The sequence below is a fragment of the Cyanistes caeruleus genome, chromosome 23, assembly GCF_971803275.1.
Source record: "Cyanistes caeruleus chromosome 23, bCyaCae1.hap1.1, whole genome shotgun sequence".
In the NCBI taxonomy this organism is placed as follows: Eukaryota; Metazoa; Chordata; class Aves; order Passeriformes; family Paridae; genus Cyanistes; species Cyanistes caeruleus.
Window position 1 is genome coordinate 5,077,668 of NC_141723.1, and position 270,458 is coordinate 5,348,125.

General features: G+C 53.1%; 20 protein-coding genes and 1 long non-coding RNA gene across 54 annotated transcripts; 11 read left to right on the forward strand and 10 right to left on the reverse strand.

The window, feature by feature from the left end:
- Positions 1-39,247: 39,247 nt before the first annotated feature.
- Positions 39,248-43,121, reverse strand: LOC147649488 (uncharacterized). Its single transcript, XR_015278932.1, has 2 exons — positions 41,729-43,121; positions 39,248-40,288 (listed from the first exon to the last, which is right to left on the reverse strand). It is a non-coding gene; the product is annotated as an uncharacterized LOC147649488 (long non-coding RNA).
- On the forward strand, positions 41,732-51,339 carry LOC111939322 (uncharacterized). Of its 9 annotated transcripts, none has more exons than XM_086861467.1 (9): positions 41,732-42,029; positions 43,861-43,936; positions 44,468-45,617; positions 45,778-45,954; positions 46,472-47,620; positions 47,781-48,985; positions 49,146-49,322; positions 49,840-50,989; positions 51,150-51,209. In XM_086861467.1, the coding sequence occupies exons 3-5, from the start codon at positions 45,466-45,468 to the stop codon at positions 47,211-47,213; spliced, it is 1,071 nt and encodes a 356-aa protein (XP_086717593.1). In that variant the 5' UTR covers positions 41,732-42,029; positions 43,861-43,936; positions 44,468-45,465; the 3' UTR covers positions 47,214-47,620; positions 47,781-48,985; positions 49,146-49,322; positions 49,840-50,989; positions 51,150-51,209. The 9 variants fall into 9 exon arrangements, with proteins under 9 accessions (XP_086717593.1, XP_086717599.1, XP_086717595.1 ...); XM_086861469.1 differs by lacking the exon at positions 41,732-42,029 and adding an exon at positions 42,075-42,182; XM_086861474.1 differs by lacking the exon at positions 41,732-42,029 and adding an exon at positions 43,194-43,293 and having other exon boundaries at positions 51,150-51,339.
- A 2,007-nt stretch (positions 51,340-53,346) lies between these two features.
- On the forward strand, positions 53,347-56,248 carry LOC147649489 (uncharacterized). Its single transcript, XM_086861475.1, has 3 exons — positions 53,347-54,302; positions 54,463-54,639; positions 55,157-56,248. The coding sequence occupies exons 1-3, from the start codon at positions 54,298-54,300 to the stop codon at positions 55,653-55,655; spliced, it is 681 nt and encodes a 226-aa protein (XP_086717601.1). The 5' UTR covers positions 53,347-54,297; the 3' UTR covers positions 55,656-56,248.
- Positions 56,249-66,996: 10,748 nt separating this feature from the next.
- Positions 66,997-72,274, forward strand: THY1 (Thy-1 cell surface antigen). Of its 2 annotated transcripts, XR_015278934.1 has the most exons (5): positions 67,024-67,136; positions 69,282-69,363; positions 69,468-69,803; positions 70,329-70,833; positions 71,182-72,274. XR_015278934.1 is itself a non-coding variant. In XM_086861476.1 (4 exons), exons 2-4 carry the CDS (start codon positions 69,327-69,329, stop codon positions 70,439-70,441), a joined length of 486 nt encoding a protein of 161 aa, XP_086717602.1. In that variant the 5' UTR covers positions 66,997-67,136; positions 69,282-69,326; the 3' UTR covers positions 70,442-72,274. The 2 variants fall into 2 exon arrangements, 1 of the variants encoding a protein (XP_086717602.1); XM_086861476.1 differs by having other exon boundaries at positions 66,997-67,136; positions 70,329-72,274.
- A 1,180-nt stretch (positions 72,275-73,454) lies between these two features.
- USP2 (ubiquitin specific peptidase 2) lies at positions 73,455-88,616 on the forward strand. Of its 2 annotated transcripts, XM_023941447.2 has the most exons (13): positions 73,455-73,776; positions 77,355-78,100; positions 84,802-84,852; positions 85,113-85,236; positions 85,484-85,595; positions 85,675-85,785; positions 85,935-85,999; positions 86,091-86,194; positions 86,273-86,353; positions 86,457-86,535; positions 86,643-86,750; positions 86,947-87,067; positions 87,158-88,616. In XM_023941447.2, the coding sequence occupies exons 2-13, from the start codon at positions 77,396-77,398 to the stop codon at positions 87,243-87,245; spliced, it is 1,749 nt and encodes a 582-aa protein (XP_023797215.2). In that variant the 5' UTR covers positions 73,455-73,776; positions 77,355-77,395; the 3' UTR covers positions 87,246-88,616. The 2 variants fall into 2 exon arrangements, with proteins under 2 accessions (XP_023797215.2, XP_023797216.2); XM_023941448.2 differs by lacking the exons at positions 73,455-73,776; positions 77,355-78,100 and adding an exon at positions 82,123-82,297.
- A 760-nt stretch (positions 88,617-89,376) lies between these two features.
- Positions 89,377-92,999, forward strand: MFRP (membrane frizzled-related protein). The gene is made up of 13 exons (XM_086861477.1): positions 89,377-89,430; positions 89,502-89,613; positions 89,781-89,909; positions 90,233-90,394; positions 90,472-90,715; positions 90,798-90,928; positions 91,043-91,168; positions 91,298-91,374; positions 91,509-91,657; positions 91,830-91,960; positions 92,338-92,472; positions 92,569-92,696; positions 92,775-92,999. Exons 1-13 carry the CDS (start codon positions 89,377-89,379, stop codon positions 92,997-92,999), a joined length of 1,803 nt encoding a protein of 600 aa, XP_086717603.1.
- Positions 93,000-94,973: 1,974 nt separating this feature from the next.
- C1QTNF5 (C1q and TNF related 5) lies at positions 94,974-97,216 on the forward strand. Its single transcript, XM_086861067.1, has 3 exons — positions 94,974-95,060; positions 95,810-96,038; positions 96,490-97,216. The coding sequence occupies exons 2-3, from the start codon at positions 95,825-95,827 to the stop codon at positions 97,005-97,007; spliced, it is 732 nt and encodes a 243-aa protein (XP_086717193.1). The 5' UTR covers positions 94,974-95,060; positions 95,810-95,824; the 3' UTR covers positions 97,008-97,216.
- A 3,859-nt stretch (positions 97,217-101,075) lies between these two features.
- Positions 101,076-104,843, reverse strand: RNF26 (ring finger protein 26). Its single transcript, XM_023947388.2, has one exon. The coding sequence runs from the start codon at positions 104,841-104,843 to the stop codon at positions 103,248-103,250; it is 1,596 nt and encodes a 531-aa protein (XP_023803156.2). The 3' UTR covers positions 101,076-103,247.
- LOC111939304 (uncharacterized) lies at positions 104,804-110,967 on the forward strand. Its single transcript, XM_086861502.1, has 3 exons — positions 104,804-104,987; positions 106,187-106,433; positions 107,022-110,967. Exons 1-3 carry the CDS (start codon positions 104,927-104,929, stop codon positions 108,034-108,036), a joined length of 1,323 nt encoding a protein of 440 aa, XP_086717628.1. The 5' UTR covers positions 104,804-104,926; the 3' UTR covers positions 108,037-110,967.
- A 1,835-nt stretch (positions 110,968-112,802) lies between these two features.
- Positions 112,803-122,491, forward strand: MCAM (melanoma cell adhesion molecule). 2 transcript variants are annotated; one of them, XM_086861500.1, is made up of 15 exons: positions 112,803-113,049; positions 116,785-116,912; positions 117,019-117,232; positions 117,324-117,394; positions 117,476-117,563; positions 117,655-117,834; positions 117,913-118,040; positions 118,163-118,322; positions 118,413-118,534; positions 118,768-118,906; positions 119,038-119,159; positions 119,239-119,374; positions 120,007-120,151; positions 120,556-120,673; positions 121,286-122,491. In XM_086861500.1, exons 1-15 carry the CDS (start codon positions 112,983-112,985, stop codon positions 121,313-121,315), a joined length of 1,848 nt encoding a protein of 615 aa, XP_086717626.1. In that variant the 5' UTR covers positions 112,803-112,982; the 3' UTR covers positions 121,316-122,491. The 2 variants fall into 2 exon arrangements, with proteins under 2 accessions (XP_086717626.1, XP_086717627.1); XM_086861501.1 differs by lacking the exon at positions 120,556-120,673 and having other exon boundaries at positions 112,818-113,049.
- Positions 122,492-124,394: 1,903 nt separating this feature from the next.
- CBL (Cbl proto-oncogene) lies at positions 124,395-158,554 on the reverse strand. Its single transcript, XM_086861504.1, has 16 exons — positions 158,295-158,554; positions 151,950-152,197; positions 141,454-141,600; positions 140,040-140,196; positions 138,438-138,559; positions 137,851-137,988; positions 137,341-137,428; positions 136,822-136,953; positions 136,255-136,458; positions 134,785-134,916; positions 133,744-134,121; positions 132,777-132,871; positions 132,193-132,348; positions 131,589-131,692; positions 131,073-131,255; positions 124,395-128,583 (listed from the first exon to the last, which is right to left on the reverse strand). Exons 1-16 carry the CDS (start codon positions 158,439-158,441, stop codon positions 128,303-128,305), a joined length of 2,712 nt encoding a protein of 903 aa, XP_086717630.1. The 5' UTR covers positions 158,442-158,554; the 3' UTR covers positions 124,395-128,302.
- Positions 158,555-160,932: 2,378 nt separating this feature from the next.
- NHERF4 (NHERF family PDZ scaffold protein 4) lies at positions 160,933-164,837 on the reverse strand. Of its 2 annotated transcripts, none has more exons than XM_086861021.1 (10): positions 164,446-164,837; positions 163,818-163,845; positions 163,553-163,617; positions 163,128-163,339; positions 162,796-162,982; positions 162,577-162,713; positions 162,299-162,503; positions 161,944-162,140; positions 161,654-161,824; positions 160,933-161,482 (listed from the first exon to the last, which is right to left on the reverse strand). In XM_086861021.1, exons 1-10 carry the CDS (start codon positions 164,459-164,461, stop codon positions 161,438-161,440), a joined length of 1,263 nt encoding a protein of 420 aa, XP_086717147.1. In that variant the 5' UTR covers positions 164,462-164,837; the 3' UTR covers positions 160,933-161,437. The 2 variants fall into 2 exon arrangements, with proteins under 2 accessions (XP_086717147.1, XP_086717146.1); XM_086861020.1 differs by having other exon boundaries at positions 161,944-162,062; positions 164,446-164,561.
- Positions 164,838-164,844: 7 nt separating this feature from the next.
- On the reverse strand, positions 164,845-171,444 carry NLRX1 (NLR family member X1). Of its 4 annotated transcripts, none has more exons than XM_086861019.1 (11): positions 171,409-171,444; positions 171,140-171,302; positions 170,304-170,430; positions 170,079-170,206; positions 169,847-169,907; positions 169,387-169,484; positions 168,580-169,196; positions 166,779-168,193; positions 165,888-165,974; positions 165,552-165,803; positions 164,845-165,442 (listed from the first exon to the last, which is right to left on the reverse strand). In XM_086861019.1, the coding sequence occupies exons 4-11, from the start codon at positions 170,197-170,199 to the stop codon at positions 165,124-165,126; spliced, it is 2,970 nt and encodes a 989-aa protein (XP_086717145.1). In that variant the 5' UTR covers positions 170,200-170,206; positions 170,304-170,430; positions 171,140-171,302; positions 171,409-171,444; the 3' UTR covers positions 164,845-165,123. The 4 variants fall into 4 exon arrangements, with proteins under 4 accessions (XP_086717145.1, XP_086717144.1, XP_086717143.1 ...); XM_086861018.1 differs by having other exon boundaries at positions 169,847-169,910; XM_086861017.1 differs by lacking the exons at positions 171,140-171,302; positions 171,409-171,444 and adding an exon at positions 170,852-171,069.
- Positions 171,445-171,579: 135 nt separating this feature from the next.
- On the reverse strand, positions 171,580-183,603 carry ABCG4 (ATP binding cassette subfamily G member 4). Of its 2 annotated transcripts, none has more exons than XM_086861023.1 (15): positions 183,491-183,603; positions 181,797-182,034; positions 179,590-179,707; positions 179,384-179,516; positions 179,142-179,192; positions 178,872-179,017; positions 178,489-178,612; positions 178,168-178,282; positions 177,883-178,019; positions 177,703-177,801; positions 177,394-177,562; positions 176,680-176,780; positions 176,374-176,532; positions 176,137-176,255; positions 171,580-176,054 (listed from the first exon to the last, which is right to left on the reverse strand). In XM_086861023.1, exons 2-15 carry the CDS (start codon positions 182,023-182,025, stop codon positions 175,829-175,831), a joined length of 1,926 nt encoding a protein of 641 aa, XP_086717149.1. In that variant the 5' UTR covers positions 182,026-182,034; positions 183,491-183,603; the 3' UTR covers positions 171,580-175,828. The 2 variants fall into 2 exon arrangements, with proteins under 2 accessions (XP_086717149.1, XP_086717148.1); XM_086861022.1 differs by lacking the exon at positions 183,491-183,603 and adding an exon at positions 183,291-183,374.
- A 2,582-nt stretch (positions 183,604-186,185) lies between these two features.
- On the reverse strand, positions 186,186-187,412 carry LOC147649490 (complement receptor type 2-like). The gene is made up of 4 exons (XM_086860977.1): positions 187,349-187,412; positions 186,956-187,090; positions 186,630-186,797; positions 186,186-186,517 (listed from the first exon to the last, which is right to left on the reverse strand). The coding sequence occupies exons 1-4, from the start codon at positions 187,410-187,412 to the stop codon at positions 186,186-186,188; spliced, it is 699 nt and encodes a 232-aa protein (XP_086717103.1).
- A 1,008-nt stretch (positions 187,413-188,420) lies between these two features.
- HINFP (histone H4 transcription factor) lies at positions 188,421-206,536 on the reverse strand. 2 transcript variants are annotated; one of them, XM_086861057.1, is made up of 11 exons: positions 202,082-206,536; positions 201,546-201,606; positions 198,821-198,903; positions 192,221-192,447; positions 191,961-192,072; positions 191,390-191,542; positions 190,826-190,903; positions 190,614-190,734; positions 190,374-190,512; positions 190,134-190,258; positions 188,421-189,600 (listed from the first exon to the last, which is right to left on the reverse strand). In XM_086861057.1, exons 2-11 carry the CDS (start codon positions 201,584-201,586, stop codon positions 189,087-189,089), a joined length of 1,593 nt encoding a protein of 530 aa, XP_086717183.1. In that variant the 5' UTR covers positions 201,587-201,606; positions 202,082-206,536; the 3' UTR covers positions 188,421-189,086. The 2 variants fall into 2 exon arrangements, with proteins under 2 accessions (XP_086717183.1, XP_023797211.1); XM_023941443.2 differs by lacking the exons at positions 198,821-198,903; positions 201,546-201,606; positions 202,082-206,536 and adding an exon at positions 192,981-193,293.
- Positions 193,923-205,372, forward strand: POU2AF2 (POU class 2 homeobox associating factor 2). Its single transcript, XM_086861058.1, has 5 exons — positions 193,923-196,211; positions 198,103-198,212; positions 201,827-201,869; positions 202,530-202,828; positions 203,472-205,372. Exons 1-5 carry the CDS (start codon positions 196,202-196,204, stop codon positions 203,868-203,870), a joined length of 861 nt encoding a protein of 286 aa, XP_086717184.1. The 5' UTR covers positions 193,923-196,201; the 3' UTR covers positions 203,871-205,372.
- Positions 206,537-208,171: 1,635 nt separating the features above from the next.
- POU2AF3 (POU class 2 homeobox associating factor 3) lies at positions 208,172-213,016 on the forward strand. Of its 2 annotated transcripts, none has more exons than XM_086861061.1 (5): positions 208,172-208,375; positions 208,672-208,766; positions 210,317-210,377; positions 211,727-211,950; positions 212,371-213,016. In XM_086861061.1, the coding sequence occupies exons 1-5, from the start codon at positions 208,366-208,368 to the stop codon at positions 212,701-212,703; spliced, it is 723 nt and encodes a 240-aa protein (XP_086717187.1). In that variant the 5' UTR covers positions 208,172-208,365; the 3' UTR covers positions 212,704-213,016. The 2 variants fall into 2 exon arrangements, with proteins under 2 accessions (XP_086717187.1, XP_086717186.1); XM_086861060.1 differs by having other exon boundaries at positions 208,283-208,397.
- Positions 208,181-225,964, reverse strand: LOC111939298 (NF-kappa-B inhibitor delta-like). 4 transcript variants are annotated; one of them, XR_015278852.1, is made up of 11 exons: positions 225,323-225,724; positions 225,051-225,156; positions 223,833-223,979; positions 221,773-221,824; positions 221,108-221,274; positions 220,656-220,772; positions 217,939-218,103; positions 216,940-217,728; positions 213,525-213,619; positions 210,272-210,748; positions 208,181-210,158 (listed from the first exon to the last, which is right to left on the reverse strand). XR_015278852.1 is itself a non-coding variant. In XM_086861059.1 (8 exons), the coding sequence occupies exons 2-8, from the start codon at positions 225,093-225,095 to the stop codon at positions 217,657-217,659; spliced, it is 765 nt and encodes a 254-aa protein (XP_086717185.1). In that variant the 5' UTR covers positions 225,096-225,156; positions 225,860-225,964; the 3' UTR covers positions 215,974-217,656. The 4 variants fall into 4 exon arrangements, 2 of the variants coding, with proteins under 2 accessions (XP_023797208.1, XP_086717185.1); XR_015278851.1 differs by having other exon boundaries at positions 210,272-213,619; positions 225,051-225,362; XM_086861059.1 differs by lacking the exons at positions 208,181-210,158; positions 210,272-210,748; positions 213,525-213,619; positions 225,323-225,724 and adding an exon at positions 225,860-225,964 and having other exon boundaries at positions 215,974-217,728.
- Positions 225,965-226,293: 329 nt separating this feature from the next.
- POU2AF1 (POU class 2 homeobox associating factor 1) lies at positions 226,294-238,108 on the reverse strand. 6 transcript variants are annotated; one of them, XM_086861066.1, is made up of 7 exons: positions 236,659-236,712; positions 236,463-236,571; positions 231,827-231,889; positions 230,437-230,564; positions 229,758-229,800; positions 229,408-229,679; positions 226,294-228,456 (listed from the first exon to the last, which is right to left on the reverse strand). In XM_086861066.1, the coding sequence occupies exons 3-7, from the start codon at positions 231,843-231,845 to the stop codon at positions 228,145-228,147; spliced, it is 774 nt and encodes a 257-aa protein (XP_086717192.1). In that variant the 5' UTR covers positions 231,846-231,889; positions 236,463-236,571; positions 236,659-236,712; the 3' UTR covers positions 226,294-228,144. The 6 variants fall into 6 exon arrangements, with proteins under 6 accessions (XP_086717192.1, XP_086717189.1, XP_086717191.1 ...); XM_086861063.1 differs by having other exon boundaries at positions 231,827-231,895; positions 235,525-236,751; XM_086861065.1 differs by having other exon boundaries at positions 236,463-236,730.
- An 18,410-nt stretch (positions 238,109-256,518) lies between these two features.
- Positions 256,519-269,094, forward strand: LOC111939297 (uncharacterized). Of its 8 annotated transcripts, none has more exons than XM_086861093.1 (15): positions 256,519-256,671; positions 258,251-258,372; positions 260,267-260,515; positions 262,481-262,602; positions 263,113-263,161; positions 263,418-263,464; positions 263,604-263,997; positions 264,208-264,658; positions 266,482-266,587; positions 266,844-266,990; positions 267,176-267,236; positions 267,369-267,535; positions 267,616-267,726; positions 268,046-268,157; positions 268,520-269,094. In XM_086861093.1, the coding sequence occupies exons 3-15, from the start codon at positions 260,272-260,274 to the stop codon at positions 268,528-268,530; spliced, it is 2,022 nt and encodes a 673-aa protein (XP_086717219.1). In that variant the 5' UTR covers positions 256,519-256,671; positions 258,251-258,372; positions 260,267-260,271; the 3' UTR covers positions 268,531-269,094. The 8 variants fall into 8 exon arrangements, with proteins under 8 accessions (XP_086717219.1, XP_086717222.1, XP_023797207.2 ...); XM_086861094.1 differs by having other exon boundaries at positions 256,546-256,671; positions 263,604-264,027; positions 264,238-264,658; XM_086861095.1 differs by having other exon boundaries at positions 256,550-256,671; positions 263,421-263,464.
- Positions 269,095-270,458: the final 1,364 nt, after the last annotated feature.

Below are 270,458 nucleotides of genomic sequence, written 5' to 3' on the forward strand. Positions count from 1 at the left end.
ACACCTGCACAGCACCACTTCCCAGATCCTAAACACCAGGCAAATCCTGAATTACCACAGAGCAGAGAGACCCCATCCCTTGGCCTGAAACTTGGAAAAATTAACCCACTGCCCAAAAAGATGCAGAGGAAAACTCTGTTATCCTGATTGAATGACAGCTGGCTCACGCACTGCTTAAAAGCAGGTAGATATTTGGATTTCTTTTTGTTTGTTTATTTATTTTCCCCTCACATAAATATGGAAGGGAAGCATTGCAGGTGAAACGGTGCATGGAGATTAATCTGGTTCATAGCCCTCATAAATATTAACAGGCTGGTGAATGTGCAACCTTATTTCTTTGTCCCTCTGCTCTCATCTCTTCCAAGCTATTTTCACCAGAGAAGGTTAAGTAAGTTGGTAAATGAGACCATGGAAAAAGGGAAGGTGTTCATGCAGAGCCAGTACACACAGAGGAGGGATCAAAGCTGGCCAGCCTTCCTTCCTTCCTTCCTTCCTTCCTTCCTTCCTTCCTTCCTTCCTTCCTTCCTTCCTTCCTGCCTGCCTGCCTGCCTGCCTCCCTTTTCGAACAGAATTTTTCTGTTCTCTCCCTTTCCAACAGTTCCAGCACACGAACAGCCAGGTGGGGAAGGATCAGACACTTCCATTTGCACTGTAATAAAATGTGTATGGGGAAAACGGTGGAGGAAAAGCTTCATCCACAGATTAAAGCAACAGGCCTTGTCCCTAAGGAATTCTCCTGGAGGATGGTGATCCCTGAGAGAGGTGGGAGCTTTGTGCCACAGGAAGGACCTGAGTGAAAAGGGCTCCGTGGTGTGGAATGCACAAGTGGGTTTCTAACAGCAGGATTTCTATGTGACTCTGAGCACTCACAGTGTTACTGGTATGACTCTTAGAAAAACAAATGGATGGAGCCATTAGGCCACAGAATCCCTCAGAGTCTGGCTGCAGCTCTAAAAGTGTTTATGGGCTGGGTTCTGGAGGGAATTGGATATTCTGGGTGGGGCTGGGGGAGATGGGGACAGGGAAAGGTCAGTGCTGCCCCCTGAGCAGGAAAGGAGGGGAGGGCAGGGACATTCTCCTGGCTGATGGAAGGCTCTCCAGCCTGCAGGGGCTTGGAGGTGAGCACTGGTGCACAGCATCACATCACAGGCTGCTTCCCCTGCCCCTCCACGCTCCCTGCTCAAACCTCTTCTGCAAAAAAAGCTGTCAAGGCTGAAGGAACTTTCAGGGTTTCATTTCACACCCATCTCCTGGCTCACGGGGGATGTTCTCCTCATAAGGTCCCAGTGGTGAGCAGGGAGGGGGATCCTCAGCACCCCAGAAACAGCACAGGGCCTGAGGATGCTCACCAGCAGCATGGGACTACAAAAAGATCTGAAACTGCAGCTTGGGTTGTGTCTCCTCCTCCCAATCCCCATGGGGCTGGGCCAAACCTTGAGCTGGAGTCCTCCAGCCAGAGGAGAGTGAGAGGCAGAGAGACACAAGAGGAACACGCACAATTTAGGAAAGGACTCTTTCTCCAGTAATTAACATTTGTGTCCTGCTGGTTTTATTTCCCATGTCCATGTTTTTCCATCCAGCAGTGCAAATGATGTGGGTTTCAAAGCAATCATGCCATTTTCTGTTAGCTGATCTTTTAATGCCTAGGATTTATGAAAGATGGCACCCTATATTTTTGTGTTTACGTGGATCATTGCTAAATTGGAACTCATCCTGTTTTCATGAAAGGATTCCTCCCTTTTTGGCAGAGCAAAAGAGTTTGTTTTCAAATCTAGCCTATGTGAAAGATCATGTGGCCATGAAGGAAAACTTGAATACATTCCAAGTGGTGATTCTCGTGAAGGCAGATTTGTACCAAAACCTCTAACACTTGCAGTTTCAGATATTTTCAGCAGGGAAAACCCTCAGCTTGGCTAAATTTCACAGGGGAGACATATTTCACTGACATGAGCTTTCCTGAAAGACAAAATTGTGAATCATATACAAAGGAAAGAAGGGTGAAAAAAAGCAGCTGAGACTTGATACAACATTGCCATTGATCAGCTGCCCTGAAAAGCAGCCACTGCTGGGGAGAGCAGAGAGCCAAACGTCTGCAGAGATGCATCAGGTGAGGATGCAGATGGGGACTGAGAGAGGCATCCAAAATCAGGGGAGAAGAGGAAAATGGTGCTGGATTTGGACCATGGCTCTGGGTTTTAATGGGAGCCATCAGATATTGAGTAGAACATCTGCACTCCTCTTCCTCGGTAGGGATGGACTGCACACCCCAGCAGAGTCCTGTGCCCCTGCCGTGTGACACAACCTGGATCGAGTTCCCTTAATCCCTTCCCTGGGGGCCTCTCTGGGAGTGTGGAGCTGGGGCTGACACCTCAGACACCAAAAATCCAGGGGCAAAGCTGGAAAGCCATTGGTGTTTAACAACTGGGGAAGCTGCTGCTGCCAGGAGCCCCCAGCAGCCCGAGGTTGGCAGGCAGAACGTGTTAGCAACACCTCAGGGTGCTGGAGGCTTTTATCAGCCTGGCAGCACCAGGTTCACCCTGCTCCTCTCCTGCTCTGTTACAGATCCAGCACCACAGAGAATGGAACCCTGTGGAAAGGACACAGCCAGGCCCCAGCAGCCTCAGGAGGGTTTGGGAATATGGAGATGCAGTGAGATCTTTTGGCCAGAGCCAGCTGGTGAAGCACAGCAAATGCTCCTCGCTGCTCCCTGGGGTGATGTTCCCAGCAGAGACAGGCTGGGAGCAATCCTGAACAGAGAGAATGATTTATGGCTCAACTAAACCAGCAGAGGAAGGATTCCCAAAGCAAATTAATTGATTTTGCTTTGTTAGTGTGGGCAGAATGTGGCTTTGAGCCTGGGGTGAACTGCTCCTGCTTCTGGAATAGCCATGGGACAAGTGGAGGAGCCTGAGGGACACCTGCTCCCTGTCTCAGGGCACACCCAGGACAGCAGGAATGCTCTCCCAGCTATTTCCAGGAGCAGCTCAGAGCTGTGTTGCCTGGCTCAGAAGGGTTTCTGACAGTCCCGTGTGAAAGTGAAGAAGAAAAGGAAAGGAGCAGGGAGTCGGGAGGCTGAGATGGGATTTGGTGGTGCTGATGGCTCTCTGATGGCTGGTTAAATAGCCCCATTTAGCTGTGGAGGTGTTGGCTGTGTCTGATTCCGAGCAAGACGATGCTGCTGAGCCTCAGTGAAGTGTTTTATGAGCTCTGCTGGAAGATCAGCTAATGCCAGGCTCGTGTGGAGCGCTACTGATTTGATAGCACCCTGTTCTTGATGGAAAACCCTGTGTTTGTTCCACGTAGGAGGAAATATTTCTCCAGCAGACTGCAAAACAACATGTTCCTTCACCTCCTGGCTTTTGATACCCATCAGAAAAAAGCTCACTGGCAGAGAAACAATCACCAGCAGCTCCTGGAAGTGCTTGGGAAGGTCTGAGGGGCTGGGAGTGCAGCAGAGCCATCCTGCCTCTGCGAACTTTTGAGCATCCGAATTTCTGGCAAGAACAACAAGGAGAAGAAGAATAAAAGGGGCTGGGCAGGGGCTGCGGAGTGCAGAGAGCTTCCTGCAGCTCACACCTCCCGTCCTGGATTCCCATCCAGAAGGAGCCATTGATCGGCGTGACTAATGGGGGCTTTAAGGGGGAGAGCGTGCCAGATCAATATGCAATCCACAGTACATGAATCACTCCAGCTTTCCCAATTTATTCGCCTCCAAATCAAATGGATGAACAAAAGATAAATACACAGCAGGGCTGGGGGTGCCGAGGAAGGCAGGTGGGGAGGCAGAATCTCATAAGGGATAATTAACTGGCTTTTATCATTCTAACAAAGCATTAAGCCAGTAAATCTATGGAAATGGGAATACTCCAGAGGGCCTTTACTGGCATAAAGCAGAAGCTCTGGAAAACTGCTTATCTTCTCCAAGTGGCTTGTGTTGAGGAGAGGAAAGCCCTGACACTGTCCCTGAATCCATCCAGGACAGCATCTCACCTTCCCATGCTGGAGATTCCCCTTCCCACTGCCTTCTCAGAGCTCCTCCAGGCTGAGGGAAAGCTAGAGGTGGGGAAATTTAATTCAAAAGAGGAGAAAACTTATATTCTCTGGGGATGAGCCATGAGAAAATGATAATTTCTTCCCTTTGGGGTGAACAGTGGCCAGCACCAGAGCTGCTGCCCAGCCTGGAACAGCTCCCCTGAGAGGTTCTGGGTGCAGAGAGGACAGGTTCCCACACACCCCGTCCTGCAGACATCCCTCAGAATGCTCATGTTGCACCAAACAGGGAGAGGAAAAAGTATGGGAAAGAAAACATTTTTCTCTGACTGACAGAAATCTATCTCAAATTGAAGCAAAAAGTCGATGTGTTGCCAATTTTCCCCAGATGACCAGTAGAAATACAGTTTAGATTGGGTCATTCCTTTCCTCCAATAACTTTAGATTGTTCCATTTTGATTTTAAGCTTTAGGGTATTTTAAAGCATTCAAGTTTAAACTTCAAGTGAAAGCGTAAATTTCAACTCAGACTTTCCCAGACTTTGTGTCCTGATTGCATAAGATTGGGGTGCCTTGATAATTTCAAACTGTGTTTTTCCAACTCAGAAAATTCCTTGTGAATGCTTCCAAATCTCGAATAGCTCTGCTACAACAAATGAGCACTTTTCAGGGAAGGACAAAAATGCATCTTGGGGAAAAAATTGCCACTGTGTCTGCCTGTCAGAGGCAATCTCATGCTCCCCATTCTCCTTCCAGTTCTCTCCTGCTTCTTAATCTCCCCTCATTCCCAAATGCAACACAGGAGAGATTTGGGACAGATTTAGGACAGATTCTCACCCTCTGCCATAGAAACAACCCTTCCGTGTCCCAGCTGAAAGCAGTGTGTTTTGGCACTAGAAGGGCATTAAAAACATCAGTTGTTTTAAAAGTCCAGCCTAAATTTACAGGGATAACCCCAGGTGTGATTTCAGCCCCTGCAGTGAGAGATGCAGTTGTGTTTCCAGTGTTTTTTCTCATCTCCCATCCCATACAGAAGGATTTCCTCCCTTCTCCACAACCTCAGCGTGCCACATCCCTCTCACTTGCCCTCTCTTTGTAATTCCAGCTGGGAATTCCTGTGCTGCCGAGGCAGGAAGAGGGATTTTGTTGAGGCAGGAAGAGGGATTTTGTTGAGGCAGGAAGAGGGGTTGTGTTGCCACGTGGCAGTTTTTAATTTCCCCGTGCGTGGTGATGCTGCCGTGGCTCTCACGGGGTGCTGAGCACGTGCCTTATCTGCCTGCCTGTGGAAAAGCAATATCAATTTGGTGGCATTGAGGGCTGTAGCGAGAACAATGAGCTGTGAATTGTTAAACAAGGCACCAGCCCTGTGCTGTACAAGTGGAACAAGTGTAATCGCTGACACAGGCTCTGAGCGTAATTACAGCTCACCAGCAAGCACAGACACCTTCCCTGCCTCCCTCCCTCGCCTGTGTCCTATATTTTATATATCCTCTGTTTTATATATCCTCTATTTTATATATCCTGTGTCCTCAGTGAGAGGAATAAGCCTCAAGCTGCGCCAGGGCAGGTTCAGGTTGGACATCAAGAGGAATTTCTTCATGGAAAAGCTGCCCAAAGGGGTTTGGAGTCCCAGTCCCTGGAGGTGTTCAGGGAATTAAGGGATGTGGGGTCAGTCACAATGATGCTGGAGGTTTTTGCCAACCTCAGTGATTTTGTGATATCTCACAGCCTTTGAGAAAAGCCTCAGGAGCTACAGAACCACACTCTCATCTGCCTTCAACTGATTTTAAAATGGGTAAGGGTCATTGCTTGGACCCTGGATGACAGCACAATGCACCCATGTTTCTCCAGAGCAATCCTATCACCCGGCACAGAGAGGGAGCTGCCTCAGCCTCCCACCTGAACATGCCTGAATTTTATTTTTTTTTTTAAGCAAATCCTAAAGCTCTAATTGCTTCTCTTAGCAGCCAGATTCACATAATGACTACAGTGTTTTGCCACACTGAATAGCAGCTGTGTATCAGTAATATCGCTGGAGCAAGGTCAACTGCTCTGCAATAAAACTCCATCCTGCCTTTCATATCCCATCAGCACAATCAGAGAATTGGGCTCTTCTCCGAATACCAAATGCAGCAGCAAGCTCCAGAGTGAGCTTCCTGGGAGAGTGACAGCTCTGCTTGGTGAGCTGGCACTGGATGCACGTTCCTGATGCTGCAGTGCTGCTGCTGCTATCCCCAGTCCTTGCTCAGGGATGTTTCCAGCCCCACTCCAGCCAGGTCAGGCTACAGTCTCAATAGATCTCACAATTGATTCATGGCCAGGCAGGCACAGAGGTCACCCTGACCCAAACAGGGCTACAGGAATTGATGGTAAAACCCATTTCCCCACAGTTTTTCACCCTGGTCTCCCAAAACCACTGCCCCTCCATCCTGTCCCCTGCCTGAGCCTGCCAGACCAATCCCTCCTCGATGTGTCCACTTCAATTTGTTCCTGCTTTCATCCCTTTTTAAAAAGCAAAGGAATAACAGGGTTAAAATCCATTTCAACAGGTTTTCCTTTCCTCCTCCTCCTTCTTAAGCGGATATTCATAAACCCCGTGCCTGTTTTCCCATGGCTAATTAGCAGTGCAGATAATAAGCTGGTTTCACGGAGTTAGCATGCATCAGTGTCTCTGCTAACTGGGTTAATTACACAGTGGATGGGCATTTGTTGAAGGGAGGATGCTGAGGATGGGTCTCTTTTTCCCAGCAGGGCTCGGGAACCTGCTGTATTTTCCAGGCAGTGCCACCAGTTTGCACAATAATTCCAATTTTTTCAATAATTCCAATGTTCCAAAGGTTTTCCCCCAAGCTCTAGTGCCACCAGCAGTGCTGCTCTGGCTGCCAGCTGTGTCCTCAGCCCTGGGTGCCCCAGATGCCTGAGGTGTTTCACAGCAGTGACAATGTCTCTGTCTCAGATGCCTCTTTCTCCCAAGAACGGTTAAATTTTTTGGTCAGTGAAGAGCTCTGAGCATTCAGCACCTTGAATTCTCCATATCTCAAGACAAATATACAAATGAATTGTAGAAAGATAGAGACACTGATAAAAAAGGTGAATTCAAGGCCAGTCTTCAAGGGGTTAAGAGCAACATCTCTGCTGGCAGAGAAAGGAAAGATGAATTCGCAGGCTCAAGAGCAATTTCAGAATCCACTCAAGCTTCATGCCACTCTGTGAAATCTCAGTGCACCTCAACTAGATCAGAAATTGGTTTACATTCACTTCTTTGTGTTTATGAGTTTGTAAAAGCCGATTTATTTTAGTGCATTGTTACTCTAGGATATTATAGCAAAGGCATCTGTTGGGAGGAGAGCTAGGGTTCATTATAAAGTTGCTTAAACAAAGTCACTTCTATCAGGAAAGCTGGATCAGAGGGTGTTTTATTTTAATTGCACTGCAAGGTGATACCTTGGCAGCAGAGTTAACCAAGGCCTGGCAGCAGATGGGGGACAGTAGAGCTGTGGTCAGACGCAGCCAGTAGAAAAATTACTTTTCACTTCTCACAGGACACAATTTCACCTGGAGGGTTTCATTTCTTACTCGGTTCCACACTTACACAGTGGCTGTGATTCCTCTCCTGCTCTCACTGCTGGAGAAAATACACCAGGCCAGGTGTGCCCCCCCCCCCCCCAAAAAAAAGTCTTATTTTACCCATAAATGTGAAAGGTTTTGGTATTCCTGTAGAGCTTCACATCCATGTGCCTGCTTCTCACTCTGGAAGGCCAAAAGACCTTCTGCTGTGACCCCTGAGCTTCTGCTGAAAATAGGAGGTTTCACCTCACCCTTCCCCTCTTTGTTATCCCCAATCCCAACCCCTTGGCCTCCTCTCTGCTCCCTCCTTCCCAAACATTTTTCCCATGTCTTACTCAACCAGGGAGTTCACCAGCAAAACCCAACTGTGGAACAATTTGAAAGCGATTTTGCGGCTGCCTCTTGATCACAGGCAAAGCTCCTATCAGGGATGTTCCCTTTGGAGCCACAGAAACGATTATCTCTGAGACTGGGGGAAATACCCCACACTCAGCTCTGCCCCCACGGCTCCTGCCTGCATTTCTGAGTCACCATCAAATAGCCTTGGCTGTGTTTTGCCCAGGACACCTGGAGAAGTTTTCCCTGAAGAAGCAGAGGCTGGGAAGTCCCCCAGGCACCAGGGAGTGCATTTCTTTACCCACTGCACTGCCAGGGCTCAACAACTCCTCTGACACCTCAGCAGCTTCGCTCAGCTGATCTCAGGGGTGGGATTGCACCAGAAGGAAGTGAATTAGAAAAGAATAGCATTCCACACATCCATTGCTGTGATTCATTACTCACTGGTTAACATAAAAGAGATGGAGAGAGACTTCTCACACAGGCAGACGGTGATAGGACAAGGGGGAGCAGTTTTAAACCAAAAGAGGAGAGATTTACATCAGATGTTGGGAAGAAATTCTTCCCTGGGAAGGTGGTGAGGCTCTGGCACAGATTACCCAGAGAAGCTGTGGCTGCCCCATCCCTGGGAGTGTCCGAGGCCAGGTTTTCATCCTGGAATTCTATGATTTCCTCAGTTATTCTTAATAATTAATCAGAAACTCCAAGCCCTCTGGGGAAGGACTGTGTTTGCACAGCACTTGTCTCTGCTCTCAGCTGGCTTTAGTTGGTGGCACAATGAACTGAATCCTTAAAAACTGCCCTGACACATTAAAAACTCTTCTCTGAAAGCAGAGTGAAAAATAACACTCTCCTCCACAGAGCTAAACCCAAATGCAGGCACTTTTAAAACTTCCTTTATAACTTTCTGATCCAGATCTGAAAATTGGCTGTCAGATCAAGCCAACAAATCGCTGCTCTGCCCTTCCTCCCTTAATTCCATGCCAGGATCAGCGTTCCTGCTGGAGCTGCAAGGGAATGAATAAACAGCTCTTGCCTTCAAACCCTGCACCCTGCACCTTTTCCTCCAAAGATAATCAAACACACTCATGATTTAATAGCTGATTCCGGAGGAGATTAAAGCTGAAAGGAATAGGCCACATATGAGGAGTTTTTATCCTTAGGTGGGAGAGATTTCCAAGGCAGCCACACAGGCTGGAGGAGTGGACAAAGTTTCTTCTGTCACCTGAAAAATGTGGCTTCTTTAAGGAGGTCTGGCTCAAAACCCTGGGGATTTTAAGCCTTGCTGGGGCAGCGTGTGACACCCTGCCAGCATCAAAGCCCCTTGCCAAGGGTCATCCTCAGACAGGGATATTACTCAGATTCATTCTTCATTTCTTATTCAGGGAAAAAATCCCGATTTAAGGATTCCTGACTCTTGGCTGGTGAATGAGGTGTGAGTGAAAGCAGTGGCACTGTGCCTGGGTACCCCTAGCACCTCCCTGATCCTCTTGTTGGGTCAAACGGGTTCTGCAGCTCTTTGAGACTCCAAATCCCCAGAAATAAATCCTCCTAAAGAGACCATCTATGCCTAAGCTGGCTCTCCAAGTGCCAGCTCCAAGCTCTGAGATGTAATACAGAGAAGACAAACTCTGCACCCATTAGCACCACATCAATATCATTTAAAGCCCCATTCTGAGGAGGCCCTGGCAGCCCTCTTAATGCATTTCATTTCCCTGTGTCTCTGAGTGGACATAAATAATTGTGCAGTGCTGGCCCTTCCCACTCCATCCTCCCCAGCCAGACGGATTATCTCTTGTTCCTTCCCCAAATTTGGCTCCAGGATGCAAACACCATTTATGGCCACTGATTGTTCGAAAGGCCAAGTGTATAATGTACCATAAAATGAGATTTTAATACTCAGTGGGAGATCAGAGCAGCCCTGTTTTGTCACAGCGGCCTCTGTTCCCACACTTGAGTGATCTCCAGCTCTTGGAGCTTCCCACTGGGTTCAGGAGAACCTGGAGTGAGGAGAACACTGATCCAGCGTGGGCTTAATGATTCCATTTTCTGCTGTTGTTTTCACCACTTTGTCCTCAGATTTTTGCCTTGATGCCCTTGATCCTAATCCTAGCTCAGACTGGCAGGAACTCTCTGTGCAGAGGACAGGCAAAGTTCCACAAATAGGGATGGCAGGCTCAGCTCTGGATTGTTTCTCCCACAAAGCCAAGCTGAAGGATCAGTTTTATCCTCCCAAAGTTGGGAAAGCAGCAAAGCTGAGCCTGGGGAGCAGACTGCAAGCAGAGAAGAGGAAAATCTATCATGAATTAATCACAATAGGGCATCTTTCCTCAGCCTCCTATAAAACACCAGTGTGATAATTTAGTGGTGAGAATATCCTCTAATGAGCTTCGAGGAAACTGCAGTTGTCTTAATGGGCTTCTTAATGAAGAATCATTTAGGATTTTATTAACACTGAGGAAAAACACATGGTGTTTGGTGGCTGTTTGGAGCTGGGTGAACATGAATAATCGCTTCAAATGCTCAAACACAAGCGCTCTAATGGGCCCCTCTTTGGTGCTTGAAGGATATCAGAGTTTGGGTCTTTGTGAAGAGTATCCAGAAAGAAGATTTTATGTTGGTTCCTGAAACAGAATTTCCAGCACATCCAGTGCTGTGGCAAGTGCCATTGGTGCCATATGGATCCCAGATGTTCTCACAAGCAAAGAGAGAGTGAAGAGCCAGTGGAAACCACCAGTGGGTCTCAGCTTTGAATCTCATCCTGGGTTTGTTCCAGGTTCATCCAAAGAGCAGTGTTTGCCAAGTGATCCCCGTTTTCCATTTTAATATGTGTTATTTTATATTTTAAGTCCTGACACCACTCAAACTTCAAGCAAGGTCCTGATGCACCAGTTGAGGTGGACCAGGAGAGCTGGGAGAGGAGAAGTTGTCATTTCCCAGCACAATTTACCCAATTAATGGGCAATTTGTTCTGTGGGCATCACATATCAGCAGTTTGAGTGAATAAAGCCAAGAGTTTCATGCTCTGCAGCCCTTCTGAGTGGGATTTGTTCACTGCAGAAAGGCTGAGCTTGCCTGTAGACTCCAGTTGTAAATGCCTGCAGCTCATGGGAAACCTTTCTAGTTATGAGAATTGCTTCAGATGAAGATAATTCTATCTAGGCTATTGTAAACAGGCAATTATGCAAGCAGAGGTCCTGCAAGAAGCAAAAGAGGTGCTAAGACCAGGAATAAAATAAAATAAATTACTTTTCCTTTCCCAAGGCCTAGGTTTGCTGGGGGACTTTTCTCCCAACTTTCTCTGATTATATCCCTCCATCCCTGTCCCCTGTGGGAGCATCAGGCACCTTCCAGCCTCTGCACCTCCATCAGAACCGGTGATGGATCTCTCCTGGATCCAAAAATATGGTTTTCCCTAATTTTAAGCTTCCTAAAGGACGTCTAAATCTGTCCCTAAGAGACCAGCAGTGGGGAAAAGACAGAAATAGCCATGAAATTACTGCCTTAATCTATCTCTGCTGCTTACTGTGCAATCCCAAGGCCAGCAGCAGCCACACATTTATGGAGTTAATTAAATGGGTATCTATGCCCTTAAACATAAAACACAGCCAGGAGGTACCTGCAGCATTCGTTGGATTTCAGAGAAATAAAGAAGGAGGGGAAAAAAAAAAAAAGGAAGAATGGAAACATTTTGGATTAAGATAAAGGAAGGAAGGGGTGTTCATTTTCTTTCCTGATGCTCCACTTTGATAGATGCCAGGAGCTGAACTCTTGTTTAAACAAGATCTTGTTTTTCCAAGATTTGTGCCTCAGTGCAGTAGAAGCAGCAAGGGAGGGGGTTTTGCCAAATTCAATAGAATCAGTCAATAATATTTCATTAACACAGAGGCAGTATCACAAGCTTTTAAGTGTGGACACAGTGCTCACAATTTATTTTCAAGCTAGATTTATTCTCCCACTACAACTGGCAGTAAAATAAATGGCAATATTACCATTATAATTAATCTCTAACCTTGAAATTCTAGTAATGACTGAAAAAAAAAAATAGAAGGAACCTATCTTTGAGGGGGAAGGTTCTGGGGAGGTATTACATGCAGGTGGATTTATTTCACATTCAATTAAAACATGAACATTTCTGTTACTCCATCAGCTTTGATTTGCCAACATCTTGCTCTGGTTTTACTGCAAGCAGAAATTAGGTTCTCATGTTTCTAATGGAGTCAGCACCAGATTAAAAGAGTATTTACCCAAATAATTCACGAGTGCTTTGGGCTACGTTTGAATGGCTCCTAATTCACAGCAATTTGAGGACGGCACTCCCTGCAGTTTGTTTGGATTATGGAATATATATAACACATAATATATGCCCTAAACTTGCAGGTTCCTGCCACAGAGGAGCTGTGGATCGTGCACGGCTGAGTTCCCACCCCCTTTTTGTCTTTTTTGCTTCAAGCACCTTCCTCCCCCTCCCCTGGCCAAATTAACAATCACCACTCAGCATCAGGGGGTTTTTCCAGCCACAGAAGATCCAGGTCCTGCTCCACAGCCTGTGTCTGCTGCACAGAGAGGCTGAGATTGGCACAGATTAAAGAAATAAGAATAACAATCTGTTAAAATAGGGTGGAAAAAAAAAATCAGCTGTCCCAGGCACATGGTAAGATTTGAGTCATTCACTGATCTGGGAAAGAATTTGGAGCCTTGATAGAGACAGTTTTGAAATTAGGAAATTAGATATTATTTAAGATTCTACTCTCTCTGTTGGTAATTAATCGAGATTCACTGCTATACTGAGATTCACTGGAGATGTTCCTCTCTGGTTGTTCCTGTTTGGGCTTCCAAGGGATGTTCACTCATCCATTGGGGTGTGAGAGCTTGATTCATTTTTGGCTCAATTCCCTGCTGTCATGCCTAAGTGATGGACAATGCACCTGGACACCAGTGTAGAATAACAAAACGAACTCTGGATCCAGCAAAAAAACCAAACTTCAGAAAACACTGCCAAATAAACCCCGAGGAAGGGAAAGTGATGAAAATATAAATGATTAGAAAGAGATAAGAGACAAAGAGCCTAAACATGCCCAAGGAGAGAGGAAATGAAAGTTGGGAAGTGGTGTTCAGTGGGTTTAAATGAACTCCCTGATTATCACAGATTGGCACCGCTGATGAGCAGCCTCCCTGGATGCTGCTGTGAGGAGCTCAGCTCCAACAGAGTCTTGCCAGCTTTTCCCAGACTTAAAATTGTTGAAACTGGGTTTGTTTCCCCCATCAGCTTGTGCTGATCTCTTTCTACCCCATCTTCAGACACAGCAAAAGAGTCAGGGATAGAATTTGGAAAGAGACAGGTGATTTTTGGCACAGCATGATGGTCCCTTAGATGCCATCAGGTTTGCAGACATCTCTGTGTGCTGTTGGGTTTCCTTAGGAACATGTTCCTCAGATATGGACAGGTCCTCCCATCCTAGGAGGAAGAATTTATGGAAGTGGAGAAAGTTGTTTTAAATTATTCAATATAAATGTAAATAGGAGAAAGGGTTCCTTTGAATAAATTGTGGTTTTTATGCTTTGCCCTGAAAAAGTGGGCAGCAGGTTAGGATCTGCCTGCAAAATCGAAGGCAGTGTTTTTCTTGGTGGTTGATGCAAATAACATAAATATGCTTTACATTTCAGAAGGAAGCTTATGAAATATTAAAGCCAAATTCCCAGGTCCCATCTCCTATTGAAATGGAGTGCTCTTGAGGGAGGATGGCACAGGAAGGCTGAGGTGTGTGTGCAAGGCAGAGAAAACAAAGTATGGAAAGGGCTGGTTGGGAAGTGAGATGTTTATACAGAGGGAGAGATAGCCAGGGGGAAGGATGGATGAAAGGAAAATGTGTAATGTTTGTGTGTCCCAGGAGAGGCTCCCCCTCTCCCAGGCCCCACTGTGTGGCAGGGGGTAGATTCTCCCAAGGGACAACAACAAAAAAAGGAGCAGGGCATGGAAGTCCCTTGAATTATTCAGTGCTCATAAATTACCTCTCTTTGTCACTGCCTGTTTTATTTCAGGGGAGGGATGGGGAGATGGGATATGACCAGGAACCCTGATGGTGTGCAGGTCCATGCCTTGTTCAGGCAGGGATAGAAGTAAGAATACAATTTTTCAGACTTCACCACTTTTCCATAGCATGGAACTCATTTCTTCACATCCAGAGAACTCAATTCATCACAAAAATAAAGTAAAAATGTGCAACTCTCTAGCAAGGGGTGGGGAAAATAGATGCTCTTGTTTCTCTCAGAGCTCACAGCCTGCTCCTCTCACACCACAAAGTCCCACAGCCCTGGGGATGTCCCACAGCATTCCAGAGACTCCTTATCCCATGGAATGAAGGAGTTCAAGCAGCTGTTTTCCTGCCCCATAACCAGGAGCAGCTCTCCTGGCACAGAGGCCATGGAATGCTCCATGCCAGATTGTGCTTGCAATACAGTAAGGACTGGGAAAGGTGGTTTTGGAAAGAATGGGAAAGTGAGAAGTTCTTTAACCCAGCTTTGCCTTGATCTAGGAAAACATTCCAAGAAATGAGCTCTGCACTGTCAGGGCACAGTCAGCCCTAAGGCACCATAGTTTGTTTTGTATTTCTGACTGCTCCACCTCTATCCAAGATCAGCAATAAAGAATCCAGGCTCTGGGGTGACCAGAGGAAGAGGAGGGTGGAACACAAGGAATGAGGTCTCTGCAGCACTGGTTCATCACAGCAAAGGCACATCCCTGGGTGCTGCACACAGCTCGGCCTCCCCTTTGCTCAGAGACAGGGTGGGGAATTCAGAGCCTGTGAGATCCCACAGACAGACCACGGGTCAATTAAATGTGTGTAAAGCTGGGGACCAAGAGGGTGGCAGCTGTCAGGGACAGGAGGGTAATTAGCAGCTGGAGCGGGGACCTGCAGCAATCTCTGCTCGGGTGCTGTTTGATTATCAGCCTGCGCCGCCCCCAGAGAGCAGCTCCATGAAAAATGCAGGAGAGTGGCTGTGTGTGAGACTCCATAAACATCATTCCTGAAAGGGAGAGGGGAAAAGGCTGTTTGTGCAAGGGGCCTGAGCAAAGCCACCTGCAGTGAGGCAGGCAGGATGGAACCCAGAGCACTGGGAAAGGCTCTGGGAAAGAGGAACAGCCGTTTAATTGCTCCAGCTCGCTCCCATCAGGAAGGGGAGGATGGGATGGGACAGGCACGTGCACAAGGGGAGAGACAGAGCCACAAACCAGGCCATGCAGAGACTTCCACACATAAGTACATGTACATTTATATTCTTATTTCAATCTATCCACAGTGCATCTGTGAGTGAAATGCCTGTGACACAGGTCTCTGTCTTCAGTGAGCTCAAGTGCAAGCTGGCTGTCCCCAAGGGCCATGTGACACATGGGAGCCAGGAGCAGAGCGCAGCCGTGGCACTACCCTGCAGCAGAGGCAGAAGGCCACACACACGCTTCTTTAACATGCCTGGAGCAAACAACCCAGCTTCTATTTTGTCTGATTTATTTTCTTCCTTCCCTCTTGAGATAGGCAGCATGACCACTTCAGATATTTCTGGGGCTAAATATGGAATGCAGCAAGAGGCATGCAAAATGAGGGTTTAAATATCTGCCTTCCTTGGCTGGGTGGGTCTGGGAAATCTGAAAAACTCCTTGGAAAGACAGACAGGAGATCAATTCCATCACTGCAGTGATGTCCCTTAGCAGGTCACTTTTCTCCAAGAAAATCTGATTCCCAAAGTTTATACATTTCTGAAACACTTTTTTTTTGGTTTTTGACTGCACCCACCTATAGCATTGCCAATACAGCAGAAGGGAGGGAAAGGAAAAAGGATATTACTTAACTTCTCATTAGGGCATCTGACAGTAAACATGGACCTGCCAGGAACATTTCCATGACATACAGCACTCCTGCAGCATTTTAAGCAGCATCCCCAAAAAAAAGCCATCAGTTTGATCCCCTTGAATTGATGATGGCTGGGCCATTGCTGGAAGCTGTGTTTGTATTTACCATCAGGGCTGGGAATCCCAGCAATGCAATCATTTGCTTGAGTTCCCCAGGCAAAGGTGGATAATACGTGGCTGTAAACAGTAATGGATAGAGAAATATTGGTGTGGAGAATAAGTGGCAGAGGAAACACACAGGGATGGCTCCAGGATGTGCTGTACCTGAGCAGGAAGGGGAGGGCTCACCTGGATCCCTCAGCTAGAACAGCACAGCTGGCCCTGCACTTTTTCAGGTGTGGGCTCCCCAGCCAGGATTCTCTTGGCCCTCAGGCATTAAATTTCCCTTTATTCCTGCAGAAAATCACGTGTTTCTTCTGCCATCCTCCACCCTTGCTGCCACCTTGCCCTGCCATGGGCACACTCTGAACGTTGGGTTAATCTTAATGAAAACAAAACACCTGATAGAATAAATCCAGAAACCTCAAGGAAATTGTACTGGGAGCAGGAAAACCTCTCTCCCCACCTGGGATCTGCTGGAACTGTCCCTGTGCCTGGCTGGATGCAAGGAGTGGATCACGAGGCTCCTGCTGCCAGCTGGATGCTGGTGTTGCCACCGGCTCAGCACCAATTATTTATGAAAGGAAATAGAAACAAAACTGCTTGACATTTGAAAAGAAATCATTACCACACACTTGTGGCGAATCAGAGCTGGAGTGCTTTAAAGTTCCATGTCCCAGTGCTTAATTAGAGACGAGGCAGTTTATGTTTAGCTCTCATGAAAAATTTAACCCCCCGGATGCTTTGCCTGCTTCCAGCCAAACCCAGCCCCTCCACTTCAGCAGGGTGCAGGGCTCACCCCTGCCCAGCAACATCAATCCCAGCTGGAAGCAGCCCAGGAACGCTCAGGGGAGGTGTTTCAGCAGTTTCAGACCCCACAGGGATGGCTTGGAGTTGAATCCATCAGAGCAGGACCTTGGTGCAGTGTGTGGGAATCTCAGTGAAGCCTTTCCCCTTCTCCCCATGCCAGAAAAAATCCTTGTAGTGGAAAATCCTCTGTAGTGTCACCATTGTCCCCAGGACAGAAGCAGGCTTGGCTAAACATGCCTTGTTTTTATTTTTTCCCTCCACCTCCAGAGATGGGGCTGAAAAGTTATTTTTCTTTATTTTCCTCACTCCGTGACAGACTTCCTTGGCTCACAGGGCTGCAGTCAGAGCTTACTCCTTATTCTGGGGGTCTGCTCTTAGCTGGAGATGACACTGCTCACCTCCATCCCTCACCTCTAAAACAGATGTAGCAGGTGTAGCATGAAGATAAATAGACTGAGCAGCACAAACTGCTCAGATAATGGGATCTGTGAAAGCTTCCACAGCCAACCATCATTGTAGCTACAACTGAATTTTCCTAATCTAGACAAGCCCCTGCTTCCCTGTCCTTCAAACAGCAGTTTCATTTGCATTAAAAAAAAAAAATCCTTCCAAGATGATGTGGATTGCAGTTTTTTTCCCCCCCTTCATGCTTTACAAGATATAAACATTGAGTCCTCTGTTTAAACGTAGCCTCTGGGTAGGGATTCCTGGGAAATTGAGAAGCAGGCCATTTTTCAGATAAATGATTTATACAGAAGATGCTATGGATGACCTGATGCTGACCTGTTTGAATTAATTCCAGCATTTGAGCTTCCATTTCTATTAAAACTCCATTTACCAGGAAAGTGAAAAGGTAATTATCGTCCCCAGCTTTAAATCACTCCACTGCTGAATTATTAAAGGTAAGAATTAAAAATAATCAGGCTTTTTCATTATACTTCATAGAGAGGAAATTAAAGGTGTAAGAATGTATTTTTTGCTTGAATTTAAGTATTCATTTCTAAGATTTATGTAGAAATAGAAATTATTCTCTCTGCATGCCCAGCTCATTCTCCTTATGAAGACACACAGACACACACATGGGGGGAAGGCAAAAAGTAAAAGCCCTCTTGTAAAATGAAAAAAAAAAAAATAGAAGGAAGAAGGGATTTAACATGAAGAAGTATAGGAGAGCGTTTTGCATTTTAATACCCTTTTTTCTGCACAATTACACCTCTGAGTGATCCAGCAGAGGGAGATTAAGCTGCTACTAATTTCAGATATACAGTTGTAAAATGCTAGGTTAGTTCTTATCAGGAGATGTAAGAAAATCCGACACTGTCAGGCAGCAGGAGAGAGCTGATTGCTTCTGATGTCTGCAAACTCACGGGAGAGGCTGCAGCAGGATCAGAGCATTCCAGGGATGTGCCTGCTCCCGGGGAAAGGGACTCACAACTTTACACAAACCCTCCCTTCACAAATCTCAGCCCTTGAGCACTTTGTAGAGTGAAACCAGGCTGGGAATGGCCCGTCAGGATGCGCACAGGGAGAGCTCACACCGACCCTGCTCCCTGGAAAAGGAAGGGAATTGCAGCGGGAAAAGCAAACTGGTGCCTGGATTTCATAGCTGAAGCAGGGGATCTAGGCCAGCCAACATCTGTCCCTGGCAAAGTAATCAGAAAAGCTGATATATGATTCAATTGATAAAGAATTAAAGGGCAGAAATATAATTAACATCAGTCAACATGGTTTTATGGAAAATAGGTCTTGTCAGTCAAATCTGATTTCATTCTTTGATGAGATTACAAGTTTGGTTGATAAGGGTAACTGCAAAGATATAATATATTTAGCTGTTGTAAGATGTTTGACTTTGTATCTCACAACCTTCTGATTAAAAAATTAGTGTTATATGATACCAGTGAAGCACGTGGTAAATGGATTAAGAATCCTGTATCTGATGGAAGGGGCTGTCCATGGAGGAGAGAACACAGGAGAGAGAGAGAGGCACAAGTGGAGCTTTAACACATTTCCAGCCTTAGACTCAATTCCCCTCAATAATCTTGATATGGAGAATTAAATTAATCCTAATGAAATTTGCAGGAAGCCCGAAGATCTAAGGAGAGGGATATGGCCAAAAACAAAAAAAAAAAAAAAAAAAAGAGGGGGGAGATTGCTCTGGGAGAGAACAGGAATTCACTGGAGCAGGGCTGGTGTGTGGACAGGGCTTTCCCTGGAAAAGATCAAAGGCAAATGCAGAGTACGCTGAGAGCACTGATCCATCCTCCCTGGAGAGTGGCAGAGAGAGCTCAATCCTTTCAGTTTATCAGAGATTGAGAAGTGACTTGACTAGAGCAGATAAAAGCCTTTGTGGGGAGACAATAGCAGGTACTAAAGGCCTCATTAATCTGGGGGGAAAAAAAGAGACAGCCCAATGACTTCAAGATGAAGCCAAAGAAATTCAAATGAGAAATTAGGCCCAAATACCTGACTAAAATGTGATTAAATACCAAAAACTGCTCAAATTCTGAAGCTCCAGACAATTTAGTGCTTTATGAAAGGGCTGCTGGAACAACAAAACTGATTTTAACCCAGAACCAAGATAAGACTTAACTTGATAAGCCCAGCTTTACCGTCCTCCCACTCTGTGCCCAAAAGTCTCCCAAAGTCTTCCCTTTTTACCATGTTCTGCACAGAACTTTGACTACCAGATCTCCTGGGCAATGAATTTATTATCCCTTTAACTGCCTGAAAAGAACTTACAGCCCTTTTAATAATACTTTACATCTCTCCAGGGTTTTCCCTTTTAGGATCTCAAAGAGCTCTGCAAATAACTATTATTCCTTATGTTCCCACACCTGGTCTTCCTTTCCATCACACAGATCTGGGAAGATGACACGATTTGCTCTGTGTTGTACATGGTATCAGCTGGTTTTTGATACTAGATGAGAACATGGTGACATTTTCCATCGCTACTCTGCTTCTTTTGCCTCCAACACCCATCCATCCATCAGCTGGGTGGAAATTTTGATTTAAAATTAGGCAGAGATGCCTTTGGATAAAGCAGAAACACAGTTTTGAAACACTGTTAGAAAGGAACAACTTCATTTTTCATTTTAACTCAGAACATGACTTTTATACTATTATCTTCTCAAGGCAAAACTGGAAAGAAATATTGCAGTCAGCCCAAAACAATGCTTCTTCCAAAAAATTGCATTTCACAGGAAAAAGGAGAACTGGATTTTAATTCAGAGTAAGAAAGCAGACATCCCCTGTTTGGATGGATACTGCAGGCAGAGGAACAGACAGACAAATCAGCAAATAGGTCAGTAGGTAAACAGGGGATAGATTATACTGTAAATGGATTAATAAATATGCAAGTAGAAAAAACAGAGGCACCTTTCCATTTCCCTCCCCTCCCTTCCCACCAGGAGAGTCTGTAATGAATTAGGGGGAAACGCTGCTGAGGTGTCAGAACAATTTCTATTAAAGGTAATTTTCTAATGAAAAGGTTATAAGAGACTGTGTCAGAGCTAATCAAAATTCAATCTCCCCGTCACCAAACAGCACAATCCTGCTCCAGCAAGTCTGCCTTGGAGGGTTCTACAGAGTGAGGAAGTGGAGCCCCATTCCAGAGCTCCCAGGATCCTCACCAGAGCCCAGGCAGAAGGAATAGTTCACTCCTCAGCAAGCCATGCCCTCTCAGAGGATGAGTTTTTCTGTGCCTCCAGCATTTCCCTTAAATTATCCCTCTCATTCCTTCCCGTCCCTCCTTCCCTCCCACCCTTTCTCTGCTCCCTGTCTTTCCCAAGCCACCAGAGAGGACTGGAGACAGGATTACTTATTGATAGCAACAGCCACGCTCCTAAATCCAGCCAGGGCTGCTGGCTAATCCCTTTAATGAGTTGGTTTAGCCCTGGCAGCCGAGCTAACCTGCATGTTCAACTCCATGTTCAACTCCCCAGCTCTGCCTTCACCCCCTCCCAGCTGCTGAGCACAAGCTGCAGACCAGGAGATTCTTCTCAGCCCTAAAGTGATTTATTATTCCTTTAGCACTATGGAATACAACCTCAAAGAGCCCCACACTTAACGTCTCTCCAGCACCAAGAGCCGGAATAAGATAGGTGGGAAGATCCACTTCCCTCTCCATCAAATACCATTTGAGAAATGCTATTATGACATCCAAGAAGACAATTTGGAAAGGTGCTGCCTGTTTCCCATCCAGTTTGTGTTTCCCTGCCATCCTTGCTGGCAGGAATAAAGGGTTTTTTCCCTCCCTTTCCTTATTAAGATAAAACTGTCACCAGCTTCCCCATTCTACTGGTTTGTTGGGACTTTCAAAGCCTGGAACTGTATTAAATATTCAGTCTACTCCTTTTGGCTACATTTCAGAGCCTGTATCCCTCCCTTTAATTGCTCTGTCAAGAACAGATAAAAGTTTGATACCAAGGCTTTGACTGGGAAAAACTCAAACACTTTGGGCTCTGCTGTTTTATTTATTTAAAGAGGAAATACCGGGAATACTCTGCTTAAATTAGGCTCTATGCAATGCTAAGGACTTTTTTTTCTCAATTGTTCTTTTATGCATCCTTCCATTAACTCCTTTCTCTGCTATTTTCTGTTACGCTGAATTATATTCACGGGCTCTCCTTTATCTCTTTCTCTCTGTCTCTTTTGTCACCAAGTGCACAACTCCTCAAACACCTCTTCTGTAGCAGTACCCTGCCCTATAATCTCCCAGGAATGCAGATGGAGATTTCCATCCAAGGAGAAACCTCCCCGGGGCATTGCTCCACCAGCAAGGTGGCAGAAAGCAGAATTTGGAGACAACTTGGCTGCCAGAGATGAAACAACCACAGCATCCTCTGCACAGCTTCAAAGGCTGTCTCTGATTCATGTGCACCCAACAGAAGCTCCTTAATCTGCACCACATCAGTTCACTCCTAGGCCCACCTCGCTGAACAGGCTGAGCCCTCAACCATGTCTCCAGGGCTCTTTGCTTCTTTTTGCCTCTCCTGAGCATCTTTGTTCTTGCTCTGAGTACTGCTCAATCCTCCAGCAGTTTTCCATGCACAAATTCAGCTTGCTCCTCTTGCAGGCTGCAGCTGGAAGGAGATTTTTGTTTGTTTGGGTTTTTTTCCTTTGCTTTTTCTACTCACTGAGGTCTGGAGAGGGTGGGTGAGCACATCTGTGCCAGGATCAGGGGACAAGGACAGCCCCCATCCCCGGGTGGCAAACAGCAGCCAGGCCAGCTGTGCTGCCCTCCTGCTTCCTTTGATGTAATTAACATCCCCTCCTCACCGCCTGCAATCACCCCGGCTCTGCTTCAATCATCCTCTCCCAGCAACGAGCATTCCTTGTCATTAGAGCCTTAAAAACCTCCATTATGAACATGTAAATGGGATGCAGCGAGGAGGGAAATATTTTACTACTCCAATTTCCTGTTGTGCCATTGCCAGCAAGTCACGATATTATTGCTGAGCATCTCCAAGCTGCACCAGCAGCTACAAGAGCAGACCCACGTTGTGCTTGCAACCAGAGTCTGACAACGCAGCAATATCAAGGTTTTCCAGGTTTTTCCTTTGAGGAAAGAGTGAAGATAGAGGAAAGCAAAGGAGAACCTGATCTGCTCCCCTGACCCAATTGGCAGCACAGTTTTGAGGTAAAAGAAGGAAACTGAGCTGTATTTATAGTACAGAAAGTGAAATCTCAGTTTCTCTGGCAGCATCATTTAAGGATTTTGACCTCCTCAGATTTTCCTGCATTAACAGCATCTGAGCTCTGGCCCAGCAAGTCTCCTCATGAGCTGGTACCTACCACAGGCATTTGGATCTGCTGTATTCTGCCAGCTTCCTTCTCAGGTCTGGCCAAGCACTGTTTCCCCTTCTCTCAGGAGGAGCAGGGTCTTGATTCCAGAGGGATACTGGCCTCTCTTTCCCTTCTCCACACACTGCACACAAGAAAACCCTGCCCTGACCCCCCTGCACAGCCTCTCTCCCATGGAGGCAGCAGCCAGGTGCTGCCAAGGTTCCTTCAAACAGGAATTGTTCCCCTCAATAACATTTCCAATGCAAATGCCAGTTGTGTTTACAGGCACACAGGCTCAGGGGGAAGTGCAGGGGAGAATTTATCCTCCATCTCCAAAAAGGCTGTGTGAAGTCCATGTTACAGCTTTTGTCCTTTTCTCTCCTGTGTTTGTGTTTGTTGTAGGGTACAAGGGACACTGGATCCCATCTCTCCAGACAGGTTTTCCACCTCATGCATACTAAGGCCTCTGCAAGCAGAACCCACTGAATACACACAAAATATTCCTCCCCAAGTTCCCTAACAAGCCCCTAAAGGCAGAACCTGCCGCCAAGGTGCAGAGGAGAGATAGCAAATCAGGCACTACACTGCTTTCAATGCCAATTTCCTTGTCCTACCCCCTGATAAGGTGTTGTTGAGACCTTTTCCATTTCTCAGTTCCACTCTAGCATGTGGATTTGGCACTCGTGAACTTTTTAATTTCATAAACCACCGGTGCTTTGCCTTCCCTTTTGCACCCTTGTGCCTTCTCGGAGCTCTCTAAGCCAGGTGCAGCCACCTGATAATTCCCTGTAATGCAATCACAGGGCCTCAGTGCCAGGACTGAACTGAGCTGAGCTACAGCCTCCACTCGAGGACACCACTGATGATAAAAGAGGGGACTCAAAGTCCCCTGGAACTTGAACCACATCACACAAACCCCCTGATTTTGCTGCTCCTCACATTAACATCCTCCTGGCTGACAAAATCCTGCTTGCCTGCAATTCCCAGGCCCACACAGCTCACCTCCAAGTATATTGATACAAACATAAAAGCCTTTGGCTTGCTGATGAGCGGTTTATATCCTCTGTGCCCCTGAGGAAGGGGCACACACTGCTGATGCCTCTCTTGAGGAAAAATCCCACCCTCCTTTTTGCACTCGAGTCATCAGGACCAGAACAAGGCAGTTGTGCTCATCCAGTGAAAGGGGGAAAGGCAGACAAGTTAAGAGAGGTTAAACAGACTCATGAACACTCTCAGCCTTTTGTGCAAGACCCTGTGCTTAGGGACAGCCCACATCAGATTAAATCCTCTTTAAGAACTGCCCTGGCTCTGCCCCTGGACCTTTCTGTTTGTTCCCTTGGAGACAAGCCCTGAAAGCTTCTCTAAGAGCCCTGAGTGTTCTCATTTCCTGCCTCAGCTGCCATCCACACTGACCAGTGGCCAAGCTGGGGATGGACAGGGCAGATAAAACAAGGCAGTGGACTCCTGCAGCAGAAATACTCCTGTGTTAGCAGCTTGCACCTGCATGCAGACACAAATTGTGATTTTTGCGCACAATGCCACTCATCCTTGCCCCAAGCACAGCCATGGCTGGTCAGGGCATTTCTGCTGAGATCAAAAGCCTGATCTGGATGTGTACAAACAGCTCAGGAGCCCTGACACTTGGGCCAGCTTGCAGGGAAGTGGAATTTATAGGTGAACACATCCACCTGCCCAGAGACCTGATGCAAAACTGTCCCATCCAAGGACAACTCAGGCAGAATTTAACCCTCACACTTTCCTATTTATATCCCCATCTTGTGCTGTTAAAGTAAAACCAACCTTTTGACAAGTTCCCATTGACTGCAAGGGATAATCCATGTCTGTTTTTAAACACAGGAATGCCCTTCCCTGCTGGCTTCCCCAAATGACTCTTTTCTCCTCAATCAGAAATTAAAGTTCTATGGGACAAGTACATATCACTGTCCCTTGATGCTTAAGTATCTGATAAAAGCAGAGTTTAAAAGCAATGGATACCAGTTCTTTCTTTCTTTGGCCTCAGCTCAGGGATTAGGAATTATGATGCAGGAGTAGGAATATTTAATAACAAGAGGAAGTTTTGAACCAGTTGTAGAGCTAAAACATCAAAATTGCAGTGCTAATTAGGGGTTTAAGGGAGGTTTAATCTTAAATGGTCATGAATGAATGGGGAGTGGATGAGGGCGGAGCAGAGAAATTCATGTATGAGTGGGAATTAATAGTTGTAAAGATGAAATTTGGCTTTGTTTTGTGGTTAGGGCTGGGATATGACAAGACTGCCATCAGAATCTGGATGATTTCAGCCTGTGTTGTGTAAGACTGGCCAATATTCTGAATTCCCTTTTGTTTCACTTATTTGGGAGAAGATCCATCTATGGATGTGGAGATTAAAATGGCTTTTTTCCTTGTCACTTTGGGTGCTGATTTTAATCAGGGAGGGTTTTTTTCTTCCTCTTTCACAGCTCCATTTCTAAAGAAAAAAGAACAGCTCAGAGAGAAATTGGAGCTGCTCCCAGGACAAATGGGCCTGACTGGCAGTGCATAAAATTACCACTGTCTCTTCACCTTGCTTTCTGCAATCCCTTTATTAACTAACTGAATCCTCAGTCATTCTCTCTTGCCCAGCTCATTCTTTCTCTTTCTTTCTCCCTCTTTACTCCCAGCTAAAAGGTTCATTATCTCATGCTCCTGGACTAGTAATGAACCCAGGTCATGGGACAGAGCAATTACGTGTCCTGCAAGCGTCCCCAAGCCTCAGAGCTGGTGGCAGCAGGCACATCTGGCCCTGTGGGGCTCTCGTGTTTTCTCATGGGGTGATGCACCTGGCTGGGACTAAAGGTGTTCAATCTCCAGGATAAATCCTGCCCTCCCATGGGCAATGGGAGGCAGGAAGAGGAAACTGATGTTAATTATGACAGAAGACTCAGCTAACCCAGGATTTTGCCTCCAGCCAAGGAGAAATCTTACAGGTTGCTTGTGGGGCTTAGCAAGCTCTTGCTCCTGCCCTTTGACAGTGAACCCAGCTCCCATGATTTGTGGTCTCATCCCTTCTCAGGGTCTTTCAGAGTCCTGCCATTACCTTCTTCATGACTGAAAAAGGGGCCACTTCTAATTTCAGCCTCTAAAAAAGGCTCCAGACACAACACCCAGCTGTCAGTCAAAGCACACATCCAGGTTTCAGTTCCAGGAGGGAAATTAATTTCCATCCAAAGACTGGAGGAAAGGTGTATTTGTTTAATGACTGCATTAACAATTTGTTCTTCTGCTCAGTATGTGTTCTGGCATTTTATTAAGATTTTTTTTCACTGGGGGTGGGGAACAAAGACTAATAAAATGTGCTAATGACAAATACCAGCTGTGTGAAGAGGAGACATGAAAGGGACAAGATTATTCGTGGGCTGGATTGTAAAAGGCTCTGAACCCTCAGTGCACAGACTGGGCTGAGGAGGAGCTGACACCACTCTATTTCAAAAAGGTGGTGAATTTCTGACACTTAAATCTTGCTTATTATGGTCTGCCTGTGGTGTGATGGGGTCTGAGGGAGCCCAGCCCTCTCCCAGCAGGTGCTGTCTGACATTTCACCTTTTTCCCTTGCGCTCCCTGCACCGGCTTCAACTCAAGGAAAGGGACCAGTGCCACTTCCCTATTCAGAGGCTTTTCCTGTTCTCCTCATCCCTCCTTGTTTGTGCATTCAAGTCTGATACTCCTGGGCAGCCTCTCAGCCACCAGACTTCATCCAGGATAAATTAAAATTTTTTTACTTCCTTAATATTTTGTAGCTGACATGACAATAAATAACTAAAATACCCCTGCTTTTGTTGCAGCAAATATTGTTTTACAGGAGATGGAGGCAGATATGACCCTCAATATACTGCCCTTCACTATAGTTATTTTCTCTTCTCTCTATTATTTGGTGAAGTTTTCTAGAACCATTTATATTTTTCCGTATATCACTTTAAAATCAGAAAGAGCTTTAAAAAGTAAATTGCGTTTTTCTCTCACAGCATAGCCTTAGATTTCTTACTCTTCTCTTTGATTTTTCTTTTTTTTTTTTTTCCTAAAGTAAATAAACAACAAAAATTTTACAGCACTCTCAAAAGGTTATATTCTGGTCATTTCTCATGGTTGTTTCTCAGTGTTCAGTGACAATTATTACTAAAAAAGAACAATTTTTCCAGTCAGGACCTAGAATGGGAGCAGTCATGTAAACCATGATTTCTAAAGGATGAAGCAATCAGCCTGCATCCACCTGTCAGAGAAATTCTGGGAACCTCAGTGACCTTGGATGCACTGAGGAGATTTGCACAAGTTTTTTAACTTCTGCACCCCCTGGCACCCTTAGCTTCGCTTGTACCTGCCAGACACAGAAGGAGGTGCTCCAAACACCTTATTTCTGGCACTTCTCACAATTTGGAGGTGTCATCCACTTCCCCAGTGTTAATCCAGGCAGCAGGAGGATGCTGCTGCAGGATGCTGAGCAGGGATCAGCCTCAGCAAAAGGAGAGCTCAGGCTTTGCTCAGCCCCTCAGTGCCTCATTTGGCTGTGGGAAACCTGGGGAAGGAGCTGGGCTTTCTCCTGCTGATTCTGCACAGAAACCACAGGTGTTTTCTCAGCATAATCCAAAGCAGGGTGAGACCTACAGGGTGGCTCACCTTTCCTGTCTGGAGGCAGCCCCAAGTTTTAGAAAGATTGTCCCTCTGCTAACTTCCCCTCATCTCTCATTCCCTCCAAGTAGCTGCTACCATCTGTTCACACATCCAAGAGTTTTATTTTAAGTGGAAGTTCTTCATCATTCAAGGAGAGACTGCCCCATGACACTTGGCCCAGGTAACACCTCTGCTTTGATCAACGCCTCCTGCAAGTTCCAGGCGTGTCCCCATCACCTCACCAGGCTGCAGTGAATCTCTCAGCACAAAAACAAGCCATGCAAAGCAGAAAGTATTTGTCATTGTGCTTTGTGCCTTGGGATTCACTGAAATCATGGACAGAAGGGGCCTCAGGAACAAAATGCCACTCAATGAGCTCTGAAGAACTCCAAGTGGGAAAAAGCAAGAGGTGGAATAGCAACAGGTCAGAGAAGAGTCTATCTACTTAAAAACCACTTGATTTTCAAAGGAAGAAGCATCAAGGGCTTTCTTGCCCACTTGGTGATGTCAGTTCCCAAAGGAGACAAGAGGAAGCGGCTCCTTGGATGACCACAGGTGCCCACACAGTGAATTCAGATGAAAATTCAGCGTGGTCCTACAGGACAGTGGCTGACCACATGTGGACACTTCTGTCCTTGCAAACTGTGACGAGGTGGCCAGCAAACCTCACTTGGGGGCTCTCAGTTCTGCACTGAAGAATTCCCAGAGTTTGTCAAAAGCCTTCAGGAAGAATCACACCCTGAAGACAAACTCCAGAACTCTCCTTGCTTTTCCTCTGTCTGGTCTGAGTTTGGAACGGCCGCCCCATTTACTGCTGGTGACAGGCGTGTGATAACATTGCCATTTCATTAGCAGGGTATTGTTCAGGAGATTGATGGCTGGCAAGCTAAGAAAAATTGCATCTCCCTCTGCAGCTGCCTGTCTCAGAGACAGCATTCATCACAGAAGGAAGGGAGAGAAGGAAAACATACAGGAGTAAGAACCTGATGCATTGGCATTCCAGCGAGATCAGCTGTCTGTGGGTGAGGATCCTGAAGTCTGGGAATGTTCCCTTTGCTGCTCTGACCCCAGAAGAAAGTAGAGAAAATGTGAGTGTTGGGACCACTCTTCCCAGTCTGAACTTACAGAGGCCTCACCTCTCTTCTGTGCTCAGGAATTATTATTATTAAACAGACAGTTCCAAAGCAAAGCAAATATTGACATTAAGTTAGAAAGTAAATGCCATTGTGCTTCTGGGTGCTGAAAGAGAGGAGAGAGACGATGTGAAGCAGAAGGAAATGAGACTCTGGAAAGAATTAGAGAGGTTTAGGTTTGCTCCCCAGCCCTCTCAGCATCTACACACTCTCCTTTTGTTGGGATTTGGGGCTTTCTGCTAGAGACAGGAACACTGCAAGTGCAGAGGAAGGGCACACTGTAGTGCCATGTGTTTGTGACAAAAAAAACCAGCTCATATTGAAGCTGCAGCCTATCCTGCCACTTCTGGAATATCATCCCCATTTTGTCTGGCCCTCTCCATCCTCTTGGAGGCAGCTTCTGACGTGGGAGGCCTGCAAGAGCTCCCGATGCGATGAACAAAAACCACCTCGCGCCTCTACACAAAAAATTAAAACCTCATTTGTGTCTGCTGAGCGAACAAACCACAGCTAATTAAATCCCCTCACAATAGGACGTTACACGAATGAGAACCACCTCCTTCAAAGCACAGCTGGGGACAAGCACAGCCATTCGTGCTGTGCCCCTCCGGAGTCACAGGGTGACAATTCTTTCATGGCACAGGCAGGAGGGAGCTCCCTCCCGCCCTGGCAGATGAGCCAAGAAAGATTTGATTTGATTTTGCCAGGGAAAAAATACACACAGACACACAGAGGCCCGCAGCAGGAACGCTCTCCTGCTGCCTCCCCGGAGAGCAGCAGAGCTCTCAGCCACTGCTCCTGCTGAGGGATGGGGAGTTCCCTTTGTGCTCAGTTTGCAGCAGGGAGGGGACACTCGGGCACTGCCAGCGTGGCTGTGGGCTCTGTCCTACCCTCTGTCACATGTGATGGACAGGAGCCCAGCAGGGAGGATTTATTATGGTCTAACATCTGTGCCAGTGAAACCATACCCATCTCCAAGGCTTGGATAACCTCTCTTACTATTGTGCAGGACCTCCTCACCAGCTTCACACATCCTTAGGGAATGGAGCTGGGAGCTGCTTTGCTCTTTTCTCATGGTTTTGATTTTTTTTTTTCCCCAGACAGCGAGAGGAGAAGCACAGAGACAAAACTGGGGCCAGGAAGCACATCTGCACCAGTGTCAGTCAGCATCCAGATCTGGCCACAGAATCACAGATTCATTAAGGTTGGAAAAGGCCTCCAAGATCATCCGAGTCCAACCTGTGACAGATCACTGAGTGCCACATGCGGTTGTTCCTTGGACACCTCCAGGGATGGAGACTCCAAACCTCCCTGGGCAGCCCCTTCCAATGCCTGACAACCACTTCCATGAAGAAATTCTTCCTGAGTGCTTCCCGAATTCTTCCTGATGGTCCATGACAACCCTCTGACAGTCTCCCTTACCCAAAGGCAACCAGGTGAGCAGAACCATGTCACACACCAAGGGAAATGTCCCCAAACTGCTGGAGATGGATGACCAAGCATCTCACAACTTCACACACTGTTTATTTTTCACCCTGTACAGGTGCAATTTCAAACTGTGCAGGTGCCTGCTTACAGCTCTGACTTTGCAGCAAAGGATATTTAAAAGTCAAAGGGTGGTTGGGAAAAGACCTTTTTTGTATTAAAAGGATGAAGTTCATTCAGCTGAGCTCGGTCTGGACTCCTTGAGCAGGAGGACAAGAGCTCCTTCACTATCTGCATCCACACAAGGTCAGTCTTTGTGATTTTTCTTTTTCTTTTTTTTTTTTTTGCAGTATCAGTTAACTTTCTTTTCAGAGCAAAATGTAAAGTGGCTTTTTTTTTTCATTTTAGACGTGTTGAAATGGGATGATTCACCAGTATCTTTCATTCTTTCCTACAGATATGTTTGCTATCATGTTTCTTGTAAAAATTGACTTATTTATGGAAGCATTTCCTGCAAATAATTTCAGTTTCATTAAAGGAGTTTCCTGATGAGGAAGCAGATAATCAGAGAATACCTGACCTTACCTAGTGTGACTCATCTTCCCTCGTTAGTGCTGAGGAGCTTTTGTGACACAGGCAGGAGTGGGAGGGCTGGATTCCTGTGTTTGCCATGATTCTGGACCAGGAGTTAAGGAGCAATCAGGGAGGCAGGACCCTAGCCCAGATCATGAAGGAAGCGAGAGAGAATTTTAGCACCTTTCCCCTGCCTCTCCTCTGTCTGCAGTGTCAGCACCATCACTGCTATGATTTTCACTGGTTTGCAAGAGAGTTTTTGGTCCCCAGGAGAACAACTGTCATGTCCTTCAAGCCTGTGGTTTGAAAGGATCTAAAAGTGCAAAGAGGAAACGAAGCAAAGACAAGACTTCATCTGGTTCTGATACAGAGTCAAACCAAGCCATTCATGCACTGCAGTTTCTATCAGCACTCGTGGCCACATGGAACACAATCCACAAGCACTGACACCTGATGAATGTACAACCAGTGCACTTTCTCCATAGAAAGTCCTGGAATATTCTGGGGCAAACATGCTCTGACTTCTGAAACTGCTCTTTATCCACAGTGCTGCCTCTCCTTAATGCTTTCCCCAGGAGCATTCCTAAAGCCAGAAGCCTGGCAGAAAAGGAGAGGAAAAAAACCTGAGGAACTGAATGAATGCAGATGACAGAGAGCGGCTGTGAGGGAGGCAGAGCCTTGAACGGCTGAATTCTCAGTGCTGAAGCCAGCTCTGCACTGGCTCAGGGGAGGGGACTGTTCTGTGTCGTTCTGTATTGAGTGTTGGTGGGATTTTAGGGTTTTCATCCTGATGTGACACCAATTCTGCCAGACTGGCTGATTTGTGGCAGGAATCCCAGAGGCTGTGCTGAACTGCCTCTCCTCACCCATCTTGTCTTGCTCCTGAGGGCAGCTTAACTATCTCACCTGAAAGATTATTTATTTGGCAGTAAAAGCTACAAATAAAACAGAGCTGCCTAATGAAGACAACTTGGTGACTCTGGCCCATTTTTAATTTTAATGTTGCATGTAATCTCCATTCTGGTCTCTGGAGTTGTCAGTGGTTTTACAACTCCTGATTATATGAGTGCAGCAGGCAGAGACAGCTCAGTGGAAGAGCTGGGAAAGCAGCATTAACAACAGCCCCTGGGGAATCCAGCCATGGGGAGCTGAGGAATTGTCTGCACCATCATTGCAGTGACAGAAAGCACAGGCTGAGCAAGCAGTCTGTGGAGGTGTCCTTTTCACAACCTACCTGGCTGTTTATTTGTAGGTAGCCAAATAGCTCTGGGCCTGAAACACAAGGGAAGAGGAGACTCCTGCCATTGCCATCCATGGAGAAAGTGACACTTCACTGTGTGTTACAGACAGGCAACTCTTACAGAAATAAAGAGGATACTAGGGATTTGCCCACAGGTACAGGAAGGAAGGTCAAGCCTGTAGCCAGCTTTGGAATCTTGGACTATCCACCACTGCTCAACTCCTTATCCCCAAGGCTGTCTCTGCTGGTGAAGGATCCCATCGATAACAAGCAAGCCAGCCTCCTCTCCAGAGTACTGTCCTGCCAATATAGCTCTCCAGAGTCATTCACCTCCTCCCACTAGACAGGCCTGCTGCTAACCAGCCCACAGATTGGAGAGTAAATCTATTCAGTGCCTAAGGATTTTCTGACAGAAAGATGGATACAGAGACAGCAGTTTCCTTCCCAGCATGAACAGAGGCAAACACAAAAGGCCAGGCACAGTAAAACTGGGCACAGCTCCTGTTTGGAGCCCCATGTCCTCAGCCATCCTTCATGGCTTGCTCTCCTGCCTGCAGGAGCCTCAGGCTCACTCCTTCCATTGTGCCATGAGGGATGCTCTCATCCACCACGCAGCGAGCACATTGGCATCTGGCGTTGGAAGAGAATGCACCAAGGGATGCCTGGAGAGCACAGAGGCTGTTGGGATTGCCACCACTGCAGGCTGAGGGAGCTGGATGCTGTCTCACAGCTGGGGACTTGGAAGGGAAATGTGGGCTTTGCTCCATGGGCAGTTCTGCCCACCCAGGATCAGGGATGAAGCAGTCAGCAGAGCAGCACATGGAGCTGCACTACTCTCCTGGATGCTGTGGTGGTTGGCAGGAGCAGTCTCAGCCCTGCAAGGTTTGCATCCCTCATAACCAAGGCACGAGGTACTCCAGCTTTTATGGATAGGAGAATTGGGACCAGGAGGAATTATACAACTGACATACAGGCAGTCTGTGGCAGATCTCAGAGTTTTATTCCAGCCCCTCCTAGGACTCAGAAGTTTAATTAAGGCTGCATCCTTTCTCTTTACAATCATGTAAATCTAGAGCAACTCCCCTGGAATTACTCTGTCCTTACCTGCCCAGAGCCTGCCCTAAGGTGGTGAGCTGTGGGCTACACTCAGAGCCAGGGCTCACAGGCAGGCAGCGCTTGGGAAGGTGGCCAGAGAAGATGCTTCAGACCCTCCACTTCCCCAGCCCAGGCCTGCAGGCTCTTCCCTGATGCTGGGGCCCTTTTCCTCCTGAGGAAATAGTACTGCAGTGCAAAAAATGCTTGGATAAAGTCCACAGGCACCGACCCCCAGTGAGAAAGGAGGGGTCCCATCCCCTGGCTCCCCTCCAGGGAGCAGCATGTCAGCCAGACAAGATGCTTGTCGAATGGAGTGCAGAAACTGCCACCAGCTGTGGAGCTGGTGAAAACTGGCCCAGCCATTGACAAATCTTTCTCTGGAGATGGCTGACTCAGAGCTGCTCTGCCTCCTGGGTGTCTCCTGTCATGCAGGCCCTGTCACTGCTGTGTCTCAGAATTAGCCAGGAGGGTTTTCTGCCTTCTGAGTTTGACCTTCTAAGGATGTGCAGCATCTTTCAGCATCTGGCCCATCAGGGATGTGACACGCTTCACAGCTGTGCAGGGCAACTTCCATTGAGCAACACAGACCCCATTCTTCCTCCTCACTTCCCATCTCTTTCCAGGGACTGAAGCAGATGGGCTGCGTGGCTCCTTCAGATCCCAGCAGGAGCACTGGGGCAGAACACAGCAGTGTACCCAGGTGACCAGGAATCTTTTCCTACTTCCAGGCCAGGGAAACCTGCCACTACCCACAGGGAGTGATGTGCTTCTCCCAGGTGCTGGACCACTGATTCTCAGTGCTGCTTAGTTCAGTACCTGGACATGTTTAGCTGTCTCCAGCCACGATGAAAATTCCTGTGCACATCAGGGTCTCACCAACCTGGGCTGCAATTTGGCTTTGTCCCAACTCCCAATGCTATCCTGCTGGCTTGGCTTCCCAAGAGGCAAGAAAGAGGCTTGTCTGTCCTCACAGGTAATTAAACCTGGATTAGAACATGATCTGACTGGAATCCGGCCTGGGGAAAATTGTAAAGGGCTTCCCAGAGGTGAAGCACTACAACCAGAGTCCAGGCAGTGCTGTGCCCTTCCTCTGTCACCTGAAAGAATGGGGGAAGTGAAAAACCCACAGAAGCTGCTTTGGAATCTGGACAACACAACACTGCCCACCACCTGCATTTCTCTGTTCTGCCTGCAGGAATTGAGGCACTCAGCCCTGACTCTTGTAAAATCAAGTTTAATCCCTAGTTCCCCCTAAAATTTCACATCCTTGGCTTTGCAGGGCTCTCAGGAGTAAGGTTCCCACCTGGATACCCACAGCACCCCCACCCATGATCAGCTTCCCCCCTGCTGCTGCATAACAGGCCTGAAACCACAGAACCAATATGCAAATCTGACATTTAATTTGGACATGAGAGTTTAATGAGGCTGTGGAGATTCTGCCACTTGCAGCCTCCACATCCTGCAACCTGCAGTCACATTCCCTTAATTGAACATGTCCCTGCTACATGTCTGGATGCACAGGCATGTGCACATGTTGTCCAACACAATTCCACCCTTTCCTCCCAACTCCACATTTTTCTCAATCCAGTCTGGAGACCTCTTTTAAGGTGATGCTTTGGTTTGGTGGCTCTGCAGCCTCTGAGCCAGAGGGCTGGGGGCAGACATTTCAGGAGCTGCTGTGCTGTTTTGCTCTGGAAGAGGTGGAAGATGTACCAGGAATTGGCTCTGGCATCTCTGGGATGAAGAGCGAAGGGCACAGATTGTGCCTTGCAAGGCCTCTCATCCCATCCCAGGGAAACATTTCCCTGCCAAAACAAGTGCCTTAATCAGGGAGAACGAATCACATCCACTAGCCCTAGTGACAAATGAGAGAACAAATAATCAAATAACAAAGCCCAAGCAAAACACAGGAACTCCTACATGCAGCAAAGAGATACTCCCTCTGTGCCACCTGCCTGAGAGTAAAGCCTTCCATCAGCTCCCAGTACAGAGACTCCACAGTCTTTTTATTTGAAGAGGATTACGGAGCTGCCATTCAGTAAATGAAGTGCCACTCCAAACAGCTGCACTGTGGCCTGCCCTCGTTCAGACACAGTGCCTTGCTGGGGCTGCAGAGCTGCAAGCAAAGGCTGCTCCTGGCCTTGGAGCTCTGCAGAATGGAGGAATGCTGGAGAGTGCATGCACAGGAGCCAGGAGAGAGGTGAAGGAGCAGGAGAGTGTCATTTCCTCATTTCTGCTGCTGCCCTGAAAGGTACAGCTGGGGTTCTCCCCTTCAGCAGCCTTCTTTTCTCCCAGGTTGCAGGCACAGCAGCACACTGCTCCTCTGGCAACTGAAATATATATCCTGCTTTCCTGGGAGGGGACAGCAGGGTGAGAGTCACTCCCCTCTCCCTGCAGCTTGATATCACAAGTCACTCGCAGAACTCATTATTCCCACAGTGAGCATGACACCCTCTGTGCAGGGCTGATTGCCCAGAGCCACAGGAGACAAAGGCAGTGAGCTCCAAGCCCCAGCTCCAAGTGTGCCACATTTAATTCCCAGGGAATATGATCCTAGGAGAAGCCGTGTGACTGGTGAAGAGACAGGGAGACCCAGCCTGGGGCTGGAGGGGGGGAATGTGAGCTGGGCCAGGGCAGGAGATCATCGGGAAGCGGCAGAACGCGGGACATGAGCTCTGTTCAGCACGAGCAGGCTCTGGAATGAAATATTAATGCCAGCATCCTGAACAGGCAGCAAGCAGCGGTGTCTGAGCTACTTGGCCATGAATAAAAGATGGTCCTGAAAATGGGGAAGAGCAGCAAATTAATTAATCGAAGCAAAAGTCTCTCCACTCCCATTAACGAACAAGCCTGGAATCCTCCCACATGCAGCTCAGCTTGGGGAACATGCAGGGCCACAGAGAGGAGAAGGACAGCAGAGGCAGGGTCTTCTCCCAATGACCTGTGGTCTCCCACTGACCAGAAGTGCCTGTAAGGTCAAGTTCAGATCCCAAGTCAGCTTCTCATCATGTCTGCCCTGCCAGCTTTGGGAGTTCAGCCTCTGCCAGCTTAGACTCCTCACCTGTACTCTGGCTCCCTCAGGTTTTACATAAGGGGTGAGGTGGGAGCTGAAGGGGGCTGCAGATTCCTAACTCCCCATTCCAAGGGCTGTGTCAGGTAGCCCAGCTCTGGACAGAAAGTGGGGCCCAGCCAGCTGCTTCCAGGCAGGTTAGCAGGAGGGCTATCCCACTGGTGGAGGGCTTGGAGCTGATCCTGCCTGCAAGAGAAGGCAGTCCCGTTTTCTTTCATTCAGAGCTGGGAATTTTCTGGATGCTGCTCAGTGCTACCATGCCCAAGCCTAATCCCTTATGCTGCACCAGTTGACTGGGAACAGAGCAGTGGGGGCTGCTGCAGATGGAGAGACACCCTCAGCACCAAGACATGACTGATCTCCTCTTCTGAAGCCTTGCCCATAAATTATAGATTTTAAGCAGTGTTTGTTTAAAATATTCAGCTTCCCACTTAAAAAAGAATACTCATACACACCAGGAATGGGGAAAAGGGATGGGGCCTGCATTCCCACTTGGAGGAGGGGGAGGGAAACAGCCAGGAGAGAAGTGTTTCCTCGACTAATGAGCCAGCATCCCTGGCTGTGGATGTGCAGTCCAACACGTGAGCCACCTGCACTGCAGCTTTGCCTGCCTCTACCTCCAGCACACAGCTCAGGCCCAGTCTCTGCTTTTTCCCCCTGCATCCCCGTGTGCACATCATCCCACAGGCTTCCCTTTGAGCACACAGAACAATGCTGTGCTTGCAAAGTCAGAGCAAAGATATCTCAAGTATTCTGAGGGAAGGAAGGAGGTGAGGAGGCATGGAAACATTCGTCTCTACACAATCCCCACTTCCCTAGAAACAAATTCATTTGCTTTGATTAAAATTTCGGCTTTTCAGCTGCCTTGGCCACAGGGCAGATGCACAAAAGGTGAGTTCCAGGGAGCAGTAGCCAAGCTATTTCTCATCAATGAAAAATGCTCCCCTTCATCTGCACATCCCAGCCGGGCCAGGCACCAGAGCCTGCATTGCCGCCCGATGGTGAGGAAGAGGCAGGGCCCTGCTGCAGAATGAAGGGATTTCTCCTCTAGGTTGCAGCACCTCCCAGGCTGAGGCAGGCTCTCACTGTCTTCTGGGATGGATTTCCCATGGAAGAGACTGCAGAGACAGCCTTGCAGCCTTATTAAAGGCTTCCTTCAGCTTTTCCTGCCCAAGGCAGTTCACTTGGATACTCGTGTATATCTTGAGCAGGATACAGTGAGCAGCAGCCCAGCTGTTCAGGAAGGCACAGATCTAACCCTGTCTATCTGGGATTTATCATGGTCACACCCAGCCCAGAGCTGGCTCTCCTGAGCCTCAGGTAGCTCTGGAATCTCTCTGGGATGGATGGATGGATGGATGGATGGATGGATGGATGGATGGATGGATGGATGGATGGATGGAAGCCCAGGGCAATTTCTCCTCCCTTCCTGCCAGCTGGGTGATGCTCCAGGCCCACCCCTCTTCCTGGCAGCTTAAGCGCACTCCAGGCTGGCTGCACCTCACTCCCTCCTTAGCTGCCCTCAGGAGGCAGAGAACCTTTCTTGCTCTCCATTCCAGGAGACACTGACCATTCTGGCAAGTTTTGTACTATATTTTTAATAAATTAGCCCCAAATTTCATTTGCATAGATAAAAATAGCATCAGCTGCTCTGCCAAGCCATTTTTTCTCTTGGTTAACACATTCATCCAAGCTGCTCTATTTGTCTTTCCTCCACAGACTCATATTCTTCTGGATTCATTTTGTCAAACAAATTGCACAAGCTGGACTGCCCATTTACCCAGTGCTGTTTGATTACAGGGGTTATTTATGAAACAGCAAGACATATGGCATTAAGCTTCTTAATAATAATAATAATGAGAGAAGGGAAGGAGAAAAGCTCTAGAAGAGAGGAGGGAGAAAATGTTTTTTATTACAGACAAAAGCTCCTGCCATCGGTGATAAATTCCAGACACTTTTTCCAGTTGCTCTTGTGCTGCTGGAATGATGAATGGCACAGGCACTCAGCTCAGGAGCGTGGCCATGGGAGCCAGGGTAAGGAGGAAGATTCTGGAGCACACACAGGTGGTGGGGCTGGCTCAGGCGTGCAGGGACCACTGGCCACCAGGCACTTCACAGCCCAAGAGGTCACAGAAATGCAGACTCCACTCAGCCCTGTCTTTGAACCCGATTCCCTCTCTTCTCTCTAATGCAGTCACTTATCCCTGGGACCACTCCATTCACCACATGCAGAGCCCAGCTGGCTCCCTGAAGACATCCCCATCTGACCTGGCCATCCTGGCTCTAATGGTGACTCACTGCAATTCAATCAAAAGTTCTGTGTAAGAAAGATGCTCAATTAAGGGCCTGGGAGACCTTGAAAGCAGAGTCATTTCTACAAGAGGAAGGTAATTAACTTTTTTAATCAGTGGGCACTGATCTGAAGGTCTAGTGAAGAGAGAGAGAAGCAAACTCACTCCCACAGACTCAGAGCAGAGCCCTGTGATGTCACTGGAGGTCTCAGGAAGGGCTGGAAACTGGACTCGGTACACACCAACCTGCAGAGCTGTTCCATCACCTCATCCTTCTCCCTGATGCCATTCCCCAGGGACAGAAACGCCTTCACCTTTGGCTTTCCCTTCTCTACTTACCCCAACACAGGAAAACACACCAAACTTCCAATCAGAGCAGCATCAGTGTCTGGAGATAATTCCTCAGCATCCCAGATTCCCTCACTGTCTTACAGAGAAGGCTCTGGCAATGGGATAAAGAAGCTCAAGCACCAAGACTAGAGGCTTTCCCCTGGCACTTGCAAATGTCTTGTAGCACCAGCCTCAGATCCTGCTCTCGTGTTCATCAGCTGGCACAGACCAGGGTGCTGGGCAGGCAGAGTTAATCAGTTTGTGATTACAATGAACTCCTGCACTTCATGGCCTGCATCCTAAACCTGCTTTCCAATTCCCCAAGGCAGAGGGATTTACACTTTCAATTTTATGTCTAGTTAGTTAATGGTCCATTACTGTCAAAAGGATCAGTAGCTAGAAGTTAAATCCTACAGGATTTATGATAAGGAAGAACCAAAGGCTGCAGAAGAAAACATGCCAGAGGGGGAACAGAGAACATTGAGGGCTTTGTAGGTCCTCAGTGCTGTGACACTGGTGACAGAACACTTGCTGGTGACAGCTCTAGAAAAAGGCTCATCCCAGAACTTTTCTCTTACACACTGTACCAAATTTCTGGCTCAAAAACTCAGGGCAAAACAGCAGCTTTGGCAGGACTGCAATGGGTTTGCCTTGTTCATGTTAAATTCCTGCCCCCTCCCCATCAAGGCACTAAAAGGGCTCCACTCCCTTAGCAAGATAAAGATTTCTGCAGTACACACGAGCCTGCCAATAAAACATCTGTCTGTTCTGCTGCTATCCCTGAGATCCACAGCAGTGCTCCAGACAGAGCAGGGGTGTTAAAGCAGCTACACTGAAAGGTCTGTCAGCACTACAGAGATGGCTGTGCAGGGGTTTATAAACCTGCCCATAAAACTCACTCCAGGCTGAAGGATAAACAAGGTTCCCAGGCCTCTGAAGCAGAGAATCATTCTTTTCTTTTTGTTTTGTACACAAGGAAACATTTCTTTTTTTCTGCTGGCTGAGGTTTACTGAGTGGTAAGTGGTGCCAAAGAGACAGAGTGTGGTTAGATGGGAACTGGAAAACATTTAAGTGATCAATGGACAGTTCCTTGTTGTGTTTAGCAAGGGGTTGGAAATTATTTTGTAGGTCAAGGTAACTTGAGCTACAGACAGGCAAAAAGCACTGTGGAAGTACAATACTGAGGTCTACAGCCATCCAGACAGATTCAGACATCCACATCTGCAGAAGATGGACGTGTTAGACCTGGAAAAACAATCCAGGAGAGCTCCCAGATCTAAGCAACTCACTTCTTCACCACTACACAAGGATGTGCCAGCAATATTGCTGGTTCTGAAAAGCCTGGGACAGAGAAGGAAGACTTATATGTTATAGAACGACTTTTCCCAGTGATTCTATTCCTTTTCCCTGCCAGCATTCCCCACAAGTCTCCCTTACCCCTCTGATGCAACCATAAAACTTGGAGGAGCCCATTGCACACTCCATGCACATTACTGCCAGAATTCAGAAGTTGTTTTCATTTAATCTAGTAAACTGCTGGGAGATCAGCAGATTTTAAGGGTTTTTTTTTATTCCCCTCTACTTTCCATACAGCTGGGAGTGTTCCTTCCCACTGAAATCTCCACTAAAGCCCCGCTTCAGTAAGTCAGGCCTAAGAGTATGTACACAAAATAGCTGTGCAGCTCATAAAGCTCACTTTCTACCCCACCAGGGTACACCAGGCTAAGCTCTGAAAAGCAAGAAGCATTAAAACATACAAAATAAATTAAAGCCCGCCCTACCAACAGCCTGTAGTCCGTCAAGAAAGCTCAGGACTCGTGGACTGTGTCATTTGTGTTCACCTACAAGGAATTTGCGGTCAGCCCGAGCCTCCTGTACCTGTGAGCGCCAGCCCAGCGAAGAGCAATGCTGCTCTCTTGTGGTTTTCGGCAGGATCAACACCCGACCTTTGCTTCTCCTCGCCGCTCCTTCGCTGCTTTCGCTGTAAATTCCCTGGATGGAGCAAGCCGGGACAGTGGAATGTCCCTTCCAACTCAAACCGTTCTGGGATTCTGATTCCCTCGCGTCTCTCCCAAGCAAAAGCTATCCATGTATTATTAAGAGGAAGAGGCTGGCTCTATCAAATCATTGCTTTGCGTGAGGAGGACACACGGGCTGTCTTTGCTGGCCCTTCACACTTGATTAATTCATATTTACAACTTTGAAGCTTTGCTTCATCTGAATGGAGCTTCTTGTGATTTACTTCCAATATATTTTCAGAAATGCAGCCCTGGGCTGCCAGCACAGAGAGGAATTACATGAAAAGAAGCTGTGGGTTGGTTCCCAGTGTTTGTTTACTCTTCTTGTAGTAAACAGTAGGTTATGTTGTTTGTGGTGCTTAGTAAATCCCCACTTTGTTAAGTGTGTGTTTGCAAGGAAAGCCTTCCCCCGTGTGTCTGTAGCATGATTATAACAGCAATGTTTTCCTCTGGTTTTCATCTAATTCATTCCATGCATTTCTTATTTTGCCCATCTTTTTATCCCTACCTCTGATTTACACTAACAGAATTTTCTGGTTTTCCTTTGGTTACAAATGCTTTCAGGGCTTTTTTTTTAAATTTACTGATGTGTAGCCTCAGAAATAAGTAGGTATTATCAGTACATCCTTCAAGTTAGGAAAGCATTCCTTTTTGGATTATCTCGCCCAGTATTTTTAAACTGAAATCTGAATCTCTTCAAAACAGATTCATGACATGAAAAACACAAACCGTGGCATAAAAGAATTCTATTCCGTGCAAAGAGTAAAATGACAAATCATGTCATAACTGACTCACACAAAATTTTTCCACTCTTCAGACAGTAAAGAACTACATAAATATAGTTTATGTTCATGTGTAAATAAACATAGTAAATAAGGCAATCCTGGTGACAAAAGCCTGAGAAACATACTTATTCCAAAGGGTTTTAAGACAGTATATGAACTTCAATAGGAGTATCTTTTGTGAGGGTTTGTTGGGTTTTTTTTTAAATAATCCTGTAAATTTGTTTCAGGACTTCAAATATTTAAGAAGCCTCAGTTAAAGCAATGCAGGAGAATAATGCCACTGAAGGGAGAAACAGATATCCCATGAACTGATGAGGGGTCCATGAGTTTTGTTTCCTATAGAAAAGGGCCGCTATTTGGGTCCAGGGGCCTGAAACTGGGATTTGGCTTCTGCCTCCGTAAATTATGAACCGTGCAGGATTTCTCTGAGACCAAAGCCACCCTCACCTACAACTCGGGCTGCTCTTGGAGTGCCAAACACCTCTGACAAACTGACATCAGTAACCTGGGGTCACTGAGGGGTACTTGGGCTCCCTGTCACTGAGGGACTTCAGGGGTCACAGCTGGGGAATGTGGATGCCCCGTGTGACGGTGAGGGGCCATGAGGAACAGAGAAGCAGAGGAGGTACCTTGAGTTTCCGTGGGGTGCCATGGAGGAAAGCCGGTGCCCGAGCATCACTGAGGAAGGTGCCACGAGTTTGACTGACGGCAGGGAGGGACACTGAGGCAGAGACAGTGCCTGGAGCGCCGCTACAGTGCCGGGCGGTCACTGAGGGGCCATGGGGGTGCCCTGAGGGAGACGAGACGGGGCGGGGCTGTGCCGCTGCCCGCGGCTTTTCCCGCCGTTGCCCTCAGAGCCCTCAGAGCCGCCAGCGGCGCGATTCGTGAGGGCGGCGCAAGAGAAAAATGATCCGGGCGGCTCGAGAAAAGGTGTTGCAGTGGCCCTGGGGCAAATTAGGCGCTGTTGCAGAGGGAGGGAGTGTTGGTCAGCCGCCTCAGAAAGCAGCAGAGTGTTTCGCTGGAGCTGCTGAGGGAAAAGTTGAGGCAGTTCCGCCGGGACAGAGTAGCTTGTGAGGGGGAAAGGTGAGGGAGAGCCGAGGGGCTGGTTTTAGGTAAAATCTGAAGTGAATTCTGAGGGACAGAATGATGGGCGTGGAGGGAGAAACTATTTCGTGACGGAGATATTCGAGGAAAATAATAATTTGTATTGATTAGTAACGTATATTGATAACCTATAGTGAACGGAACTTTTGGGGTGAAATCTGAGGTAAATTGTGAGGCACAGAGTTAAATTTCCGCAGGGGAAAGCAGAGTTACCGTGCAGGGAATATTTTGGGGCATTAAATGCGAGGCTTCTTTTGTTCCCCTGAGGGCCGGGGGGGTCTCTGAGGGGCCATGGGGGTGCCCTGAGGGAGACGAGACGGGGCGGGGCTGTGCCGCTGCCCGCGGCTTTTTCCGCGCCGCAGGGGGGCGCCTCCCGCCGTTGCCCTCAGAGCCGTCAGCGGCGCGATTCGTGAGGGCGGCGCAGGTGAAAACTGCTCCGGGCGGCTCGAGGAAAGGTGTTGCAGTAGCCCTGGGGCAAATTAGGCGATGTTGCAGAGGGAGGGAGTGATGGGCAGTCGCCTCATAAGGCAGCAGAGTGTTTTGGTGGAGTTGCTGAGGGAAAAGTTGAGGCAGTTCCACCGGGACAGAGCAGCTTGTGAGGGGGAAAGGTGAGGGAGAGCCGAGGGGCTGGTTTTTGGTATAATCTGAGGTGAATTCTGAGGGACAGAATGATGGGCGTGGAGGGAGAAACTATTTCGTGACGGAGATATTCGAGGAAAATAATAATTTGTATTGATTAGTAACGTATATTGATAACCTATAGTGAACGGAACTTTTGGGGTGAAATCTGAGGTAAATTGTGAGGCACAGAGTTAAATTTCCGCAGGGGAAAGCAGAGTTACCGTGCAGGGAATATTTTGGGGCATTAAATGCGAGGCTTCTTTTGTTCCCCTGAGGGCCGGGGGGGGGGGGGTCTCTGAGGGGCCATGGGGGTGCCCTGAGGGAGACGAGACGGGGCGGGGCTGTGCCGCTGCCCGCGGTTTTTCCCGCGCCGCAGGGGGGCGCCTCCCGCCGTTGCCCTCAGAGCCGTCAGCGGCGCGATTCGTGAGGGCGGCGCAGGCGAAAACTGCTCCGGGCGGCTCGAGGAAAGGTGTTGCAGTAGCCCTGGGGCAAATTAGGCGCTGTTGCAGAGGGAGGGAGTGATGGGCAGTCGCCTCATAAGGCAGCAGAGTGTTTTGGTGGAGTTGCTGAGGGAAAAGTTGAGGCAGTTCCGCCGGGACAGAGCAGCTTGTGAGGGGGAAAGGTGAGGGAGAGCCGAGGGGCTGGTTTTAGGTATAATCTGAGGTGAATTCTAAGGGGCAGTATGAAGTTCTCACAGGAAATGCTAACTTAGTCTGCAGGAGAATTTTTGGGAATTAAATATGAGGTGTCTTGCCTTTCCGTGAAGGAGAAGCGGGTGCCAGAAGTTTTGCTGTGGGCTGTGAGGGGGCGGGAGAAAGAAGCAGGTGATATGGGTTTCTAAAAATGAATAGAATGGAAAAAGAGTAAAAAAAGGCAATTATGGTGCAAGAAACCAAACACTAGAATTACTGTAAATTAGGGATTAATAAAGGAAAGATGTAATGTAGAGAAATAGCGTTTCAGTAGTCAGTTGTACTACCCAAGCAATGCTTAGGAGACAGCATGCAGACCTAACTGGGTCCTTCTTATTTTACAGAAGCCGTCAGGGAAGAACCAGCAGACATCACATAGGATGACGAGGCAAGAGACAGAATGAGAAGAGCTGACTCAAGGTAAAGTGCTTCCACGTGAAACACGCTCGGGGCATAGCATCCCTGAAATTTCAACAGCTAAGGTTCCTAAGAGTGTAATGGGCAAATTCAGGGCAGTCCACCTCACCTTGCACTGGGAAGTCACCCTGTAACCAGGGCTGGGTCTTTGCGTTGCAGCCGTTGGCCTTTTGCCATTGGGCTGCTTTGGCTGGCCAGAGAGAGAGGCAGCCCTGTAAGGAGGGTGAGAGCCCCGGTATCTGAATACAAGGAGGCAAATGCAGCACCCCCAGATCAGCTGTGAGTGGGGAAGGGCCTTTTCCCCGTCCCTGGCAGCTTTCAGTTTTCTGGGTTGAGCCACAAAGGGAACAGGGGAAGGGCCTGAAGCATACAACACTGGCATGGGACAAGCTGTGCTTGGAGGCTTTGGAGCAGGCTGGGGGGGATGTGTGGCCCACTGGTGGTTTGCAGAGTTCCCTCTGAGGCTCTTGGGTGGCCTTTCCCTTCAGTTCCTGGAGCTCCTCAGGCCCTAACTGTGTCCTCCTTGCTTGGCAGAAGGCGTCGAGGGAGAAAGAAGAGACGGCGTGGCAAGAGGATCGGACGCTTCGAGGTCAAGAGTGGAACGGCGTGGCAACACACGGAGCAAGAGGATCAGCAGCTTCGGGGTCAAGAGTGGAACGGCGTGGCAAGACAACGGAGCAAGAGGATCAGCAGCTTCGTGGTCAAGAAGAGGTGGCACGAGGGACACTCTGGGCATAGCATCCCTGGTATTTCCAGGGCGCAGATTCCTAAGAATCTGCTGGGCACCTTCACGGTGCCCTGTTTTGTGCTGGGCGACCTCCCTGTAACCAGGGCTGGGTCTTTGCGTTGCAGCCGTTGGCCTTTTGCCATTGGGCTGCTTTGGCTGGCCAGAGAGAGAGGCAGCCCTGTAAGGAGGGTGAGAGCCCCGGTCTCTGCCACCAAGGGGGGAAGTGGAGCACCCCCAGGCCGCCCTGTAAGCGGGGCTGGGCCTTTTCCCCTGGTCCGTGGCTTTGTGCCCCTGGCCAGCGTGTGAGCCCTGTACTCGGGGCGTGTCACAGCCTGCTGTGCCTTGGCCTCCCTTGAATCCTCTGGGCGGGTTTAGGCCCTTGTGGCCTCCCTGCAGCCGCCCCCTGCCCGGGACAGGCCTGAAGCTCTTGGTCTCCTGTTCAGCGGCAGGCAGGCCCCCTGGTCTGTGCACAGAGCTCGCTCCCTCTCCTGGCCCCTTGTCCTTCCTCGTGTGTTGCCCTGTCCACCTCAGTGTGAGTGAGGCGGTGTGAGTGTCCCTTTGTCCCCGTTAGAAACTGAGCAGAGTAGCTTAGGCTTCCCAGGAGAGGAAGAGGAGCTCTGTGACTCAGCCAGGGGTGCCCTGTCACAGCGCGGGCAGAGACAGAGCACGGCCTGGCCCTTTGCTCCTGAGGACAGAGCAATGCCACTTAGTGGCGGCACGGGCTGCGGGCCCCGCCTGTAGCCAGGCCTGGGGCTGTGCCCGTGCTGCGGGGCTGCCTGTCCTGTCCTGCTGGTGACCTGCCAGCATGCCTGGCCTGCCCTCGCAGCAGGCAGCAGCTCCAGCCCCCTGTAAGCAGGGGTGCAGCCTCTTTGGCAGCTGCTTTGCGAGCCCAGCTTGGTTTGCCCAGAGGACCTCGCTGCCACTGTCACCAGTGCCAGACCTGCGGCCAACGATGAGGTGAGGCCGCCTGGACTTGCAGGCTTTGCTGCTGGTGAGGGGTCTGGGGGTGTTTTGGTGGTGGTTTGCAGAGTTCCCTCTGGGGCTCTTGGGTGCCCTTTCCCTTCAGTTCTTGGAGCTGGAGCTTCTCAGGCCTAACTGTTTCCTCCTTGCTTGGCAGAAGGCGTCGAGGGAGAAAGAAGAGACGGCGTGGCAAGAGGACCGGACGCTTCGAGGTCAAGAGTGGAACGGCGTGGCAACACATGGAGCAAGAGGATCGGACGCTTCGAGGTCAAGAGTGGAACGGCGTGGCAAGACAACGGAGCAAGAGTATCAGCAGCTTCGTGGTCAAGAAGAGGTGGCACGAGGGACCCCCTGGGCATAGCATCCCTGGTATTTCCAGGGCACAGATTCCTAAGAGCCTGCTGGGCACCTTCACGGTGCCCTGTTTTGTGCTGGGCGACCTCCCTGTAACCAGGGCTGGGTCTTTGCGTTGCAGCCGTTGGCCTTTTGCCATTGGGCTGCTTTGGCTGGCCAGAGAGAGAGGCAGCCCTGTAAGGAGGGTGAGAGCCCCGGTATCCGAATACAAGGAGGCAAATGCAGCACCCCCAGATCAGCTGTGAGTGGGGAAGGGCCTTTTCCCCGTCCCTGGCAGCTTTCAGTTTTCTGGGTTGAGCCACAAAGGGAACAGGGGAAGGGCCTGAAGCATACAACACTGGCATGGGACAAGCTGTGCTTGGAGGCTTTGGAGCAGGCTGGGGGGGGATGTGTGGCCCACTGGTGGTTTGCAGAGTTCCCTCTGAGGCTCTTGGGTGGCCTTTCCCTTCAGTTCCTGGAGCTCCTCAGGCCCTAACTGTGTCCTCCTTGCTTGGCAGAAGGCGTCGAGGGAGAAAGAAGAGACGGCGTGGCAAGAGGATCGGACGCTTCGAGGTCAAGAGTGGAACGGCGTGGCAACACACGGAGCAAGAGGATCAGCAGCTTCGGGGTCAAGAGTGGAACGGCGTGGCAAGACAACGGAGCAAGAGGATCAGCAGCTTCGTGGTCAAGAAGAGGTGGCACGAGGGACCCCCTGGGCATAGCATCCCTGGTATTTCCAGGGCGCAGATTCCTAAGAATCTGCTGGGCACCTTCACGGTGCCCTGTTTTGTGCTGGGCGACCTCCCTGTAACCAGGGCTGGGTCTTTTCGTTGCAGCCGTTGGCCTTTTGCCATTGGGCTGCTTTGGCTGGCCAGAGAGAGAGGCAGCCCTGTAAGGAGGGTGAGAGCCCCGGTCTCTGCCGCCAAGGGGGGAAGTGGAGCACCCCCAGGCCGCCCTGTAAGCGGGGCTGGGCCTTTTCCCCGGTCCGTGGCTTTGTGCCCCTGGCCAGCGTGTGAGCCCTGTACTCGGGGCGTGTCACAGCCTGCTGTGCCTTGGCCTCCCTTGAATCCTCTGGGCGGGTTTAGGCCCTTGTGGCCTCCCTGCAGCCGCCCCCTGCCCGGGACAGGCCTGAAGCTCTTGGTCTCCTGTTCAGCGGCAGGCAGGCCCCCTGGTCTGTGCACAGAGCTCGCTCCCTCTCCTGGCCCCTTGTCCTTCCTCGTGTGTTGCCCTGTCCACCTCAGTGTGAGTGAGGCGGTGTGAGTGTCCCTTTGTCCCCGTTAGAAACTGAGCAGAGTAGCTTAGGCTTCCCAGGAGAGGAAGAGGAGCTCTGTGACTCAGCCAGGGGTGCCCTGTCACAGCGCGGGCAGAGACAGAGCACGGCCTGGCCCTTTGCTCCTGAGGACAGAGCGATGCCACTTAGTGGCGGCACGGGCTGCGGGCCCCGCCTGTAGCCAGGCCTGGGGCTGTGCCCGTGCTGCGGGGCTGCCTGTCCTGTCCTGCTGGTGACCTGCCAGCGTGCCTGGCCTGCCCTCGCAGCAGGCAGCAGCTCCAGCCCCCTGTAAGCAGGGGTGCAGCCTCTTTGGCAGCTGCTTTGCGAGCCCAGCTTGGTTTGCCCAGAGGACCTCGCTGCCACTGTCACCAGTGCCAGACCTGCGGCCAACGATGAGGTGAGACCGCCTGGACTTGCAGGCTTTGCTGCTGGTGAGGGGTCTGGGGGTGTTTTGGTGGTGGTTTGCAGAGTTCCCTCTGGGGCTCTTGGGTGCCCTTTCCCTTCAGTTCTTGGAGCTGGAGCTTCTCAGGCCTAACTGTTTCCTCCTTGCTTGGCAGAAGGCGTCGAGGGAGAAAGAAGAGGCGGCGTGGCAAGAGGACCGGACGCTTCGAGGTCAAGAGTGGAACGGCGTGGCAACACACGGAGCAAGAGGATCGGACGCTTCGAGGTCAAGAGTGGAACGGCGTGGCAACACACGGAGCAAGAGGATCAGCAGCTTCGGGGTCAAGAGTGGAACGGCGTGGCAAGACAACGGAGCAAGAGGATCAGCAGCTTCGTGGTCAAGAAGAGGTGGCACGAGGGACACTCTGGGCATAGCATCCCTGGTATTTCCAGGGCGCAGATTCCTAAGAGTCTGCTGGGCACCTTCACGGTGCCCTGTTTTGTGCTGGGCGACCTCCCTGTAACCAGGGCTGGGTCTTTGCGTTGCAGCCGTTGGCCTTTTGCCATTGGGCTGCTTTGGCTGGCCAGAGAGAGAGGCAGCCCTGTAAGGAGGGTGAGAGCCCCGGTCTCTGCCGCCAAGGGGGGAAGTGGAGCACCCCCAGGCCGCCCTGTAAGCGGGGCTGGGCCTTTTCCCCTGGTCCGTGGCTTTGTGCCCCTGGCCAGCGTGTGAGCCCTGTACTCGGGGCGTGTCACAGCCTGCTGTGCCTTGGCCTCCCCTGAATCCTCTGAGCGGGTTTAGGCCCTTGTGGCCTCCCTGCAGCCGCCCCCTGCCCGGGACAGGCCTGAAGCTCTTGGTCTCCTGTTCAGCGGCAGGCAGGCCCCCTGGTCTGTGCACAGAGCTCGCTCCCTCTCCTGGCCCCTTGTCCTTCCTCGTGTGTTGCCCTGTCCACCTCAGTGTGAGTGAGGCGGTGTGAGTGTCCCTTTGTCCCCGTTAGAAACTGAGCAGAGTAGCTTAGGCTTCCCAGGAGAGGAAGAGGAGCTCTGTGACTCAGCCAGGGGTGCCCTGTCACAGCGCGGGCAGAGACAGAGCACGGCCTGGCCCTTTGCTCCTGAGGACAGAGCGATGCCACTTAGTGGCGGCACGGGCTGCGGGCCCCGCCTGTAGCCAGGCCTGGGGCTGTGCCCGTGCTGCGGGGCTGCCTGTCCTGTCCTGCTGGTGACCTGCCAGCGTGCCTGGCCTGCCCTCGCAGCAGGCAGCAGCTCCAGCCCCCTGTAAGCAGGGGTGCAGCCTCTTTGGCAGCTGCTTTGCGAGCCCAGCTTGGTTTGCCCAGAGGATCTCGCTGCCACTGTCACCAGTGCCAGACCTGCGGCCAACGATGAGGTGAGACCGCCTGGACTTGCAGGCTTTGCTGCTGGTGAGGGGTCTGGGGGTGTTTTGGTGGTGGTTTGCAGAGTTCCCTCTGGGGCTCTTGGGTGCCCTTTCCCTTCAGTTCTTGGAGCTGGAGCTTCTCAGGCCTAACTGTTTCCTCCTTGCTTGGCAGAAGGCGTCGAGGGAGAAAGAAGAGGCGGCGTGGCAAGAGGACCGGACGCTTCGAGGTCAAGAGTGGAACGGCGTGGCAACACACGGAGCAAGAGGATCGGACGCTTCGAGGTCAAGAGTGGAACGGCGTGGCAAGACAACGGAGCAAGAGTATCAGCAGCTTCGTGGTCAAGAAGAGGTGGCACGAGGGACCCCCTGGGCATAGCATCCCTGGTATTTCCAGGGCACAGATTCCTAAGAGCCTGCTGGGCACCTTCACGGTGCCCTGTTTTGTGCTGGGCGACCTCCCTGTAACCAGGGCTGGGTCTTTGCATTGCAGCCGTTGGCCTTTTGCCATTGGGCTGCTTTGGCTGGCCAGAGAGAGAGGCAGCCCTGTAAGGAGGGTGAGAGCCCCGGTATCCGAATACAAGGAGGCAAATGCAGCACCCCCAGATCGGCTGTGAGTGGGGAAGGGCCTTTTCCCCGTCCCTGGCAGCTTTCAGTTTTCTGGGTTGAGCCACAAAGGGAACAGGGGAAGGGACTGAAGCATACAACACTGGCATGGGACAAGCTGTGCTTGGAGGCTTTGGAGCAGGCTGGGGGGGGATGTGTGGCCCACTGGTGGTTTGCAGAGTTCCCTCTGAGGCTCTTGGGTGGCCTTTCCCTTCAGTTCCTGGAGCTCCTCAGGCCCTAACTGTGTCCTCCTTGCTTGGCAGAAGGCGTCGAGGGAGAAAGAAGAGACGGCGTGGCAAGAGGATCGGACGCTTCGAGGTCAAGAGTGGAACGGCGTGGCAACACACGGAGCAAGAGGATCAGCAGCTTCGGGGTCAAGAGTGGAACGGCGTGGCAAGACAACGGAGCAAGAGGATCAGCAGCTTCGTGGTCAAGAAGAGGTGGCACGAGGGACACTCTGGGCATAGCATCCCTGGTATTTCCAGGGCGCAGATTCCTAAGAGTCTGCTGGGCACCTTCACGGTGCCCTGTTTTGTGCTGGGCGACCTCCCTGTAACCAGGGCTGGGTCTTTGCGTTGCAGCCGTTGGCCTTTTGCCATTGGGCTGCTTTGGCTGGCCAGAGAGAGAGGCAGCCCTGTAAGGAGGGTGAGAGCCCCGGTCTCTGCCGCCAAGGGGGGAAGTGGAGCACCCCCAGGCCGCCCTGTAAGCGGGGCTGGGCCTTTTCCCCTGGTCCGTGGCTTTGTGCCCCTGGCCAGCGTGTGAGCCCTGTACTCGGGGCGTGTCACAGCCTGCTGTGCCTTGGCCTCCCCTGAATCCTCTGAGCGGGTTTAGGCCCTTGTGGCCTCCCTGCAGCCGCCCCCTGCCCGGGACAGGCCTGAAGCTCTTGGTCTCCTGTTCAGCGGCAGGCAGGCCCCCTGGTCTGTGCACAGAGCTCGCTCCCTCTCCTGGCCCCTTGTCCTTCCTCGTGTGTTGCCCTGTCCACCTCAGTGTGAGTGAGGCGGTGTGAGTGTCCCTTTGTCCCCGTTAGAAACTGAGCAGAGTAGCTTAGGCTTCCCAGGAGAGGAAGAGGAGCTCTGTGACTCAGCCAGGGGTGCCCTGTCACAGCGCGGGCAGAGACAGAGCACGGCCTGGCCCTTTGCTCCTGAGGACAGAGCGATGCCACTTAGTGGCGGCACGGGCTGCGGGCCCCGCCTGTAGCCAGGCCTGGGGCTGTGCCCGTGCTGCGGGGCTGCCTGTCCTGTCCTGCTGGTGACCTGCCAGCGTGCCTGGCCTGCCCTCGCAGCAGGCAGCAGCTCCAGCCCCCTGTAAGCAGGGGTGCAGCCTCTTTGGCAGCTGCTTTGCGAGCCCAGCTTGGTTTGCCCAGAGGATCTCGCTGCCACTGTCACCAGTGCCAGACCTGCGGCCAACGATGAGGTGAGACCGCCTGGACTTGCAGGCTTTGCTGCTGGTGAGGGGTCTGGGGGTGTTTTGGTGGTGGTTTGCAGAGTTCCCTCTGGGGCTCTTGGGTGCCCTTTCCCTTCAGTTCTTGGAGCTGGAGCTTCTCAGGCCTAACTGTTTCCTCCTTGCTTGGCAGAAGGCGTCGAGGGAGAAAGAAGAGGCGGCGTGGCAAGAGGACCGGACGCTTCGAGGTCAAGAGTGGAACGGCGTGGCAACACACGGAGCAAGAGGATCGGACGCTTCGAGGTCAAGAGTGGAACGGCGTGGCAAGACAACGGAGCAAGAGGATCAGCAGCTTCGTGGTCAAGAAGAGGTGGCACGAGGGACCCCCTGGGCATAGCATCCCTGGTATTTCCAGGGCACAGATTCCTAAGAGCCTGCTGGGCACCTTCACGGTGCCCTGTTTTGTGCTGGGCGACCTCCCTGTAACCAGGGCTGGGTCTTTGCATTGCAGCCGTTGGCCTTTTGCCATTGGGCTGCTTTGGCTGGCCAGAGAGAGAGGCAGCCCTGTAAGGAGGGTGAGAGCCCCGGTATCCGAATACAAGGAGGCAAATGCAGCACCCCCAGATCGGCTGTGAGTGGGGAAGGGCCTTTTCCCCGTCCCTGGCAGCTTTCAGTTTTCTGGGTTGAGCCACAAAGGGAACAGGGGAAGGGCCTGAAGCATACAACACTGGCATGGGACAAGCTGTGCTTGGAGGCTTTGGAGCAGGCTGGGGGGGGATGTGTGGCCCACTGGTGGTTTGCAGAGTTCCCTCTGAGGCTCTTGGGTGGCCTTTCCCTTCAGTTCCTGGAGCTCCTCAGGCCCTAACTGTGTCCTCCTTGCTTGGCAGAAGGCGTCGAGGGAGAAAGAAGAGGCGGCGTGGCAAGAGGATCGGACGCTTCGAGGTCAAGAGTGGAACGGCGTGGCAACACACGGAGCAAGAGGATCAGCAGCTTCGGGGTCAAGAGTGGAACGGCGTGGCAAGACAACGGAGCAAGAGGATCAGCAGCTTCGTGGTCAAGAAGAGGTGGCACGAGGGACACTCTGGGCATAGCATCCCTGGTATTTCCAGGGCGCAGATTCCTAAGAGTCTGCTGGGCACCTTCACGGTGCCCTGTTTTGTGCTGGGCGACCTCCCTGTAACCAGGGCTGGGTCTTTGCGTTGCAGCCGTTGGCCTTTTGCCATTGGGCTGCTTTGGCTGGCCAGAGAGAGAGGCAGCCCTGTAAGGAGGGTGAGAGCCCCGGTCTCTGCCGCCAAGGGGGGAAGTGGAGCACCCCCAGGCCGCCCTGTAAGCGGGGCTGGGCCTTTTCCCCGGTCCGTGGCTTTGTGCCCCTGGCCAGCGTGTGAGCCCTGTACTCGGGGCGTGTCACAGCCTGCTGTGCCTTGGCCTCCCCTGAATCCTCTGAGTGGGTTTAGGCCCTTGTGGCCTCCCTGCAGCCGCCCCCTGCCCGGGACAGGCCTGAAGCTCTTGGTCTCCTGTTCAGCGGCAGGCAGGCCCCCTGGTCTGTGCACAGAGCTCGCTCCCTCTCCTGGCCCCTTGTCCTTCCTCGTGTGTTGCCCTGTCCACCTCAGTGTGAGTGAGGCGGTGTGAGTGTCCCTTTGTCCCCGTTAGAAATTGAGCAGAGTAGCTTAGGCTTCCCAGGAGAGGAAGAGGAGCTCTGTGACTCAGCCAGGGGTGCCCTGTCACAGCGCGGGCAGAGACAGAGCACAGCCTGGCCCTTTGCTCCTGAGGACAGAGCGATGCCACTTAGTGGCGGCACAGGCTGCGGGCCCCGCCTGTAGCCAGGCCTGGGGCTGTGCCTGTGCTGCGGAGCTGCCTGTCCTGTCCTGCTGGTGACCTGCCAGCGTGCCTGGCCTGCCCTCGCAGCAGGCAGCAGCTCCAGCCCCCTGTAAGCAGGGGTGCAGCCTCTTTGGCAGCTGCTTTGCGAGCCCAGCTTGGTTTGCCCAGAGGACCTCGCTGCCACTGTCACCAGTGCCAGACCTGCGGCCAACGATGAGGTGAGGCTGCCTGGACTTGCAGGCTTTGCTGCTGGTGAGGGGTCTGGGGGTGTTTTGGTGGTGGTTTGCAGAGTTCCCTCTGGGGCTCTTGGGTGCCCTTTCCCTTCAGTTCTTGGAGCTGGAGCTTCTCAGGCCTAACTGTTTCCTCCTTGCTTGGCAGAAGGCGTCGAGGGAGAAAGAAGAGACGGCGTGGCAAGAGGATCGGACGCTTCGAGGTCAAGAGTGGAACGGCGTGGCAACACACGGAGCAAGAGGATCAACAGCTTCGGGGTCAAGAGTGGAACGGCGTGGCAAGACAACGGAGCAAGAGGATCAGCAGCTTCGTGGTCAAGAAGAGGTGGCACGAGGGACACTCTGGGCATAGCATCCCTGGTATTTCCAGGGCGCAGATTCCTAAGAGTCTGCTGGGCACCTTCACGGTGCCCTGTTTTGTGCTGGGCGACCTCCCTGTAACCAGGGCTGGGTCTTTGCGTTGCAGCCGTTGGCCTTTTGCCATTGGGCTGCTTTGGCTGGCCAGAGAGAGAGGCAGCCCTGTAAGGAGGGTGAGAGCCCCGGTCTCTGCCGCCAAGGGGGGAAGTGGAGCACCCCCAGGCCGCCCTGTAAGCGGGGCTGGGCCTTTTCCCCTGGTCCGTGGCTTTGTGCCCCTGGCCAGCGTGTGAGCCCTGTACTCGGGGCGTGTCACAGCCTGCTGTGCCTTGGCCTCCCCTGAATCCTCTGCGCGGGTTTAGGCCCTTGTGGCCTCCCTGCAGCCGCCCCTTGCCCGGGACAGGCCTGAAGCTCTTGGTCTCCTGTTCAGCGGCAGGCAGGCCCCCTGGTCTGTGCACAGAGCTCGCTCCCTCTCCTGGCCCCTTGTCCTTCCTCGTGTGTTGCCCTGTCCACCTCAGTGTGAGTGAGGCGGTGTGAGTGTCCCTTTGTCCCCGTTAGAAACTGAGCAGAGTAGCTTAGGCTTCCCAGGAGAGGAAGAGGAGCTCTGTGACTCAGCCAGGGGTGCCCTGTCACAGCGCGGGCAGAGACAGAGCACGGCCTGGCCCTTTGCTCCTGAGGACAGAGCGATGCCACTTAGTGGCGGCACGGGCTGCGGGCCCCGCCTGTAGCCAGGCCTGGGGCTGTGCCCGTGCTGCGGGGCTGCCTGTCCTGTCCTGCTGGTGACCTGCCAGCGTGCCTGGCCTGCCCTCGCAGCAGGCAGCAGCTCCAGCCCCCTGTAAGCAGGGGTGCAGCCTCTTTGGCAGCTGCTTTGCGAGCCCAGCTTGGTTTGCCCAGAGGACCTCGCTGCCACTGTCACCAGTGCCAGACCTGCGGCCAACGATGAGGTGAGACCGCCTGGACTTGCAGGCTTTGCTGCTGGTGAGGGGTCTGGGGGTGTTTTGGTGGTGGTTTGCAGAGTTCCCTCTGGGGCTCTTGGGTGCCCTTTCCCTTCAGTTCTTGGAGCTGGAGCTTCTCAGGCCTAACTGTTTCCTCCTTGCTTGGCAGAAGGCGTCGAGGGAGAAAGAAGAGGCGGCGTGGCAAGAGGACCGGACGCTTCGAGGTCAAGAGTGGAACGGCGTGGCAACACACGGAGCAAGAGGATCGGACGCTTCGAGGTCAAGAGTGGAACGGCGTGGCAAGACAACGGAGCAAGAGGATCAGCAGCTTCGTGGTCAAGAAGAGGTGGCACGAGGGACCCCCTGGGCATAGCATCCCTGGTATTTCCAGGGCACAGATTCCTAAGAGCCTGCTGGGCACCTTCACGGTGCCCTGTTTTGTGCTGGGCGACCTCCCTGTAACCAGGGCTGGGTCTTTGCATTGCAGCCGTTGGCCTTTTGCCATTGGGCTGCTTTGGCTGGCCAGAGAGAGAGGCAGCCCTGTAAGGAGGGTGAGAGCCCCGGTATCCGAATACAAGGAGGCAAATGCAGCACCCCCAGATCAGCTGTGAGTGGGGAAGGGCCTTTTCCCCGTCCCTGGCAGCTTTCAGTTTTCTGGGTTGAGCCACAAAGGGAACAGGGGAAGGGCCTGAAGCATACAACACTGGCATGGGACAAGCTGTGCTTGGAGGCTTTGGAGCAGGCTGGGGGGGGATGTGTGGCCCACTGGTGGTTTGCAGAGTTCCCTCTGAGGCTCTTGGGTGGCCTTTCCCTTCAGTTCCTGGAGCTCCTCAGGCCCTAACTGTGTCCTCCTTGCTTGGCAGAAGGCGTCGAGGGAGAAAGAAGAGACGGCGTGGCAAGAGGATCGGACGCTTCGAGGTCAAGAGTGGAACGGCGTGGCAACACACGGAGCAAGAGGATCAACAGCTTCGGGGTCAAGAGTGGAACGGCGTGGCAAGACAACGGAGCAAGAGGATCAGCAGCTTCGTGGTCAAGAAGAGGTGGCACGAGGGACACTCTGGGCATAGCATCCCTGGTATTTCCAGGGCGCAGATTCCTAAGAGTCTGCTGGGCACCTTCACGGTGCCCTGTTTTGTGCTGGGCGACCTCCCTGTAACCAGGGCTGGGTCTTTGCATTGCAGCCGTTGGCCTTTTGCCATTGGGCTGCTTTGGCTGGCCAGAGAGAGAGGCAGCCCTGTAAGGAGGGTGAGAGCCCCGGTCTCTGCCGCCAAGGGGGGAAGTGGAGCACCCCCAGGCCGCCCTGTAAGCGGGGCTGGGCCTTTTCCCCTGGTCCGTGGCTTTGTGCCCCTGGCCAGCGTGTGAGCCCTGTACTCGGGGCGTGTCACAGCCTGCTGTGCCTTGGCCTCCCCTGAATCCTCTGCGCGGGTTTAGGCCCTTGTGGCCTCCCTGCAGCCGCCCCCTGCCCGGGACAGGCCTGAAGCTCTTGGTCTCCTGTTCAGCGGCAGGCAGGCCCCCTGGTCTGTGCACAGAGCTCGCTCCCTCTCCTGGCCCCTTGTCCTTCCTCGTGTGTTGCCCTGTCCACCTCAGTGTGAGTGAGGCGGTGTGAGTGTCCCTTTGTCCCCGTTAGAAACTGAGCAGAGTAGCTTAGGCTTCCCAGGAGAGGAAGAGGAGCTCTGTGACTCAGCCAGGGGTGCCCTGTCACAGCGCGGGCAGAGACAGAGCACGGCCTGGCCCTTTGCTCCTGAGGACAGAGCGATGCCACTTAGTGGCGGCACGGGCTGCGGGCCCCGCCTGTAGCCAGGCCTGGGGCTGTGCCCGTGCTGCGGGGCTGCCTGTCCTGTCCTGCTGGTGACCTGCCAGCGTGCCTGGCCTGCCCTCGCAGCAGGCAGCAGCTCCAGCCCCCTGTAAGCAGGGGTGCAGCCTCTTTGGCAGCTGCTTTGCGAGCCCAGCTTGGTTTGCCCAGAGGACCTCGCTGCCACTGTCACCAGTGCCAGACCTGCGGCCAACGATGAGGTGAGACCGCCTGGACTTGCAGGCTTTGCTGCTGGTGAGGGGTCTGGGGGTGTTTTGGGGGTGGTTTGCAGAGTTCCCTCTGGGGCTCTTGGGTGCCCTTTCCCTTCAGTTCTTGGAGCTGGAACTTCTCAGGCCTAACTGTTTCCTCCTTGCTTGGCAGAAGGCGTCGAGGGAGAAAGAAGAGGCGGCGTGGCAAGAGGACCGGACGCTTCGAGGTCAAGAGTGGAACGGCGTGGCAACACACGGAGCAAGAGGATCGGACGCTTCGAGGTCAAGAGTGGAACGGCGTGGCAAGACAACGGAGCAAGAGGATCAGCAGCTTCGTGGTCAAGAAGAGGTGGCACGAGGGACCCCCTGGGCATAGCATCCCTGGTATTTCCAGGGCACAGATTCCTAAGAGCCTGCTGGGCACCTTCACGGTGCCCTGTTTTGTGCTGGGCGACCTCCCTGTAACCAGGGCTGGGTCTTTGCATTGCAGCCGTTGGCCTTTTGCCATTGGGCTGCTTTGGCTGGCCAGAGAGAGAGGCAGCCCTGTAAGGAGGGTGAGAGCCCCGGTATCCGAATACAAGGAGGCAAATGCAGCACCCCCAGATCAGCTGTGAGTGGGGAAGGGCCTTTTCCCCGTCCCTGGCAGCTTTCAGTTTTCTGGGTTGAGCCACAAAGGGAACAGGGGAAGGGCCTGAAGCATACAACACTGGCATGGGACAAGCTGTGCTTGGAGGCTTTGGAGCAGGCTGGGGGGGGATGTGTGGCCCACTGGTGGTTTGCAGAGTTCCCTCTGAGGCTCTTGGGTGGCCTTTCCCTTCAGTTCCTGGAGCTCCTCAGGCCCTAACTGTGTCCTCCTTGCTTGGCAGAAGGCGTCGAGGGAGAAAGAAGAGACGGCGTGGCAAGAGGATCGGACGCTTCGAGGTCAAGAGTGGAACGGCGTGGCAACACACGGAGCAAGAGGATCAACAGCTTCGGGGTCAAGAGTGGAACGGCGTGGCAAGACAACGGAGCAAGAGGATCAGCAGCTTCGTGGTCAAGAAGAGGTGGCACGAGGGACACTCTGGGCATAGCATCCCTGGTATTTCCAGGGCGCAGATTCCTAAGAGTCTGCTGGGCACCTTCACGGTGCCCTGTTTTGTGCTGGGCGACCTCCCTGTAACCAGGGCTGGGTCTTTGCGTTGCAGCCGTTGGCCTTTTGCCATTGGGCTGCTTTGGCTGGCCAGAGAGAGAGGCAGCCCTGTAAGGAGGGTGAGAGCCCCGGTCTCTGCCGCCAAGGGGGGAAGTGGAGCACCCCCAGGCCGCCCTGTAAGCGGGGCTGGGCCTTTTCCCCTGGTCCGTGGCTTTGTGCCCCTGGCCAGCGTGTGAGCCCTGTACTCGGGGCGTGTCACAGCCTGCTGTGCCTTGGCCTCCCCTGAATCCTCTGCGCGGGTTTAGGCCCTTGTGGCCTCCCTGCAGCCGCCCCCTGCCCGGGACAGGCCTGAAGCTCTTGGTCTCCTGTTCAGCGGCAGGCAGGCCCCCTGGTCTGTGCACAGAGCTCGCTCCCTCTCCTGGCCCCTTGTCCTTCCTCGTGTGTTGCCCTGTCCACCTCAGTGTGAGTGAGGCGGTGTGAGTGTCCCTTTGTCCCCGTTAGAAACTGAGCAGAGTAGCTTAGGCTTCCCAGGAGAGGAAGAGGAGCTCTGTGACTCAGCCAGGGGTGCCCTGTCACAGCGCGGGCAGAGACAGAGCACGGCCTGGCCCTTTGCTCCTGAGGACAGAGCGATGCCACTTAGTGGCGGCACGGGCTGCGGGCCCCGCCTGTAGCCAGGCCTGGGGCTGTGCCCGTGCTGCGGGGCTGCCTGTCCTGTCCTGCTGGTGACCTGCCAGCGTGCCTGGCCTGCCCTCGCAGCAGGCAGCAGCTCCAGCCCCCTGTAAGCAGGGGTGCAGCCTCTTTGGCAGCTGCTTTGCGAGCCCAGCTTGGTTTGCCCAGAGGACCTCGCTGCCACTGTCACCAGTGCCAGACCTGCGGCCAACAATGAGGTGAGGCTGCCTGGACTTGCAGGCTTTGCTGCTGGTGAGGGGTCTGGGGGTGTTTTGGTGGTGGTTTGCAGAGTTCCCTCTGAGGCTCTTGGGTGCCCTTTCCCTTCAGTTCTTGGAGCTGGAGCTTCTCAGGCCTAACTGTTTCCTCCTTGCTTGGCAGAAGGCGTCGAGGGAGAAAGAAGAGACGGCGTGGCAAGAGGATCGGACGCTTCGAGGTCAAGAGTGGAACGGCGTGGCAACACACGGAGCAAGAGGACCGGACGCTTCGAGGTCAAGAGTGGAACGGCGTGGCAAGACAACGGAGCAAGAGGATCAGCAGCTTCGTGGTCAAGAAGAGGTGGCACGAGGGACACTCTGGGCATAGCATCCCTGGTATTTCCAGGGCGCAGATTCCTAAGAGCCTGCTGGGCACCTTCACGGTGCCCTGTTTTGTGCTGGGCGACCTCCCTGTAACCAGGGCTGGGTCTTTGCGTTGCAGCCGTTGGCCTTTTGCCATTGGGCTGCTTTGGCTGGCCAGAGAGAGGCAGCCCTGTAAGGAGGCTGAGAGCCCCGGTCTCTGCCGCCAAGGGGGGAAGTGGAGCACCCCCAGGCCGCCCTGTAAGCGGGGCTGGGCCTTTTCCCCTGGTCCGTGGCTTTGTGCCCCTGGCCAGCGTGTGAGCCCTGTACTCGGGGCGTGTCACAGCCTGCTGTGCCTTGGCCTCCCCTGAATCCTCTGCGCGGGTTTAGGCCCTTGTGGCCTCCCTGCAGCCGCCCCCTGCCCGGGACAGGCCTGAAGCTCTTGGTCTCCTGTTCAGCGGCAGGCAGGCCCCCTGGTCTGTGCACAGAGCTCGCTCCCTCTCCTGGCCCCTTGTCCTTCCTCGTGTGTTGCCCTGTCCACCTCAGTGTGAGTGAGGTGGTGTGAGTGTCCCTTTGTCCCCGTTAGAAACTGAGCAGAGTAGCTTAGGCTTCCCAGGAGAGGAAGAGGAGCTCTGTGACTCAGCCAGGGGTGCCCTGTCACAGCGCGGGCAGAGACAGAGCACGGCCTGGCCCTTTGCTCCTGAGGACAGAGCGATGCCACTTAGTGGCGGCATGGGCTGCGGGCCCCGCCTGTAGCCAGGCCTGGGGCTGTGCCCGTGCTGCAGGGCTGCCTGTCCTGTCCTGCTGGTGACCTGCCAGCGTGCCTGGCCTGCCCTCGCAGCAGGCAGCAGCTCCAGCCCCCTGTAAGCAGGGGTGCAGCCTCTTTGGCAGCTGCTTTGCGAGCCCAGCTTGGTTTGCCCAGAGGACCTCGCTGCCACTGTCACCAGTGCCAGACCTGCGGCCAACGATGAGGTGAGGCCGCCTGGACTTGCAGGCTTTGCTGCTGGTCAGGGGTTGGTTGGGAGAGAGATTTTTCCATTTGGAAATTTCTAATTTCTTTCTGCCCAAGAATTTCCTATGGTGTTTATGGGTGTCATGGTTTTGACAATTGTATTTCTTTTTGCCCCCTCCTTTAGTGTGTTTGCTCATATTTAGAGTGATTGTTTTGGTCTTGTCTCTCAACTTGTTTTTTGTTTTTTACGTCATAAAACCTCTGTATCTCAGTGTTAACAAAATCCTTTTTCTTTTTTCTTCCAGGAACACCAGCTTTGATTTCTTTTCCTTCAATAAAATACCTTTTTTGTGTCTGGTGTGGTGTTTTTCTTACCCCTTTTCCCCTCATGATTTTACACTTGTCCTGTGTTTCTTTGACATTTTCCTCTGTAGTTGTTCAATAAAATACCTTTTTTGTGTCTGGTGTGTTTTTCTTACCCCTTTTCCCATCATGATTTTACACCTGTCCTGTGTTTCTTTGACATTTTCCCCTGCACTTTTTCAATAAAATACCTTTTTTGTGTCTGGTGTGGTGTTTTTCTTTCCCCTTTTCCTCTCATGATTTTGCACCTGTCCTGTGTTTCTTTGACATTTTCCCCTGTAGTTGTTCAATGAAATACCTTTTTTTGTCTCTGCTGTGTTTTTCTTACCCCTTTTCCCCTCATGATTTTACACTTGTCCTGTGTTTCTTTGACATTTTCCCCTGTAGTTGTTCAATAAAATACCTTTTTTGTGTCTGCTGTGTTTTTCTTACCCCGTTTCCCCTCATGATTTTACACTTGTCCTGTGTTTCTTTGACATTTTCCCCTGTAGTTGTTCAATAAAATACTTTTTTTGTGTCTGCTGTGTTTTTCTTACCCCGTTTCCCCTCATGATTTTACACTTGTCCTGTGTTTCTTTGACATTTTCCCCTGTAGTTGTTCAATAAAATACCTTTTTTGTGTCTGGTGTGGTGTTTTTCTTACCCCTTTTTTCCTCTCATGATTTTACACCTGTCCTGTGTTTCTTTGACATTTTCCCCTGTAGTTCAGTAAAATACCTTTTTTGTGTCTGGTGTGTTTTTCTTACCCCTTTTCCTCTCATGATTTTACACTTGTCCTGTGTTTCTTTGACATTTTCCCCTGCAGTTGTTGATTGTGGTGTCATGAGTTGTTTGTCCAGCCTTGGTGTTCCTAAATGCAGGTTTGTTACCATGTTGTGGTGTCCAGATAGGTGGATGCTGCAGCTTACATATGACGGGCAGATTTCTCTGAATTACCTGAAAGAACATGAGAGTGAGTTGTAATCAAGTGCCTGGCAGCATCTCAAGCACCTTAGGCAGAAATGTTTTACCAGATGCTGTTTTGCTTCTGCTTTGGAACATGCTCGAGTTCCCTGAGCCACAGGGAGACATTTCTTCCATTAAATACAGGAGGTGTTTGCTCTTTGCAATGAAGACTTGAACATTTAAGGGAGATTTATTAAGTATGTGTTGTCTTTTCTTGTTTATTCCTGGTGTTCTCAGCTGTGAATTCCTCAGCAATAGGGGAGCAATCTCAGCAAAACCTGATTTTACTCATGTCTGTCGTGCTTCTTTGCAAATTTCAAGAATTTGCAAGTGGCAGGGCCTCCACTGGCTGAGTTTAGGCACAGTAGATAATAATAGCTAATAGAAAGGTAAGTAATTGAAAATAATCGTAGATAATAAATAATTAATGATAATGGATAGTAAGTAATAGCTCAGAGAGATGAGGACTCACAAGCACAGTTGTTTGAGTGCCTGAGTAAGTTCTCACTGCTAGAATCCTGAACTTTTTTTCCACTTTCATTTCTTACCTTTTTCTCTCATTGGGATTCTGCTTTCTAAAGCTCAGTGCTGCTTTATGACAGTGCTGTCCATATCCACACTCCTACACTGATACTTCCAAGCAGAGGGTTGGCCTGGACTTAGAAAAACAGGAGTTTTTTAAGGGTGTGTTTTTCTGTGGCAAAATTGCTCCCCAGGGATGGGAAGTGACCCGCTTGCTGTCCCCAAAGGTGACAGTGGAAGGGTTGAGGGACTTGGGTTCCCAGCTCTGCTGTGAGAGCCCAGACACTCGTGGGTTCTCCAGCCAAAGCAGGAGTGAACAACAAATGGGGGTTGAGCTGCCAGGGTAGCACTTGAACATCTTCAGGCTGCACCCCTGTGCCCCAAACCATTCGTCATGGCGTGGCAGGAATCCCCGAGTGCCCGTGTACAGCAGAGGAGGTTGATGTGGCTGCAGGGCTGCTGCTGATCAGGGTGTGATGCTGAGAAGGGGAACAGAGGGGCTGGCCGAGTGCCTGGAGCAACCACAGCCAGGGGTGTGGGCAGGCAGCGCTGCCTCCTCCTCTTCCAGGCACTCGGCTGTGCTGGGGCAGGAGGGCTCCTCAGAGCAGGGGAAGCCCTTTCTCCCTCAGCCCTGCACATGTGCCATTGTCCCTGCTAACAATGGGGAGAGGAGGGAGCGCTGGAGCTGATGACACAAACCCCAGGGCAGGAGCAGCTGCTGGCTGCTCAAGGGAAGCTCTGTGTGTGCAGCCGCTGCCCTGCCAGGGCTCCTGACAGCCTCAGGGCAGGACTGAGCCCTGTGCGGTGCTAGAATGGGGCAAAACTGTTTTTATCACAGAATCTCCTGAGTTCAGAGGGGTCATTGAGTCCCCAGAGCACAGCCCCAACACTCCCATCCTGTGCATCCCTGAGAGCGTTGTCCAAATGCTCCTGGGGCTCTGGCAGCCTTGGGGCTGTGCCCGTTCCCTGGGGAGCCTGGGCAGTGCCCCATCACCCTCTTCTCTTAATAGCCAACCTAAATCTCCCCTGGCACAGCTCCAGCCATTTCTTCACTTTGTGTCCCTGGTCATCAAAGAGATCAGTGCTGCCCCTCAGGAGGACGTTGTAGGTTGTATTTAACTGTAGACTCTATTTAACCTGCCACTCTCCAGAGTTTGGGGCTTTCCAGCTGGCTCAGAGCATAGGGACACCCTGCAGGCAGCTGCTTCCTGTGGCTCCCCTCTGGTGCTATTCCTAGGAACTTGCATGGTGGGAGTTAACCATCCTGCCCTAATGGTTCCCTCATAAATAAGGAATGCTAATAAACACTTTCTATTCCTGAAGGCCCAGCAGATCGGAAGAGAATAATCAAGGAAGGTATTTCCACTTTCTGTAACTTGTTAGTCATCTCTCGTGAGACAGAGGGGAAAGTTTGGCTGGGGGTGGCACAGCAGAAATGGTGCCACATCTCTTTTTCTGTCCAGCAGCTTCTCCTTTCCAACGAGAGTATGTTTCCCTAAAACAAAGGGGCTTAAGGTTTATCTGGGAATCAGTTCCCTCTTGGGCCTTCCAGTGCTGCACAGCCCATATCAGCCCCCGCAGGTACTCAGCATTTTAAGGGGAGCGAGGGTGCTGGTGTCAGGTGTTCAGCAGGTGGCAGAGGGGAGTTTCACCATCTGAAGTGGCAGCTTTTCCCAATCCCAGCTCTGTCCAAAGAGCCCATGGGATGTGGCACCTTGCAAAGAGCTTGGAATACAGCCCCTGTGGCTGCTGGCCCTGCAGGTAAGAAACAGGTCTGCAAACAGCCAGGAGTTACCTGCCAGACCTGCTGGGCTCAGCAGAGATGCGTCTCCAGCCCCAGGGATCTCTGCTGAGCTCCTGCCACAGCTCAGCAGAGATCAGGTTTGCAGGGCATAGTGCAGAAAGCAGCTCTCCCAAAAAAAAACAGCCCCTGCCAAGAACTAGCAGGATGTGATAGGAGAGGCAGTGAGGAGGAGGCTGGAGCAGGCAGCCAAGCACCCTTCCCACTCAGTCTGGAGAGCAGATGGAGCAAACTAAGAGCTCTCTACCTCAGTCAACCTCCTCTTCTAGGCTGAGCTGGCTCCTCGTGTCCTGGCTGGCTCCCACAAGGATTCCTGACTTCTGATGAGTTTTTGGTGGCCTTGTGCTGGAGGCAGACAGAGATAGTCACCCACTCCTCAGATGGATATCAGGCTCTGGGGACAACAGCTCTGCTCAGGCAGGACAGCTCCACCACTGGGCTCTTGCCTGGTGGAGCCAAGCGGGCTGGGAAGGCAGCAGGTGAAGCAGAGAGTTACTGGGGAGGGTCCTACACGTAGGGAACGTTCAGTGCTGGCAGCCTCCCAGAGAAGCCCCCTCCACAACGCTCCCACTTTGGGCCACTGGTGTGGCTGGCTGTGAGCACAGAGCTGGGAGCTCCAAGGCAGCTGCAGCATACTGTGTGCAGCAAACGGAGGGAAGGGAGGGACATTCCTGCTGGCAAGTGTGTCAGTGCAGGGCTGGAGCTGTTTGCTCACAGGCACTCCCTAGCCCTGATCACTGTTCGAGATCTTCACTCTCTGGGGCTTCTCTTTATGCAAGACACAGGCACAAAGCAGGTACAGGCTACCACAGCTGGGGCTCTGTGCCAGCCATCTCCTTTGTGACCCAGGCTGATGTGACCCCAGGCCAGTGCTGCAGCAGGAGTCCTGCCTGCCCCTGTTTTCCCTGGCTCTGTGGTGCCTGCAGGAAGCCTGGGAGCACAGTCTCCTCCACCCCTGCTCTGTGCAGCACTGCCACAAAGCCCAGGGGCTTCAGATCTGGGCCGTGCTACATTTAGCATCTGTGGGGCCTCGCTGGGCTCCCGAGGGCCATTCTGTCCCTCCAATCAAGGGCACAGCTCTTCTGCAGCCTCCCTTCCTTGTCCCTTAAAGATGGGGTGGGAAGGGCCTGGGTTTGGCTTAGTGCAGTGAGGAGAAAACCCTTTGCAACCCTCCTGTCTCTGGGGCAAGGGCTGAGCTATGAGGCAAGTGAGCTCTTCCTTGGACTGTGATCTCTGCAGCTCCATCACTGATTCCCAGATGCTCTCCCCTACTCCTCCATGTTGCAACTCCCCAGTCCTAATGGTCTTGGGAAGTGTGTCAGGGTCTGCACAGCACAGCTGCCCCCAGGTCCTGTTGCCCGTGTCCTTACATCACTTCCCCCCCGCAATTGGCAGTGTGGGAGCAAATGGTTGCTGTGTGGGCATTGTTTTGAGCAGGACCCAGGGTGTGCTGCTGTGCTGTGATTCACGAGCAGGGAGAGACTCTCCAATTCCTGTGTTTGGGATAGGCTGAGGGCAGGGCAGAGATGTTCCTCTTGGGAAGGATGTGCATCCACCTTTCTCAGAGAAGAGTGTCTCCTGCAGCAGGATGTCCTTGGGCAAGGCCAGGTTTTAATTGCTGCAGCATCACCAGACACCCGAGTCATGGTGCCCCTCAGAGCCTCTGCTCCCAGCCTGCCTCCTGCAGCTACTGAGTTATTGAGAGCAGTGAATTTCCCCGCAGGGACCCCCACCTGTCCTGCCTTTCTCTCCAGAGAGGATCCAGGGGCAGTTTGGCTGCTCTGAGCTCCCAGAGGAGCTGTCTGTCCTGCCTCTGCCGGCTGGTCTGTCTGTCCTGCCTCATCCTCTCGCTCCTGCTGGTGTCTGCACTGCTGTGCTGCACTGTGCCTTGTCCCCCTTGCTGTCTGTCTCCCTGACTGACACCTGCCACTGCAAGCACCGCCTGCCCCCCTCTACACCGGTCTGTCACTATTAGCTTGTCTCCTCCCTTTCCTCTGGCTGCTGTCTGGAGGCCTCTGCATTAGGTGTGACTTGGGTGCTTTTTTCTGGTTTATGGATAGCAGCCAGGCTGCAATCTGCAGCAAAAAAACTATCCAGTCTTTTGCAAGGAGCCTCCTGCAAATACCTGGGCAGGACAGTGGCTGCCAGCACTGCCCAGAAACTGCACACTCACGCCTGCCTCCACAGCACCACAGCCAGAGACTGAAAGGCAGCCCAAAATCTCTTGCAATAGGACTTGAGTCACTGCATGCCTCTAAAAGCCAGTCGTTGGGCCTTGAATTGCCTGGTTCCCTGTGCAATAGCTGGGGTTGAGGCTGGGGATGTGGAGGACACACAGCTTGTGGAGATGCAAGGCTCAATGTGAAAAGGCCCCTTGTGTGTGTGTGGTTACATGTGCTGCGCCACATCACAGCTGTGTTTGGATGGAGACCTTGTGCTTGCAGTTTCTCCCCCTGACAACATTGGAGCTTGCCTCATGTCTGTGTCTTTACCTTGCATCGGCTGCTCCCAGTGTCGGTATCTCTCCCTGTTTTGCTGTGCCTCTGTTCCCATCCACAGCCAGCCGTGCCAGCCTGAGCCAGCGGTGTGGTGTGTCATTGTGCTGCCACAAGGGTCAGGCCTTGCCCTCCTCCTGGCAGCACACTGGCTGCACACCCAGGGCACCACAGGCCCCCTGGCCAGCTTGGGGGGCTGTCCCCGTTTGGGCCAGCACACCTGCAGCCAGAGCCAAGCTTCTGTAGAATTAGCAAAACCCCCTGCACAGCCAGCTTGCAAAACCTCAGTACTCGAGTGTCACCTGGTTTCGAGTTCTGCTGGAGCAGAACATGACTTTTATATCAACTTTCCCAGCGTCAGCCCTTTCAGCAGAGCCCAGCCAGGGGTGTGGGAGGAAGAGAGGGCAGGGCAGGCATCCTTTGTTTCTCTGTGCCTTCCTGGGATACCTCTGGACTCAAACTCCCAGGGTAAATAGCACCCTAATGCTGCCTTCCCTCTGCTGTCATGACCTTGCCAAAGAGCAGGGAAGAGGTCTTGTCCCAGGCTGTTTTCTGGATCCAAAGCTATTTTGCCTGTGCAGAAGCAGCTCTGCTTCTCTCCTTCCCAAAGGTGCTGATAGGAGCCTGTGGGGAGCAAAACCTTGGTTCGTCCTCATTGTCACCAGACCTGGGCCTCAAACTGAAGGTCTGTGTCCAGTGACATCACGGACAGAGCCTGGAGATGTGACACTTGGGGCCATGGCTTAGTGGTGGATTTGGCAGTGCTGGGTTAGCAGTTGGGCTCGATGGTCTTAAAGGTCTTTCCCAAACAAAGTGATTGTGTGAGTGGTTTAATTCAGCTTTAATTCAGCTGAATGTCCTGCCATTCCCACAGTGATTTCCCACACGTGTCACACAGGCTTTTGGTGACTTGGTGCAGAGTGGCCTCTTTGAGCACCCGAGCTGAACTCATTTGGTGGCAGGGGATGATAGCTGCCCCCATCCTCAGCAAAGCCCACGCCAAGCTCCTTTTCCCCTTCCCAACCATCCTCCTTTCCCAGCAAAACACCTCCCACGCTGCCGGGGAGGATGAGGGCTGGCAGCTCTTCCGCAAAATGATGTTCCCATGGCAATGGGGATGTGTCGCCCTTCCTGGGGAACATAAGGGAGGAGAACGGCACCTTCCGCATCAGTGCGCGCCCCTTGTCCGGGGCGGGGGCGTCCGAGTCCCGCAGAGGCAGGGCCCCCCCGCACCGCCCCCCGCCGCAGGGCCGGGGGCCGAGCCTCAGTGACGCCTCCCGGTCCCCATTCGCTGGGTCCGCCCGCCCAGCCCTGCCCAGACTGCGGGAGCGCCGCGCCCACAGCCCGCCGGGCAGCCCCGGACAGCGCCGGCAGCCCCGCAGGCAGCGGGCAGCACCGGACAGCGCCCGCAGGTAGGCACCGAGCGCCCCGCAGCGCCCCGCACGCTGCCGGGCCGGGAGCAGCCGCCGGGCTCGGGGCACCGCGCGGGGCTGCGGGGAGGGTCCGCGGCGGTGGCACCGGGGGCATCTCGCTCCTCGCTCGGGGGATGCTCGGCCGGCCGGAGCGCGCTGGAGGAGGGGACGGGCTCAGCTTCTCGCCCCGGTGCCGGTGCCCCCCACCCTCGGCTCGGGACTGCGGCATTCCCGGGGGCGCGCACGCCCGCACCGCAGCCGCGCTCCCGCTCCGCGCTGCCGCAGGGGGGGAGCTCGCCCACCCCGAGCCCTCCTGCCCCTCTCGAGGGTCGCCCCATCGCTGTTCCCTGCACCCCCTTTGCTGGCAGCCACCCCCCGGCACAGCCTGGCTCCTGTGGTTCTGCGTTTCCTTCAGCCCACCAGCCTGGCTCTTCACGCCCCCGTCCCCGCAGCTCGTTTGTCACCCTGAGCCTGTCACGCTGGTGGGCACAGGGGGTAGGCACCGCCGTGGGGTGACCCCGAGCAGGCGGGGAAGGCGCCAGGAACTCTGCCCTGTAAGAGCTGGAGCCCCTCGAATGCCGCCGTCCTCCTGAGCCCGGTCCCTACGCCAAACCCCTGGGATCATGCGGGAGTTACCTGCCTTGCTCTGCTCCCAGCATCGCTGCCAGGAAAAGAGGGGTCCAAGGGCTAACAAGCCAGAGCCTAGAAAATCAGAGAGTTTGGGCACATAGATGGGAGGAAGACCCCCCTCTCTGGGAGCTTCTTTGCACTGATTTTCTGGAGGAAAGCCAGGCTATGACCTAGATAGTGTCCCAGGACATTCAAAAAGGAGCAGGTTGGACAAATGTCAAAAGAAGGGACAGGGGGACAGTTTCTAGGAATCCAGAGGTTCAAGCATTTACCCCATTGGCAACCTCTTGTTTGTCAAGATCAAACAGAAATGATTTTTTTCCCCCTGGCCAAGGATTAGGGTTCTGGATAAAGATTTTTCGGAGCTTCAGGGTGAGCAAATGGGTTTGGTATTTCCTCTTAGAATGTTATATGAAAAACCAAAAAATTGCTAAAGAGAAAAATGCAGCTGGCTGTGGTACAGGCAATTCCTTGCTCTTCCCTGGATGCTTTGCCAAGCTCAGAGGGAGCAAACTGAGGGTCTCTTGTCCCCTCTGCCAGCCTGGAGTCACGAAGGGCTGGTTTATCAGCTCCCCACAAGGCCAGCCTGGAGGGCTGACTGCAGGTTTGGTGTGTCCTTCAGCCGGGCGGTTGCCTCGCTGCTCCCCCACCCTCCATTCCGCATGTCTGTGGCTGGATTCCCCACGAGGCTGCTTGGCCAGGCTGCAAACCCTTAATTGATTCCTTGTGGCTGCATTGGGCCGATGGGAATCAGCAGCCCTGGTGTTTGGATGGCACATCACAGGCCCCTTACCCACACACACAGCCTGGAGAGAGACAGGCACCGGGCAGGGACCCAGAAAGTGGATGCTGCCACCCAAACCCCTTCCACCCCGTGGCCAGGCAGGCTGAGCTCAGCTCCTGGAGGCTTTGTGCCATCCTTTGGCGGTCTTGGCTCCCTGTCCAGCTGCTGTGTCCCTCTTCCTCGCTGCTCTTGGCCCCTTTCCCTCACTGCATCGCAATGACTCATCCTTGCTGAGCTCACCCGCTGGAGCTGCGGGAGGACTGGCAGGGCGGGCGCCCACCGGCCCCAAACGAGGGTCCCTCACCTGGCAGCCCCCTCACTGTGAGGCACAGACCTCTGGTCAAGGTGTACAGGCACTGGGGGGCAGCCTGGCTTCACCTGTCCAAACCTTGGCTGGCCATGGGGAAAAAGGGGGAGGAGGCAGGACGTACAGATCTTGCTGTGGGTCTGGCCACGCTCATTTAATGTCTGCTGGGGGAATCTGCACCGGGAAAACCAAGTGTGGCTGGGGCATTGCCTGGGGATGTGCAAAGGTGATGCTGGGCAGACACACAGTGCCTGATTCCCCAGCTGGGTGCAGTGCCAGCCAGGCTCTGTGCAGTCAATCAGACCCTGGTGAGCAGGAGCAGACTCTAGAGCATCGTTTGTGCGAGAAGGGCAGCCTGCACCACAGAGTGCCCACATCCATGGGCCAGTGGCCTGGCTAACTGCCTCTCTCTCCCCCTGCCCAGGTTCCCCTCTCAGAGACAGCCCCCACCGGGCACCTCAGCAGCGAGATGAACCCCACCGTGGGCATCGCTGTCATCCTGACAGGTACAACCCTCCCTGCTCCCTGCTGGGCCCAGAGCAGCCTGGAGGCTGCATGGGCATCCCCAGAGCTCGCTGTTCCCTGTCCAACCCCCTCCTGCCTCTCCCAGTCCTCCAGGCCGCCCACTGCCAGATGATCAAGGACCTGAGTGCCTGCCTGCTGGGCCAGAACCTGCGCGTGGACTGTCGCTATGAGAACAAAACCGACAACCCCCTGACCTACGAGTTCAGCATCACCAAGGACAACAGGAAGCACGTCATCCACAGCACCATCAGTGTCTCCGAGAACATCTACCGGAGCCGAGCCAACGTCACCATGCACAAGAACCTGGTGTGCCTCCACCTGCAGAGCTTCACCACCAGCGATGAGGGCATCTACATGTGCGAGCTGAAGGCCACCAATGACTACACCGGCAACCAGATAAGGAACATCACTGTTATCAAAGGTGAGACCTGGCCTCAGCCCTTCCCACCTGCTCCTTGGCTTGGCAGGGCCAGCAGAGAACACCACAACCCTCTGGGGTGTCCCCAGATCCTCCCTGATCTCCATAAATGTGTCCTGAGCCTTCAGGTGGGCTTCATCCCCCAGATGGGCTCACTCTGCCCCATCTCACACTGCTTCTCCTGCCTCTCTTGGGTCCCACCTCAGGCACATTGCCTAGATATCCTCCCATAGAGGGGACAGTGGGCATCCTCCACACCTACATCCCACAGGAGCCCTTTGTCTCACCTGGTGTCACCACCTGTCACCTAAGTCAGGCACAGGCAGGGTTATGCTGCTCAGAGTCCCAAAAAATCTTTGCTACTACACATTGGGAGGGAAGCAGGCCAGGATGGGATGTGCTGCACTTCTTTGACAGAGCAAAAGGAAGAAGCTGTGTGCCAGTACCATTAGGACACCCAGCCTGAGCCCCGTTCCCGAGGGATTTCATTGCCTCTCTTCTCTCCCTCCCCATTCCTTCTCTTCACAGACAAACTGGAGAAATGTGCTGGCTTCAGCCTCTTGATCCAGAACACCTCGTGGCTCCTGCTGCTGCTCCTTTCCCTGCCTCTCCTGCAAGCCGTGGACTTCGTGTCCCTGTGAAAGGCGAAACACACACACACACAGCGCTCGCACACACTCGCACGCACACACCGAGCACCCCGGCCACCCCGCCTTCCTTGCAGCCCATGGAAAGAGAAGCTGAAGCGTCTGGAAGCCGTGAAACCTCTCTGTGTTATCTCTATTTAGCCGTATATCTAACGCTAACCACCGTCCCGTGCCGAGGCCCACCATCCCACGCACACACGCCCCGCTCCGAAGCATGGTGGCTCTGCTAGGCAGCGTTGTTGCTTCTCCCATCGCGCCTCCCCGCTCCGTAGGCTGGCTGGTTTGCTTGTGCTGGGAGCACTGGAGGCCTCAGCCTCGCTTGTCCCATCCCTTTAACTCTTGGGGTTTGCCTGTTCTCAGCTGGGGAAAGACAGCTGGATTGGCAGGTAAGAGAGAGGGGTGATGTGAGAGCGTGCGGAGGGTGCCCGTGGTGGGTGCTGTGCCCACGGCCCCTGGAGGTGACAGGGCTCTGCCACCCAGGTGACTGATTCCTCACCCTGCTCCTCTCACCCTGAGCTGCCACGGCTGGGAGAGGACACAAAATGACTCCTGGCTCAGTGAACAAGGGAGCCATGGGATGCTGCTGGGCCTGGCAGGCTGGGAGGAGAGAGGGCAGCAGGTTTAGGAGACACCATGAACACCCCCTGCCTCCTTAGGGCTCTTCTGGGACTCTGGGATCGGGCTCAGTGAAAACATGCTTCGGCAACAAGTTTTTCCTAATCTGTTTCTTACAGCTGAGCTGGAAGTGAGGCCTCCTCCAGACACCATCTGGTACCTTTGGGCTGCCCGAGCCAGAGACGCCACTCGCTGTCCCCGGGGACCAGCCCTTAGCTGTGACGAGAGAATTGCTGCCAGCACCAGTGGAGGCAAGCAGAGCCTCTCTGAGCTAGCCACAGCCCCCCTACCCTCCCCAGGGCCCTCAGAGCTGCACCCAGGATGGCTGGTGAGGAGGGGGTTCCCCTCTGGGAGTGTGACCCCAGGGTCTCCGCAGGGACTCCTCTGCACCAGCACCTTGTCTTCCCTAAGGGAACATCTGGGGACCCCAGTCCTTCCTCGTGGAGAGGCAAAGCAGTCTTCCTCAAATCCCACCCTGCTCCTGGGAGGAGCCCGTGGGCCCCTTCCCCTCTCCCTCCTCCCTTTCAGCATTTCCCTCTCTCCCTTTAAGAGCAGCAAAAGATCTAAGGGCAGCCCACGACCTCAGTAAAGCCAGGATGGTGCCAGGGGTTGGCAAGAGCAGGGGCAGGGATGGCCAGCACAGTTCAGATCTGCCAGCCCAGGGCTGCCCGCAGGACCCTGAGGAGCCTCACCCAGGGGAGGGCACAGAAGAAGGAAGAGGCAGGCAGGAGCACCCAGGTGCATGGGGTGAACCCCAGCTGTGCTACCCGTGCAGCCCGGGCTGTGCCACCACGGCAGAGAGCAATACACAGCAGCTGCTCCCCACTCCTTGCTCTTCTCCAGAGCTGCTTCCTACCCCCGTGCCCTGCCCATCCCTGCCTGCTTGCTTGCTGTCTAGTGCTGCTGAGGCCGTGCCCAGCTGAGGCCTGGCTGTGCCCAGCTCCCTGGGCGTGCTGGTGAGCGCCGGGGCAGGCGCAGAGCCCAGCAGCAGAGCGCGGACGCGGCTCGAGTCTCATTTTTTTGTGAACATTTGTAGTTGTTTCCACAGCTTGTCATCAAAGAAATTCTGTTAAGGGAAAAGGAAAAAAAAATGGGAAAAAAAACCCCTATGAAAAGCAACAACAACAAAAAAAAACCAAACACAAACAATCTTATCATCCAGGAGTGTTCCTCTGTCTGCACAATAAAACCCTACCTAGGTTGTGTGTTGGAGCCATGGGCGCCCGTGTGTGCGGCGGTGGGGACAGGGGCTGTGTGGGGACAGTGGTTCCTGCTGAGGGGTGCAGCCCCCCTGCGCCCCCAGCACCCCTGTGGGACAGAAGGAGGCAGAGGGGCAGCACTTGACTTTCCTGGGCAGGGCAACCCCCTCCTGCCCACCTGGAGCGCGGCCCCCTGCATGGGGACCCTTTGTCCCCATCCCTGTCCCTAAAGCCCTGCTCCATCCCAGAGGACACCCACTGGCCTCGGTGGTGGCAGGGAGGCAGAGCAGGGGACCAGGTCTGGTCCTGGCGTATCCATCCTCTGGGGAGGGAATTGCCGGGGATGGGAGCGGGGCTGGGTGCGCCCGTGTCCCAGAGCTCCTGTGCCTCCTGCTGGAGCCCCTGTGCCCAAACGCTGCCGGGGTCTGCCAGGGGTTCCCGTGTGCTCCGGAGCAGCCATAGCCAGGGTTAAGGTGCCACCCCGGCACCAGGAGCCACCAGCGGGACCCTGCCACCACCCCCTAACACCATTGGTGACCCTGCGCCACCTCCCAGAGCGACGCCCCGACGCGTCCCTCCCTGTTTAAGGGCTGGAGCCAGGCGGGAGGGAGGGAGGAAGATGCCACCCTAATTACATCCCTCCTCATTATCCTCGGCAGATGCTCGCTGAGTCACGGCCACGCAGGTGCCGTACCCCGGGCGGGTCGGGCGTCCCGGAGCCCGGTGTCCCCATGGATCCACCAGGGGTGGCCACGCCACGCCAGCTGCCCCATGCCCACCTTTGCTGAAGGTTTAACGGGGACTCTTCTCCCTACAGCTCACCCCAAGGGGGGCAAAACCCAGTCCAACTCCTCCCCTCACCATGAAGCTCTACTCTACACCTTACTGGCAACCACGACCACCCCTTTTTTGTGCCTCCCTGCCCCCCACACATCAATTTGTGTCCCCCCCCCTGCTCCTTCCCTTAACCCTTCCTCTATTCTTTCCGTTCTGGACCTCGACTTCCCTCCCCAAATCTCTCCCTTCCTTACGCTCACCCTCAGTTCTCCTTCTCCATTCCCACAGCCCCCGCTGTCCCCGCAGCGTGGGCTGGCACCCCCTTGCCGTGGGCCACCAGCCCCCCCGGCTTCACGTCCCCTTTAAGCCTCCCCAGGCTGGAATGCGAGAGGAGCATTTCAGCGCCCTGTGAGGTCAGATAGAGACACTATATTTATCTGGCTGGTAACCTGAGCCCTGAATTTCTGCGGTGCTGTTTTTACGTGGCCCCACAACCCTCGGGCTCGGCCCCCTCCGGCCACCGCGCTCCGTCCCGGGGTGGAGGGGCTGAGCCGGGGGTGTCCTGTCCCCTGTCCCCTGCAAAGGGCTCGGCTGCTGCCCATCTGCACATCGCCCATCTCCGCTGTCGGGGGAAGCTCCCCACGGAGGCAGGATCGGCCCCGAGGGCATCCCCGAATGCCTGGCTGGTGGTCCCTCGCCGTGCCCTGAGCAGCCATCGGCCACCCGCGCCACATGCAGGTGAGTGCCGTGGGGACACCGCCCCGGGGAGGGGGACACGGGCACAGACAACGCTGCCCCCTCCCTTCCTTCAGCTGGATAAGGGGGAGAGGTTTCTCTCCAGAGTTCACGCACAAAATTCCGGCTTTGAGCCGCCCTCCCCAGCACCCTCCTCGTCCCCCGGCGTGGGCAGAGCCGCCTGCCCGAGGGTCCCTTCTTTTTTTGGCCACCCCCAGACCTCAGAGCAGTAACTCATGCCCTGGCTCTTACGTCAGGGTCCCCCGTGGGTTTGGGGGTGGCTGCCTGGGGGCAGCAGGGTGGGGATGTGTCAGCAGCACGCAGCGAGGCCGGGGCGATGACTCCCGGCCATGTGCTGTGGGCTTGGAGGGTTCTGAGCCCCAGGGCTGGCAGGGACAGGGCCCTGGGCTGGATGAGTGACCTTGGGCATGGCCTGGCACTTTGGGGGGTGGGAGTGGTGGGGGGCTGTGGCAGAGGTACTGCAGTCCCCATCTCTCGACATGGGTGACTCCAGTCCCTTCCAGGGAACAAACGTTTTGTGGCACATTCCCCCCAGGGCTGCTCGGGGTCAGCCTTCCCGGAGGGAAATGGATACCTGGAGGGATTCTGTGCCTTGTTTCCCTTGGGGAATGGAGGGCAGGAGGCGTTCCCACCCTGCTGGCACGATCAGCCGGACACAGAGCCCCTCATCCCCAAACCCCTCGTACTCTGGAGCGTGCGATGTGCCTCCCACAGGGTCCCCTCTCTGCCTCCACCACTGCAGAGTCCTGGGAGCTCCCACGTAACCTCCAGGCTGGGACATTGTGTCTCAGGGGACAGGGGACACAGCTCCGAGCCTGCGTAAGCGAGAAGCAGCTGTGCTGTGACACCTTGGATGGAGCCAGCGCTGTGTAAGCTGAGCTGAGCCCGCTCTGGGGCTCCGTGGCCACCGAGGGGGACAGCTGCCACCGGGCACGGGCAGGACAGAGGGGACACCTGCCACGGGACACGGGCAGGACAGAGGGGACACCTGCCACGGGACACGGGCAGGACAGAGGGGACACCTGCCACGGGACACGGGCAGGACAGCAGCTGGGGACAGAGCAGGGGCTCTGATTCTCTGCCCCCAGAGTGAGGGTTCTGCCTCCTCACTTTGAGCTGAGCTTCCCACTGGGGAGGCTGCCGGAGCTGGAGGCCAGGGCAGGACTCCCCAGCACCCTGAGCAGCCCCATGGTGTCCCTGTCCCATGTCGTGGCACTGCTCCTCCCTGGCCACGTGAACTCAGACCGGACATTCCTGTGCCTCAGCTTCCCCTGACACCCCGCGAGGATGATGAGGGTGCAGGAGGCCCTGACTCAGCCGTGCTGGCCCCAAGGCTTTGCCAGGCAGGAGGAAAGCTCAGCACAATGACGGGTAGGGAGGGGCCAGGCAGCCCAGGAAGCGCTGGGAGGAACCGGGGTTTTCTCACACCCCCTCAGCTCCTCTGGCTCCTGCCACGCTCCGCTCTCCCGCCGCCCTGGGGTCTGCTCGGATGTGACATGTGGACTTGGAAGCACAGGCAAGCCTGGCAGATGTGACATTCCTGCATGGTAAGGCCTCTCTTCCCAAGGAATGGGGTAGCTCCCGTGTCCGGGGCCAGTGCCCGCTCCTGACCCTGCATCCCTCCATCGGCTCCTCCGCATCCCCAGGGCAGGTGCTGCCCTGTGGAGACCTGTCCTGCTGCCAGGAGCACCTGCTGCCCTCCTGTTCCCGAGCTGGTGCTCTCCTGCTGCTGCTGGTGCCAGGACAAACCGTGGGCACCTGGCAGGGGATGATGGCGTGGGACTGTCCTGGCACTGTCCCAAGCCAAGATCATCTCTGCTGGCGAGGTGGGGAGCAGGGGCAGTGCGTGTGCCAGGCTGCCCCGTGCCCCAGCAGGGCAGGCAGCCAGGCATGTGCTCCCTGGGAGCCCAGGGGCTCCGTCATTCTCATCCTGGCACTCGAGTGCCAGTCCCTTGGCTGGGGTCCCACTCCCTCTGAGCGAAATTCCCCACTGCCTATGTCAAATCCTGACTGGCAGAGCCACGCTCCTGGTGAGGGCAGCCGCAGCCAGGCTGGGAAGAGACGGGTGTTTCGTGGAGCCCTTGCCTGGGAGCAGATTATTCACCCTTCAGCCTCCGTCCCCAAACAGGTCTGTGCGCTCCACCTCGCTGCTGCTTGTAAATATTTCCCTCTCTGCTGTGGGATGCTGCTCCCTGGGCAAGAACAGCAGAGCCGGGCTGCCAGGCAGGAGCCCACGGGGGCTGGCTGCTGTCTCTCCTCACCTTTTCCTAACGCATTCCCGGGTGTTTGCACGCTCACCCTGAGGGGCTCTGAGCAGGAGGAGGTGTCCCCCCAGGGCCAGGCAGGGAGTGAGCACCGGGGGCTCCTCTTGCCGGGATCCGGCTCCCGTCCCCAAGCCCGGCTGTGCCCTCGGTGCCGCCGGGGCCGTGCAAGGGACGGGCCAAGAGCAGGCTCCGGCACCTCCTGGCTTGGAGCCGGGCCAGAGCCCGCCCTGGCTGGGCTGGGAAAAGCCTTTGAATCAGGGTCATCTCCCGGGTGACTGGAGACTCTCGGAGCCACATGAGCCACTGTCCTGCCAGGGAAGGGACACCAGTCACCCCGGGAGCTGAGCACCAGCAGCCGGGGCAGAGGAGCTCGGCTGGGGTCCTGCCTGCCCCAGAGCCACCCACAGCCCAGGACAGGTAGGGATCCAGCCAGTGTGGGTGCTGAGGGTAAACTCTCCTCCAGTTCCTGACAGCCCGTGTTTGGGGACTGCTGGCTGCCACGCTGCCCTGTCCCTGCTCCGGGCTGGCTCTCTGTGTGCTCTGGGGGCCTCTGTGCCTGTCTCTGTGTGTTCCTCTCCTGCCCTGTGCGGGAGCCACCAGCTCTCTGTGGGGACCCAGGGCTGACTGCCTGGCTGGCAGTGGCACGGCTGCCACCTCACCAGGATGACTCTCGGCTTGAATTACTGATGGAGGCTCGTGGGGCACAGCCATGGCAGGGAGACAGAAAAGCTGCTCAGATGCTGACCTTGCCTCAGTTTCCCTCTCACTGAAATGTCAGCCAGCACCATTGCCAAGCCCCAGCGCTCCCTGTGAGTAACCAGGGGAAAGTGCTGGGCTGGCTGGATCAGTCCATCCCACCTGCCTGTCTCAGCCAGAGCTGGGCCTGAGCACCATCCTGTGACCAGGCCTCCTGGAGGAGTGCCTCACTCCACCCCCAAGAGTGGGACAGCCACGGGATGGTGTGGCAGGGATGCCACGGCTGGGGCAGAGGTGACTGCTGCAGTTCCTTGGTGTCTGTGGGGACGTTGGGTGCATCTGGCTGTGCCCTGAGGCTCCCTTCTGTGGTATGAGGTGTCTGGGAGCATGGGGTGGCAGTGCCAGCCGGGTCCTGCTGTCCCAGGCTCTCCAGGAAGGCTGGCAGGTGGCAGGAGCCATGGCCACACTGGGACCAACAGCCCCTGGATCCCCTCTGTCTCCCAGGATCGCCAGGCGAGGCAGGAGCTGTTCTGTGGGATCTGGTGGGTGCCCTGCTGACCAGGGCCTGTGGAAGCTGATCCCTGGGCTCTTCCCTTGCAGCCAATGCCTCCGGGACACCCTGCTGACCCCCAGCCTCCAGCATGTCCCAGCTCTCCTCCACGCTGAAGCGATACGTGGACTCCTCCCGCTACGCCGAGAGCACCTACAGCAAAGTGCCCAGCGGCTACAGCTCCTACAGCTCCTATGGATCCACCCTGGCCCCCGCCTACGCAGACAGCGACAAAATCGGCTTCAAAGCCAGCTACCTGCCGTCCCCCCGCTACCACCACGCTGGGGGGCTGTCCCCCACCGGCGGCTATGACAGCAGCCGGCTGTACCCCGACCCCAGCATCCGCCTGAGCCCCTCGTACATCCGCACGCAGCCGCGGCCGCCCGGCGCCGGGCTCAGCGGCGGTGCCTGCTACACCTTCAGCGGCAGCCCCACGGGCTACCTGCCCTCCACAGCGCCCCTGAGCCGCCACAAATCCATCAGCCACTCGGACCTGGCGCGGGATTTCTCGGGGCTGCACACCTCAGACAGCGCCTACCTGCCCGCGGCCGGCGCGCTCAGCACCCGCGGCCGCCCGGAGCTCGGCAACCTGCAGGGTCTGTACCAGGCTGCCACTCACTCCGACTACGTGCGTGGCTACCTGGAGAGCTACGGGAGGAAAAGCCACCACGGCAGCCTCTCCACCGGCCACCTCAGCCCCTCTCAGGCCACCCTGCCACCCTCGGGCACCCGCTGCTCCAGCCAGCCCTGCGAGAGGAGCGATGAGCGCTGCGACGTGTCCGCCCAGGACCCCACGGTACGCGGGGCTGGCTGCGGGTGGGGGACGGAGCTGAGCTGGGAGGGGATGTGGGCCGTGCTTGTGGTGAGCTGAGGAGCCTGGGGCACCCGTGCTCTGCCTGGGAGCCTGATTGTGCTGCTCCGTGCCTCAGTTCTGCGTGTGACCCTCCGAGATGCCCTTGCTGGCGCAGCAGTCCCGGCTGGAGCTGCTGAGGCAGCCGTGTGCGGGTGGGTGTCCTCCGAGGGGCTGAGCTCGCAGGGGACGCTCCCCAAGGAGGCAGGAGCAGCCTGTGCCCAGGATTGTGCCCGCTGCACTTTCTGCATGCATGTGACAGCAGGTGATGGCTCTGGCCCCATGTGGGGCTGACGAGGATTTCCTGCTGCCTCATCCCAGATAGGGAAGGTGACATGAGCGGGCTGGGCGCTCATCGTGCTGGGACAGCTGGTTTGTCTGGTGCTGGCTCTGCCACAGTGACTCGATGCCCAGCGATGCCAGGTCCCTGGCACCATGCACTGCTGGCACTTTGGGGCCCTGTGGCCCAGCCTGTGCCCAGAGCAGGGGGTTCCCCATGGCAGCGCTGCTCTGGGCAGCACCACACGTGTTGGCAGCTACTCGGTACCTCACGTCCCCATCGGTGCTGCAGCGTCCCCAGAGCCCCAGCCCGGGCCGGGAGCAGGCACCGCACACGCAGCCCGTGCAGGGGAGCAGCCTGGTAATTTTCCACTCAGGTTTCCTTCCAAGATCTGGCCAGGCTCTGCCTGCGTTGTCTCCCGCTGTCTTTCCAGTCACCCTCCATTCACCCATGGTCTGACCTGCCCTTTGCTTCCCTGCGTCTCTGTCCCACCGCCATCTGCCAAACCGCGAGGAGAAGTCCTGTCCTGCTCATAGGAAAGCAGAAAAAAATCCCCAGCAATGTTTCCCTTCGAAGCCAGTGCCCCCACATCCCTCCCTGTGCCGTCCCCAGTGTCTTCCCCCACAGAACCACCCTCAGCAGTGCCCTGCCGTGGTGTGGGTCCCACTGCCTCAAGCCTGGCCCCAGTCCTGGGGTGAGGGAGCGGGCTGGGGAGTCAGGGCAGTGGAGGATCAGTGCTGTGGAAGGGAATTCCTGCCTCCCCCTCCCACACCAGGCCCTGGTGGGGGGGACCAAGGGGGGACCCAGCAGCTGCTGGAGCCGCTGGCTCTCACAGAAGCCCACACTGTCACTGCAGGGTCCCCACCCCGTGTTCCCACACACTGTGGTGGGGTGCCAGGCTGCTCCCGTGGGATGTTTGGGGGCAGCGGGGGCTGTGCAAGTCCCGAACCACAGCACTGTGGTCTGCACGTGAACAAGCCTGGGCTGATTAGTGGCAAAGGTGGCTCAGGGCGCTGGGACAGACACCCATGCCAGGGCAGGCAGGGTCAGTGACACTGGCTTAGGTTTCCTTGGTGCTTTGATGGGCACACCTGCTATTTTCCACTGCTGTGCTTTATTCCCTCCCTTTCCCAAGCCGGGAAGCAAATGTCCCGATCGTAAACCAGACTTGGGTGCCTGCGGCCGTGCCAGGTGCCGGAAACAAGCGCAGGCTGCAGCCCCGGAGCTGCCATCGGTTCTGCCCCATTGCCCAGCCCCGAGGGCAGTGTCAGCAGCACCCGCTCCTGACGCAGCCAGGCGACAGCGGGGCTGGCCCCTGCCTCCTCCCCATCCCGTTTTCCATCTCTGCCTCCTTCCTGCCTCTGTGCCACAGAAACCGCCGTCCGCAGGGGTTCGCAGCCAGGAGTGAGGGTGTCTCTGTGTGTCCTTACCCTCACCATCACTTCGTGCCTCAGTTTACCACCCCATGGGCAAAGGGAGGTGTGTGAAGGTGTGGTTTCAGCGAGAGGCTGTGCCTGCGGAGCTGCAGGGCGGTGCTGGCTCCCGGGAAGGGCAGTCTGGCAGGGGGCAGGACTGGAGCTGTGCCGGCCCATTAACCACCCCGGGTGTACATAGGGTCAGAAGGCCAGGGCCACCCACGGAACCGCCGGCAGCTCTCTGCAGTCCCATCCTGAGCAGCTGACATCGCTGGCCCGCAGCCAGGGCTGGCTGGCCCTGCCTGTCACCGCGGTGCCAACCGGGCCCGTGGCAACCTCTGCCCGCGGCAGAAGGTCACCGCTGCAGAGGGGCCAGCTGAGGGCAAGGGACTGGCTCTGGGTGATGCTATCCCACCGGCTGTCCCCTTCTCTGTCCCGCTCCAGCCTCGCCCTCAGAGCCTGCACGCCGCTCTCCGGCTGGAGGAGAATTCGGTCTGGGGCACTCGGCGTCACCGGGGCACTCGGTTCAACACGGGATGTGGCTGAACCGCCCTCTTGCCATGGAACCGGCTGGGCCAGCACCGCGCATCCCCGCAGGGAGAGCTGCCCCAGCTCCCTGCACAGCGCTCGGGGCCGGCTGTGCACCGGTGCCCATCCTGCGGGGTGGCAGGAGCCCTGGATATTGGGGAGCTGTGCCCCAGGCCGTGCCCCTGGGCATGGCAGGGCAGGCTGGCAGGCTGCAGGGGGGCAGTGGGGTGTGTGCCCGGCGCGCACACCGTGTCCCCGTGTGTGTGTACGCCGTACACAGCGCGGGGTGTGTACATGTACACACGTGTGAGCGCAGGCCCCGATTACGACAGGCCTCCTGTTGTGATGCAAAAGAGCCCTGGCCCTGCAGATGAATAACGCTGCAAGATGCCTCCTCAGATATTTTTGCTGGTGCCAAAAATAGTCTCCCTCCTTTCCTCCCTCCTCCCCCCCGTCCCCAGCCAGCCCCTCGGCTGGCTGTGCCGAGCTCCTCTCGACAGGGAGGCTGCATCTGCAGCCAGCAGGATTCAGCAGCCCCTGCCTCTGGATGGGGGTGTTTTGGGGGCTCCAGAGGAGGAAAGGAGGCTCTTCTTAGAACCCTCTCGATGAGGTTGGAGGCTGTGGCTCGGTCAGAGCAGCCTACCCGCACTCCCTGCCCTGCTTGCCCGTGGAAATTTCCCTGAGCAGGCAGAGGAACACCTGGGCACGCACAGTCGGCGCAGGGCTCCGGCGCTCGTCCTGCCGCGGTCAGAGGGGTGAAGCAGCGGGAGACGCAGGACTAGGACGCAGGACACCCGGGCTCCCTGCCAGTCTCCGCATCTGCCCTTGCTGCAGGAGAAGAGCTGGAGCCCTGCCCGTGCCGTGCCTCAGTTTACCGAGGCGAGACACCAGGTGGGGTCTTTGCTCCTCGTAGGGAGTGCGGGGAGTTTTCCCCAGCGCAGGGCGCTGAAATATCCTCTGAGCTCAGCGCCAATGCATCCCCCAAAGAGGGGGGTTCCCACAAAATATCACTGCCTGGGAATCTGGCATTGGCACTGCAGGAAGGGCACATGCCCGGGAGCCCCACAACCCTGTCTAGCAGCCCGCAGCCCCTCTCTGAGCACAGGCACCCCTTGCACCCACATGCTGTGGGACCGTCCCACATTTACCACGGCAATTTTGGCGAGCAACCCCCAGCTGGGGAGCCCCGCTCCGTGCCCAGCGCCTGCCCGGAGCACAGCGCTCCCGGGGCCGGACAGCCGGTGCCACCGGCCCTGGGCACGCCGGGCTGGGAGCACGGGGGGAGCGCTGGGGGGGCAGGCGCTCCTCCGGCTGCCGCCCCGCTGCCCCCACGGTGCCGCTGTTGGGGTACGGGAGCCGTCCTGAGAGAGATGCCGAGGGGGCACCGCGGCCCCCCGCAGCCCCCCGGAGCCGGGGCGGTGTCGCCGCCCCGTTCCGGAGCGTGTCCCCGGGGCAGAGCCGCCCCTCGCGGGCCCCCCTGGCTCCCGGCGCGCTGTACCACGCGGTGCGCGGGGGCTGGCCGTCACCGAGCCGTCACCGAGCCGTCACCGAGCCCGGCTGCCGCCTCTCCACCCATTTGATGTCAGAGCCGCTCAGGTGCCGTCAGCCCCGCAGCCGGCACCGGCTCCGGCCCCGCACGCCCGGCACGGGGGGCTCCGCGCCCGGCCCCGCGCCCCCGGCTGCAGCCGGCCCTGGGCGAGAGCGGCCCGGCCGGTGGTCCCTGGCACCCCGCTGCCCGCGGCTGCTCCCCGCCGTCCTGCGGTGCCCGCCGGGGCCACCATGAGGGATTCCTACACCGTGACGCTGCCCGAGGAGCCCCCCGCGCTCCCCGACCTTCACAAGGACCTGCGGCCCCGCACCTCCATGCCAGGGTCCCTGCTGGTCTCCACCTTTGTCGGGCTCGTCCTCAACAAGACCAAGGTACGAGATGCCCGCAGCCCCCCGTCCCCCGGCTTGGGGGCGGAGAAGGGGACACCCCCTGCCCTCCCTGGGGAGCTCGGGGTGCCCTGTGCCATGCCCCGTGCCCGAGGATGGGTGCCTGGGGGTGGGTGCCCTCCCAGCCGCCCGTGGGGACGGCGTGTCCCGGTGTCCCAGGGTGGCAGGGAGCAGGTGAACTGCACGTGTCAGGACACCTGGGTTCCTCTCCCAGCCCTGTCCTTGCGGTGACCTTGGCCAGGTCCCCGTGTCCCACCGTAAGGTAGGGTCTGCTGGCCACACTGAGCCCCTTGGCGGTGTCATCGGAGTGAACTCGGCTGTCCCCAGAGCCACAGTGCCGGGACAGATCTCTCCTGCAGCGATGGCAGAGCAAGGGGCAAGGAGGGCAGGGGCTGGGCACTTATGTAAGTCTGGCTGCTCTGCTTGTCCTGCTGCCCCAACAGGCTCCTGGCATGCGGACCTGGATGGGGCAGGACGATCAGGATCTTGTCCCTTGTCCCCATCGCCTGTCCCTTGTCCCCGTCCTGCGGTGCAGCCTCGGGGAGTCCCCAGCCGCGCCGCGTGAGCCAGCTCTCCTTCACCGCCTCTGAGCATGTCGTGTCCTAGATAAAGCCCTGTACGGGAGAGGGGGATTAGCTGGAGTTGAGTCACCCAGGGGAGGGAAATCCAGGGGGGGAAATAACACCTCGGTGCACACAGGGCTTGTGCCACGCTAGGGGAGCACCTGACACCCCCTCCTCAGGTCCAGCCTTCCCCTGGGGTTGTTCCAGGCTCTGTGAGGACAGCTGGGACCTGGCTGTGGGGGAATGCAGGATCTGTGGGGAGGTTTGCATCCACAGGGGCAGGACTGGCCGGTCCCTCCTGGCACACGGTGGGAGCTGCCCAACCAGGGCAACTGGACCAGCACGTCCTGGTGGGGATGGCTGGGGCACACTGGGGCAGCTCCTGGGGGTTGCTGCTCACACCTGGCACCGTGACCTTCCCTGGGGTCGGTGTGGGGACACGAGCAGGACCTTGGGGTTCAGATCCTCCGAGGGATGGATGTAGGTTGTTGGGACACAGGCCCTCCTCTCCTGTGGCCATCTGCTCAGAGACCAGATCCAGGCCAGCTTCTCCAGCCGTGGGGTGGCACTGACCTGTCACATCCTGCTGGCACCCTGTGCCCAGCTGAACCTGCCTCCAGCCCAGGAAGGCACCGGGAAGCTGCCAGGCACTTTTGGACAGCAACCCCCCGGCACTGACAGCCATGAGCAGCCACATCTGGGGACACCCCTGTGCTCTGGGCACTGCGGGGGCACTCGATGGCACAGAGGGCAGCCGGTCAGTCCGGCAGAGCCGCGTGTGCCCACGCAGGGTGGCCGGGTCCCCGCTGGTGCCGGTCCCTGCCGCGGTGGGTGATGCCTGCGCCGTCGCTAAGGAGCACGTGTAACTGGATCTGGGTTATTTTGGGCTGCTGTCAGGGCTGGGTGCTCAGCACCTCCCACACACACACACCAGCTGCTGCTATTTCGGAGCTGCTGGGCCCCCTCCCCTCCTCTCGCCTCCTCTCCTCCTCCTCAAACCTGAGGTGGGCAGCTGGGCCCTTTGCCTAAGGATCCTTAAATCCTGGGCATCTGGGGGAGCACCATCAGCAGGGTGACCCCGCAGGCCCTGTCAGACCCCCACCCTGCTCTGGGGAGGTTCATCCTGCTCCCTATGCAGGGTTGGGAGCAGGACCCCTGGCCTCCCAGCAGTGCCCCCCAGCAGCATCCTGTAGTGCATGCTGGCACCCCTAGAACCCTCTGTGTTCTCGTCTCTCCAGCAAAGAGTGATGACACTTCCTGGTGTCACGCTGCCCATGCCCATCTTTTCCCGGCTCAGGGAGCACCTGGAGCACCTGGAATTGCCAGCCCACGGCACAGGTGCAGCACAGCCAGGGCTGTGCACAGCAAGTGGCTGGGAAGGCACTGCTGGGCACACAGCCCTGTTCTCTGGGCTGGCTGTCACAATGGCTGGGCTTGCACTTTCCCAGGTGGACTTTATCCTGCAAAAACGGCTGTGTCAAAGTCTGGGCTGCGCTTGTGCGGGGTGTCCTGGAGGGGATGGACGGCTGGCATGGATCAGACAGGCAGTGACAGGGCACTGTGCTCCTCCTGCAGCGAGGGGCAGGCCCAGGGCACTGCCATGAGCCAGTGTCCCTAGGGGAGGCAGGGCTGCTGGCCTGACCTGCAATCCTGGGCATGGGGCAAAAGTGTTGCCAGGCAGGGAGATCTTTGAGCTCTGTGCGTTGTCTTGGGCCAGCAGGACAGGGTAGGGCAGCCATGGTTTGTGACCAGGCCCTTGGCCCGGAGAGCTGCTCGGTGCTGCCCATGATGTCACAGCGGGATGGGGCCTCTGCTGGCACCTGAGGGTCCGCTCCACAGGCAGCTCTGTGGCACCATGGCCTCGCTGGGCTGCCCACAGGCATGGCCAGCCCGCCACCCTTCCAGCCCTGTTCCCTCTCTCTGCAGAGCTCCAAGGCCGTGCAGGGGCTGACCGGCCTGCGGAACCTCGGCAACACGGTGAGTGTGTCCCCAGGCCTCCTGCTCACACTGGGAACATCTGTGGGGCAGGGGGAGCCCTGTCCCTTCACCTCGCCCCCCACACCCTCACCCCAGCAGCTCCCTACACTCCTCTCCCCACGGTGCTGCCTGAGGAAGAGCTTCCCCTGCTCCTCATGGTTTCATCCCTGTCCTGTGCCCACCCGCCCCAGGTGTCCCCCTGCCATGGCCTGCCTCCCTCTGCTCCCCGTTGCCATGGTTTTCTCTTCTGCCTCCCCCAGTGCTTCATGAACTCCATCCTGCAGTGCCTGAGCAACACCAAGGAGCTGCGGGATTACTGCCTGCAGAACCAGTACCTGCGGGACCTCAACAACAACAGCCGCATGCGCACGGCGCTCATGTCAGGTAACTGCCCATCCCCGGCCCCTGGTGGCTGCAGGGGCTTCCCTGCAGCAATTCCTGCAGCACATCCCTGCAGCACACCCCTGGGACACCCCACAGCCTGTGGGACCCCCACTCAGAGCTCGATGCTCCTCCTTGGGCTGCCTGGCCCTGGCGGATCAGGCCCTGGGACCCCAGAGCGTGGCCCTGAGCTGTCCCCTTGGAGCCATAGCCGTGCCACCCCGCTGCTGACCTGCCTCTCTACCTGCAGAGTTTGCAAAGCTGATTCAGCTGCTCTGGACCTCGTCCCCCAACGAGAGCGTGAGCCCCTCCGAGTTCAAGACGCAGATCCAGAGATACGCCCCACGCTTCGTTGGCTACAAGTGAGGGGGGTGGGTGCAGGGTGGTGGGGGGAGTCAAGCCCCCCACAGCCTCTCACTGGCCATGCCCCCTGTCTTGCAGCCAGCAGGATGCACAGGAATTCCTGCGGTTCCTGCTGGACGGGCTGCACAGCGAGGTGAACCGTGTGCTGATGCGGCCCCGGGCCAGCACCGACACCCTGGATCACCTCCCGTAAGTGCTGGCACTGCACAGCCCCACAAGAGTTCACTGCCCGCAAGGCCAGCCCAGGGACAGTGAGCACACGGGTCCCTCTGGGCTGGGTGGCGGGGCTGGTGTCCCTCAGGCCATGCTCAGTGCCCTGCTTGTCCCCATCCTTGCAGTGACGATGAGAAGAGCCGGCAGATGTGGAGGAGGTACCAGGAGAGGGAGGACAGCCGCATCAGCGGTGAGCAGGGCTGGGGGAAGGGAGGACAGGGCTGGGCTGGGAGCAGGGTGGGGAACCAGGGGTCTCACCCTGCTCTGTCCCACCCCACCAGACCTCTTCGTTGGGCAGCTGAAGAGTTCTCTGACCTGCAGTGAGTGCGGCTACTGCTCCACAGCCTTTGACCCCTTCTGGGACCTGTCCCTGCCCATCCCCAAGGTGAGGGAGCCCAGGGATCCCGCTCCCATGCTCCCTGTCCCACACTCCCTGTCCCTAACCATCACTGTACTGCCACAGAAAGGCTACGGGGAGGTGACGCTCATGGATTGCCTCCGGCTCTTCACCAAAGAGGACGTGCTGGATGGGGACGAGAAACCGGTATGGGGCAGGGGGTCCCTGGGGCCCCTTCCCCTCTGTGCTTGTGTTGCCAGGATGTGGGCAGTGCCCTCACCCTCCTGCTTGTGCTGCTTGCCTCCCACAGACGTGTTGTCGCTGCAAAGCCAGGACAAGGTGCACCAAAAAATTCAGCATCCAGAAGTTCCCCAAGATCCTGGTGCTTCGTATCCTTCGGGCAGAGGGACAGGGACAGGGGCTGTTGTGGGGGGGGGACAGATGGATTATTGCAGGCTCCCCTTTGTCCCTTTGGCTCCTTGACGTGACCCTCCAGACCTGAAGCGTTTCTCTGAGGCCAGGATACGAAGCAGCAAACTCACCACCTTCGTCAACTTCCCGCTGAAGGACCTGGACCTCCGGGAATTCGCCTCGCAGAGCTGCAGTGAGTCCCTGCCCCTGCAAACCCCTAATCCCAGCCCTGAGCTCGTGGTGACTCCTGGTGTCCCCAGCTGGCGGGGGGCAGAGGCGTGAGGGGTGGGAGGCACGGAATCCACTGCCGGAGCTGGTGGCAGTGTGGGGGGCTCAGCGCTGGCACTTTGTGGGGCAGCAGGGCTGAGCAGCCCCCCTGCTCCCCACAGACCACGCCGTTTACAACCTCTACGCCGTCTCCAACCACTCGGGCACCACCATGGGGGGACACTACACAGCCTACTGCAAGAGCCCTGTGTCCAGCGAGTGGCACAGCTTCAACGACTCGCGGTGAGCCAGGGGTGGGACAGCGAGCAGGGACCCCCTGCTCAGGGCATCCCGTCCCCGCTGCTCACAGCTCTCCTCTCCCCCTCTCTGCAGCGTCACCCCCATGTCCTCGAGCCACGTGCGCAGCAGCGATGCCTACCTGCTCTTCTACGAGCTGGCCAGCCCGTCCTCCCGCATGTAGCCAGCCCTGCCTCCCTGGAGACCCCCCGTGCCACCCCTCAGAGCCGGCTCCGCCGCGGTTCGGGCATTCGGCCCCCCCAGAGCAAGAGGGAGGCGAAGAGGAGACAGCCCCGAGGCAGCTGCAGAGGGAGGCTGGGGACAGCCAGGATCAGAGCCCGGGCAAGGACATCCCAGCTGAGGAGGGACTCATGACAGGACAGGGCTCAGGCAGCTCAGGCGCCTTCTGATTGCTGGCCTTTGGTTTTTACCTCGGGGTTTTAGTTTCTTTTTTTTTCTTTTTTTTTTCTTTTTTTCTTTCTTTTTTCTTTTTTTTTTTTTTTTTTTTTTTTTTTTTTTGTGTGTGTAATAAAAATCCTGAGCAACGGACTCTACAAGAATGGGGCCACCTGTCCCATTGACTCAACCAGGACCTCTGCTCCCCTGGGACAGCACCCAGAGCTGGGGACCCAGGAGAGCCTCACACATCCCTCGTGGCCTCTTGCCACTCCTGTATCTGCTTGGCCATCCCAGAAGATTCATGAACTGGTCCCGACCTCCTCCTGGCACTTCCAAACCTCCTGGCAAAGGACTCCAGCCCTCCAGCAGCCTCTGTCCCGTCTCAGGCAGCACATCCCCTGCAGCTGCCCCACACACACTCCTCAAAGCAGCCTGAGTCCAGGCCCAGACTCACGGACAGGAGCAGGAAAACATTTTGTGGAATTTATATGTATTTATAGTGGACTTCGCTTCAGCCTGGAGCCCCCCACCGCTTCCTGCCTCTCCAGGGACTTGTGCCGGGGGCTGCTCCGGGTAGGTTTTTACCTGCCTCCTCATACGACGGTGCCTTAAACCATTTAGGGGAGCGGGGGCCGTGGGGGTCGCACAGGAACCTGTGCGGGAGAGGGAGGGGAGGACGGTGGCTTTCCGGGACCATCTGCAATCGGGGCTTTTTTTTCTCCCTGTGGTCAGGAGCCCCCCTGGGTACCCGGGGACCCGCCCTGCTGCTCTGTCCTCCAGCTAGCAAATGCCAGTGGCCTTTTTAGCCTTTAATTTATTCTCCTCCCCATCCTGCCTTGCCTGAGGTGCAGCGGGAGGAGACACGGGCACCATCCCAGCCCTCGAGGCAGCTCCATCCAACCCACACCCGGCCGGCTTCGCCCTCGCTGCCCTGCGGGCACGGGCTGAGCGCTGCCACCAGCATCCTGCCCAGCCTGGGGCATCCCAGCGGGGTTCAGGGGGGACAGGATGGGAAAGGGGGGCTGCCCGCGGCAGGAGCTGGGCTGGGGCAGCGATGCTGCTTGGCAGGTGGCTTGTTTACTGTGTAAGCAAGGTGGGTGGGAAGTGTCTCATACAAGGGAGACTCGTGCAGGAATAAATTTGAGCTTGAACAGGGCGTTGGGTGCGTGTGTTTTGTCTCTGGGAAGACACCGGTGGTAACCCAGGAGTGCCCACGGACCGGGAACAGTCGGGGTTCGCCTGGAGCGAGGGAGATGTGGGTGCAGGTGGCAGCGCTTGGAGAGAGAAGGAGCTTTTCCAGCCCCACGGAGCTCCCCCGTGCCCACGCTCTTCCCTCAAAAGCCCTGAACAATGGCCCCTTTCTCCCCTGCTTAGGGCCGGAGACGGGCATTAAGGGGCAGCGGGAATGCAGGTGGCAGAGCCCAGGCACCCAGCGAGGGCAGGAGGGACACGCTCAGCCCAGGGTCCCCCACACAGCCCCGTCAGCGCTGCCCTGAGCACTGAGGAGCCTGGAGGCAGCTCCAAAACCAAGGTCCCGTGTGGGGACCCCACCAGAAGGGTCCCTTGGGGATGGGCTCCCAGCGGGATGGGCGCGAGAACTCATTCCCCTTTAAGACGCCGGTTCTCTGTGCCAGAGTCTGACCTCGGCATCCTCAGCTGAGCTGGATTAGCGGGGCGAGGGGGAAGGGGCCTGCACAGGGGACTGGGGCTGCAGCGTCCCGGGGCTCCCCGCACTCCCGGCACGGCGGGCATGGCTCTCGGGTGCGCTGCGGGCTGCCACCTGTAGAGCTGGCACTGCCACCACCCCCGGCCCCGGGGCCCATGGGGGCAGCTGGGGAGGAGCGGGCGGTGGGGCTGGGGGGCACAGGGCACCGGGCACGATTCTAGCCAGGCTGCGCCGGGCACCGCCTGCTGCCATGAAGGACTTCACGGAAATCACGCTTTGCCCCGAGGCCCTGGACGGCAGCAAGGTAGGGCAGGGGGTGTGGGGACTGCTGACCCACGGGTCCCCAGGGTGCCACCCGCGCTCGCTGTCCCACAGACCGAGTTCTGCAACCCCGTGTTTGAGGGCGAGGAGCCGCGGGCGGAACCGAGCGTGGAGCGCCCGCCAGACAAGGATGGGACCGGCCCCGCACCACGCCGGGACGGCCTCGGTACCAGCCTGGGGGCTTGTACACACACCAGGAGCGGGGTGCTGGGCTCTGGGGCTGCTTGGGGACACATTAGCACCGCGGGGACGTGCCCAGCGAGGGCTGAGCCAGCCGTGCAGGGAGGTGCGGCTCAGCAGCACCCCGGCTCTGCCCGCTGTCCTCGCCTCCAGGCCAGCAGCTCTGGGCACAGGTGGGCTGGAGGTACCGCGCCGACTGCAAGTTCACTTGGCTCTGCGTGGCTCTGATGAGCACCATCCTGCTCTTCCTCATCGCCCTCCTGCTCGGCATCGTCATCCACCGTGAGTGCCGAGCCGAGGGGCTGCTGTGGCCGGGTGGGGGACACAGAACCGGCTCAGAGTGGGAGAAGGGCAGCAGAAAACATCCCGGGGCCTGCCCGCTGTGCAGAGAGGGTGACACAGGGGAGCAAGGGGGATTTCCGTGTCCGTGGGATGTGGCAGTATCGCCGTCTGTATCTCTCCCTGGGAGAGCCGTGTGGCAGCTACACACCCTGGCAGCTGCGCATCTGTGGGTAGGGTGGGAGCACAGGGCTGGCTGGGTGGGCTTCCTGAGCCCCTTCCCTCCCCGCTGGGGCTGAGCAGTCCCTGCTCTTCCCTGGGCACAGAGCTGACATCCCCACATCCCCCCGGCGCTCCGGCCACTGCCCTGCCCGCCCGTGGCACTGTCACCACCAGCACAGCACCCATCCGAAAGGATCCTCCGGTCCCCAAAACAGCCGCCACCCCAACCGAGAGCTGGCTGCCCACGGCCCGCACAGCAGCACCGGGTAAGTCCCGAGCGGGGCAGTGTTTTGGGATGGGGGTGCCCCTCTCCAGCTCATGCCCACGCTGTTGCCTCGTTCAGCCTGCGGAGGGACCCTGCGGGGCCCCGAGGGCTCCTTCAGCTCCCCCAACTACCCCGGCCCCTACCCCCCAAACGCCCTCTGCATCTGGCGCATCGAGGTGGGCGCCGGCCTCGCCATCCAGCTGAGGATGGAGACCTTCAGCGTGGAGGGCACGGCCTCCTGCCTCTTCGACCGCCTGGAGCTCTACGAGGAGCTTGGCACCGGCGGCACAGCCCCCGCCCCGGCTCGGGGGAGCCCGGCCAGGTAGGGCTCCTCACACCTGGGGAGCGTGGCGGGGCAGCGGGGCGGGGGCAGCGAGCGGTGCCAGCGCTCGCTGTGCCCCCAGGTTTTGTGGCAACGTGCCCCCCCCGACCTACAACACCGACTCCAATCGCCTGCGGGTCACCTTCGTGTCCGACAGCAGCGTGGGCGCCCAGGGCTTCAGCGCCCGCTACCGCGCCGTGGCCCCCGCCGAGAGTGAGTCCCCGGGGCAGGGCACTGCCAGCGCCCCTCGCATGGGGACAGCCCGCGGGGAGCGAGGGGTGCCCGGCGGGACCCCCCACCAGCCTGGCTGTCTGTGGCTGCGTGCAGAGAGCTGCGCCTGGGACGAGCACCTGTGTGACCAGGGGCTCTGCCTCCAGCTGGGCTTCGTGTGCGACGGCTTCCACGACTGCACGGACAGGAGCGACGAGGCCAACTGCAGCCTGAAACACAAAGGTGGGCGGGAGAGAGCCCCACCTGCAGCGGGAGAGATCGCCACCGGCACCCCGGCATGGGCGGGAGTGGGGACAGGGAGGGCAGGGAGAGGAGCAGGGTAAATCTGCCTGTGTCCGTGTGTTCCTCCAGAATGCGGGGGGCCGCTGACCGCCTTGGAGGGGCACTTGTCCACCCCGAACCACCCCCAGCCATACCCACACCAGCAGGTGAGAGAAGGGGTCCCGTGGGAGCGCGGTGAGGATGAGGGCGGGCGGGGAGGAAGGCAACCCCTGCCCCGGGGAGAGCTGGGGGTGCCCCTGCCCAGCTTCACGGGTGTCGCCGGCTGCCCCCCGCCCCGCAGCTGTGCCTCTGGCAGATCTCCGTGCCCCTGGGCCACGTCATCGACCTGCACTTCCACAACTTCAGCCTGGAGTCACACGAGGACTGCAGCTTCGACTTCGTGGAGGTGCACGACAGCGCGGGCACGGGGACCGCCAGCCTCATGGGCAGGTACCCGACACCCCCAGACCTGCTGCGCCACTCTGGTGCCACAGGGGCCGTGGCTCACCTGGGGAAACTGAGGCACGGGGCTGGCTGGTGGGAAGGAGCCACCAGAAAGGCAGGGTTTGGGGAGGTGCTGCTCAGCACCCTGACCCCATCCCTCATCCCATGACCTCGGCAGGTTCTGTGGCCACCAGCTGCCACCCACCCTGACCTCCTCACGGCATGTCATGACCATCCTCTTCGTGGCGGACGAGGGAGTTGCAGATGATGGGTTCTTTGCCACCTACCAAGCCCGCAATGCCACAGAGAGTAGGTAGCCCAGCGGAGGCACAGGCTGCCCAGGGTGGGTTGTGCCACCTCCATCCTTGGGGGGGCTTCAAGGCCAGGCTGGATAAAAACTTGGGAAAAACAACTCTTGTTTCACAGCTGACCCTGCTTGGAGCGAGAGACCCCCAGGGCCACCTCACCTGATTTACCCTATAAATTTATATATAAATGCAGCCATGGGGATGTGACCTGGAAGGGCTCACCAGCACAGAGGGCATGATCCACGACCTGAGGGCTGCCCCCAAATAACACAAAATAAGGGAATTTGGGATGTCCCAAAGCTGGACAGGGTGTAGCCAGGGGTGGTCAGTATGGCAACATGCTGACTCCTAGCCATGCCCTGCCCTCTCCCCTTCCAGAGACCTGCAGCCCCGCGGAGTTTTCCTGTGGGAATGGTGAGTGCAGGGCACTGGAATCTGTGTGTGATGGCTGGCACGACTGCCCCGACGGCACCGATGAGCTGAACTGCACCGGGGTGTCCTACCCTGCCTTCGGTGAGTGCCACCCTGGGTGTCCCCCGGGGCACAGGCTGGCACAGCCGGTGGGCAGCGCTGCCGCTGGCACAAGTGAATCCCCTCTCCCTGTGGCAGGGTCTGTCTGCGAGCCCGTGGAAGTGGAGATGTGCCTGGGGCTGGGCTACAACGCCACCTCCTTCCCCAACATCTGGCTGGCCATCCCGGACCAGGAGGGAGCTGCAGAGGTGCTGCAGGACTACCAGGTGAGCTGCCCGGGGCTGCCCGTGGGGCTGCCCTCAGCGCACCCCGCCGGCTCACGCCGCTGTCCCCGCTGTCCCCAGACGCTGATGGAGCTGGCGTGTTACCAGCACCTCCGCCTGCTCATCTGCAGCCTCTTCGTGCCCAAGTGCACCCCGGATGGGGGGGTGCTGCAGCCCTGCCGGGCCGTGTGCCTGGCAGCAGAGCTGCGCTGCCAGCAGTCCCTCGGCCTCCTCGGCATCCTCTGGCCCATCAACTGCAACATCCTGCCCGATTCCAATGACCCCGTAGAGTGCTTCCAGCCCTGAGCCGGCCAGAGGAGAGGAACAGGGGCTGAAGCCACCCTCCCCACCCCAAACGTCCCTCCCGTGCTCTCCCTGTTGTAACTACCCTGCTGTTGGGGCACCCCTTGCCTGCCCTGGGGTCAGCCCCTGTGCCCAGGTTTGGTGCCTGGATGCCATGGGCTTGCCCACAGCTCCATTTCCCTAGAGAGCAGGTGACATATCCCACAGGGAAAGGTTTGTGCTGGAGGGGCTGCGCTGGGGCACGAGGGAAAGGGCTGATGCTCCCCAAACGGAGCCAGGCTGGGCAGAGGAGAGCCAGGCTGCAGGCACGAGAGCCCAGGGCTTCCCTGTTCCACAGCCCCAAAGCCAGCAGAATAAACGGCGTGAGCAGCTGACAAACCCAATGGAGCAGGTGACTCATCTGGGGTCTGTGTGGGGGTGCTGCTAGGGGACACTGAGGAATGGGTGGAGGGAGGGAAGCCAGGGATGGGGTGAAGGATCTGAGCAGGGACAGAGAGTGGCACAGGAGGAATCCTGCTCCGTTTGTAATTTTCACAGGCAGAAGCCCGCTCCTGGCCATGGGCCCTTGGATATGAACAGTGGTCTTTTTCCACGGGAAACAAAACTCACCCTCCCCAGGTTCCTGATGTCACTTTGTCAGAGACATTTGGCACTCCAAGGGCAGCCCGAGTTCTAGGTGGGGACAGCTTGAGTCCAGGGGCAGATTGCAGGGGATAGTGGGGAGCTGGCTGTGCCCTCACTGGGCTGGGGGCTTGCGGGGTCCCAGGGAGATGGATGGGTCTCAGAGGGGGTCCAGTTGGTGGCCCCATGGTGCAGGGAAGTGATCCTGCTCCACCAAGAGCAGTGGCCCTGCTGGCTGAGCTGGCTGTGCTGGCTGAGGGCCACCCTGGTAGCCACAGGCCTGGCAACACCCATGGCCACAAACCAGGGTCCAGCTGGCCAAAAACAACAGTCCCTTCACACCTTGGGAGAGAGGAGACAGGCGGCTTCCTGCCACCACCCAGCCTGGCTGTGGGTATCCAGGTCTGGAAGGAACATTTGGCAATGTCACCAGCTCCACTGCAGGCTCTGGCACGGGGAGGAGAGAGCCAGCAGTGCCATCGTGTTTCCCACTGCCCTGAGCGTGTAGAGAAATCCCCAGTCTGGCTGGGGTCACTGGGATCAGGACCCACTCGTGCCAGCACCGCTCTGCCCCTGTACCCAGCGTGGCACTGCCACCCCCACCCGGCTCAGGGGCTTTGAGCCCACCCAGCTCCTTCTCTCCCTGCTCGTCCCAGCTGCTGCCGGGCACGGGGACACCCCCCAGCCACAGGCCCGCCCGCTGGCCAGCGTGTGACCGTGTCCCTTGGACGCACTCGGCTCTGGAAGAAGTTGAAGGCAAGCTGGGAGCGCCTCGAAAGCTTCGCCGCGTGCTCCGCGCTCCCCGGGGCCAGCGCTGCCTCCTGGCACGGGCACAGCGCTGCTCTGCCTGCGCTTCCACCTGCCCTGCACGCTCAGCCCAACGTGCTGGGACCGCCCAGATGGATCCTGCGGCTTCCCCTGGATGCTCCCAGGGCTGGCACTGCCAGGCCGTGTGTGTTCTGCCATCCCCTTTGCCTCAGCTCTGCTGCCAGTGAGAGCTCCCACTTCTTCCTGCTTCTCCATCTCTCTCTGCCTTGCTGGATTTCTCCCCCTCCGCCTCTATCTTGTTTCCTTTCCCTCTGCTGCCTGTTTTCCCTGCCTTCCTCCCCTCCATCCTGCTGCCTGGGTGCCCAGCTGTGCCCAGCTGAGGTGGTTCACAGCCTGCACCTCTTCTCTCCTCGGCTGTTTGCAGCGCTCTCCCTTCCCCCTGCTTACAGCACTTCCGACATCATGAGATTATTTTTCTTTTTCCCCTTGTCTTGTAGCTTTTGGCTCCCAAGGCCCTTGATTTCCTTTGGAGTTTGGGAGGAGAGACGTGGGGAGGAGGGGGGGTGGAGAGGCTGCCTCTCTTAGGGCCTTCGTCAGAGCCAAGGGGCCAGGAAGAGCTCAGCCCTTGCAGAGCGGCGAGCAGCGAGCTCCCGGGACGGGAACGGTGGGATCGCAGTGAGTGGGGATACCCAGCCGGGGGCAGCTGGGACTCCCTGCCTTCCTGCCTCCGGCGCCTGGGCGGAGGAGAGACACTTTTCTCCTCCTTTTCCTCTTTGTTGCCGTCGTGGAGGGGGAAGAGAGCAGCTTTGCTGGGTCAAGGCCAGGGGGAGGGGGCCAGCGCTGGCCCTGGGGCTCAGCCCCCGCTGCGCTGCTGTGGGAAGGGCCGGGGGCAGCCCGGGCGGGGCGGTGGTCCCGGCAGAGGGGTGGTCCGGCACGGCCGGGGATGCTGCAGCCGCGGGCAGCCGTGCCCCGGGGAGCCGGCCGGGGTGGAGCGGAGCCGGGATGCTGCCAAGGGCAGGGCCAGCGCACAGCCCCGCATTCTCCGAGCTGCCGCCACACCACGCACCGCCCAGAGGCAACAACTCCACCCCAGGCACGCTCACAGCTCACCAGCTGACAGCCCTAAATCCCCCTGCCCGTTCCCCCATAACTGGGCACGATGGGGCAGTGCCCACCCCAAAGCCCCTGGCCCTGTACCCACACCCATCCTGAGCTGTCCCGGGGATGGTGTGATGGCACACGGACCATGGGGATGCTGTGGCAGGTGCAGGCAGCACCAGGGAGCTGAGGGGAGCAGCCCAAAAGGTAAAGGGAAAAGAAGTGGGGGAAATGTCCCCTGCTGACCCTCCACGCTCCCTGCTGAGCACCCCCGACCCTCTTCACTGTGATCCCCAGAGCTGTGATCCTTCTCTTGCCCCTTCCAGCCTCTCTAGGACAAGATGAAGCAGCTTTTCCTCCTCTTCCTCCTCGGGCTCATCACCAGGTCCTTGCAGATCGAAGATAACAAGATCCCTGGGCTGTGCTCGGGGCAGCCGGGCATTCCGGGGACCCCGGGCCTGCACGGGGGCCAGGGTTTGCCAGGCAGAGACGGACGAGATGGCCGGGATGGAGCCAGGGGGATGCCAGGGGAGAAGGGCGAGATGGGCCCTCCTGGTAAGAAAGGAGAAATCCCAGCTGGGGAGGGGGATTTGGGGAACACCCTCACGGCAGGGGGCGAGTCCTGCATGCTGGAACAAGATGCCAAACGGAGAATGAATCCTGCAGAAGCGCCCCTCCCGTGCCACCCCTGCCTGTGTCCCTGCAAAAGGGTAAAACTGCGTTTGTCCCCATCCCCGATGCCACACCTCTCTCTTCCAGCCCTGCTTTAGGAGGGACCACCAGGAATTGCATCATACCCCTGCTCCTGGGCTGGGCTTTCTCCCAGCCTGTAAGGGTTTCTCCAGCGGTTTCTTGATGTTGTGCTAAATTACACACCCAGCCCTCCCCACTAGTGCTGCTTCCCCACGCGGTGCCCTGGCTATGGCAGGGAATCCCTGGTGGAATCGGGCAAGAGGAGCTGTGTTGGTGACTCAGAGGTGACCCTGTCCCCTCCTGCCTGCCCCAGGAGTGCCCGGTCCCCGCGGCGAGGTGGGCAGCCCCGGTGTGGACGGGCTGCACGGTGAGAAGGGAGCTCAGGGCGAATGCGCCGTGGCTCCTCGCTCTGCCTTCAGCGCCAAGCGCTCCGAGTCCCGCAGCCCTCCCCTGGCCGACCAGCCCATCCTCTTCGACGTGGTGCTCATCAACGAGCAGGGCCACTACGACCCTGCCACGGGCAAGTTCACCTGCGAGGTGCCCGGCCTGTATTACTTCGCCGTGCACGCCACCGTGTACCGCACCAGCCTGCAGTTCGACATCATGAAGAACGGCCACTCCATCGCCTCCTTCTTCCAGTACTACGGCAACTGGCCCAAGCCCACCTCGCTCTCGGGGGGCTCCCTGGTCCGCCTGGAGCCCGAGGATGAGGTGTGGGTGCAGGTGGGCGTGGGGGACTACATCGGCTTCTACGCCAGCGTCAAGACGGACAGCACCTTCACCGGCTTCCTCGTCTACTCCTACTGGCAGAACTCCGCCGTGTTCGCCTGAGCCCGCCCTGGGCTGCGGCTGGGGCCGGGCGGGTGCCCCATCCCAGCCAGCAGCGTGGGGGGAGCCGGGGCCGCGGGACCCCTGCCCGGCCCAGGGCAGAGAGAGGAACGTGCCCGGTGCCGTGGCGGGGCAGGGCAAACCGGGCCGGGGGGCAGCAGCCCCGCCGCGGGTCCTGTCCCATCCCTCCCGTCAATAAAGGGCTGCTCAGCTAGCCGTGTGCCGCCTACCTCCGCGGCCCTGCCCGAGCCGTGCGAGCCCGGGGCTGCGGGACCCCCGGCGGCGGAGCCCTGCCTGGGGGCTCCGTGCCGGGCCCGCCGTGTCGGGATGTCCCCGCAGGACCGGCGAGAGCCACTAGATGGTGGCATCGGCGTCCTTGAGCCACGAGCGCAGCGCTGCGCCAGCCCCCGGCACCTCCCCGAGGCTCGGGAGCACCCCCGGGGTCCCCCCGAGGACCGAGTGTCGCCGGATGGGAGGGTCCCGATGCTGCCAGGGCCACCCCGGAGGGAGCGGATCGCCCGGGGCCAGCAGAGCCAGGGGTGCCGGGGGTGGCCCGTCAGTCCCCGAACGGGGCTTGCGGAGCCCCCCGCGCCCGCCCCCGCCCCGGTGTGAAAGCGGTGGCCCGCCGCTGGGAAAGGTCGCTATTTTTAGCAGGGGAATGAAGAGCTTCCTCATTCCTTGCCCAAAATAGGTCCCTGAGGGGACCAGCAGGGGAGGGGGCTCTTGGCCAGCGGCCGAACCCCTTAATGAGCTTGGGACGCTGCCCTGCCCGGCTGTAGGGTGCCAGCGGGACCTTGCAGCGCTCCCCAGCCCAGGAACCCCGTACGCAGCCGGACAGCCCCCCCTGCCCTGCCCCAGACCCCCCTCTGCCCCCCCTGTGTGCCGGATGGACCCCCAGGACTGCAGCTGTGCTCGTGGGGATGAGCAAAGCCCGTGTCCCTGCCCAGCAGCCGTGGGGACACCCGTGTGCCCCTGTACTGTGCCATCTCCAAGGGGAGCCCCCACTCGGGGCCTGAGGACCATGGGCACATCGGCCATCCACAGCCCGTGGGGACCTGTGGAGGTGCTGGGAGCAGGGGTGACACCTCGTGTCCCTTTGGGGACCAGGGGGGTTCTGCTGGAGCCGCCCCGCAGCTCCCTCAGCCAGCGCCGGGGGCGGGTTGCAGCAGGAGCCTCTGTTTGGGTTGGAGATGGCTTCTTCTGTAAGCAGAGCTGCTCAGGGGGCAAACAGCGCCGCAGAGCAGATCGATGGCTATTCCGGGAGGAGAAAAGGGAATTTTCTGGACGAGGTGTGTGGGGGCTGGGAGCATTCCCTGGTCCCTGTCACGATGTGGGGAAGCACGGTCAGCACAGGCAGCCACAGTGCTTGGCACAGCAGTTTCTGGGCTCTGCTTCCTTTGGGATGCTCTTGGTTGTGTGGACCCCCTGTGGGAACGTGAGGGCGTCTGCTGCTGCATGGGGAGGATGAGGAAGAGGGCAAGGAAAGGAAAAGGGAAAGAGAGACAAGTTCCTAGTAAGCTCCAGCTGCTTTTCATGAGCTCTGCCAGCTTCCCCCTGAGTTAGGAGAGCTTGGAGACCCTGTTCCAGCTGAGCCCAGGTTAGGGGAGGACAGCATCCCTCAGCCAGAAGCCATATAAGAGCCAGGCTGAGCCCACAGGTGCTGCAGTACAGCTGACAGAGGCAGCAGTCGGGTTGCTTTGTTGTTTCTTTTGAGTTTTTTGTGGTTGCTTTGTGGGTTTTTAGAAACAAAAATAAACGTCAGCACCACTTTTCGAAGCAGCACTCGTGTCCTTGGCACTCCAAGGTCACCTGAGGAGGTCGGCAGGCACCAGAGATTAAAGAGATCAACTGGGTCGTCTCTGAGACCCTACAGCAGCACAGTGCTTATGGTGTCCGAGCATGGAAATGCCCCCGGTGGTGAAGGGTGGCCTGGTGGCTCCTGGCAGCAGCAGGATGGCTCCTGCTCCACCCAAAAGTTTGGTTATGGCCCAGGTTCAGAGGCTTCATCGCTGACGAGGTGCAGGGAACACTCCCAGCCATCTTCAGGACTGGTAAGGAGACCTTTAACCTGGGAATGGCAGGGGAGGGGACTGTCCTTGCTCACGTGGGGGTGGGGTGGGCAAGAAAGGGACCACAAGCCTGGATTTTAGGAAATCAGACACTGGCTCCTTCAGGGATATCCTGGGGAGGATCCCATGTCCTGGAGAGGTGTCCAAGAGGAGGAAGGATCAGTTCCTCCCGACGAGCAGGGATGAGAGGTGTCAGCATCTCTGTGCTGACCAAAGCCAGGCATGGGCTGCTCCGAGGGGCAGCAGAGTCTCCCCTCACGGAGATATTGGGAACCCCGCTGTCCCCAGAACCCTGCAAGCTGCTCTAGGCTGGGTGTCCTCCATGTCCCTGCCATCCTCAGCCCCTCCGTGTCCCTGAGGCTGCGGGGCAGTGCGATCGCTGCTGTGTCCGGGGGGTCAGTGAGGCTCCCTGTGCTGGCTCACTAATGAGAGCCAAGCTGGTGCCGGCAGCAGCCCAAAGAACCCCCGTGGTTCAGCTGCTGATCCTCACCTGCTCCCTCCCCCGGCCGGGTATCACTCCCCGCTCCTGCTGTGCCACATCTGCGCTCCCGGCTGGCAGGCAGACCGTGCCTCTTGTCCCCAGGCTGTGACGAGCAGCTCATTAGGGAGGGGAATTGCAGCTGGGCTGACAAAGGGATTTTTCCCAGCGCCTGGGGGCTCCTGCTTTCAGCCGGCTGCCAGAGCCGACCACCCCAGCTCTCCTAAATTGGGGTCACCCCGCAGCATCACGCTCCTCCCTCCTTGGGGTAGGGTCTTGGCACTTTGATGAGCTGAGCAGCCTGCTTGGCTCATGTGGGAGCCTCCCAAACACGTTCTGGAGCAGGGAATACCCCGAGGATTCCGAATCTTCTGTCCTGGAGTGCTCTGTGAGCGTTGCCGCCTCCCAGGCTGTGCAGCCCTGCACCAAAAACCAAAGTGCCAGGGCAGGCAGGGCTCACAGAGCTTGTCCATTAGCAGGGAGGTGGTTGCATTTTCCTCCTGCAATTGCTGGCTGCTTGAGCAGAGATTGAGCCAAGTGTGTGCAGGATGGCTCCCGGGGGAGGGCTGTGTCCTGCACATCCTGTCCTCTCTGGGAAAGCTCGGCCGCACTGGCCTGAGGTGGCCGAACACCCTCCCCATCCCCTGCTGGGGGTGCTGGGCTGGGAGCATCCTGCCTGTGCAGGGCATGGCAGACATTCCCCTGCCCATCCCACCCTCCTGCCCTCTCTGCAGCCTCCCCAGGTGCCCAGCCAGCCTCGGGTCACACTCTGGGAGCAAGAGAAGTGCCTCAGTTTTCCCAGTTATCACCCACCTGCCAGCACTGCCCTCCTCCCTGTGCCTGAGCAGGTATCTGCCTCTTTCTGGCCTCCCAGCAGCTCCCATCTCCCCTCTCTTGGTTTCCATCCTGATTAAAATGAGCCACTTGGCTGGCATGGCCCTGCCAGGAGCCAGGACTCCTGGAGTCTCTGTCTATCACAGTCCTGAGCCATTTTTCCAAATAATTTATGAGGATGCCCTGAGCATGCCACAGCCCTTCGGCAAGGCAGGACCCAGCCCTGTGCTGCCTCCATCCCAGGGACAGTGTGGCACAGGACGTTGAGTCATCAGATATGTGCAGGACCAGCAATGAACATGTCCCAGCATGTTCCTGCCAGCCTGGAACAAGCTGGGAAACCCCAGCCCCTCCTCCCTGTGCCCTGGTGTGGTATATCCACAGCCATCTCCTCCTGCCGTGGGTTGGCAGAGCAGGAGTTTGGGGGCTGCCAGCTCTGAAAAGCCCACCCAGAGTGAGTTTGGGTGTAAATTCATCTCCTGGGTGCTGGATTTTCCCTGTGCAGCAGCCTGGCTCCAGGGCATCCCACAGCACTGCTTTTCTGGGGGCAAACACCCCTGAGCCTGCAGGTGATGTTGACCCTCTGTGGGGAGTGATGGGTTTTCCCTGGTGTCCAGGGGTGGATAAAGGAGACACAAACACACATTCCCCCCCAAAGAAAACCTTTTCAAGAATGAGGCAGCACACAGCTTTTTGGTAAAGATTTTAATCTGCTCAGTATCTAGTCCATAGTGCAAAGAGTTAAACTTAAGGCAAAGCCTTCTTTTACAAACAGCAAACAGGCCCTAAACAAACAAGCGCAACTACAAGAATAATAATAATAATAAAAATAAAAAAAAAGGGGTTAAGGGAACAAACTGCAGTTTTAGGGAGGTGTCCTTGCCCCCCCCCCACCCTGTAACTCATGTAGGGAATGTTGCATCCCCTGATCCATGAGCTGGTCCCAAGGGAATGCTGCTGCCTGTGGTCAGCAGGGCCACAATCCCACACCTGAGTGACTCCAGCTGCAGCTCCCTGACTCCTCTGCAAGTGCCTGGGACAAGCCAGAGCCTGGACTTACTTCTCTGGTGAGGGTTTGGCTGCTTCCAAGTGTTGGTGGCTGGAGAGAGCCAACATCAACAAGGGAGTTGTGTGGGGAGGCACAGGGACAAGAGTTTGAGCAATGGGAAGCTTTGCATCTCTTTGAAGCAGCTGAGAGCCCTTCTAACACCCTTAAGTGCTCAGGAGCTTGGCTTGGTCCAGGGAATCCTTCCAGCTCCCAAGAAATGTGGGAGCAACCAGCCCTGGCAGTGCTTTTCCAAGCAAAGCCACTCAACAATAAGACAGTTCCTTGCTAGAGCTCAGCTTTACAGCTCAGAGGCATCTCCCAGCACAGCCTGGTCTCTCCGCTGCCTCTGTTTTGGCTTAAATTGCTAATCAAGAAGGAAAATAGAAGGAAAGCCATGCCAGCTGTCCTCAGGCTCTTGGCTTGCGGTCCAGAGTCAAGACTCTCTCCGCTCTGGCTCCAGCCAAAATTGTGTGTGGCGTGTGGCTGACCCCAGGCAAGCAGCTGGAAAAGGAAGAGCTTTTTAGTGCAAGGCCCTCTCGCAGCCCAGCAACTTCTTGGAATGGTGCTGGTTGCCCAAGCTGGGATGAGCCATCCCAGGGTGGGATCCCTTCGTTGGACTTCAGGGGACACTTCTGAAGGGAAGTAGCTACATTGGTGACAGACAACAGGACAAAACAACAGTACAGCCCTGCCCTAATCCAAGATATCCGTGGTCCTGGTACTGCTCCGTGCGCACAACTGCAGATCCACAGCACGGATGTGCAGAAACTGCGCCCTGGAGCCGGAATGTCTGTGAGCTCCCAGGAACTTTGGGGTGCTCCCTCTCCTCCCAAAGAGTTCCTCCCATAGCCAGCCCAGCCTGGGAAGGAGCCAGAAAGCTCTGGAGTGACCCTCCCTGTTCCATGGCACTCTTAGCCTGCAAATGTGCGGGTTTTGGAGAGGATTCTCCAGCCTTGGCTCAAATCTGGGCTGCTGCTGCTGCCAGGGCTGGGAGCACTGGCTGGGGGGCCACTCCTCAGGCTCCCCAAGCAGCACCACCAGCCTGCAGAAGGAGTGACTCCCTCCAGCCCCCCAGTGCAGGTAACCTGCCGTGTGCTCGCTAGTCTTGCATAGGTGATGCGTGGAAGCAGCAGCAACACTGAGCTCTGCAGGGAGCCTGAGTTCATCACAGCTTCACGCTGTTCTGGCAAGTGAGATCCCTCAAAAAGCATCACTGGGGTGATGAAGTACCCTAGAAACCCTGTTCTCCAGCTGAGAGCCAGGTTCAGCAAACACTGAAAAACTCAAGTGTGCTCCTTGCACTCCCTGGGCCTTGCAAACAGGGCACTCTTCCCTTTTCCCACGGAGTTCCTCCACTTTGATGGTGGGAGGAGGAACAGGCCTGGATGCAGCCTGCCAGGTAATTTTTAGTGAGACCTTGGGAAAAGAACCTCCCTTGCCTTGCACCAGCCCCTGTGATTGCCAGGAGGGCACAGCCTTTAACCTTTCCATCAGCTTTGGCTAGGAGGGACCAGAGCATTTTTCTGTGCTCTGCTTTGGATCTCAGGCTGCAGACTCGAGGCAGCAGGCCCTGAAACAGCAAAAGTTGTCAACAAAAAACCAGGTAACTCTTCCAGCTCGCTGCAGAGATCAGTATTGTGCTTGCTAGCGAGAGCTACAACCTAGTTAGGCAGCAAATGTGACCAGCAGACACCTCACAGCGTTCTGCCCTTCCAGCACCATCCACAGTTCTTTGGAAGCTGCTCGAGGCAGCCCTGGGAAGTGCACACAGGGGTGCCCTCGACCTCCTGGGAAAACGAGCCCATGCCACAGGCTCACAGGTACACGTTGAGGGTCTGCAGGATCACCTGGCGGCACAGGGGACAGTTGCGCTGGTAGATGTCCTGCTGCAGGAGCACCTCTGTGCACTCCTGGCACAGGCACAGGTGCCTGCAGGGCAGCAGCAGGACTGTCTTGGTCTGGTCCTGGCAGATGACACATTTCTTACGCTCCTCTTGCTCTTTCAGCAGCACCCAGGGGTCGTCGTTGGGGGTTCCCTCAGCATTCCCGGCCGTCGCGTTCAGCTGCCGCTTCCTCGGGGCTTTCCACCAGGATGTGCCCGGTTCCTCCCTGGATGTCTGGGGACGCTGCCCTGCCCCGGCACGGCTCAGAGCAGGACGTGGCTGTGGCCCCTGCTCTGCATCCAGCTGCTCCTCCAGCTCGGCCAGCAACTGGCCCAGGGTCACCCTGTCGGCGGCCGGGGCTCTGGGGGCAGCCGTGGGCCGTCGCTGGTCACTGCCCTGGTTCACCATCCTCCCTCCCTGGCTCCAGTTGGTCACCTGCAGGATCCAGTCCATCAGCCTGCGCCAGGGCTGGGAGGTCATGGCCACTCCCAGGGTCAGCACGGCCACCTGGTGGAGCCGCCACACGTCCTGCTGCAGGCGGCGGAAGGAGGGCAGCGTGTGGAAGTAGCCCAGCAGGTATCCCGTCAGCGTCCACAGCAGCCCGGGGTTGAACACGAAGGCGCTGACCACCACGATGAGCAGGAGCAAGACCAGGCCGTAAACGTTGACGAAGAAGACGCTGATGAAGAGGTCGGTGGCGGAGAAGAGCAGCTCGAAGGCCATCTGGCAGGGCGACCACAGCAGGATGGACACGGCGATGGCACCGCTGGACACATGCGCCAGGAACGCGGCCAGCAGCTCAGCCACCCTAATGACGGGTCCGGCCAGCGAGTCCCAGAGGGCGGCGAGCAGCGTGAAGAGGTTCTGGGTGCCGATGAGACACACGTTGACCAGGCTGTTGACCAGGTACATCAGCAGGCTGGTGCCGATGGCCAGCGCCTCGCACAGCTGCCGGCCCAGCGCCTGCCCGCAGCCCAGCACGACTCCCAGCCCTCGCTGCACCAGCTCCCGGCCCCGCAGCGCCAGGTGCGACACCAGGTGCGACACCAGGTGCCCGGCCGCCCTCATGGCCTCCATGGCCCCGCAGCACCCGCGCACCAGCACCAGCGCATCCCAGCACGCCACCACCGCCGCGGCCGCGGCCGCGGGCAGGCTGGAGGCCGCGGCCAGCAGCCACAGCAGCGCGGAGACCAGCGAGGACACCAGGAAGAAGTTGAGGTCGAGCACCAGCAGCAGCAGGTCGAACAGCAGGCGCAGCCCGCGGAGCAGAGCGAACAGCATGTCCATGATCCCCGCGGGGCCCGTACGGCAGCTCAGCCGCGGGGCCCCTCCGCCATGGGCGCAGCCATCTTGGCACCCGCCGCCGTGCGGCCCGTAGCCAATCAGCGGCGGTAGCTCCGGCTGGCCTCGCCTCCCATTGGTCAGTTCGCAGGATGCGGTAGGGGCGCGGTAGGGGCGCGGCGGGGGCGCGGCGGGGGCGTGGCTTCCAGCAGAGGCACGCGCTTGGCCACGCCCACTCCCGTTCATTTAAAGGGCCAGTAGCACCCGTTAGCCCGGACCGTTCTCTTCGCCACGCGAGACGTCGGTTTTTGCAGCTTTTTAATTGCGGAATGAAGGCTGTGGAAGTAATTCCATATCTCTTTGTGGAAGTGGATCTGCCTGAACACTATGGTAAGAGGAAAAGCTCATGGTGGAGGGACACCTTCCAATATCCCAAGTGGTTCCAAGCCCCATCCAGCCTGGCCTCGGACAATCAGAGGGATGGGGCAGCCACAGCTTCTCTGGGGACCCTGTGCCGGGGCCTCCCCTCTCTCACAGGCAGGAATTTCTTCCCAATATCCCATCTAACCTTGCCCTCATTAGTGGGAAGCCATTGTCCCCAGTCCCACCACTCCCAGAGCCTCCTCTGGGAGCACAGGGATGCTCAGGGGATGCAGCAGCTCTTCTCTGGACACAGGCTGAGAGAGCTGGGGGTGTCCAGCTTGGAGAAGAGAAGGAGGAGGAGACCTTGGAGCCCCTTCCAGTGCCTCCAGGAGAGCTGCAGAGGAACTTGTGACATGGGATGGAGTGGTGGGATGGCGTTCAGGAGCCAGGACAGAGCAGGCACAGTGCACGGGATGCACAGGGCTTGATATCCATCCCCCTCAGCCTGGCTCCAAGCAGCACAGGGGGATCCCAGCACCTGCAGTGTCCATGCATGAGATGAGTTTGTACCAGCCTCAGACCTGGCACAGGGAGGGTGTGCACTTGCCAGCGGGATCCCCTGGGCCAGTTTGGGACAGTCAGCCCAGGGTCACCCGGCCAAGCAGTTTCCTGCAGGAGGTTTGAACATAAAGCCATGGCCATGGCCCAAACCAAGGTTACAGTCCTGGAGCAGGTCCTGCCCTCCCTGCTGGATGCCAGCCAAAAAAGCCTCTGCTCTGCGGTGCCCCAGGGGATGGTCCAGGCCTGCTGCCTTGAAGGTGATGACAAGTTCAGGAAAATCCAGCCTTGAAGCCTTTTTAAGGAAGGAGAGGGCGAGTGCAGTGCACGATGACCCACGGGAAAGCCATGTGCAGCCCAGGAGGCTCCGGCCAGTGTGGGGCCAAGGAGGGAAGCACCACACCCTGGGCAGCGAGGCACAAGCCCCGAAGGGAGCTGGGGTCACCTTCCTGCAGGTGCCTCCCTGAGCAGGCAGGGCCAGGGTGGCACATCTGTGTCTGTCTGTCCCCGCCTAGGCTCTGTCCTGCTGTCTGGCTGCCGCCAGCCCTGTCCCTGTGGCTCTGAGGCAGCGGGCGCCTGGATCCCCAGGGAGCGCACGCCAGTGACGGAGTCAGGATGCTTTCAGCATTTATGGTAATGTTTGGATTTCTCATTGCTTTCCCAAACAGGAGAAGGGAAAAGAGAGCCGAGCCAAGGGCTGGGCGTGCTCCGCTCATTCCCTGCCTCCGGCTCTGCACCTGCCTCACCCTCCCTGCTCCTGGTGCCTGCCCATCCCCTGCCGTGCCCGGGGCACCCTGGTGGGCTCCCCACTGCCCACCAGGGGGGCGGCGGCTGCAGCGTTCAGAGGTCGTGGCTCCACAGCAGGGCTTCTCCGTGCTCCGTGGGATGGAGGGGAACTCTGTCACTCTCATTCCGGTAGGATGTCCAGCTCCAGGGCGTCCAGACCTGCAGGAGAGAAGCACAGGGACGAGGAGGGGTGCAGGGGGCTGGGAACACCTGGTAGCAGATGAGGTTGGGACAGTGATTTGGTTGGAGTAGAGTGGGGTTTTGGATGGAAACCCCTCCCGGGGCTCTGCAGGGACACAGAGCTTCCCACGAAGGTGCCTGGCAGCCAGGCTGTGCGTGGGACCCCTCCTTGCAAGGACAGTCCCTCCTGGTGTTCATGCACTTGCTGGAGGTCTGGCTTGATGCCACCGCAGTCCCAGCTGTGCCCGTGGCAGCTGCTGGCAGCACGACAAGGTGTGCCATGCTTGTGAGCCCTCTCCCCTCATCAGCCTCACTGAGCACAGGGCAGACAGAGCTCTGCTGCTCTCTGGGACCACCAGAGCTGACCCTGAGAGTGCAGAGCCTGGCACGTGGGTGACTCCTGCAGCCCTGCCCTGCCTGGACACCCGGGGCTGTGCAGCACCGACTGTGCTGGCACCGAGCCTGGCCACGGGGCTGCTGCATCACTCTGAAGGCTCCGAGCTGCCTTCCCGCTGCTGAGCTCACCTCTCATTCCAGAAAAACAGCGGGCAGAGGATTCCAGCTCCAGGGAGTGCCTCAGCCATCGCAGATGCTGAATCCCTCTGGATTTATCTGGAAGCAGAGGAAGACAGGGAACAGCTCCAGGGCTCTGTGTGCCAGTGCCTGGGGGGATTGCCCAGCCCCAGCATCTTGCCATGCCTCCCTTGTTCCTTGGGCACATCCTGCGGGAATTTCTGGAGTGTGGGTCCTGCTGGCATCACTCCAGCGCTCCCAGTGTGCTCCCAGCTGCCCAAGCAGTGGGGACCGTCCCCAGGGTGCCCTCCCCTGCAGCTGCAGGGCGTGTGGCAGCCCCGACAGCCAGGCCAAGGCAGGCAGCATGGTCCTGCTGGGCACTGCCAGCAGTCTCACCTCGGGTCCCCTCAGGACACCCCTGCCCAGCCCTGGGCAGCCAGAGGCGGGTGCCTGCAGCCTCATGCTCACAGCCCAGCCAGGAACAATGGCTCATTTCGCTGCATCCGCTCCGGAAAATCCCCCGGCCCCACTCGGGCTCCGCTCCAGGACGCTGTGGCTCTCTCTTCCTCTAGCCTTGGAGGGGCAGGTGATGGAGTCCCCCACAGCAGTGGGCAGGGAACAGCCTCAGGCTGCTGGGGAGAGCCCTCAGGAAGGATCTGGAGCTGCAGGGAGCCCAGCCCTGTGTCCCCAGCAGCCACAAGCTTCCCTGCCTTGGCTCACCCTGCAGCCCTGTGCAAGAGCAGGAGCACGAGGGCTGCTCGCCGTGTTTGTGGAGGGCTCTGTGTCTCTCCATGATGGGAGCTGGGATATCTATCTCCTCCTGGAGCCTGGCCAGACAGCCCTGGGAAAGGCGAGTTCTCTTCCATGGGAAAGTCCTGCAAGAAGAAATTCCTGCAGCCCCACCGTTCCCCAGGGCCCTGGTGCTCCATTGTGTCCCCAGTGCTGTGGGGATGTGACACAAGGACTGTGTCCTGCTTGCTGCCTTATCCCAGTCAGTCCTTGGCTGTCCCCACCCCTCTCCACAGGGAACCTTCCCTGAGGACATCCAAAGGGATCCCCTGCAAGAGGGGCTCCCCCAAAACTTGGCCTGCTCTGGACTAATCTCTCATTAGGCTTTCTCACAGATGATCCTGATGAGTCGTCCTGGGGGAGCCCTGCAGACAAAGCCGGGAAGAAGAGATCCCTGCAGGCAAGCCGAGGGTGTGATGCTGTGTCCCCATCCTGGCTTCTCCTCCTTCCTTGGCAGCAGAGAGCCGGAAAAGCCAGGTGCCAGGGAGCGCAGGGCAGGGCCGTTCCTCCTGCCCACTCCTCCGGGCAGCTGTGGCGTTGGCAAGTGCTGGATGAGCGTGGTCAGGACCTCTCGCTGTCCCCTGGGCAGCCCAAGCCCACAGCCAGCCCCATCGTCTGCCCCATTGTGTGGGCGAGTGCCCGGCCCTGTCCCGGCTGGCGCCAGCACAATGGGCCTTTTTTCCGGCCGGCACTGGGGGAGATGGACTCGGAAGTGCTCCCAAGGAAAAGGATGGTTTATAAATAGCTCCTGGCTTCCCCTGGCCACCCCATCAGCGCCCATCCCCAAATCCTGCCCCTTGCTCCGTGCCTGCAGTGCTCCCAGGCTAGGAGAGGAGCCTGGGGCACGGACGTCACCAGCCCCGCTGAACGTGTGTGAGCAAGGGCACGACGTGGCTGTCACACCCTGTCCCAGGGCTGCACCTGCTCTGGCCCGTGGGGCTCCTGTAACCCCAGGATGTCGAGTGGCAGCCCTGAGCAGAGGGCTCCTTGTCCCCGTGCTTTGGCAGTGGCTCTCAGCTGGATAAGGTTCTCCCAGGCGTGCTCCAGCTGTCCTTGTCCATCTGCCCCGCACGCAGCTCCTGAGGCAGGGAGCAAGGGAAGGGCTGCACGGCTCCACAGCCTTCCCTACCACCCCTGCTCACCACAAACCAGCCCTCAAAGCCAGTCCTGGAGCCTTGGGGAGCTGCTTCTGTCCTCTGCCAGCAGCACCATCACCAGGGCAGGATGCTGAGCTCTCAACGTTGGCCTGGGTGACCTTTGCCAGCTCAGCTCCCTTTTGGGGCTTTGCCACCGCTCTGCATCCGCTGAGCCCCAGCCATCCCCGCACAGCTGCTCCAAAAATCGCAGTCCTCTGTGACAGAGATCCAGATGTCACCTTCCTTTCCCCCCCCCACCTTCCTTCCCCCGTTCCGCTCCTGTCCTTCCTTCCTCCACCCTCGCGGCTCCTCGCGGCCCCTCCTGAACAAAGGCCCCGTAGCCATGGTTAATAATCCCCACAGAAAGGCCCTGCACGAGGAGAGGAAGGAGAGGGGAGACACAAAGGAGCCACTGGGAGCCAAGCCGAGGAAGGGGGTTGGAAGGAGGCGTTTTCCTGAGTTGGAAGACACAGGCCTCGAAGAGGGCTCCCAGAGGCGAACCCAGATGGAGCAGGGGTACCCCAAAGTGACCTCGTGGCACCCAGACAGCGGAGAGCCAAAGGCTGGGCAGGGTTCCTGTACTTACCCCCGAGTGCAAAGCCGCATGTGAGCCCTAGGGCCCCCCCAAAATGCAGCAGCAGGGAGCGGCAGAAGGTGAGGGTGAGGGGAGCAGTGGCAGCGGAGCAGCCGGCGGTGTGGGAAAGCTCGGTGCTGGCCCACATCCCATCCCTTCCCCGGGGAGCAGGGCCCCTCTTGGCCCTGACGGTGTTGTGTGAAGAGGTGCAGGCCCGGGTGGACACAGCCAGAGGTTCTGCCCAGCACGGCTGCACTCCACCCACCCCGGAGAGCTGCAGGGAGCCCATTGTGGGTTTCACTGGCACAGAGTACCCCAAGCACCCCCCAGAGCCCACCCCAGCCCCATCCTCTGGGCTTGGTGCAGGGCTTGGGGAAGGCACAGGGCCCCCTGGCCCACCTGGGATGCGTGTCAGGACAGGCACAGGCACAGCCCACGCTGGGCCAGCTCCCTCTGGCAGCATCCCAAGGTCCCCAGATGAGCAGGGATCTGTCTGGGAGTGCAGGAAAAGGTGGAAGGGGCTGCAGTGTGTGCTGGGACGCACAGCCCCAGGCCTGGCTCCGTGCTGGCCATCGCTCCCCTCCAGCTGCAGGGAGCCAGGCCCAGCAGGAGCCAGAGGAGGGAGGCAAATGCAATTACACACTTCCAGATCATTCCTGCAACCTGCGATGCTCAGATAAAGCTGGGAAATCAGCCCTGCCCTGGGCAGGGTCCTGTGGATCCAGCAGCTGTGCCAGGGACTGAAAGCCCCAGCACTGCCAGGGGCAGAACTGCCTGCCCGGGCACAGCCTCATCCGAGAGGTGGCAGAAGGGATGGAGAAGGAGAGTGCTGGGAGCTGTGGGGGCCCAGGCACCGATGTTCCCTCCACTGCCAGGGAGTGAGCGCTGTGGGAGCTGCTCTGTGCCTCAGGTGGAGCCAGAGCTCTGCTCCCTGACTTTCCCAGCCCAGCTGTGTGCGTGGGACTGCGACACAGGAGCCTCATCCACAGTTTGTGTGCATCGCTGTGAGTGGGGACTGCAGCCAAATCCATTAAGCAAGCAGATAAACAAGAAGGCGTGAGATCAGGCAGCAGGGAGGGAAGATGAAGGTGGCCAGCCCGCCACGCTCCCCACGCAGAGTCCCCGAGCCCGCCGGCTGCCACACACAGCGCAGCAGGGTGATTTCATGCCTTCTGTTCATGCCTTGCTTTCAAATCCTGCCCCTCTTCCCCAGAACCATTCTTTTGTCGGGGGGGGGGCGGAAAAAGCACGAGTTTTCTTCCAAGTTAAGCAGGCTGAAGGCAGAGCCATGCAGTGAGAGCAGGGGGCTGTCTGAGGGTGGCATGCTCCCCAGCCTGTTTTCCCCAGGGAGTGGCACTGCCCTTTCCAACTGCTGGGAATGTGCTGCAGAGGTTTTCTTAGCAACGTTCTGCTTTATTTTTAACGTGGAATAAAAGTTATCCCCAGAACAAAATGCACCAGGGGCGTGTCAGCCGAGTTCTCCTGCTTTGTTTGTTTGACTTTGGTGGACGCTTTCCCGTGGGCCTCCTTCCCTCTTGGGGTGGCATTTGCGGGGTGTTTTGTGCCAAGTGGAACATCCCTTTCCCTGCTCCAAGGAAAGCAGAGCCTGAGGCTCGTCCGGTGCTGCATCCTGCCCTTTGGAGGGAGGGGAAGAGTGAGAACATTGTCAGGGAGTCTCTGAGCCCGGGCACCCACTCGGGGTGGATTTCCCCACCTCAGAAAGGGAGTTCCTGCCATGAGGTGTGAGAGCATCCCAAAACTACAGCTGTGAGGCCAGAGAGAAGCTCCTGAGCATCCTGTGGATGACAGCACAGCTCCCTTGCACTTGTTCTTCCCAGCAAAGGGAGGAGGCCTCCCCTGCCCAGCGGCAGCACGAGGGCTCTGAGCCTTATCGCTGCCCAGCATTGCCATTTTAAGCAACTGATCTCCTGGGGAAAAAACTTAATCATTTCCGATGAATCACTGAGTGTGTTTGGCTGGGAAAGTCTTGTGTGTGGGGGGGTGCTGGTCAGGCATGCGGAGGAGGAGGAGGAGGAGGAGGGCATGGGAAGGGCCGCTGCATGGCACCAGCCGGGGAGCAGCGCTGGGGCTGGGGGCCAGCACAGGGGGCTGCCGGTGGGAGAGGTGCTTGGGCACTCCCAGGAGGAATGCTGTGGCTCAAGGAAACCCAGCCCAGCCCTTGAGTGGCTCAGGGAGGGTCCGAGGGATGCAGCCCGTGCTGCCGGGGGACAGGAGTGCTGCAGGAAATCGAGTGGATGTGCAAAACTTCAGAGCCTCTGGGCTGAGAGCAGGAGGAGGGCACTGTCACAGCTTCTGGCAGTTTGGGCAGCCCCTGGGTCTGTACTCATGTGTGCTGAACCTGAATCAGTGAGTTTTGGGTGTCCTGTGAATGGGGAAGCAAAACGCCTTTGAAGGGGAAGAAAACCTTTGTCCCCCAAGAGCCCTTCTGGCTCTGATTGACGCGGGGGAAACTGAGGCACGGAGCAGTGACACTGTGACAGGGCAGGGACGCTGGGGCCGGCTGTGGGCAGCACCTGGAGGGGTTTGTTGTGCTCCTGCCGGCTCTGCCCCGGGCTGCCGGAGGGGCCGGGCCGTGTTGGGCTGGGTGATTACCCCCGGATAATGGGAGCCTTGTGCAGCCCCGCGAGCCCCCCCGCCCCCGGCCGGGCTGCTGCCCCGGCCACCGCAGGGAGCAGCTTCCCACAGCCGCTCCATTCAACAACAGCTGCGCGGGGGCTCCTCACTCTGATGCCCCGGGGCTCTCCCCGGGGACAGGACGGGGCTCCCAGCGGGGCTGGGGGGACAGCGAGGCTCAGCGGGGCTGGGGTGCCGGCCTGCACACCCTGTGACCGGCCTGGGACACGGCCCCGCTCCGGCCCGCAGGTGTCTGTCGGAGCCCAGACAATGACAAACAGCGTTTCGCCTCCCTGTTTTGAGTTTGTCCTTGTTTGGCGTGGGTTCAGAGGTGACCCGGCAGCTGTGGCTGGGCTTTAGGGCAGTGTGGGGCTGGGGCTGAGCAGGGCAGCGGGTCACTTCTGATTATCGCCACTGCTACCTGCACGTTGGACTCTCAGGGGAGTGACTGTCGCCCCCAACACTCTGAAAAACACATCCCACGCTGCTCTGGGGCTCTGAGGGATTCCACCTCCCGCGCCCGGCAGTCTGCCCGCCTCAGCCCGTGCACGCCCGGACAGGCAGGAGCTGGCAGCTCCGCAGCCCCTCGGGCGCAGCTGGGAACGGCGGGGCCGTGCTGGGGGCCGGCCCGAGCGCTGCCCGCTGCCGTGCGGGGCCGGACACGGCGCTGCGGGGCTGGGCGGAGACGGCGCCCGCCCGGCTGCTGCTGGGGGGTGATAAGCGGCTGCGGGCGGTGGGCAGGCACCGCGCCTTCCTCCTCCTCCTCCTCTCCTCCTCCTCCTCCTCCTCCTCTCCTCCTCCGCCTGACGTCAGCCCGCGGCCCCGCTCAGTCTCGGGCGGCCGGCGGCGGGCATGGCTGGGGGGCGGCGGCCGGCGGGGCTCGCCCTGGGCTGGGGCTGCTGCCTCCTGCTCTGCTGCGGTGAGTGGCTGCGGGAAGGGCCGGACGGTGCGGGACCGGGACCGGGAAGGGCCGGACGGTGCGGGACCGGGACCGGGAAGGGCCGGGCGGTGCGGGACGGGAGGACGCGCGCACCTGCGGAGCGCTCCGGGGCGCGGCGCGGGGTCCCGCCGAGCCCTGGCAGGGATGTCCTTCGTCCGGGGGGACACCGGGCTGCAGCGGGGCTGGGCTTTGCCCCTGTGCAGCTCCCCGAGGTGGCAGCCGCAGGGAGGGGTGTCCCCGCAGAGCCGCGGCGGGGCCAGCGCGGGCAGCCGGGAGCGCTGCGCCCCTCGGGCGGTGCCTGGCGCGGCGCCGGGAATGCTCGGATCGCGGGGTCGGGGCAGCCCAGGTGGGACCGGCCCTTCCCAGCGTGCGTCCCCGCCTGGATGGCCCCGCGATCTAGGGTGGGTCTGGGTGCCCCGTCGCGCTCTCGGGGCCCCTCCGCAGCCCCCCCAGCGCCGGGCAGGTTGAGGGGTGACCCACGTGCGTTCAGCGCGCACCGGGGCGAGCTGGTTGTTGTTAGGAAGCATCCACCCCTTTCCTTCTAAGGAGTTTTCCCCTGAGCGCTGTGTTTCTCTTGGCTTTTTTTCGTGCTTTCTTTTTTTATCCACTTTCCAGTCCATTTTCACCCCCGGGGGGTGGCTGCGCTTCCTGCCCTGCCCCGCTCCCCGCATCCCGCCCTCCCCTCGCCGGGGGCCCGGGAGCGGTCCCGGTGCGCTGGCTGCTCCCTGCTCCGCTGAGCTGCGGAGGTGGCCCCGGCGCTGGGAACCTGCCCAGGCCGAGGTGTTGGAGCCAAAGTCAGGCGCAGACCGGAGTCTAGAGCAGGCTGCTCCCACCCCCGTCCCGTGCCGGGATCCCCTTCCCACAGCACATGTGTCGAGCCAGGAGTCTCTCAATGGTTGGCGGCGTCGGTGTATTTGGAAGCCCAGCCGCGTGAAAGTCTTGATGCTTCCCAGAAGCACAAGGAGCCACGGCCAAGACATTCCCAGGCCAGCCAAAGCTGCTGGAACGGGGGCCTGAGCCCACCCCGGGGCTGCCTGAGCCTCCCCATCCCTTTGTGCACCGCGGTCTGGCTGTCAGAGAGGTGTCGGGATGTTGCCACCGAGCTGCGGGGTGGGGTTGAGAGCTTTGCCTCTCCAGGTGCACATGACCGGGTCCTGACAGGGTGGTGGAGTTGTTTTGGGGTGCAAAGTGTTGATCCCCGCTGCAGCAGAGCCCTGGCTCCGTCCCCATGCCCGGCAGGGCGCGGGCTGGGTGGAGGCGTTTGGTGTGCGGAGGTGTTGGGCGCTGCTGGTGGTGCTGCTTCTTGCGAGGCTGGGGCTCTGCACCCTCTTTCTTCCCTCTGTGAAGAAGCCAGGGCGCGGGTGATGCTGTTCCGAGTGAGCTGGGGAACCCCGGCTCGGGGATCTGCTTTCCTAGGGAACAGGAGGGTAGCATGTGTGGCTGTGCCAGGAGCAGGCGGGATCTGGCCGCAGCTGGTTTCCCTGAGAGGGGAACACAACCCCACAACCTCAGGCATCCCACGTGTGGCTCCAGACCCCTGTGGTGCCCCTCGTCTCGCTCCGGGCCGGGGGCTCAGCGCCGGGGGCTCCGTGCCGCCAACACAGCCGCACTTCTCGCGTCTCCCCGCACACCTCGGCTCTGCAGGAGGCTGGCGAGGGACTGTGCTGCTCCCCACCCCCTTCCCCAGCTCTAAAAGCAAATCTTTGTTCTTGTGGAGCTCTGGCTGCCGGCCGGCTGTCCGCCAGCCAGATGGAAAAGGCACGGGGGCTCTCCTTCCTTCCCTGCTCGCTCCCTGCAGACGCCCTCTCCAGATCTCGAGGTCTCCGGCTGGAGCTGTGCCAGGCACTTGGGGCGGATGGAGCTCGGTGCTGCAGCTGGGCTGCTCCACGCGTGGCTGATGGATGTCCCCAGGTTCCATCACCAAACCTGCAGCTGTGCTGGGCACAGGGGAGGATCGCCAAGTCCCCGGAGCCTGCTGTGCCAGGCTGGCTGTGCCCAGTGCCTCTTTAGCCTGCCCACGCACATAGCAAAAGGTCTTGGAGCTGTAGAAGCGAGCCTTGTTTCCCCAGCCTTGTGGGGGATCTTGTGAGTGTCCCCTTGTGTCCCTCTTCCAGCGTGTCCCGGAGGAGTTGGGGAGCAGTGGGCCCTTGTTCCAGGCAGGGAGGGGGCTGCAGCGACCGTGTCAGCCTCCTCAAGGGCAGTGGATGGCTGGAGATCGCAGTTCCTCATGCCAGCCCCGGATGCCAGCCATTCTCCAGCTCTGAGCTCACGGTTTCGGTTGCTCCGCTGCCTGGTTGAGGGCTCTCATGCCGAGCGGGTCAGGGGGAGGGCCAGCTGCTCTCCCAGGGGCTGGCTCTGCCTGGGGCCCTTGCCAAAGGTCTGAAAATGATGGAGAGGGAAAGTCTGGCCTGGCTGCCTGCAATCCAGAGTGCCAGGGATCAGGGGAGGCTTGGTGGGATCAGCAGGGACACACCCCAGCCCGAGGCTTGCCCAGTTGTGCAGGTGCCCTCCTGTACCAGGCAGCCAAGTCGTGGCCATGCAGGAGCTGCCTCCTGTGCAAAGTTATCTTTTCCTTTCTATTCTCAGCCAGTTTCCTGTCCCTGCTGTGTGCTTATCTCTGTGACTTTCACCTGTTTTTCCAGCACCTTCTTTGCTGTGCCGTGATTTGCTCATCCCTCTTTGCCTAATGCCAACTGTAACACGCTGATGAGATGGGCGATGGCCAAAACCTGTGTGTTGATGAGTTCTGAGGTGGCTGGTCCTGTGTGTCGGGGCCTTTGCTGTGGCAGGAGGGCCCCTGGCTGTGTTTTGGCTTTGTGCCACCGCATACCCACTGCAAACAAAGAGCATTTTGTGGGCACAGCGCTGCCCTTTGAAGTCGCCTCGGTGGTGGCTGTTGGAGCGGGCGCTATCAAGGGAGATGTTGACACAGCTGCTTCCTCCAAGCCTCTTGTCCCCAGCTCCCATACCTGGCCTGGCTCTGTTGCTTGGGGACAGGCTGTTGTCCCCTCTGCAGGGCTGTGTGCCAGCCCAGGGCTTGCAGAGCCCCCTTTGCTTTGTCAGGGATGGTGGCGGTGACACTCCCATCCTTGCTGTGATGCCAGCCTTGTCTCTGCTCTGCCCGGCTGGGGCTGTTCTGCTCCCAATCCCTTGGGAAGCTGCTCCGTGCCCTGTCCTGGATCAATAGCCATTACCTTGCCATCCTCTCTGGAGCAGGGCCAGCAGCTCCATTACTGCTGCTGGCTGGGCTGGGAGGGAATATAGGGTGCAGGGATGGGCCAACTCCACTCACCAGGGTGCTGTGGGTGGGCAGAGCTGGGCAGGGAGCAGATCAGCAGCGAGGGGAAGCCTTGGGAATGCTGCAGGGATGGATGTTTTGAGTGCCAGGTTCCTGCTGGGGCGGCAGGGTCAGAGCTTGTGGAGGGACCTGGGAGTCCCCTGGTGGCTGGGGACATGCTGCCTCCCAATGGTGTCCTGGGGACACAGCTGGGGGGGACACAACATGCCAGGTCCCCTGGCCTGAGACCATGGGCTCTGTGGGTGCTGCAGGCAGCGAGTGTGGCTGTCACTGCTGCTGGGCTGGGACACGGTGTGTAGAGCACAAGACACGCTCTGCCCCACAGCTCCTGCGGGATGGAGATGGGGATAGGCTGTGCTTGGGCAGCCCATCGTTCCCTCTTCTTCCTGCCTCTAACAGCAAATTCTGTCCCACAGCTGCAGCCAGCAAGCTGGAGATCTCCATGCCAGCCGTGGTGGAAGTGGAGATCGGGGGCACAGCCAGGATCGAGTGCAACTTTTACATCCCTGAAAATGCTTCCTACACCTACATCGACTGGTTCTACGTGAGTGCTGGCCTGGGAGAGCAGCTCTGGCTGGAGGGCTGGGGTGGCAACCAGCCCAGGGCTTCCTGCCGGGCTCCCCAGCCCAGCCTCGCCCCTCTCCTTGCAGGTGGACCGCAGCAACAAGCAGGTGAGGCTGTACCACATCACGGCCAATGGCATCCTGGAGGACGACACTGACTACAAGAAGCGACTGTCACTGGATGGGGACAGGGCCCTGTCCATCAGCGCGGTGACAGCGCAGGACGCCAGGACCTTCGTGTGCCAGGTCGGGGCTGGCAGCTACGGCGTGGGCGAGAACAGCACCGAGCTCAGCGTCTACAGTGAGTGATGCAGGAGGGCAGCACGGCCGGGCAGCCGCTCTGCCAGGGATCCCATCCCTCCTAATGCGTGGGGGGTGGCTTCTCTTTCCAGAGGTCCCCAACACCCCTGAGATTGAGCCCGCCTCAGCAGGCATCTCTGTGCACAGCAGTGTAGTCCCAGAGGTGAGGAAAGGCTGCACACAGGGGAGGGGGAGGCTCCCTGCTAACCCTAACCTGTGCTGATGGCTGTCTCTGCCCCTACAGATTGCCAAGTGCACGAGCAAGAACAGCTTCCCACCTCCCAACATCACGTGGCACAAGAACGGGGAGCAGCTGCACGCCCAGGAGAACCGTGAGTTGGGTGGGGATGGGCAACCAGCTGGGGAGAGGAGGGGCTGGGGGCTGGCACCCCAGGAACACCTGTGTGCTTGTGTCCGCCGCAGAAGTGACGATCCAGTCGACGCTGACGCGCGAGTCGAGCGGGCTGTACACGGTGAGCAGCACGCTGTACGCGCCCGTCACGCGCGAGGACCGCCACTCCCGCTACCGCTGCACCGTGCACTACTGGCTGAGGGGACAGAGGCGTGCCCTGGAGTCTCGGGAGGTCCAGGTCAACATCTTCTGTGAGTCTGGGGCCGGGGGGGCCGCGCTGGTGCCCTGCGGTGGGGCTGGGCGCTGACTCTGCCCATCCCTGCTCCCAGACCCCACCGAGCACTTGAAGCTGCAGGTGGTGTCGTCCTCGGCGCTGGTGAAGGAAGGGGACAATGTGACGCTGGTCTGCGAGGCTGATGGGAACCCACAGCCCGTCTTCAGCTTCTTTAAGAAAAACGTGAGGCTGGAGGGGAGCGTGGCACCTCTCCCTTGGCAAACATCTCCTGGTTGCTCCTTGTCCCAGTGGCTGGGTGGGAGGGGGCCTGTGTGGGGCTGAGGACTTTGTGCCACTGTCTGCAGCTGAACGAGTGGCAGGATCTGACGTTGCTGGCAGAGCCTGACAGCGGGGTCCTGAAGCTGCACGAGGTGGACAAGAGCAGCAATGGAACGTACAAGTGCCAGTCCCTGGACCTGGATGATATGTCACAGATAGAGGAGGATGTGGATCTTGTTGTGAACTGTAAGAGAATGGAGACTGGACCCTGTGGACCTCATGGTGGGTGCTTTGTCCTTCCTGCTGACCCTGCCCTGGTCTCCATCCCTCTCCTAGACATTGAAGGGGTCCGTGTGAAGATGGAGCCGTCCTCAACCCTTCGTGAAGGGGACAGTGTGACGCTGAGCTGTGACGCCTTCAGCCCTGTGGGCCTGAAATACCAGTGGAGGGATGAGAAGGTGGGTACCTGAGCTTTGCAGCAAATTAGGCAGTCAGGACCTTGCTCCATCTCTCCTGAGAAACTGGGGAAAAGATTCCTTCTTTCATGGGCCTGCATTGTCCACCCCCATATTGTCACCTCCTGCCACTACTGCAGGGAGCTGCTGTGCTTGCAGGCTCCCTCCTTCTGCTTGGAACCCCCCTGGGACATGGGCACAGAGGGCTCATCACTGGGGACTTTCCTTCCCAACAGGGCAAGAAGCTGGTGGATGGGAACCAGCTCTACCTGAGCAACCTCACCTTTGAAACCTCCAACACCTTCAGCTGCAGGGTGATGGCCCCGAGCGTGCCAGGGCTGGAGCAGAGCAAGAAGGTGTCTGTGGCTGTCGAGGGTAAGACCTGGCATGGGTGCAGAGACCCCTGCCTGCCCAGCACCCATTCCCCCATGAGCTGTGGGTGCAGAGTGACCCCTGCCTGCCCAGCACCCTCAGGAGCTGTGGGTGCTGATGTCCCCTGCCCACAGGGAAGCCGCGGATCGTGGCCATCAGCTCCCCGCTGTACGTGCGCCAGGACGAGGTGATCAACCTGACCTGCAAGGCCATCGCCTTCCCCCGGCCCACCGTCCAGTGGAGCATCAACGGCACGGTGAGAGCTGGCAGGGGCCAGGCTGGGGTGTCCGAGGGGCTGCCCAGGCACTGAATCCTGCTCTGCCTGCCCTGCCCAGACTCACGAGTACATGGACAACCAGCACATCGCCAGCAACCTGACGGTGCGGGTGAGCCACGACCTGCTGCAGGCGGGAGCCATGTGCCGCGTGTCCAACAGTCTGGGTGTCAGTGAGAAGCACATCCAGCTGGTGGGTGAGTGTCAGGCACTGCTTTCTGTCCCAGGAGCCCCCAGCAGTGTCAGTCCCCCCGGCTTGGGTGCCGGCTGGGCCGTGCTGCCGTGGGGTGGCTGAGCTCGGTGTCTTTCCTCCCTTCCTGCTCTTCCAGATGGTTCCATCAGGAAAGGTCAGTCTGCTGATGGTGTCAGGACATCAGTTCTGCTCACCTCTAGCCTGGGGAGGGAGCTTGGCTGCTGGCTCTGCACTGCTTCTCTTGCAGCCTCTCCCTGCCAAGCCAGCAGGGAGGCAGAGGCTCTGTCCCCAGCGTTGGGAAAGCTGCCTGCTTGTCCTCAGCAAGGCCAAGTGCAGCTTCTTGCAGCCCAAACCTGCTGGGCAAGGAAGCAGAGGGATGGTCTGGAATGGCCTGCAGGAATTCCTGTTATCCACCCTCCTGTGGCAGGTGGAGCTTGGCAGCCCAGAGCAGAAAATCTGTGTTCCTACAGAAACTGCCCCAAGGAGCATTTCTGTACTGAAATCTGCATCCTGCTGGCAGCTGGGGAAGCACTGGAGTTATTTGGGAGAAGGGGCCCTTTCCCAGCACAGAAGTGAAGCTGGAGGGAGTCACAGTGAGACAGGCATTAATTCTTTTTCTCTCCCTGCTGTGTTTAGATCAAAAGTCAACAGCAGAGAGCCAAGGGGTGATCATCGTGGCCATCATCGTGGCCATCCTCGTGGTGGCCGTGCTGGGTGCTGTCATCTACTTCCTGCACAAGAAAGGCAAGATCCCATGTGGCCGTGCCGGGAAGCAGGACATGTAAGCACTGCCACCTGTCCTCCAGGGACCTGTGGGGCTGGGGGTGCTTGATATCACTCATGCTTCCCATCCCATGCCACCCCATCCCATCCCATCTCACCCCATCCCATCCCATGCCACCCCACCGCTCCAGCTGCTCCCTGCCCGGTGCAGAGCGGGAGCACGGCCTCGGGTCACCGCGGCTTTTCCAGCTTCCCACAGGGCACTGCCGTGCAGGGAGGAGACAGCAGAGTGGTAGAGCAGCCAAGGGCCCCTTCCCTGGGCAATCCAAACCTTTCTGTGAGCTGGAGCCTCTCTGACCCCAGTGCTCTGAGCCCCTGGTCCCAAGCCCCAGGGCTCGGCCGGCCACGTGCCCTGCCGGGTATTGCAAACGTGTCTCAAAAATTGTCACCTCCCTCCCCTAGCACAAAGCCAGAGGCCCGTAAAGACAAGATTGTAGTTGAAGTTAAGTCAGATAAACTTTCCGAAGAGGCGGGGCTCCTGCAGGGCGCCAACGGCGAGAAGAGAGCCGCAGCTGACCAGGTAGGACAGAGCGACGGGCACTGCCCTGCCCGGGCCGCACCAGGTAATGCTCTGCTCCCCTCCTCCAGCACTGCCCACCCTGCACGGGCCTCCATCATCCACCTGCAGCGCTCGGGGGGGCCGTGCCAGGGAGGGCAGGGGACAATTCCGAGAGGGGACAAAGCTCTGCTCCGTGGCAGTGCCCACTGCCTGCCCTGCTTGGCTCTGACTCCTTCCGTGGAGCAGCTGCCAGCTTCCCCGGGGGCTTTGGGACAAGGAGCTGAAATAGAAAGGTCTCTGGGCAGAAGTCAGAGCAGAGGCTGCAGGAATGGGTCCTCTGAGCCAGAGATCTTGGGCTGAGTCTTTTGGGACTTGTGCTTTCCCCTCCCCTGGGATGGAGCAGCGTTTCACTGTCTGTGCCAGCCACAGGCTGCAGCCCCTGAGCCCACTGTGGTTTTATTTGCCTTGGGCAGGAGGGAGCCCCTGCCTGGCTCTGCACAGCTCCCCTCAGGGTGTGTGCCTGTCCCCACCCCTGTGTGTGTGTCACCACCACACCTGCAGCAGAGGATTTGCTTTGTGCTCACCCCTAACCGTGTGTTTTCCCTCCCCCTTTCTCTTTCGGCGGAACTGAAGAGCGAGAAATACATCGATCTGAGAAACTAGAGAGGAAACCTACTAAGTGCTTTCTTCCTTCAAACCTTTCCTGCTCTTGGATTGCCTTCTCCCACCCCTGCTCCAGCCCCTGGGGAGCACGGCCAGAGCCCACCCATGTGTCACCGTGCTGGGGACACCTGCCTGACTCTCCTGGCCATTACCTCAGCCCTGGGCTCGCAGGTGTTGCCTTAGCAGCAAAGCTGGACTCGCTTTACTACTCCAGAGAAGCCACAGCAATATTAGGAAGAATTATATCCCATTAATCCCTACTTGGTGGAAGGATTTGAGGCTCTTTCAGGTAATCTGTTCTGTAGATGTTGTGGGAAGGTTTTGATGCATTCTTTGTACCCTGACCTTGCTCAGAGAGGCTGGTGAAATTTGGTTTTTGGGATGTCTGAGGCACCTTAGCTGTAGTGGGTGGAGGTTGGAGGAGAGAGGAGTGGAAGGGGGGTGTGTTGGAGAGGTGTTTGCAGCTTCTAAAAGGTTTTGAGTGCTTTGTTTTGTCTCTGAACCATTCCTGGGTCAGTTTATCCCAGCAGTGCTGTGATCCCACAGGAGGAGAGGACCTGGCAGAGCAAGGAAGGGGTGCCAAGCTCCAGAAAGGCTTTAGGGTGTGTGGTTTGGAGCTGTGCTGGCCCGAGGGGCAGGGCTCCCCTCTCCCCTGTGAATCTGGTTTATTGTAGGGATGCTGCTCAGCTGCTGCAGCAGCAGGACCCAGAGCTCCCACAGATTTAAATTCAATATTAGACAGGGCCAGTCAGTGACGTCTCAGGGTTTTTTTGTGCTCAGCCATTGCCAGCCCCAGGTCAAACTCCTCTCTGTGCTTCACTGGCACCTCTGGCCCCACGGTGAGGAGGGGAGATGGACAAGAACCTGCCACGAGCTTCTGTCCCAGCCCCTCGTGCCTGTAAATCAGCTCCTCTGAGCTCTGCTGGCCACAAGCCTTCATCCCCCGGCTGTCCCAGCCCTGACCAGAGGGGAGCTGCCCCTGCCTGCTACACGTGGTGTCCGAGCAAAAGCTTTGGTTTATATATATATATATATTTTTGTTGGATTGTGTGTACATTTCCAGGAGTTTTGTTTCGGGTTTTGTTGGTTTTTTTTTTTGTTTGTTTGTTTTTTGTCTGATAACTTGCAAGGTTTTTTTTTTATATATGTGAAAATAAAGTACAGATTCAAAGCTGAGTGGTGGAGTTTGTTCCCATAGACAGAAAGGGGGAAAGGACATTCCATAATCACCTGGAGGTTCCAACAGGACCCATTTATGCCCCTGTGGCTGCTAATAATACACTAATCACTACCAATGCTAATAAATCTGTTTATTCTAATAAATAATCCTAGTTTTAGGCTGTAAGAGGTGATTATACCACTGGATCTTTAAAAAAAATAATACTGTAAATAGAATTTGGTATTAGAATTTATTGATATTGTATTAGTAGCTAACACCAATACTCTAGATGCTGATGTGTACAGGAGATGATTAATAAACACTAATACACTACTAATTAATAAAAAATATTAATAAAGCTAATAACCAGCACCTGAGAGGACAGAGGGTGAATGATGGGTGACCCCACAGGGCCCTGGGGCTTTGGGCTGCCCTGGACTGGCCTGGCAGTGTTTGGGCACAAAGTGTCCCTTGTCCTTTGGCCCCAGCTCATAAGAATGAACTCCTGTGTCCTCATCTGACCCCTGATCAATTATTGGGGCCTGAACAGGACCTCAAATGACCCCAATGACCTGAAATAACACCGAACAGGACCTCAAATGACCTCACACGACCCCAATGACCTGAAGTAACCCCGAACATGGTCTCAAATGACCTCTCATGACCCCAATGACCTGAAGTAACCCCGAACATGGTCTCAAGTGACCTCTCATGACCCCAATGACCTGAAATAACCCCGAACATGGTCTCAAATGACCTCTCATGACCCCAATGACCTGAAGTAACCCCGGTCAGGGCCTCAAATGACCTCTCATGACCCCAATGACCTGAAGTAACCCCAGTCAGGGCCTCAAATGACCCCGAATGACCCCGATGGGGGCTTCAAATGACCTAAAGTAACCCCGAGGAACTCGGATCAGAGACTCCAATGACCTCAAGTAACCCCTGTGACCTCAAATGACCCCAATGACCTGAAATAACCCCAAATGGGGCCTCAAATGACCTCTCACGACCCCAATGACCTGAAATAACCCCAAACAGGGTCCCAAATGCCCTCAAGTGACCCCCTGTGCCCATTTCACCCCAGAGGGGTTTCTCAGAGAGGATTTTTCCATGTTCAGTTGTCCCCAGGTGGCCTCAGGGAACCCCCCCCCCCCCCCCCCCCCCCCAGGGTCTGTGGCTTCCCAATTGAGCCCTGGGACCTGAGGGTGCCCCTGTGTCCCCAAGTGGTGTCCCCTGGCCCTCAAATGTCCCAACCCTCCTGGCTCTGGGATGTTGGAGTGTGGCAGAACCTGGATTTATTCTGTTTGATATGTAAAATATTCATATATTGATATATATGAATAGCTATCAATGACTATTCAATTAAGATATTCAAATATATATAATTGTTTTCCTATCTCTATTAACAATATATTCTAATAATTCTATCCTAGAATGATGATAAATACACATGTGATTCTAGAATTGTGTGAGATATTTATTTATTTATGTAATTTCTATGCAGTAACTTTAAAAGGCTGCAAAATATTCCCATGGATTCCTCTGGATTCTCCTCCTGGGTGGTAAATTCGTGTCCTTCTTGGTCCTGATGGATTAGAGCCTTTTTTCATTGATTATCTCAGAATATGTTTAATTATTATAATCTTTATATAACTCTTTCCTGACCTCTGTCAGTGGCTAGGATAGAAACTTGAATTTAACAGTTAATTGTGGTAATAATTATATTATATATTTATATATATAAATATTGTATTTTATAAATACTATAAATATATAATAATAAATATATATAAATATATAAATATAATTATAAAAATATATAATAACTCCTAAGTCTGCAAAGGATCCAGGAGATTGAAATCCTAAAATATTCTTTTTCCAGCATTCAGAGAAGCACCACAACACACACACACCATCTGCTACAACAAAGGAAATTTTATTTAAAAATAAAACTTTGTTTTGTTTTCTTTCTTACTGACACAGGTGAATGAAATCCCAAACAAAGAAGCTCTTAGTGGGCAGCATACAAGGATGGAAACAATTAATAAATAACATTAGTATAACCTCTAAACATTAACAATGCATCTGCAAACAAAATGAGGACTTTAAACCAAGTGAACCTTAAAGCTCAGCTACTCTCTGTAAGAATATTTACCTTCTGTTTTTCCTTATTCTTTACAGATCTGAAAGGATTAAATACTGCTATTATAATTTTATATTAATGACACTATTATACTTTTTTTTTTTTAAAATATCTCGTGAAAATCTCAACATTTTTTTTAACACTGATATTTTACAAATTGGTATTTGTCATCCATGAGAAAGAACAACAGTAACAGCAGTTCTTCCTCCACTGGGAATTTCAAACAAAAAAGATTTCTAGGAGGAACTTTAAAAATAAATGTCCTTATTCCCCACTAATCTTTAAAGTGGCACCTTTGAGAAGGTGCCCTGGGAGTTGCATTTTTTCTTGCTCAACTGAAAAAAAAAAAACAACAACAAAAAAACCAACCAGAAATGAACAAAAAAACCCAACAAACCAATCAATCAAACCACATTTCCAGGCAGGAGCCCTCCTCAGGATTAGCTACAGTAATGTCCCCGGTCTGCAGGAGCCACATGCGGGGCCCTGAGCCTGCCTGGCCCCCGGGGAGGGCTGGGGCAAGGACATGCACAAAAAAAGGGCAAAGATTTGGGATTCCTGCTCACCTCTGGACACAGGAAATCACCTGGATCCTGCTCAGGAGGGCACCTCCCGCTTCCCACAGCTCCTGCTCCTTTTGGGAGTGCTTCCCATTCCTTTCTGGGAGTGTTTCCTGCTCCTTTTGGGGACAGCTGGAGGCCAACTCCAGCATTTGTCACCCCAACCCCACAATCCTGACCTGCCCCGAGCTCGGCACAGCACCAGTCCAGACACGGAAGCTCCACGGCTGAAATGCTACAAAACACAGTGTCAGAGTCCAAATTGAGCATTGCCCATCTCTCCTGCTCCTCCTTCTCACCCCTTCCCAAAGCAGTTTCCTGCTGCTTGTCCAGCTCGTTTTCCCAGAGGGGCGGATTCCTGGATCCAGCCTGGCCACGCAGCATCCCCTTCAGAAAGGCACTAGACATTTGGGTTGTTTTTCCTTTTTAAAGTAGCATCAGAAAGTTAATTTTCTTAAGATTAAAGAAGAGGGAGGTGAAGGGAAAGAAGAGCAATCGATCTTGGGCTTAGAAAGAACAAGAAAAATCCACTGGGCAGTGCCTGGATTGAGCTGGCAGAGCACAGCCACAAGACATGGCCAGGACTCTGCTGCCCTCAGTGGAATCAGCAAAATTCTTAACGTGTCTAAGGAAGAAAAGGCAAGACTTAAGTTTCTTAAATCAGTTTGAGACATAAACAAGTGCACAGAAAGGACACATGCAGAGAAATCAGTGATACATGCCACAAAGATCGCTCTCTAATCTCTAACACCTGAAACAACACCCACAGGAACATCTCTTGGCACATAGACCCCAAAGACAGGCCTGGAACAGCTCTGCCAAGCAGGATTTCATGGAAATTACAGCCAGCCTGCCCTGAGGGGCTTGCAGGGGACAGGGAATCACTGGTCTGGTCACACACACTGGGCAGGACAAGAGTTAAGGCTTTGGAGCTGCTGGGCTCAGCCCTCGCTCAGCCATGGCAGCAGTCACACACCAAACGCCTCCAGAACAACCCAGAGCCCAGGGGGAGAGTGAAAAAGAGGGAAATAAACCCCTCACCAAAGGGTTTGCACCTGGATCTCCAGGACAAGGGACTGTTTTTGGCTGCTCAGGCTCCCCTGTGTGACACAACAGCCACAGCTGTCCCCTGCTCCAGCCTCAGCAGCACCAGCGCTGGCCCTGCTCCTCCTGAGGCTCCCACACGCCCAGCACATCCCACAGGGAGCAGGGCTGGCACCCTGGCAGCTGCACTGGGCCACAGGAGCAAGAGCAGCTCTTCTTCCCCTTCTTCTTCCCCCTGTGCCCCACAGAGCACCCTGCCCACTGCCAGCCCTGACCCCAAATCAGCAAAGACACCCCTCAGCGTGGGGTCTCTGGGCAGGGCACATCTCCTCACGCTGTCTGAGAGCATTTTCCCCACTGCAGAAAGGAGGGGAAGAGTAAAGAGAGACAGTTCAGCCTGCCTGGAAGCCACTGCAGCAATTCAGAAAGCTGTAGGTCTAGAGAAAAACCTCTAATTAAAAACCCACTTTCTGCTCTGCTAACACTCCTGAAGGCCTCTCTGCCAACTGCAGCCATCTGGCCCAGCCTCTGGATTCCTCAAAAGGCCAAACTGCCCCCGGCTGCCAGAAGCACTCCAGCAATATTGCAACCTGCAGCCCTTAGCCTGGTGACCTCTGCTGACCTCAGGGAGATGCAAATAATGCTGGACATGCTCCAAAGGCCAAGAGCCTCTCAGGCTGTCAGGCTGTGATCAGTCTGTGCCTCCTGGATCTAAATCCTCTCCAAAGGAACCATCCACTCCTCCAGTATGAACAGAGTTAAGTAGCTGAGTAGGCAAGTCAGGTTTTTCCAACGCAGCAGCCGAGTTCTGACCTTTAAAACCATGTGATCACTTCACAAATACACATTTTTTCCCTGGGTCTGTTTTATCACCAGACCTGGCAACACCTCAGAGAAATGGAAATGGAAAGGAGAGCTCCTATGTTGTTTGGACAGCCATGCAGAGAAACTGCTGCACTTCTGTGACTGCAAAGCAGGTGAGATTCCAACAAACACATCAGCTGCATCTACCAATTCCACAAAACACCCTGGCACGACGATGGCTCCTGCAAAAGCTCTCTGGAGGAATGTGTGTCTGCAACAGCCACCATGCAATGAAGATAAATAAAACATCCTATTTACCAGGTGCAACATTCCTAGGGAAGAGCAATGGGAGTGTCCAGTGACGGCTGCTCCAGCCCAGCAGGGCCACAAATCAAATTTGAGCACTGAAGCACAAAATGCTCAAGGCTAAGAGAGGAGAAGCAGCAGCCCCAGTTCTTTGCTCTTGCTCAAATTCTTCGTCCCCTCTCCCACCCCTCAAAACCACGCCAAGCTCCTGCAGCTGCTGGAATCTGGTGCTGCCAGTTCAAGAGCAAACACACACACCAGAGAGAAATCCAACTCCCAGCACTGCCAGGACCAAAATCCCTGACAGAAGCTCACCCTGCTATCAGAAAATAGCAGCTCATCCAGCTATCAAAACCCCAGACAGAAGCTCATCCAGGTAGCAAGGGAGGACTGGAATCAGAAGCAATAACTGCTTTTATTACAGGCAAGAGGGACACACCACGGCCAACAGGAAGCAATCAAACGATTCTTCCAAGGTCTCCTATAAATTCCCAGCAGAAAGTGACCTCCCAGCTTCTCTAAAAAGCCTGAGCCAGACACACAGCAGTGAACAGATCCAAACCTAGTACCATGAACCACAGGACACACCACATCGACCTCGAGACTTTGTTTCTCTGAGCATCCACTTAAAATTCACAGCACAAAACAACTCCCCCCAGCCTCCAGGGCATGGGATCCCTTGTCACGACACCTTTGTCTACCAACACCCTGGAAATAAATCTGTTCTCTCAGACAAGAGGTAGGGGTAAAGGACTCCAAGACACACACTGTATAAAACACCTCTCCGTTTCATCCCACTGCTTTGAAATCTGGAACCACGAAAACCTGATAACTGATTCTCTTAAAGAGGCAGGACTGACCTCAGCATGAAGTCTCTAAAGGAACTCCCTTCCCCTTTGGTGCACAGCTGGGCAGCAGCTGCCCAGGCAGTTGGTCCACAGCAGCTCAGGTGTGGAGGTGCTCGTGTGCTATGTGGCCACGTGCGCCGGGGAGGAGATGGACACGAACTCCCGCAGAATATTCTTGGCCATCTCAATATTGTTATGTGCAATGACCAGAGCTTTCTGAATGTCCTGATATGAGTAGCCTTGGCTCATGAGGTTCTCGATCTCGCTGGAGAGGTGCAGGGAGGAGCTGGCCCCGCTGCTGGCTCCTCCTGCTTGGCAGCTCCCGGCTTTCCGCTCGGAATTTATCCGCCGGGGCAGCGGCTTTGGCGGCCGTTCGGGGACTTGGGAGCCGTCCGAAAAACCTGCAAGGAGAAACAAGTGCATCACTTCAAGGAAAAGATGTGGAAATTTTGCTTGGAACAAAGCTGAGATGACATCAGGGGGGATAAATGGCACTTCAAAAAGCTGTCAGTGAGCTCTGTCATTTTCTCCAGCCCTTTTATCCTCATTTCCAACTTGCTCAGCTTCCCCTTATGGGTGCAAAAACAGCTGTGGAGGTTTTTCTTAATTAGCAAGGCTCATCAGGCACATTTATTAAGACAAAACCATATAAAAAAATTATAGTATCTATGTGTGTAAGCAGAGCTCAGATATCAGCCTTAGAATGAGAAAAAATGACTCAGTGAATATTCAATTCACCAGACACCCTGTTTCCTTCCAGAATCAGACAGAACCCCCCAGATTAACTGTCCAGAGGCTGTTCCCTCATCTCTGTGTGCACAAACTCAGTCCCAACTCAGCCACCACAATTGCTTCAGCAACTGAATTATGCCTTCTGAAGGGTCAGCAACTGAATTATGTTCTCCTCTTCCTCTGCTGAAGCTCTCCCTGTCTAATGGCAGATCGATAAAGCTCAGCCTGTTCTGCTATTCCCTGAGTCACTCTGATGTGAAACTGCCCTGCAGCCACATCATGCAGTGCTGGGAAGAGGAAATAACAGCCAATAAACCAAACAAGTCACCAAACTCTCCAAGGAAAAACCACATTGTTTAATGTGCTCATCTAGCAACTGACCATTTCTGAGTTTTAACCTCCTGTATCATTTTTTGCCAATCACAGGAAGTTTTTCTGCATGGATATTTGACATCACCTTAAAGAAAGATTTATTTGTCTCCTGGAAAAAGTCCTCAGGGCACCCTACAGAGTTTTCTGGCAGCAGAACTGGAGTACAAGAGACAAATCATGTCCACACAATTCCTTTTTAAGAGTGGGCACTGCAGCCTGCTCCAAGAAGCAGCATTGTGGGGCCTTTCTGAAAAACTTGCACCAAAAGCCCTAAGACAGAGAAGGCTCTTCAGGAACCAGATTCCCTGAAGCTTCCTCACTGACCACAGCTCAGTGCAGCTCCCTCATCTTCACAATTCAAGTTTCTCACACATAAAAAGCTTTTTGTACATGTGAGAAAAAGGTCTGCCCACTCCTCTGCCCCAGACTGCCTTCTGGAATAGCTGTTTCAGCTTGAGCTGGATCAAGTTTCAGAGACCACGGGTCAGTCTAAAAGGACAACTACTAAGACAGTTATTTTGGTAAATCATTAATTAAAACTGCAGGGTCCAGCTCCTGAGAGAGCACAAATCTGCCAAGATGAATCCCACAGCAGTCAGGCTTGCCTGCACCAGTGCCTTGCTTTCCACAGCACTAACAATCAGCATTTTCCACATTTTCCATTTTCCTACCCCTAAAGCAGGACAACAGCAGTGTTATTTCAGGGCTGTAGAAACAAAGTGTCAATGATTAAGCTCAGCACTTCATCTGGGAGAGGGGGGTGGGACTCATTCTGGTCCTTTTTTATCCCCTTCAGCCAAATTCTACAGACACAGGGACAGATTTAAAAAGTGAAACAGGGAGGTGGGGCAAAAATAATGAACTTTTCTGCACTAGGAAGCTCTTCTCTGTGCTAAAGAAGGTCAGGGAAGTGGAATGGTGAAACAGGAAAAGAGAAGACTCATTGGGGGAAGGGGTTCTTGGTACAGTAGGTTCTGCCTCCAGAAGGAACAAGAAACTCATTCCTCCTCCTTGGCAAACCACCAGCACATTCAGACTGAACACCCCCAACAGGAAGAGTTTCAGAGCTCCCTTAAGAGCTGCTGAGCAGGGAATAAGTCAATCATTATTCAGAAAGGCTCTTGGAGACACGAGGCTTTAGTTTTTCCCTCAGAGAATGTGCCTTGCAGCCAGAAGGACACGATGTCCTCTATTCCCCAGGGACAAAAAGCTGACCTTGCTGAGCCTGTCCCTGCTCAGAGGAGCTGAGAGCATCGTGCAGAGCACTTGTGCCATCTGCAGGCACTGGCAGAGCCACAAGCCCTGCCAGGCCAGCCCTGCATCTTCCCTTGGAACAGGAGCAAAACCTGAGTGGTCTGGGTTGGAAGGGACCTCAAAGCTCCTCCTTTTAACTCCCACCACCTTCCACTATCTCAGGGTGCTCCAACCCCAAGTTCAACCTGGCCTTGGACATTTCCAGGGATGGAAAATCCTGTCTCACGCCCCGGTACACCCTGGTACAAAATATCCTACGTGCTGTAGGAAACAGTGGTTTAAGGAATGTACTTCAAGCTGAAAAAAGCTTTTCCTAACTGTGATTTGCAAGCTCGGGGATTAAATGACCAAGACAGCACATTCCAAGCTATAAATCAAACAAAAGCTAAAATAAATCAAACAAAATACCTAAGAACCAGCGCAATTCTGCCTCATAAACCTGATTTTACACCTTGCATCCAAAACCTTCAGTGAGTGACACAAGTTTCAAAGATGCCACCAGCACCAAGGAGGGACACAAGAGCTCTCTGACCTGTGACAGGGTCGTTTTCCAAGGACATTCGGCTGAAGGCAGGAGTGGCATTGGAGATATCAGACAGTGTGCGACGAGCAATGGCAACGGGGAGTGGTGGCTTGGGGACATCGTAACCATCTTCTTCATTCTCTGACTCCTCAGGGCCGTTGCTGGCAGTGGCTGCTGCCAGGTTCCCTTCATCTGGAAGAGGAGGCATGTGCTGAGCTCTGGGGCTGAGCTGTCTCTCAAGGCAGACTCTGCTTCCCCATTTTCCAAACACTGACAGGACACAGAACTAAAGTTTTGCTGCTAAAACCTCACATTTAATGGCAGTTCTTTCCAGAAGGGAAAATAAGGTGAAAAATACTTGACAGATGCAGTGTGCATGCACAGACTCATATTTCCACATACATCCCAGCTATTTTAACAACAAAACCAAATGTTAATTCCTTTAATTCAGCCTAAAGTGCTGTTCCACTGGGAGCAGTTCATTGTACCCCAGCTCCTCAGCTGTTTTTTAGCACACCCACTCACCAGAAGTGTTGACAGCCTCGAAAGCAGAGGATGCTGCTTGGGAGTGAATGTTGTACATTGCTTCATACATGGAGCCCTCGGGCTGCTGGTCACAGTCCAAAACTCTGAGGGACAGAACACATTCCCCTTCACACAGGTGACAGTGGCCACCACCTCCACCCTGCCTCTGTGACAGAGTTTGTGCACAGCTTCTTGTTCCAAGGTGAAATCACCCCTGCTGTGTGAAATACTTGTTCTAGAAAATGCTCTGTTAATGTTTATTGCAGTACAGCATCTCAGCTTAAAAGAGTTAAAATGATACCACCAAAACCAATACCACCAAAAATTACATTTTAATAAGAGTTTTGAATTTCAGTTGTTTCTGCTCTCAGAAGGTTCTTGGCAGAGACAGTGGAAGGAAGGGGATATCTGAGTCCTTTAATACTGTACAAGGACTCTGCACAAGAGCAGTGGTCACATTTCCTTTATTGCTATTTTAGTCAAGATCTGGTGAATATCACTGGGGGAATTCAGAAATCTGAGCGAGCAAAATTCCCACCCTGATGTCCCAAATGTGCTGCCCCAGAGCTGGGAGGAGGAAGTGCAAAACCAGCCAGAATCTCACCGTAAACTCTGAGTCATTTCCAAAGGCATTTTGAGCTCTGGTTTTTGCACAGCAGGACCTGGAGGCACCACAGGCAGAGAGGATGGTGACATGTATTCCGTGTCCTCATCGCTCTCAGACTGCTCCCCAGGAGGCAGTTTTGGTACAGGCAGCGGTCTGGAGGCAGGAGAAACAAAAGATAAAACATTTACACCAAATCTAATTAATACCAAGGTGCCCTTTAGAATCCACAGTCACCTCACAACAAGCCTGTCTAAAGAAATAATTTGGTTTTTAGGATGCAGCCCACAAGGTGACACCAGCACAAGGTCATGATGAAAAAGGAAGTGACAATACCATGCACATTTACATCACACAAAGGCCCACTCAAAAGTGAATTTATTAAAGAGCTGATGGCAACTGGAGCCTGATTCCAGGGGAACTCCCACAAGCTCTTGGGGATGCTGATTTCAGCTGCTTTCTCTAAACTGTGTTTTGAATCTGTCAGAGTTTAAAACAAAGACTGAAAGAGTTGTGCCAGTTCTGTCCCTGGCACCAGCAGCCTGCAATTCCCACTCTGTAAGGTGTAAAAAGTCCCAACAGACCTGGCAGCTAAGGAGTAGATGGCATTGGCAGACGAGGAGGGTTTGATTTTGGGGTGTTCACACTCTGAGGTTGCTGCTGGACCACTGGTGGAGCTCTGGAAGACAAAATCCCAAACCAGGAATCAGAAACAATGCATGTCCCATCGTAGCTGCAAAGCCACTCATTCAACAGCCTCTGTGGGAATGAAGCATCCTTATCTATCCCACAGGATTTACTGACACCTCAGAGATCTAGGAATTCTCTGATAGCTTTCCCTCAGCGAGGACTCTGCAGGGGTTTTCCTGCAGGAAGAACTTCACATGTTTTGAGATTTCAATGGCCTTGGCAAATTCAGCTGAAACAGGCCAAAATGGGAGCCAAGAGGAAAAGGATGCAGACAAGCACACACATTTGGAGGGAGGATAACAACTGTGCACGTGCCATTTTCTTAGAAAAGCTGGCTAAAAATGTGCTTGCTTTCAATTTTAGAAAGTTGGAAGTGTTAGGAAAAAAAAAAATTAGGGAAATGGAATCAAGGAAAGCAAAACTGTCTGCAATTTCTTTTAGAGAACAAAATGTTGGGCTATTCAGTTCACTGGTAACAGAGTAGGGTGTTCACCTGCAGGTGAACAGACCCAAACTGAACTCAGATTTTACCCAAATTCCTCACAGCTGATGTGTGATGGTTTCTCAGGGCTGAAAAGCCAGCAGAGTAAATCAGACTTTTTCAGATAACAGCAGGAAACGTTCTCAGCTTTTCAAAAATGAAAGGTAAACAATGAAAGGTGAGCAATGAAAGGTGAACACTGAAAAATGTGAACAATGATCAGGCAACTGTGGCCAATGACTGCTGAAACTGGGATTTCAACCTCATTCCCAAGAGGAAGGAAACTGGAAGGAAACTTTTGTCTCTCCAATGACAAAATCCCACTCCTCAGTGTGAGATTTTTCTCCCAGATTACCTCCAGCCCCAGCAGACCTACTCACCCCCGGGTTGTCCAGGCTGAGCGTGCTGCCGAGCCGGAGGTTCTCAGCCCTGGACTCCAGCTGGGAGGGCAGCGAGAAGGGCAGCGAGTGCCGGTTGGACAGCTCCCTGCCAGCCCAGGGCTCGGCGGCGCTCACAGCCACGGCCGGCGCTTTGGGGATGGGCCTGGCTGGCCACAGGTCGCCCTGGCGGTTGGAGGGCAGCGGGGGTGGCTTGTCCCTGGCGGGACAGTCCCCCGGGGTGCAGGGCAGGGGCCGCCGCTGCGGGCGGCTCTCGGTGCCCAGCGAGTGCGGCCGGTCCGGAGGCGGCGGCGGGGGCAGGTCCCGGAGCGTGGGTGGGATCGGCAGAGGTTTGTCCTTGTGCAGAGCACCGGGTGCGGCCTGCGAGGGCAAAACAGCGTCAACAGAGGCAACCCCGCCAGAAAAAGAGAAACAGAGGGAGGTGGGGGCAGCAGGGAGAGTTTTGGGGTGGTTTTTATCTGTTTTTATAAGGAATTCTCTCTGAGGATGTGGAGATATCGCCACACCTTCTGCATAGGCTTGAGGAGATAACACAGGAACTACATGCACTCCAGCCAGGCTCTGAACACCCCAGATTCCTCTTCTTGAGGGAAAACATGAGCTTACAGCAGCCTTAGGTTGGATTCCAGACAGAGCCTCCCCATTACTTAAAAAAATGATTCAATTGTGGGTTATTTGTACAAGTTAACATTCATCAATAAGTATTCACAGAAATAGGTATTTCCTCCTGCCTGAACTTTCCTAATTCCATTATTTCATCCAAACCACATGAAGAACTGCTGCTGCATCTCAAGAACTATTAACTTAATGCTACCAAGATCATCCTCCAGCCTTCTGCTGATCAGTCAGAAAGCCAGTTCATTTCTCCCAGTCACACACATTGAATTCCTTCCTTCATTTGCTACCTAAAAAATGCTTGATGTTAAAAAGAAGTAATTGGGGATGTCAGAGAGGAAGATGTGGAGGTCACCAGAGTGTTCTGCCCCACCCAAACCACAGCTGAAGGGGAAAGAGGTGTCTGACCTTGGATGTGGTGCCAGGGCTGGAGGCCCCGGGGGGGTTGGCCACTCGCTGCTGCAGCAGGTCCAGCCGGGGTGGCACGGGAGGGAGAGCGGCCTGAGGAGCCACCGAGAAGGGCGAGGGAGGACGTTCCACCTGAGAGAGGAGAGTGGCAACATCAGCACACGGCTCAGCCCACACAATTCTTGTCCTCTGGAGAGCCTCTCCAGCTCTACTGGTGACCAATTGCTCCGTGAGTAACAGCTGTCATCCAGGAATGAAGCCAGTGCCCAGCCCTGCAGCACTTGGAGCAATCCAAGCTGGGAGACACCACTGGAATGCAATGGAAACACAAAGCAAGCTCTTCTGCAGGAGTAACAAACCAGCCTCAGTGGGCCCTGAGCAGGGAGAAGCTCCTTCTCAACACCAGAGGGCACGATCTCCTGCAAAACCTCCTGTCCCCGTGCAAACTGCTTTCACTACAGAGCACTGGTGTACACCAAACCCTCCATTTTTGTCCCTGGAAAGCTGGTTTTCCACTTAACAAAGCAGCACAGTGCCTGTTATTCTCTTTATTTGCTCTTCTTTACAATCAAAGCTAGCGCTATTTAATTTTGAAACACTTCACGTATGTTTTGAGCTCACTAAAGCTAAGGAAATACCAACATTGACAGGATGTCACACTGTGAAAATTGCTTTGCTTCCCCAAAATATGTATAAAAAGCCCTCCAGGAATGGTGTTTATTGATTAGTACATTATTTCACAGGATGGAAGATAAAGGGATATAAGACTCCAGGTAAAGCAGAGGTGAAGATTCTTTCCCTCCAGGAAATGCAGCTTATTTTAGTTGATTCAGCTATTAAAAATTAGCCAAATTCAAATCCACTTCCCTGTGCAGTAAAAAACATGCAAGAGCAGCAATCAGATTTTGAAATGAGAAATGAAAAGCCATGCAGGGATCCACAAAGAATGCCTGCACACGGCTTCTGGAGGGAAGCAGCACTAGTGGCAGAGTTATCACACCTTTATTAGACAGATTTATCAGCCACCATATAAAAAGATGACAGCCAAATTGAGTTCCTCAGCAGAACAGCCTGCCCTCTATTCATCAGGACCTGGGGAAGGCTGTCCCTGCCTGGCTGTATCCATCACTGGGGAAAAATGGATGGATTTCTGCTGATCTGGGTGAATTCTGGCTAGGAAATCAAAATCTAACACATAGAGGAGTGTTCCAGATCCAGATCTTCCATTCCAAGAGGCCAGGCCAGCTTTTTCACCCTTCTGGGGATTCCTCCAAGACAACACACAAAAGATCAAAGGCTTCAAAGTGTGATCCCAAACTGACAGTGTGAAGTGAGCTCACAAAACTGGACCTAAATCCCTGTTTTCCATAGGGAGCAGGATCTTTACTGTTACACAGGCACAATTCATTAAGAGAACTGCTGGAGAAAAGGCACTGCCACCTTTATCAGCAGCCATTCCAGTGACCTTACTTTGGTACCAGCGAGTTCTTTCATCATGAAGAGGGAATCATCAGCTTTGTCATCATCATCGTCATCATAATTGGGAGAGGGGGTTCCTTCTGCCCCTTGCCTGGACAATCCTCCTCCTCCTCTGGGATCAAATGGATCCACCACGATTGGCTCCGTGCCTTTGATCTCACAGCGGCAGAAGGGACAACCTTGGCCTTCTGATTCCTGCAGGGGACAGAAGAGATCTGTCACAGCAGCCTTTGGGGTGCACAAATTAGCACCTGCTTCATAAACAACCAGCTTTTAACCTGCTTTTTGGCAGGGAGCTTTCAACTGAGAGGAAGACAAAAGCAAACTGGGTTAGAAATATGGAATATTTTCTCCTTGAAGTAGAAAAACAGCACTTTAGGAAGTTTTTCCTTATTCCATATTAAGAGAGCAGGCATCTAAACAGCTTCTGATGCAGTGACACTGTGAGACAATGTTTCTGCTACCTTCTCTCCACACCTGAACAGTTCTGAGAAGAAAATATACCTGTAAAAGATGAAGCAGCTGACCTCAGAGAGAAAAGAAGAGGCCAAGGCTCACCTGCCAGGCTGTGAGACAGGAGGTGCACATCAGGTGCCCACAAGGTTCGATCTTCACGTCCTTGTCGTTCTCAGCACAGATTTTACACAGCTGGAATGTGGAGCCCATCTCACAGTACAGCTCATATTGTTCCTGAGGGAAAGACAGCATAAATCACAGGGAGAAATCTGCAAAGATTTCACTATCATTTTATGTGCTAGGTGCATCTGTCAAGCTCTGAAAAAAGTAGAATTCAAATTATCTGATAATTTTCATTTAAGCATCCCAAGCAAAGCAGGGTTCAAGACATGTTGAATGGCACAAAAGCATCAATGTGGGCAGAACATTTTAAAAATAAACCCTTAAAATCTGTCTTTGCAATCTCATCTGCCCATCCTTATCATGCAAAGATTTCTGTAATTCCTGGAAAATACTGCAGCCCCACAAATAAATCTTGGGAATACCAAATATGAATGGCTAAGGAGGGTAGAAATCAGGGAGAAAGGCAGAGAGTTGGATGGAATGGAATGTTTTACACACCTGTGTAACTTTAATGTGGTCCTGAGGTGTGGGCTCACACAAGCCAGTCAAGTCAGGATTCTGATTCCGGCCGTCGGGAAATAAATAACTGGAAGAAGTTGGGGGGAAAAAAAATCTCTTTATGTGCCTGTACACACATGTATACACACACACACACATCTAAGGTTTCTTTTGGAGGTGGGAAAAAAGAATGAAGGTGAGAAGAAGGGTGGGAATTAAAGGTATTCTGAATTCTAAAGTTTTGGAAGAATTTGGACCAAAATTAGACATATTATTCTTAAAAGTATTGGTTCAAATTAAGGGTTTGACCCAAAAAAAAAAAGGGATTTATGAGAAGGGAAACACTGCTGCACATTTATCATCTGCTACTGCACAGCTCTCCAGTGCAAAGACAGCTGTCAGTAATTCCTGAGTGCCAAAATACTTCAGCAATGAGTTATTCCACTGGCAGCAATGGGACTATTCAAAATTTAACTGCTTTGTTGCCCTAATTTTTATCAAGTTACTTACAAGCCTTCCCTGAAGCCATCAATCAGTGCTTGGAAAAGAGGTTTGTTGTGAGGGATTGTCTGGAGAATGTTCCCATCTGCAGTGACATAGCCGATGGCCCACTGACCCAGGCGGGTACAGCTCAATCGGAAAATGTAACTAAAAACACACAAAGGAAGAGAAACTTCAGCTTGGAACAGACAGAAGAGATTAAATGACAAGTAGGCAACCTCTGTCTGGCCATATCAAGACAGCAAATAAAATTAATAGGAATAACTTGATGATTTGTAGCAGCTTTCCTCAAGTCACCCCCAGGCAGTTCAAAGGGGAACTTTGCAATATGATACAAAATGAGCAAAGAATCCAAGCACTGGCCTCCAGGTGAAATAAAGCCCAGAATCCAAAGCAAGATAAATTAACATCCTTAAAATCATTTGTTTCAAATCAACTTTCAAACAGCCAGCAAGCAAACAGACTAGAGGAGGTTTCTGCCCAGAAATAAGCACCCCACCTGCAGAAAGGAGCACAGATAATCTGTGTGCCCTGCTGCTGTCAGTGGTGGCAGCCAGAGGCTCCCAGCAGGGCCCTGCTGGCTGAGCTCCTCTCACCTGCCAGGTTTGTGAATGAATTTCTGAAGCCGGGCCTTCACCTCGTCATAGGTGAGGAATGCCATATACCCAGGGTGAGTCACTGCCAGGCTGTTCCAGTTCCTCAGCAAAGACGACCAGGGCTGGGAAGAACCATAGAAACAAATTAACCACATGCTTCTGGAAAGGGTCAATATTCCTGAATCCAGGGGTTCTTCAGTTAGAGAAACACGTTTCTGTTCCACCACAAATCCGACAGAGAAACCAAAACGTTCATTCCTATCCAGCGCTTGGCGTTTGAGTTTCTTGCTTGTCGGGGATAAAATTATCACCTGAGACAGACCTTAATCAAAACTCCTTTAATAAACACAAAAGGAGAAGTCAGAGAGGTCACAGCTTAAGAATAGCCATCAACTGTGCTGCTTCTGCAGAGAAAATGACTCATTCCCCAGACAAGGATAAAGGCAGGAGTTTAATGAGATTATGCACAGGCCCAGGAACCATGACTGGTTGCTCTCCAAACCAGACTTCCTGCATGGCCTGGGGACAGTGACCTCCCCTCTGTGCCTCAGTTTCACTGGCTCTAACTTGTGACTATTCCTCACCAACCCAACCTCACTGGGGTGTGGCAAGGACTGTGGCTGGTCTCAGATCTGAGTAAAGAAACCAGCACACGCATCTCAAATATTGCTCAAAATGACGCCCCCAAAGTCATAACAACCATTTGAAATCTCTTGACCCTGAGAAGGCCTTGGGTGTGCAAATCTCACCTGATTTTTCCAAGTTTTTTTAACCCATCTACAAGAAGGTATCAGCACTCCTTAAGAATTCTGCATCCTCTGGAATTTGCAGCAGCTCTTGACTTGTTCTTTATGTACAACACTTGGAAAAAGTGCTGAATGAGATCAGCTACATTGCAACACCAAACATGGGAATTTTTCATCTAGACATATCTTAATTACAACCCACCCCATCACATGGGAAAAGGCAAGTCAGAGCCAAAGAAGTAAGTGATTGTACTTGTAAATACCCAATTGTACCATCAGAAGCTGTGTTTTTGAATTTAGCACTATTAGAGACTGTGGGGAAGAATTTTTACCTACTATTAATATCCCTTCAGTGATACAGAGATTTCTCACACACACAGACACGTTCACAACATCCTGGCTGGGTCAGTTCAAAAGATAGGAAGCCCAAATTTCCATGCTTGAGCTCCATCCTGAACAACCCCCACTCCATGGAAAATAAATCTGACAATAAAGAAAGGGACGAGGGAAGACAGAGTGATACACTAAGCTTCACATTTCCTGGCTTGCAGAAGCTGTGTCAGAGCTTCAGTCTCAAAGTGACCTTTGAAAGAGAAAACCTGATTCATGGCAGGATGCTGAATGTGCCTGGGAGTTGCAGTGTATATTTAGGGATTTTTTTATTCTACAGCCAGAAATGTCACCCACTTTTACTGCAATATGAGGTCTTAAGTATTACCCTTTAAGGGATGGAGGGCAAGACAATCAAATCCCAATAATGTGTGTAAAATATTCTGGATAAAAAATATCTGGATAAAAAAGAATATAACCCAAAGCACTGAGGCACTTTGAGAGATTCCCATTCCTCAGCTCTTACCTGGAAGAGTCGTGTGAAGATGTCAAACTCAAATACTGAAATGTAGTCATTGCACGTCAGGTCGATGGTCGATTTCAGGGCCATGGCCTCCAGCCCTGAGCTGATGGGATGCACCTCGTGCAGGGCCTGGCGGAAGCTTTTCCAAGGAACAATGGTCCTGGGGAAAAGCAGGGAATGGGAAATGGCTGAGGACCACCAGCACCACGTACACACCTACACATTATCTCTCTGAATATCCACGTTGTGGCAACAGAACAGAGAAAAATCCAAAACAGCCACAAGAGATTTATTCACGTCACACAAGCTCAGATTTCTCAGCACTGCAGGAAATCAACAGCCAAATAAACTTTAGACAATTTTCTCTGAAAATGCAAAATTTTGGAATTGGAAGTCCCCCTCTGGTTTCTCTTTTCCCTCTTTATGTCCTACCACAGCATCACTTGATAATAATTGATAATAATTTCATGATGTTGCAGCTGGTTGAAGTTAAGTCTAGACGGCTAAAAAAGAAAGCTGCAAACAACTCTCTAAAGAAGGATTAACTGGAGAAGGAAGGGAATCAGAAGCCAAAACACAGGCTCCTGTTTAAAGGAATATTTTCCTTTTTTTAAGATATCAAGTGGCATAGAAACACAGAAAGAAAATGCCTCACTTCAGACAACTGTGCTATTCATGAGTAAATACATTATGGCTTTTTTGTTCTGACAGCTACTAATTAAACTCTTTAGGTGAAGTACCTCAGCTCCCCCAGTTTGAAAGCAGTACCCAATCCATTAACTTTAATCCCCAAACATTGCTGTGAACACCTCCACGGTTCATTTAGCCAGTGTTTCACTAGATACTGAAATTAAACCTGACATTTCAGCAGTCTGCACACAAAGACTGTTGCATTTCCCTTTCTCCTTCACTCTCAACAAAGCCATTTTGCAAAGAGAAATTCAGAGAAGAGAGGTGAGTAAATGATTGCAAAGACTAATTGGGGGGAAGATGAAAAGAATATAATATTATGGCTTGGCTAAAGAACAACCCATGTTGTGGGGCATGGTAACCTTTGGAAGAAGAAAGGATTATTTTGCAAGGCTTGTAGAGCTTACTTGCAAGTTAAAGAATTAAATCAAGGAGAGGAAAATTTAAGCTGAATAATCATAGGAAACTCTGTGACAATACAAGAGTCTCCTGGGGGAACTGGGGAAAGATTCATCACTTGACACATTTAAAACCAGACAGGATAAAAACTGGGAAATTTAATGTAGGAATAATTACTTATCTCACCCCAGAGTTAGACCAAATGACCAGAAGGTCTCTCCCATCATTTATTTTAACCTGACAAAGCCCCTTCTGAACAGAATTCTTAAAAAACACAGTGTGCAATTTGCTCCCACACCTCTATTTCTAAGCACAGTTAGAAACTTACTTTTCACCAAAAGCCTTTCTCCAAAATTCTGCAGCATCTGCCTTGGTGATCCGGAACGTGTCTCCCTGGAAGAGGCCACTGGGGAAAATCCCTTTGAGTTCTGCCAGCATGTGGCTGAATATCAGGGACAATTTGGTCAGGTTCCTCCTGCAAAGGACCACAAAAATTGTTTATTTTAGAAAATAAAGAGTTTAGCATTCTGAGCAAAGCAGAAGCAGCACTTACTGAAACTCAAGAATGATCCCAGCATGCAAAACTCTTATCTGGGGCTCTCTTTCAAGTGTTTCCCCAGCATTCAGAACATCCAAACCATGGAACAGCAAGGTCTGTGTTTGTCAAGACATTTTCCACAATGACAAACTCTGTATAATCTCTTTAAGGTGGGCAGGCAAAAATCCTCCCATGGAAAAACACATTCACAGAAGATGTGCAAAACCAATACTCAGAAATCACCTACTGAAGTCAAAACCTCATCAGCCTCGTGTCTGAAAATTCCTTTTGAGAGCACATAAAACTACTCCTGCCCCAGACAATGGAAGCTGAATGTCTTCCCAGGTCTCCAGAGGCTCCCAACACAATAGGTCTGCTCAGGGAATGTCTAACTGATCATAACAGGTCCAAGCTCCCAAGGGAATGCAAAAACACCTGCAGGTTTTTCCTAAAATGGTAACAATTTACACACAAAAGCTGCATGGCCAGGGCTCTCAAACATACTGTGTTTAATTATCCAATTTGAATTACAGCTGGCAGCTCAAGTCCCTGCTCTGCCTGATGACACTGAGATATCAGGAGTGCTCTATCCCACAGGACATGCCTTTTTTAAGCTGGAGTGGGAAATCTGAAGAAGAGAATAGATATTTTCTGCTATTCTATTCACCAGAGGCGCCTCTTTCACTCCTTTATCCAAGTAAAGGATGCCTCTCTTCACTCCACTCCACTGCTAGGAAAACTTCCTGAAAAGAGAGGGATATTTCTAGGCCAGAGGGGCTTTTTTTTACCCCCACATCACGTGCTTGAAGGTAAAAGAAGGAACTGGCATCATGTGGGAAAGAACAACTTGTGAGCTGTTCTCAACAAACCAGAGCTGGTCAGAAAACTGCATCAGCCACCCTGGCATGGCACAGACTCACCCACAGCACTGATTATTCAAATACTGAACCATAGAGGGAGGGAACATCCCCAGTCTCGTTGGATTTTCTTGTTTTGCCATCTCTCTCCCTGAGTTTGCTGCTGTTGCAGAAGATGCTTGTGTTTGGCAGCAAACTCCACTCCCCCAGGCTCCAGCCTTTCCCCAGTTCCTGGTATTCTGGTTGGATTGGTTCCTATTCACCTCATCTTGGATGTTTTACAGACACCACTCGCTCCAAACATGCTATTCCTACCTGAAGGACTTATCCTATTAATGTGCCTGATTGCAGAAATGACCTCCAGCCCCTCCACAAAATTTCCCTGGACATTTGGGACATTTCCCATGTTTTCACAAGACTCAATTGGAAGTGACCATATTGCTTGACATGTATTCTGATATTTACTCAGCTCCTCATGAGCTCCATACCCTGAAAGTCTGGGTGGATCAGAAAGGGCCCAAACCTCTAAATTTTCTCAGATATCAGTTCTCGCTTACCCTTCTTAATTCAGCTACATTTAAATTTCTGTGCAGCAATGAAAGTTGCTCAAAGTGTTTATGGAAGGCACCAGCTACACAAGGAATTCTGTTTTTTGTCATTTCATACATTTCCAACAACAGCAGGTGCTTGGGATTAACACAAGGAAAAGTCTCCAGCTGCTCTTCCACGAGCTGTCCCATTCCCCAGCTGTCTCTGGATGTGTTACACACTCAAACTGGGTATTTTAAACCAGTTCTACAGATTGGGTTTGACATGTTAAGTAATTTAAAGCTGTGTATTTCTCTTTGCATTTATGAGGGGAAGGCTCAGATTCAGAGCTCGTAGTACAGAGAAGATGATTTATTTGTAAATTCACACCCCAGTTCTCTTCCTCGTGGAGAGTCCCACCATGTCCCTGCAATGCCTTTGTCTGATAAACACTAAAGAAATCGCAAATCAAAGCCCTCACTTCCATAAAACGCCAAAAAAAATGACAGTTTGTGGTAGTGCAAGAAGAAAACTCAAACACCAGGCTGTTATCAATCATTTAATCCATCTACAACCTCAGCAAAAAAAAAATACAGAGTTTTTTTACTGAGTTTATAAAAATAGATCTTTAATAAAGCTGCTAATCATTTTATACTCTCCAATTACTGCCCAGCAGCATGTGGGGAAATTTGGGTATGACAGACAAGCACTTTGATGCATTTCTGACCCTGAACAAGTGCATGCTTTAAACAAAACATTGCAAGAAGCCAGGGAATATTCCTGTGTCCAGTTGTTTATCTCTTCTGCCCCAGCTGAGCTCCAGGAAGTGCTTGCACTTAGCTGAGCACATCAGTTAATGAGAGAAGTAAGAACTTCCTCAGGCTTAAGGATGGATAAACAAATAGTTTTACGCACACAGATTGAAGAACTCGGCTTCCAAAACCATTTTGGATTGCTGAACATTTTAAATTCTCAAGGTTATCACATTTTTTTAATAAATATTCAGCTACATTGCAGGTAAATAACAGGAAAAACCACAGGAAATGAACATAAAGAGCAGTAAATTGCAAAATAGTTTGTGTTACTGGCTTTTACATACAACAGTTACCAATCCTGTGCTAAAAGGACAAACACGGTCTTTATTTTAACAATTTAAATATTTGTAAATTTATACAGACCAAATAAAAACTTGCAATTATAGAGAATATTTTTATTGGCATATCAAAGCTTACTGATGATTGTGTTTTATTTTTAGTAACATCAGAACTGTCCTTATTGCTATTGCTTCAACTAAACAGATGTGAATGTACTCCCAGAAAAAGTGGCATATATTCAAAAAACATTTATGGGTCTTAGACTGGAGCTTTCCAAACATTTTTGGCCACAGACCTCCAGCAATGTCCCATGATGGCCATTTTTCAAAATTTTACCCAAACACTGTAATCCACACCAAACTGTCACCAAGGGTTCCACCAGAAACAAATCCAATTTCCAAGTTCAAGAATTAAATCTTACAAGTTAAAAATGAAACCTTACAAGAATTAATTATAATCAAATCTTACAAGTTCAAGAATTAAATGCCAAGCAGAGTTTGGGAAGAGGTGACTGCAGCACCTAAATGCTGCTGCTGGGGAATTTAAACACCTGTCACCCGAGCACTGCTGGAAACGTTACCCAGGGACCTCAGGCCACATCAGTGAATTGTCCCTGGTGTGTGCAGGCAGCTGCAGGCACCACCTGGGCCAGCCTCAAAGAGCCACAGCCTGCTCTGTTCTGTGCTCACAGCAACAGCTGAGGTGGGATTTCACATCTAGGTGGCAAAGCTTTCGGTTTATTATGGTTAGAAATAATGAATCAACAAGTGAAAATGTAAAAAGCTAAATATTTTTTTCTGCTGTATACAGTAACCAAGTGTTTCACTTGTGAGGAACACCTGCAGCATGGAGGGAAGGGAGCTGAGAATCGTTTCTGTGACAAGCCAGCCACAGCTCCAGAGCCTGCCCTGCTGCCAAACCCTCCCAAGACAACTTTGGGGAACCAAAACCAGCATGAAGCAAGAGTGTTTCTTCAGTTACCCCAGGCCCACGGACAGGTTCCCCCCTCCTTCCTGCTCTGAGCCCCTCTGCTGCGGTTCTGCTCCTTCCTTCCTGCCCCAGGATGGGTTTGCTCCACACATTTCTGTGGAATTCAGGAGGCTGAGGAGAAGTTTCCAGGTGCAGCCCCCCACTGCCAGCTCCAGCTGGGGGTTCTGGTGCTGCTGTCTCTCCCCAGACCCACAGCAGATTTTTCTCTCCCAGTTTCCTGCACAAAAGTGTTTTTCCAGTGTATGAGCTCCGTCTTGGAAATCCATTAAGGGCAGAGGATGGTTTAATCAGGGATGTCTCTCTCAGCCACGATGACACAATTAGTTAAATTAATGTGCTTCGTGACTAAATGCCTTTTCTGCTCAAGGCAATGTTAACGTGGCACAACCATCTCTGCCACTGCCAGCTACGATTTTTTCATTTTCTCCCAGTATTTCTCACCTCCTTCAGAGCTACCCAGCTGACACAGGATGATTTAGCTCCTCACACGTAGCAAGGATCAGTTCCACAGGCTGATTTAGTCACAATATTGTGCTCACATGCCACAATTTGACATGCACACGCTGTCGCGTCTGTAAAGCTCGTTCTGCTGAAGGCATGTTACAAACACAGGAATTATGAGCTGTAGCACAAGAAACCAACCTCAAAATGCTTCACTTCTCTGTAATTATAGTCCTTATTTCTTATTCTTACACTCTTACCACCAGATTCTGTTTAGGTGACAGGGTTTGCATCCACTGGAGGTAAGTGCAAGCTCCACTACTTACGAAAACACTAACCACAAACCCACAGTTTTTTTCCTTTAACTACATATTACAATTTTATACTCAAAGACCTAAAAAAAAAAATTAAAAAAAAAAAAACAACAAATGAAAAACCCAAAGAGATCTTTCAACGACTCCAACAAGTAAAATGCACCTTTCAGAAACCACAAAGATGTGAAGGTTCTCATGTCACAGAGGCTTTCAGATGCACCAAGCAGGAGCAATTTGATTTCAGCAAAAAGTTTGATGTGCCTGGCTTCAAAAAGAAGACCTGTCTTATGCTGTGCTCCTACCCCAGCCAGGAGTTTTGTGTGTGTTCATGTTCACAGAAGCAGTGAGTGGGAATGCTCGAGGTGATCCCAAGCTGTTTTCTGTAACCCTGAGGCAGCTCGATTTGGGTTAAAAATAGAAACAGCGGAACTACTTTCAACAAAACTTGCAACACAGGAAGTGAATGAAATTCCACTTAACTATTGCTGGCTCAACAGAAGGCACCTTACAGAGTCAGGCTCTGTAAGATTTACAGGACATCTTCAGAGTAACTAAAAGAACAGATTAACATTACATTTATTGCTTGTTTTATAGAATTTTTCACCATCAGCTCCTCCTTTTTCAGTGCTTTAGGTATTACAGGGCAGTTTCCTGATGCTCTGCTGAACCCTGGCACTTTTCAGGTCACATAAATATATTTTAACACCCTGAGTTCTGTGAGCAGAGCCTGCCCATCACTTCAGAAGGTAACACAAAACACACTGTGGGCCACAAACCACCAAAAACGTTCAATATTCCATCAGTATCCAAATGGCTGTGACTGATGGGAAGCAGAAAGGACATCAGGCCACTGTGCTGACCGCAAGGACCAAACCAACTGACCTTTAAAGGATCTGGACTTATTATTTTAAGTGCAGGTATTCATGTTACAACTTTTGCTCACTCTTAAGAAGCTAAAAATCCACTTTTAAAATTTAAATTTTGGAGAAAAGGCTTTAAAGAGAGGAATACATTTGATGTTATTAATGGTCTTTAAGGAGCTCAACAAATATTCAGAGGACTGACAAGGTAAAGGATAAAACTCTCACTTAGGTAACAGATTAATTTATTTTACCAGATTCAAGGGGATTACACAACAAATGTACTGCTCAGGACACTTCTCATTATACATCATTTTGGGTTCTCTGCAATGGGATAAAAATTTGGATTTCAGAGGCTATTTGCAATAGTTAAAGAGAAAAACAGAGCACAAAAGCTCTGTCTCTAAATCAAGGAAGATTCCGTATTTTATGATTCATCTTCAGCCACCTCAAAACTGTCTTGGATACCAAGTGGGCATGACAAAGATGACAAGAATGACAGGTTCAGAGTGGATGTTAAAAAGTTCTTTATTCCAAGGGTGGGCACAGCTGCCCAGAGAAGCTGGGACTGCCCCATCCCTGCGAGTGCCCAAGGCCAGGTGGGAACACCCTGGGATAGTGGGAGGTGTCCCTGCCCATGGCAGGGGTGGGATGGGCTAAAATCCAACCCCAGAAATCCCAAATGTGGCATCCCAGCCCTGAACACCCCAGCCAAGCACCCAAGAGACACGAGACAGTTGCCAAGTAGCAGCGGCACATTTTTGCCAGCATGGAGAAATCTATCACATTTCCAATGATAATTACTACAAATGAACCAATGTGCTTGTAATTCCACCCACAAGAGCAAGTCCACAGCCTCTCATAAAACTCTACAATTTTATAGGCTCTGAGAGGAAAGAAGAATAAAAATCTTCCTTCCTTATTACACAATCATCTGAAATATTGCATTTGTCCACAAATTGATTTTCAAGACAGTGGTCCAATTTCAGACTGAAAGAAAACTATAATGAATGCAAGCTTAAGCCAATTATGCTAAGTGTTACTTAAGTTCCAAAACTATCACCTAAACAGCAATTTAAAACCAAATTAGAAAGAAATAATTCACATTCCTCCCCTCCAACAACATTTACATGATAATGAATTTCTTCTTGGGTAATAAGCAGTTAGTTAGTGTTCATATGCTGGAGCCTGGCAAGGAAACCTTTCTTGTGGGCAGCTTTGGAGCCTGTTCTTTTCTTTAAGATGTTCTAATTTAAATGCAGATGTAGACTTCACACTAGTGGGTTTTGTTTAAAAAAAAAAAAGTGCTGCTGTATTAGAAGGAAGTGACAGAAAGAGGACTCGCACACACCATTCTGAGTTCCACATTTTGCACTATCTCGTTTTCACTGGGCAGGAATGTGTGCAAGAGGTCTCAAAGATGAGATTAGAGCACCAACCCCCCTCCTCCCAGAGGGTTTTCTGGTTCAGGGTTTAACACAAGTGTTTTCCAACTTTTTCCTCTTTAAATTCCAACCTTTTTCTTTTTTTCTTTTTTTTTTTCTCCAAGTCATTCTTCATGCACTTCCTTCCCCTTCAGAGATATGCATGGTCATTTCCAGGAGACATTAAACACTGGTAGCTTTTTCCTGTGTAAATTAGTGAGTCTTAACATTGGAGCTGGAGAAGAATATGAAATCCTGCTGAGCCAGCATCCCCTAAGATGTTGTCAGAAGAACAATTAAACACAGACTAGCTTCCCAAAGCTTTTTTTCACCTCCATGCTCTATGGAAAAAGTTTATTATATTCCCTGCTTAACCCCATTTTCCTCTACAGATATATTTATTTTTAACTGGCTTTGTTAACAGCTTGTTTCCCACAGTTGAACTAGAAAAATAACTTGTGCTATTCTTTAAAACATCCAGCCCACATCCTGAGAAATTATTTCTCCTCACTCATCCTGCTGCTTCCATAGCTGTGTTCTAAAGTGGAAACATTTGCAGTGCTCTGATTTTATTTAGAAAATAACCTCTCTGAATTTTCCCTCGTTATAGACTGGTTTAACACAATTAGTAAATTTGATTCTTTGGTGAAAAATGGACTCTTCAGCCTAATTAATCCTTTCCCAAGGAACAGACAATTCCTCTACCTGTCTCCTGATCAACAAGCTATTTTTCACTTCTGCCACATCAAATATAATCTATTTACACAACTGCAAAACCACTGCTGTAAGAAGCAATTTATGTAGTGTGGAAAGCTGACAAATTGCAGCTCCTCTGTGCAATTTGGAGGGCTGAGAAGTAAAAGCTTTCTGCAATGGAAACAGAAAAAAAAAATAGTCCAGCAAAACACTAAGCCTCTAAATGAAACTGAAATCGAGACCTGAGGCAGGTTCAGCGTGTTCAGATAAGAACAGCACTGTCAAGCAATGGAACCATCACACTGCAGGGAAAAATATGTTTATTTCATCTCTTTTTTTGTTAAAAAGGAAACTCAAGAAGTTTACAATAGGGAGGTCACATATTTACCCCTGGATCTATAAAGAAAAGGAAGCAGCACCTCTGGAAATGTGCTCAGTCCCAAGAATTGCTAATTACTGCACACAGCCAACCAATCGTTGGATGATTTGCCTTTAACTTATTACAAGCATACAAGAAAATATCCAAAATTATTAACTCCAGAAATACTATTTGATTCCAAGCCTGCAGATATTGCTTGTAGCTATCAAAATTCAGAGGAACAAAACAGTATCTCTAATAAAAACCCCAAAGTCACTAAGTTGCATATGGTCTACTCCCCAAAATTCAGTTTTAACTGAATTTAACAGTACCCAGAAGTGACTCCTCCTACCTATCAGTCAGGAAGTGCACACAGAGCTTTAAAGGCATCCACAGCAGCATGAATTTTTAAACAGACATGGAACTGAGCTAAAGCAGAATTTAAATAGCATCTTGAAAGCTCTCCTAGCAAAACAAGTGAGCTCTCCTCACAAAAATCACACTGTGAGTTTAACACAGGAGAGGTACAGCCATGGTTAATTTATATATTTATAGTCTGAACCCCTGGACACCAAAACCACAGAGCTACAGAGACCTCCCAAATGTCTGAGAGGAAATACACAAAGAGCAAGTTGGGAATAATAAGGACAGAAAGGTGATGCTCAAGTGATCAGGGCAGTTCTGACCTGACTTCAGCCATTTTTCATGACTGCTCTGCAGGAGCAAACTACAGCTTTCACACTGCTTATAGCAATGCCAAAATTGTGCCTTTTGCTCTATACCAGGAGCCATTTGGGGGAGAAAATAAGGTCATACACAACAGGAAGCAAAATGAATGTCAAGTCTGGAAGAGAGGAGGAAAAAAGCTTCAAGAACAACAGGGAAAAATAGACAGGAAAGTCAAAACAACTCATTTATTAAATTTTTAAAGTCCTGTTCTCAAAGCACTGCAGACTAACAGCCACAAACCTGCATGAGATCAAGAACAAACTAGATTATGTATACATAATATATATATATATATATATATATATATATATATATATATGCACATATACACACTGCCACATTCCCACTGAATATCAGATTCAGGTTCTATTTGTTTGTTTTACAGACTGCTGACCATCTTCCAGAAGGCTTCTCCCACACTTGGGAGTATTTTACTTAATTAATGTATCGATAAATTATTATGAATTATTATTAAATTTGAACTTATTAATTTATTAATTCTTACTAAAATATTCATATTTTTCTTCATCTCCTAGCAAGGTGAGAAAATTTCAGTTTCTTCACCTTTGATTAGTGTACATACTTTATATCTATAGGTGCATTTATAGCAGAAATTCATTTAATTTAATTACCAAATAGCACTGAAGTGATTGGGTTCCAAGAGCTCCCACAAACACGGGATCTGGCACTGCCAGTGCAGCATTTACCAGAATCTCCAAAACCAAAATCCTCATTTGTTGTGTAGGTATCTCTTGAACTGGTACACAAATCACATGCACTGACTGCTCTAATCTTGTCCTTTTTTGTGACAAATTAAAGAACCGAGAATGTTGCCAAGCTCAGCACAAGGAAAAGGCTCTCTGGTGTTACCCCTTTAGGACCAAACTGCTGCTTTCTGGGCTGTGCAGGAGCAGAGGAAGATGCCATCCAGGATGTGATGCTGTTTTAATGCTTGTTCTTAACACAAGTCTCCCCACAGTTCCTTCCCTGCTAAAGCTGTTTATTCATAAATGGGACAATTAGCAATTCCCCCAGGAATCCCATGCCTGCTGTGAGAACAGCAGCCTCTGCTGCAGTCCTGCCATTCACATCTATCAATCTGGATTTCCCCCGCTCCCTCTAGTCAATTAGCTGGATTACAAACCAGCTAGGATGATTAACTCTCTGGAATTACTCCTCTTTGCTCCTCTCTGAAAAAGCAAGGCACTGGAGGTGGGATTTTGGATTCATGACTGACACAGCTACCATTCACTCATCAGATGTTCCAGATTTATGACAGATCACAATACACACACAGTTAACAACACTTCAGAAGGAAGCTTCCATTTCTTAATCCATTCTCAACGCAGTCAGTAGCAATCCAAGCAGCACCAGCAATGCCTTCTGGAGCCACTGTCACAGCCTTTGGTTGGAGCTCAGTATTATTAGGGAATATGCTACACAGAGTTCAGTATTAAACCAGAAACATGTGCCAGCACTTTAACCCCCCAAGTAATTCCAAGCTGCTGCCAGGCCGTTAACCACATTCTCCCCAGGGCAATTATGTTCAGCCACTGGTGGTTTTCACTTTTTTTCCCACCTTTTTTTTTTTTTAAAAATTCAATATCTATTTTAAAAACCTGCAATGAGTTTAGTGTTACAAACATATGCCTTGTATATCTCTGCCTGTTAGACCTTGCAGATGCAAATGTGTAAGATTTGTCTTTCCCACAGCTTTACTCTTAAATCACCTTGTCATTCCTTTTCTTAAAGCTGGATGAGGAAACACCTTCTCAGGTACATTAAATTCATACTATTTTGCTCAAGAGAGCCTTATATTCAGCAAGTGCAGTTTCTACCTCCACCTAGCCTTTTTTTAAGTGCTCTTCACCTTGAAGATGTCCCTTGACCTCAGCTAAAATGCAAGACGAGCTCACAACTGATCTACCTCAAATACAAAGCTTCCGACGCATTCCATTCCTACAACAAACACTTGAAACCATTTCTCTCCATTACCTAGGCTGGGAGTTCTCCTCATACATCCGTTCCTTCCCTTCCTTGAAGAGGCTGATGGTCTGCTTGGTTTTCTTCATCAGGTTCTCCATGAAGACGCGGAAATACTCGTTCTCGCCCAGGGTCTCCATCTTGCCCTCGTAGCGGGACAGGATGGTGCGCAGGTGCTGGTAGGTGTCAGGCAGCAGGTCCAGGATGTAGGGAGGGCTGTTCTTCAGGGCCAGTTTGGGGTTTTGACACAGACGCACCACCTGTGGGTAATGGAGAGAGCGGCTCTGTGAAAACTCAAGGAGAGGAGCGCAATCGGGGGTTCAACACAATTCGCTGTCGCAAACACGACGCTCTGAAATGTTTGCTCAAAAAATCCCATTTGTTGGTCGAGTCCAGATGGAAACACAGAATCCCAGAGCCACGGAGACTGCAAAAGACCTCTGAGATCGAGTCCAATGTGGTCCCCACCTTGCCAATCAGACCAGAGCACTGAGTGTCACGTCCAGGCATTCCTTGGACACCTCCACCACCTCCCTGGTCAGCCCCTTCCAAAGTCTGACCATCCTTTCCATGGAGAAATTCCTCCTGATGTCCCTCCAGAACCTTCCCTGGTGCAGCTTGAGGTCACTTCCTTTTGTCCTGTCACTGCTTGCCTGGGAGCAGAGCCCAACCCCCAGCTCACCACAACTTTCTTTCAGGGAGTTTTAGAGTGATAAGGCCTCCCCTGAGCCTCCTTTTCTCCAGGCTATTTTCTCCAGATAGTGAGCCCAGCCACCATAAAAGAATGCAATTTCTGGGCTGAAGTGCATGTGGACTGATGAAACTCATGATAATAAATTTATGTGACAGGGGAGGGGAAAGGAAGCCACTTCACCATCCGCCATAGCCAAATTTTTCCATTATCTAAACGGAGAGAATTAAAGGGAGAGTTGATGGCAAAACAGCCATGTGAAAAATTAGTAGTGAATTTTCAGTTACAGAAAGGGCTGGGATTAAGAGTTGTGAGGTCAGTTTTGGATCAAGTTTACAAGGTAAGAAGCAGCAGTCTAACACTTCTACATTCTGTGATTTCCAGCAAACTTGAGCACAACATGTGGCTACACTTTCCTAAAGTTCTTCCCTATAATGAATATTATCTGGGTGCTTGACACCCAGCATATAAATGAAATCTAAACTCATGACACTGCCATGTATGAGGGAATTACAGATATTAAACAGTGCAGAATACAAAACTTCAGAAAAGTGGATAAGAAAAAGCAAAAGAACAATTTAACATCCTTTTGCAGTACCTCATTTCCACCAAACCTTGTGAAACCTTCAAGAGGAATTGAGCAGTTCCCTACAGGGCACGCTTAAATACCTACTTCCCTTAAACATGGATGGTAAACAGAGTTATTCCTTCTGAAACAGCACTTTAGCATTTCACTTGGCCAATTAGAGTATGTGCAAAAAGCAACCTTGTGAAGTGACACCTCCAATTTTATCTTAAGAGCAGTGCCTGTACCAAGAGCTGACCTGAGAAAGGCTCGATTTCAGCCAAGAGAAAGGCACACAGTGTATCAAAACTCAAACCACAAAAATCAGACTGCCTCTAAAAAAAAATAAACACCTAAAAAAGCCTCTGCAAGAACACATGGGAAAAACAAACTACCAAAATTTTCCCTCCATTTTGAGGAGGCTGCCAAGGTTTTAAGATAAAGAGATGGATGGCCAGACAGCTGACTTAGTCAATTGATGCTGATGCCTCAACTGCTGCTTCCTTGGAGCCTGTGAACATTGTACAATGAACCGTATCAACAAATTGAGTCAACACATTTCTCCCCTGAAAAAAAAAAAAATTAGTTTCACTATGAGCATGAATAGGTTCTTAAATATGCTCCTCGGACCCAGCTGAGCTATGCTCTGGGCAGCAAAACCTTTTCTCCAGCAGAAATTGTTTATTATACAGTGGGTTTAAAACCTTAACAAACACAGTCAGCTCTGAGGAGGAAGCCACATTAAGCAAGCAGAGCCTGCACATCCCTCAGCCATCTGGAAATAGAGAACAATTTTTGGCTGTTACTCTTTGAAAATACCCAGCTATGGGAGCAGCAGACCTGCTGTATTTTAGACTTTGGTATCAATTAGAACAATTCCCTCACAGCAGCAGAGAGTTCTGCAAACTGCTCATTCTCAGAGCCCCTGTAAAATGCTTCCCAAGAAGTAGATACCTCAAACAGTTAACAGAAAGGCCAAAACTGCTGGTATTTTACTATCAAATCAGCTTCTTTATTTACCAAGCAGACCAAAATTAGCTAAGATGAGCAGTTAAGCAACTGTGCATAAGTAGGACCTGCTGCCTCCTGAGCAAACTTGATGCTTTTATAACACAGCAGTGACAAAAGTGGTGGCATTTTCCTTGTTTCTCTAACGTGTGCACTTGCAGCATCATGGCAGCATCATGACAACATCCAAAGGAATGTTCCCAGCCCTGGGAACAGCTGTGCCTCAGCAGCTTTCCACAGGGACCAGCAATGTGGAAGGAAACTGAGCAAAAAGCAGAAAAAAATTTTTTTTTTGTTTAGGTGTGATGGCAACAAATAGAAGCAATCCGTGGTTTTAAATTAACATCCAAAAGTTTGTCTGGTTTATGCTGTGTTCTCTGAGGGACAAACCTTTTAGGGAGATATTTTTGGGTTTTTAGACACACCAATAAAGCTTAGCATGAAGAGAGGTGAGCCTGTGAAGAACCTGAACATTGACTTCACCCATTTCCATTTTCCAAATACAACAGGAAAAAAATAATCAAAGAACCGTTTCCCAAACTGAGTTTTAAGGAAAGAATCTGTTATCTACTCATTCTAGGAAAAATAATCTCATCTACATCTTCGAGGCCTGGAATTGAATCTTTCCCCTCAACAATCTGCAGCTTGCCTTGACTGATTCCTGGATTTAAGAGTCCCAGGCCTGATGAGCATCCAGGAGCTACTCCCAGGTAAGATTTTCCCTTCCAGGGCAGTTCTGAAAACTCATTTTTCCTTCCTTTAGCAGCTGAAGAGCCAACTGTCCTGACATCACACCTCATTCCAGCGTAAGCAAACAGCAAAACAAAACCTACTCAAACATCTCTTATCTCTTGCTAAATTTGTGTTTGGCCTTTCTTCTACTCACAATGAAGGTGACCTGCAGTGGCACTTCTCTGTATCAGTTCTAGGAACTGAATGGTATCAGGAAAGCCTTCAGAGCTTTATCTCAAAGCTCCTCTTCCTCCTCTGCCTTCCCACATTCATTCCACTCTGTTCCATCCCAAGCAGCTCATGACTAACCCACCTATTCCTCAAATACCACCCACAGCAGTGAACTCCAGGGGGCTGCATTTCATCTCTGTTCTGCAGAGAAATGCATAAATATCACCTCCTTCAGCTGAAGGGGAACATCCAGCAGGGATGGAAAGGGCTATTTTATGTCCATGCTCTGTGTGACCACGTGTAGCTGTGGGAGAAATGGTACTGACAAAAAAATTAAGGCTTCAAATGAAAGAATCTGAAAGACATAAATATGTCAGGCAGCTTATGGAGAGCATTACAGGGAAAATATTTGGACAAGAATCAACGTGCATAGGAAATTCATCAGTCACATCCGAAAGCAGAGATGCACAAATGCTTTGACAACACCAGCTAATTATGCAGACTAACAAATGAGGTCGTGAGTGTAGTGTACCCACACAGACACAGCACGCAGCTCTGAGAGGCAAAAACATCATCTATTAAACATGCACACAAGCAGGTTTTTTTATCTGCACCTGGATTTTCACATTCTTGGCCCAGAAATCTAATCCATTCTCAACACCTTCCATTCATTTAGCCCTTCTCATGAGCCATGAGCTTCTCTGGGTTTTTGCTACACTAAAAAGATTTTAATTCAGATGTGTTCTCTTGAGTGTAAGTACAGCTGAAATCTAACAGGCTTTTCAGAGCCAGATCTCTCCTTTTGTATAAATCAGACTGAACAAGACTTCAAGCCTGAGAGCTTCTGGATGCTGCCTGTGAGTAAACCTGGAGTCAAAAGAGGTCGATGCAACTTGTGACAAATACAGCAGCAGCCTTGGCTTTTCTGTCAGTGGAGAGAGAACACATCCAACCTGCTATAAAGACATAAAGCTGTGAAATATCCCCCCAAAAAACATCCCACTGCATTTTAAAACGCTGTCATAATTAGCTTTTTTCCAGGCTAGCGTTTTCCTTCAAACAGAGCAGGTTATGAGGTCCAACACAAGTTGCCATCTTTCTGTACATATTCTATACATGAAGATGTGCATTCTTACACTTATTTAGGGTCCTGTTTCCATGCCCAAACTGCTTTTCCTACATTAGCACTTGTGCTTGGCCCTCAGTGTCTGTAACAGAGCCAACAGCACTTCTCAAAAGGGTTTTTTCCTTTGCCCCAGTCTCGCTGTAGGTGATCAAAGCTCATCACAGGCACAGCAAGGCACAACTATAAACCGTGGCTTTTGTTGAGCCAGCCAACACAGAGTGATTTCTTGGCAGGAATATAATTTAATACGCCTTTAAAGAAGTCATTTACTCTGCCTGCTTTTAGCACTTACTGCAGGAGGTTCAGACACTGCATGGATAAACAATGCAGGGGAAAGAGAAGGAAAATTCATAAGCCTGAGGGGCAATTGGATGAGGGATGCCCAAAATCCCTGCCTGCTCTGCCCCCAGAGGGGAAGGAGGTGGCCAGGTGACAGTCCCCAAGGCCTGGGGGCAACTTGGGTGATGCTATTACTCTATGCTACTTTTAGGGCCTTGAACTCAGTGTCATAAAATGCATAAAATCAAAGCCTAGCCTTGATTTCAGCGTTGAACAGTAATTATCAATGAAATATCCACAAAAATGTCAGATTTTTATTTTGTGCCTATTTCTGTGTGCCTGCGCTCACCCACTTGATCATTCCCTGACAGCTCCCCAGGATTTCTGAAAACACTGGACTGACCAGCACACCTAGCCAGGCCAGTAAATCAAATATCCCATCACACCAACAGGCCAAAAGGTCTGATGTCCTGCCCCCGGCAAGAGCCATTTCCTGGCATTTTAAAAGGAGGAGGAGGAGGAGCAGAGAGTCTTAATGACCCCAGAGAGCCGTGCCCCTCCTAAAGGTGTGGGACTGGAAGAAGGCCTTTCCAACTCCCACGCCACAAGTTTTTCTTGTTTAACATCAGTTGATACTTTATCTTTCTGTAGCTACATGTACTTATTGCAAAAGGGTTTATTCAGTTTTTCCTCAGCTCAGTCTTAAGGAAAAGGTTTTATCCTGAGCGCAGCAACACATTCCTGTTCGTTCCAAAAGGAACAACCTGCCACAAAGCTTCACCATCTGCTACCCACACACCTGGCTCTAGCACAGGCCAAGGCACACCTTCCAAGGGGCAAATCCTAAATTTCTCCCTTGTCCTGTTGCTGTCACCACCTGCAGCTCCCCACCAGCCCCTACCCATTCCCAGCACCACCAGTGCCCACCCCAGCACCTACAGGATTGGAATTGGCTGTACATGAATACAGATACCACAGGATATCCTGGCTTGGAAGGGACACACAAGGATCCTCCAGTGCATCTCCTGGCCTTGCACAGGACACCCCAACAATCCCACCCTGTGCCTGAGAGTGTGATCCAAATGCTGAGGTCTGGCAGCCTTAGGGCTGTGACCACCGCCTGGGGAAGCATTGCAGATCCTCTGAGGCAGTAAATCCTCCATCCAAATTGTCCCCTCTTCCTGCACCTTGTTCATGCAGAGTTGCTGATCTCCCTTCATACCTTCCCATCCTGGCATCCCATTGCTATCCTGCCTCTGGCCTCTTGTCCATCGCACCAGATCCACGTGGAATCACAGAATGGTTGGGATTGGAAGGATCTTAAAGTCCATTCTGTCCCAGTCCCTGGCAGGGACACTTCCCACTATCCCAGGTTGATCCAAACCCTCTCCAACCTGGCCTTGGACACTTCCAGGGATCCACAGATCCTCTAGGCACCCTGTGCCAGGGCCTCACCACCCTCCCAGGGGAAAGTTTCTTCCCCAGATCCCATCCAGCCCTGCCTGCCAGTGTGAAGCCATTCCCCCTTGTCCTGTCACTCCATGCTCACTACCTTCCCCCAAAGTGCTGCACCCCATTCTGTGCCCACACACCTCTCAGTCCCCCAAGGATTTCCCCTCAAGCCACAGAGCCCTCTCTCCCAGCCAACCCCACAGCTCCAGGCTCATCCCCGATCCCCTGTGATCCCAGAGTCCCAACCTCCCCAGGCCAGCCCTATCCCACAGCCACCCCACCCCACGCCATTCCAGCCCCCCGCGGCCGCTTCCATCCCACCGCCCTCCTCACCTTATCCATGAGCTTCCAGCACTTCTCCACCATCTTCTTGTCCACGGCGCCGGGCTGGTGCGGCCCGAGGTGGTGGTGGTGCGGCTGGAACGCGTCCTTCATCAGCCCGATGAGCCCGCCGGGGCCCTTCTTCAGCGGCGCCGACATGGGGGCGCCCACACCCGGCCCGTGGGGCCCGTCCGGCACCGGGGCCGCGGCCCTGGAGGGGACCGGGCTGAGGGCGCTCCGGGCCGGGCCGGGCCGGGCAGGGCGGCGGCGGCGGCCGTGGGCGGTGGCGGCGGCGGCGGCGCCCGGTTCCAGGGAGGCCCCGCCCTCCTCGCCGGCGCTGGTTGGCCGCCCGCCCCCCCGCGCGCCCGGCCGCGCCCCCTCCGCCGGGGAGGAGCCGGCGCTGACTGGTGGAGGAGCGGAGCGCATGCGCAGTACAGCGGAGTGAGGGCGGGGCGGCGGCCATGCTTGGTGCGGGCGGGGCGGGGCGGGGCGCGGTCGCCATGGGAACGCGGGGGCCGCGCTCGCCCCGCCGCCCCCGGGAGGGACCCGCGGCCTTCGCGGCCCTTCCCGTACCCCTCGCCCAGCTTGCGAAACGGGATCGCTTCCCCTTTCCTGAAAACGCGTTCCCTTTTCTAAGAACGGCCCGGACGCGGGGAAGCGGCGTTGCACCCCACCCCTTCTCCCAGAGATGCAGGAGCAGCAGCGGCATCCCCATGGCAGGGAGGGAATGGGAACGGGAGAGCGTCCAGTGCTCCTGGCAGGTACCTGAGGCATCTCCCCGCAAATGCAGGGAGAGGCAGAGCCCACCGGACCTGAGCCCCTGTTCCCGACATGCTCCTACGGGAGAAGGAGCAGGAGCAGAGCAGCGAGAGAAAAAAGGACCCGTGGGAAAAAATGGGACCGGGCAGTGAAAAAGGGGGCCAGGAATTAAAAGGAACCAGAGAGTGAAAAGGAGATCGGGGAGAGAAAAGAGAAGCAGGGAGTGAAAAGGGACTGGGGAGAGAAAAGGGCACCGGGGAATCTAAAGGGAACCAAAGTGTGAGTTTGTCAGAGCTGACACCAGCAAACTTTCAAAAAATTAAAACATGTGCTTGAAAGTCAGTTAAGTTCTGTTTCTTTGCTGCCTTCAGATCCTCTTTTCATCTCCTCTCCCAGGCAGAAGGGCACATCCTTTTGCAAAAGCCAGCTGTGGCTGGTACGACACAGCAGCGACAGAAACCAGGCAAAGGAAAACTGTGGGTGCTGCACTTTGGCCACATCGGTCTGGGGAATGTGAGCACCCCAAACTCAGGCCTGGAGGTTGGACAGCACAGCCTCAAACTCTGGATCCAACCTCCTTGAGGGAGCTTTGCTTCCCCTTTGGCACCCACTTGCTGAGGAGCCAGATGGACAGCTCAGCAGGAAGCAGCACTAAACAAAACAAGGGAGCCTGGCATGGATTGGTTATAAAACTCCTTGCTTTCATTTTATTGCCGTTGGTAAAGCTTGGTAAATATTTCTGGGACAGGCAACTCCTTGTCTGGCTTTAATTACCTGGGCAAATTTTCCTAAGGATTATATTGACCTCAAATATGTCAAGGTTTATTGAGGCCGTGTTCCTGAGGCTTTTCCCATTAGGTGCTAATGGATTCTGGCTAATAGTCAAGCCGGATTGACCACCAGCGGGTGCCCTGGCCAGCTCCACACTACCACAAGTACCTGGGGAGAGAACTGGGGAGGGCAACACTGCCTTTGTGAGAGCCAAGTACAAAAATCACCATGGCTCTGATCCAAAGAGATCAGGGAACACACTTAAGTAATTGCATTCCTGACTATCTGCTTCTCTGGGCATTATTCACTCCAAGCTGGGGCTGTAGCTACGTGTGAGACTTCAAGCAAAGGTTGATTTTGCTTGGGGCTGTTTTGACTGTCTCACTGGGGTCCATTGGGAGGGTTTCACTCGGGGCTATTGGGACAGATGCAGGGACCCCACACCTCAGTGCTGCTGGGGCTCCCAGCCAAGCTTTTCCCACCATTCAGCTCCAAACCAGCCTGCAGCTGGCCAGCCCTGCTCCCTCCCGAGCTGTCAGCTCCCAAAGGCTCCCAAAAGGGCTTCTTGCACCGCAGATGCCTGCACTGAGCTCAGGGGACACAGAGGCAGAGACTTCCCTACCTGACGGGGCACTGCTCCAGTGTCGCGTTTCCGTTCGCGCTCAAGAAGGGGCCGAGGTAAAACCTCAGCCAGAGGTTTGCGGTTCTTGGCCCTGTGCAAAACTCTGCTCATTTTCACTCTCCCACGCTCAGCAGAGAGGTGAAACTTCCCCTGCTGGGACCCCCCCGTGCCCCGGGACCCCCCCGTGTCCCTCCCCCAGCACTGTCACAGCCTGGCAGGGCATGAACAGATGCTCCTGATGTGTCACCTGCAAGGGGAACCCTCAGGAACAACCCTTGCCATGGGGCATGAGGGATGCCTACAGGAGTTTGCCCTCAAATTCTTGGAGGTACAGGGGCTCTCAGGATGGCTTTCAGCCCCTACCCTCTCAGCAGCACACCTGGAGAGCTTCCTGCATCCACAGCCCAACTCCAGGCTTGGGAAGAGAGGATGGATCTGGCCCCGGGATGTGCTGCCAAGACACAGTGCTGTCCATAACATCACCCACACAAACAGCAGTGTGGATTTGTCCTTTAATCACACCCCAAAAGGGTGGTGCAGGAACAGGGTGGTGGGTGGTGGACACTCACTGCCCACAGCTTCAGGGAGAGGATGAGAGGAGAAGCACAGGAGAGATGTCCATGCATGTGCAGATCTGAGCCAACCCTCGAGTCCCCTGAGTCACGGTGCAGAGGGCAGTGCCTCAGCTCTCCTGGGAACTCCCAGAGCCTGGAGCTGGGCAAGGGCTTCAGTGCAATGTCCTGAGAAATCCCTGGAGGTAGCTGAGCAGGCAAAGACACAGGTTTGTGGTCAGGTTACAAGGAGCTGCCACTGTGGTTGATAAAAGCTCTGAGCCAGCCTCGGTGAGCAGAGACAAGTCCCCGGGAGGGTCATGCTGTGAGCCAGGCATGGAGACACAGGAGCTGCATGTGCAGGGTCCATGCTGAGCAGTGCTGAGGCTCGAGGGGCTGGACGTGGCCTGGGTGGAAGTGCTGTGTGGGAGAGCTCAGAGGCTCCTGGGCTGTTAAAATGCCTGGCACAGCTTCGTCTGTTCCTCCTGGCGCTGGCTCTGCAGGGACACAGGTTGGAGGGGTCTTTCTGGCTGACCCCTGTAGCCAGGGGAGCACACAGCTTCCTCCTGGCAGCACCACAGGTGCCAGGGAAATGTTAGGATGGGCAGAAAGGAGGGTGGCAGCACTCAGAGCGCTGCCAGGCTGTGAGCGCTGCCCTGAGGAGTTACCTGTATGATCTCTATACTGTTGGCAGCAGCCATCAGCCAGGACACAGGTCCCTTGGGTCCCACCTCAATGTCACAGAGTGCAGGAGAGCCACTGCGGGAGGGCAGGGAGGGCGTGCAGGAGCCTGAGGCGGGGTCACTGTCCTCAAAGAACTGCAGTGGGGACAGCCCGATCTGGAAGAGCAGAAGAGGGATGGACGCACAGCCCCTGTGGAGGACACCCATCCCACCATGCAGCCTCACAGCACCCCAGGGCTGCCCAGCCAAAGCAGGACCATGGCCCCAAAACCTACCGAGCGGTAGAACTCATCACCAGCGGGGTCGATGACCAGCAGCGTCACCTGGTCCTCCCGGGCGCGGATCCTGCGCACGGTCTGCTCGTGGTCCAGCCCCTCGATGCTCTCCCCGTTCACTGCCAGCACACGGTCCCCTTCCCTCATCCCTGCCTGCTCGGCCGGCAGCCCCACATCCACATCCCACAGGAACTGGCCTGCCACAGCGGGGAGAGGCTCGCAGAGGGGAACTGGCCCTGCTGACCCCCGTGTGCAGGTGGGGACAGGGTCCCATTGCAGGCACAGAGCTGTGGGCTCTTCCCAACCCTCAGAAGTGCCTTGCACAGGTACAAACTGCCCCTCTCAGCCTCCTCACCTACTCCCCCCGAGCTGCAGTCATCCTCCTTGAGCAGAAAGCCATAGCCAGCAGGACCCTTCACCAGGTGCAGCTCCCGGACCTTGAAGGGGAGCCTGGAGGTGTCTGCCAAGGCAGCCGTGACCCGCAGCCCCCGCAGGCGATAAAACTCCTCCACGGCGCTGGATGCCACCAGCAGTGTCACCTTGTTGCCACTCTGCTTAAGCTGGATGGGAAACACGGGGCTCTCAGTGACATTCTCAGCCCCATCCCTCGCCCCCCATGCCAGGACCAGGCACCTTTTTGGTGAGCTGTGTGTGGGAGTAGCTCTTCACGCTGTCCCCGTTCAGCTCCAGCAGCCAGCAGCCTGGTGGCACCCCTGCCCTGTCTGCTGGCCCGTCCTGCAGCACCGACAGCTGGAAAGTGCCCTTGGTGCCTGCAGGAGGAGCAGAAGGGGCACTTTGGGGTGAGTGAGGTGCTACAATGGGGTGGTTCGTGGTGGCAGCATCCTGCTTTACCTTCTGGACACGACACACTGAAGCCAAAGCCGCTTTTGTCCCTCGTGACGTGGCAGAGGCGCGGGCGGATGTCATCCGGCAGCAGCTGGGACAGGTCCCTGCCCAGGGATTTGGCTGCTTCATAGGAGTCACCGTCCAGGACCGCCAGCAGGACCTGGTTCCCGCTGGCCTTGATCTTCTGCACCACCTGGAAGAACCCAGGGTGTGAACCCTGGGCAGGCACCCCTCTGATGGGGAGGGATCAGGGTCCCTAGGGTCAGCAGGGGTCATGCATCCTCCGTTCCCCTGGCTGGGGAGGATCTAGGCATTCCCATGGGATGCCCCCAGCTTACCCTGAGGTGGTCCATGTGGTCCACGAAGTGGCCATTGACCTGGAGCAGCCGGTCCCCGTCCTGCAGCCCCCTGCGCTGGGCCACCCCCCCCAGCTCAATCTGCCGGATGACGTGGCCCTGGCAGCCCAGCTCCTCGTGCAGGCAGAAGCCGAAGGTCTCTGTGCTGTCCTTGGTCAGGAGGTAGAAGCGGGGCTCCCCCACGCCCTCACCATCTGTGTGGGGGCACAGCCTGTGAGCAGGGCCCTGCAGGAATCCTCACACAAGTTCTCCACCCCATCCTGGGGTGGAGATCTGCTCATCCCTTCTGTGTTCACCTCCCACAGGTCCCCAGTGTGAGTGAGAGAGCTCAGGGCCCCACCGGTGCCCAGGTGCCACAACCCCGTGCAGACACAAGGACACCCTGGGAGATGAGGGGGTGTATTTACCCGTGTCCTCAGTCAGTGTCAAGGCAGGGTTGTCAATCCCAACTTTGGGGTTAAACTCAAATTTTCTGAAATGACAAAGGGCAGGAGAGGCCACGTTAGTGCAGGATGGCCTTACCCCTGCCTCCTCCAGCCTTGGGGAGCTTGTTCCTCCCAGAAAGGGCCAGGTGGAGCCTGGAAAAGCCAGAGGGGATCTCTGTCTTGGACCATTCTCCACACTTCTCCTGAGCCCCAGAAAGCCCCTGGCCAAGGGGAGATCAGCACTTACATGATGGACATCTTGTCTCCCTCGAGCCCTGCAGAGGGAGAGGAGAGGTCAGCACAGGAGGTGGTGGGCTGGGAGCAGACCCCAACGCTCTCTAGCACTCAGGGCTTGTCCACTCACAGGCTGAGCCTGCCATGCCAGGTGAGGGGGTTTGCCAAGCCCACATAGCCCCCAAGCCCCTCTGTCTCTCAGCGCAGATTGTTCCTTGGCCCTGTCACCACTGTCCTGCATTCCCAACAGCGAGACCTGCTGCTCAGGTCCCATGGGCATTCACTCCTGGGGCAAAGCAGGGCCAAGCAGATGGGGCACAGTCCTGGGGGCTTACAGGGCTCTTCGGTGAGGGCTGAGAAGGTTCACTAGGACCTCAGAGAGCTGCTGGAGCCAGGAGAAGGGAATAGAGACTTTCCCTGGTACAAACCCCCCATAAAATCCCTCCACACCTCATTGGGAACAGGAAACCCCAAACCCAGGGAGAGGGGATTCCTCCCCACCATCCTCATGAGGAGACATTTTCCTGCATGCCTCTGGCTCCTTTCCACAGGCTGCCTGGGCTCTGACATTGTCTTGCTCCATCTGGCAGCAGGGTCTGTGTGTGTGGGGAAGGGTCTCCAGGGGATTCCCCGGCACATACCTTTTGTTTGCTTCATGGCTGCAGGGATTGCCAGAGGGAGCAAGGTACAGGGTGAAGTGGCAGGGAGGTGTCCCCGCCTCTTGCAAGACGCCCCAGGTTTAATGGTTAAACAGCCCTGAGTCTTCCCTGCCCTCCCAGCCCCAGGGCACTGCCAGTCGGAGCTGGGAGCAGGGCCAGCACCCCGGGACACCCAGCTTGGGGACAGCTCCTGGTGGCTTCCCGGGGGACACAGGGAGGGGAGAATGACTGGGTCAGCACTGGAGCAGAGGTGGGCTGCTCCATGCCAGCGCAGTGAGCCAGGGAAAGGCAGAACCCTCCGCTCCAGCTGCTGGAGGGGCGGCTCCACGTTCCTCCCCAGGAAGGGCCCAAAAAGGAGATCAAGTCTTGGTACTAGTGTGCTTCAGTGGAAAGAAAGAGGTGCACTTTAATGCTCCCAAAAGATTCACAGACAAGCCTGAATCCTGCTCCCTGCCACTGCTCTGGCCAGGGTGCAGGGGCTGGCTTTCCACAAGCCCAGAACAAGTCCCATTTGCTCCTGGCCTGGTTTCTGTCCCATTCCCACACTTCAGCCTCCCCTGCAGACGAGGCTGAGCCCCAAACACCCAGCACCATCCACCCAGCATCTCCAGGCAGGCACACACTCCACTGCCCAGCCCTGGCTGGTGGATGGGCAGCAGGTTAGAGGCTCCCATCCTGCAGTTTCCCCAGCATTTTCTTGACCTCGCTCTCGACTCGCAGGAATTTGGCTTTCCTCCAGGGGTTGGCAGTCTGGCTGCGGCTGCTCTCCAGGTCCTGCAGGAGGAGGGCGAGGTGCTGCCGGACCCGCTCTCGGTCCCAGAAGGGCAGGTTCCTCTGCACCACGTTCAGAATGTGGGACCAGTAATCGGAGACGTCGGTGCCCGCCGTGAGGAAAACCAGAGCCCTGACGCCGTCCCGGTCCATGCGCAGGCTGTCGAGTGCCCTCTTGCCATCCTCACTGATGTCGTTGAAGTAGAGACTGGGAAAGCAGCAGGAGACACTGGTGAGGGCTGAGGGGAAGGACAGAGGCAGACAGGACAAGGGACACCGCGTGGGCAAAAGGCAGGGACGTGCCGGAGTGGACTCACTGCACTTTGTCCAGCGTCTCGTGCCTTTTCGCCACCTCCACCACGCGCAGGGCCGCCGTGTCCGTCAGGGAGTTGTAGCCCAGGTTGAGCTCCTGCAGGTGCTGGTTCTGGGCCAGGTGCTGGGCGATGGCCTCGGCGCCGGGGTCCCCCAGCGCGGTGTGCAGCAGGGACAGCTGGGTCAGCGAGCGGTTGCCGGCCAGCGCCTCGGCCAGGTAGCGAGCGCCCTGCTCGCCCACGGGGTTATTGGCCAGCCTGTGGACACGGGAGCTCAGGGAGTGCCGGGGCACGTGGTGGGCAGCAGTGGCAGGGTCATGCAGGGGCAGGGGCCGTACTCACCGCAGGCTGCTCACCACACACTTGTCATGCAGGAGCAGGTCACGAATTTCCTTGCAGGCGTCGGAGCCCAGGCTGTTGAGCTGCAGACTGGTGCAAGAGCAAGACACGGGGGTGACAGGAACAAAATGGCTGTTACCTGTGAGCCTGGCAGCCCTGCCCGCTCCGTTTTGCCCATCACCATCCTCCCTGGGCTCCCCAAACTAGGCCACTCCAGGTTTCCTCTCCCAAAGGGAGCACAGTGACACCGCACCGGAGCATGAGCCAGCAGAGCCAGTGCCAGCAAGAGCACGGCAAGGGGAAGGGGATGGCGGAGTCTTCAGGGGGTGGGTGAAGGTCAGAGGAGGGATCAGGGCTCCATCAAGCCCTCCTGAGCATCTGGAGGAAGGAAGTGCGGCACAGCCCAGCTGCACAGCCCGATCCATCTGTGCTGAGCACGTCTCGCCACCACCTGGGCGGCAGGAAGACCTGCAGCTCCACAAACGTTCTGGAACGTCTGTGGGAACATCTGCACAGCCCAGACTCCCACCTTTGGGACAGCAAACTCCTCACAGAGAGAACGACACGGGGATGCCGGGTAACTTCCCGTAGGGACTCGGGTCTGCCAGGACAGCTGGCAGCCCGCCCAGCCTGTACCAGCTACAGGGAACTTCCCAAAAATTCCTGCGGGAGGGTGAGCTGGGACTGCAAATCCCAGCATGCAGTGCCCTAGAAAGGCTGCTCCAGGAGCGTTGCATTTTGGAAGCTGTAGTTCTCTAAGTCTGCACTCAGGATAAATATGCCCTTTCTTAAATTTTCCATACCTGGCCTCCTAAAGCATCCCCGTGATGGGCAGAGGTGAGAAAGAACCCAATTTTTGAGCAGTGCCCAAGGGCAGGAGGAGGTGGTACTCACTGGAGAGCTTTGCATCGCAGCAGGACAGGGAAGAGGGTCCTCAAGCTGCCGCTGTCCAGGTTGCAGGAGGTCAGGTTCAGCTCCTCCACCTCGTGACACGTGGTGCTCATGACAGATGCCAGCACAGAGCACTTGAGAGGGGTCATCTTGACGGAGGAGAGGTTGACAGCGCGGAGGGAGCGGACGGCCTCGGCCGCGAAGCGCTCGTTCTGGAACTCGTGCAGGAAGAACAGGTAGTCCATGAGCTCGGAGGGGGGCAGGCCCTTGCGGCCCTTCCTGATCACCGTCTTCTTCATGGCCTTGGCGATCTCAAAGGCGGCCAGATTCTTGATGGAGCAGCCCAGCTGCTCCAGGATGGCGCGGTTGCGGCGGGACAGGATTCCGCCCATGAAAATGGGGAAGAGCTCAAAGACCTCATCATCCGGGGCCTCGTCGGGGTGGCGCATGGGGCCTTCCACGCCCAGGATGCTGGAGTTGATCTGGTCCAAGACATCGTCATTGTAGTAGTCCTCCTCTTTGAACAGCTCCTCTGCCATGGTGTGGGCAATGGCATCCTTGTCCTTGCCGCTCACCCGGGAGAAGTAGCGAGGGAAGATCTTGAGCAGGTTGAAGAGCACGGGGAGGAAGCGCAGGGGCAGCACCTTGGAGATGATGTTCAGAACCACAGCCACATCTTCACTCACCTTCCCAATGACCTCTGACAGCTCCTTCCCCACTCTTTGGGCCAGGGTCTTCTTCTCGCCCAGCACCACATACAGGGCTGCCAGGTACTCCTGCATGGCGGGGATGGTGAAGACAAAGGTGTGCTCCTTGCCCGGCTGCACGCACGGGCTGAGGAAGAAGCGGAAGACGTCGCTGCGGAAAACCTCCAGGAGGTTGAGCTCGCTCTCGGTCTTCATCTCCACCTCAAAGCACTGCCGCAGGTCCTCCTCTGAGAAGCAGGTCTTGCGGGACATCACCCCCTCGTAGGCCAGCTTGCCCACTGTCTTGGCCGCGTACTTCATCATGGAGATGTGGGTGGGGTCGGTGCTGTCCAGCACCTCCCCGCTGAAGTTGAGCCGCAGGAAGCTGGTGTAGATGCCAGTCAGGGTCTGGCTGGGAGGAACCGTCCTGGTGAAGTAGAGGAAGTGCAGGGTGGTGCACACCAGCCAGCAGTAGGAGGGCAAGAAGCAGGCAGCCGTTATTTGGTTGTGGCGCTCCAAGTTCCTCGACAACATCTCCACCAGGTTCTCCTGCTCCGCCGAGCTGCGGCGCTGGCTCTCCTCTCCGGAGCAGCCCGGCTGGCTGAGGCGCATCTGGAAGTAGAGCTTCTGCAGGTTGGTGTCGGAGAAGCCGCAGATCTCGGCGTAGCGGCCCACGTACTTGCCGGGGATGCGGCGCACGGCCGAAGGGCGCGTGGTGACGATGATGCTGGCCTGGCGACACAGGGATGGATGAGTTTGGGGCTGCTCAGCAGGGCATAACCCACTGAGAGGTGCACAAGGATCAGCCCGTCCACAGGTGGGGGGGTCACAAAACTGCTGCACAAAGGGTGCTGGATGAAACCTGGCCCAGGCAGAGGGGACAGAAGAACTTTCCCCATTCCCTCCTAGACATATATAAAGGCTGGAAGATCTCAGCCTTCATTACTTTACCAGGCCTCCCCAAAGAGCCCACCAGTGACATGAGTCCACCTTGGCAAGTCCCTCCAGGAACAGAGGTTGCCAGCCAAGCTGGACTGTAAATAATTATCACAACAGCCCTGTGCTGCCTCAGGGCTCACCCCCAACCTTTTCCCGGCACAAAGGAGGGCACCACCGACCTCGGGCAGGAGGTATTTCCGCAGCAGGTTGACCACGATGGCAGAGGGTGGCACGGGCTCGTTGGGGTCACAGCACAGCTCCGTGCCAGCCAGGCGGAAGTCCAGGTTGAGGCGCTCCAGGCCGTTGAGGATGAAGAGCACCCTGAGGTTGGAAGCTTCCAGCACCGGCACCACGTCCCGGAGGTGCTGGTACTTCTTGGTGATGAGGCGCCGCAGGGACACGTGGGCGTGGCTGTGGGACAGGTCCTCGCAGGAGAAGGGGATGACCAGCTCGAAGTGGGGCAGGCGGCCGTGGCACCAGTCCACCACCATCTTCTTGATGAGGGTGCTCTTGCCCGTGCCCACCGTGCCATAGAGCACCACGTTCTTCACCTGCCGCCCACAGGCGTCCACGTCAAAGAGGTTGTTGAGGCTGATAACCTTTCTACAGGGCTGCTGGAGCTGGTTCTGGATGGTTAAATCAGGGGAGGGCTTCAGAATCTCCTCCAGGGAACTCTCCCGGATCACTGGGTCCACGTGGACGGCATCCAGCGAGAAGGAAGGGCCAAACTGCCTCTCCTCATTGGGCTGGTGGCTGAACCATGCAGACAGGCTCTTCTGGTGCTTCTTGATGGCACCTGGAAGGAGGAAGGTGATGGACATGACAAGGGCTGCTCACTGGCAGGGGACTGGGGAAGTTGCCTGCCCCAAGCCACTGCAGGGAAGGGACAACACCCAGTTATGGGGATCCCTCACACTGCCCAGGACAACAGCTGCCCCCACCCCGCTGTGTAGGACCCTCCCTCCAGACCAGAGCTGCAAACTCACCAGAAGAGGCCACGTTCCTCAGCTGGGACTGACCATGGGGAGAGGAGCCGGGCTGGGCAGAGATCTCCTGGAAGTCTCCCTGGTAGCGAACGCTGCCCCTGCAGGAGGAGGGAGAGCATCACGGGGAGCAGCTCCAAACCCATCCTGGGGCAGCGTGGGCAGATCACAAGCGAGGCTGTGGGAAGTGCTGAGAGGAGCCAGCTCACCCCTTCCTTCCCCCACAGCACAGGCTAGGGTAGGGGCACAGCTGAGAGGTGAAGGCAGGTCAGGAAGCCATGGGCTGTGCATTCCCAGAAAACCCATGGCCAGGCAGAGGAGGTGGGCTGCAGTCACAGCAGGCAGGGAGGTGGGTCTGGCTGTTTTTCTAGGTGGAAGCAAAGCAGTGTCCCTGGTGCCAAGGCAGGCAGCTCAGCCACCCAGGTGCTGTGGCAGAGCCCCAGCCATGTGACACTGACTGTACCTGGGGAGGAAGATGCTGCTTGTGCGAAGGATCCTCCTGAGGAAACACCTGCCTGCAGGACCTGCTGGGGAGGAAGAATGCACATGGTCAGGGATGGCTCTCTCCAGCCCAGCAGGGCTAACCCCACCCAGCCTATTGGCTTCACACCTCACTGGGGTGCCCCACATCCCCTCACAGCTGGGGAGGGATGTCCAGCAGGGACAGGCTTCCCTGGGGACAGAGCCCAGCTCACCTGGCACGGCAGCAGCACACACAGACACGCTGCGGGTCCCCCTGCTCCCTGCCAGGGACCGCGGCAGCTGTGCCCAGCTGCCCCAGGGCAGGCAGCTCTGGCACTGCATGGCCCGGGACATCCTGCTCCTGGAAGACAGGGGAGGGGGCTGAGGGGCTCCGGGGTGCTCAGCAGAGCACCGGGGGCTGTGGGGATGTGGTGCAGCACAGCCCTGCCCAGCATTACCTGACCCAGCGTGGTCCAGTCCGGCAGAACCGGCTGTGCTGGTGTTGACTCAGGCTCCCAGCCCGGCTCAGCAGGGTGATCCTTCAGGAGCCGGGGTGGTGCTCACAGCCCCCGACATCCTGGGAAACTGAGGCACGGGGGGAGAAAGATATAAGCAAACCCCAGGAGGGGACGAGCAGGGTGACAGCTCGCTCACTCACACCTCCCACGAGCCACGCTGTTTACAGTCCCTTTTTATATGATCCAGACGGAGAAACTGAGGCACAGGGACGGAGTCAGAGGAGCTGACCTTGAACACGGGTGTCCCGACCTCGGTGCCTTGGCAGGAAAGGAACCCCCCTGTGTCCCATGCCCAGATTCCAGCCGGTTCCCAGCCGCGCTGCCGAGCCGAGGGCCCTGCGCTGCCGTCCTGCTGCAGAACCCTTTCAGGGACACCTCTGGGCACCCTGCTGCCACCCGTGCCAGCCGTGGCCCCGCTGCCCGTGCCCTCCCGGCTCCCCGCTCCACGGCGAGGCCGTGCCGGTGCCGCCACCGGAGCCCGGGGTTACCTCGTCCAGCAGGATTCCAGCCGGGAAAGCCGAGCTCCCACTGCCCGAGCTGCCGGAGCACAGCCCGGAGCTGCCCATCCGCCTCCTGCCCGGCCTGTCCCGGGCACGGCTCCGCCGCGGAGGCGGCTGCTTTGCAGGCAGAACTTCCTGCAACGCCATCCTGCCCTGGCCCGCCCCACGGCCGGCGCTGCCAGCTCCCCGAGCAGGATTGGGAGAGCGGCTGGAGAAACACCCACACCCCTCACGCCCCCCCAAACACGCACAGGACTGGGGGAGCCGCGCTCTTACCAGATGTGCTGCGAGGCGGCGATGTCCCCCGGACACATCTGGCGGCTCTGTATCGCCAGCTGCTGCCCGGCTGTGCAACTGGAGCCTGCAAGGACGAGTTCTGCTCCGGAGAGGATCCCTCCCCAGCGGGAGAAGGAGCTGTGCTGGCAGCGCCTGGGTGTGCCTGTTTAACACACACAAACACGCACATCTGGACCTGCCCTCTCGCTGCTGCCTGGTCCGCCCTGGCCAGCCAGCAAGTACAGATGTGGCGCTGGGGACACACGCACTCTTGTCAGCCCCTGGGTGCTGTCCTGGGAAGTGCCAGCCCACCCAGGGCTGCTGGGACTGAGGGGTCACACCTGGGTAAGGCTGCCGGGCCAGATTTACACCCCAAACTCAACGCCCCCCATCACACGTGTGCCCTCGAGGCTCTCAGGGAAGGGAGACAGCAGGTAGTACACTATAAATATAAGTTTTATTGATGTGTGAAATCCAACAAGTACAGCTGGCATCTCGGAAACACCGACACAAACCAAAACATCTCCTCCTGCCCAGCAGCTCCCGGCACCCTCTGGTGAGCACTGCTGGGCGCCAGCAGCAAGCTGGCACCTGGCACCCCGTCCCTGCGGGGCACTTACCTGCATGTGCAGCCCAGCCTGGAGAGCCCAGGGCCTCACCTCCACCCTGCCTGGTTCCTGCCAGGCTGCGGCTGTGGGCAGCAGTGCCCTGGTCCCGCTTCACAGCCTCCTCCCAGCAAGGCAGAAAGACCTGGGCAAATGCCCCCCGGAGCAGCTGCCACAACAGAGCTGTGCCAGCAGACTCCCTCGGCCTTTGAGCTGTTACCTGCATCTTATATTGGCAAGCTGTCCCAGGGAGAAAGCAGCTGACGCCTGTGGTCTTGTGGAAATGTGAGTTTCAATGCCTGCACTTCTCTGTGTGGTGCCCCACAGATCACACGTGCCCCCCACTGTCCAGCCTCCTCTGCACGTGTGGACACGGTGAAGGCTGGAAAACCACAGGGTCCAGCGTGGCAGGGACACACACAGAGATGCCAGGCAGCCACAGGCTGCCCGTGGCAGAGGGACAGGACAAATGGTGTCCACACACAGTGAGAAGGAAACACTGTTTTATTGCCTGATTTAGGAGAGGGGTGAAACCCTGGGAGAAGCCCCATCCCCTCCCTGTTCTAGCCCAGTCTCCCCTCCAGCAAACCCCAGCCAGGTGATGAAGCATTTGCTCTTCTTGTGCGTGTGACAAAGGTGGCCTGGACATGCATGGAGGTGAGTGGCCATCCCCCTGCCTGGCTGCCATCACCGCCCCCGTGAGAGGCAGAACCTGACACAGCCTTGGGCCGAAGGGGCTGAAGCAGTTTTTGGTGGGTTGAGGCTCAACCAGTGTTCCCAGGGAGCCAGAGCCACTGCTTGAACCCCACCCTCAAAGTGCATCACAAGGGAAGGCAGGGGCAGGAGAGGAGGTGTGGGGGAAGAAGCCTGCTCTCCTCCATCACACTCCTCGTGATTATCCAGATGCTCTCTCATAGGATTCTTGCAGCCAGAAGCAACCACGGCTCCACTTCCCTGCCCTGATAAAGTGCATCCTTGCTGCTTCCCTAAGGGCCCCCTGGAGCAGGATGGCTGCACCCTGTCCCTCTGCCATGCCTGGGCAGAGAAAACCCCTCCCGTCCTGCTCCTGCAGGGCAGGGACCACCCAGGCAATAAATCCCAGGGTGCTCAGCCCACTCAGTGCAAACCTGCTTCTTCTCCTTGCATTTCCCCGCACCTTCCACCACCTCTGGGACTGTCCTTGAAGCGAGGGAAAGCACGGTGGCACCCTGGCTCAGTTCCTCAGGCAGCACCAAGGGTGCCTTTGCCCTGTGCCACATCCCCCGCTCCTCAGCCCCCTCCTACCAACACATTCACTTGTGTCCTGCTGCCCCGGGGATGGGTGGCCTGCCCCATCACCCCCACCCCCCAGAGCCCTTGCCCAGCCATCCTGCAGCTCCAGGGTTTGTCCTGGCCCTCTGTCCCGCAGTGGCCACATACCTGCTCGGCTGGGACACTGCAGCTCAGGGGTGCAGGAGGCACAGGCTGTGCTGAGCCCTCCTGGACATCCCAGAGGTGCTGCCAGCTGCTCCATCCCAGGCAGGCTGGCACTGCCCTGGCAGTGTTGCTCCGAGCTGGGGAGCAACATTCCACAGGGTTTCTCTGCAAGCAGCAGAGCCTGTTCAACAAAGCCTTCCCTGTGTGTGGGGGACACGAGCAGTGGCAGTTGCTGGTGCCTGCTGGTAGCCCCTTTGCTCCATAAGCTAGTCCATCTTGTCCTGGTCCTCCTGGGGGCGGTGGTGGCCCTGGCTGTGATGGCACAGGGGTATCCAGGTGTGCTAGGTGCAGGACACAGAGCTGGGGATGGCAGCACCTCCAGGGTGCAGAAAACAGGACCCACCACGAGTGCCCCAAATGCCAGGGAGGAAGCAGGAGCTGTGCAAAGCTGCCCCACTGACACCTCCTGCATCTCGGGATCCATCCAGGGGAAAGCCTCACCCCAGCAGAGCATGCTCTGTGCTGGGCCAGGCTTAACTAGTCCCAGCCCAAGAGCAGGACAGAAGCAGGGCATCAGTCCTATCAGCTCCAGAGACAAGGGGATGGAGAAGGGTGACAGCCCCACATCTCCCAGCTCTCTGCCCATCCATGCACCTCATGACAGAGCAGGCACAGGGACTGTCCCCCGCTCCTCTGTGCCCCTGGGGCTGGCAGCACTGCAGCCCTCCAGCTGACACAGCTCCACTGTGGAAGATCCAGGAGCAGAGGGGAATTTTGTGAGGGATAGTGAAAAGTCAGACAACAGCCCCTGGGTGTGAGCAACCTCGATGCTCAGCATGGAAAGGGCAGCAGGCTGTGTCCTGCTTCCAGACCCTGTGTGCAGGAGGACCCCATGGCCAAACATTCCTCGATGCTCTCCAGGCAGGGGAAGCTCAGCTTTGCTGAGTGCCCAGCATCAGTGTCAGCCCAGCCAGACTCTGCTGTGCAGCCCCAACCCAAGCCAGCAAAACCAAAGATCAGTCTCCAGGATTCTGCTGGAATCTGGCACTTGCCCTGCAATCCCTGGCTGCTCAGAGTGCCAGGACAGGATTCCCCAGGCTGACATGAACCAGGGCCAGCCTGCCAGGGTGGGGCAGGGCTGCCTCCCCTGTGTCCATGCTCGCCAAAAACCTGCGGGTTTCCATGTCTGTGGGTGACAAGTGCAGCCCGCTGCCAGCAGTGCCAGCACACCCACGGAGCCTGTGCAGGTAAGCAGGGTGCTGTGTTCCCAGCACAGCAGCATGTGCAGATGCCCCACCAGCTCTGGGCTCAGCTCAGTTCCTCTGGAGAGCCAGCACGGTGTGGAATTGCCTTCCCTCTGCAAGGTGTGTGACTTTGGAGCAGCCACCAGAGAAATGTGCCAAGAAGTGACCTTATCCTGGCACCAGTCACGATGTGCAAAGAGCTTCCCAGCGTCCAGGTCACCTGCTGCAAACAAACCTCTCTGGGATCTCATCTGGTTTCCAGTCCAGGCACTGCTGGGACCCCTTTCTGCAGTGTCACCCTGGGGGGTTGGCACTGTGACATGCCAGGTGTCCTTGGCATCCCCTCCTTGCATGGTGCTGAGCGAGGCTCGTCCGCCCTGTCCTGCTGAGACAGCCCCAGTGGTGCCGGGGGAAGAGAGGTTGCAGGGGAAGGGCTCAGGGCCAGTTCTCCTCCTGCAGCAGAGGCTCCAGTGATGACACAGCTCAGCCCAGCCCTGGTTTTCAGCCTCCTGGCACTGGCAGGGTGTGGGAACCTAAATCCTCCTTGCTCCATGCAAGGGACCAGTCACTTCTCTCCATGTTGGTTGATTTGGTTCAGACCCTCTTGTCTCAGACCCCAGAGACAACAGGGACTGAATGTGACACTCCCTAAGGTCTGAGAACACTGTCCTGCTCCCACAGACCTTGGCTCTGAGGATGGTGTCCCAGCAGGAGTCTGAGACAGAGCCCCAAGTCCTTCTCTGCCTGCAGGCTCCCTTTCCCCTCCGTGAAGAATGGGATACAGTGGGGTTTGTGGGGAAAAAACCAGAACTAAACTCAAAAAAAGAAAAAGAAAAAAGGGAAAAAAAGAGGAGGATTTGCACAGAAAGGAAAGGGGGTGCAGCAATCTCTGTGGCTACAGCGACAGGAAACACTAAAGCCTTGTGCAACTTCACCTATGGCATCTTTGGGCTCTTCTCAGCCCCGACTCACACGCTGCAGGCCAGGATGAGGAACGGGGCCATGAGCTGCACTTCCAACTCTGCAGCTCCCTCCTCCCAGCCCAGCTCCAGCCCGCTGCTCCCCCTGCACGGAGCAGGCTCCTGCCAGGCGTGCTCAACACAAACCACCTCGGCAGGACTGTCCCTGGTGTCCCCAGGGCAGCGCCAGGCAGGGACAACGAGAGGGGACCCAAGCTCCGTGGGGCTCATCAGTCCTGGGGGGGAAGGTGGCACATGCCAGGGCTGTACAAAACGTTTTGCAATGAAGAGTGTGTGGGAAGGTTAAAACAGTTCCGAGATGTCTCAAAACCCTTCTCGACTGAGCCAGGCCTGGCTGGCACCTCCCAGTGCCTCCGCCACGGTCCGGGACCTGCAGGAGCACCGTGTCCATCTGTAGAACATCTCTCACAGCAGGCCAGGCCCGGGAACGGCACCGGGGCCCCTTTATCTCTCAGATTTCACCTTGTACCTGAGGACCAGGTAAGCCAGGAGCCGCAGGATGACGAAGAAGATGCCCAGGATGAGGAAGTCCAGGTAGAGCTTGGCCTCCTCCACGTCCAGCTCCTGCAGGATCTTGATGGGTTTTTGGAAAGGGCAGAAGTCCTCGAGGCACTCCAGGTCCTCGCGCTCCATGGCGTAGATGGTGAGGATGACCCCCTCGAAGCCATACCTAGGGCAGAGCACACCCTGAGGGTCACCAGGGGCCCAGGGGAGCCCAGGACAGGGAGCTCTGCCCAGAGCTGGGGGCCCACCTGACATAGGAGACGTAGGAGCTCCACTGCAGGTAGGTGGGGATGGTCTTGAAGCTGACGAAGAAGCCCGAGAAGAGCAGCACGGGGATGGCAGTGACGGGTCCCACAAAGGTGGCCACCTGGGGGGCAGAGGCCACTGGGGGTCACGTCTCTGCCCACCTGCGGGCAGCACTTCACCCCAAATTGTCTTGGGGGCCCTTGCAACTCTGCACAGAACAGGCAAAAGCCCCCTCAGACCTGCAGGGAAGTGGAAGCAGCTCCGATGAGAAGCCCCAGGGACTGGGCCACCAGGGCCGTGGCGGTGGCCAGGGCGGAGAAGAGCAGGAAGCGCGTGGCCTCGGGTGGCTGGCCCGTCATCCAGTACACGATGCTGCAGTAGGCGATGGGGCAGATCACCTGCACGGGGACAGAGACATCACCCTGCTGGGCCATCCCCACCCCACAGAGCGTCCTGGGGGAGGAGGGACGCCTCCACAGCCAGCCCAGGGCACCAAGGAGGGCACATCAGCATCAGGGTGGTGACTAAATCCACGGAAAACTCACCTGGAAGGGCACATCAGCCATGGTCTTTGCCAGGTAATAGGCTTTGAGGCTGTACCAGTAGTTCAAGTGCTCCCTCAGGAATACGGTCATCTCCTGGGGGACTGCAGGGAAACAGGGAGTGAGCAGCCAGCAATTCCCTGCCCTGGGGTGCTCCAGCCCCTCTCCCACCCACCCTGGTGCAGGTAACCAGGTAATCCCCACCTGCATGGTGACAGGGAGATCAAACCTTCATTGGGGAAAAAAAAAAAATCAGTGACTGATGTGGGAAATTTCCATGTGGAAAAGTCAGCTTGGGTGGGGCTTTTTAAGCAAAGAAGGGAAGCAGAAAATACAGATTTATTACATTTTTTATGTTTTCTCAGATCAAAAAAATAAAAATATAAAAAATATACAATATAAAAAATAAAAAATAAAAATTAAAAATGTTAAAAATATATATAAAAAATATATAATTATAAAAACCAAAATCTTAAAATTCCAGCATTCTGCTTTGAGCCAACAAGGGCCAAACAGCCGAACTAAAAGGGCAAAACTGCAATGCAGGCAAACAGAAGATTTTCTCCCATTCTTTAGATTTTTTTTCTTTTCTCTCTTATTTTCCCCCTTTTGCCCAATCCCTCTGGGTCCCCAGCACAGCCACACTGCCATGTTGGGGTGCCGTGCACCCCACCAGCTGGGAGCAGCAAGGACATTTTGGGGCAAGGAGCTGCTTACAGGTGAGGATGGTGGGCATGAGGGCAGCAAACATGAGGAAGAGCATGGAGAAGAAGAGGAAGCCGGTGTTGTTGAAGACCTTGCCCGCGTCGTTGCCGATGTGCAGGTAGAGCAGCCCGATGAGCACCCCGATGCAGATGTGGGACATGAACCGCAGGTGGGTCAGCACCTGCAGGCACAGGGGGGCTCAGAAAGGTGGGGCTGCACCCCAAAAACATCTCAAGGGAGAGGCAGGCAGCCCATGTCACTCCTTGTTGCTGCCAGCCCCCAACAGAGCCCGAGCCCTGGCCCAGCCTCCCTTGTCCTCACCGTGTCCCTTAGGATGCAGATGAAAGTTCTCTTGAAGAGGATGCAGAACTGAGTTGAGGTGCTGGTGGCAAATGTGTGGCTCTCGATGTGATCCACATCCTGCAAGACCACGGGGACAAGGGTTGGGTTCACAGCACGGGGGCCCTGCAGGCACAGGAGGCTCCCCTGAGCCCCACTCACCGTCCCACATGTTGGGCACGATGAATCTGCCTTGTCAGGGCTGCTCTTCTTCTCAGCCATGGTGCACATCCCGTTCTGGACGGCGCGGAACAGGACGGGGTTGAGGTCCCCATACTCTCCTGAGGCCACCTCGATGACTGTGGAGGAGGACAGGACCCCTGAGAGGTGCTGAGCCAACAGCACCTAATGGGAAGGGCACAGGGGGCAACCTGGGGGCAACCTGGGCAGCCCCCAGGGCTTGGGCACTGGGTCTGGACCTTGCCACCCTCTGCTGGGGACACTCACTGAAGTCAGCAGGGTTGTGGTATGTGGGGCAGTGGAGGCCAAGGCCCTTCAGGTAGGGGATGAGGTTGGTCACGACGCCCTTGAAGATGCACTGGCCCTGGCTGAGGATGTAGAGCTGCAGGAGAAAGCTGGGATGTGGCAGGTGCAGGGCAGCCAGGGCATTGTCACCCTCTCCTGCCCACCTCCCTGTCACAGGGTGACACAGGCCACCCTTGCCAGACCCCGGCTACACAAGCCCCAGGTCAAATGGCCTGCAGCCCTCCCCTCCCATGGCTTCTCTTCTGGGTCTTGGGGCCAGAGGGATCCTGTCCCAGCCCAAACCTTGTCAAACATCTCGAAGAGCTTGGCGCTGGGCTGGTGGATGGTGCAGATGATGGTGCGCCCACCCTGAGCCAGGGACCGCATCAGGGACACCACTTGGAAGCAGGAGGCACTGTCCAGGCCGCTGTGGCCACCCAGGATGGGGTGGAGGAGAAGGAGAAAGCAGAGAGAGAAGGGGAGATGTGAGGGAAGGAGAAGAACATCTTAAAGATGCCCCCACTTGCCTCCCCTTGTGAGCACCCTCCCCTCAGATCGAGGCAGAAGAGCATCAGCCCCAGGGGTACAGTCCCACCCCATGCTCAGGTGGGCACCAGAGGGTTCTGACCACGCCAGCAGGGGCAGCCCAGCTGGGCAGGCAGTGCTGGGAGCCCCTGTGGCCTCACCTGGTGGGCTCATCGAAGAACATGACGGGTGGATTGTTGACCAGCTCCAGGGCGATGGCCAGGCGCTTGCGCTGGCCCCCCGACAGGGAGCTGGTGCGGGTGTACGAGCACTCCAGCAGCCCCAGGGCCGTCAGGATCTCATTCACCTGGGGACAGCCAAGGGTTTTCATGGACTCTCACCCCATCCCTGCCACCTCCCTTCACCCTGCTCCCCTTGTCCCCATCCTGGGGAGACATGAGGGGTCTGGGGCCGCCCTCCTCAGCACTTACCAGCTCCTTCTTCACCTCCTGCTTCTCACTCAGCTTCAGGTTAGCAGAGACCTGCAGGGAGAGGATGGCCAGGGAGACACGACTGTCAGATGTGGGGACCAGAACTGGCTGCACCGTGTTTCCACCCCTGTGTGCTCAGGGTGAAGGGAGCACGAGCAGCAGGATTTTGTTCCTGTGTCCCAGAGCTCTTGGAAATGCCTGATGTCAGTGTGGGCTCAGTGCCCACAGGATGCAGAGCTCACCATCATGGCCTCGAGCACGGTGAGGTGTGGCAGGAGCATGTCATCCTGCATGATGTAGCAGGACATCTTGCGGAAGGTGCGCAGGTCCCGCGGCCGCCCGTTCACCAGGATCTGCCCCTTCATCCCAGTCTCCCTGCAGGAAGGAGTTGTGGGGGAATGCAGCACAGCCCTGCACCCCCAGCCCCCCTGGTGCCCCCCAGCCTCACCTGTAGCCAGCCAGGATGTTCATTAGAGTGGATTTCCCAGCTCCCGAGGGGCCCATGATCCCAATGAGCTCCCGTTGGCAGAACTTCCCTGACAGGCATTTGAGGAGAGTCTTGTACCCTGGAGGGAGAGAGCAGCAGGGGTTTGGCTTCCCAGGGCAGCAGTGCTGGAGGGATTTCGATGCCATCCCAGCACCTGGAGCACCTCAGGACCTCCACGTGCCGTGCCAGGAGCTGTGTGTGCCTGGAGGTGTCTCCATCAGCATCCCCAGGGCTGTCACCACAGCAGCTGTCACCTCCAGCATGATCCCTGCCCCTGGTCCTTGGCTGATCCCACTGATTCCCAGTGCTGAAGAAGCTCCTGACCTGGATCGCAGCAAAGACCAGGGAAATCCCCGGGTCAGGTCTCAGAGCCGCTAAGGAAGATTACCAGGCTGTGACACTTGTCCTGGGCACGTCTTCCGATGCTGATCCCCAAGGCCAGGGGGGAGGGACAGCGCCGAGCAGGGCAGCACGGGGCAGGCAGAATTCCCAATCCGGCTGCTGCCTTCATTGGCATTCACGCTGTGGCACCCGGCAGCAGCCACTGCTAATCAGACCTGGAATTATCTCTGCTTTAAACGCGGCTGATTAGCATTTTCTGGCAGAAGGAACATGATGTGTCGGGAGGAAGGAACAAGCACAGCCTCAGGCTGTCGGGAGCTGCCCCTGAAATGGAGCCCTGGCTGGACAGCAACGGGAGAGGGGGGTGATAACACCACGGACCATCCCCTCTGTGGGGATGTCCCCTCTGTGCCCCGCGGGGACAGCCGCTGTGGGGCAAGGACAACAAACCCCAGCTGGGACAACCCCAGGGACAGACCAGGGTGGCATCTCACAGGGGGCTCCCTGTGGTTTGTCCATCCCCCGGGAATGTCATCCACGAGCGCCCCGTTCCTCCTGTGCCCCTCTCGGGGTCCGGAGCCCCGCAGCAGGAGGGGGTCCCGCGGGCAGAGGGGCGGCCAGGGGAGGGCGGGGGGCTGCTCAGGGTGGCCAGGGGCGAGCAGGGCCGGCAGCCCCCCCCGGCAGCCCGGCTCCGCTCCGCGCATGCCGCTCACGTCGGCGCCACTGCAGCTTGCGGTGCGGTTACTCACGTTCATTGACTGCCAGTAACCTCCTGCCTCGGCCCGGCGGGCCAGCCGGAGCTGGGGGCTGTGGCCAAAGCCACCGCCACCCCCCGCCAGCTCTGCCTGAACGGGGGGAGAAAAGCGTCCCTCCCACCGCCATCCCACGGACCCCGGGACCCCTCGGTTCTCTCCCACCTGGTCCAGCCGCCCGAGCTTTTCCCCCTCCCTCCCCGCAGGGCATTGGCCCGCTGGCAAGCAGCCGCTTCCCTCCGGGCTGCCCCGGCACGATCCAGCCCTGGCGAACCCGCGGTTGTGCCGTGGACCCTCCAGGGATGCTTCCTCAGCATCCCGGATAAACAGGGAGGCATCATCCCGGCAGATGCCAGGGCTGCTCCCAGCGTGTTTCAGCGCCTGCGTTCCCCGAGCTGCACAGCCTGGGGACAGGAGCAGAGTCCCCTCCGCCACTCCTGGCAGGCAGGGCCCCTCACCGAGCAGCCCTGTGACCTCGGTCCCCGCCTGCCTTCGGCTTCTGCAGATCAGCTCACCCTCCATCTTATCGGGCTCTCTGATTGGCATCCCATTAACTGAGAGCGCTAATTAAAGCAGACTGCCACCCACCAGCCGCCATCTGCCTCCCCTCTCCCCTCCCCGAGCTCTCGGCCAGAGTCGCACACAGGGAAGGGAGCCTCGGCCTCGGCTGCCCAGGGAGAGGAAATCCCCCACAAACCACACCTTCCCTCCGAGCTGGGGCACCCCTGGGGTCTCCTGCTGCATCCCACACAGCCATCACACCCCAGACAGCAGTGCCGGGGAAACCCATCCCACCCCTCCTGGCTGCCCCGGGATATCTGCCCTGGCCAGAGGTTTCCCTGGAATGCGCTCTGCTTTCTCCTGGCATTGCACAGCGCAGGCATGCAGCAACTGCTGCGGGACACGAGCCTTCCCTCCTCCTCCCACGGGCACCCAGAACAAACAGCCAGCCACAGAGAGCCCCTGGCGCTCGGACAGGCCGGGGTGAGATCATGGCATGCGGAACGGGAACGGGCTGTGAGAGCCCTGCGGCTCCCATCCCCTCCCTGCCCTTCCCCACCTGCCGGCTCCTACCTCTCTTCCTCCACCAGGATCCCTCCCGCACGGAGTAGGACAGGTCGATGAACTCGATGTTGACAGCCGAGCGCTTCGGGAGGTGGGAAAACCTCTGGGCCTCTGTGATGTGGTTCTCCACCTTCTTCAAGTGGGTGGTGAGCAGCGGAGCATCCGGAGGGCCGGCGTGGCACACCGTGTCCTCCAGGGCGATGGAGACACAGGCGGGATCCATGCCCTTCTCCGCCATCCTGCCGCTCTGTGGGGAGCGCACAGGGATCGGCTCGCAGCGGGCTCCCTCTTCCAGGCACTGCAGGGACCAGCCCACAGCAAGTCCTGTCTCTCCTTCTCCTGCTGGCTCCAGGCCTCGCTGTCCCCTCCGCCCAGCTGCGGCCAGCACCCACATCTGGCTGGAAGGATGGACCCAGCCAGGGATGCCGAGCCTGCGCCGAGGGGCTCAGGGCGAGAAACAGCAGGATTTTGTTCAGCTCCACAGTCAATAATTCATGCACCTCCTGCAGCTTGGTCCAGCTCTGCTGCTGGAGCTGCTCAGCTCTCCCAGCCCCGATCCCATTTGTCCCGGTGGGTGCAGGATGGGAGGTGGCAGAGCTGATGTCCTGCCCTATGCCTGGATGTCCCCAGGGATCCACCAGGAACCAGCCCTGCCCCAGCCTTAGGGAACACAGGTATGAAATCCTAAACAAGCAGATTATTCCAGCTGGTTTATTGGACAAAGCACGCCATGCTCCTGGAGCAGAGCAGTCCTGGATACATCAGACCCTCAGACAGTGCCTGGGGTCCCCCTGGGCTTGCTGGGAGAGCCTTAACAGAACAGGGAGGGGACTCTGCTGGTGCCATTCCTTCTGTGCCTTCCTCGGCTCATCATTTCACCTTCCAGGCTCTCACAGCACAGTCCCAGAGGCCAGGCCAGCACTGAACTGGGGCCATGACGCTGATGCACCTGCCCCAGCCCTCTCCTGCCTGCAGAGCTCCACAGCCGGCTGCAGCACAGCCCAGCTCCGCTCGGCTCGGGGACTCTGCGGTGCTGGGAGGATGCTGAGCCAAGCAGGGTGGGGAGCACGCTTGTCCCGGCTCTCAGAGGCTGGGAGGGGGTCGGGGATCCCCCCGGCAGCAGGAAAAGGAGCTCGGGATGTGCCTGATAGGGCTGTGCCCTGCACCCATCTCGCCTACCGGTCTGGGGTCCCACCGCCTCGCTAACCTACATTCAGCGGGGCTGCGGGCAGTGGCTCTGCGGCTGCAGCGCACACACACGGCCCCTGCGAGGGGCGGCCGGCTGCCGGGAGCTGCGGGAGATGCCCCCAGCCCGCTCCCTGCTGCAGGCAGAACCCGCTCAGGGCTGGAAGGAAGCCAGCCCAGCCCCGGGGAAGGAGGGGTGGGAAGGAGGGGTGGGGGTTCCCAGCCCGCGGGTCCCCTCCCAGCATCCGCGGGGTGCAGGAACGGGGGGCTCGGGGGTGGCGGTGGGGGGCAGCGGGCTCGGAGCGCCCTCGGGCTCACCTTGACTCCTCCGGCTGGGCGTTCACGGAGCGCTAAATCCCGCAAGCGGCTCTCCGCGGCTTAGCCCAGCCCCGAGGCGCGGGGTGGGGACGGGAGGGCTTTGCCCGAGGATGCTCTTCCTTCATCCCTGCTCCCCGCCGGCCCCCTCCATCCCCAGCCCCCCCGGGCCCGGCCAGGTCTCGGCTCTCCCGCAGGCTCACCTGGCAGGGTGCGGGGCGGCGGCTCCGCTCCCGCAGCGCCCCCGCCTCGCCTCCTCCGCAGACAAAGGGGCGATGCCCGGGGGGCCCGGCCGGGTGGGGCCCGGCTCCGCTCGGTTCGGTTCGGTTCGGTTCGGTTCGGTTCGGCTGCGGCGCTCAGCGGCGGGAGCCGGGCTGGGCGCTGCCCCCGCGGGTGCCCGGCCCGGGTCTCCTCCCCATCCCTCCGCGGGGCTGGGTGGGCAGGGCGGGCGGGGGGCGCTCCGGCCCCAGCCCCGCAGTGGCTAGCGGGAGCCCCGCAGTGGCCAGCAGCCCCCCGGGCCGGGCTGCTCGGGGGCGCCCCTCTCTGCCAGCCCCGCGGCCGGTGCTGCCGGGCGGGGAGCAGGATGGGCGGCAGGATGGATGGATGGATGGATGGGCTGCTCGGGCGGGCAGCGCTGCCAGGCAGCGAAAAATCCTCTTAAAGGGACCGGCCCTATTTCCTCTCGCTGCCTGCCAGCAGGCCCGGAGCATCCCCGAGCACACGCCGGGGCTTGGCCAGCCCTGCCTCTGCACCCCCCTGCACCCCAGTGCCGGCTCCCGTTCGCATCTGGGACACAGCCCACGCAGCTCCCCCCACTGCCCCCGCAGCCCAGACCCCCCTGAGTGAGCCCAACACACCCTAAACCCACTCCAGCTCTGCACAGACACCCCAAAACAGGCACGGGGTGCCACCCGGGCTGCAATGGCTTGGGACAGCCATTGACATGGGTGACAGCTGGTCACAAAGGGTCATGGCAGGGGGCTGGCCCTGCAGGGTTTTACTCCCAGCACACCCTCCCTGGTGCAGCTCATCCTGCAGGACCTGGATCCCCCTGCACCTCCCCAGCACCACGCCTGGCTCCCTCCTCGCTGTTACTCACACCTCTCACCCACCACAGCACTTAAACACGAAAGACATATGGAAATGAGTGGCACCAGCAAAAGTATTAATTAAAAAACCATCTGTTGAGCCAAGGAGAGCTTTCCCCGCCCCTCGCCAGCTTAGGGCTGTGTTGCCGCTGAAGATGAATAGATCACACGGACACAGGTCGAGGTGTGGTGAAAAGAAGAGAGAGTTTATTTTTCCTCCTAGGATTTATAGGTTTTTGACCACGGCCAGGGATTGGATGGTCAGGATAACACTTTCTCACTGTCCATCACAAGACATGTAACAGAAAGAATGTACACATATCTATGTTTACTACTGTCCTGGGAAAGTCTTTAGAAAACCATGTCAGCAAGCTCAGAAGCTGAGTTTTCAGGGCGACATCGCTGGGCCAGATCTCAGGGCAGGATCCAGGCAGAAATGACCAGGGAGCTGGGCCAGGGGAGGGCACCAGGAGTTATCCATGGAGCCAAACTCTTCGTGGAGGTCTAAAACCATCTTGTCATGGATCAAGAGGCACGTGGGACTCACCCAGTTCTCTCTGTACCCAGCAGAGATGTGGGTGCCTCCCATGCCTGGGGCAGTCCCCGGTAGCAGGTCCCAGCCCAGGCCTGCTCTGCGCAGTGCCAAACAGCCCTTCCTCCCTGCAGGGGGGCAGAAGGAGGGCCTGGGAATGACCTCATCGATGCCAAACCCCATTCTGCTCAGCTGGGCCCAAGCTGGTGGCCATGAAGTCATTTCAAGGTGGAAGGAAGCAGGGATGGAGCCTGGTGCCATGGACACATTCACATCCCTCTAAACCCCAGCTGGGACCTTCCCAAAGTGGCCTTGTCCATAGCCATGTCCCCGTGGTGGCTCACTTGCTCAGGACAGTGACAGAGGGAGCCTGTCCTGGTTCTGTCATCTGTGTTCAGGGCTGCAGGGACAGAGCAGGCAGCAGAACCTCTGCATGATAGGAAAAGCTGTGTGATTCCCTGCAAATATATTTTTAATGACCCATGGCTGGTCCTCCAGCGTCCCCAGCAATGCCATCACGTGCTCCAGACCACCCTCTCCTTCCCTGGGGGAATAAAGCTGCTTCCATGGCTGCTTCCTAAGGAGCCAGAGATGTCCTCAAGGGGCACAGAGGTGTTCCTGGTTGGAGCCAAATCTCTCCCTTTGTGGCCCCAAGCTGCTGTGAGGAGAAGCCCCTGGGGAAAGGGGCACTTAGGGCAGGACCACAGATCCCCTGGAAGGAGCAGGACCAGTGGATGGAGCAGCCCATAGGAAAGATTTTCCACCTGGGAGATGAGACCTTTCTCCACTCTGCACTCCCAGGGAGGCTGCCGGGAAGTTTGACCCACTGGACCCCTCAGCAGTGGGTGCTGCAGCCCTGGCCAGGCTGCTCTGTCTGTGGCATGGGGACAGGAGGCAGATGTCACACTCCTGCTGGCCTCAGCAAGCTCAGAGGGCAGCTCCACCTCTCAGCTGGAATTACCTGACAGGGAGAAATCCCAACCTGCAGCACTGAAGGACAGGTATTTTGTAACAGGCACAGGTGCTGTCTCCCCCCTAAAAGGGATCTGAGGCTCCTGTGGGAAGCAGCCAGGGAAACGGGTGCTGCCACCACTGTCCCCAAACCCAGCTGCAGGAAACACACACAGATCCCAGCACAGGCTGCTCCCAGAGCATCCCCTGCCCTGGAGAGTCCTGGGACGAGCCAGCCCTGCAAGAGCGAGTGCAGAACATCTCTTCCCCTCTCGGATGACAGAGCACAGCGATGGAGACACGAGCACAGCGCCGGGTGGCCCAGCTCTACCTGGAGGAACCTGAGGAGAGCAAAGACAGCAAATTTGGAGCCGTTCGCAGCTCCCACCTCTCAGTGCCAGCCTCCCCCACAGCCCAGCGAGGCTCAGCCGGGCAGTGCCACCTCCAGGACTCACCGCAGGGCACGTGGCAGTCGCACTCGCAGATGTCACAGCGCTGGAACCAGCGGGGCCAGCCCGAGAGTTTGGTGACACAGGCTGAGATCTTGATGCAGCCGCGGTTGAGGAAGGCTCCCAGGTGCTCCTGGCTGCCGCAGGACGAGGAGCACTTGCCGGCGATGTCCCGCTCGCTGAGCTGGATGCGGCCGCGCAGGCAGATCCCTGCAGGGGCAGAGCCCATGGCGGGGGGCTCGCCTGGAGCCCCGGGGCAAGGAGGGCTCGGGACGTGCCTGCAGCCGCTGGCAGAGCTCAGCGCGACACCCGGGCTACTCACGGAGGCAGGAGGGCTTGGGGGTCCAGCGGCCATCGGGCTGGCAGGCGCTGGCAGGGTCCCCCAGCAGCAGGAAGCCGGGCCGGCAGCTGTAGCGCACCACGGAGCCCACCCACCAGTCGTTCCCGTGCACCACCGAGTTAAAATCCGCCTCGGGCCGCCCGCAGTTCACTGCGGACAGGGATGGAACCGGGGCTGGCAGCCTGGGCAGCCTGCTGGCCACACACAAGGCTGGGTGCCCCAGGCTGCTGGACACACGCACTCGGGAGTGTGGCACAAAGCTCAGCAGCGTCCCCAAGGGTCCCCCGTCCTTCTCCCTGGGGCTTTACCTCTGCAGAAGGACTTGTAGCCCAGCCAGCAGCAGCTGCCGTTCCCACACTGGCTCCTCTTCAGCTCCTTGTGCCGCCCCTTGCAGCCCCCCACGCAGATGGGCGCCGTGCCAGACCAGTAAGTGTCCAGGTCTCCTGGGCCGGGGGGCAAGGCAGGGCTGAGCTGGGCTGGGGGGCGAGGACACCTTTCCCAGCAGCTCAGAGCCCCACAGGGAGGTGTGGGGCTCATCCCAGCCCACCCCAACCCTTGCTGTGGTGAGGAGTGCAGCCTCTCAGACCTCAGCTCCCACGTCCCCTGTGCCAAGCCTTGGTCTTGCTCCTCACTGGGCAGGACAGGTGCCAGCAGCTCTGGGGCACCCCATAAACCCCCTCATCTCCCAAACCCCCTGTTACCTTCTGGGTCCTGGCAGGAGGCGAGCGTGGCCAGCACGGTGAGGAAGAGGAGGCCCAGTGCCATCCTCTGCCCTCCTCCCCTCGCCCCTCCAACCACAGACCCCTCTCTGCTCGCCCAGGAGAAAGTGAACTTGGTTTCCACACACATCCCAGGCCAGGGGATGCTGCAGGACATGGGGGAAGGGAGGAGACATTCCCTTTAATGCCAATCCTCTCCCCAGCAGATAATCTCTGGCAGATTACCCTGCCTGGACCCAGTGTTTAAAGGGACACTCCCAGCACCCAGCACCCGCACCCAAACCCGGCAGAACGCAGGCACAGCCATGCTGGAAAGAGGGCCAGGCTGGAAGTGCTGCCAATGCAAACCTGGCATGGGGCCCTTCTCTCGAAGGCATCCTCAGCCCAGCTCTGCCAAGGCCAGGGAGCAGGGGCCAGGCAGGGATGGGAAGGCTGGGCAAGGCCACACCAAGTGGGCAGGGATGCTCTGCCTGGAGCAAGGAGCATCCTCCAGCAGCGTGTGCTGTCAGCTTCTGCCTCTCCCCTGGAGGTGCTGGGTTTCCCCCAGCAGCTCAGAATTCCAACTGCTTTTGCTCAGCTGCTTGAGAAAGGAACAATGGGGAAAAGCCAGTGTCCAGCCAAGACCAGCAAGGTACATCTCTGTGTCCCCCTGGGCACATCACCTCCACACACAGGGCAGGGAGGGTCTAAATGGCACTCCAGGGACCCCAAATTCACACTATCCTTGTCCAATCGCTCAACAGAGGATGAGCTGGCTCTGCTCACAAGCCCAGGCTACTCCCTGTATTCAAAAAAGGCCTGAGCAGGCAGCACACAGCCCTGGGGGAGGCAGCAAAACCCAGCCCCACAGCAGGAACACGAGTGCCAGAACTAAACTTGGCCTTCCAGTGCCACCTCTGGGGAGCAGCACACTCCAGTGCCAGCTGCACAGTGCCAGGAGAGCCTGGCAGCTCCTCAGTGCCCACCTCCCACACTGCAGCTCTCCCAGTGCCCACCTCCCAGCACAGCACGGCTGGCAGGGAAAGGGCTGCACAGAAAACACACCACACACTGCTGGGCCTGGCAGCCCCACGTTTATTTCAATTGCCAAAAGACACTTTGCCCAAGCAGGAGCCCAAACCCCAATGTGGGGAGGACACCCAGGGGATGCCAAAAGCAGCAAGAAGCTCCCAGTGTCCCAGTGCTGCACTGGGACAGCACCTCCAGCACTGTCCTCCCTGAGACCAGCGCTGGTTGTGGGATCAGGGAGGCAAACACCAGCAGCAGCATCAGGTGAGACAGGACATGTGTGCAGGAAGTGCTGATGAAGGCATGATATCCCCTGGAGAAGGCATGGATGGGGCAGGACAGGCCTGCCAAGGGCCACACGTGTTCCCAGGGAAGAGGCTTCAGCACCAGTGTGTGCTCCACACACCATCCTGCCTGGGGCACAGGCTCAGGAGGGCACAGCTGGTGACCACTCCACCCTGCCAGGCCTCAGCCAAACCTCCCAGAAGGGTGGGAGAAGCTTGATAGGCCCTAATTCCCAAAAGGAGAAGGCAGACAGCTCTTTCCAGCTCAGCTCACTTGATTCACGCCAGGGAGATCTGTCCCTCCCCTATCCCCATGCTGACCAGCACCAGCAGCCAGCGAGCCTGGGCTGAAGACAAGCCCAGCCCTCTCCCCAAGCACTCCTCCACCCCCACCAAGGAGGTTTCAGCTCTCCTGCAGAGGCAGCCCCTCACACGATCTGGATTCCCAGCTCCTCAGCTGTTTTCTGCAGCCTGTCCATGACGTTCTCCTCCAGCTCCACAGCCAGGGGTGCCGTGCCCTGCTCCTCCGAGGCCGTGCTGGCCATCACGTAGTAGACAGTCTCACTCTGGCCCTGCTCGTTGGTCCTGTTCACCACACGGATGATGGGGCTGCTTGTGGTGCCGGCTCCTTGCTCTGAGGAGGAGGAGGAAGCAGCTCCTGGCAAGGGGCTTGGCTGTGCTGGCTCAGGGCTGGGAGCAGAGCACAGGGCAGGGGGCACAGGCAGCTCAGAGATCCTGTTCTCTGCCAGGGCAGGGTTTGCTGGTGGCTCCAGAAGGATGCCCTGCAGGTTTCCCTCGCCCTCAGGCAGCACCACGCACTTGCTGGAGCCATCCAGAGCCTCCCCACGCTTCTCCCTGTCCTTGAGCAGCTGCTCTGTGAGCTCCACGCTCTCGTAGCGCACTAGCTGCAGCCTCATGTAGCCATCCTCGTGCTCCCTGTACCTGGGCACAGACAGGAGGGGTCAGCCAGGCACACTCCCCTACCCAAGAGATGGGGAACAGCCAAGGAAAGGGCTCAACATCCAAGGTTTCAGCCCCTACTCCCACACCCCATGTGGCAGCTCCTGAGCTTTGTGCCAGGCTCAGTCACCTCCCAGCCCATCTCCCTCCACCACTCTGTTTCACTGGCAGCATTTCAAGTCCATCCTCTTCCCCTCCCAGCTTTCAGGCTCTGGAAACCCTTTGGAGTTTCCAAGAGAGGGTGCAGCAGAGGTTTCTGTCACAAGATTGATCTCTCTAGAGGGTGACACCTGGACCTGGCCCTTGCCAAGCTCAGAAGTGCCACCAGAGGCAGCAGCGATGGCACCACTGCCCTGCAGCTGCTCAGGTCCCACTGAGCGTTCACTGCCCAGTGCCTCCCAACCTTGGGCAAAGGGTTTTGAACACATTTACAAACACCAGCACAGGGCAGGATGCAGCTCCAGCCGCGTCCTGCGCTGGAGAGAAGGTACTGAGGAGCTAAAGGTGAGCAGTACCTGAAGCGAGGATGTCCCGAGGGCCATTTGAACTGGTGCTTCTTCCTGAGGTGGACAGTGAGGTTGTTCCCCCGTGTGAAGCACTTGTCACACACGTGGCACTTGTACCGGGGCTCCGAGTCACCCTGAGGGACACAGAGTGACCTCAGCACCCCACACGTGCAGGGAAGGAGACACAAAGTTCTCAGAGAAGATTCACACGGGGTATCACGAGCAATGCAAGCCCTGCTGCCTTCCCACCTCATGGACTTTCCTGTAGTGCAGTTTGATGGAGCAGAGGGACCGTGCAGAGAAGCTGCAGGCCTCAAACTCGCAGCGATACGCCGGCTCCTTGCTGTGCGTGTCCAGGTGCTTCCGCAGGTCAATGAGGTTCTTGCAGCTGGAAGCACAGAGTGAGGGACAAAGCTGCAGCACACACACACACACACACATACAGAGGCCTCTGGGAGGTCTGGGGAGAGGGCCAGGCCTGGCTCTCACCTGTAGTCACAGTAGTCACACTTGAAGGGGCGCTCCTCGCTGTGCCGGAAGCGGATGTGGTTGCGCAGCGAGGAGGGCAGCGGGCAGGTCATGTCACACAGGGGACACTTGTAGTGGTTCACTGTGCCAAGAACGGGGAGAAACGTCACCCCAGAGCAGGGCAGAGCACACAGCCCGCAGAGGCTGAGCTGGGAGCAGGGGCCTTCACTCACCGTGGTTCCTCATGTGGTCGCGGAGCAGCCTCTCCGTGGCAAACCTCTTGGAGCAGTGGGAGCACTGAAACCTCTGCTCTGCAGCAGCGGGGCAGGGAGGGGACAGGAGAGGTCAGGGCAGGGACAACAGCACAGAGAGCAGTGAGGAGGGGTGGCACAGGGGGCTGGAAACCCAGCTGTGCAGCCCTGGGGCCCCACAGGAGGAACAGCCTCCGATCCTGTCTCTGCAAGGAGACACCTCCTGGAGGACACGGCCTCAAGCTGGGCTGGGGGAGGCTCAGGTGGGACATCAGGAGGAATTTCTTCATGGAAAGGGTGACCAGATGCTGGAAGGGAGGTGGGAGAGCCCCTATCCCTGGTCAGCTGGCTGACAAGGTGAGGATCAATCACAGGTTGGACTCAATCCCAAAGGTCTTTTCCAATCTAAATGATTCTGGATTCTGTGGCTCCCATCAGTCGGCAGAGAAGCCAGGCTGTTCCAAGCACACCCTGCCCTTGGCAGCTCCAGCAACCCAAATACCCAGCCCAGAACCCCCCCAGCCCCTCCCTGCCCCCAGGACTTACGGTCCAGGGCACTCTGGCGGCGGATGTGGTCGAAGAACTTGGTGTTGTTGGCAAACATCCCCCCACAGGTGGGACAGGCCACCACCTTCTCCTGCGTGTGGCTGCGCAGGTGCTCCCGCAGCTTGCAGCGGCCCTTGAAGCTGCAGTTGCAGTCTGGGGAAGGACAGCAGAGCTGAGAGCCCTCCCACGGGACACAGAATAGCAGCTTCTTCGTCCTGTTTTGGCCAGCAAGGCTCCAAAATCGCCACAGAGCAGGGGGAGATCACCCCAGTGCAACCAGTGTGCCCCCCCCAAGCAGACAAGGTAATTGGACAAACACGGGAGAAATTAATTTAAAAAATCCAAATAAAAAATAAATCAGCTGTAGCCTTTTCTCCAAGGTACTGATTACATATAAATAGGAAGTTCTGTACTAAGCACTCAGCTGGACTCCCTGAAGGAAGTTTTGCGGGAATATTTCATGGTTAAAACCACGCACACCTATTTGTGAAGCTCAAGGAGCTCTCTGACTCCTGCTCCCCTGTACCACATTTGCCACCTCTCTGGAGAGGCCCTGCAGGCTCCCACAAACCTTTCCAGCCGCAGAGCACCACGTGGTTCTCCTTCCCTGCTGCCTTGTACTCGGAGCAGAAGCTGTGATCCTCCACGTGCCGGTAGAACCACTCGGGGTTGTCAAACGACCTCTGAGGGGAACAGGGACAGAGTGAAAGAGACCAAAACAAGCCCAGATGCTCCCACACAGCTCCAGGCAGAGCCAGCAGCGGTGCAGCTGTGCAGGAGTGCAGGAGATCTGCAGCACCTCCCCTTCCCCACTGAGCGCCCTGCTCTCACCTCACAGTACTCCCAGAGGCACAGGAAGTTCTCCTGGATCTCAGGGATGATATTCCGGCTCTGGAAGTCCAGCTGGCAGTGGCTGACGTCTGCCTGGCTCTGCAGGGCCCTCAGCCCCCACTGCTTGAGCTTGGTGTGGTAGCAGTGGAAGTAGACGTGGCGCACCAGGCTGGCCGAGCTCTCCGGGGAGCAGAAGCCACAGTCCTGCCACAGGCACGTGAATTCCTCTGGAACACAAACAAAGCACTCCTCTGCAACACAGACACACAGCTCCAAGGCTCTCTCAAGCAGTTCTGCTCTCCAAGTCACTTTACTCTCCAGGTAAAGCTCAGCTGTTGCAGGTGGACGAACACCAGGCGTGTTCTCCTGAGGTCCCAGCCCTGCAGCCCTGCTCTACTCAGGGAGAGGAGAAAAAAGGCCAGAAGCTGTCACTTGTCAGAAAAATCAGTGATTTAGGTTGGAGAAACACTCCAAGATCAGCGAGTCCCAGCTGTACCTGATCCCCACCTTGTCCCCAGCCCAGAGCTCTGAGTGCCACCTCCAGCCCTTCCTGGGACATCTCCAGGGATGGGCACTCCAGACCTTCCTGGGCAGCCCCTGCCAAGGCCTGACCGCCCTTTCCATGAAGAAATGTCCAAGCTGAACGTCCCCGGGCACAACTTGACGATATTTTCCATGTCCTGCGTTGTTCCCCGGGCTGCCCCTCCTGTCAGGGACTTGTGCAGGGCCCCGCTGAGCCTCCTTTTCCCCAGCGCCTCACCCAGCGGGTCCACCTCGTCGCGGTGCTCGCCAGGGAGGTGCTCCTGCAGGTGCTGCGCCACGTGCCCGCAGAACTCCTCCATCTCCGAGGCCACGAAGGAGCACTGCTGCCACTCGCACTGCAGCACCACGGCTCCCTTACCGACGGCACGGGCGGGCGGCATGGCCGGCGTTGCGCAGGGCCGCTCAGCGCTCCCGTCGCCGCCCGGAGCCGGCCCCGAGCCCGGCGGGACCCGCGCGGTTCGGGGAGAGCGGGGCCGCGACCCCCGCCCCGCCGCCCCTCCGCCCGCCTCTGCCCCGCGGGGGACCCGGAACGCGGCGGACCGGGCCCGGCCGGCCGCCAATCACCGCGCAGGAAGCCGCTGGCTGCGCGCGCCGGCCGCGCCGCCCCGCCGGGAAGCAGCGCTGTGCCACACAGGTTCCCACGTTCTGTAGGGCCTCGGCATGAATTCCGGATCGGCTTTGGGAAAAGCCTCTCCCAGGAGCCGGGAGCGCTCTTCTCTGAAAAGAAGCCGTGGCTGCCCCGTCCCTGGAAGTGCCCAAGGTGTTGGGCAGGGCTTGGAGCAACCTGAGATAGTAGAAGGCGTCCCTGCCCACAGAACATGGAACGGGATGGGCTTTAACCTTCCAACCCAAACCATTCCATGATTCCAAGTTGTTGGTGCTTCCAGAACAATTCCTTGCTTAACAAACGAGTCCTCACACTGAAAATCCATCCTGGCCAACACTGAACCCAGCTGTTCTGCAGCTCTTTGCTGGGAGATCATGCAACAAATTCTCTCTGCTCCTTCGTCAGCGGACTCAGTTAACACATGTTGACTGTCCCATCTGCTGTCCCAGGCTCTTTGGTACACAAAGCACAATCACAATTCCCAAAGTTTGCTTTGGCACAGGTAAATGCCTTTTAAAAAGTGTTTTAAAGGCTTGAAACCCCTTTTAAAAGGGGCTGTACAGAACGTGCCCAGAGCGTGTCGTGCCAGCACACAATGGCTTCTGCAAATCCCACCACACACCCCAGCTCTGCCCCGATGTGAATGGAAAACACGTGCCCAAATCCACCAAACTATCCAGAAAATCCGGGTGTGATCTGTGGGTTTGATGATTTCTGAAAAGAAAACATGAAGTAAGAGGTTTTCATCTCAAAGAAACCTGGCCGAGCTTTTGTTTTCTCTCTTTTTGGTCGTTTTCAATGTCATTGCTTTGCAGTCAGCACAGAAAACACCTGGATTGAGCAGACACGGAATGAGGCTGGGATTTAACCTGAATACCCTCACCAAAGTACAACAATATCCAGCCCAGGGTGCCAGGAGGCAGCTGGCAAACGCAGCCCAGTGCTGACAGAGCAAAACCAACTTCTTTTTGTGCCACTTTCCATCTGCCCTAGCCCACCTGGTGCTTCCTGCCCCTTCTGGCACCTGCCAGCCAAATCCCAGGCACCTGGAAAGGCTGGAAAAGAATGGAAGGGCCAAAAAGAGAGATGTTTTTAGATATAAATCCATCCACACATTGGGAAAGATTCTGCACACAGCGGTTTGAGTGTTCATGGTGTGATGTCCTCCCTGTCCCGAGCAGGCAGAGAACCTGAGTGTTTCTCCAGGTTAAAAAAACTGGGAATTACTCAGGATGTTGTTCCAGATCTGCCTTGGCCAGCTGCTGCTGCTGCTCTTGGTACTTTATCATTTCCTCCGAAGGGAATGAATAATTACACTTAAAAAATAATTACACTTTAAGAAAAAAACAACCCTTCCCCAGGAAGGCAGGCCACGTGAGAGGCCGAATTAATCTCCAGGCCAGCTCTGGGGAGAGCTCATGGAAGGAGCAGGAGGGCAGGATTTTACCTAATGGCCCCGCGAGCTGGCAGCAGACTCCACCAGGAGAGAGATTTAATTAGGAGCAGCATCCCGGCGCCAGGCTGCTCCTGCCCCTGCCAGATGAGCACAGCAAAGCTGCACAAGGCCTGCTGCACAGCCCAGAGATCCTCTGTGCCTGCCACGCTGCAGGGAAAAGGCCAACAGCGAATGTGGGGATGCCTCAAAGCAGGATTTCAGTGGTTTTAAAGGCTTTAATTCCTTGGTTCAGATTGATGCCTTAGGATTTCAGCTTTTCTGTTTGTCGTACATTTGTACTCCTGCCATTCCTCAGTGTGTGACTCCAAACTCCACACACACTGGGAGCTGCTGCTTCCCCACTTTGGGCACACACAACAATTCCTCTCCAGGCCTGGCAATCAAGGACACCTCACTGCCTCAGGCCCACAGAGATGGAAACAAAAGGGAGTTGGGGGAAGCAAACTTGGGGGAAATTCCTTCATTCCCTGCAGCTGGAATTGGGCGATGAACCCCCAATGTGCAAATGGACCAAACTTAGAAAAGTGTCAAAACCTGTGACGTGTGGGGGCTTTGTCTGCCCTAAATGTACCTGAAGTTCCTTCAATAAATAGAACTGCTTTTTATTCTCTGAATTTTGTCTGGATTCTGTTTTTAGGCATCAGGACATTGCACAATCACGTCTTGCTGCCCACAGAGGAGTGGCCACAGCAGTTCTGGCCACCAGAACCTTAAATCTGGGTCAGGAGCTCCTTTTCTGGCTGCTGTTCCCTCTCCTCAGTTGATAAAAGGGAGCCAAACCCAGGGATGCTCCTGCCCATCCCTCTCATGGATCTGGGACCCCCTCCTGGGTTCCCAGGCACAGTTTGAGGTGTGGAAAGCCCAGAGCAGCCTGTAGGGTCTCAGAAAGGCAGAATTCCTGCCCAAGTGAGGCCTTCAGCAGCTCATGGGGATCTCACACTCCCACAGGAGAAGATGCTCATCCCAAGGCTTGTTTTTCCTGCCAGATTCCTCACCTGTGAGGAAATGGTTCCTCCCTGCAAGGCTTGCCAGCCTTGCACTTCACCCCGAGGTTTTTCTGTCCACAAACCTCTGGTTTTCATCCATGAAATGTCAGCTCAGACAGGAAGGAGGCTCCTGGGGAAGGACCCACACTGACCATGCAAAGTGGAGTGAAACACAGATCCAGGAATTTGCATTTAAGCAAATCCCAAGCGAGGTATGGTGCTGGAGACATCCCTAAACTCTAGAAAACCCATTTCCTCCAGGCTCAGCTGGAAGTTTCCCAGGGAATTATGAGCACAGGCTTCACTCTGCTCTGGGAAGCTCATGAGGGACAGATCTTCCCCAAATCCCTGCAGGATCTGGGAGCTGGGACTCGTCAGCAGCACCAACAATGGAAACAGGTGAGTTCCAGCAGCTCAGATTTTCACAAGCTGAGACATATTCATGGCAATATCAGGGAAAGAACAAACTGTGATGTCCTTGGGCTCCTATTGAAAAAAAAACCCCACAGAAAAATTGTCTAAAATAGACATGTGACATCTTAAATGTCCCAAGAATTTAATAGTATCAATTAGCATGTTCTGCCTTCTCCAGACTGAATTTATATTCCTTCACAGTACAGTTTTTTTAATTTTTTTTTTTTTTTCTCAAAAGGCAGTTAGATCAAAGTGATGTGAAATTGGATTCAATTTGCTTGGAAATGATATAAACTCAGGCCTGAATTAGCATTTTCTTCCCCCAGTGCTGCCAGTGGCAGAAGTTTTTAGTTGTTTTTTTGGTTTGTTTTTTTTTTTTTCTGAAGTTTTGACAGCTCTGCATCAGATGCCTCTGGATAATTCACTGGGAGCAGCAGGTTCAGTTGTGTGATAACTTCAGACCAGGGTTAGAGGGCTGAGAGTTGCTTAATTAAAACAATTTTGGTGGAGGAATGACAGAGGATGTGAGTGAAGTGATTTCAAGAGCACAGAACAGAGTTTAAAAGCAGAGGGGCATGGAAGTGCTTTCCTAATGCCTTTAGACCACAGGAAAGGTGTCAGGAAAACACCTGCAGAGCGTCAGACCTGCTGGAATTGCTCTGCCTGTGAGAGCTGATGTCCATTTCTGGCCACTTCTGTTGCTTTTTGGTACGAGACTCTCATCCTCACCTCATTTTTGGGAATCTCTCCCTTGCTTTGTGTTTGCTTTGTGCCTGGCCTTGGCTGGATCTCTCTGGTCAGCACTCAAACACCAAAACAAAATTCCACTTGCCCAAATTTGCAGCTGCTATTACCCAAAAAAAACCCAAAAACACCTATCTGGGGCAAGGCCAAGCCAGCAGTGTGTTGTTTAAACCTCTGTTGTTTAAACCTCTGTTGTTTAAACCCTCTCATCTCCCCTTGTGTGTGCACCTGGGGCCAAAATGCCACCAGAAACGGAGCCAAGGGACACATCCTGAAGAGGAGAAGAGCCAAATGATAAATCCTAGAGATCAAACACATCATCTGTGCACTGGCAGTTTGTTCTCCCTCAGGAGAGCGTGGCTGTGTGTTTTCCAAGGGATTAGCTTCAAAGTTAGGGAGATTTTTTTCCGGGATAATTCAATAAAAGCCCGGGTGGAAACTCCTCCCTGGCTCCACAGGTGCGAGCTCTGTGTTCAGGCCAGGATAAAAGAGCTGTCCCTGTCATTGTCCCTCAGCTCTCCATCTGTGCCAAAACCTCTGTGCTCAGCATCTCCCAGAATTCAGTCCAGGACAGGGAGAGGGCAGATGCCTCCCAGCTGTTTTCCAGGGCAAAAAAACAGGCCCAAACCCTCCAGGAGCCATGGCAGGGACACTTTGTGCCTTCCCAAAAACCTGGATAAAAACAGAGCCCCCAGGACTTGCCTGTGTTTGCTGTGAATTAAAAACAGGCTGAGCAGGCAGCTCCTTTCTCCTTTGGAGGTTCAGAGGAGCCACTCCATCCATCCAAGGCATTTCCATGGGATCAGAGCTGTGCTGGGAGAGCCAGCAGCTCCACAAGGGCTGAACCCCTCTGCTGAAATCAGCAGTTAAACAGACATTTGCTGACCCAGAGGGGAAATGTGGGGCTCCTTTTGGAAAAACAAAAGCCCAAAGCCACCAGGCAGGGAGGGATCTGCAGGGAAAGGATAGGACACATCAGCCTTTCCTCTGCTCTCGCTGTCGGGCTCCTAAGGGATGATTTTCTATTAATAATTGCAGATTTCTATTTTTCCTCCCCGACTCGATGCACAGAGGTGATGAATTTGCTTCTTGCAGCTGCTCTGTGCTTTCCCTGAACTCTGCATTCCCTCAGCCCCTGCAGATTTTGGCAAACGGGTGTACCAAGGAGTGCGAGTGAAACACACGGTCAAGGATCTCCTGGCTGAAAAGCGATCCCGGCAGAGCAGCGGCTCCCGGTTCAGCGTGAGTCCCGTCCTCCCACCCCCTTTTTTAACCCCATCAAGTCGCAACATCCCATTCTCTGCTTTAAAGAGCGTTCGGGGCACTGCCAGTATTAACAGAACAGCAAAAACATTTGCAACACTAATGCTTGCCCCAAAACATCACTGCTGGATCCTTGGTTTTTATATCTGTCAACCTTAAATGCCTCGAATTCCTTTCTAAATCATGGCAGTGATGTTAAATTCCTTTCTCCTTTCACATCCTACGTGTGACACCTTCCCAAGTCAACTTCCTTTTCCAAGCTGCACTTGGACAAGTCAGTGCCCTGAAAATAGCTGCTCTTCCCCGAATGCTGAGCTCCTTCCAGCTCCTCTCGCAGTGCCAGGGGAGCTGCAGGGATGTGATGGGCTGGAAAGAGGCCAAGCATCAGCTTGGAAGAGATGATTTCCTCTTAAAGTGGTTCTATGGCAACAGGAAACCCAAGTCCTACTACACTACATTGTTTTATTTCTCAATTGCCAGCCAGAAAAGCGAGGCTGTCCCCAGAAGGGGACACGATATTGTGATGCTGGGACGTGTTGGCATCCAGTGGCACAACAAATCCTTCCCTGGCTGCTCCTGGCACTCACCTTTGCTGGGCAGCAGCTCCTCCCTTCCAGGCTGTCTGGGAGCTCTGGGACACTGGCAGAGGAGGGGGAGCTGGAACTGTGTCCTGGAAGGAGAGAGAAGGAGCAGAGCCCCACATCACTGGCAGCAGGACACACAAATTGGGAGTTCTGATGCTTTGTTCCCCCATACCCCATTCACCTCTGGCTGAAGAGGCCTCACAGGGACTTATTTGCAAGTGTTTTTCTCACTGTGACTTTCAGGCCCATTGACCCTGTGCAACAAAACAGGCAGGGAAAAAAAAACCAAACCAGGATTGGGAATCACCAAACCCAGCAAAATCCAGCCACAGATCCATCCCCACAGGCTCCAGCTGCTGCAGGAAGGCAGAAGCCCCATGAGCCATGGAGAGTCACTGTGGAGGACACACTCCCAGCAGACAGACATTTAGGATGAGTTTTTTGGGGAGCAGCGGGAAGCAGCTGAGAAAACAGCTCCTGTTGATGATATCACCATTTACCTGCTCCCTCTCTGGAGGCGGCAGCTTCAACAGCCACAAAGGAAACCCCCTGGAACCGTAAAATCCTCCTTGCTTTTATTGCCCTTGGCTTTGTGCTGCAGGGCCCAGCAGTTGTGCGTTTCTGTGTGACGCAAAACCAGCCCTGCTGCTCATTCCCCACCAGAGACAAAAAATGATTGTGCAGGGCAAACATCCGTATTTGCTCGGACGTATCATGAAAAGAGCAGCTGGAAGTGCAGCTCTGTTTGTCTGGCAGAATACAACCCAGAATCAAAGCCAGGGGCAGATAACTGAACACCCCTCTGGCTGTTGATGATGCAGGGTAATTCAGCTGCATCTTTTGTTTGAGGGTGATCTTTGCTCCAGAAAAACAAAAACAAAAAAAATCCCTTGGCCCCGTTGTTGGTGCCAGGGGAGGCCTCTGGAGAAGGCCTGTGCTGAGCAGGGAAGGTCAGTGCTCAGCAGAGCAGAGCTTTGGGATGAGGTTTCAACAATTTCAGCAATTTCCTGACAGACAGGCCCTGCAGACATCGAGTGATGGGAAATCAGGGTGTGAGGAAACCCCCACAAAATCGGGGACTCTGCCCTGGGCTTTAGGGAGACTCTGGCTATTCCTTTGCACAGGGATGAACCTGGAGCTGTTCCCTGCAGGGTGAAAGGGTTCCTGTCTTCTCTGAGGTGTGGAAGTGGACACCTGCACAGGTGAAACACTTGCAATGCTGTGGTTTAAAGAGAATTCATTGCTGAGTGCCCAGCAGCACTCTCAGACCAGGGACACATTCGGCAGTGCCCAGCCCAGGCTCAGCTTCCCTGGAGAATTTTCATTCCTTCAGCTGCTCCACTACAGTGAGCCCAGAGAGGTGATGCCCTGAAGCCAAAGCATTGCCAAAAGGCAGGGCCAGGTCATTATTTTGAGCTGGATCCTTAAATTTAGGCAGATTTATAGGTGAGTTAGGAGGCAGTGAAGCAGCAGAGCTCTCTGGAGAAATCCCAGCCAGGATCTGTGTCTGGCCATGGGCAGGGCAGGCTGAGGCCAAGCTTATCAACAGCTGGACACACTGTGGGCCCCAGGGAGGCTGAACAGACCTGCAGGAGATCCAGGCTGCCCGTTCCCACGGCAGGGAAAGGAAGGAAATGAACTAATGGGTCTCAATTAAGGCAAATAAGGGGCAAGGAGGGGAATGAAACGCAGGGCTCTGCTCTGATGAGGCCAAGGATGGGCTGCAGCAGAGACTCCTGCACCCCAATTCGGGCAGGTAAAGCCCTGGCAGCTCCTGGCACCTCTGGGACTCTCCACCACAGGTGTGTACACACAGCCAGGCAGTTCCAGTGGCTGTTGAACAGACAGGATCAAAGATTAAATGCTCTGGTAACTGGAAATGATCCCTGCTGGAGGCTGCCAGCCATGCCCAGGGACCTTCCAGTCCCTCCAGCAGAGCATCCCAGCTCCCATCACTGCAGCTCCTCGTCCTCTGGGCAGCATCTGGGACCTGGCTGCTGAGAGAGGACCTGGATTTGCATGTGATGGCTCCGGCTGGGGACAGGTGCAAGCCCTGCCCGTGTGACACCAACACTGTCCACAAGCCCAGGGGCTCCTTCCTGACACCTCCTGTCACCTCCTGTCACCTCTGCAGCCCCCATGGCCTGGGCAGGCTCAGAGCTCATTTCCATGGTGGAGCCCTGAGCAGCTGCAACCCTTCCCTCGGCAGAAGGAAGTCCTCAGAGCTGGCAAATTTAATTCAAATCTAAACCTCTGAATTTGGTTGCCTGCTATGGCAGGAACCTCCTGTTTGCACTATGCAAACTGGACAGAGAGTGCCACCAGCAGCGGCCAGGGGACAGCAGAGCTGACAGCAGCACAGCTGGGGGCTCTGCATTCCTGATCTGGGGGCTTGGAGCTCCCAAAACCAGGACTCAGTGGGATCCCAGAGGAGCAGATGCCTTTGCCAGGGTGCTTTGTAAGGAATTAAGCACTGGGAGCATCAGGGTCACTCCAGGGGTAATTCTCCTCTACCTGGGAACCAAGAGGAGAGGATGATGATTAATAACAATGTTATTATTATCATAACCATAGCTGTAGGATCCAAACAGGATCTAGGAACTCTCTTTCCACCCAGGCTGCCTGTGCTGCCAGGTAAAGCAGCTCTGGGGCAGCAGACCCAGCACAGCTGAGCTCGAACATGGGCTGGAATCTGCCCATTTTGGCCACTCAGGGGCTCAGATCTCACCTTGCCTGGTTTGTGCCAACACCAGAAGGACTCCTCAGCATCCTGCCTGCTTTGAGGGACCCTGTGGGACAGGAGGAAGAAGCCACTTATCTTGATACTCCTCCTCTTATCAGCTCTGCACAAAACCTTCAAAATCTCTGCTTAGCCTACATCTGTTAATACCTCCGAGGAAATCATGGAGTTAAACCCTTCCCAGGCTCAAACAATGCACGTGAATTACACTCAGAGAGCTGCCTTGCTTTGGAAAGGCATTTTTTCAAACATCTCTTTATCTTTTGCAGGGCAGCACCAGCGCAGCGCAGTCACCCTTTGGCCAAATGCCAGGTGAGGTTTTCCCTCTGCTGATAAACACCTCCCATGTGGGTGGGAGGTCTGGCACAGCCCTGTCTGCTCTCCTGCACAGGATCTGAAACAAGCCCCGGAGCGGGGCCACCCCTCAGAGAGAGCCCAGGAGGAAAGTAATTAAAAGGATCCAAAAAAGAACAGGAATAATTTCGTGTAAAATCCTCAAAGAGAGTAATTAAAGCAGTTCCCACCTCTTTTAGCAGAGGAGCCGTACAGAATCCCTCCTTTTCCTCCTGCGTTTTCCCATTTTCCCTGGAGCTGGAGAGGGAAAGCAGAAAATCAGGAGCTGACCTGTTTTATCCCTTGAGCTCTCGGGCAGGGAAAGCGGAGTGAGGCTGGAGCCTCCTCCCCAGGGGCTGTAGCAGAGCAAGGAAGAAGCACAGCCTAGCTGAGCTGACCTCGATCTCCCTGCCCTCCTATTTAAAGCTTCCCAAACACTTTTGGTTTGCTGCAGATGGAGCTCACCAGATGGAACCAAAGGCACCTCTGGGCTCACATGCCCTGTGTCCAGGCAGGATGGATTCCTGGGTGATGCTGGAGAGAAAAGGGCTCTGCTTTGCACCCCCAGAGGTGCCCATGGTTCTGTGGCAGTTGGTGGAATTTTCTTTACAGTTTCCCACCCTTTTTTCTGGCCCCCAGGCTCACCCACCCCGCCTGGTTTCTACGGCATCCGCAGATCCTTCCCAACCGAGCTGGATTTCCACAGCACCAAGCAGTTTGTCAGTGATGTCTACTCCTCCCCTCTGGGCTCCAAGCCCTTCTCCTGTGACTCCTCTTCCCCCCAGGGCTACCCAGCACTCCTGGAGCCCTATCTCAGCGAGCAGTTCGGGGATCACCGTGCTCCTCCTCTTCCAGCTGGCACCAGCTCCTTCTTCAACCCTCCGGCCGTGGCCCCTCTCCTGCCACCGTTCCCCAGCGACACGGGGCCCTTCCTGCTCGTGAGTGGCTCATGGTTCTGTGCCCCAGGGCAAGGTCACCCCATTTAAATGTGGGGTTCAGTCACGGGGGGGAAGGATGTGGCTGTCACAGGAGCAGCCATGGCAGGTGGGGCAGGGCTCTGGAGGAAGATTTTTCTCTTTGGTTCCATCTGATTGTTCCCTCTTCCTGTTGGAGACATCCTTGGAGACAGCCCACTCTGCTCAGAACTGGACCCTGCTCCCAGGCACAGGGGGGGATTGCTGGGGTGTCCTGTGCAGGGCCAGGATTTAATGATCCTGGTGGGTCCCTTCCAACTCAGGACACTCGTTCCATGATTTTATGAAACCCTCCCTCCCTGAGTTTCTAGAAACAGCCTTTGGTGACTGCAGGCTGTTGCCTGTCCCTATCCCAGGTGCCAGCTCCACTCACAGCCCCACCACAGAGCTCCTGGATCCTGCAGGATCAGGGCTGGTCAGCCCTACTGATGCAGACCCTGCCCACTGCTGACAGGGTGGATGTTTCCTTGCACAGTTAGAACACCAAACACCGCTCCAGAGCCACAGAAACCCTTTGGGCGTTCCCAGGGGTGGATGTTCCATTACCTCCAGGACAGCCTTTTGTTCCTAAGGGTTTTCCTTGCCTTCTCTCCCTGTTTCCCTGCAGAGAGAGCCCTGGGAGCAGACCTCACCCGAGAGCCTCAGCCAGTCTGACAGTGCCTGCTCCGACCCTCTGCAGGCGCTCCCTGCCAGCTCCAGCTGCCCGTCCCTGCCCGAATCCGGAGGTGTTTCCCCATTCCGTGGCTCAAGCTGGAGCCCAGCCATCCCTGGAACCCAGCCCTACCCTCTGCACCCCCTTGAAGACGTCCACTACTCGCCCAGCTACGCTGCCAGCTCGCCCTACAGCTTGTCCCCGTTCATGGCCGTGGCCAACGAGCCCTCCAGGATGAGCCACCTGTGCCCGGAGCAGCCCTCGGAGCCACCACACCTTCCTGACCACTCTGCCTGGGCTAAAGAGGATGGAAGTGCCCTCTGGGGGACTTATGAAGGCAGGAGAACTTATTGAGGAGAGAGAAGAGCTGGAGGAAAGAGAAACAGACCATTATTGAAGCAGGTTTTGAATTACTGAATTATTGAAGCTCTTTCCTAAACTGCTCCTTCAAACGTGATGCTTTGTGCTCTGGTTAGAAATACAATCATTGGACACGCCACAATTAGCTCAGAGTGGTGCCTTGCGAAAGGAATTTCCCCCTGTCCCACCGTGCCACAAGTAAAACACCCAGCCTGAAACACGTCTGCGCACCGCAGGTTTTTCCTACCAACAAGGATCCCTTCTCAGAGGGCTTTTTCCAGCCGGAATGGTTCGGAGGTTCTGTAGGGTGCGGGCACTGTCCTGGCTGCTGACCCGAGCCCGAGGTGGCCACCGCGGCCACCTGCAGAGCTGCAAAGCCCCCTCCCCTCCATCCCTTCTGTCCTGCAGGAGCGCGGAGCCCCCTCCCTGCCCGGAGCTCCAGCCCCGGGCACTCTCCGGGGCCCGTGGCCACTAGAGGTAGCTCTGCACACACGAACACACCGATCTGGGGAGCCCTGACCGAGGCAGCACATCCCGGCTGCTTTGTCCCAGGGAAGAGCTCACCCCCCCTGCCCCAGCTCGCCCCCGAGCCTGGCACCCACAGCACAAGAGGAACAAGAGGCTCTGGAGCATTCCAGCCCCTGGCAGTGTGGAGGAATGAGACGCTTTAAATCCCTCCTTGCTTTTTCTCCCCAAATCCTGGGGCTGGTGGGGCCTTTGAAGCCTTCCCAGCCCCTTCTGCTCCCACGAGTGGCAGGTGTGGAGCCTCCTGGGGTGGCCCCTGCCCAGCCAGAGCTGTTCCCCGATCACTTCAGGGTGTTTGCAGCTCTCCCGGCCCCACAGCCAGCCCTGCCACCCCCAAACCTGAGTCCAGCTCGGCTCCAGAGCTGGCACCACGGCCAGGCTGAATCCCAGTGACCACCACAGCTATTCCTTCTGCCAGGGGCTGCTGTGAGCAGGGCCACCAGGCTGCTGTGGCTGTGCTGCCATCAGGCTCTCAGGGAGAAGCAGGAACAGGGTTTTGAGCTGCCTTGAAAGTGTTTGACCCACTCAGGCAGGGTTTTTTATCAGCCTGGAAATGCTGTGAAGCCCTGAGCACAGCCAGAACTCAGCTGCCCGGTGTTTCCCAAAGGCATCCAGCTCTTCCAGGGCTGGAGCTGGGCAGCCTGCAGGCTCTGCTCTCTGCTTTCCAGGCTAAACATCATCCCTGCAGCCTGCCCGGGCTGCAGCACCCACAGCAGCTCCAGGAGGGAGCAGCCCAAGTAAGGGCAAGGTCTCAGATCCCAAATTCCTTGGTGAGCCCCCCTTCCCCGCCCAGCGCATTCCTTTGTGCTCCGGGGCAGGTGGGCTCCTCTCCTGCTGGGATGTGTCCCTATAAAGCTGTCCCAGACAAGGCTTGGCCTACCAGGAGCTGCAGGGGCACATTTCAGAGCCAGGAATGGCCTCACTCCCTGCAGAAATCAAGTGTTATTTGTTCAACTTAAAGGAAAAGAAAAGATTCGGCCGTGACAACAGCCAGCCTGAGCTGCTGGTAGATGATTAACAGCCTGGCCTGCTCTCTGTCTCGACTCCCTGCCCGTGGCAGAGGCTGTGGTCCCCAGGGAAAAGCTTAAAGGCAGCCTAAAAACCCGGTTACAGCAGTGCTGTGAAGGGATGGTCACCCCAAAAGTCTGAGCCACACACTGAACCCCACACCTGCAGCTCCCAGGGCAGGCCAGCACTGAGGCTTGTGAGGAAAAAGCTGATTTGTGCAGCACAGACAAACAGCCTGAACGGGGGGAAAACACAAATAAACTCCAGTGTGAGCCCAGCATCCAGGCAGAGGGAGGGAATGCTGTGGGAAGAAGTGGGGGTTCAGGTAACTTCAGCCATGTGGGTGCCCAGGGCAGCCTCTTTGTTAGGCCACACCTGCCCGCTGCCATTTTGGCCCCAAATCCTCAGAATTTAGCCTTAAAACGTGAAAAAATGTGCAAAAAGCAAAACAGACCCTTGCAGAGTGCTCAGTGCAGGTAGCAAATGAAATATGAGAGGGCTGGAGCCCAGCCTGTGCATCTGAGAGAAAAACACTGAACTGGTTTGGAGGCATCTGCTTCATTCAGGGAAAGATGGATAAAACCCTGCAAATGTCCCAAAAGCAAAGGCTGGGGAGGGTGACACCACCAAATCCTATTCCCCCAGACCCTCTGCTAGATGGGGATGTGCTCAGTTTCACAAAAAGATAGCCCATTTTGTGGAGCCTTTGAATATTCAAATTGAAAGTATCGCGCAATCATTGATTGTCAAATCATTGGTTTCTAGAGGTTTTAAATACTTGGCATTAGGAGAGAAAAACTCAAACTTATACCCGTAGGGATAAAACAATAATATTGTCGGGATCCACCTGCCATCGCCACCAGGCAGGCAAGTCCCTTCCGCCCCAAATTTCGAGCCTGACTCCTCTGGCCCCCTTGGGCAGCTGGTGGGGCCGGGGCCGGGGCCACCTCTGCTGCTGCTCCGGGCACCTGCGGAGGTGCTGCCCGCTACGGCTCGGGATGTCCGGTAAGCCCCGCTCTGTCCCCCCGCCGGCCCCCACACCCCGCTCCGGGGCTTTCGGGGTTCGCCGGGGTCACCTCGCCAGCCGGGCGATCCCGCCTGCCAAGGCAGGAGGGAGCGGGGAGGGCGGGGAGGAGGGCGGGAGGAGGCAGGGGAGGATCGGCTGCTGCCCGGCTCGGCACGGGGCTCCGCGGGCACCGAGCGGCGCTCCCGCCGGGCTGGATGTGCTGCGACCCCCGCCCGGGGGGTGACAGGGGACCCCGCACCTCCGGGTGCCCTCCCTGCACCTCTGGGTGCCCTCCCTGCATCTCTGGGTGCCCTTCCCACATCTCTGGGTGCCCTTCCCACATCTCTGGGTGCCCTCTCTGCATCTCTGTGTGCCCTCCGTGCACCTCTGTGTGCCCTCACTGCATCTCCGTGCCCACCCTGCACCTCTGGGTGCCCTCCCTGCACCTCTGGGTGCCCTTCCCACATCTCTGGGTGCCCTCTCTGCACCTCCGTGCCCTCCTTGCACCTCTGTGTGCCCTCACTGCATCTCTGGGTGCCCTTCCCACATCTCTGTGTGCCCTCCTTGCACCTCTGTGTGCCCTCACTGCATCTCCGTGCCCACCCCGCACCTCTGGGTGCCCTCTCTGCATCTCTGTGTGCCCTTCCCACATCTCTGGGTGCCCTCCCCGCACACTCTGCCCCCGACCATGCCGCTCCTGAATCCCAACCCCACTCCCCGACCCCGAGTCCACCCCCTGTCCCTGTCACCCTACTCCCAGCCCACCCTCAGCACCATCACTCTGCCCCTGGATCCCATCACCCTGCCCTTGCCCCCCCAGCCCACCCTCAGCACCCTGCTCCTTCCACCCCAACCCCAGCCCTGCCTGTCCTTGTCACCCTGCTCCTGATTGCCCACCTGCCCTGGCCAGCCTGTGCCCACCCTTGCCAGCCCTGTCACCCTGAGCCCAGAGCCATCACTCTGCTCCCTGCCCACCCTCACCATCCCATCCTTGACCCTGCTAGAAGGGGCTGCTATACCTCACAGCCCTCCCTGGCCACAGGGTCTGGTAACCAGCATGTTCTCCTTAAATCCCACCCTTCCCTCCACTCATTTTCCCCATCTTTAGTTTATTGAACAGAAACAGAACACCAAAATGTGAGATTAATAATCCCCAGCCCTGTCACCTCTCTGGAGGGACCTGTCACAGCTTGTCCCCACCCAGAACACCACGGGGGCACAGGGGAGGGCTGGCAGAGGTCACAGCAGAAGAGGACAGTGCCTGCAGTGCAGGATTCCCTGGCTGTGTGGGCAGAACCTGCAAAGACAGCGTTGTTTTTGTGCCAGGAGCTCCTGGCACTGTGCAGCTGCCTTGGAGAAGGTGTTCCGTGTCCAGAGGTGGCACTGGAAGGCTGGGTTTAGCTCTGGCACTGCTGTTCTCCTGCTGGGAGTTTATTTTTTGGTGCCTCCTTCAGGGCTGTCTGCTCCCTGCTCTGGCATTTATTGAGTGCAGAGGCCAGTCTGGGTGTGTTTCCTTTTATTGTGTGATTTGGATTAAAACACCAGCAGAAAGTTAGGACAGAAACAACTGCCAGAGGATCTGAGTGTTTTACCTTGAGTTCAACAAGTGAAAGTGGTTTTTCAGAAGAAGTAAATTCTTTATCATTTCCTGTCCTAAAAATCCCTCATCAGGTAGTGACTCATTGGTTTTGGCTAGATTAAACACACCCTAAATTCTTGTTTGAAATAAATAGGGCTTGTACACGAGTAGAATAAAGAGATAATGTAGGCTTTGCAAGAAAGCAGTCGTTTTATTGGTGTTTTGTTTAGTTCTCTGAATAACCACCCACCTATTGCCATTGTTTTATTCCTGGGCTTCATCTGCCAGATGAAGCGCTTCCCACATTTATTTTCAGGTCCTGAGAGAGGCAAATATGTCAGGAATTTAAATGAATCCAACAGCAGCACCAGATGGAGCTTGGTATTGGGCAGGCTGGAGCTTGGTATTGGGAAAGCTGGAAGGGGGGCAGGGGGAAGAAGGAGATAGAGAAGAATAAAACATGTGGTTATTAAATATTATCAACAGCAATATTTTCATGAGTGTCTGCTTGTCCCAAGCAGAATAGAAGGTGTTAAAGGGGGCTGTGGGTGTGATTGCAAACAGAGACCAATTAGTCATGTTAGGTCTAATTGTCCTCTCACTGAAAACCTGCTGGATTTGCTGTCTGCCCCAAGATTCTCCCTCCTTGCAAAGTGTTCTTCCACAAATTCTTCCAGGAAAGCCCAAGGTGTACCAAGGTGTGAGGGTGAAGATCACAGTCAAGGAGTTGCTGCAGCAGAGGAGAGCACGACAAGCAGCCACCAGTTCAGCAGTGAGTAAAAATATTGTGGTGTTTGCTTTGTACCTTCTCTTTTAATGTGATTTTTTTTTGCCAAGACCGTAATCTCTGGGCCAAAATCTGAGTGTAACCGGCTGGTGAGGATGGGGGAAAAGAATATTCAGCCAGAGTAGCTGCAGCAGTGTCCTTAAGGAGTGAGAATCTGAGGAATGCAGGGAGAAAACAGAGCTGCTGCTCCAAAAAAGTCACTCCCTCTGAGATGGAAGGTTCACCTGGGCAGCCCCATCCCTTCTGGAGGAGGGGATGGAGCTCTGTGTGTACAAACACATGCACATTCCCCCTCATTCCCTCTTCCAGCCTTTGTAGGATTCCTCCAGCTCCAGCCACTCCGGGGATTTGCATAAAGAGCTTGGCAAATCATTATTTCTTCCTGGTTCATGACTTTGCAGCTCTTGAAGCCTTTCAGATTTCAGCCTCTGCACCTTGTTGCAGCTGATTGCACAAAAATCATCCAGGGAGCCAGGGGCAGAGAGGTCTGGGTGAAGAGAATTGTCAGGTTTTGGAAACGCTGGGTCACTCCTCCCCACCAGCAGCAGCCTCTTCATCCCAGCCAGGTGTCCCAGGGCTGCTTGGAACCGGTTTTCACTTCCCACCGGCACTTGACACAACCCCTGTGGTGCCCACAGAGGAAAAAGTGAAAAGTGGCAGTGAGGGAAGTCACCTCGGTGACCTGCACAAGGTATGGCCTGCCCCAAAACCCCCGAGGCTTCGGGCTGGCAGGATGGGAGCTGGGAAAAGCTCAGCCTGGGGACTCCATCTCTGTCTGCCTTGTCACATCTGCACCAGGGAAAAAAGGCACTCTCAGCCCAGAAGAGCCACTGTTTAAGGAATTAAATGCATGGGATGTGCTAGGAAGTTGTTGCCAGGGAAATGAACTGCTCACTCGAGAGCATCTTGAATGAAGGAAGGGCTGTATGAACTAAAATGGAGGGAAAAAAATCCAACAGTATTTGTACTTGCAGAGTAAAATCCTGGCCCTCAAGCATCAAAACTCCTGTTGCTTTTGGGTGGATTTCTCCCTTCCAGCAGGTCAGGTTCCTAGATGTGGTTGATCTGTCTTGCTTCAGCTTCCAACATTCCTAAAAAAATGATGCTGTCCCTTTCCAAGGAGCACTGCCAGAGCTGGTTCTCAAACTGCGTCAGTCCAGTCTGATGGGATACCTGTGGTGCTCTTTAATTAATTACTCACTCTCAGTAATATCCATCCCTACGAATTCCTTGGGATTCCCTCCACTGTGGAATTCACACTCCCGAAATTAACACGCATTAATTTCAGTGTCAGCTCCGTAGAATCGGGAATGCAGCAAAAAGAGCCCCTCAGGTTCAGGGGCTTCAGCTCGGTGCTCTGGTTCCCAGCGCTGTCACCTGGAAAAATGATGTTATGCACATTAATCTCATGTTCTTTCAGTGCTGGGGAGGTTTCCCCAGCCACAGCTATGAGGGAAATAAGGTTTATTTCAAGAGTTTGCTCGACTCACCTTGCTCTGTGCCACAGCTCCTCTCCTTCCCTTCTCTTCGCTCAGGTTTCCTGGGGCAGCAGCAGCGGCATCCAGTTTGCAGAGTCCGTGTCTCCGCCTCACCCAGGTTGGTACAAATCCCATCCACACGACCCTTCCTGCCCCATTCCCAAATTTTCCCACAGCCCCGAGCATTCCCAGCCCTTGTTTGAGGCTGGCAGCAGCCGTGGTGCGGCCAGTCAGCACCGCGAGGAGCCCGTGGGATGCAGATGAGGAGCTCAGGAGCGCACTCCATCCCAAGGAATTGCATCCCCTTCGGGAAGGGCTGCTCATCCCTAGGGAATAACATCACCTTCCCCAGGCTGTGGGTGCCACTGAGGGTCAGACTGCCCTGGAGCATCTGGCTGAGTTCTGTTCTCTTCCCCCTCTCCTGCCGGCACCCATAGGAGTGAGAGAAATACCAGATTTTCAACACCACCAAGAGTTTCCTCCTCCTGTCTGAGAATATCCAAGGAAAAGGGGGAAGGGGTGAGGGGAGGGGCACTTCGGGCTCACAGATCCTTCAATTATCCCCAGCCAAAGCACAGAGGAAAGGCTGGGCAGGTGTGAATGCACACATTGCATGGACAAGGAAATTGTTAACTCATCGATAGCTGGGAATCCATTTGCTTATGTTAACAAAGAAACGTGAGACACAGCTGACATGCCAAAGCCTTTTCAGGCTGGAAAGTCTCCATAAGTTTATGTATTCTGGGTGTTTCTCACTCCCCACAGCCAGCTAAACACTGCCACCTTTGACCCTGCAATGTGCACTTCAGACCTGTGCCCTTCACGTGGACAGGACTTAAACCATGTTTGAACTCAGTGTGAAAAGATAATAATTCTGAAAAGCCAGATCTGCTGTGAGCTTTCCAGGAACTCACCCTTTGGCCAGTAACAGGACGTGGTCACAGTGCCACATCATCCCTGGCTTGCTCCATTTGTTCTGCTCACAAGTTTGTCTCCTGCCTGGCTGTTTGCAGGAGAGAAAAATCAAATTATCCTCCTGTTATGCCCTTTTTCCTGCAGGTGTAGCTGCCCCGGGTCTGGGGATGTGCAAAGGCACATCTACCAGGCTGGGAAGCAGAAATCACTGCCTGGCATCTTCTGGGGCCAGAGGGTCAAGAGTCTGAGGGGAGTTTCCAGCTGGATCCCTGTCCAAAATGCCTGGGCCCAGAAGGGTTTCCAGCATTTAAAGATCTTTATAGCTGAGGGGAGCTGGATTCCCTGAGTAATCCATGTGCTTTTGAGCATCTCCCTCCTGGCTTCTGCTTTCCTACAAAATTCACCTTGCCCTTGAATGGCCTGTTTTAATGTCTAAATTCACAGGGTTACCGAGCACAGGAGAGCACTGAAACCTGGCCTGGGGCAGCACCTCCCCTCTGTGAAGACAGACACTGATTAATTTGCTGCTGGCTGCTTTCCTTTCTCTCCTAGAACCTTTTGAAGCAGAACCCATCCCTCCTGTGCCCAGCTGCTGCCCGTCCTGGCAGTTTTCCAGCTGCCTCTCCTGTGAGGAAAGCCCTGGGTACCTGGAGCAGCTGATAGATTCCTGCCTCCAGGAGCCACCCTCGGAGCCTGCCTTCAGTGCCCTGCAGCCCTCCTCACACTACATCCCAGACACCTTCCAGCCAGTCCAGCTCTGCTTCAACCAGGGCCTGGTGAGCTTTGGGAGCCAGGGGAGCAGCCACAGGTGTCCCCAGAGGGAAAGGGAGTCACATCCTGGGGGCAGAACAGCGTCAGTGTGGGAATCTGGCTGCTTTTAGGAACCTGGGATGCTCATGGGTTCTGAATGCTTTCCCATGGGGAGCCCCAAATACACTGGGAGGGGCTGCAGGATGGGGAATGTCTCTTCTAGAGGTCCTGTAGATTTTCTGCAAATAGCAGCACAGTTCCTGCTAGAGATTTAGGGATTTATGTAGGGATCCCTTACAGAAACTGCCTTTGGGTTTAGACCTCCAAGATCTCCCTGGGCAGCCAGACCCCTCTGAGAAAGGCTGAGAGATTCTGTCTGCTGGCCACATTTCCCTGAAATCTCATTTTTTTTCCCTTTTTCTTTCCCCCTCTCTCTCAAACTCCAGGCTGCCAGCTCTCCCAGCTCAGCCGACCTGCCCAGCCCATGGAACTCCAGCTGCTCTCCCCCTCAGCTCTCCCCCCTGACCCCGCTGCCCCCCAGCCCGCCCTCAGCTCTGGACACCAAACCCTACAGCTGTCCCGTGGAGGAGTGGCCCTGCCACCCTCCCTGCCCCTTCCCCAGCCCTGCCTGCTGCTGCACAGCCTGCGGCCCCCAGACCATGGACAGCAGGGGCCAGCACTGCTTCCCCTGCCCCAGCACGGACTGCCTGGAATTCCTGCCAGCCCTGGCCGAGGACTTCCTCAGGAGGGACAGGAGCTGTGACATTTGCTACAGCTAATGGGACTGTGGTTTCACACATCCACTCTATCCAAAGCAGATTAAATTGCCCATGAACTATGCAAAGTTCTGCTGCCTAACAGAGTCCAGTTTATTCTTCACTACTTACACGTTTTTTTACACGAGGCTGTCACTACATTAATCTCGGGTCAGGGGTGTTTTGTTGTTGTTGTGGTGGTTTGGTGGGGTTTTTTCCCTATTTTTATTTTCATTGTTGCTGTTTTTTAAATAAATCTGAAGCTGCCTTATCAAACACTTGTCATTAAACCAGCTCTTTTTGATACAAATAAATCACTTGGTGCAAATGCTGAAAACTGGTCATTTTTCATGTGTTAAAGAGTGCTTTTTCTCTCCTGCTGTTGATCCAGGCTGCTGTCCCTGCTCTCACAGAGGTGAGGATGAGATTTTGAGCAGCCTATTCAAGAAAGGTCTTGCTCACCCTTTCCAGCAGATACAAAGCCAATTTTTAATCCAGCTTTTCCCAGAGTGTGTGCACTCTGAGCTGGATCTGCAGCTCCCCACCTCTGGCTGCCCTGGTGACATTTCCCAGTGGCTCTGGCAGAAAAGGAAAGCTGCTGTTTGCCACACCAGCCCAGGCTTTAGCCCACAGCCCCTCAGAGGTAAAATCCAGAGCCAAACTTCTGTGGCTGCTGCTCAGCCCCAGCTTCTCTGTGGAGACAGAATTTCACTGCGAGGCTGATGTAGTTTGGCAGCCCTTGGTCGAGTTTGGGCTGTGGATAAAAGGTTTTCAGCATAATCAGCTGAACAGGAGCTAAAATATTTATTTTTTTTAAAAAGTAGATAATAGGGAAATTGTAATACCTGAGGATTTCCTGTTTCTTGCATAAACCCAGACCTTCCTAAGATTTTGCCTTCTCTTGGTGAGGCAGACTCAGTTTCTCAGATGAGCACCCAGACTGGAAAGAAAGAAAGAAAGAAAGAAAGAAGCATCTCTCCATATTAAATTCCACAAAAAAAAAACAAAACCAAAAAACCAAAAAAGAAAATAACTACACCTGTGGAGAGAAATATGAATTCTATCCAGCTGTTTTCTCACCTCGTCCACACACTTCCACACTGAAGTGAAAATCTTTCCAGTAAGGAAAGATAAAAAAATAATAAGAAAAGAAGAAAATAATATGAAAATAAGGTAAGAAAAATAAGGTAGTGAGTTTGGGTTTTTTTTCCAACACATGCTTTAAAAATATTTTGCCACCTTCAAATAACACCTCCCCTTCTCCCCTGATTAATCTCAGCATTGACCCAAGTGATAAATCCATGAGGTCACAGCAAAAAAATATATATGTTATTATATAAATTATAAAGAGCTGTAACTTTGCAGCAGTTAAAGGTGTGCACCCCAGTGCAGGGACACCCCACCAAGTGTAGTTTTAGTAGTGCTGGTGGCTGCTTCATCCCCTGAGTGAGATTTTTGGGGCACTGAAGGGCTGAAATTCTGCCCCAGAGCTCACCCAGTGCCAGCTGCTGCTGCCTGCACACCTCGAGGCACACGTCAAAGCCCATTATCAGCAACCAGAAAGAGCCAGGAGATAAAGCTGAGGCAAGAAATTTGAGGCTTCTGGAGGAAATGGGGTGCCCACATCCTCCCCATGGTCTGGCACGGTTGGCCTGAGCTTAGCAGAGCCACGGAGATGCTGTCAGGGAGTAAAAGGGTACCATAAAATGGTAAATAAGGGTTTAAGAGCACTCATTAGCACGTCTTAATGTAGCAGCCTAAGTGTGCACGGCAAGGAGGGAGAGTCTGACAAGATATCTCTGACCTCCAGATGAGGTGGATGTGCAATTCTGATAGGTCATTGGCAGATTGCACACTTATCAATAGACTGTGGTGTGGTTCCTCCCCAGCACTGCTCTGTGCAAGGGCTGTGGTTGTGCCCATCCCTGATCCCACTGCTGGGCACAGCCACATAGCAATGTCAGCACTGAAACCACCCCAAATCCCATCCTTGATGCCTTGATCCAGGCAAAAAAAAACCTCCTCAGTGGAGGACACAAAGATATTTCCAGAAAAATGTTCCTACACCCCAAAATCTCCAGGTTTTATCAACTTCCATCACATAAGCAGCACAGTTTCCATCCCTTGCAGCCTCTTCCTCTTTCCCTGCTGCTCCTTCTCCAGTGGTTTTGCAATGCCCCCGTGCCAGACTGGAAACATGTTGGAGATGCTGTCCCCACCTCCCTGTCAACAGCCCCAAGGGACACACTCAGGACAAGTAAAAGCTTGCTGGATGTTGACACAAGGCCTTGTTGACACAAGAAAGGGAAAAAAAAACACAACAGAAGAGCCATTCAAAGGTTGATTGTGTGTTTTCTGGCTGTGAGAAATGTATTATTTCCCTCCTTTATCCCTCCCAAAAATAAAAAGGAGTTAAAGGAAATACCTAAAAGAGAGCTGGCTCTACTGAAAGGCTGTCCCTGCCAGGTGAAGCCCTGACTGCCTTTATGAACACAAACCCGAGGATCATCTCGTGCTGACAAAGCCATGAATAACTCCAGAAGTCACCCACAGTTACAGAGAAAAGAAAAGGTTCTTATTTTCAGCTTTTCTTCCAGAGAATTTGATCTAAAAGTTTCCCTTGCCAACCGACTGACAGCTTTTTTATGGTGCCACTTCAGAACGTTTGTTTGGTGATAACGAGCCTTTGTTATTAGCAACTTATCCAAAGCCACAGGTAGGAAGAGATAAACTGTGCAAATAAAGGGATATCACACACTGCCAGCAATGCTGAGCTTAGAGAAGTTACATTGCCCCTGAAAGAGCAATAAAAAATTGAGGGGTGAGCTGTGAACCGCTTAAATCTGTGAAATTCACCCCAGCAGAGAAGACACACAGGATAGGTTTGAGCTTTAAAAGTGATTTTCTTCACAGCCAGGCCAGGAATTGGGAAAGGGAAAAGGGAAATTGTTTTACACACAGGGGGAAGCAGCAGCTTCCAACAGTCTGGTGGCTCCAGTCCAAAGCCAACAGGAGCAGCTTGTGGATTGTGGCTGCTTTCAGAGCAGGCCTCTGCTGGCTGAGCTTTGGGAAGCTGAGCACAGACAGAAGGAATCCCGGGGCTGTCACGGGCTCTTCCCACTGGAAACCTCATCCATCAGCTCCCAGCTGCCAGCCTGAGGCTTTAATGGAGCCACATTCCTCCCCTAAAAGGATCTTTTCCCTGATAATCTGGAGATGGTGATGATTCCAGACTCCCACTGACACTGCTGTGTATGAAACACCCAACAGATGACATAATAAAGAGAAAAGCCACTCCAGGAAAGAAAGCTCCTGTATTTTTTTTTTTTTTCACGTGCTGCCAAAGGACTTCAGGCACCTCACAGACATTTCTAGATGGTGAAAAGCTTTTTACATTTTCACGTGCCACGTGCTGCTCACAGCGTGACAGTTCTGCTGCTAGCAGGTTCCAGAAATGGTTATTTTATCCATCATTTTGCCTGACACTCGGTACTGACTCACTGATACAGTTCTCACTCCATTCAGGCCTCCTTGTAACATCTTTCCAAGTGAGACAGCACAGCCTTTTACTGGCCTGTGCTCAGATGCATGAAAATTTATGCAAACACATGCAAATACACGTCTGCTTCTCTGTCAGCAGGACTGAGTGAGAGGCAATGGCCCAACAGCAGAGAGGAGGGCTGGAAAATCGAGATCTCTGCATTTCTTAAGAGTTTTTGTTCCTGTCAGTTGTTTAAACACTCCAGGCCTGTGAGTGCCTCAGGAAATCCCACTGAGGCAGCCAGTGGGTGCTCAAGGAAGTGGCTGCAGTGATTTAAGAGCTCTGCCCTCCATCTCTCTGCTCATCCTGCTGGAGAACAGCACCTGGGCACTGTGAGAAACCATCAAAATACATCTCAGAGCGAGCCCTGAGGATGGGAAAAACATGGCCTTGCATCCCTTCAGGCACCGACCTGCAGTCCGTGCCCTGGCAGACACTGATTGCACAGCAATTCACAAATCATTTCACAGAAACGCTAAAAAGAACCTGTTAAACCCCTCTCAGGTGGGAATGGCAGTAGGAGAGCACTCAGCCCTTGCACCCTGACCACGCTGTGCAGACCAACGGGGCTTTGCTGCCCTAAAAGCTGTTAGAGCCCCGAATCTGCCATACAGGTGAGGGCTCAGCTCCACACCTGAGGGGCTTCCAGAGCTGCTCTGTGCCACCAGAGCTGGAGACTCGGATTGGATTGGAGGTGTCCCCTCAGGAGCCACACAAACCTGCCCCATGTCCTTGTTTTTACACCACCTGGTTCTTCTCTTGGGCTGGGGTGACAGCCTGGCCGTGGGGAGCTGCTCCAGAGCCCTCCCAAAGTGCTGAGAATGGGCAGTTCCAGCTTGCAGGACCCTCCCGTGGGGCTCTTGGGTTTGGATGTCCATTCCCTCAGGTGAAATCCAGTCAGGACTGACTCAAGTTCTCCATCCAGGCTTCCCCTCAGGATCCTGCATTCCCAGGGCAGCAGGGTCAGTGGTTGCTGCACATCACAGAGGCTGCAGCATTTGCAGCAGTCCCTCTGTACAGGCTCCAGCCAGAGGCACAGTTTGGGGATGCTTCAGAGCAGCATTTCTCAACCCTTTATAGCCAAACTGTCACCTTGTGCTCTGTCACCTCCAAGGGTTTCAGCTGCTACCAAATCAAAGCTTGGCTGTGCTTTGAACTTACTTGGAATATGTACTTATTTATGTAGCAGCCATTTGATTTGCTCACCTCCTTGCTGGAGGTTTATTCACATTCTCTGTTACCAAAATTGAGTTTTCAACCATTTGAAAGCTCATCTTCTGCTGTCTGGTGTGCTGCTCGTGGCCACAGGTTGAGAAACACTCTCACCCCAGCCTGGTTTGAGCCTGGAGGAGCAGGGATGTGCTGCAGAACCACGCTCACAGTTTTTATAGGAGGCAGAAACTGGAGTTGAAGCCGTTCCATGAATTGCAGTGAACTCAGGATCTGGCATTTCTGCGGCAGGAGTTGAATGCAGGTGTGACTTTCCCTTTCTTCAGCAAATGCCTGGCCTGCCAAAAAATGTGGAATTTCAAGAAGCACCATCTGAGCCACCCAAAAACACTCACAGACACACACACACACACCTATTTACGTGTCCACATGCAACTGAATAAAAATCCAAATATATCAGGAATATTTTTATACCTGCAAGCATCAAACCCAGCCACCCCTGAAGCGTGCAGGTGCGTTAGGGGAGAGCAGCAGGGTGGGTCCCATACCTGTTCCCCAGCTTTTCCAGGACGGGCCATGTGGATTGGCTGGTCATTGTCCAAATTCCTGATGCTGGGGTCTGCCCCATGCTCCAGGAGCAGCTGGATGATTTCCTTCTGCTTCTTGTCACCAGGCAAAGCAGCTGCCATGTGCAAGGCTGTGTTGCCATGGGCCTAAAGAAGGGGGAAGGGGAAAAAAAAAGGAGTAAAAAACACAGATAAATCTCCTGGTGAGCTGTGGATCTCCCCAGAATCATCCTAGAAATGGAGACATGAAATGAGAGGAGAATCCTCACGGGATTTGTCATCAGGAGGTGAAGGAGGATCTCTGCTGTGTTTCTCCCAGGTAGAAGGTTTGTGGATTCAGATATTTTTTATTTGCTAGAGCACCCCAAACTGGGGGGGCTTTGATGCTTTGGGTGTAGGTGATAAATAGCCCTGAAGCAGAAACTTGCCCTGGTTGCTGAAATCCCCCCTAAATCATAGCCTGATGTAGGATTGCTCTGAAAACTGCTCTGAAATCACCCCCTAAATCACACCCTCATGGAAACAGAGACCTGGGGAGCTACTGGGAAAAGAGAAGGCTGTAACAACCATGGAGATATTTCACTGGGAAACATTAAACTGCATTATAGGCACCAAACACATCATGCCCACCACACAAAGCTCCACACCACCAGACCCATTTGTGCTCCACACATCCTCACCGCCCCCTTTTCCCACACTTCCAAGAGCCAGGAAGATGCAGAAATTCCCGAGGTCAAGCATGGATTGGCTCCAGAGACAGGATTTGCACAGGAAGGACAGAGCTGGCTGTGAAGCCAGGCATGGATGAAAGGTGCTGCAGAAGCTCTGGTGCCACCAGACCGTGTAGAAATCTGTGTCCCGTCTGGTCAGGTATGACTGGTAACGGTTGTAAATGAGAAAAAGCTGATAAACAAACGCACAAGGCGAGGTATTTTTAGTCTGCAAGAGGCTCATTGAGGCAGCTGCTTGTTTTTTTTCCTCTCAGAAACAATCATGGGTTTGTCATGACATTGGAATGGTTGGACACAAATTGCAGCCTGTATTAATATTGCAGTTTGTTAAAATGTTAAATGAAAAATGTGATTTTCGGGTCCTGTTAACCACTGAGACATCAGGGAGAGATAAAGCAGAAAATAAAATTGCAGAATTTTAATGTTTTTTCTTAGACAAGACATGTTTTACAAACCCTGAACAAGCAGATCCTTGTCAAATTTATTATCCCAGAAAGTCAAGGGATGGTTACAACCTGTTTACAGGATTTCTTGTTAAAATGCAAAGATCTGCACTTGAGAGCTTCCAAATCCAGGCATGGGCTAAGATAATGAGGCAATCTGACAAGGCCTGACCTTGAAGCCTCAGGCTGACTTTAATGGGTCTTATTTGAGGCAAAGCGGGCTCCAGGAATCCTCCAGATGAAAAACACCTCCAAGGCTTCAATGTTTTTCTCATTGTGAAAACGCCATGGAAACAGATTTGGATTGAGAGAAGCACAAGCAGTGGGTGAGCCAGGGAAACCAAAACATTGCTGTTTCCTTGTCCTCTTCACACTTCAAAGAGCTAAAAAAGCCAGGATTTCTCCTGTCCCAGACAGCTCAGCAACAAGGCTGAAGACTCCAAGTGATCCTATCATGGGAGGAAGCTCTCCCAGGATTGTGATCAAGAGACAACAGAGACTCCATGGACAGGCTCCCACCTGCCTGAAGGGTCTTTAAAGATACAGAAAGAATGCAGTGAAAAGCCCTTCACTGGGCAGAAAAACACCAGCTCAGCGCCATTACCTACACACATGACCCAAAATATGTTTTCTCCAGTCCAACAGAATTCTGGAGGGGTAAAAAAAGTGAAGCTTCCTTTTGTCTGCCTCGGTGAGCAATGGAGTTGACAAATTCAGTTCCTTCCTGAGCAACACAAACTCTGGGGAGCACAAGAAAGGCTGAGGCTGCAGCTGCTGAAATGAAAACCGGGGACCCCCAGCCTTGTTTCCTTCCTCAAAGAAGGACAGAATGGGAAAGCACCCAGAATCACCCCCTTAGCCCTGCTGAGAGGGGCAGCCTGTCCAGAGCCAAAGCTCTGGCTGGGGGGACAGTCATGGCTCAGCTGAGGCTGCCAGGAACATCAGGATTTGGGTTTGGGAGGAAGGGTGGAGCTGCTGCCTGTGTGAGATGATCACTGCTCGGGATCTGCTCCGGGGTGAGGTGTGGGGCAGCACTGGGGAGGTTCCCTGCTTGCTTTACCCAATCTAGGGATGGTTGTGCCAGAAAATCTGCAAATAACATTTAAGGCAGAAAGAATCCCCATGTCCCTTGACAGAAACAGGAACTTTGTCCTTCCTGTGATGCCACATTTGACAGCAGAGATGAATCGATACCTGGCTGCCCTAAAGTGCCACCTCTCTGTGTTATGCTGCTGTCAAACCTTGCATCACTGCAGGGCTGTTTTCCCAATCCTCAGCCTAATCTAAAGTTCATGTTCCTCCTCAAGCAACCATGTCCCATGTTCTCCTTCCTCCCTGCTTATCTCTTCATTCTGTCATCTCCTGCTGGGAGAGGGCCCTGCTTTTCATGACAGAGGTTAAGCCAGGTGCTGCTTTCCTGGTGAATTTACTGGAAAATGCAGTGTGGGGTTGAAAAGAAGTTCAGATTCACAACTTTTGCTTATTCTCTCTGTAAAAAAAAAAACCTGTTGTTGACAAAAATTACCTTGTTGTTGACAAAATCCTTGGACTTGAAAGCGTTCAGCTCCAGGAAGTACCTGAGCAGGGAAATGTTCCCATCCTGGACTGTGTAATGAAGAACTGTCTTGTTGCTTTTCACATCCTATTTAAAAACAGAGAAAATAATATAAAAAAACCAAGCCAAATAAGAAATGTTTTGCAGGACAAGCTGGAGATATCCCATAAACCCATCAGAGGAAACCCAGGCCAGATGTGCAGCTGATGGGGAGCATCTCCCTCCCTCCAGTGACCCTCTGAGTGTCCAGGGTCTGCTTCAGGGGCTCCAAAACTGCCACCTCAACCTGCCAGCAGCCCCTTGGAAGGAGAACAGGCTTGGCCCTTGTGCCAGCAGCTCATTCCTTCCCCAGTTCTGTGTTTTGAGCACCAAATGGGGGAGATTTCCCAGAGAAACCCAGGGATAACCGAGCTCATCCTCACCCGGCTGTAGATGGAGGCTCCGGTCTGCACCAGGAGATGGATGCAGGATTCCAGCTCCCTGCTCTGCTGCTGGAGCTCCCTGTGCTGCTCCTCTGTCAGTGCCTGGCTGCTCTGATCCCTCAGCAGGGTGTTGTGGGCCAGGACAGCGCAGTGGAGAGGGGTATGGCCTGGGAAAGAAATGTGGGATGGAGGTGCAGACAGCACCAGGAAAATACTGATGTGCAGGGAGGAGGCAGGGCTGGCACAGAGAGCATTCATTCAATCATTTATTAAATAATTTATTAAATCATTTTTTCAATCATTTATTCAATCATTTATTCAATTAGTCATTCAATAATTTATTCAATCGTTTATTCAATCACTTATTCAATCATTTATTCAATCTGGGCAGGTGTTGTTGAGGCACACGCCTCAACCTTTCTCAGGTTTCTTCTCTGGCTCTGTGGATGCTTTTTGGGGCATTCCAGCATGTTTTTAGTTCCAATTGAATTCCCTCTGAGCCATCAGCACCTTTGAATTTTGTAGCATTTGAGTGCACAGACACAACTCTCCCAGGTATTTTCTGAGCCTGCTCTGGCCTCCCAGCACACCCCCAAAAACCAACGAGCATCAGGCAATGAAATATCCAATACAAACTTCCACACCACTTGTGCAGGAGTATTTACCTTCAAAATCCTTCATTTCCAAATCCAGAGGGAAACCCAGGGACAAGATAACCTGGAGGCAACAGAGAAATGCAGAATTTTAGTTCATAAGAACACTGTGCAAGCCAAAAATCAGCCAAAACTAACAAAATGAAAAATGAAACAGCATCAGATAATGACAATTTAACTACAAACTAATCCATTATTTGACACTAGATTCCAGTGCTGTGAATGCTCCCAACAGGGACATTCAAGGTGATCACATTCCTAACTCCCATCTAATCATCCTTTGAGATTCTCAGTTCAGAACAGTAAAATTCAGTCACTGTCCCCAGCTCAGGAGTGCCAAACTCCTCACTTTCACCCTGGATTAGGCAAATACACCAGTAACACCAGTACATGATTATTCTGAGTGATCCTTGACAAGGAGAAATTAAAATCTTTCCTTGACAGGCCTAAAAGTTTGCCGACACTGACAATTCTCAGGCTGGATTTATTTACTTTTTGTTTTCATTGCACAGCAGTGTGTGAAGTTAAACCCTCAGCTTGTGCCAATGAGGGTACAGAAACACAAGGAATTGTGATCTGGAGATGAGAATTTCTTTCATTTAGCAGAGAATCAAAACTTTAAAACTCTTTAATGCAAGAAAATTACAGATTTAACACAATGGAGTTAAGTAGTTCCTTGTCTAAATTATTACAGAGAATTTATTTATTTTGATTGAATAAAGCAAGCTGTTCACATTAATGGCTGAGAATTTTTGCAGTGACTCATCTGTGTCAAGTCAGACAAGGCTCAGGACAGAATCCTCCCACTGAAAGATCACACAGAACGGTTAGGGCTTGACTTATCTTCTTATAAAAAAAAATAAATTATGTACAGATCAAATATTGACAGCTAGCTTTGAGGTGCTTAATAGAGATTAGATAGTTAATCCATTAGAAAAAAAAAACACCTAATAAAATAAAATAAACAAATAAACCATAAAGCCTTTCATGGCTTTGACCACATTGAGGAGCGAGTCTCTGCCTGTTTTCCCTTTTTATGTCAAGGAAAAACAAAACAAAACAAAACAAAACAAAAAACCCACAAAAGAAAAAACCAAACAAAGGAACCCTGCAATCCAAACCACCACAAGGCACTCTGAGAGGCTTTGTTGGCATCATCTGGATTAAACCCCTTTTTTTCCTACTTAAGGAAACACCTGTTTTCCAGAGAACTGGCTGTGTTACACATTAACTGCTTGCTCAGGGCTCAGCCCTGGGCACGTGTGGGCACAGCTAACGAATGCTGGACGTGGTGCCAGCACCACAGGCACCCCTGGCACCTCAGCCCTGTCCCCAGGAAACTCAGCAGAGCCACCAAACTCTGCCTGTGCTCGGTCCTGACATGGCTCAAGACGGATTTTTTTATTAATTTCATTTTCTGGCCAGTAGTGAAGCATTTAAGACTCACAGAGTGCTAATCCCTGCTGTGGAATCTCTTCCCAAAATTCCCACAGAGCCTGTTTGAAAGTGTTAATTTGCTGTTCAGGGCTGGCACAGAGCTTAGGTTCAGCCCCTGTCTGCAGAGAAATCCATGAAGCAACAGGGAAGCAAAGATTAGCTCGTGTAAGCCAGGCTTTGAAGGAAAATCTGAAAAATGTGCCTCATTTTGAAGGCAGTCCCTGCCTGCAGGGTCACATCTGATCTCTCTTCTGCTGGCTTGAGTCTGAACACAATTTTTTGTGACAGTGACCTCAGGGAGGGGGTTTCACCCTGGTTTTGGAGCTACCTCTCCTCACACCTCACACCCTCCAATGCTGAACCACACTGGGGACTGCCACCAGAATATTTAGAGCTGTGATCTGCAGAAATAATTTCTTTCCCCCCACAGAGCCACTAAAGAATTTCCCTCTGTAACAGCAGGCTGCAAGTACAGTCCTAAAACAGGAATTAAAGCCACCCTGGGAAGTCAATTCCTGAGCCTTTGCTCAGTCTCCATCTCTCATTGAGATCTTGCCTTGATTTAGAGACACCACCATCAACACTTAATTGTGGTTTTATACTGGCAACAATTAAAACCATAAAACTTCTCCTACCTGGAGCACTTGGGCATAGCCATAGGTGGCAGCAAGGTGTAAAGCTGACTGCCCTTTGTTGTCCACGGCGTTGATGTCTGCTCCTGCCTGGATCAGGTCGTGGACGATGGCAGCGTGCCTGGCAGTGACAGCCACCAGCAGGGGAGTCTGCAACAGCAGCACAGACAGCTGTGAGAGCCAGCTCAGACAAATCTCAGAGCCTAGGGATGCCCTGGAGTGGCTTCCTGCAACAGAGGCTACACAAGATTAAGAGAATAAAAATGGGTATTTATTAAAGGCCTTTAACAAATACACCTTGGGCAGTCAGGAGCCTCCCAGAGGGTTTTTTAGACAATTGTAAGTGTGGTCCATTTACATATCAGGGGTTAATCCTCCAATTACAGCTTCAGGTAATGAAGTAATTTACCTCCAGTTTGCTCCCCCCCTCACCAAGTCACTTTTGCTTATACTTTTCAGGGCCTGAGACAGTGAGGTCTCCTTCAATTTCAGGCCTGGAGAGAAATTGTTTTGTGTGAATAAAATGGGAGAACAGTAGCTGACAGGCCATGGAGCTTTAGAGTTATACACTAAAGAATTGCAGGATTATAAATATATATTTTTATTAGAAATACAAATTTATATTTTCATAAATATATGAAAAATATAAAAGCTAAAATCCTCAGGCATCAGCAGCAGCTGCTGGTGTAAAACAATGAGTGGGTAAAGTGCTGGCTGAAATCCCAAGGGCTGTGGTGCCAGGCATGAGCACAGCTCACAGGATGGTTTGGAATCCCACATGGCATCATGAGATGGGGACTTTTCCCAGCTCTTGCTGGACTCCCTCTGGTGTTTCTCAGCCCTTAATTTGGAGGGCAACCCAAACCCAGCATTTTTTAAACCCCGATTGCGTCAGGTACAGAACAAATCAGTTGGCCATAAAACCTTCAGCCTCGGAGACTGGTGCAAACACACAAATAATTTGCCAGACCAGTGTTTTCTCACATCACTCCATGAATCATGGGCTGAAAAAAGAATGGCATCATTCTCATCCCACTTAATTTATGACCATGCCTCTGGATTTTACAGCCCTGCCCCCAAGTGAGGCCTATCAGTGCCAAGCCTTCCTTGCAGGAGCAGAGGGGCAGAGTTGGATTTTTTAGGGTATCTTGCTGTCAGTCACACCAAGCCTGTTCCCATGCCAAAACCCACTGTCTGCAGGAGAAAATAACCCCTTTTTACCTTTCCTCTGTGTTCCTTGGCATCGAGTCTCCTCAGGGGTTTCATGCGCTCTGCAGCTGCCAGCGTGTGGGCCCTCAGGCCTTTAGCTGCATAAATGTGCAGAATTCTAAGACAGTAAATAAAGACACCGATCACTGATGGACCACTGGGCACGCTGGGAGCAAACAGTTTTACAGGGTAGCACTGCCACTTCTGGGGTTTTACATCCAGAGTTCCACAAATCCATGCCATGAGCCCCAAAAGCTCCCATTCCCACAGGAAGGGCTTCCTACCTCAAACAGCTGCAGTGTCCAAGCCCTCAGCACTCCTGAGCTTTGCCATGCTGCCTCCTTCCCACTTCTGCACCTTCTTGCAGCTGAGATTCGCCACTGGGAGGTGTCAAAGTCCTCCGCAATTCCCAGTTTGGGGAATTGTATGTATAAATCGCTTTTTGGGGTGATACAGCTCTGGGTGTGTTGGTGACACCTCACCATCTGGGGTAACAACCATTTCCTAATTGATATATTTCTAATGTATCAACCTGCTAAACTCCCTAATTGATATATTTGTAATATATCAACCTGTTAAACTCTAATTTTTATCAAAACTCCTGGTGAGTGAGACCCAATCCTTATATTTTGCACAAGACAAAGAGTTGTCACAGCCCATGGAAGTGGCTGGTGGCCCTTAGTGATGGGGAAAACACTTTTCTGCTTCACTTCGGTCATCTGGCTCTGGCTGGAGCCACTTCCATTCCCCCAGGTCCTACTTGAAGGAAATTCCAACCCCCAAAACCAGGAGGAGACCACCCCACACACAGTCACACCAACCCCTGGCTTCATTCTGCTCCAGAGAGAAATACTTGATGCTTTTCAGGCAGGAGGTGGTGGGCAGTTGTTCCTCTCCTCGGGTAGTTTTGTACCCCAGAGCCACCCCTCGCAATTTCAGGAAGTGGAAATACAATTTTCTGGCTAATCTGATTTTCAGTCAAGCTCAGCATTAGCTGTGGCTGCACACCCACACATCCCCAAGGGTGCCAGGAGAGTGTAACAATGGTTGAAGCTGAACTGCAGGAGCAAGGACTGCTGCAGGAAATGCCTCCAAGCCACAGCTGGATCATGGAATTCCTTCTTAGTCTGCTTAATGTGTAAAATTAGCACAAAGTCTGACAGCTATCTCTGGTTCTAGCCTGTACATATATTATTGAACTAATTGATTGCTAAACCAATGTTTGTGGATAGGAAATAAAACACTCTAGGCATAGTAATGTTACTGTAGATCTTTATTGAAAATAAAAAAGAATTTGTCTTTTTTTTCTAACCAGAACAACCCAGAAAGAAATGATGAAACAGTTTCATCTTTGTTTTATGTTCACACACAGAATTTACATACATTGGAGTGAAAGGAATTGAAAAGCAATCAGAGCAACCACAAGCTTGATTCACAACTGCTTTATCCCAGTTTTACCTAGGGAATATCTCTGAACTTCATAAAACTGGAGGAAGCAGTGGTGAGTTAAGCTCCTTTGATTTAATTTCTTTGCTGGGTTTTTCTGCAAATATAAGCCACTAATTTCAATGCAAACCTCAACTACTGCTCTTTTCCAACAACTTTGTGATCACTTATATGATCTAGTGCTCGTATCTTCCACATTTGTCAATATTCAATAAAAAAATACTCTTGGAAAGTCTTTAGGACTTTCAACCTGAGTTTTCAAACCTCACCCAAGCATGAACTGTAAGGCCACTTAAAATTTTGCCTGGGTGGCAACTGAACTCCAGGTAATAGAGAGTACAATAAATTATTTTGCAGTTAGTCTTGCAAATAATAAAATCATCTAACAATCCTGGGCTTTAGAAAGCAGAAAAACCCAGAGAAATTGTGTTCACCAGCCAAGAGCCTCTTGTTTGTCAAGAAAACAATAAACAGGGTTTGAAGGGGATGTATCTCCTGAAATATATTTGCCTGTGGCATGGCACTCCTGAGCCTCAACCAAAACATTTATAGTTGCATTGGAGGGAAAAGTGAAGCTACTCATTCTCCAGGAAAGGAAATCAGAAAGCCTTAAAGGAATTGTGTGCACCTCTGGGCCCGGGGAACTTTCCAAGGACAGGTCACTAAAGTTCCCTGGCTCAGCACAGCAGCAGCTTTACACTCAAATGCTACAGAAAAGCAAAAATATTGCCAAGTAACAGTAATGCCATGGATTCCTTTTGGGCTGCATTCCAGATTCTGGAAAATCCCTGTGTCAATGATCTCCTGGTACAGGGCCATGAATTGCAATCCTGACTAAGACAAAACTCCCAGAGACTTCAGTGGGACAGTATCTGTCCACTGGCAGCATTACTGGCAGTGTCCACCAGCCAGCCACTAAATTAGCCCTACACCTCAAATTTGGATATTTCAGAGCCCAAAACCCTCTGCAGCTAAAAGCCCACAACCCCAGCCCACTGCTCCACACCTGCAGGGCTGGGCTCCAGGGGCAGACAAGGTGAGAGCTCCCAGTTACACCTTGGTGTGAATCCTTGTTCTGCAAACAGGGATCTCTGACTGCTCTGGCATTTCCTTCAGTTTTATTTTCAGACTACTGCACCTACCTGCACCAGCAGAGCAAAGCTACATTTGACGTTTTCCTGATTTCCAAAGGAGTAGTAAAATTTAGGGGAGAAAAATATCAGTTTAGGCCCTCAAATGTTTTTTAGTGGCCTAAATCTGGTGGGAGTTTCTCCAATGGACAGGTCACAGACACACAAACAAGGCATTTACACAAAAGCAGCCCTATTGAACCGGGTTTGCCAAAATTGAGAGGTAATTTTACCCTCACCAAATGCTACAGCTGGCCTTGGCTACACTGGGATCTGTCAATTGAGGGTGAAAATCCCCTTGTGCTGGTGCTGAGCACAAGTGTGCAGCATCCAAACCTGCCTGGGAGAGGCAGCAGGAGCTGGAACAGCAGAGGAATCTTGTGCTGGGCGCCAGGACAAAGCAAATTTCACTCAACACACAAATCACGGCGTGCTAAAATTCCCACCCCACCCGCCTGCTTCTCCTCCCTCCTCAAAACCCACCGAGGTGCTGCATGCAGCATTGAGCATTGAGGCCCCAGATGTGCAACCTAAAGCCCTTCGACAGAGAGAGCACGGCTTAACACGTACGTATCATTGTCTTCATCTTCCAGGAGCAGCTTCTCGATGGGCAGGGCGCCGATGGCTCTCCGGGCATCCTCCAGCTCCTGCGGGGCTGGCTCGGGGATGGAGATGGGCACAGGCACCAGCTGGGGCCCGGGCAGCGAGGAGGAGGCTGCAGGGTACTGCAGGGTGGAGGCTGGCAGGGCAGACAGGGGCTGTGCCCACGGGAAATACGTCAGGGGTGGCTGCTGCTCCGTCACCTCCAGCGGTGGCACCACGGCCGGGGTGGTGCTGCGGGGCTGGGGAGGGGGACAGAAATACAGCAGAGTGAGGCAATCGGCCAGGTGGGGCAGGGGGAGGATGCAGCACAGGCTGGGGATGCTCATCCCACTTCTAAGATCCTCATCCTTCCTCTCTGGGTGAAGCTCTGTGCTGAGGGTGACACCTGTGCCCAGGTCACGCTCGCCTCAGGCTCCCTCCAGCTTTCTGTTCCCATCCCCACCCTCCCGTGACCCTGTCACACCCTGTGCTGGCAGTGCCCTCTGGACAGTCCCATCTTTGCTGTCACCAAGGCTGGAGGCAGCTCGTTGTGGCCTCTGGAACAGCCCAGGCAGTGCCACATCCCAAAGCCATCCCACGGCCCTTCCTTGGCACTGAAGGACACAGAAATTTGGGGGCCTTTGGGGGCATTGCTGGGCCTGCCTGAGCAGCCAAACTGAACCAGGGAAAGGAAAATCAGCTGCCCCAGGTCCACTGGAACCTGAATTCTCTGCCCTTCCCCTCTAAAGGGAATCATCTTGTGTCAGCCAAGCATATTTTGTCTGGCCTGAAGCCAAATATTCTACTAGCTTTACATATTTTGACCTTGCTCTTTTATCCTTTAACAGCAGCTTCTGAGAAATTTATTGCCAAGTCATCCTTCCTGCCTTACCTGATCGATGTGCTTCCTGGAACCTCACTGACATTTTTTTTAAAAAAATTTAAACATGGAAATAAAGAGTGACAATCCCTGCTCAGTCTGGAAGAGTGAAGAGAGCTGGGGAAAAGGAATTTTGGGAATTTTGCCTGATTCCAGTACAACCACAACTTTTTGCCCTGCACAAACCATATAATTGTCCAGAAAATTACGTGGCATGGATGCAAAGACACACAACATGACAGTAATTAAATAAATTAGACTAACTACACCCCACTGCTCTTGCTAGAAGGTGAGAATTAACATCATTCACATCGTGGTGCTTTTGACTTACTGCAAAATTGGTGATGAGAGGCTGGGAGGTGTAGGTGAGGACAGAGGAGGGTCCCACCAGAGTGTAGCTGGGACACACGGGCTGCACGTACATATCTGCTGTGTAGGGACAGCCGCCAGCCTCGTGGGACACGTACTCAGGGTAAGGGCTCCACTGAGCCAGGGGCTGCAGGGAGCTGGGAGAGGGCTGGGGGATCCATCCAGAGGCCAGAGCTCCTTCCTCTGGGCCAGGCAGAGCAGGGCCAGCAGCGTCCATGTCAATGCAAGGCTGGCCTGGAAAACAGGACAGGATTAAAGCCCAGCTCAGCACACTCCTCCCTGGAGAGTCACAGAGAGTCAGGGATACATTACCCATGGGTGAGTATGAAGGGACTGGCTGATGGGGCAAAGTAACCTGCAAGAGAGAAGAAAAAATAAAGATCAGAGGTGAAGCCCATCAACATTAAATTCAATCACTTAGAGAAGCACAAAGCATAGCGGGCATTATCAGCTGATTATTAATGTCAGGGTCTGAGTTCTCCCACCCCACACAAGGGCCAGAAGAACTGAACCTGGCAGCCAGGACACACCACCCCAAACACCCACAACATCCCCTCAGCTCAAGGGGACCTTAAAGTGTGTTTAAATCTCCTGTAGCAGAGAGAAATCTCCTTCAGAGAGGAGCCAGCCAAGCTGCTGCCTGCTGGGAGGGCAAATGCAGGCTGAAAAAACCAGCCAGGGATGGCTCTGGGTGGTCTCTTTTAGACTCCTGAACAAGCTGCCTCCCTTCCAAGCCACTTTCAGTCCTGAGGAATCAGATCCTGCCAAGTGCAAAGCACTTTCCCCTTTCCATTAAGTGATGGAAGGCGCTCAGCACATTAAAAGCACCCCACCTGAAGAGATATTTTAATGGCATTGCCAGCATCAGGCAACAGGGCCTTCAAAACAATTTAGAGATGCAAAGGTTTCTTTTACTGGCACAGTACTGCTGGGGCAGGGAAATCACTGAGCTCCTGAGGGAGCATTTTCCCCATGTTTGTTTTTTCCCTACCGTTGTAGCTGCAGTTGCAGCAGAATTATGGATGTTCCCCCTTTTCCTCTTCAGCAGCTCCTTCACCGGCTCCTTCACTCGGACACCTTGGTAGGGGCGAGGCTGTGGCTGCTGCTCTGAGGCAGAAGCTGAGAAAAAATAAAATAAAATTTATGCAACATTTATTTTCCTTTCAGGGACCCCAGATCCCCACAGCAGCCTGGTGGCTGTACCAGGAACATGTTTATTTTGTTCTTCCTTTCCTTTGTGTCCTTCAGTGCCACTGACCTGCAGGGCAGATTTACACATTCCCAAAAGGAAAACTAGACCAAATATACATAAAAAAGTAGAGATTAGATATTTAAAATAAATATATTCACTGTTTAGGCAGAAGGTATAAAAACAACACAAATCAGGAAAACATCTTCACTTGGAAAACCATTTAAACATCATTAGTTGGACTTAAATATCTCATTTTGAGATCAGGCAGGTGCCGAAGTCCCAACCTAGACCAGAGCTGTATTTCAGTTCCGAACAGATTTTGCTCATAGCCTGGTCAGGAGGTTGATAAACAGCTGACAACACATCACAGATCTTCCACCCAAAAGCCTCCCAGCTCACACCCATAAATTCTGCTCCATTTTGAAGAATGAAGTTTACAGCCAGCTCCAAAAGCCTCTCCCAGGGCCATGTGAGCAGTGAAAGCAGGGGAAGCACAGTTCTGCCAGAGCCAGAATTAACAACTCATATTTTACAGGGAGTGTTTGGAGGGAATTGATAGCAGAAGGAAACCAGGGGATATCAAAGCCTGGTGTTTGTAAAGGCACCGATAGCCTGCCCCTTTCACTGCACTTTGATGTGTAAATACATCAATTGATAAGTTTTCCATTTTTAAAGATTCCAACTGGCCTTTGTTTTTGAGGTACAGGTGGGTATCCAGCTCCAATCGCAATTTTAAACTCTTATTCCACCCCAGGAGCATTTATTTCGATTCATATCCTACGAGAATGAATCATTTCACTTCAGATCATCTCTCCCAGCCAAATTTAATTCTGTGCACACTGAGATGTTTGTGTTGAACCTTCCTGGGAGGAGAAGAGTGGAGTTCTAAATACAGAGATCATAAATCCACATCAGAAATTACTTAACAGAATAAATGTTTCTGCTCTAATTTCTTTTAAAAAATACTTTTCTCCCTTCAGCTTGGCACTTTTATTAACTCATTATAAATAATTTAATTATGAAATCTTGATTGGCCAATCCTTTTAGGAAATCCTAGAAATCCTTTTAGGACCAGACAGAACTCCATTTATGCACTGAACTGTTGCCTTTGTTATGCACATCAAGGAAATACTTTACTTTTAAATGGTAGTTGAAACAAAGATGATTTTCCAGCCTTTGCCTGATCTACCTTTGCTTTCTGTGGACATCCTTTGTAGCTCTTTAAATCAGGTTTCTTGCATTCCTGTGAATCCTGTGGCTTTCCAAATGCAATTTTAAAAGAGAATAAAGGTTCTTTAAGCCTCCATACAAACATCCATAAGGGCTTTTAATACAATTCACATTTTGCTTTTTAAATTTAATGGGTATTAATTTATTTGAGTGCAAATAATAAAGAGTTCTGGTGCTCTTGGTGCTGCGTGAAAGCATCAACTCCACAAATCTGAGCTCTGCCAGAGCTGCCTGAGTGGCAGAAATGAACATTTTGGGGAGTATCTCATCCCCAATTCATCAAAGGGCCTCCCTGCAGAATTGGGGTGAGGAAGGATGGTGGTTTCTGGCTCCAGGTTTGGGGGGATGGGAAAGAAGAAATTTACTGTAAAAGCTGACAAATATACCTATTCAGAGTTTCCGGTGTAAGCAGAGTAACCCCCCCAAAAAAATAAAAATAAAAAAAAAATTAAAAACCAAAGTCTGCAGATCATATTTCGGTTCCCCCAAGCTGACCTCCAGAAATAAAAATAATGTGAGCACAGCTGCTTTTCCACTGCTCAGGGGTGTGTGGGGTCTGAGAAGCACAGACAGACCACAGCAAAATGGCTTTGGGGCTTCAGGGTGCAATTCCTCATCGAGCTAAAGATACTTGGTCATTTATCAATATCAGCATTTGCAGGAATAATGACAATTAAAATACCTTTGTAAAGGAAGAGCCTGGATTTAGTCATCCTTATATAAAGGTTTTGACAAACTATGAAGCTACCTTGGACCAAGATTCCATTGTATTTTAATTTTAGCCTTGAGAGCCCAAGTTCCATTCAATAAAATTAAAGGAATAGCAGCAGTGTCCTGGCTTGTCTCCTGCAATTCCAGCACCCCACATGCTGCTCCTCAGTAGGCACATTTTGATTTGCACTCGCTCTGGGAAGCTGGGGCACTTTGAGACATCTCCAGTCAAGAAAGAAGAGAAGGACTCCAAATCCAAGCACAGGGAAGCTTTGCAGTGGATTCCACGTTTCATTGGGGCTCATTTCGACGCCTGGGCCAGGCTACCTCCCCAGCCCCCAGCTCTTTCCATCAATGTTATCACCTGATGTGTTTGCTGAAAGTCCACAAAAGCCTGGAAGGGTTGTGAGCAATCTTTAAAAGAGGCTGCTGAACGCCAGAGCTGCTGGAAAGGCACCAAAGGGCTCCGAACGTCGAGTGACAACAGCAAGAAGATTCCAGACCCTGCCACAACTCAGCCTGGAAGCCCCCAAAGTGCACAAAAAAGGGATCAACTCATGCAGATACACACCCCTGATTCTCAAAAAACATTGATCTGAGCGCATCAGGCAGAGAAAGCTCATCAAGACATCGCCAGAAATTCAAAGTCTTTGCTCCCCTCCGTTTTGGTTTAACCATTGTTGAAACCGGAGGGAAGAGAGTGGCAAAACAGCTGCTGGAAGGGTGCAGGCAGCGAAGCGTGGCGAGTTTCAGATCACTAAACTTCACCCCAGCAGCTCTGGCCTTCACACACACACGAGCTGCAGCTCGGTTTCAGCCTTCCAGACAAGGCAGGGCAATTTCCCAGCAGGCAGATTTCAGTTTGAAATACCCTGCCTGCAGCAAGTGTCACACGGCTCCCTCCTGCAGAAGATTTCTGTGCTCACAACTCGTGATAAGCTTATCAATTGATCAGTGTTAACACTGCAAATGGTTTTCCCTTTTTTTAATTTTTTTTTTCTCCTTTCACCCTCCAGTGTAATAAATAATTGAAAAGAAACACAATGGTTTCTCCTGTTTGCAGTAGCACCAAAAAGCAATCGCTGACTGCAAATAACAAGAAAAATTGAGATTTCAATTAGCAAACCCCTGAGTTAATGGCCTGGATATTGGAGACCAAATCATGTTTTTATCAGACACAGTGAACTTTGGCTAATTAAAAGAAGAAAGAGGTTTCATTTCATAGGCTTGTCTGCCTAGAGTCAAATCAAAACTTTTTTACTTCCATGCCAATTGCAAGGGTCAAAACATTGGTCATGATCTTGTCTTTATTTCCTGGATAATTACAGAGTTTCCCCACAAAAAAAACAAGGTGATCTTTCTCTGTGCTTTGTTGTCAGTCCAAGACAGGGGAGCAAAGCACTGAAATGCATTTAATTGCCCCAAATCCCAGCCAGTGACATGACAGGGAGTCACTCAGAAATCTTCATTTCAACTCCATCCCTATCCCTCAGCAGCCTTCAGGGCATGTCCTGCTTTTAATTAATATTTTAATTGATCCAACCAACAGTTAAAGGTGAAACACAGCCACGACCCACCTGCAACTCCAACCCCTGGAAACAAAAATCCAGTTATTTCTGCCAAGATCTGTTTTGGTGGCCACAGGCTGGGGTGGCTGGTGAGCACCAGGTCCCTGGTACCTGATCTAAATTAATTAATACACACTTGACTGATAATTCTCTGTCAGGGCCTGAGAATAAATATCCTCATCAGAGCCAAATAAATCATGAAAACTGAGAAAATGTTTATCTGAGTTCCGTTTGGCCATTTCTTGCTTCATTATCTTTTCATTCCCAAAGGATACATCCCAAAACCCCAGGTTTGCACATCCAGGCCCATTTGAAGGGCTGGACTTGCAGCTTTTTTTCTGTGCTTTTGACACAACCCAAATTTCCCTTGAAGTTATAAAGAACACAAGGAAAATTGGACTGAAGAGGATTATAATTTATCCTGTTCAATGCACTGTGTGTGGGTAAGTCAATAAAGATTTTGCTAATGCAAAGCACCCACCAAACATCTGGGCAAAAAATCTGCTTCAAGACAAACCCAGCTGGGAGCAGGGGCAAAAAGGGCTGAGTGATGGTTCTCAGCACAAGGAAATGAACTCAGCAAGGTCCTGGGCATAATTCAACAGCCTCAATATTTCACCTGCTTACCAACACCTCAGAATCATGTTTGGCTGGGTTTCCTACACTGCATTATAACCACCAAAGTCAGTGAAATATTAATTTGACAGAAGCATATTTTAGATTTATGCCCAAATATCTTCATTTTCAGGTGTTGGAAGATTTTCCAGGAATCAAACCAGCTTTGGATTCAGGCAAATCCACGTGCCTTGTGCTGTTCTTGAGGAATGCTTTTGAGAACTGTCCTTTAAAAAATATTTCCTTCACGCCTAAAAGGATCTAAATGAGTGGAGAGCACTGTGCAGAGCCTACATTTTGCTCCCACACAAGGAAGGTATTGCAGATGAACAAATACAGAGCGGATTTTCAATTTTTCCACTTGGATAGAAACCAAAATCAAGAGGAGACACAAAATTCTGGCTAATCCCTGCTGCTCTGGTTATTTTAATAAAATAATATAAAAGCTTTCAAGTGCCAAATGAGAGTTGGGAGCCTTGTAGTGGTGAGGGCCACTAAAAATTCTCTGTTTCAGAATAAGAGAAGCCCTGGTGCAAAGGGGAAGCTGAGATAGACAGAAAGTGTCTTTAAACATAAATCTCACCCTCAGGACCTAATTCCTCCCAGCCCATAATACTCTTTCCATTTTAGTAATGCAAGCTTTCCATTTAATTGCTGCTGTGGTCATTTGTAGAGTTTGACACCTGCTTTGCAAAGCATGGATGGGCTCAACTTTCATGTTATCCCTCTATCCTGGTGGGGTTTTACCAAAATTATCACTCACAAGGTGCAGAATGTTGCAGTTTCGCTCTCAGTCTCATTAGCTGATACTTTCAGAGTGCCTCTGTGCAGCCCCACATCTGTTGTGGGCAGAAAAGCTTTTCTCTTCACTTTGAAAGGGTTTGGGAAGGGATTTGCAGAGGTGTGAATTCACATCTCTCAGTGGTAAAGGGAATCTGAGCGGCTGAATCTCTGCAGGTGACAGCAACGGGAGCTGAGCACCCAAAAAACTTGGACACGGGCAAAACCAGCACCTAAATAGGAGATTCCTGCAGAATTAGCACGAACTAGGCTGGAAAAGACCTTTTTGATGATGAGATCCTCAAACCCAAGCTGCTTCCACGCCTCTCAGAACACAAACCATTTGTATGGAAGGGTTATCTTAAAAAATTCACAACGGAGGTAACAATAAAAACAAATGAGGAGGAAATAGCTGGTGCTGCCCATGAATTTCCCATCCCTGAGGGGCTGCTGGGGTTGCTCCTGTTCAGCAGAATCCTGGGGAGCCCCGACCAGTCACTTCTCCTGGGCCGTGGGAGGGGAGGCTTTCGGGCTGAGCCACCCTCAGGGTTTTGTGTGCAGAGGAGTCACTGTGCCGTGACCTGGGGAACATTCCCAGCCAGGCCAGGCTCCCCAAGCTACAGCAGCAAAGTGTCCCAGCTTTCCTGGTGTTCCTGCAGAAATGTCCCTGAAGGAGCAGGAACCCAGCCACCCCTGAGAAGTGCCCTGAGAAATGCCCTCAGGTGAGGTCACAGCTGCCGCTCGAGGGAGTTCCTGTGTCACTTGTGGGTTTTCACAGAATATTCTGAGCTGGGAAGGCCCCACCAGGATCATCCACTCTGAAGCGAGTGGCCCATACAGGGATTGAACCCAAAATCTTGGTGTCATCAGCACCAAATGAGTCAAATCTCAGGGTTTCACTTTGGAAAGTTCCCAGGTCACCTGAGCTGCCTGTGCATCAATTTCTGTTCCAGGGCAAGGCCGCGGGTCCCACGCGGAGCATCCGTGGGGTCACAGGTGGGGCAGGAACGTGAGGTCCCAGCCGCTCACACTGCCAGGAAACAGAGGTGACACCAACTGGGGACTCACTGAGCTGCTGGGAGCTCCAAATTCCCCTGAAACCCGCGGGATCTGGCACCTGGATACCTGCCCTGACCCCAGGGGTCACACAGGGGTCTCCAGGACAATCCCCCCGTCTGCCTTCAAAGCCAACATGGCTTGGAAAAGAAGCAGCATTAATCAGATTTCCAACAGTTCCACGCTGGAAAAAGGAATTCTGAGAAAAGGAGGGAGATTTGAGGATTAACAAGCTCAGAGGACACTGACCAGGAGTTGTCTACAAATTATTATCAGGGAATGATTGGCATAATTTGACTTGTCATTCCTGCAAAGGAAAATAGTAAAATAAAACCACCAATTCAGTTCCCAATTTCCTCCTACCCAAAACAATGTTGTTAGCATTGCTTTGTCAATGCAGGAATAAAAAACCCAACCCAAATAAACCATTCAGGGACTTCAGAGATGGAAGATTAGAATCAGGATTTGGATGTGATCATCCTGCAGTTTTTTCCATGTCTTCTCCTGAAAACTGCTCAGGGTGAAGGGGGAAATACAAATAAAACTTCCCAAACACACATTTGAGCTGCCAAAATGTTCAGCTGAAAAGAAAAAAAAGCAGGAAAAAACCAAAGGGAATGGATTTCAAAGCTCACAAAGGCACACAGTTGGTTTATTACAGGTACTAAAACAACCTACAAGTGTGATAAAAAGATGAGCAATGTCAGATAAGTCACTGGCAAGGGTTTAAGAAATTAATTTTTCCACTCAGGTGTGTTGTACCATTCTGTGTTAGTGGAACAGCAGGGTGAGAGGCAAAGGGTGGCAGCACAGTTGCCAAAATGAGCATCACCTACTGATGACAAATGAGATATGACGGTGATAAGAGTGAGAATGAAAACCTTGCAAGAAGCAAACACCTACCTGGAGCAGGATCAGTAAACTACTCCAGCAAAGGTGGGCCCAGAGGAGTGAAATTATCTTGAAAACAAGAAAACTGATTTCCTGTAAAGTCATAACTGTATTGCCCTCAACTGCTTTGTTCCTTATCTTTTTTAATTAGCTGAAAGAAGTACATATTAAAAAAAAAAAAAAAAAAAGGCACAGAAATAAGATTTCTCACAAGTTTCACTTTTCAAAAGGAAAATTTTCTGCTATGTAACCACGTAACCTTTGATATAATACCTGCATCCTGTTATTGTTTTTATGAATCATAGTCTTCCACTTGATTCATAGTGATGAAAGCCAACAAAGCAGCCCTGAGCTCATATCCCTGCTGGAAAATGAGCATCACACCTCGGCTCTGGCCTCTCTTGAGTCATTCCTGAGCATCCCCTCCCCTGCCACTCTCTGCTGACTTTTCCTTCCCAACCCTCAGCTGTCGCCAGAGGTAGGAAAAGCAAATCAGAACTCACTTACATTTTTGCCAGTGCATTCTGTGGTGGGATGGAGCTTTTTTCCCCCCTTCTTGGCTGAGGATAACTCGGCTCTGTGCCTGTGTGTGGCTCCTGGGTGGGGATGTGACAAGTGAGGGTCAGGATGTTTCTTTCGGCTTTTTAAAAGCGCTGTGTTCCCGCTGAACCCGGTGACATCATCACCCCTCCAACCACAGCCACTTCTACATTTTCCCTTTGCTCTCTGCTTCTTCTTCTTCTCCTTCTCCTTCCCCATGCTCAGCAGCCCCTGGGAGATGTTCTGCATTTAAAGCTGTCACTGAGATGGGTTTGAGCAATCAAAGGTGGAACCTGCCTCTCCTGGGATTTCACCTTTCAAATTTGCAAAATCAGGGCACAAGGTTGGACGGCAGAAAAAAGTCTTTCAGGAAGATTTTGACCTCTTGTGGCACTAAGGATGATTTTTTTCCTGACATTCTGATGCTCTGGATGGCACAACCCCCATCTTCCCACAGCCAAAGCAGCCCCCAGGCCATGCCTGCCTGGCCCTTTAAATGTGCAACCCTTCTAAAACCCAAAATTTGAGTGTTTGCTCCTGCCTTATGAGAATCTCAACTCCCTGGGGCCACTAAATTTGAACTTGTGAGGAAACACCTGTAAACACTTCAAGCCCCATTAAGCCAGGACGTCCTTCATTTAAAAAAGAAACCCCCTTTTTTTTTTCTGTTTTGTTTTTATCAAAATACAACACTTCCTACCCAGGGAGAAGCAGCCCTTCCAAAAGAGCCTGCAAAGCTGAAGGAAGGTCACAGGGACCTGGAGAAGTTCTTGGCATTAATGACAGCACCAGTACCATCCACAAAGTGAGCACAACCCTCTTCCCTCTAAAAATCAGACCTCTGGGATCAATTTTCACAATTAACACTGACTTTGGAGCCTCATTCCCAGAGAAATATTTGTTGGAGCTGCACAGTGAGGTCAAGATTTCATCATTCCCAGGGTGCTGTTCAGATTTAATCGTTGAACTGCCCCAAGAATTTGCTCTCCCAAATGTCTCTTCCCATAAAATGACCAAAGCATGGATCTGGTGGGTTTTGGCCAGAATTCTACTAAAGGAATTTTATGCTTCCAGGTGTTTCAGGCACCTCTTGGGAACTGATCCATTCTGTGAACCATTCCACAACACACCAAACAGCATTTGGTGGGAAAACGCAGATTAATCAGATGAATACTTAATTGTACTCACTCTACTTCAAAGACTTGTCCAAAAACCAAAAAGGAAGCAAACCCCAGAGTAAGCAGAGTGGAAAGAATTAAGGGATGTGAGTGTCTGCCTTCCAAAATAGCCCCGACCTCCTCTGTTCTCAGGCACGAGGGCATTGTTCAGCCACATTTTGCATATCTGAATTACTGCTGAGTACCAGCCCCACGCTGGGACATCCTCCCTGCTGCTGAAGTGCTTCGTAACAGCTGATACTGCAAAACCAGACAGGTGGGCTGGGGTTGAGCTCCCAGTGAAGCCAGGAAAAGCATTGAGGCTGGTTTCACTGGAATTTCAGCCACTCCAGAGCACAGAGGAACCCTGGACTCTCCTAGCTGTGGGATATCAATGCTGGGTTTCTCCCTAAACTAATGAAACTCCATTTCAGAACCCCCTACATGTGTAGAATTAAGGAAATGTGCAGCAAATCTCTTCCTGAGAAATTCAACTGGAATGCCAGGGCCTGAGCACACATTTGGGTTTGCTGAAAGCCTGAAGGACAGGGAACACTGGGAGAAGTTCTGGAGTTTGGTTGGAGCAAAAGTAGTGCCAGAGGGGGTTGGAAGTGTTCTCTGCTGAAATTTCCTTGTGGAAATTCTGGATTCTGACAGCACAGAGCTCCTGGGCCAGAGCAAAGGGCAGGATGGAAACCTGGCCACAGATACAGGAATATCTTTGTCCCTGTTTCCTTTTGCTTTCCTTGTTTCCCACTCCAGTGCTGCATTACACGTTTTTGGTGGAATCCTTTGTGCTTCACCTCTCGCTTGTTGGAGAGGTTGTGTGGGGGGAAGAATCTCATTGCCATTGATTGCCAGCCTCGAGCTTTCTGTTCCTGGAATATTCACTGCTAGGCAGCCCAGTGAAATCATCATTTAGTAGGATCTGACCAAGTCTGACAAGACAGAATGGATCATTCTCAGATAAGGGAATTTATTGCTTTTGCTGTTTACCAGATCCCTTTATTTTCTTCCTAGCTGGCCAGAGCCTGAACTCAAGGGCTCAGGCAGACCCTGGGCTGGTTTTTCTCTCTAAGAAAACCCTCTGTGCACATTTGGGATCTGCAGAGCAGCAGCACAGGCTGAGATTCGTGCACAGCAGCTCTGGGGTGCAGCTGAAGGCAGATTGTTTCACAGCCCAGAGTAAATATACAGCCTCATATTAAAAGAATCGATATGTGCTTATCACCCTGCCCTTAACTGTGCTTTAATTGAGCTCAGAAAAGCTCTGGGTAACATTAAATAACTCAGGATTAAACTGGTTTTGAGGTCTGTACATCGATACTTTAAAAATACGAAGCCAGGCAGATAAGGTCTTATTGTAATAAACATTTAAAATGAGGAAGTTGCAGAAAAGGGGCACATTTTCCTCAGATAAAACTGTTTTGGTGGCTGATAATCTTCCATTTCCATATTTTACACGTGGTTTCTAGATTACCTTTTGATGTGCTTAACAAAGAATCACTCTCCAAAAGTAACTTCAATTGTACATTAAGATAGGAAGGGCCACATCACCCCACACCAAGCAAAATAAAAATATGAGTTTTTCCTCATTTAATGCATTTTATAAATGCAATTTAGTTAAGGACCATTTATTTATGAGGTGCAAAGGAAGAGACAAAAGTAGAAAGAAAGATAAAAAACACCATATTTGCCTCTTCCTCTGAAAACTCTCATTCATTATTCAGGTTTATAAATGTGAATGTGAATGATTATAAACTTTAGGTCTATGAATAAGTCTGGAACCCCAAAATTGCTGCAGACCATCCATCCTTCCCTTTTTTTCTGGCAAATCCTTTCTCCATATCCCCCATCCCTCCTGCCACTGCTTCTCCTCAGCACAGCAGTGCAGATGAGCAGGGTGAAGCCATGGGGAGAAAGCAGATTTTTGGTGATCTTGCAGCTAAGCTCTCTGCAAAAAACATGTTTGTACTCAAAGCTGATGCTGCTCTTAAGGGGAACTAAAACCAAGAGCTGGCCCTGCTTGGCCTGGTCTGGCCCTGCAAGAATTTTGAGTGGCAAATAGAAATATCCAATGATTTTATATCAATCTAAACTTGAGTTTTGTTTTCTCCCCAAAGTGGATTAATGCTGTTGACAGAGGTGCTGGCTGCTGGGTTTTGTTGTTGTTGTGGGGTTTATTTTCCTTTGTTTTTAAACAAGCCAATATTAGCATTTCAATGCTGCCATACAGCACCAGAGGTAGCAGTATATAAGGAGCAGTTTGATATTTCAGAAAGCTTCGTGCTCTGAAAACACTAACTTTTGAGAACACAAAACCTAAATTAATCATTGGATCTTTGGATGAGTTTAGGAAGAGCCAAACTTAGAAAAGATTCTCATGCTCCTTTCCTAATCAACCAAGAGAAAGAATGGATGAAATGAAAAGCTGAGTCTCATTTAAGGCAACAAAATCTGACACAAGACCGAGAAATATTTATTTCAGATCACAAATTCTAAAATCTGTGTCTTTACTTTGCAGCTTGATATTGAATATGAAAATATTGCAGGAAACCACCCAGAAGCAGAGCTCAGAGAGCCTGGATGAGTTCCAGACAGCTGATGGGAATCCCATCCCCTGCTTTAGGAACATCACAGGGTGCCCTGGTAAACTCCCTGTGCACACCCAGAGCTCTGGGCCACCCAAAGCCACCACCCTCAGCTCTCCTGGAAGGACTCAGAGCAAGGAATTCATTCTGGAATTGATGAGGTGATTCGACAGCAAAATTGCTTTTCTCCAAGTCACATGAGACTAAGAGATAGGAAAATTTTTGTATTTTTTTGGAGCAGAGGCCAAATTTTGGGGCCAGCCTTGTGGACAAGGTCCTGCTGATCCTGTGCTTCCCAACAAGTGCATCACCCTTTTTTTTTTCACTACCATAATTAACAGTGAAACGAGCGTGGTGCACCGAGCTCCGTTTTGTTGGGTTTTTTTTCTTCTTCTTTCGTTTTTTAATACCCATGTCAGCCTCACACCTCCCACTGCGCCCTCTGAAACGAGTTCTGATTCATTCCTCAGCTTTGATAAGGAACAAATGATGCAGCCCTGGTGTGTGCTCAGCACTGGAGACGAAGTCCTTGGGCAGAATAAAGCACCAGAGCCCTCTCAGGCAGCCAGGACCCGATCCTGGCACGTTGCACCAGGGTCATTACGTGGATCTTTTCACACAATAAATTATCCCCTACATCAGACACAAAGGAAAGTGGGAAACCCTTCAAAATTCTGCCCAAGTGAAGATATTTCTAAACACCCTCAAGAAAATTCTGAGTTCTGGAGTAAAGAGAAAATTAAAAATAAAAAAAAAAAATCCAACTCAACCATATTGTCTGCACTTAGAGAGGTGAGAATTTCCCATCAGCAAGTACTTGTGTGTTTTTTAGCACAAACCAAGGACCAGGAGAGCTTTTTCCAAGATTTTTTATGCTTAGGAGATGACCTGGTGCATTCCTAAACTCCAAGATGCAACTGATTCACCCCCTTCAAAAAACCCAGACGGACACAGAACAACTTCTTCAAGATTTATGAATATACAAATATTTAAGAATATATCAATATTTATGAACACTGTTTCTAGCGGATCACCTCCCTGATCTCAGCTCTGCCCTGCCCTCCTGCTGCTCACACGGCCTCGGGGATTTATCTCAGTGAATTCTGTGATTCCCTGAGAGGCTCCTAAAGCCCCTGGGCTGAAAGGAGAAGGGGCAGCATCTCTGTGACTTCCCCAGCTGGTGCTTTCCTGGCTTCCAGAGCCTGTGCTCACCAACCAACACGGGGCAAAAGCACCCAGATGCACATGGATGTGTTGGGAAATCCGCAAAGCCGCCCCCAAAACAAACCCAGCGCTGACAGGAATAACAGGATTAAGGTATCAGCTGGCTCTGGGAGCTGCCAGGCGACACCTCAGGGGAGCAGCACAAATTTCCACCTTCCCTCCTGAGTCCAGGCTTTGCCCATCCTGCACAAAAGGATTTTTTGCCCCCCACCTCCCCTCCCCAAAATTTTGCTCCCTCTCTGCCGAGTCTGCCGAAGCACAGCAGAAAAATCGAAGCAAAAAGCACTTTTTGAGGAGTATTTAATGGCCTGTTTCTGCTCCCAGGGGCAGGACTGCAGAGCAGGGAAGGTGTGTAACACGAGCTCAGAGCTGCTTCTCACGTCCTACATTCACCATTCGCAGAAGAGGCTTTCATTCCAAATTCCTGTTACTGCTGACACCACTTTAGCTTCTGAGAACGGCACTTTTGACTGGATGCACACTGAGGCCAGTCCTAGGAAGGCGTTTTGGAGCTCTGAGTGCTCTGTTCCCACCGTGGAACAAACCCATCTCAAAACTTTTCAGAAAAGCCACATTCAGCCCTGTGGCCGACTCAGCAGAGCAATCCAGGGGCTCCAACACCTCCTTTCACACTCAGATATTGGCCCAGGCTTGCCAAAACCTGACACCCAGCATTTCTTCAAGCCAAGGGTCCTTGATATTCTATTATCAGGTCAGAAAATCAGGCTGCTCCCACCTGGTGGATTTAACACACAAACCTTGACTCCGAGGCAAAAGTTCAACCCCAAATCGAGTCACAAAGAAAGCCAAGTCCCTTTTGCCTGGAACCTTCTGGAAAACAGGTGGTGAGAGCACTCTCTGAGCACGTTTGGAGTTTGGAGGAGGAAGGGGACCCAGCAGCTTTGGCAGCATCTCCTGCCTGCCTTCCCCATAATCTGTGCCGAGGAGTGGGCAGAGAGTGCCGAGAACAATAGCGAGCTCTGAGTGTACACAGCAGCTCCCGTTGCTTCATTTACTTTTCTGTGGTCTCCTCCAAACCTCTGGGAAAGCCCCCTGAGGGTGCAGCTGCTTCTGAAAGCTCGGCACGTTTACTTTTCCCAGGACATGAGGAGTGTGAGGGCTTGGGCAGCTCTGACCCCAGAGCTCGGCTCATCTCTGCCCTCAGATTAATTCTCTGCTCAGTCTGGGGGGAAAAGCTCCATGAAGAAGTTGGGGGAGAGGGGAGATAGGAAAAGTTTTGTATTTTACTCACTCCAAGCGTGTTCCCTCCCATTTTTTGCTGTTACTGTGGCAGTGTTTGATCAAAACAGCAAATTCTTGGCGTCAAAAAGAAGCCACACCAAGTTCAGTCACTGATTTCTGTGCCCTGGAATAGGTAGAGGGAGAAGGGCTTCATGGCACGAAGGAAAGTGGAATTTTGGTGTTGAAAACAGCTCCTGCTCTGAGGGGAGAAGGTGGCAGCTCCCTTTCAGGGCTCGGTGAAATGGGATCCAGGGCAGAGATTGCAGCTGAGCATCATCCAAAACACCCGCCTCTATTTTCTGCCACAAACCATCCCTGTCACACCAAACCCTCAAAGCAGAGCATCAGCAGTGACCCCACTCCCTCCTCCTGACCCCAAACCCAAATTAACAATAAAGCACTGGCAAAAACACTTCATTTACCCAAAACGCAAAGTTTTTCAGTCAGCGTTTATACAGAAATTTTAGTTTAGCAGATGTGCATTCGTTGGGTGAAGCTGCCACCTGCTGGTCCCCGCCCTGCTGCTGCGGATTAAGCCGTAAAATCAGGGGGAAATGCTCAAAAAAGTAAATCAAACAATCTCGTTTCCCCTCATTCCATCCAGTAAATAGTGATTTTAAAAAGGGAAAGCGCAGCAGCGGGGGAAATTTGATGTAAGAGCGGCATCCTGGGGCAAACTGAGAATTCTGCTCTGATTTTTGTTCAGGCAGATTTATGACACATTATATAAAATACCCCCCATAAAGCAGAAATTCTGTTTGCAGACATGAATCTTCTGTTAGCCTGCAAACTTCTTCTTTAACCCATTTTTTTTTTTAAAGGGAGATATAAAATACAGCAGATGTTTAAAAGTTCCATCATCATGGCAGTAGCATCAGCAGCAAAGAATGTATTTGAGAAAAATGTTCAAACCAGACATTCCCATTTAAAATTCTGATTGCTCCCTAAACATCTTTTCTACAGATTTTTGGATAATCTCCCTCCTCTCTTGCAGTGCAGAGAGAGATAAGGGTATTTTCTTGTATTCCAAATGCACCAAAAATGATAAAAATAAAGGGGAAAAAAAAAGGGCTTTCCCTCTGGAGGACTCAGCTGTGAAAATTCCCCACTCTCAGTGTCTGCAGCTCTCACTGGGTGACTTTTAATTGTGTTTAATTGAGGTAGAGAAACCAGCTAGAACTGAACTTGATGATTCTGGTGCAAGAACCAATGAAGGCATTTAATTTTCCATTTAATTCTCCCCTTTGTTCACCTGTCAGCAGCTCTGCACACTCTGCAGTTATTTATTTTCCACACAATTTCACCTCTGAAGGTGTTTTGAGCCAGGGAAAGACTGATGAGGGAGGTTTACCCTGCCAGGGAGTCTGGCCTCAGGAATCATCACCTGCACCGTGAGCTGGGGCTGCCAGAATTCATTCAGCTCCTGATCTCCTCTTCAGCTCCAGTCCTGCAACCCTGGGTGACCCAAATCTCCAAAAATTCAGATTAAATTCAATGATTGCACTCAGTGGGAGGTATAGAAACCTCAAGTGTTGTGGCTAGCACAGTTAAATGCTCGTTTTCACTCTCAGGTGGATTTTTTGTTGGAATACACAAGTTTTGCAGGGAGAATTTGGGGATTTCCCCTCACACAAAATGCTGAATAAATAACAAACCAAATAAAACAAGACTGGAACAAACCTGTTTGAAATTATTTCTCTTTTTTTTCCCCACTAGAAAACATCACTTCTAGCAAAAAACCACAAATTGCAGGATGTCTCTTCTGTCTTTCCATGCTCTACAGCGTGTCAGATTTACAGGGGTACCAGAAAATGAGGGGAAATTACAATGCACGTGGGCAAAAGTGGAAATAAATTCTGCAGGCATTAAAAATGAGGGGGATTTCCCTTGTAATTCCATGCCCTGGTGTCACTGAGAAGTATCAACATCCAATTAAAATCTCACTGGAATCCAGATTCTCTTTGGATGATGCTGTGACCTTTCCACTTTTACACCAGTGCTGGTTGTAGCTGCAAATGCCACATTTTGGGAGGCCTAAGTGCAAATATTAAGACACATTTGTGGTTGTTTTTAGGAGTATTTTTGTTTTCCTATTGGACAAGGCCAAGTGACTTCCAAAAAAAAGGATTTCAAGTTGTTTTTTTCTTTACAGAAGGGCAGAATTTTCCTACAGGGTCAGAACTCCCTGTGGTTTGGATTTTAAACAATTTTAAAATCATTTATTCCCTCCCAGTTGCAGGCAGTGAATTCAAGTGCATCACAAGTGCAGGCAGGCCGTGGCCAGGTGAATAAATTCAGGGAAAAAAAAAAATCAGTTTTTTGGGGAAGAATTTGCCAAGTATGGGAAACACTTGGCTGTAGAACACCAATTTTCCATGCCTGTCATCCCCTGCACTCCTGGGAAAAGCAGCAGCTCGTGCTCACCTGCAGAGAGGATGGAGCAGAGCAGCCTTTCCTCACATGGAAAAGAGGAAAATTCCCTAAACCCTGCCAGGCAGCAAAAGAAACTTTGCGTGTTTTCAGCAATAATGAATTTATCTGCAGCCTCTGGAAGGCAGGAGGTCAGGGCACAGATATCAGCGTTCTGCTGAAGGCTCTCCAAAATTTGCATGGAGTTTTCTGTTCTGATAACATCAGAGGAAAAAAAAAACCAACCAACAACAAGAAAAACACCAAAACAAATCAGAGTGTGCTGTCTCAACCATCAGTTGCTGCAAGCAAGGTAAACGTGGACTTTCCCAGCTAAAATTCTCGATATTGTAAAAATATTGTGACTCATTTATTCTGATTTATTTCCTCTGGCTTTGTAACTTATAAATGAAACATTAGGAGTGAATACACAAATGAGCTGAGGTGCTGAATATTTTCATGTAAGGAAAAATGTTGTTTTCAGTTTCCCTTCCAAGCTTTGTCGATACTCGATGGATTTTCTCAGCAGCCGCAGCAAATGGAATATTTCAGCCTTTTCAGTGAGGCAAAAAGAGACAAAGCACAGCAATAAATCCCATCCTGCCATTAAACCACTGAATACTCCCAAAATGAATGAGCTTTTTGATTTTTCTGTATGGAAAAAAAAACCCCAAAACAACAAAAAACAACTCAAATAAACCAAATAAAGCCAAATTCAAAGGTCAAGGTTCAGGGATGAAAGGTCCCTGCTGTTCCCACCCTTGGTGAAAATGCTTTTTGTAATATTGCTAAATATGTGCACATTTTTAAAATTCCGTCATAGATTTTAACATCTCTCCAAAAATCTCAGGACTTAGGAAACAAAATTTCTGCTTTTTGTGAAAATCAGTCCCTTGGGAGATATCAGAAAATGGCACCAAGTGAAATGATTTACTCACATAACAACACTACCCAATAAAACACCTTCAGTTTTAAAATCAGTTTGTGACAGAGACAATTCCTTTCCACACAGACCTCCATCAGATTTCTTTCTTTTGTGCATTTCAACCCAACAAATTCAATCTTTCAGCCCTTCAGGAGCTTCAGGAGTGCTGCAAACCTTGGCACAAAGCTCCTCCTTGTTTGCTAATTAAAATTAGCTCCAAAATCTTCAAAGTCTCGGTCCCCATCCTCTGTAACCAGCAGAGATTTCTGGATGATGCCCTGCTTTTGCTGCTCTGGGAGAAAACTTAAAGGAATTCTCTAAGATTTGGGAAAAGACAGAGCCAAGCATGGCTGGACCCTAGGAATCTGTTCAGGAGGAAGTTAATTTATTAATTAAACTTCCTTTCAAAGCTCTGCCATCTTCCTCCTACCTGGAATTCCTCTCCAGAGGAAGAACAGAGAGTTAAACCTCCAATAACATTAACACAACTCCCAGAACCACACAAAATAATCCAATTTTAGAGCTTTTGCACAAGCATTGGCCCTGTTAACAGAAGAGAACCCTGTAGGTAATTAACTCAGCCTAACAAGGCTCAGCCAGGCAGGACACAACGTGTTTTATGGGGATTTTTCTGCCTGGGCCCAGTTTTATGGGGACCATTCCTTTTTTCTGACCCTTTGGATGTGGCTCGAGGCAGGAGCAGCTCCTGACTCACCCTAAAATCCACCACTCGTCCTGCAGGAAAAGTAGGATTTGCTCAACCCCTCAGGAGCAAATAAACAACTCTCTGAGAGAAGTGGGGGAAAAACTGAAATATCTCTGTGCTGCCAGGTCTGAGGTGCCAAGATTTTTCTATTTATTTTCATTTTTTTTTCTCCCTCCCTTTCCAACTGCTCTGGTTTATTTTCAAATTTTTGACATTTAACATTTCTCTTCAAGAAGCAGCACCTGCATTTGAGTGGGTGAGAGCATTTCTGTAATTAATTTTAAAAAAGGCAAATCCAGGGACTTCAGCTGCAGGGAAGGACTTGCAAACATGAGCTCGAGTGTGTTTGAGATTTAAGAACAGACTACAAATATGAAAAACACTGAGGTTTGTTTAATCCTGCTAATCTCAAGCCAATCCTTGAGGATCAGATTGGGGATTTTTAAATATTTAAGATAATGGTATGCAGAATAGCTGGGCACACTCCTAAAAACCAAAAATCACATGGATTCTTGTCATTAACAGACTCTGGCTCTCCCTGGCTATTTCAGGAATAATATTATTATCCTGGCATCCAAAAAAAACCCCACCACCAAAAATCACCCCAAAACAAATTCAAAAACCCCAATCCTGTCCATTTCTAGCCTGTATAAACACAGGTAATTCATGAGTTAATGCTCTGAGTTAATGTGAGACCCCCAGGATTCCTCTTTTTTGAGTGTAAATGGAATTGTCTGACCTGAGAATTCTGCCTAAATGATATCTATTCTATGTACACAGATTAAATTCAGCAATAGGGAGGACAGTGGTGATATCAGAGCTGTGAATCCCAGGGCAGGCAAACCCAGAGCAGGTTTTACACACAAGGAAAAACCTCCCTGTGTTCTGTGCCAGGCAGGGCTGAGACTCCTCTGGCACCAAGCACCAGCTCTCATAGCAGGGAGGATTAATTGAGGATTAATTGCACATCCCCAGCCCTTCCCAAGCACCAACAGAGACACAGAAAACATCCCATGGACATCATTCCTTGGCCAAGGGTAGAACTCATTCAACACAAAATTTAGAGCATCCACCACTCACTGGAGCTCCCATTGAATACTGGAAAAATCCATTCAGTTTTGGCAGTTCTTGGGCATAAATCCCACATAAAACTTGATCTGTTGTCCCTGGACCAGGCCAAAATTGGGGTGGGAAGGGATGGAAAGGGACTGGGAAGCGATTCCAGGGGTCACTGCCCTCCAGGTGGGCAAGTCCCTTCTCGCTTTGCACAGGTGGAAAAGCTTGTCCCAGCTATTTGCTCCTCCTTCAGCTCTGATTTTTTGTCCTGGAATCATAGGAATGATAACAAAGAACCTGCATATTTAATCTGGCAATTGGCATTTCTCTCACTGAGTAAATATTTAATTCTTTTCCTTTTTTTTTTTTTAATGTTTTTTAGCCAAGGTCCCCCTTGTGTGAGCCGTGTTTTCCATTAGCCTCTTAACCCTGGATAAAGAGGAGCAAATTCCAAGCAACACCTGCATTTTTGCATTTTTCTCATTTCCCCACCCAAACTCACCCTCAGCTGGTTGCATGTCCTAGGAAATTGCATCATCTTTCACCTCAGATAAATGAAAAATGTCATTTTTTGGGAACAAGATGCTGCTTCCTGCAGGAATTCAGCATTCCATGTAAAGCCCTGCTGGAATCAGTGATCCCTTAATTTTAACAGCTCAGTCTGTGGTTTGAAGTGAGAGTTATGAACCCTTTTTATGAGAATTAAACTTTTTTTTGTGGGAGTATTTCCATCCTCTGGAAATCTCAGGTTTTGGGGAGTGTGCTCCCATTTTTCTGTGCCTCAGGTAAAAGGATTTTGCTAAAAAAAACCCAAAAAAAAGGTAAATTCTCTGATGTTAAATATTTTAGGGGCAGGAATTTTAGGGACAGCAGCTCCAGCAGAAGGAAGTGGTGCTGAATTTCCCCAGCAAGGAAGGATGAGGTGCAGGTTTGTAGCCATGGAGAAATTAGGTCAGACTCCAGAAGACACAAAATGATTTATGCTAATGAAATATTAACTCCCAACGAGGAGGAGGCGGGGAAGATGTTGGCACTTTCATGGGAACTGAGTGCTGGAGAATAATAATAAAAAAGAAAACAAACACGTGGCAAGAAACCAACCCAAACAATGCCCAGGTTGGACTGGTTTGGGCAGAGAGGCTGATCCTCAAAAGCTGACAGAGCAATCATTTATTTCTTCATGGTTCAAACAAATGCAAGCAAGAATAATCCCAAGGAAATCTCTCCTGGAGCAAATAAACACATTTCTGTAAGATATATCTTTTTAAGAGCAGCAATCTGGCTTTGCTGAGATGTTTCTCCTTCAATTTTGTGCCTCAGCTCAATGAAACAAAGCCCTGGCCTTTAAAATTCTGTCACAGCAGAGTTGGGCACACACAGCTCTTGGGGATTCATTTATCCCCCTACAAAGGAATTTAATGCCTCTGAATACATTTCTCAGCCTTGCTGATTAACAGGATGTACTTCCTTATTTTGAGGTAAATACCAGCTGTCACCAAGAAAACCAAAAAGGCAATAAAATACCCAACATTTAACAAATAAAATAGCTCAGCAAGCTCAGAAAGTTTTACAGGGTTGTTTTGCAGGGTTCTGCTCTCATTCAGAGTTAAAACTCAGAGTCCAGCAAAGATCAAATTTCAGAACTAAGAGTTAATTTTGGGTATCATTAATTTGAATATTGACCATAAAAGCAGGGATGTTTTTTAAATTTTTTTTTACTGCATCCTCTCAGACCAGCCAGAATCCCACTAAATTCAGCTTCTATAGGTATTTTTTAGGGGGGTTTGTTTTGTGTTTTTCTTGAAATCAAAATAATTTACCCATTCCAAACGACATCTCCACGTCTAGGATAAAGAATAACAATATTTTTACTCCTTTTTCAGGCAAAGTGAAATAATTCCCCCAGCACTGACAAAAATCCTGACCTTTCCCATCCCTGCAGGAGCAGATCTGGGGAACCCTTACCTGGTTTACACAGATCCACAAATCCATATTTTCTGTGGCTTTTTTCTGCCCCCACGTCCAAGCCCACACGGAATAAATGGAATTTTTATGCCTCAATAAAATAATTTCTCCCCATTTTTCTGCAGCCACGGTAGGGCTGAATTAAATGACCTCAGTGGGAGTCGTTTCCCTGATGCTGAAGGAATTTGGATGAAGGCCACTGGCAGTGAAATATAATCTGGGTGTATGGGAAAAGGGCTCCGAAACCTGACCCCAGATTAAACCCCATTGTTGTTTGTGACTTCCAGAGGAATAAAATGCATTTAGGGCCTTCATTTTCTTCTCCCCACTTGTGTAAGGCTTTAATTATTAACCCCAAATAAGCAAATTTTCACGCTGCCCACCTGCAGTTGATACAGAGCAGTTGAAATTTGGCAAAAATCTTTATTCTGGTTTTATTCAGCTGCCCTGGCTGAACAACAGGCTCCAGACTCCCTGACTTGCAGGGATTTAGGAACATTGCTTAGGTGGATTTTGGCTTTGGGATGGGAGGGTTTGGCTGTAGAAATATAAAATTTCTGGCAAATACCATCAGGGATTATTACAAGTGGTCTGAATCCCATTCAAAGAAGAAAGTCAGCACCAAGGGGCTGAATTATACAGAAATAAAATTGTGATTAATTGAAATATCTCCCTCACAGCCCATTGTGGAAATCCTGCTTTAATCCAGGCACCTTGGAGCTTATATAGAATAGAAATAATTTGTATTTCGGTGTTTTCTCCCCTCTCTGGGCAGAGATGATCTGGAGAATCTTGGAGAGTGCTCAGAATTTCAGGCACCACCTCTCTCTGGAGAGCAAACTCGAAACCAGCTCGATTCCCAAGGAATTCCAGGGAATATTGGACTCCCAGGAACAAAAAGGTGTGAGGCCCCCAGCTCAGACTGCACAAGCTCCTGGTTAATGTCAGGCCAGCCCCGAAATTCCTGATTTAAGTGCTTCCCTGAATCCCTGCCAGGCCAGAGACAGCCAGGAGATAAAATCCGTCAGGGAGGAACCTTCTGTCCTGACGTGACATTCTCCACCTCATCACCAGCAGCTCTGGGTAGAAAATGAGAGAAAACAGATTTAAAAACGCTGTCCAACCACCTCAACCCGGGCAGGGCATGAATGGAGGGGACTTGAACAAAAAAATAAATTAAATTAAATTAAAATTCAGGGGTTTGGGGCCCAAATTCCCCTTTTTGTCCACATGCAAAAGGTCACTTAAGCAAGAAAAGCTCTTTGAGCCCCTGAAGAGAAGAGCAGATCCCGAGTGCTGGAGTCTGTCAGGGCAGGAATTCAAAGGTGAGGGAGACATTTATTGTGCAAGAGCTGGAAGGAGCCCGTGTTTGGCCTGGCTGCTGGCCACGTCATTGTATTTCAATAACAAAGCAGATAAATGATCCTTAAAAACACCCAACTGTAAATGCAGAAACTCAAGCACCCAGAATCCAAAAAATATGTGTTTTTGTGGCTCTGGCTCTCAGAACATTAACCCTGAGCATCCTAAACCTGAGTTTATCCTCTGCTGAACCAGGAATTGGCCTCAGCTTTGCTGAAACCTGGTGCTGGTGTGGACAGATCTAAATGAAATTCACATTTAATTTAGATCCAGTGAGCTGCAGGGACACAAAAAGGGGGGCAGTTCTTGTGCCACGTGGGCCTGGTGTGTTCTACAATTGTCTCATTTAAATCCCACCTTCTGTGAGTCCTTTGAGACGAACAATTCCACCTGAGCTCTCACCTGAGCTTTGCTAAGTCCAGCCCCACTTTCTGCCCTGTCCCTTCCGCCCCCTTTTTGCCCCAGCTCCCAGCAGAGCCGTCAGAAACACAAATGTTTGAGACATCAACTTTGCAAGGAGGGAAAAGCATTAAAAATGGTATTTCTGCCATCTTCTGCACATTTTAAACCACGGGGAAGTCCTCACACATCGTCCTCACACATCAGATTTATTCCAACCTTACATTTCCACACCCTCTCCTCTTATTTCCCTTTTTGCTGAGCTTGTTTGGGATCTGATGTGGGTTTTTTGCTGCCGAGGGTTCCCTTTGGTCTGATTCCCAGCACCATCTAGTGACACAACCTGGGATATAAAACCAGCATTTTATCTTCCTCCCTCTCGATTTTCCTGACCTGGATTTTCTCCTCGCTCGTCACAAATTAAAACTCAGTTTCATTTTTACAAAAAGATTTTACAACGTGCCTCAAAAGCCAAACCTAATTATTGCCATTTCTTCCTGTGCTTCCTGCTCCAATCTCCTTCAACCCAAATAACAGCAAAGAAATTCCCAAAACACTCCAGGCAGCCTAAAAAAAAAAATAAAAAATCTGCATTTCAGAAGGAATAGAAAGTGCTGAGCTTGGAGATCCCTTCACCCTGGTGCCCTGGAGCTGATGCTAGCACTCCCCAGCTGAAGGTTATTTGTTTGAAAGATGAACCATCAATGCCTTCCAGAGTTTGCAAATATAATATCAACATTTATTTCTTTTCAGTGCACACACAAATGGATGTGGCCAATTTTTCTGCACAAATGTCTGGTTTTCATCTCAAGAGCAAAACCCCCAGAAGCTCCATGGGTTTAATTCCCATTTTTTTCCTGTATCTCTCCATGCAGCCAGTCCAGCCTGAGGGAAAATAACCATTGTTCCTCCATCACCACTCATTTCTGGACTCAGGAGCTGAATGCACTTCATTCCTAGAGGCATCAGGATGAAAAATAATGCCAGGAACAAACATCCCTGAGCCCTGTTCTGGGGAGGTGAAACCCTGAGACTCCCATTAAAATTTAACAGGCCCCAGGACTTGGCAGAATGAAACATCTTAAACCACTCCATTCCCTCCCTTGGCTGCTAAAAATAATTGTCACTAAAAATAAAAATATTCAGATTTCCAAGGGGCAGTGAGGACACGTGTGGAGAGGCAGGCTCTGCAATTTCCAGCACGGGAGGAAGGGCAGTTTGATCATGGAATAATCATCCCTGTCCCTGCAGGAAGGAGGAAATCTCCCCCTCTACAGCCAGGGGAAGGATGAGGAGCTCAAGAAAAATGGGAGAGGATTCTGTGATCACTGAAAGCACATCCAACCCAGCCATTCTCTGACGTGAGTCCACAGCGCTGCGAATGCAGAGCCATTTCTGTAACTCACAACGTCACAAAATGGAAATTATCCCTCACAGAGCTCATCAAACTCCTCACCAGCAGGCTGGACTCCATCAGCTGCATCCAACAGCAGCCTGGGATGGATTTTCCTCCCCATCTCACATTTTGGGGGCTCTGGGAGAACAGCCACACTTTGCTAAGAGCCCAGCACTGATCAGCTGAGGAAGCAAAGACAGGCTGCCTTTGAAACCATAGCAGGTGATTCCTAAAGGTTTGCTTTGGCAAAGAAATCAGGAGAAAAGAAAACCCAAAACAAGGGAAACTTCTGACATTTTTTTCTTGCCTGAATAAAAAAATTCCTTAGTGAAAAATGCATTAAAGTGAGGAGCACCCAAAGGAAGAGCCACCAAAATGCTCCACTAATAATGAGATTTATCCCTTTTGTCTTTCCATGCCTATCAGGCCTCTAAATTTAAACTTTTATCCGGATATTTGTGCAGTACAGACCGGTGAAAAACTGTCAGAAAAGTGATGAATTAAAAGGTTGATCCTAAATTATTTGGAAAGCTGGGAAGTGCTGCGTGTTTTTTTGGGATTGGGTGATGGGTTCGATTTGGGATTGGGTGATCAGTTCCATTTGGGGTTGGGAGATCAATTCCATTTGGGATTGGGTGATCAGTTCCATTTGGGATTGGGTGATCAATTCCATTTGGGATTGGGTGATCAATTCTATTTGGGATTGGGAGATCAGTTCCATTTGGGATCTGTGGGTCACTGGAACAGGAACACCCAGCCCAGGCAGCTGCTCCTGCCCAGGGGAGGTCACTGTTGCTGCACAGAACGGCTCAGATGGAGCAGTTTTAGGTTTAAGGGCACGGTTTAAATGTGGAACACCAGCAAACCCCTCCTACAGCAGCTCAAGGTTCCTTTCCTTCCTCATCTTTCCAGAAATCCCCAAAAAAATCAAGCCCACAGCCGCATCATTCCGAGTGGAGACTGATAATTCTCAGGGCTGCACCAAGGGCAAACCAAATCCCATCCCCAGATGCCTCAAGGCATCAAAATCGGGCAGATTAAAATAATTTCTTGGCCTTTAATCACCTGCAGTTCAGGACCACACTGCTGAACAATTAACTGCGTCTGATCACTGCATGAAAATTAGGAAATGATGTCCTGGGGGAGAAGAGCTTTTCTTGCCCTGGTCTGAAGGGGTGAAAACTCTGGGAAATGTCTTGATTCCCCTCTGAGGGGGTGAGAGCCAACCCAGCAGCCCCACACAAGAGGAATTTCCTCACGGTGGAAGATTTCAGGGAGGTAAAAACAGTCTGAACATGCCACCCGTGCCGTGGCCAGGGAGATCTGGATCCCAGGAAAACATTTGCAGGTAACCATGGAGCACCAGCAGGGATGAGTCAGGGACAGGTAATTTCCAGGCAATTCTTGGAAATGAAACAATGGGGATCAAGCAGGGAGGGACGGTGACATTGTCAGCGTCACCTTTGGGGTGCAGGGGCTGGAGAAGTCCTGGGGGAGCTGGGAAGGCTCAGCCTGGAGAAAAGGAGGCTCAGGAGGGACCTCCTGGCTCTGCACAAGTCCCTGCCAGGGGATTTGGGATCTTATCCCGGGGAACAGGGGCAGGAGGAGAGGGAGCAGCCCCGAATTACACCAGGGAGGCTCAGGTGGGACACCAGGAGGAATTTCCCCATGGAAAGGGTGGCCAGGCGCTGGAAGGAGCTGCCCAGGGAGGTTTGCAGTGCCCATCCCTGGAGGTGTCCTGGGAAGGGCTGGAGGTGGCGCTGGGCTGGGGACAAGATGGGGACAGGGTTGGACTCGCTGATCTTGGAGCTTTTCCAGCCTCAGCGATGCCGGGGTTCATCACAGCCGTGCCCCACTGTGCCCTCCTGCCTTCAGCAGGGATTTTCCGCTCCCCCGGGGGAAGGTTTTGTTCCTTTGGGAAGCATCACCCGGCACAGGACACTGTCCCCAGCCACCCCAGGTGACCCCAGGCCAGTCCTGGCCCAGGTAATGAATCAGGTGGATGTTTACTCCGTGTGACAAACCCAGCGGCGATGTCACAACAGCGCCGGAATTGTCACATCTCAATTGCAGCGCTTCCCATGCAAATGGAGCCTCCACAGCCCTGCTCTGCCTCCCAGGGGAAAATCCACCCGTATCCCACTCTGGTTTTTAATTATAAATAACTTCATTATTCAGCCTTTTAAATGCTCCTCATCCATTCAGCTCAAGGTATATTTGCACAGGATTATGTTCACCTTTAGATATGGACAATTCTCCATAAAGATGAGCTTTAAAATCTCTCCTGGTATCTTGTTTGTCACCTCAGCAGTGGCTGGAAAGCTTCCTCCTGGCTTTCTCCATCAGTGCAAATCAAACCCATCCCCTCCCAATATGCAAAAAGAGGATTTTAATAGAGGAAACCTTTTGCAACAAAGGGTTTTCAGTCAGGTGGGTTCAGAGCCGGCATCCAAAGGGAGAGACAGACAAACAGCTACCCCAGCAAACGCTGTTAACGTGGGTGTGTGCTCGGGAGAGTGGAGGAACAAGGGAGGAGGGGAGAGAGACAGGATTCACCCTCCATCCATCCAAAGATAGAAAAGGAGCTCAACCCATGGGCAGCACAGCCTGATCGTTCACACCGAGAGAGGTTTTGCAGAGCTGCCCATCACAAATCAGTTCATTGCAGGTTTTTTTTTTTTTCACTAAGAACTTCAGAGGGTGGTGGCTATTTCTGCTGAAAATAATACAGCAGGAATCAGAATTCCTGCATTGGGATTTCAGGAATTAATCAGGATATCAGGAATGCACAAAGCAGGAAAAAAAAAATGAAATAAAATCTCCCAGCATGAAAGATCTGGCATGTGATTTTTCCTACAGTGCAAACTTGTCTTTCCTAAAAGCTCAGATCTGTTTATACCCAAACCTGGCTTGACCCTCACCCCTTGCCCCAGAAGATTGCCACTGAGACCCTCCCCCAATCATATCCTCTTTTCTTGCACCTTCAACGCTTGAAATGTTCTCCCTTTTATAAAATAGAAGCCCAGAGTGTGTTAAAAATGCAGAAATCTTCCACACTCTTGGGTAAAAAACTATTTTCCCCAGCCCAGGTTTCACTGGGTAACAAATTAAACAGTTCTGTCCGTAGGGAACTTCCAGTGGGAATCATGAGGCAGCGACTGAAGCAGCATCTACAAATCCTAGAAAGTAATTTTTGGGATCTCCCTCTGCTTGCTGTGCAAGCTGGAACCTGCCCTGCCTCGGTGGATAAAAGAGGACTCAGTGCAGCATTATTATTAGAGGGTCCAAAGTGAAAATTGCTATTGAACAGGGATGGAGCTGGAGGTGGACAGCTCACAGCCAGCAGTGCCTGTTCACAGAACAAGATTCATGAGAGCTGTTTGAAATTAGAGCAACAAAGGATTCTTTTAAAATGCCAGCTACCTGTTGAGGTTGGAAGCAGAACCACAAAATTCCCAGTTAAACAAATACAAAGCCTTGGAGACCTTGTAGTATCCACATTCCAAGGGGTTTTGTTGCTAGATTTGAAAATCCACTTCTTTTCTCGTGGCTGAAGATTGCATTTTGGTCCTTTCTGTGCCACAGCAAGGTCAGTTCCTCACCAATACCTGTGCCAAACCCAGGCCAATTCCTGCTTTACTGTGAATGTAATCACAGGTTATAAACAAGAAGATAAAACTGGCCAACAATCAGGCTGGAGTTTGGAGGGGAATCGAGAGAGGAGCAATCTCTGATGTGATTTACTGCCCAATAAAGGCAGTGAGTCACTGCAGTAATTTCCTGTTTGCAGGAGGCCAAATTCTCCCACCTCGGTGAGCGTGGAGGAGTTCCTGAACTGGTGCCTTGTGCTAGAGATTTGCAGAGGATATTTACAGGATAACACAGACATTCAGGACACATGCAATCAGAGAGGTAAAGCAGGTGAAATGGAAGGAAAATATTTACCCAAAGGGAGCAGAGGGTGTCCTTAGAGGAAGCAGACACCCTTTGTGGCTGTCTCTGTGTCAGACAAGGCACAGTTTGAAAGTGAAAAGGTTGTCTAACAAATCCCTTCCCCCTGAACAATCTGGGGAATAAACTGGGATGTTGGCTCACTGTGGCTTTCATCCCTGACCTGCAGAGCCCTGGGATTTCCCAGGGACAAGAGAGGAAGGTGAAGCCTGGCTCCAGTCATCCTCCCTCATCCATTCATTAATCATCCAGCTCCATTAATTGGCAGCAATAATCTGTGGGGCAGGGAGCCAGGGAAGAGCCACTGCAATGCAGATCAGCTCCTGATTCCCTGCTTGTTCTACAAGCATCAAATCTCCTTTGATCAATACCTGAATAATCCTTTCAACATCCCTGAGCCTGGAGTTGTTGCTGCCAGCACAGAGAAAGGAGGAGATGGGATTGTTCAGGTCAGGGAGAGGAGTCACTGCCCAGTTTAAATTATAACACAAATGTGATGTTGTTCTTTGAAATTTGCCCCAGAAAGTCTGGCTGTCCTCTGATGTCAAAGTTGATATTGCTCTGGATTAAATCTGGAATGCTTTCCAGGACACAGCCAGGGAAGAAGATGCAGCTGATAACATCATAATCCTTTTTTCAATCTAGGTACTTAAGAGAAATATCTGCTTGTTCAGTTGAAATGGCACAGCCCACAAGGTGAAATACATTTCCCAGGGACATGGGAATGGAGTTTAGATCTGACACTGAGATCTGGTGACCAGGAAATAGATTTCCTATAAGAAGTGTTCCCATTTGTCATGGTTTAACCCCTGTGGCACCAAATACCCCACAGTCACCAGCTCACCCCCTCTCCCTGGCAGGATGGAGAGAGAGCCGTGAGAAGGTAGAAAAATCGTGAATAAGAACAATTTAATAAATGAAATAATTGAATGAAATGAGAGAGGGGGGAGAGAGAGATCAATAAACCCCAATTAAACAATAAACACAAGGGGGTCTCCCACCAGCTGCTGCCCTGAAATTGGTGCCTCAATCCCCCAGTTCCAATATTTAATTATTTAAATAACCAGGCAAGGCCTTCTGCAGTGTGGGCTGTGCCTTTGGCCATGGTCAGCTGTCCTGGCCGTGCTCCCTCACGGCTTCTTCTGCACCTCCTACCCCGGAAAATTCCTTGATTTGGGGGAAGCACAGCTGAGCAGGAACTGCAGCATCAGTTTGGTACCCAAAGTATTCTCCTGCTAAATCCAAACCACAGCACTGCACCAGCTACTGGGAACAAAACTCACCCTTATCCCAGCTGAAAGTCCCTTTGGAGAAAATTCCCAAAAGATTTAATTAAGGATCTCCTACTACTTCACTCACTTGCACAACCCTAAGTCAGAGGTTGCTTTTCCCTCCCCAGTAAATCAGAATTTAATTTTTTCTGTTTCACACAGAAGGGGGAAAAAAACCCCATTTTTTTCAACTAGCAGTTATAGCTTTTTCTTGGGAAAATTCATTTCTTCATCAGCTGCTCAGGATTGTCAGGAAGGAGGGTGGAGCCTTCCCAGGCTGCCGTCCTCCAAAGCGTACCTGAGTATAAAGAGCAGAGCAGAACTGCAGCCAAGAAACTCTCAAAAGCTGCTTCCAGTGCCTGCTGGGACTCCAAGGCTGCTTTTATTCTTCCCCTGCTGGAACTTGCTGCTCCAAAGACGAGAGGGAAGCTGGACTCAGCTAATTACATCGGAGGATTAATTACATTGCCATGGTCTCCATGTGATACTGGATTGATTTTTAATATTTTTATTTTTTTTTTTTAAACACAACTGAACAGGGTTTTTTTCCCTCCCCTCTCTCATCTTTCTCTGCACTCACACAGTGGAGATGTTGCAAACAGTCTGCATGAGTTCTGAGCTCCTGGTGAACCAAAACATGAGTGAAAGTGAAATCTGTGGCTACAGCCCAGGCCAGGGATCCCCACTGCCTGCAGAAACTGCCAGCCCCAAGAGCTGCTTCCAGCACAGCCCATCTCTGCCAGATTCTGGATTAACTGAGCTGAACGTTGCGAGTCCCAAGATCCACCACCCTCGTCCTCCATGCAAACCTCCAGGGATGCCTGCTCCTGCTGGTAAGAGAAAAATCTTTATTCCCATTTCCTCTCTCGTGCTGATGAAGCCCAGTGACCCGGGGCTCTGAGCAGCACAAGACAAGCTCAGAAATATCAGAGATGTTCAGCACGTTCCCCTACTCAGGTTTGGCTGGATTTTGTTGTGTTCTGCTGCTGAGGTCAGAAATTGCTCCAGTTTCCAAAGGATGCCCAATATTCCATCGTTTCTGTCCATCTCCAGCCTTCTGCTGCTCGTTTGCATTCTGAATTGCAAGTTTGGTTCTGAACTAACAGCAAGGTGGTAGATGTGACCTTCTGAGTTATTAACATTTCAAAGTCACAGGAAAGTGTGTTTGAGGAATCATTGCCTTTGCAGAGTCCTTCAATATCTAGGATATATCTGATCCATCACTGGAAACTCTTCCCAGATAACAACATATTAGCAATCCTACTGGCTTGTTAAAAAGCTTCTCAAAGAAACCTTTAAAATATTCTACAAGCAGTAAATAATTCACTGTCAAAACACCAATCTATGAGAAAAGGGAATCATTTCTAGAACAGCCTGAGAAACAAACTCTGCTTTTCGAGGTCTCAGTGTTTTGATTATTCAGTGATAGGTTAAACACTGAGAAGTGCCAGAAATCTCAGCACAAAACAACAACCCCATCTCCATTCCAAAGGCACCATTTGCTGCTCGGGATTCGCCTCCCTCCTGCTGGAGGGGTGTCAGCTCTCGTTGCCTGGAGCAGGGAAGGGAAACAAAATCACGCAACAAGAAACCACATCTTGTGGGGCTGGTTCCCCTGCCAGGATTGCCTCCTCTCAGACATCCCAGGAGCTGCACCATTCCCATCTGCCCAGCTCCCCTGGTTCCCCTCCACAGGCTCCAGACAGATCCCAGCAGAGCACACGCAGATTTTGGTCAGGAATATTGGTTCAGGTGCCTCATGTTTTATTTAACAGCACCAAGAGCTGCTGGCCCAATGCACCTTTTTTCATTTCAGGCTGTTGTGTTGTTTAATCCTGAACTGTGTTTGATCACAAGAGCTGTTTTTATTGCTCTTGCCACGAGCTGCAGCGGGAACAGAAAGCTTCTCCCTGCTCCAGCATTGCTGCTGGATGACTCCCTGCTCTCAGGATCCCACACTCTGGTTCCCAAAGCCCGGGCTTTCCTTGGAGCTGGGCCTTTCTCCGTGGTGTATTTTACTGGGAAAACCCTGATTCATGAAATTCATAATTTTTGAGCGGTAATTTCTGTTGCTGAATGCATTTTAAATAAAGGTTATTCCAAGCAGGGGGACACACAAGGCAAGGATGTGAATGCCAGTGTTACATAAAAGGTATTTCAAAAGCCAATGGATTTAAGCTCCTAATCTGGGCAAGTCTTTCAAGTTTGGGGATGCAGGGCCCAGATGCAAGGAGACCTAACACAAACAATCACAGAGCAGCTTGTTTTGACAAAGAGAGAGCCTGTTTGGACAATGAGGTATATTCTCAAATAACTGTTTCATTTCGGTGCAGAAAATCATTGTTTGGCTTTGAATCAGACAAAAACTTCCAAACACACTGAGAGCCGTGGGGGAAAGCCACTGGACAGAGCATCCCTATCTTAACTCAGAACAAATTCTGCTCCTTGTTGTTGCACTGATAACAATTTAACAAAGCATAGGACAGGAAACTGCAAAGGCAGATTTAACACAACACAGGAAAATCACAGTGTGAGAGGGGCAGAGACATAAACACTGCTGGCACATTCCACAAAAGCAAATCCACGCTCTGTGGCACTCAGGAAAACTGAGGAGGGATTCATTAAAGGAAAATTATTGAGCAGAGCCAAGGAACATGGAGGGAGATGTGGAAATTTCCCACAACTGGTGATGAACACCAGAATCAGAGCCCGTTCCCCAGGCTGACCTCATCCTCCCACCCTTCTCCAACAGCTCAGACAATTGTGTTACTTTCAGCATCGTGTTGTGACTTTTCCAGACTCTGAACTTAGCTCTGATCCCCCTCAGAAGCGCTACATGGGTGTGAGAGTGAAGATGCCGGTGCGGGAATTGCTGAGGAAAATCCGACTTTCCAAAGGCTTGGACCCTGCTCCCGGCAAGGTGAGAAATGCTGGAGGTTGGGAAGGTTCCTCCCAGGGCTGCAGCATCCTGGTGCACACAGTCACAGCCCACGGGGTGTTCTGCAGGGCTCACACCTGCAGCTGCTGCCTCCTCCAGCCACCAAATCAATGCTTTTGGTAAAAGTGGAGAATAAAGCAAATTTCAAACAGAATGAGGGCTGGGCTAGGAACAGTCCCAAGGCAGTAACCCATCCATCATGTACATCATTCCATCAAGGCAAAGATGGCCCAATCAACAGTAAAAATATTGCTCCAAAACCTGCAAAGTCAGCCCAAGGAGCTGAAAAACTCCCAGGCTGCAGTAAAGATCTTTATAAAGCTGCCATGAATTACCCACTCATGGAAATCTCCCCACCTGCAGCCCCTGCTGAGCAAAACCCATAGCACAGGAGGCAATTTAACCCTGTTCATGTTACAATATTTGCCACTGTTTCATCTTCTTCTCCGTGTAAGCATCTCACATTGAAGCTGGGTGGTTTTGTCTCCTCAGGAAGCCTCATCAGTGAAGATGGTAACCAAAGGATCCTCAGGAAAAACAGGTTTGGAAACGCCTCACTTGGTAACAGAGCCTCCTTTTCTAGTAGGATCATCAGTGTGAGGTACCCAAAGAGCCAGAGCACTCCTGTCCCATGGTCAGTGATCCCTGCTGGATCAGTTCCAGGAGGCCGGCCAGCTGTGCATCACCGCCCTGTCCGGGTTATCTGGCTCTTATCTGGGGCAGGACTGATGGGAATCTCTGCTCTGTCTGTGCCTCCCCGCAGCTCTGAACGTTTTCTTCCCTTTTTTTTTTTCCAGCAGAGAAGAGGAGAGCTCACCCTTATACAGAGAAGCAGCTTAGACAGGTATGCAGAACACCCTGAGCCCCGCAGTGCCAGGCTCCTGGGGCAGAATTCCTGTTGTAGCACCGAGGGAGAACAGGACACTTCATGTCTGCTTCCCTCCCCTTTCTTCCACCCTGCCCGGCTCCTGTTGCTGTTTCAGAGCAAGCAGAGCGCTGGGCAAACCCCCAAAGGCTTGGAGGACCTCGACATCCTGGTGGAGGTGCTGCAGGAGGATCTGAAGGAGAGCCAGCTCCGGGAGGAGCCTCGGCAGCCCTTGCCAGACGGCTTCTGGCAGGGATTCTCCATGGATCTGCAGAGCTGCCGGTGGGAAAGCGTGGGGAGAGAGGAGGCAGCTGGTGACCCGCAGGGGAGGCAGCTTCACCCGGGGTCCTGCTCGGGAGATTTCCACCCCATCCTGCGGGGACAGGCAGAGCCTTCCTTCCATGGGGAGCAGGGAAGCACCCAAAGGTCCGGCTCGCCGGGAATGATCTCCAGGACGGGCGAGAAAGGGAGCGGCTGGTGGATGCAGGATGCTCTCCCGAGCTCCCGGGAAGGTCTCCCGAGGAATTCTCCATCCCAGGAAGGTTTCCTGAGGAATTCTCCATCCCAGGAAGGTTTCCCGAGGAATTCTCCATCCCAGGAAGGTTTCCCGAGGAATTCTCCATCCCAGGAAGGTTTCCCGAGGAATTCTCCATCCCAGGAAGGTTTCCCGAGGAATTCTCCATCCCAGGAAGGTTTCCCGAGGAATTCTCCATCCCAGGAAGGTTTCCTGAGGAATTCTCCATCCCAGGAAGGTTTCCCGAGGAATTCTCCATCCCAGGAAGGTTTCCCGAGGAATTCTCCATCCCAGGAAGGTTTCCCGAGGAATTCTCCATCCCAGGAAGGTTTCCCGAGGAATTCTCCATCCCAGGAAGGTTTCCCGAGGAATTCTCCATCCCAGGAAGGTTTCCTGAGGAATTCTCCATCCCAGGAAGGTTTCCTGAGGAATTCTCCATCCCAGGACACGCCTGCACTCCCCAGCCTGGCACAGATGTTGCTGGGAGCTCCCAGGGGCTCTCCAGATGTGCAGGGACATCTGAGGCCAACCCAAATTTCCTTCACCAGGCAGGACCTCTCTGCCCTCTCCTTCTTCCAGTTCCAGCTGCACAGGGAGGAAAACTTGCTGAGGAACATCCCAGAGGAAAAACTGCTGGCTCCTGATGAAAATGGCAACAGGTCAATTTTTCTGTCAAAATACATTGATTTCTGTCCCCTGGGGACATCACTTTGCTCTGAGCTTTGATCAAAAGCTTCTCTGCTCCAGGGGAAGCTCCAGCTCGAATCAATACACAGAATTTTAGGCAGATATTGAAAATAGAAATACTCCATATTTGCAGTAATATCCTGGTGTCAGGATAAATTCAGGGTGTTGAAATATTTAAGGTATGTGTAGGGATTCACAAGAAAATTAAAATCAAGCAAAGTAAGTGCTGGGGGAAAAAAAATCAAAACAAGATATGCAAAAAAAGATCTTTTCCATGTAGCAGACACTCTCAGGGTAATTATTTGTATTATTAACTGCTAATAACAATGGATGGGAGGATTACCCAAAAACACAAACTGGAGCACAGATCCCAAAGAAGTGGGAGTGGCTGTTCTGCTGGAAATGAAAACAAAGCTTTTCCTGATCCCAGTAAAACCCAGTATCGCCCTGGAATGGGGTTCTTGTGGAGAAAAGAGCTATTTACAAGAAAAAAATTAAAATGTCTGATTGGGTTCCATGCAGTTTAGGTAGATTGGGATAGCTGCTATCAAATCAGATTGACAGAAAACATGGCATAATTTATGAATTATCTGAGTCTTGGGGAAAAAGAGATAAATTCCTGACCCAAATTTAAAATACTGATAACCCCACACAGTGAAAACCAAGCACAGCTCTGGCCTCTTCCTTAAAGTACCATTCCATTCAGAATATTCCATTATTCCATTCAGAACATTCCATTATTCCATTCAGAATAATGATTTCCAGTGCAACAATAAAACCAAACTTCACTTTTCAGCAATTATATAACTCAGTAAACAACGATTAGGTCACCTATTTACATATGTCCTCCCATTTTAAAAATGACACAGAAAAATTTCTCATGTGTGAACGAAATTCATCACAATTAAGAAATGAGATCCCTACTGTTAATGAATAATTCACAAGCAAAAGTTTCCTCACTCCTAAACCCACTTTTATAAAGATTCTACACTCAAAAGGCAGGATTTCAAACTAAATAAGATCATTCTGAATTCTACTGAATGGTGAACAATAGGATCAAAAATCCATTTAGAAAAACCCCAAAACCAAACCAAACCAACAAAAAAACACCCCAAAAAAGCCCAAACACAGCAAGAAGTGTCAGAGTTGTTCAGCTGTATTTAAGGATATTTTTCTACCAGATTGGGGAAGAACAAATAAATACACACAATCAACATCTGCATTAATTATTCCTTCATGAGGAAAGGAAGACATGCCCAAATTTTTGACAAAAAAAAAATAAAAATAAAAGAGTTTTTTTTGGGATGAAATTCAGTAGAAACTGAATTTTCTAAATGGCACTTCATTTTTGAAAATAATTCAGTAGTTGAGACTGAACAGACAGAAAATTGAGCTTTCCTCCTCCACAGGACTCAATTCCAGGTGGGAAATTTTTCTTTTAAGAGCGAGCCTTTCCCTTCTTTCTTTTTTTCCCCTGCTTTTCAGGGATCTTGCACCTTTTCCCTGCACAAACAGGGATTGTGGGCAGCAAGGAATCGTGGCTTAGCTCCTGGAGAGGAAGCAAGAAATCCTGGCAGACAAAACCAGCAACTGCAATTTTATTGTAGAGAGTAATAAACCCTTGAATATCCCCAAATTTCAGTATTTACAGCATTAGTATTTTATGCTTTAAAATACGTTCTGCCTGGTACTTTGGGGGGTTTTAACCACCCTTTTGGGGGGTTTTAACCACTCCTTTGGGGGGTTTTAACCACTCCTTTCTCTTCCAATTGTTCCCAACTGAGTTCTCTTCCAGGCTGCTGCACAAGGCTGTTGCCCAGGGAAGGAGGGCTCTGACTTTTGCTCTGGCCCAGAGATTTGCATCCCTCAACAAGATCGACGAGAAGAATGCAGAGAAAAGGGTAGGAGGCTGATTTGCCAAGAAAAAAAGGTCATTTTTTATCACGTGCAACCCCTCATGCAAACCCCAGCCAGCATCAAGCATCCTTCTGCTGTCCTGGAAAATAAGGGAAAATGGGAATGGGGAGGGGATGATGGAGCACAAGAGGGAACAGAGCCCCAAAATCCCAGCTCCCCACTTCATTATCTAAAATATGTTGTTGTTTTTAAACTAAATTTGCCTTTCACTGCAACTTTCTGCCCTTCTTCCCTTCTCAGACTGCTTTACATCTTGCTGCAGAAAAGAACCAGCACCTGATGGTGAGTGACCTGATCTCCCTGGGAGCCAATGTCAATGAGCAGGACAGCTCTGGGAAAACTCCCCTCCACCTGTGTGCAGAGAATGGATATCTGAGAGTTCTGGAGGTAAATTGGGTGTTTATGTTGGGCAAAAGCAGATTAAAAGCAACCCATGCACATTCTGGTGTTTAAAATCACCTGGGGCTTTCCATAGAGCTCTGGTCTGATGTGGTTACAGAGGGATTTGGGGGAGGAAAGGGTATTTTGGCAGTGCCAAAGGTCAGGAACCACCTGGATATTCTTCATTTCAGGTCCTGAAAACCTGCAAGAACAACGGGGTGTGTGTGGAAGTGGATCTGCCTGACCACTACGGTGAGAGGGAGGGTGAACTGCGCGGGGGCTTGGCTTAGATCCCAAAGCAATAAATCCAGATAAATAAATCCAGATTGCCTCCAGGCAGGGGGACAGGGGCTGGATTTGAGTTTTCCACGGTGTTCCCTGCAGGTTTAACACCCCTGCACCGTGCTGCTCTTGCTCACACGGTGCTGGTGACAGAATCCCACTGCACTGCCAGGGACCCCGGCTCGGGGAGGTTCCTCAGACTCCGCAGAGACCAAATCCTGGAGGGAATTCTCTGCCTGCTCCAGATGGGAGCAAAGCCTCAGCTGCAGGTGAGGATCACAACAGGATCTCTGCCCTGGCTTAAGTGTTCCCATCCTTGTGCAACCACAGGATTTGCTGTCACCTGCAGGTGCTGAATTCATGTCAAACCTCCAGTGCCTGCCTAAGGCTCGAGGAGAACACAGAGCTCATGTGTTTGCTCCAGACCCAAAAACCCCAGGCACAGGATGTTCTTCAAGAGGTAACTATGGCTGCTCTACACAGGCAATGTCTAATTCCAGGATTATTGTCCAGGATTAAGCAAATATTCAGTGCTTAAAAAAAAAAAAAAGTTACAACTCTTTTGTCTTTTTTGCCTCCGTCAGATAAAAGTTCCCACCAGAGTACATGGAATAAATGTAATAATATAACAAGATTTCAATTAGAAATACAGACTGGAGACCCCATTTCACATCACTGAGGTTCTCCCAACAGGAGAGAAAACACAGCAGAGGAAAAAAAACAACATTTCAGTCCAGTTCAGCTGGAAACTGACTGTTCTGGTCTCTTCACCTGTACAGAGCTGCAGCATGCTGGATGCTCCCAGAGGAATCCCCGCTCCCCCAGCAGCAGAAAACTTACCTGAACTCTGCTCCTTGTCATCCTCAGACCTCCTTGATGTCCTTCTCAAAGGTATTTTGTGGTGGGAAGTTGAGTTCAGGTAGTTGGAGCGGCTCAATCCAGTCCCTTCCCTGCTCTGCCACCCCACAGAACCATTTGGGGTGGGAAAAAACCCCAAAATCGCTGAGTTCAAACCCCCACGGCATGGAGCTGATGGAAAAGATGCTCAGCACCTCACTCCAACCTCTGGATTTACACCCAGAATTCATTTTCCTTGCAAACCTCCTTCCTCACCCGAAGGCAGCCAGAAAATGGGGGAATAAATCCAGAAAATGGGGGAATAAATCCAGAAAATGGGGGAATAAATCCGTGGCTTTAGCAGGAACACCCGGCCTGGGGATTGAGCTGAAATTTGCTGCTTTGCTTCCTTCCAGGGAAATGCTGAGAACTCTCATCACCTGCATCTGGTGGGTCACCTGCTGCCAGAGAATAACCACAGCACAGACAGCAAAATATAGAATGTATTATAATATATCTGCTGGAAAGGTCTCACCTGGAGACAGAATTAAAGAGAAAACTGATAAATGAGGGAAATCCTCAGTGCAGCTTTCACCAGGAATTCAGTGTTAGGTGCTCCAGGAAGGATTAGATTTTAATTTTCTCACAAATTTGTGCTTCTCTGCTCAGGTCTGAGGTGTAGCTGCCCTGCAGTCTGAAGCTCTGATGAATTTTCATGCAGATGTTTAGTTTAAGAAAAATATTTTAACCATCCACGGCCTAATATTGAGGATTTCAGTCTAAAATCAGTCTCTACACTCCAAATTCAACGTTCAGATTGACTGAAAATCTCATTTTAAACACAAGCCCTGGGGATTCAGAGTCTGATGATTTATATTTAATATTTTCTGTAGTCTGGCTCTGAATTTGGCCAAGGCTGGATACTTTAAGGCAGTTTCATGGTGAAGTTCCAAAATAAAAAATCGTGCTGAGCATATTTTTTCAGCAAAAATCAAGCTTTTTATTTATGCAATCAGAATTCTGCAACGATAGTGGATTGTAGGTGAAGTCTGGGACAAAGTGTTTCGAGTCAGCTCCTTTCTAAAATATCTGTCAGAGGATTTTACCTTTATAAAATTCAGATATATAACAACAGCTTTTGAAAGATCATTTTTTACACAAAGTTGGGAGCATAACATGGAGCTGAAATGATCCTACACTGCCAGAAAACCAAGTTATTCAGTAGAATTACTACAAACTAGATCATTTTTATTTTGAATTATTTCTTCCCAGACTTACTCTCATTTAATTTGAACTTCTGGTTGCGAGTTCGCTGGTTTCTATGAAACTTCCCTGTTTGCTACATAGGGAGCAATTCTATTTTTACAGAACCTAAACCCCAAAAATGACTGATCCAGCAGCACCTCACGTGTCTCCTGTTCAGGAAAATGGGAGATTTCCCACGTGAAGCCACTGCAGGATCCAGTGTTGAGTACTCAGCATTTTGGGGTATGTTTTTAATGGACCCTTTGCATTTGCTTCTTGTGAAAAAAAAGAAAAAAAGGTTATTTTTGTGTTATGGGGTTTCCTCAAGTGTTAAGCTCCAAGAGCTACATTGCACAAGGTGGATGAACTTTGAGAAGTGGCAGTGTTGAAGTGAATTCCAATGGGATTTGGATAATATCCTGTGATTCTGATGCCCTGAACAGCTAAAGAGTTCTCTTTTGTATATGCTTTAGTCTGAGACATAATAATCTTTCAGTATTTCATTAAATATATATATATATATATAAAAAATATGTTATTCTCATGATGAGTTGCATAACTCATCCACCTCCTTCCAAAGCTTTCCCTCATGTTTTAATAACCTTGAGTCTTTTATTTTTTTCCTTTTTGTCCCAGGTTTTCTTGATATTTTTCCTCTCTGGTTATTTCTCTCTGTCCCCCCATCACTTCTCATCCTTCTTTCTGTTTGCATTTTAACTCCCATCTGTTCTCACTCAACTTTTGATTCATTTGAAGACAATTAAGGATAAATAATTCTGGGTTGGCTCAGCTTCCATTTGTGGGATCGAAGGGTCAGATCCAACTCCTTATTTTCATTAAAAACCGACCAAGAAATCCCACATCACGAGGATGAAGCAGAGGGTTGAACAAAGAGCATCCATGAGCATTTGCAGGGGGAAAAAAACCCTGAATTTTCTCATAGGATTTCTTTAAAAAGCATAGAAAACTCTCATTTAATAATACAGCATTAACTTTCTAGTCATGGGAAGCATTCAGGTGAAAGGACAGGAGTATTTAACTATTCATATAGATAACATTTATTCAATATACTCAGAGATGAACTTATTTCTACAGTATATTCTACCACAG

Excerpts from the sequence above, each read along its gene's own strand:
- LOC111939322 (XM_086861467.1), top strand. The coding sequence starts at position 45,466 with ATGCCTGGCCTGCCCTCGCAGCAGGCAGCAGCTCCAGCCCCCTGTAAG. Across the intron at positions 45,618-45,777 it reads GACCTGCGGCCAACGATGAG|AAGGCGTCGAGGGAGAAAGA; the intron begins GTGAGGCCGCCT and ends CTTGCTTGGCAG. Across the intron at positions 45,955-46,471 it reads AGCTTCGTGGTCAAGAAGAG|AAGGCGTCGAGGGAGAAAGA; the intron begins GTGGCACGAGGG and ends CTTGCTTGGCAG.
- LOC147649489 (XM_086861475.1), top strand. Across the intron at positions 54,640-55,156 it reads AGCTTCGTGGTCAAGAAGAG|AAGGCGTCGAGGGAGAAAGA; the intron begins GTGGCACGAGGG and ends CTTGCTTGGCAG.
- THY1 (XM_086861476.1), top strand. The coding sequence starts at position 69,327 with ATGAACCCCACCGTGGGCATCGCTGTCATCCTGACAG. Across the intron at positions 69,364-69,467 it reads CATCGCTGTCATCCTGACAG|TCCTCCAGGCCGCCCACTGC; the intron begins GTACAACCCTCC and ends TGCCTCTCCCAG. Across the intron at positions 69,804-70,328 it reads GAACATCACTGTTATCAAAG|ACAAACTGGAGAAATGTGCT; the intron begins GTGAGACCTGGC and ends TTCTCTTCACAG.
- USP2 (XM_023941447.2), top strand. The coding sequence starts at position 77,396 with ATGTCCCAGCTCTCCTCCACGCTGAAGCGATACGTGGACTCCTCCCGC. Across the intron at positions 86,354-86,456 it reads TGGATGGGGACGAGAAACCG|ACGTGTTGTCGCTGCAAAGC; the intron begins GTATGGGGCAGG and ends TGCCTCCCACAG. Across the intron at positions 87,068-87,157 it reads CACAGCTTCAACGACTCGCG|CGTCACCCCCATGTCCTCGA; the intron begins GTGAGCCAGGGG and ends CCCTCTCTGCAG.
- MFRP (XM_086861477.1), top strand. The coding sequence starts at position 89,377 with ATGAAGGACTTCACGGAAATCACGCTTTGCCCCGAGGCCCTGGACGGC. Across the intron at positions 89,431-89,501 it reads AGGCCCTGGACGGCAGCAAG|ACCGAGTTCTGCAACCCCGT; the intron begins GTAGGGCAGGGG and ends GCTGTCCCACAG. Across the intron at positions 89,614-89,780 it reads ACCACGCCGGGACGGCCTCG|GCCAGCAGCTCTGGGCACAG; the intron begins GTACCAGCCTGG and ends CCTCGCCTCCAG.
- C1QTNF5 (XM_086861067.1), top strand. The coding sequence starts at position 95,825 with ATGAAGCAGCTTTTCCTCCTCTTCCTCCTCGGGCTCATCACCAGGTCC. Across the intron at positions 96,039-96,489 it reads GGGCGAGATGGGCCCTCCTG|GAGTGCCCGGTCCCCGCGGC; the intron begins GTAAGAAAGGAG and ends TGCCTGCCCCAG.
- RNF26 (XM_023947388.2), bottom strand. The coding sequence starts at position 104,843 with ATGAACGGGAGTGGGCGTGGCCAAGCGCGTGCCTCTGCTGGAAGCCAC.
- LOC111939304 (XM_086861502.1), top strand. The coding sequence starts at position 104,927 with ATGAAGGCTGTGGAAGTAATTCCATATCTCTTTGTGGAAGTGGATCTG. Across the intron at positions 104,988-106,186 it reads GGATCTGCCTGAACACTATG|GAGAAGGGAAAAGAGAGCCG; the intron begins GTAAGAGGAAAA and ends TTTCCCAAACAG. Across the intron at positions 106,434-107,021 it reads ACTCTGTCACTCTCATTCCG|AAAAACAGCGGGCAGAGGAT; the intron begins GTAGGATGTCCA and ends CTCTCATTCCAG.
- MCAM (XM_086861500.1), top strand. The coding sequence starts at position 112,983 with ATGGCTGGGGGGCGGCGGCCGGCGGGGCTCGCCCTGGGCTGGGGCTGC. Across the intron at positions 117,395-117,475 it reads ACAGCAGTGTAGTCCCAGAG|ATTGCCAAGTGCACGAGCAA; the intron begins GTGAGGAAAGGC and ends CTGCCCCTACAG. Across the intron at positions 120,152-120,555 it reads CGTGCCGGGAAGCAGGACAT|CACAAAGCCAGAGGCCCGTA; the intron begins GTAAGCACTGCC and ends TCCCTCCCCTAG.
- CBL (XM_086861504.1), bottom strand. The coding sequence starts at position 158,441 with ATGTCGGCGCCGCTGAAGAAGGGCCCCGGCGGGCTCATCGGGCTGATG. Across the intron at positions 136,954-137,340 it reads ACCACATTAAAGTTACACAG|GAACAATATGAGCTGTACTG; the intron begins GTGTGTAAAACA and ends TCTTTCCCTCAG. Across the intron at positions 131,256-131,588 it reads CGAGGCTGTCAACACTTCTG|ATGAAGGGAACCTGGCAGCA; the intron begins GTGAGTGGGTGT and ends CTCCTCTTCCAG.
- NHERF4 (XM_086861021.1), bottom strand. Across the intron at positions 163,618-163,817 it reads GGAGACAAGATGTCCATCAT|AAAATTTGAGTTTAACCCCA; the intron begins GTAAGTGCTGAT and ends TTGTCATTTCAG. Across the intron at positions 162,504-162,576 it reads ACACACAGCTCACCAAAAAG|CTTAAGCAGAGTGGCAACAA; the intron begins GTGCCTGGTCCT and ends TTTCCCATCCAG.
- NLRX1 (XM_086861018.1), bottom strand. The coding sequence starts at position 170,199 with ATGTCCCGGGCCATGCAGTGCCAGAGCTGCCTGCCCTGGGGCAGCTGG. Across the intron at positions 169,197-169,386 it reads GAGGAACGTGGCCTCTTCTG|GTGCCATCAAGAAGCACCAG; the intron begins GTGAGTTTGCAG and ends TCCTCCTTCCAG. Across the intron at positions 165,804-165,887 it reads TGTGTGGTGAGCAGCCTGCG|GCTGGCCAATAACCCCGTGG; the intron begins GTGAGTACGGCC and ends CCGTGTCCACAG.
- ABCG4 (XM_086861023.1), bottom strand. The coding sequence starts at position 182,025 with ATGGCGGAGAAGGGCATGGATCCCGCCTGTGTCTCCATCGCCCTGGAG. Across the intron at positions 179,517-179,589 it reads AACATCCTGGCTGGCTACAG|GGAGACTGGGATGAAGGGGC; the intron begins GTGAGGCTGGGG and ends TCCTTCCTGCAG. Across the intron at positions 176,781-177,393 it reads CATGCCCACCATCCTCACCT|TCCCCCAGGAGATGACCGTA; the intron begins GTAAGCAGCTCC and ends GTTTCCCTGCAG.
- LOC147649490 (XM_086860977.1), bottom strand. The coding sequence starts at position 187,412 with ATGGCACTGGGCCTCCTCTTCCTCACCGTGCTGGCCACGCTCGCCTCC. Across the intron at positions 187,091-187,348 it reads CTCCTGCCAGGACCCAGAAG|GAGACCTGGACACTTACTGG; the intron begins GTAACAGGGGGT and ends CCCCCGGCCCAG. Across the intron at positions 186,798-186,955 it reads CTACAAGTCCTTCTGCAGAG|TGAACTGCGGGCGGCCCGAG; the intron begins GTAAAGCCCCAG and ends CCCTGTCCGCAG.
- HINFP (XM_023941443.2), bottom strand. The coding sequence starts at position 193,143 with ATGCCGCCCGCCCGTGCCGTCGGTAAGGGAGCCGTGGTGCTGCAGTGC. Across the intron at positions 191,543-191,960 it reads GGTGCTCTGCGGCTGGAAAG|ACTGCAACTGCAGCTTCAAG; the intron begins GTTTGTGGGAGC and ends GTCCTTCCCCAG. Across the intron at positions 190,259-190,373 it reads ACTACAGGAAAGTCCATGAG|GGTGACTCGGAGCCCCGGTA; the intron begins GTGGGAAGGCAG and ends TGTGTCCCTCAG.
- POU2AF2 (XM_086861058.1), top strand. Across the intron at positions 198,213-201,826 it reads GCAGCGGCTCCCGGTTCAGC|GGCAGCACCAGCGCAGCGCA; the intron begins GTGAGTCCCGTC and ends TATCTTTTGCAG. Across the intron at positions 202,829-203,471 it reads ACACGGGGCCCTTCCTGCTC|AGAGAGCCCTGGGAGCAGAC; the intron begins GTGAGTGGCTCA and ends GTTTCCCTGCAG.
- POU2AF3 (XM_086861060.1), top strand. The coding sequence starts at position 208,283 with ATGAAGCGCTTCCCACATTTATTTTCAGGTCCTGAGAGAGGCAAATAT. Across the intron at positions 210,378-211,726 it reads CGTGTCTCCGCCTCACCCAG|AACCTTTTGAAGCAGAACCC; the intron begins GTTGGTACAAAT and ends TTTCTCTCCTAG. Across the intron at positions 211,951-212,370 it reads TCTGCTTCAACCAGGGCCTG|GCTGCCAGCTCTCCCAGCTC; the intron begins GTGAGCTTTGGG and ends CTCAAACTCCAG.
- LOC111939298 (XM_023941440.2), bottom strand. The coding sequence starts at position 225,281 with ATGGCATGGATTTGTGGAACTCTGGATGTAAAACCCCAGAAGTGGCAG. Across the intron at positions 221,825-223,832 it reads GCTATGCCCAAGTGCTCCAG|GTTATCTTGTCCCTGGGTTT; the intron begins GTAGGAGAAGTT and ends TGTTGCCTCCAG. Across the intron at positions 221,275-221,772 it reads GGAAATGAAGGATTTTGAAG|GCCATACCCCTCTCCACTGC; the intron begins GTAAATACTCCT and ends TTTCTTTCCCAG.
- POU2AF1 (XM_086861062.1), bottom strand. The coding sequence starts at position 235,561 with ATGAGACTGAGAGCGAAACTGCAACATTCTGCACCTT. Across the intron at positions 229,801-230,436 it reads CTGCAACTGCAGCTACAACG|GTTACTTTGCCCCATCAGCC; the intron begins GTAGGGAAAAAA and ends TCTCTCTTGCAG. Across the intron at positions 229,680-229,757 it reads CCCTTCATACTCACCCATGG|GCCAGCCTTGCATTGACATG; the intron begins GTAATGTATCCC and ends CCTGTTTTCCAG.
- LOC111939297 (XM_023941438.2), top strand. The coding sequence starts at position 260,272 with ATGTTGCAAACAGTCTGCATGAGTTCTGAGCTCCTGGTGAACCAAAAC. Across the intron at positions 263,465-263,603 it reads CAGAGAAGCAGCTTAGACAG|AGCAAGCAGAGCGCTGGGCA; the intron begins GTATGCAGAACA and ends TTGCTGTTTCAG. Across the intron at positions 267,727-268,045 it reads CACAGGATGTTCTTCAAGAG|AGCTGCAGCATGCTGGATGC; the intron begins GTAACTATGGCT and ends TCACCTGTACAG.